Source organism: Acanthochromis polyacanthus, chromosome 1 (genome assembly GCF_021347895.1).
Source record: "Acanthochromis polyacanthus isolate Apoly-LR-REF ecotype Palm Island chromosome 1, KAUST_Apoly_ChrSc, whole genome shotgun sequence".
Classification (NCBI taxonomy): Eukaryota; Metazoa; Chordata; class Actinopteri; family Pomacentridae; genus Acanthochromis; species Acanthochromis polyacanthus.
Genome location: NC_067113.1, coordinates 67,442,640 through 67,730,997, shown reverse-complemented (window position 1 = coordinate 67,730,997; position 288,358 = coordinate 67,442,640). Strand labels below are relative to the sequence as shown.

General features: G+C 41.2%; 6 protein-coding genes and 2 long non-coding RNA genes across 11 annotated transcripts in view; 3 read left to right on the top strand and 5 right to left on the bottom strand.

The window, feature by feature from the left end:
* tmem178bb (transmembrane protein 178Bb) overlaps window positions 1-25,670 on the top strand; it is a 178,142-nt gene extending 152,472 nt beyond the window's left edge. For both annotated transcript variants that reach the window (XM_051954499.1, XM_051954500.1), the window contains exons 4-5: window positions 1,375-1,512; window positions 19,669-25,670. In XM_051954499.1, coding sequence (XP_051810459.1) covers window positions 1,375-1,512; window positions 19,669-19,919 — 389 coding nt within the window. In that variant the 3' untranslated portion in view covers window positions 19,920-25,670. The remainder of the gene's footprint in view (window positions 1-1,374; window positions 1,513-19,668) is intronic.
* Window positions 25,671-51,826: 26,156 nt separating this feature from the next.
* LOC110969648 (toll-like receptor 1) lies at window positions 51,827-55,729 on the bottom strand. Its single transcript, XM_022219771.2, has 2 exons — window positions 55,574-55,729; window positions 51,827-55,485 (listed from the first exon to the last, which is right to left on the bottom strand). The coding sequence occupies exons 1-2, from the start codon at window positions 55,585-55,587 to the stop codon at window positions 53,016-53,018; spliced, it is 2,484 nt and encodes an 827-aa protein (XP_022075463.1). The 5' UTR covers window positions 55,588-55,729; the 3' UTR covers window positions 51,827-53,015.
* Window positions 55,730-67,524: 11,795 nt separating this feature from the next.
* On the top strand, window positions 67,525-83,676 carry mkrn1 (makorin, ring finger protein, 1). Its single transcript, XM_022219769.2, has 8 exons — window positions 67,525-67,667; window positions 68,733-68,864; window positions 74,020-74,201; window positions 75,540-75,763; window positions 77,873-78,087; window positions 78,532-78,642; window positions 79,248-79,392; window positions 81,636-83,676. The coding sequence occupies exons 1-8, from the start codon at window positions 67,594-67,596 to the stop codon at window positions 81,846-81,848; spliced, it is 1,296 nt and encodes a 431-aa protein (XP_022075461.1). The 5' UTR covers window positions 67,525-67,593; the 3' UTR covers window positions 81,849-83,676.
* A 2,802-nt stretch (window positions 83,677-86,478) lies between these two features.
* Window positions 86,479-97,177, top strand: tmem121b (transmembrane protein 121B). Its single transcript, XM_022219770.2, has one exon. It carries the CDS (start codon window positions 86,528-86,530, stop codon window positions 87,692-87,694), a length of 1,167 nt encoding a protein of 388 aa, XP_022075462.2. The 5' UTR covers window positions 86,479-86,527; the 3' UTR covers window positions 87,695-97,177.
* Window positions 97,178-98,984: 1,807 nt separating this feature from the next.
* Window positions 98,985-99,765, bottom strand: LOC127535890 (uncharacterized). Its single transcript, XR_007944772.1, has 2 exons — window positions 99,542-99,765; window positions 98,985-99,173 (listed from the first exon to the last, which is right to left on the bottom strand). It is a non-coding gene; the product is annotated as an uncharacterized LOC127535890 (long non-coding RNA).
* Window positions 99,766-101,678: 1,913 nt separating this feature from the next.
* On the bottom strand, window positions 101,679-117,821 carry il17ra1a (interleukin 17 receptor A1a). Its single transcript, XM_022215811.2, has 11 exons — window positions 117,586-117,821; window positions 115,910-115,934; window positions 114,730-114,876; window positions 112,984-113,105; window positions 112,135-112,261; window positions 109,666-109,713; window positions 109,425-109,579; window positions 108,905-108,979; window positions 108,685-108,754; window positions 104,737-104,847; window positions 101,679-104,600 (listed from the first exon to the last, which is right to left on the bottom strand). The coding sequence occupies exons 1-11, from the start codon at window positions 117,679-117,681 to the stop codon at window positions 103,141-103,143; spliced, it is 2,436 nt and encodes an 811-aa protein (XP_022071503.1). The 5' UTR covers window positions 117,682-117,821; the 3' UTR covers window positions 101,679-103,140.
* Window positions 117,822-126,456: 8,635 nt separating this feature from the next.
* arhgef39 (Rho guanine nucleotide exchange factor (GEF) 39) lies at window positions 126,457-221,820 on the bottom strand. Of its 2 annotated transcripts, none has more exons than XM_051954283.1 (12): window positions 221,750-221,820; window positions 219,711-219,879; window positions 215,843-215,937; window positions 198,082-198,202; window positions 183,123-183,241; window positions 168,284-168,354; window positions 162,050-162,178; window positions 142,131-142,360; window positions 134,797-134,885; window positions 130,625-130,745; window positions 128,492-128,589; window positions 126,457-128,228 (listed from the first exon to the last, which is right to left on the bottom strand). In XM_051954283.1, exons 2-12 carry the CDS (start codon window positions 219,855-219,857, stop codon window positions 128,192-128,194), a joined length of 1,257 nt encoding a protein of 418 aa, XP_051810243.1. In that variant the 5' UTR covers window positions 219,858-219,879; window positions 221,750-221,820; the 3' UTR covers window positions 126,457-128,191. The 2 variants fall into 2 exon arrangements, with proteins under 2 accessions (XP_051810243.1, XP_051810241.1); XM_051954281.1 differs by having other exon boundaries at window positions 221,605-221,795.
* Window positions 221,821-282,893: 61,073 nt separating this feature from the next.
* Window positions 282,894-283,988, bottom strand: LOC127535844 (uncharacterized). 2 transcript variants are annotated; one of them, XR_007944718.1, is made up of 3 exons: window positions 283,935-283,988; window positions 283,403-283,472; window positions 282,894-283,300 (listed from the first exon to the last, which is right to left on the bottom strand). It is a non-coding gene; the product is annotated as an uncharacterized LOC127535844 (long non-coding RNA). The 2 variants fall into 2 exon arrangements; XR_007944719.1 differs by having other exon boundaries at window positions 283,872-283,961.
* Window positions 283,989-288,358: the final 4,370 nt, after the last annotated feature.

Sequence of the window (288,358 nt, the reverse complement as noted above, 5' to 3'; positions counted from 1 at the left end):
CTGGTAGTATATGTTTTTGTCCTTTTCATTCATGCTTCCCAGCCAAATGTTGTGACCTTTCTCATCCCACAACATGTTATGCTCTGTCCTAGCGATGTGCCAATACCAACTTCTCTTTCCTTTCCCTCCTCCTGGCAGAGTATCTTAGCCATGACGTTCTGATCTACTTCAGGAAGAACAGTCAGGGTTTTGCTTGAAGTCCTTCCTCCTCCTCCTTTTCATCATATTTTAGACTATCTCTGCAGCCAGTCGCTGTCACTCTCCTACCCTCCTGCAGAGCACACTGCTGTCCTTTTGGCAGAGCCTGGCCTCCACACTTTACACTCTTTTTCTGTTTGTCTCACAGGAGTTTAAAAAATAGACCACATTTAGAAAACTGCACTTAAGTTTAATATGTAATCTGATGGTAAAGACACATTTAAGAAGTCTCTGACTCTGCTGCTGTCCATCAGCAAGAAGTTCTCTTTTCAAATATGAAGTGATATATATAATGATATAACAGATGTTTAAAGCAGCAGCTGGTTCCTTAAGGAACAGCTGAACAAGACTTTCCTGCATGATATCAGAAGAGATGGCCCTACATAAGCTCAGCTCAAGTGTTCTTAGTAGAATATATAATTCAAGTGTGAACACTTTAAGAGACAGAGTTTATGATAGCGAGAGGAAAATGTTTATTAGGTTGTCAAAGCTCCTAAAAAGGCAGGGCAATCATAATTTTAGTCTTCATCTAACCACATAACCATATTCTGTTGACATTTCAACCTTCATTCACAGAAGCAAATGTTTGTTGAGAGTAATGCTTCCTGCTTTAAGACATACAGATGCAAAACTACCCAGAACCATACTGTAAAATGGCCTAAAAATACATAATTAATTCACAAAGGCAGTCTTACTGTAAAAGGCAGAAGATATCATCCTCTGTGGACTGCTCAGCTGGTTCTCAATGTACTCAATGTGTTCCCTTTGGTTAGTTTAATTTAGGAACATTTAAAACCTTTTGGAAACACATTCAGAATATTTCAGTCTGTCAGAAACCCGTGAACCCCTGACCATATGAAGTTAGTGAGATGACATCATGTCTGGTGTTTGATCATAATGTCCAAAGTTACACCACTAGTTTTTATGTACTGGAGTTGCTACCTCGTCATTTTGCTGCCAAGGATTGCAAACGTTTATGTCAGCAGGGTTGGTCATCACCAAGCTAAACCTAAATGAAACATCTTAGAATGTTTCTCTGTTCTGTCTACTTCTGTGCTCTGACTTCTCACCTTTGGGACAGAATAAATAAGAGTGTTAATTTTTCTCTTTGAAGAGCTGCAGTAACCTGTTTGGTGTTAACTTGACATTAAACTCTCTCCCTTTGTCCTTCCTCAGACTTGCGGCGGATGACAGCTGGTTTCATGGGCATGGCTGTGGCCATCATCCTATTCGGCTGGACCATCGGAGTGCTGGGCTGTTGTTGGGATCGAGGCCTCATGCAGTATGTGGCCGGCCTTCTCTTCCTCATGGGAGGTGAGTGTCTCACACACACACACACACACACACACACACACACACACACACACACACACACACACACACACACACACACACACACATGTTTGTTTTTCTATACCGGTGGGGACTTACCATTGACTCCCATTCATATCTAACTCCTAACCCTTACCCTAACCCTAACCTTAACCTTAACCATCACCAAATCAATGCCTAACCCTAAACAAACGTTTTTGCACTTTTACATTTTTTATTCACAACAATATGGCCAAGAAAACGGTGTTGCCACCCGTGGGGACCTCATTTTAGGTCCCCACCGTAAGACAAGTCCCCACCTTTATAGCAAATAGTCAGGTCAAAGTCCCCACCGGTATAGCAGAAACAAGTACACACACACACACACACACACACACACACACACACATGCTCACACCTGCACAGACACAAATCTGATTTTATTGTCAGCATCAGTCATTCTAATATTTTTACCAAACTGTTTAAAAACAAATCAGGAAGAGCGTTTAGAACTGTTGCACATACCAATGGCAGAATTTTAATAAATATATTTTTTAATTAATCTGGCTTCTTTTATATATCTTCATGTCATAGCTTCCATATGCCCAAACATTTTATCTCATCACACGTAGATACATTTCTTTTGCAAGAATGAAAAAAATAGAAATAGAGTGCCCAAAAGGACATGTAAAAAGCAATTTGTGCTTTAAGGAAAGTTGTGTACAGTGTATTGCTCTTATCTATCAAATCTACATAATATTATCGTATCTACAGCTGCATTGTGTCTATCATTGAGCTTTGGAGGCCATAGCAAGTGTATCTGGGAACTTTGGACAAAACAGTAAATTGACAGGTGAAGCATTATTCAGTTGTGAATTTATTGCATCCTACCTCTGTCAGACAGATTACATTATAAGCACATACAGTATGCATTGTTTTGTGTTCTTATCAATGTTGATGGTGTTGATTTAGACTTATGAATATAAGTGAAGCAAAGGAGTGCGTACATCCAAACCCCTTCCTCCCCCAAACACACAGGCACACACAACCATGTGTGTGGTGTCTGGCAGTGGACGGCCATTAGGAACTTCACAAACTGATGTCCTGCACAGCTCCAGCTTGGCAGGAGACAGCTGAGTCTTGGATTAGTGCTGTGCTCTACAGTTATAGAATGAACACACAAAATGAAAAAGTAAACGATGTCAATTTCTCACAAAGGTACAATCATGTTCACATCACTCACTGATCACTCAGGTGTGTGGAGGTTGGACAACAACTACTTCTGGCACATTTTGTGTGGACAATAAAATCTATTTCAATTCAAGAAAATATTAAGCATGAAAAATGGAAGATGGAATTGTAGCGATATTGCCTTATTAAACGTTAATTTAATAAGTATGCACTCGTTGATTGTAGTTTTATTAATTGGGGCACCACCCGGAGTTTAATCTACCGGGAAATTATTAATCAATCTTAATAAAAATATTATTAATAGATTGAAAAATTTTGATTAGTGAATCAGTCTAATATCTGAATGTCGAGAATCCTCGAAAAACATTGACCCCAGTCAACACATATAAACGCAAAAGAGACTGTAATTTTGGTCTAAATGAAAGAGATTTATTAACCAATATAATGATAAACACAGGGATTAATACAGTGACAAATATGGAATGAATAAATGCTGTGGGTGTATGTGTGTGGGTGTGTGCGTGGTGTAGGTTCGTGTGAGTGTGTAGGTTATTTATGTTTGCATTTCTAATCTGAGATTATGGCACTGAGTAATCAGACCGTGGAAAAAATATCGAGGAGTTTAATAATTTGGAATATGAATGACAGTAAGTGATTAAACGGAGTGATTAATATTAAATCAAGCTATTATTTTTGACATCAACCATTAGCTTAGATCACACGTCAGCTGGTCTTACTTTGCGTTGGAGAAGAGGGATCACACGAAGCTCAGAGACTGGGACGGGTTGCAATGGCAACGCTTCGTCGTCCTGTCTACTTCGAACCTCGCGTGTCCTAGGGGGTCTGGCTTGACCCGGTTCGTCTGGTGGTCAGCTGGCGGTGGCGAGGGCTGGAACAGCCTGAGTTCTTCTGGGTTGATTTTGTCAAAAATAATTATTTGGAGGCTGAAGGCTCACGTTCCATTTCTGCTGGTCAGTGTAGCTGAGGGCCGAACAGACTGGAACTCTTCAGCGGGAAGGATAAAAACGACGGAACAAAATCGAATTGGTTCCTATCAAAAATAAATCGCAAATAAAACAAAATTGTAGATCTGGTTGTTGGAGATGAGCAAAAATATCTATTCTGAACAAAAAGAAAATTTGAATAAGAAGTTGTGGTTAACAGAGGGCCAGCCTCTATAACCGTAATGAGTAAGTTTGGAGAGGAAGATAAAGAAGGGCGCGCCTAAAGAGAAAAGAAGATTCGCTTAAAGTAATTCTTATAAAAGAAGTAAGGACGTGAGAGTCGAAAGAGTCATAAGAGAGCGAACAAAGAAGCGTGAAGCCTCTTATAGTTTTTGGCCAGAGGAGGCGGGAGCCTAGAAGTTTAAGCGCGAGTTTGACTCTGGAGGACTCCCCCCTCCCTGTGGGCTCCGGATGGGAGATGAGAGCTGATCAGATAGTGAATTAAAAATATTAAAGCGCGCAAGAAAAAACGATCTGTTTACTCTGTCATAATCCAGGACACTACTTTTAACACAATCAAAGTGTATAACACAACAGAACATGTTAGCTACCAAAAATATGTGAGTTATTTGTTTAATTATAGGTTTGTGTACTCTATCTAATGATTATGTGGGTCACAGTGTACATAAGACAACATGGTGTACATAAGGAGGTAAAGAAACAATTTCCAACTCTTTTCGACCTGTATAAAACACAATTTTATGATTAATTTCAGTGAAATCCTTGATAATGTCATGGCATTCCGACGTCAATAGGGGGCAATGTTGAACTGTGGAAGAAATGGGTTAGGCAGACAATAAACTTTCAGAATTAATATCTCAAGACAGAAATATGCTAGAGACGTCGGAGTTGGACTAACATGTATAACAAATTATTATTTCAACTTTGATATCTTCAAAATCACAAACAAAATGTCAGAAGCATGATTTTTAGAAAGAGAGTCCTTATTGGCATCAAACAGACTGAGTGTCTTTCTGCAGCCCTCCCAGGGTGACGGAAAGGTCCTTAGATATTTATGACTCTCGGTATCTGATCGAGAGGGAGGGAGACTGCATGGCGTCTGTGAAGATGAGTTCAGTTAATCAAAGGATAGGAACCAAAAGGGAATAAACAGTCCTTTAGATGCAAATTTAGGAAGGTGTGAAACATTTGTGTCCCCTTCCAATTCTCTGCAAGGGGTCTTAGTGTCTTCTGTGAAGGTAGGAATACAAGAAAACATGCAAATACAACAATCCATGTGAAAGTCTGAAAAAGGGGGGTTTTCTCTAGTCAGGTCACAGGTCCCCATAAATGAATTTTATGAGGCTTTTGGTGGAAGGTGCAGATGTCCCTGAAGCCATAAAAATCCACTTTGGGGCTCTTAGTTTGTTTGTTTAAGCTTTCTGAGAGGAGAGAATTTTGTTTTTCCTGTGAGATGATGTTCCTGTGGAATGTCTGGGCCTCTTGAAGCTGGATGTTGACTACAGAATGTAGTTACTTGTTCATTAGCTGTAGTTAAGTGATTCATATGCCTAACTTAAAAATTCATTTATTGTACAACCCTAATCTACATTCCTGCTGTCAAAATTGTGTGCTTTGTAAACCCAGCCATCTACCCTGACATCATCACTCTGCAGTGTAGGAATATCATACTCCCTGGACTGGAGGTAACCTTTCCAGTGAACATAGTGGAAGCACCAATTTTATCTAACTCAAATATACCTGGAAAATCAAATTACATGGCAGGGCTAATAAATAATGACTGAACTTCCGTAGTCAAACCACAGCATGCATCTGCAAATGTGCTTCATGTGGAACAATGGGCAAGCATAAACAACCCCTCTAAATTTAAAATTAAATAAATTACAGAATAAATCTCCCTATTTTATAGCCACATCATTTCAATTCAATTCAGTTTTATTTCACCCCTCCTGACTGCCAGAGGCAGTTCTCCTCACTGAATATCTCCATCTCGCGCAAGCACAGGCCGAGTATTAATATCAACAAAGTCACATGTGACCCCGGACGACCCGTGGCAGGTATAACTACCGGTGTCATCCGGGCGCTCATTCCCTTGACTCTTCTCGCTTGCGCAGGTCACCTGCTGATAGCAGGGGCTAATAATAGCATTTTTGAGGAAAGGATTGTCGCCGGTAGCCTCGAGACTACAAGTCGGGGTCGCGAGCTGTTCGCCCTCCAGAGGCTGCGACAAGTTTCCCGTTTTTGGAAGGAGCGGCGTTTGCCTGGTGTGGACAACCGGTGAGTGCGTGCAGAGCTCGACATCGCCTGTCTTAAGAGGTCAGCGACGGTAGCGTTCTTGCTGCCCGTTCTACGAGACCATGTAAGTACGGCTTCTACTTAGTTAGCAGGGGCTAGGTGCTGCCAAGAGCGCGTTCGCTCCGTGTAGCTGCCTCTATCGGAGCTAACTCTCGGCGTGTAGCGACTCGGGTTAGCTCGCTGCCCCTAACCGAGGCCAGTGACGGCCGCGCTCCGCCGCCCCCTCACTGGTGCTTGTAATACACATTTGCCATACTGCTTTCGCTAGTGCTGATGCCAGTGACGGCCGTGCTCTCGCTGCCCTCTCGCTGACGCTTGTGAGTGTTGCACAGCTAGCGTGGTGCTCTCGCTAGTGCTAGCTGTTGTTGTACAGATACCAGTGACGGCCGTGCTCTCGCTGCCCTCTCACTGAAGCTTGTGTGTGTTAAACAGCTGACACAGTGCTCTCGATTGTACTGATTGGTGTCGTGTGTGTTGCGCAGTACCGTAGTGCTCTCCCTTGTTCTGAAGACAGCCGTAGTGCCGGTGAATGACGCGCTCTCGCTCCCCTCTCACTGAAGCCCATGGTTATTACGCAGCTAACGTAGTGACTCTCGCTGGTGCTAGCTGTTTGTGACTTCCTGTGGCTACGCCATGCTAAGCTCCCATTTCTGTGCTACCTGTATGGTCCCTCTTGACCCTGAGGATGGTCACGATCTCTGCCCTTCATGTCTGGGTATCGAACATCTGAGGGAAGGTTTATCGGAAGACCCGTGTATGAATTGTAGCTTCATGCCACGCACGTTGAGGGCTGCTAGACTGTCAGAGGTGGAATGCTTAGTGGGGGAAACAGGCCCCCCTCAGTCGGTGGTCCCATCTCTTTCTCGGCCAGACCGGTCTCGGCGGAAGGCGTCGGAGGCTCTGGGCGGCCCGCCGCGTAGGAAGACGGCTAGGGCGGACACGCTGTCTACTAAGGTGGATCAGCTGTCTAGCGAGTTGGCCCAGATGAAGTCACTCCTCCTGTCTCTGCGCCCTCCTGTTGGGGAGGGGGGATGTATCGGGTCTCCCCCAATGCCGGAGCTGGCTCCAGAAGAGGACATTATTTCTGTGGCGGCTTCGGCTGCGCTTTTCAACGATGAGGACGGTGGGGAGGGGCCCTCCCACGCCTCTGGTTCGGGTTCCCGTTCGTCGGCCCGTGGTTCGGTGAGGGGTTCCGAGGATGACTCGATGGGGTCGATACTTCGTATGGCCCTGGCTAGATTACACCTGGACTCGCAGCAGCCTGACCAGCCTCCTGCCAGCGCCTTTTTCAGGCGCGCCTCAGCTCCGGCCAGCTTTTCGGTTCCTCCCTCCGGGGAATACCTGAGGGAGCTGCAGGCCTGCTGGAGGGACTCGAAGGCTCTCTCACGGCTGACGTCTGATGGACGCACTCTGGCAGCCATGCAGGATGCGGCTAAATTTGGTCTGGGCCGCATGCCTTCGGTTGAACCTGCTATTGCCTCTCTTATAGTCCCCCCGGACGAGGCTCTGAGACCTGAGGCCAGGTGCCCCCGTCAGCAGTGTAGGGTCACTGATGACCTGCTGTGCAGGGCATATGACACAGCAGCACGCATGGGCCGTATTGGTAATTCCCTCTCCCACCTCATGCTGGCCCTGTCGGCTTCCCTGCAACAGTCGGCTGCCGACGCATCTACTACCAGCCTGAGCGACGCCTCGTTGCAGGCTTTTGCCCTTATGTCCCGGGAACTGGGGCGCCTTATGTCCACCTTAGTCCAGACCCGCCGCCAGGTATGGCTGGCTCAGTCACCCCTGTCAGAGACATGCCGGAGGACCTTCCGTGCAGTCCCAGTGGAACCTGGGGAGCTGTTTGGCTCGGCGGCGGTCCAGCTTCTGGAGCAGACGGTGCAGGCCGACCAGACCAGGCGGCAGTTCTCAGGGCTTCGCAGAGACATGCCGCCTTCCGGCAGGACTGGAGGTCACGCAGGTGTTTCCCGGGAGTGCCCCCAACCGCTGTCTCAGCCTTCCCATTATAGAGGGCCTCAACGCCCCACTGGGGGACGAACCCGCTTTCGACATGGCCCCGCTGATTTGCCCCGTGATCATCGTGCCTCAGAGCCCTCACGGCGCCCCCCCAAAGCCCCAGGAGGCCGGGGGCGCAGGAACTGAGGCCTCGGGGCCGGCGGTCGGTCTTTTCTCCCAGCAGCAGCTCCGCTGCTGGGCAGCCTGTACTTCAGACCCCGGGGTGTTGTCCACACTGACCCAGGGTTACAGGCTTCAATTCCGCCGCCGGCCCCCAACTTCCAGCCGGGTCCAGATGACTGTCGTCACGGACCCGGTGAAGACTCAAGCCCTGGTCGAGGAGCTGTCCGCCCTCCTGTCCAAGGGTGCCATCGAGCCAGTGGACCCCCTCTCCCGGCCCAAGGGGTTCTACTCGACCTATTTTCTGGTAAGCAAAAAAGGTGGTGGATTTCGCCCTGTCCTAGATCTCAGGGGACTGAACCGGTTTTTAAAGACTCTGCCATTCCACATGTTGTGCACGAAGGATGTTCTTCGTACTGTTGCCAAGGGGGAGTGGTTCACTTCGGTGGATCTGAAGGACGCTTATTTCCACATTCCGATCGCGCCTTGCCACAGGCGGTTCCTGCGTTTCGCATTCAGGGGCCACCACTTCCAGTTTACAGTACTTCCGTTCAGACTCTCTTTGTCCCCACGGGTGTTCACGCGCTGCATCGCTGTGGCCCTTTCACCCCTGCAGTCCCGGGGCATGAAGATCATGGCATATCTGGACGACTGGCTGATCTGCGCACCGTCCCGTTCTCGGGCAGTCCAGGACACGACCGTCCTCCTCTCGCACGTGGCACAGTTGGGACTCAGGGTGAACGGAGAGAAGAGCTCTCTGTCTCCTTCCCAGAGTACAACCTTCATAGGGCTAGCTCTGGATTCTGTCGTTATGAGGGCCCGCCCGTCACAACAACGGGTGGACGACATCCTAGGCCTCCTGCTTCGGTTTCGAGGAGGGGCAGCACTGCCTTACGGCCTTTACCTCCGCCTTCTGGGCAAACTGACGGCCGCATCTGCTGTCGTGCCTCTGGGCCTACTGTCAGTTCGCCCCCTGCAAAGGTGGCTGAACAGCTTTCACCTAGATGCCAGGCGGCACAGGTGCAGGAAGCTCAGGGTTTCACGGGGCTGCCTGAGGGCCCTGTCACCGTGGAGGAGCAGGGCCTATCTGGTGCAGGGTGTCTCCCTGGGTGCCATCCCATTTCGTCGGGAGACGGTGGCTACCGATGCCTGCCTTTCGGGTTGGGGGGCTGTCTGGCAGGGCAGGATGGCTCAGGGACGGTGGTCAGCCCGGGAGTGCCAGGAGCATGTCAATGTGCTGGAGCTGCGTGCCGTGCACCTAGCGCTCAGGACTTTCATGCCATACCTCAGCGGGAAGCACGTGCTGATACGGTCGGACAACGTCTCTGCTGTGTTTCACGAGTGGCCGGGGGGACTTCTCTATGCCTTTCCGCCCTTTCCCCTGATATGGCCAACTCTGCTCAGGGTGCTCCATCGGGGGCACCAACTCCTCTTAGTGGCCCCGTTCTGGCCTGCCAGAACTTGGTTTCCACTGCTGCGCAGACTCTGTCGCGGGACGCCCTGGCGCCTCCCCGACAGGAAGGATCTTCTATCCCAACTGGACGGTCGGATCTGGCATCCCTGCCCCAGCCGCCTTCAGCTGTGGGTATGGCCGCTGGGGGGCCGGACCCCGTGCTGAGCTGCTGCATCGAGCCTGTCAGGGCAACGATCCTGCAGGCCAGGGCCCCGTCAACGCGGCTGCAGTATTCCAACAGGTGGAAATTGTTCTCTGACTGGTGTTGGAGTCGTGGTCTTGACCCAGTTAGCTGCTCTGTCCCAGTGGTTCTGGAGTTTCTTCAGTCCCTGTTGGACAAGGGTCGCTCTCCCTCGACCCTGAAGGTGTATGCTGCAGCTATTTCCTCCAGGTATGTGGCAGTGGACGGCCACACAATTGGGCGTCACAGGCTCGTGTCCCTCTTCTTGAGGGGAGCCTGGTGGCTGCGGCCACCGCAGCCGCGGAGGACTCCAGCCTGGGATCTGCCCATAGTGTTGGATGCCCTATGCGGGCCTCCCTTTGAGCCGCTTGACCGGGCAGAACTTAAGTGGCTGTCGGTGAAGACGGCTTTTCTCCTTGCCATGGCGACGGCGAAGCGGGTGGGAGAGCTGCATGCCTTCTCAGTGAGCAACTCCTGTCTGAGGTGGAACTCGGATGGCTCGGGTGTTACTCTGTGGCCGAATACAGCATTTCTGCCGAAGGTGCTGGCACACTCGCACCTCAATAGACCCATTCATCTGGCTGAGTTTGACCCCCAGCTGGAAGAAGGGGACGTACGGCGGGAACAGCTTTGTCCGGTACGGGCCTTACGGGCGTATCTGGATGCCACTGCCCACATACGGAGGGCCGAGCCATCTCTTCGTGTGTCATAGTGGTGCCAAGAGGGGTAGCGCTCTCTCCAAGCAGCGCCTGTCCAACTGGATCGTCGAGGCCATTTCATGTGCGTACGAGTTGGCAGGCGAGGCCTTGCCATCTGGAGTGAAGTGCCATTCCACTAGAGGCGTATCTGCTTCATGGGCGTTGTTTAAAGGGGTCCCTGTGGAGGATATATGTGCAGCGGCCTCGTGGGCAGTGCCGAGCACCTTCACGAAGTACTACAGAGTCAACGTGGCCACCCCCCATCCACTCGGGGTGGTCCTTCGGCCGGGTTCCTCTGCCTCGTCTTAAGGGGGAAGTGCCCTGGATTCCTCGCGACGCTGCTGGTATGAGTCATCCAGTGAGGAGAACTGCCTCTGGCAGTCAGGAGGGGTGAAATAAAACGAAGGTTACGCATGTAACCACGGTTTTATGAACCCTGGATGACTGCCAGAGTTCTCGGTCGCTCGGAACCCCCAAGTCGCGAGAAGACTCTGTGGGAATGAGCGCCCGGATGACACCGGTAGTTATACCTGCCACGGGTCGTCCGGGGTCACACGTGACTTTGTTGATATTAATACTCGGCCTGCGCTTGCGCGAGATGGAGATATTCAGTGAGGAGAACTGCCTCTGGCAGTCATCCAGGGTTCATAAAACCGTGGTTACATGCGTAACCTTCGTTTTATTTCTATAGTGCAAATTCACAGCATGTCATCACACAGCACTTAACATACTAAGGTACAGACCTGTAGATTTTAAACGGGGCAGAGAACCTAACAATCCAAAGTTGTCTTTTGATTCCCTATGACAAGCAGTCAGTGAAATTGGAAGGGGAAAAAAATGTCCAACAAAACCAGGCTCAGGGAAGTCGTCCATCTGCCTTGACCAATTGGGATGAGAGTGGGGATGAGGGGGTGGGGAATAGCAGGAGGGGTTGGGGTGGGGATAGCATGATAGCAGATGGAGAACAGGCAATACAAACATAATAAACATTTTTGAGGTTGGTGAGGTCAGAAACTGCAGATCAGAGATGTGAAGCTCCAGATCCAGAAAGAAATGCAGAGAGAAAAAAACACAGGACCTCAGGAGAAACACAGAGGTAATGATATGTAATGATGATGTATAATGTATGGAAGAGAGAGAGGAGAGGAGAGGTTTTCGGTTTAAAAAATCCCTTTATTGACCTCTTCTAAAACACAAACACAAAAACGATCTTCAGGTTAGACTGAAAGAAGAAAAGTAAAATCATCAAAAGTGAAGCAGCAGCTCCCCACCCTCCCCCACCGAACACAAAACCCCGCCCACCGCCCATGTCTGAATACAGTCTTTCATTTTGTCCATTAACTGAAAGTAAGAGTGTTCCACCCTCAGACGGGCCTTCAACAGTCCCTCCAGAACCAGAACCACGTCCACACATCCAGCACCCTCAGTCCCGTTCTTCTGTGTCAGCCATATCGCCAGTTTTGCAGTTCCACATAAAAAGTTCACAAGTGTATGAACAGTTTTTTGCTTTGCTGAGTATTTCGGACCAAAAATAAACACACTGAAAGAGAAAACCTCCCCAAGACCAAGAAACCATCTCTCCATCAGAGCAAACAGTGGTGTCAGACGGGAACACTGCACAAACAGATGCTCTATGGTCTCTGTCTGAGCACAGAAGACACAGCCCTCCCCCAGCCCAGGACTAAGGTGCGCTCTGTATCTGTAGCTACTGCCCCGTGTATAACCCTCCACTGGAGATCTGCTGACCTTTTCTCAATGGGTGGCTTATACAGGGACCGCCAGCTGCCTTTCGAGGAAACGTTTGGACCAAAGAATTCAGCCCACCTCGACTCTTTCAGTCCTGCCAAGGAGCACAGGTTCAGGAGCTTTGTGCAGAGCTGATACACTGCCTTCTTTCCTGCATTCTGGAACTTGTCCAGGTGAGGGGTGGTGAAAGACAGCAGCTGTCCGCCCCCTTCCTGCCACTCTCCCACAGCTGGAGTGATGGACAGGGTGGGGAATCCATATCCAGAGTTTTCGCTCCACTGTTCACACACAGACTTGTTTCGGACAAATGTTCTCAGGGGCTGAGGCAGAGAAGCACAGATTTCCTCTACAACTCTATTCAGAACCCTGATGGATGGAATGTTTCTGTCTCTCAAGGTGTGCAATGATGACATTGTTAGCATCATCAGGTGTCCTAGTTTGGTACAACTAGCCTGTCTGAGACTGGCTCGAAGGCTGGCAGACTGCAGTGTTGGTGTATGGAAGAGGCAGTTGAAGAAAAGAGGTTCCTCAAACAGCCACATCCCTGGAGTTCCTCCGCCTTCACGCCTGAAGTGGAAAAGGCGCCACGCCTGCAAGACAGAGCTGTAGAAGGGTGTTAGACCAGAGACGTCCGTGTCCTCCAATTTCAGGAGGAAAAGCTGTTTGTCATAGCCCAGTCGACCAGCTCTGCTCAAGAGCAGCTGGGCTGTATCCAACCATCCTGGTTCACAGTCATACAGCAGCCTCTGTGGAGTCCGGAGTCTAAAGGAGGCAATTTGGGCCTGGATGTCTATGAGACCCTGGCCCCCTTCTGTCACCGGCAGGTAGAGGACGGCTGCCCGGACCCAGTGTTTTCCAGACCAGAAGAAGTCCACAACAGTGCGCTGTATGGTCTCGATCAGGCCTCTTGGTGGTGTCAGTGCGGTGAGTCTGTGCCAAAGAGTTGAAGCAACCAAATTATTTACGGCCAAAACTCTTCCCCTATATGACAACTGGGGTAGCAGCCAAAGCCATCTAGACAACCAAGCACACACTTTCTCCTGAACTCCCTCCCAGTTCTTCCTTTGAAAGCCCTCAGACCCCAGGAAAACTCCCAAAACCCTCAGCCCATCCTTTCCACACTCTAGGCCCCCTGGCAGACTTGGCACCACCCGATCCCTCCACCTTTCCACTAGCAGGGCTTCGCTCTTGGCCCAGTTCACCTGAGCAGAGGTTGCCTTTTCATACAAGGACAGGATATCCTGCAAATGCCCAACATCTCCCTGAGAGGAGATAACAGCGATGTCATCTGCATAGGCCGAAGCTACCAGAGAGCGGTCAGAATCTAAAAACCCAGGCAGTGAAAGGCCACCAAGCTTACCTCTTAACTTACACAGCAATGGCTCAATGGCCAAGCTGTACAACTGTCCTGAGATTGGACAGACCTGTCTGATTCCCCGTTGTACAGGGATTGGCCTCCCCAGCCCTGTACCCATTTTCACCAAACACTGTGCACCATTATACAACAACTTCCCCCAGTCTACAAACCCACCACCAAAACCAAAAGACCTAAGTGTTGCAAACAGATACGAATGATCCACCCTGTCAAACGCCTTTTCTTGATCTAAAGAAATAATTCCAAAATCAAAATTGTGACAAGTGGAGATATCAATTAAATCTCGAACAAGAAAAATGTTGTCCATGATTGATCTGTCTGGTACGCAGTACGTTTGATCTGAGTGAACAATAATTCCCAGAACGTCCTTTAGTCTGTTGGAAAGTGCCCTGGAAAGCACCTTGTAGTCTGTGTAGAGGAGGGCCACAGGCCTCCAGTTCTTGAGTAAGGCCAGGTCTCCTTAACCTTGCCAGCAAGTTGATTTCTCGCGATATTTGTGAGTTCACAAATCTCTCAAGAAAGCATCTTGTACCGCTCCCGCTTTCACTGTTCGGACAGAGCTAAGTTGGCACGGGCCAATCACGCAGCAGTATTCGTGTGTGGGGCGGGATATCCGGGTGTGAAGACGACAGCACTCTAGACGACACCAAGCGCCAGTAGATCAAAACAAACATGGCAACGGAGGACAACGATCGTGTAGATGCTGCTATTAGGTCAGTTTTAGCCGAATCTCATATCGCTTCTTTGAAGGAAGAACAACGTGAGGCTCTTTGCGCATTTCTGGATGGTAAAGATGTTTGTGCCTTTTTACCAACGGGTTTTGGTAAGAGTTTAATCTACCAATTGGCTCCGCTCGTTGTGAAGATCCCGCGATTGGCTAAAAACAAACCTGTCAGAGGCGGGACATACTGTTGCATTGTCCAATCCGTGCCTCTTTCCTCCGAACGGATTTACATGGAGCGGTCCCAGATTGATATTGTGGAGTACTATCAAGTACTACACAATTATTAATCTGGCTATTGCCAGGTTAAGGTCTCCTTTCTTAGGCAACAAAGAAAGTACAGCCCATTGACATGACGCAGGAAGGGAACCTGTCCTGAAGCACTCCAGAAGAACAGAATGAAAATCCGAACCAAGAATATTCCAAAACCGTTTTAAAAAAGTCAGCAGAGAGCCCATCGATCGCTGGAGCCCGTCCTGAAGTCATCTGGCTGACCAGCAGATGTTAACTCCTCAAGCGTCAGCTCATGGTCCAGCACTGCTCTTTCCTCCAGGCTGAGTCGAGGAAGCCCTTCCAGAAGCTCCACACGGCTCTCCTCGACGCACACCTCTGCTCCAAAAAGATTGGCGTAGAAATCCCTTGCATGGCTCCTCATTTCACCTGGATTGGTGGTCACTGTGCCTCCTGGAAGTTTGAGGCACATCATCTGCTTCCTCTGGACCACAGTCTTCTCCAGGTTGAAAAAGAAGGAGGTTGGACTGTCCATGTCCTTCAGCTGAAGGAAGCGAGATCTAACAAGAGCTCCCTTCACCCTCTCGTGCAGGAAAGAGCTCAAAGCCAACCTGTTCTCCTGCAGCAGATGACCCATGCTGGGATCTGGATTCCTGTGTAATGCCTCTTCAATGTTTTTAATGTCCTTCTCCAGCACCATAACAGCTTCTTTAACTTTAGCACTAAAGTGAGAGCTGTACTGCTGACAAAAAACACGGATTTGTGCCTTTCCTACCTCCCACCATGTCCTCAAAGAGCTGAAAACCTCTTTATTCTCTCTCCACTGCTGCCAAAAAAAGCTCAAAACTCTGACAGAAAGAACTGTCCTGAAGAAGTTTATTGTTGAAAAACCAGTGTGACTTTGTCCTTTCCCCTGGTGCAGTGATGAGTTCTGACAGGACCAGATGGTGGTCAGTAAAACCAACCGGACTTATGCTGCTGCGTGTTAGTCTGGAGCCTAAACTTTGTGAGATGTAGATCCTGTCTAGCCTGGCTGCATTCACCCTGTTATTGCTGACCCTCACCCATGTGTACTGTCTAGCTGTTGGATGTTTGACTCTCCATGTGTCCAGTAGATCGAGTCATGATGTCACACTTTGAAGGCACTGGGAAGACTGTGGATGAGGCTCCTCACTTGTCCTGTCTACAGCAAAATCAAGTGTGCAGTTAAAATGTGTCTGTCACTGAAGTAGTCACTAACTTTGACTGAACGTTTGAACGTTTCATCTAAGAAATGGTTGATTTCTTCCAGAGAGTACAGCTCTGTGCTGCTGTATAAACTCTCAGCTAAACTGGCAACATCAGACTCAGAGTCATAGTCCATGTTCTCTCCTCCACATGAAACCTGGCTGCTCAGCACAGCCAGCTGCTCTTCAGTGTGAGAGCTGCTCAGGTCTGTCCTCACACACTCCTGATGTTCGTCACGCTGCTCCTGCTTCTCCCTGTCCCTGTCTGAGCTTTCTACCATTCCAACATCTGCTGAAACTGAAGCTGATGCCGAGGCCGCGGTGACACGAGCGTCAGCCACAGGATCTGACACAGCAACAGGCACATTGAGTGCGGGGCCGGCCTCGACCCGCGCCGCAGGTGCGGTGTCAGTCGGCACCGCCACCAGAGCGGCAGGCACGGCACTAGCCAGCACCCGCGCCGCCGGAGTGGCATCAACTGATTGATTTTCTGCAGGCGCAGCCGCGGAGCTGCCGCTGACCGTGCCGCTCAGCGCAGCGGCAGAGTGATCCTCCACCTGCTGCCTGTGTGGACAGGCAAAGCGCTTGTGTCTCACATCTCCACACTCAAAACATTTCATCTGTCCAGAACTAGCATAAAGCATGTACGAACCGTCTCCGTGCTTGACTCTGAATGACACCTCTAACGTCTGCCTGGGCAAGTCCAGGAACATGAAGACCCGACGCCGCAGAGACTGCACATGCTTCAGTTTGGGGTCTTTACAGCCCAAACTCACAGTCTTAAAGCCACTGGCAAACTTTCCAAGCCTCCACAGCTAAGCCGCCAGCACCTTGTTGGAGATAAACGGCGGTTCTCTGGACACGGTGATCCGTGTGGAGGGAGCTGACAGAGGAGACACCTGCATGAACAAGTCCCTCAGAAACACGCTGCTCTCGATCAGCTAATGAACCACAGGCTCACTCTTCATAAACACAACCACCACTTTGTTCATTCTGGACGCAAACAGCAGTTTGTCATGTCCCACCTGTTCACCTGCAGCCAACAGAACCTCCTCTACACCCACAGAACCGTTCGGCGGCACGATCCGAACCCCCTGCCAGATCGATGGAGGTGGCGTCTCGGAGGACGCCATTCCTCCCGACAAAACCCCCTACAGGGCGCCGCTCACTGACCAAAAATATAACAAGTCTTACCTGATCATGCACCAAGAAGAGATGAAAACCAAGGAACCAACCGAAACACACACACAGAAACTGTTCAAACACCCCGCCACTCACACGTCCACCACCGCTCACGCTCACCGGAAACGGAAGGAGAGGAGAGGAGAGGAGAGAGGAGAGGAGACCAATGTATCATGGGGATTCTCAGGTGATCCTGAGCAGCCCTAAACTTAATCAGAGAGGAAAATTTTAAGCCTAATCTTAAAAGTAGAGATGATGTCTACCCCCAAACCCAAACTGGAAGCTGATTCTACATCAGCCTACTATTTTGCTTGTGGAAACTCTGGGAACCACAAGTAAACCTGCAATCTGAGAGTGAAGAGCTCTGTTAGGACGATTTGGTACAATAAGGTCTTTAAGATGAGATGGACCTTGGTCAATAAGAGTTTTATATGTGAGAAACAGGATTTTAAACTCTATCCTGGATTTCACAGGGAGCCAATGAAGAAATGCAAATACAGGAAAAAAAAAGATCTCTCTCAGCAATCAGCTAGAGGTTTTTAAGAGAATTTTTGGGACATCTCAATAATAAAGAATTACAATAGTCAAACCTAGAAGTTACAACTATATGGAGTAGTTTTTTAGCATCAGTCTGAGACAGGATGTTCTTGATTTTGACAATATTACAAAGATCAAAGAATACCATCCTACAGTCTCCCTTTCTACTGTATGTGTGTTGAAAGACATATTCGGACAAAAAATAATAGCAAAGCTCTTTATAGTAGAACTAGAGGCTGAGGCAATGCCATCTAGAGTAACTATCTGGTTAGATAGTGTGTTTCTGAGGTTTGGGGCCAAATACAATAACCTCACATTTGTCTGAATTTAAATGAAAAAAGCGACAAGTCATCCAGGCCTTTATGTCCTGCAGACATGCAGGGAACTTGACTGACTGATTGGTTTCATTTGGCTATATAGATAAAAAAATAATAATAACTGAGCGCCATCTGCATAACAATGGAAATGTAAGCAGTGTTTCCTAATAATATTGCCTAAGTAGAACATGTACAAAGGAAATAATATTGGTTCAAATACAGAACCCTGTGGAACTCCATAACTAACTCTGGTGAGGGTGGAAGAATCCTCATTAACATGAACAAACTGCAGTCTTTCTGATAAATATAATTTAAACCAATTCAGTGCGATTCCTTTCTTCCTGATAAAATGTTCCAGTCTCTGGAATACGATGCTGTGATCAGCTGTATCAAATGCAGCACTGAGATCCAGTAGAACAAGTGTAGAAACTAGTCCGCTATCTGAAGCTATCAGAAGATCATTGGTGACCTTCACCACGCTGTATCTGTACTATGATGCATTCTTAATCCTGACTGGAACTCTTTGGACAAACCATTTATATGGTGATAATTACATAACTGACTTGGAACAACTTTTTCAAGAATCTTAAAAATCAAAGGGAGGTTGGATATGGGTCTATAATTGGCTAAAACACCTGGATCCACAGTAGGAGTTTTGCAACCTGTCCTCCAATTCATACGACCGCATCGGTCGTTTGCACCGTGCACCGGAATACGACCTATGCGGTCGTATGAACGTTTGCGCCCCTACGGGGAAAACGAACGCATTACGGGATTTAATTCGCAAAACGGCTTTTCCGTCGCAAAACGGCTTTTTTCTCACTTTCCCAACACGTTTTTAGGGTTATGGTTAAGGTTAGGGTTAGGGATAGGGACAGGGATAGTGTTAGATAAAAGTTTGTTCATGATGACGTTTCACCTGCGACTCCAGAGTGTCGATATTTACTCAACCGCCAGAGGTCGCATAGTCAAAGCGTAACACTGGGTCGTAATACGGGCGTGTACAGACGACCTATGTGGTCGTTTTTGGTTTGAGGACAGGCTCGAGTTTTGAGAAATGGTTTTATTATAGCAACTTTGAAACCCTGTGCTACGTAGCCTGTAAAAAATAGAGAAGTTGATGATATTTAATATTACAGTGTTAATTAAAGGAAAGATGTTCTTGAACAATCTAGTGGGATGGGGTCTAACAGACATGTTGCTGGTTTAGACAAATTTACCAGCAACATGTTTGTTTGACCCCATATCCAGTGTTATGGACGCTTCCAGAACCACTTCACCTGAAGACATGTTAATGTTTTTTGTCTATTCAGATTATTTGTGTAGAAGGTCATGAAGTCATCACTACTGAGAGGTAAAGGAACGCAAAGCTCCAGAGCTGTGACTCTTTGTCAGCCTGGCTACAATGCTGAAAAGAAACCTGGGCTTGTTCTTGTTTTCCTCTGTTAAAGATGAATAATTCGCAATTATTGTCCTGTGAATAGCTTTTATGTGATAAAACTATCTTTCCAGGCTAGATGAAATTCTTCTGAATTTGTAGAGCACCACTGCCTTTCCAGTCTTCAAGTTTTAAAATGCCATGGAGCTATTTTACTATAATTGTTTTGCTTGTTTTACAGAGGGGCAACAGTGTAAATTGATGTACGCAGTGAAGCTGCAGGCCCATCAACGAGATTATCCACCAACATTAGAAAATTTAGTCTCTACTGTGTTAGCATATGGCATTGAAATAAGTAATAAAGGAATCGTTATATTATCATATTATCAGATAAATCTTGTTTAAACAACTTTAGGGACACAGGATTTGGCAAGATGTGCACTGTCACCAGTGTTGGTGTTGGTGTTACTGTTGAGTTCAGAATCTACTTTCCACTGTTTGATTTAAAGGTTTTACATCCTGTAACATCTCTTCTGTTGTTACAGGAACATTCTGCATCATCTCCCTCTGTACCTGTGTTGCCGGCATCAATTTCGAGCTTTCCCGTTACCCACGGCACCTGTACGGCCTGCCTGATGACATCGGCCACGGCTACGGCTGGTCCATGTTCTGCGCCTGGGGAGGCCTTGGCCTCACCCTCATTGCTGGCTTCTTCTGCACCCTGGCACCCTCTGTCCAGCCAATACCCCGCTCCACCTGCCCCAAATCTCGACAGGAGAATGGCACCGTCTGCTAAAGCTTGCAACTGTAAGAAGACTAGTGAATCCACAGATTGACAACACACAAGCAGAACACCTGTTCCATGTGTTCATCAATCTACTCATCTCCACTCTATCCGGGTTACAGATTTAGTTTTCTCTTTTTTTTTATTTGTGTGTATGTGTGTGTTTAAAATGGGTGTCTAGATGATCTGCTATCTTGAAAATACAAGAAAAAACTGCAGAACTACTGAAATATTATAAAAAAATGAAGTTGTGCTTGTTTTATTAATATAAAGCAGATACAGAAATGGACAATTACCCAGAAAGATTTGGAAGAAGACTAAACTGTGGCGAGTAAGTGGCTGTGGCAGACGAGTGGCTCTGGACCTCTGATAACAGACAGTGATGGTTAGTCTGAGAACTACTACTATTAACTGCTCTACCGTGATTGTGGAGAATTAAATGAAACAGCAGAACTAGAGGGACAAATCGGATCAATTCAAAATCTTGTGGATGTTTCTGATGGACTTCACTTCTTGGAGCCTCCTGTGGGAAAATTCACAATGGAATGGAGCAGACATTAAACCGCGTGACTTGTCGGAGTGATGTCATGTTTGGTGACGATTTGTTAACTTTCTGTGTTCTGGCTTCTGAGGTCCCTCCACTTACATGTGACAGGCAGGCGATGAGGATCTCCAAGAGCTCCACTGTTGTACATTATTGTACAGAATATTCCAGAAAAGTGACAACCAGGAACTGTCATTTTGGACTATTTTTCTTCTTGTGTACAGTTGTGAACAAAAGTTGACATACACTTGCAGAGACTATTTATATCATGGTAGTTGTAAGTTTCATATCCGTCTGTGTCACAAAAAAATCATGCATTTCGTTTTTTTCATAGATTTATTATAGGTCTTTGGAAATATGACTAAATATGCTGGGTCAAAAATATACATACAGTAACTTGAATTATCAGTTGGGGTTGATGTAGGAAGCTGTGTTACATAAATTCCCTTTGTGGCATCTTCTCTTAACTTCTGAGTGATTACGACTGACTACAGCTGCTGACTCTGAGCCAATTTAAATAGGGCCTATCTGATACACTCAGACTAAACCACAAACACTACAGCTGGACAGTGTGAGGGGCTCAGCACAGATCTGACAAAGCAACCCGTTGACCTGAACAAGTCAGTACTCACTTGGAGCCATTTCAAAGCAGAGATGGATCCTAAAATCATATCTGCAAACAATTGTTTGTAAGTATAAAGAGCACAGTTGTGTTGTTTCTACGTTTAGAAAGAAAATGAAAGCTATTACCTGCTGCTGAGAGACAATCGATCACCAAGCATCATCAAAAAGTAGGTCTGCAATCAATTAAAACCTGCGTCCACAGTCAGATCTGGTATATATTGCTCTGGTCTGAAAGGCGACCATGCAAGAAGGAAGCAGCACCTCAAAGCTCAACTGAAGTTTGCTGCTGACCGCATGGACAATTAAAAGGCCTTCTGGAATAAAGCAACAAAAAAAATTTAGCTACTTGGCCAAAATCATCAGAAATATTTTTAGACAAGAGAGGTTAAGAACTTTAGCCCCAAAACACCATGGGTACCGCCAAGCATGGTGGTGGCAGCATGATGCGTATGATGCATAAAATGATGCTCAGGGGCTGTTTTGCTGCAAGTGGAACTGGTGCTTTATGTGAAGTAAATGGAATCACAAGGAATGAAAATTGCCTCCACTAAAATCATCAGTCAGAAGATTGGCTCTTGGATGCATTTGAATGTTCCAACAAGACAGTGATCCCAAATACACATCAAACATGGTTTAAATTGAGGCTACAATTAAGGTTTTAGGCTGGCCAAAATCCTGACCGAAACCCCGTCAAGAACCTGTGGACTGTGCTGAGGTAAGTCTGTGTCAGAAAGCCAACAAATGTCACTGAATTGCACTAGTTTCAAAAGGAGTGGTCAAAGACACAACCAGAAACTTGCCAGAAGCTGTAGATGGCTACCAGAAGTGCTGAGTTGTGGTAAAAAATTGCCAGGGGACATTTTACCAAATATTAGCACTGCTGTATGTGTATTCTTGACCCAGCAGATTTTGTCATATTTGCGGAAGATGTATAATAAATCTATGAAAGAACCAGAATTCAGGATTGTTTAAAAATTCATGATTGCTAAAATGGCATAGTCATTGAAGGCTCAAGACAGTCATCACACACATGGTCTTTACAAGTGTATGTAAACTTTCATTTACAACTGTAGGTGCATTCCATTCCATCAGATAATCCCATATAGCATTTTATACATGCATTCCTCTTTTATTCAAAGTGTATTTTCCTTTTTACTGAACCACTACTGTTGTGAACAAAATGTTAACTAAGCAAACATTCAGACCAAACATGTTTTTTCCATTCCCGTCATAGAGGTAAATATGTGTATGAGTGTGTGTGTGTGTGTGTGTGTGTGTGTGTGTGTGTGTGTGGGGGGGGGGTTGTTTTGAAGTCACTATAGAAAAAAGTATTTAAAAAAGCATCATGGCAAAGTGCAGCCCTGCTTAGAGTATGTAGAAAGACAAGATCTTTGATGAACTGAGATGGACTGAAGAGATGCTCTATTGTCTAACAGACATCTGCCTTACCATCTTTTGTGAGATTCACAGCATACATGGCAGATACTGTAAATAGAGTGACTTTAACGTTGGCAGTATATTCAGCTTTGTGCTCTGCTGCCTTGAGCAACTGTGGAGTAATTACATTTTTCCCCAGGAATCTGTGAAGCTCCACTGTTTCTCTAAGCACACAGCTTTTCCTCAAGATTTTTCTTTTTTTGTCAACAGCTGATGGGAATCCTGTCTGCAGGCCCTCCTCCATCTGAGAGGAGGGTAAACAATGCAGTACCTAAGCACAAGATTAGAAAAGGTCACATCTTACCAAGTGAAAGATGTCTAGATTGAAGAAGGAAAATGTTATGTTTCTTCAAGACAGGCCTCAGCTGCCAGCCATGACTAACAAATGGGCTAGCATGGGCTTTAATATACCTATGCAAATTGAGGAGGATGGTCATTTACTTTCTCACTAAGGCCAAACAGAGCAGCTACCTGCAGGCACCTCCAACAATGCAATGCCAAACACTGGTACTAAAGGGTAGTGAGACCACAGCCATGTGATTGTTGACTGGAACCATGCATTAAAACCCTACAGTGGATCAACTCCAAAAACAAAACCTGGACTGCTCAAGAATAGTTCTGGTTAATTACAGCTTGGGTCATATCTTTGAAGCTTTGGCCATTTTCCAACAGTAGTGTTTCATTGTAGCTGGGTTAATGGATTTCTCAGATATATTTTTGTGCATATGTGGTTTAAGAAACTCCGATACGCAACCCGTTGTCCTCTGAAACTGGATTACTGCCATCTGCAAAGATTTAGGTTTAGGTCAGTGAGTCTCAAGCTGTTCTGGATGTGGGGGCAAGCAGGATGCTGCAGTGGGAGATGAGGTAAATTTGAGCAACTCTTTTCAGACACTCAAAATCAAATGCTGTTTAGGCTACTAGTATATTTCATCACAACTACTTGTGAACGGGTTGAACAGCTTCAGTGCCCTTCTAAAGTGGGAAGTGGTGGTCTGTTTCTGTGACTTTCTGAGCGTGACATTGCAACACCCAACCACGTTGCGACGTGATTAGTCAACTGTGTGGATGAAAGGGAGTAAGCAGGGTTTGAAATTGTTTCTTAAGTTTTTTTCTCCATGTAATAAACCATTTTCTGTCACTTTACACGTCAACAAATGAGTGTAAAAATATGAACGGTTTCAACGAGAGACTGAAAGTCTGAGAATGCTCAGATATGTGCATCCCCCGTACTTAAATGGTTTCCATGTTTGGCTCTCTTATTGATGGCTGCCCTTTAATCCTGACTTTTACTGCAGCCAATTGGGAAAGTCACAAAACCTTTATGATTTCCAAACTGTTTTGGAAGGTGTTCTTTTCTTATTTTTCTGGCATATCAAGCCTGGATGATAAGCTATATGTATTCCAGGGATGACAGATGAAAATTAAAATCTCTAATGTGCACAGTAAGTAAATAAAATACTTTAAAAGTTAAAGATTGAAAAGTTAATTTTTATAAGTCCATACAGTAGATCTGTAGTTATTGTGTGTTCTTGTCAAATGGCAACTTTATGGCCTCGTAGCCCACCAGCCTTGGACCTGCATTGGTTTAGTTAATATGCATCAACTGTTTGAAACCTGATCACTTGACTGTCTGTGTGTCTTGACTTGTTGGACCGTTGTATCAGTGTCACTGTGTTCTCAGATCTCAGAAATTAACTTGGTTATTTGAATATAATTCTAAAAAAAAGACCCAAGATGTAATAAACCGGAATTAACCTTTAATAACAGAAACTGTTTGTTGCTTTCATGCAACTCTTTCTGGTGCTCTGGGCTGTAGTTGCATCGTATACCTTACTTTTCAGTTCTGATCTACAGTATAAGGGGGGCTCACTGTAGAATTGGCTTAACAAAAATAATTTCAGATGCAGATTAAAGGTAGACAATTTGTGTTTGTAAAATTAAAAAGTATTGTTTTAGATTGAAATAAAGTAGTTTTGTCTTCAAATTGAGTATACAGTAACAGTGTTGTCTTTGTGGATCTTCTGAGAAAGAGGGAAGGAGCTCATAAGAAAGACGTTTCAGGAGACAGCTGCTGTGGGGCTAACATCTTTGTCAGAGTTTGGATTTAGAGCTCAGGGGGAGACAGCACATTCAAATGGTGTCAGGTTTTGACTCAGAGATTCAAGCGCAGGACTACGAAGACACAACAAGCGAACGCAAAGGTAGAAAATCCAGGCGCAAGAGAAAGTACTACAAGACAATGTACGGAACTACAACATGAAACAGGAAGTTGCATAAATATGACTAGACTCACTAGAGGGCACTAAGGGTTCAGGGAGACTAAAGTAACCAAACTGAAGTTAACAAATCTGGAATTTATCTGGAAGAAGTAGCCCAAACAAGGTAAAAACTCGGCTAAGAAGGTTAGCGGACATCAAAGGCTCAATGTTACAACTGATGTCAAAACTTCGGCACAAAGGAATCTCAACAACAGTCCTGAAAATCAAAATAATTAAACTGACTAGCTCCAGCAGGGAGAGAAGTTAGCTGACGACTGCTTTAGGAAGGAAAGACAGGCAGGAGGACGGTGAATGGAGGTGGTGTGTGATACGGCAGCGGATGGTATCTAGGTGTTGGCTGTGAATGGCGGAGTGCAGTCTGTGGAATCCAGGACAGTGCAGACTGATGAGGGAACAAGGCGGAAGATCCAGGAAGGTGGAGACGAGTAGGTGGGAGTCCAGAACTGTAATACAGGAGATTGGAATAAGTACACAACAGGACACAAGAGACTCAGAACTAGGATCAAATACTGACTGTGCAGTTCAACGGTGCAATAAAGAGTGGTGGTAGCTCCCGTCCTTCATGGAAAGAGAGGGTGATTGTGGAGATCACTCACACCTGCAGTTCTGCTGGTAATCACTGGAAGCACCTGAACGTGTCACACACCACATTCACGCCCACCTGATGGAGAGGGAAGAGAAGGGGTAAGGGAGGAGGGCCTGCCACGACCTGGCGTCTGAGGTCGAGGATCAGTGAATGTCGCTTATCCAACTGCACCAAGCTAAACCTTTACAACTAGATTCAAAGGTAATGACATATAAATGATTGTTTAATAACTGATAATTTTTTAAGCACCTCTCGAATTAAAATAAAGCTTATTTGACCTTGTTACCATACCCCTGTGGTGTTTTTTTCTATTAGAAGACATATCATAGACAGCAACAGTAGTTCCATCTTGCAAATGTAAGGAATCATTCCTGTCAGCTTGAAGCAAGGAACTTTACTTATGATTATTCTTTTTTGGGGATTTGTTTCTGGTTTGAACATAGATCCATCCTTTAGCCATAACTGCTCGGTTCAAGCATGTATGGCTGAACAACTTCAATTGCGTAGCATAAAGTAGTTTTACAGTATTTGAGCAGAATCACAGGTGAGCTGATATGCTCAAGCTGCAGCCAGTGGAGAAGTGTGAGTAGAGAAAGAGGTGGGGGCCTTATAGATCCGCACATTCAAGTAAATCAACCATGTAGAATTACATCTAAGCCATTTTAAAGCATGAAGAGATTATTTTAGAAGAAAAACTTCTATATGTGTCACTTTGATGCACTGATGTAAGTTTTAGGAGTTTAATCAATGTGACTCTTGTAATATCTGGAAAAATCATAAAACTCACTGCTTCTATTATTTCACTATTTTATCATGCGTCTGTGCTACAGTATGTTTTCATTAATACAGTCCACAAACGTCTTAGGTTACCTTAACTGTTAGGTTCAGCAATGCCAGATTTTCTCTTTGGAGTCAGGGTATGTTTTTTCAGTAGGAGAAGAGATGTTCCCTTGGACGCCAGCTGATAATGCAACTGAGCATGAAATTGCTTTAACTCTTTTGGACTTCAAGAGCTGTGCTGCTTAGACCTCCAAACACACACACACACACACACACACACACACACACACACACACACACACACACACACACACACACACTATGTTTTTCTATCAATGTGGGGACATACCATTGACTCCCATTCATATCTAACCCCTAACCCTTACCCTAACCCTAACCTTAACCCAGACCAAAACAATGCCTAACCCTAAAGAAACGTTTTTACACTTTTACTTTTTTCAGTAACAACAACATGGCCAAGAAAACACTGTTTAAACTTGTGGGGACCAAAATGAGGTCTCCACAAGTGACATAGTTTTCGGTTTTTCTACAGTTGTGGGGACATTTGGTCCCCACAAGTATAGCCAGCACCTGACCCCACACACACACACACACACACACAGAGAGAGAGAGAGAGAGAGAGAGAGAGAGAGAGAGAGAGAGAGAGAGAGAGAGAAAGAGAGAGAGTAACAATATTAGGGGAAGTCTAGACCTTGAGGAGCGAGGGAGAAATACATAAAACAGTGTAAAATATGTTTTTGTTGCCTTTGACAGTCTAAATGTGAATGTAGTGTTTTGGTTTTTAATTTGGACCTCAGTGCAGAAAACCAAGAGTACTTGTGACAACAGATCGATTTTTGATCAAAGGTCTTTAAACGGATTAAAGGAAGTGGCAGTGCCGGCTGCAGATGAATAACTGGGGAATGTGGTGTAGTGTCTGATGGTGAACTGAGGACTGGGCACATGGAAAGCTAGAAAACATCACAACAAGCAGCTCTCGAGGCACGCAGGACGATCAAGGTAAGTTTGACACTGGAGTGCAGGGAAGCCAAGGGTTATATGGAGCTGTTGATGAGGGGAAATGAGTTGCAGGTGTGCCTAACCAGCCGTCAGCCAGAAGCTACACCCTCAGCTTCCCACTGAAAGAGACTGAGGGAGAACTTAAAGAGAGGGGATGGTAGAGAAGAAGAGAACAAACAAAAAAACAAAATCAACCAAAGCATGGAACCTACACTGAGGAGACAGCTACTTCCACCTGATGGACAGGGAAAGTTAGGGTTGGAAATCATGAGATGCAATAAAGGGTACATACCTGTGAACCTGTTCTACACGAGGCAGTTGGGTGGACCAAGAGGCTGAGTCACATGAGGTGACACAACAAAGCCTGTTCCAGATCTTGGTTAGCCCTCTCTGTCTGGCCGCTGGTTGATCTGTGGGTGGTTTCCACATGAGAGGCTGACCAAAACACCTGACAGAAAACCTTCCAAACTTGACAAGCGAAATGGGAACCACAATGAGAAGTTACAAAATTTCTAAAGAATTTCTTATTGTTTTCTTTAAAAATCCAGATTACAATAGAGCTTCTTACTTTGGACTCTTATTTTGAAAGTAAACCCAAACAAACTAGGGATGTCCAATAATATCGGTGGGCCGATAGTGGCGTAACAATACATTATCGGTCAATATCGTTATCAGGTTTTTTTGCCTATCATGAAAACCGATAAAATAATGCCTGGATTTTGCTGGCATTTACCGGCGTGCAAATGATCATATCATCAAACTGCGTCCTAAAGCATGTAAACAACCGTGCCGCATGTCCAGTGTGCGGTGCCGGCATTTGGCTCGAAAAAAAAAAGACAGGACTACATTGCCAGTCGAGGTTGTCTACCAATGGAATGAGAGGAATGCTGCTTTTGCTCTCAACCAAACTAATATCACTAGCCAATGGGAAGTAAGTGGGGGCGGGTCTTAGAAAGACATTGAGATCCAACTGCTGGTAAGTCCGTTGTTGTCATGGTTACAGTGACAAAGTGATACCAAAATCTTTAACAAATCAGTGATCCAGACAATAAGCTGCATCACTGCCAAAATCTAATCACTTCCTGTGTCATTTCTGACCTTCCCTGAAAATTTTATCCAAATCCGTTGTTCCGTTTTTTAAATAATGTTGTGTACTGACAAATAGATGGAAGGACAAACATACGCCGATCGTCACATAACTCCACCGCATTCCTAGGCGGAGTGAAACTAAATAGCACTTTGTGTGGTTGGAAGAGTTGAACAGAGACCGCAAGCCCTTTGGTTTCTGGTGCAAAAAAACCTGAAGGAGCCAGGTGCTTGCTTCTGTACCGTGTGTTAAAAACAAAACAACTTATGCCTCAACTAGTGGCAAAAAAGTGTTGTCACGTCATGAGTCAGACCCATAGAGCAGCTGTCAGCTCTGAAACTCACAACTCATTTACCAGGAGCAACAGCCACCACTGAGGTACCAACATCTGACTGACCGGGTTTGTGTTTTAAAAAACACGTGTGTGCTCGTTCATTGCAGAACACGGCTTATCGTTCACCAGATCTCAGCCAGTTGTTAATCTGTGCTGAAGATAAAAATGCTTTGTCAAAACTGTCCATGTCAAATCAACATGCTGGTTCCATAAATACACAATATAGCACCAGCATTTAAGAAAAGTCTATGATATGATGAAGCCACTAGACCAGGGGTGTCAAACTCATTTTGGTCCAGGGGCCGCATACGGCCTAATTTGACCTCAGAGGGGCCGGACCAGTAAACTTATAGCATAATTACCGAGAAGTAACAGTAAGTCTAAGTTTTTCCGACGTTTTAGTGCAAAGGAGAACAAGTATATTAGAAAAATCATTATATGTAATCGACTGTCCTTTTAAAAATTATATTGGAAACAACCAGAGATTAAAGTAAGTGCAATTTCAACAACACTATGACTCAGTTTAACATTTAATTGTGTGCATTGTGCATTACAACTGATCAGTGATTGTACAATGGCACAACATATTTAGTCACAGGTATGTGTAACTTAGAAACATAGTCCTGGAATTAAAAAAAAAAATAATCAAACTTATTAAGATATAGAAATTTTTTGAAGTCCGTTTCCACATCTGGAAAGTAATTGTGAACACCTAAATTAACTCTGCACACCTTTAAATCTTAAGTAGCAGCTATTTTATACAGACAGTTAAGAAAGTAAAGTTGTCACCTGCCTTGTTTATGTATAAAATGGATATGTAAAATATACATTAAAAACTACAAACATAACATGGATGCATCCATTAGAAATAATATTCCACTCAACCAAACACTTTTGTAGTGAATCTGATGACCAACACTGAATTTCACAGTATTTACTACAGCAAGTTTTCATTTAGCAACTGTTTTTTTTCCAAGGGCAAAAATGTTTAAAGCAGTATTTTACAGGATTTATCTTGCTTCGGATTTGCTCCTGAAACTTGACATCTTTTAGTCTGCACTGTCAGGATTCCCCTCTCACCCCCACTCCCCCCTGACACCCCAAATACCCTTCCCTATCTGGTTCTTGTCTTTGGCTCTCTCTCCCTCTCCCCCTCTCTTCTTTCAGCAGGACTCTGAGTGGAGCAAAGTCACGGCTGGCTTCTGTTAGGCAATCAGCCACATCTCCGGAGTTTGAGCAGCTGTATTCCATTCCATTAATGACAGCTATGCAATAAAGACCGGCTGAACCTCCCACACCCTGCCAGATTGTTGTACTCGACTCATGCAGTCAGTAGCTCTCTAGCCTTTTGTGTACCGTAGAGAAAGTGGCTCACACTAACTCTGTTTCTCCTCCTTGCCTTGCCAGAACCGGCCGCCCAGAATCGCTCGCCAAACCCAGCTGAACCCACTTTGGACCTAGCTACCTCTCCAAGCCGCTGCCTGGACCCTTTTCCCCCTCCAAGACGTCTCCCCCCTCCAGCTCCTGCACGGTCGGTTCTGGACCCAAATTCCCCGGACCACCCTCCTCTGAGCCCCTGCCTGAATCCCTCACCCTCCTTCTGGCACCTCCAACCTCCCGACGCCCTCCCGGCCTGGTTCTGGAACCGAACCTTCCCCGGATCGCTCCTGCCTTGAGTTTCTCTCTACTGAAGCGAACTCCTCTTCCCCCTCCTCGGCTCTCCGCCGCCGGGGATCCCTATCTCCCCACTCCGCACTGTGCTCCCTCCGCCTCTTCGAGCTTCGACCACCGCCGATCCTCGGCCCAAGACTCTGCAACCCGAACTCCCTCCATTTTCCCCGACTCATCTCCCCCCCGGACAGTCTCCGACCACTTCCATCCACTTCCCTGTACAATAAAACAATCATCATCCTCATCCTTGCCTCGGTTGTGTGGTTCTCTGCTCGAGTCCTGTCTAGTTCTGTGACATGCACAAGTGCATCAGTATCAGGCATTATGTCCTGAGCAGCAGCCAACTTCAGCATGTCAGTTAAGTGCTTATGTGTGAGCTCAAAGTGCCATCTTAGATTGAATTCCTTAATTACAGCCACATTAGCTCCACAAATAAGACACACGGCTTTACCGGCAATGTCAACATACATAAACTCCGCCTCACATCGCTTTGAAAGGCTCTGTTTTCAGAATCAACTTTTCTTTTCGCCATTGTTAAGGACTAGCTTTGACGTTTCAATGGGGTTGCAGACAATAACAGACGCTTGACTTAAATGACGCGGAAATGTTCCCAGCTAACCTGTCATTCGGCAAGGCAGCTGTTGCGCTGCGTTATGGGATCTGTAGTTTGTGTGTTATCAGAGCTTCATATCGTCGGGCCATTAATAAAAATAATAATAAATCGATGTAAAATGATCTTGCGGGCCGGATATAATTGTATTACGGGCGGGACATGGCCCGCGGGCCTTGAGTTTGACACGTGCACTAGACAGAGGATTGAAATTTTTACCTCAACTTTTAGTTAGTAACACAATTAAACAATAATTACTGAATAATAATCAATAATAAGAATTAGGTACAGCCTACATTTTTTCATATATACAACTATTTATTAAGTACTTTTGTTGTGGAGATATTGTTGTAATTCAAATGTAAATTGTCCAGTTTTCTTCAAATTTGTCATGTTTGATAAGATCCATGGCCTGAACACATCTACATGTTAACACATTAATGCCAATGTTTGGTAACAAGACAGCTGTGCTTTTATCATCTTTACCAAGCAGATTAGAATATACTGTGAAGCTTCTGAATTTTTAGATCTCCAAAATCCTGATTTTTTTCACTCCATTAATAGAGATAAGAGCATCAGGGATGTGGTTCTCTGTTTTCTGTTTGAGCAGCAGAGATGTCTGAGCTCTGAATTATAGATGACCGGGGAAAGGAGAGGAGGCCAGGTGGAAGCAAGAGGAGCTGTAAGGGCAACTGTTCCTAGTACAACATGGAGACAGAACATAGTGAGTCTGCCCTAACAAACATGGCTGGCAGCTTTGTACCAGCTTCCTCGTACAGCCATGTCATACTGCACTGGTGCAACAAGACTCATACAGATTTAGAGATCACTGTCTTGGCAGTTCATGGCCAGCAGATTTATTTGAAGATTAACTTTTGAATTCCTGCATCACATCACTTCTATCCATTCTGCCCTCAGCTACTGAAGGAGGCGGTTGCACTTTTCTCCTCTCCGTCTCTATCTATATCTCTGTTCTTCCCCCATATCCTTGTGTACTCTGCTTGCTGCAACTTTTGTCTCGTCTCGTTTGTCCGCAGAAACAATAAGAACAAGCTACTCTCGTTAGTGTTATAATGGAAACAACTAATAAGATCTGTAAAGAAAAAGGAAAAAAGCTGAAGCAAGCAAAGGTTACTAACTTTAGTGCTAGCAGTACAGTTCAGAAAGTTAACAATGATATGGAAGAGGGGGACGGAGTCACAGTGGTCCTCATAGGTGCAAAAACTGACACAATACTGAAGGTAATTAATGACAGGTCTGAGTTCTTCTCTAAGCTGGATGGAATAATGATGGTCATTACTAAAATGAGGAAAGAGATATGGGACTGTACTAAAAGAGAATCACAAACCGCTAGCAACGGATATCAACAGTGGAAGGTGAGACGGCCACACTGAGAGCTAAAATGGTCAGTGGTTGGTCTAGCTTCAGTTTGTTCTTATCAGATTGCCTTAGTTCCTGTTCTGTTTGTTAGTGTTGTCCCTTGGCTTTTTGTAGTTTTGCCTGTTTTCTGTATGAAGTTTGCTTAGTCTCCATTTAGTCACTCCCTCTGTTGTCCAGTCTGAGTTTCTGTCTCCCTACTTATATTATTCTGCCTTATTTAGTCCTTGAAGTTGTTTTAGTTAAGTTTTGTCTAGTTAACCCTGCTGGTTTTCCCCGAGTTGTATTATGAAGCTTTGTTTAATACATTCCATTTGGCCTGTACCAGTTTGTCCTGTGTGTCTGCACCTGGGTTCTCTGACACAAAAATTTCGACAAATTATAGCAGAACGGATACCAGATGTAATACCAGAAATCATTGATAGGACCAGAATGGATTTATAACTGGAAGGCACAGTGTTAGAAGAGGACTAAATATTATTAATCCTGGTAAGGAAACTACAGATACAACTCTTGTATCATTAGATGCAAAAAAGGCATTTGATAGGGTCAAGTGACCGTATCTGTTTCAGGTTTTGGAAAATTTGGGTCTGGTGAGAGCTTTAGAAAGTGGATCCATCTGCTTTAGCAAAAGCCAACAACAGAAATCTTGACAAACATTTCACAACCTTTTAACATCAAAAGAGACTGTCATCAGGGTTGTCCATTGTCCCTGCTGTTGTTCACGTTAGCAAAGAACCTTTTGCAACTGCTCTATGATCACACACAAATAACAGTCAGACGGACTGAACATAAGCTGTCGCTCTATGTTGATGACAAAATGTCATGTTTATCACAAAATTAAGAAAATCAGTTCCAGCTCTACTACAGTAAATATAAATATTTGGTGATATTTCAGGCCTTGCAGTAAACAAAACCAAATCGGCAATACAAATTCTTCATGAAAAAGAAAGAACTTGAAAAGATTCAAGATCTGTATCTATCAAATTCTGACATTATGATGTCTTTTGAACAACTAAAGCAGAAGCTTATTCTGAAGAGAAAAACCTTTTTCTCAACTACTTCAACTTAGAAGCTTTGTGAAAGCAAATCAAAACAATATACTTACTAAACCCTCACAGTGAATTGTTGAAACATTGATAACAAAGGACAGTTTAAGAAAGGGCATCACGAGTGCCCAGATAGCTCAGGTGGCTGGACGGGCGACCCATAAATAGGGATATAGTCCCTGACACAGGAGTCATGGGTTTGAATCCAGCCCACTGCATGTCATTCCTCCACTCTTCTACCCACGTTTCCTGTTTCTCTCTCACTATCATATTAAAAAAAGACCCCAAAAAAAAAACACTTTATGAAAAAGAAAGAAAGGGTGTCATATTTGAGTTCTATAATATGCTCACATTTTGTTCATCTTGGAATGAAGACCTGGAAACCGACTAATTCATTATAACTGACTAATACAAGCATACGTAACTCCTGAAAAGCTAAATCAGTTCAATAAAAGCATACCAGATACATGCACTAAATGCACAGAGCTTGCTCTTGTGAGAAGATGATTTCAAGAATTTCATCGGATCCTATGTTGTTTCTATTTGGCCTATATACAAAAGAATGTAATTGTTATGAATACTGATGGAGCTCAAGTGCAGGAAACGACAGACACAGGTTCTTTTATGAATGGATTTAATGTTCTTATAATGAGAACTACAAGTCCCAAAATGGGGTGAGAACAGGAAGTAATTTGTAAACAAAGACAACGAAGGTAGCGCCAACTAGTGGGTTAGCGATCTATACACAATGCAAAACTCTTTCACTAGAAAGTCTCTCAATGCGAGAATAACAGCAAACACTAACTTGCCTGGCTTCAAATACTGTTTCTCAAAGTATCTCAGATTAAAGATGACAAATTTATCATTCACAGGAATATCTAACATTAACCATCTCTCACAGGTACTTAACACAGACTTCAATCGGTCTCCCTCAGTGGCTATTCACGGTTCTACAAAATTCCAATATGCTTCAACAGACAAACAGTCAGTCTTTCTCAGTACTTAACAAAAGAGGATCTGGGTGCTCGGACTGGGTTCCAGGGCTTGCTGGTAAGTTTCAATCGGCCGGCGGTTCGTGTGGTAGCCGGTGCTGGGTAACCATCTGAGTGTGGACCGGACGCCAGTACTGGAACGCCTCAGCTGAGCTTCCTCAATCGAACAACGAACGAAGTAAAACTGATGATCCGAAGTGCAGCGGAGACGGGAGCGGCTGATCCGGAGACTGAAGAGAGGAGCAGAGGAGGCATTAAGATTGAGTAGAATGAGTAGTGAAAAAAGTAGGTTGATGCTACGGGTACGGACCCGTACCCGTAGCATCTGTACTAGAGGTACGGACCCGTTAAGGTCACTGAAGAGCTGGCGCCAGTTAACTACTATTTGCTGCACATTACAGGCAGTTTATATGAATGGTAGTGTCTACAGATACGGACCCGTACCCGTAGCCTGTGGCCTACGGATACGGCACTTTCCCTTACCATAAATATTAATGAGACGTACATGAATATTAATTAGCCGGCTGATGAACGCGCTTTGTGATTGGCTGGTAATCCGACGTACATAAATATTAATGAGCCGGTTTGGTAATCCGAGTGATGAAGGCGCTTCCGTGATTCGAGGTGAATCTGCGTGCCGAGCCTGTCATGTCAGTCATCTGCTGTTCTCTTTTCTATCATGCATAATGTCTTATAAATATCATTATCTGACTTTTTCACGGACAGCGATTTGGGGTTTGAAATCAGCACTACTATTAAAAATAGCAAAACTTTTTATTCACGTGACCCTGTTCTAATAAAGCACAAACAGCAAACAAAACAAATGGCGGAACTAACAGCCAGCAAACTACAAGTATTTTTTTACCTTCAAAAGCAGCGACAGACTATTACATATTAGCAACCTGAACAAAACCCTGACGTATTTTCTACGTCTGTCAACACAGACACTGCACGTCAGTCACTTTAATGTTAGCGGACTCTGTTGAATGGCTCAGTTACATAACCACAAACAAATCTCACAATATCACAGTAAATCGAGTTTGTGTTTTTTTTTTAATTCATGCCGAATTAAAGAGCTGCTCCTCACCATTCACGAGTGTTTGTTTCATATTCGACATCCTTAACTTTATCTTGTAAATTAGCGTCCGAAATTAAATGGGAACATTTGAAATGGAGTTCGTCAGCCGCTTCCACCACTGAACGCGGTAAACTAATTAATAGGAACTGGACTTCAAACAATTTAGACACGGCGTCTAAAAGCGTAAAAACTGCAATGTCTAAAGTGTGAGAGGAAACGGTGTATTTTTGGTTAAATTATACAATGTTCGCCGTCAAAGTCATTCATATAGGTTGATGCTACGGGTACGGACCCGTACCCGTAGCATCTGTACTAGAGGTACGGACCCGTTAAGGTCACTGAAGAGCTGGCGCCAGTTAACTACTATTTGCTGCACATTACAGGCAGTTTATATGAATGACTTTGACGTCACACGTGAATGGTGAGGAGCAGCTCTTTAATTCGGCATGAATTAAAAAAAACCACAAACTCGATTTACTGTGATATTGTGAGATTTGTTTGTGGTTATGTAACTGAGCCATTCAACAGAGTCCGCTAACATTAAAGTGACTGACGTGCAGTGTCTGTGTTGACAGACGTAGAAAATACGTCAAGGTTTTGTTCAGGTTGCTAATATGTAATAGTCTGTCGCTGCTTTTGAGTGTAAAAAATACTTGTAGTTTGCTGGCTGATAGTTCCGCCATTTGTTTTGTTTGCTGTTTGTGCTTTATTAGAACAGGGTCACGTGAATAAAAAGTTTTGCTATTTTTAATAGTAGTGCTGATTTCAAACCCCAAATCGCTGTCCGTGAAAAAGTCAGATAATGATATTTATAAGACATTATGCATGATAGAAAAGAGAACAGCAGATGACTGACATGACAGGCTCGGCACGCAGATTCACCTCGAATCACGGAAGCGCCTTCATCACTCGGATTACCAAACCGGCTCATTAATATTTATGTACGTCGGATTACCAGCCAATCACAAAGCGCGTTCATCAGCCGGCTAATTAATATTCATGTTTGTCTCATTAATATTTATGGTAAGGGAAAGCGCCGTATCCGTAGGCCACAGGCTACGGGTACGGGTCCGTATCTGTAGACACTACCAAAAAGGTAATCAAATGAGTGATTACAGGAACGATGGTGGCTATCGCTTTACTACAATCCGGCACAGAGAAGTGAGCAGCGTCTGCTTATAAAGGAGGTGGTGAAGATCTGCTGAACATCTCCAGCTGCACCCCACGCCCACTGATCTTGATTGCGGATCGAGAACACCTGTTGCCACTCCTGCCTGCCGAGCCAAGCCTAATTAAAAGGGAGAGAAAACAAACACATACAAAACAAAAACCACAAAACACTGCTTAACTAGCACCAGCTGCCACTGGCCTGACAGTAATTATAATATAAATGAACAAATGATAATGAACCTCAACTTTTTAAATGCCAAATAGGTAACTGCTCTTTTGGAAAAGCCTCATGGATCATCTATTGCACAATGTCATGAACAAATGACGTCAAGCCTTCCCCTGGACAGAAAGATAAGAAACAGACAAGCATGAGGAAGTCTGGGGACTCTTTATAAATTATTGTAAATTATTAGCTGTTGGTTGAAGGGACCAGTTTGTTGTTTGTTTAAGTGTTTGGTCTTTTGTTGTTGTTTTTTCTCATGATGTATATTTTGAAAAAACATTTTGAAAAATCAAAGCTTAGTTCTGTACCAAAGCAGTGAGCAGCTGACGATCCTCTGGAGGACTCTCCTGTCCACTGTTGAGCAGCTGGAGAACACCAGCATGCTCTCAACAGAGCAGCAAGAACACTGCAGGTTGTTTTATCTGAGGATCCTCAGGAAGTGGAGTCACTGCTGTACCTTCTTCACTGCTGCTGTGGTGTTGGTAGGGCAGGAGAGATCTTCATCATTGTGTGTACCCAGGAACCTGAGAGCAGGGACCCTTTCCACACAGTTTCTGTAGATGGTTGGTGGATCAAGGTCTGCTCCACTGTTATTCAAAAATCTATAAGTTTTTGTGAGTTCAGAAACAGTCAGAGCTGAGTGTGACTGTGGAGGAGAGGTGTTTATTCATTCTGACTGTCTGGGGCTGGGAGGTTAGAAAGTCCTTGATCCGGTGGAGGTGGACTGTGAAAGTAATAGGTCACTGAGTTTAGTGACCAGTCTGCTGGGGATGACAGTGTTGGAGGCAGAACTGAAGCCTATGAGAAACATCCTGACATAGCTCCCCTGGTGTTTAAGGTGGATCAGTACAGTGTGAAAAGCATCCTCTGTAGACCTGCTGGCTCTGTAGGAAAACTGTTGCGGGTCGAAGGTGGGTCTGAGGCTGGCTTTGATGTGCTGATATATTATGATATCCATCAATCATCTATACACCACTTAATTGTAATTCTCAGCTGAAGTCTGTCCCAGCTGATTTGGGGGCAAAGGTGGGGGACATCCTGGACAGGTCAAAAGTCCATCCCTACATATAGAGCCAAACAATCACACTCACATTCACACCTACAGACAATTTAGAATCACCAATTAACCTCAGCATGTTTTTGGACTGTGGGGGGAAGCTGGAGAACCTGGAGAAAAGCCAGGCAAACACAGGGAGAACATGTAAACTCTACACAGAAAGCTCCCAGGCCCAAGCTGGGACATGAACCGGAGATCTTCTAGCTGTGAAGCAACAGTGCTAACCTCCGAGCTACTAAATAAACAGCTTCAAACAATGAATACTGTAGGTGGTTCAATTCACTGGAAAGAGAGGTGTAGTTTAACTTGTTTTGTGAATTTGGCTCTGTATGCTAAAAATGCAAAGCCTTGAAGATGGGGTATGAAGCCTATACTGAATAGTAAATTTAGTAGAATGGGTATATCAAAATTAAAATACTACAGACCTTTGAATACCGAAGTTTGAATACTGATCCCATACCCATCCATTCTTCTAGTATTTTATCATGACAAATCTAACAGTGGACAGGGGTCAGCATGACCGCCCTGACTGGTTTGCAGCTGTGCAGCCCCATATACAACAAACTGTGATGCTCTGTGCATTCTGACACCTTTCTATCAGAACCAGCTTTAACTTCTTCAGCAATTTGAGCCTCAGTAGTTTGTCTGTTCAGACCACACGTGCCAGCCTTCAGTCTCCACGTATATCAGTGAACCTTGGTCGCCCATGACCCTGTTGCCGATTCACCACTGTTCCTTCCTTGGACCACTTTTGATAGATCCTGACCACTGCAGCCCAGAGACACTCCAAAAGCTGCAGTTCTGGAGATGCTCTGACCCAGTCATATAGCCATCATAATTTGGTACTCATCAAACTGGCTTACATCCTTGTGCTTGGCCTTTTTTCCTGCTTCTAACATCAACTTTCAGGACAAAATGTTCACTTTCTGCCTAATACAGTGCTGTGAATAAGTATTTGCCTCCTTCCTGATTTCTTTGTTTTTTGTGTATTTATCACTCGCAAAGGTTTCAAAAATCCAAACCTATCTGGCCCTATGTGAAAAAGTAATTGCCCCCCTTGTTAAATCACAAAGTAACTGTGACTAACCACAGTTTTGGGAAAGCTGAGTTCAATTCCACAGGCCACACCCAAACCTGATTGCCACCACCTTTGTTGAATCAAGAAATCATTTAAATAGAATCGGTTAGACAAAGTGAAGTAGACTATAAAATCTCAAGAACAAACGCATCATGCCACGCAGAGCTGGCTAGCCCAATAGGTAATATAGGCAAACGCTAAGGGCGCCGTGGCCTCCGGGGGGCGCCACAAAATTACGGGGGAAAAAAATCCATCCATCCATTTATCCATTTTCTCCTAACCGCTACTTCTTTATACCTTCAATATTATTAAAACTAGTTAGTAGTTATTAATCTTAACTCTTAAAATAGAAAGGCTGACATAGATTCAAATATTTAGTAATGCCCCCCTCCCACAAACCCCCCTCCTCCGCTAGCTGATGGTACCTGCTCGCTCTCTGTGTGGGGGGAGGGGCGGATTTATTGACGTGACCCCAAAGTTTGTAAATATGTCGAAACGACCAAAGCTGTCCGGAGCACAAGGAAGAAAAAAAGAAAAGAAGAGGAGGAAAAACGGGAGAAAGAAAGAGGTAAAGTAAAGATACAGTGATGACATGAAGCAGCCGTCAGGTGTACTGCCTCAGGTGTTCTGCAGTCTACTGTTAAATTGATAACTTGCTTCTGAGCGATTAGCCACAGTTGCTAACAACTGCTAATCACTTTCATATTTGTGTATCTGGACTGCATGGAAGGGTCTTTACTGTTCTGGATCATTGGTAAAGGTTAAACCTTCTCAGTAGGTTCTACATGAGCCTGACCTACAGTTTATTATTTGTTTTATTTACATCTGGCTCGCTCACGTTTCTCCTGCTTTTAATAGTCATCAAGATGCTAGTCCCTTTAACCCCTTTATATATCAGCTTTAACCCTAGTTGTTTATTCTGTTACAGTTCATATTGTCTAAAGCATGTTATTTATTTTAAACTTTATGTCAGTGAGTTTTAAACTGCAGTTTAGTGCTTCTTTCAATCTGCTACTCAACATTTCACTGTAACAGCAATAAAGTTGTATCTCATCTAATATGCATATAGTAGAAAAAATACATTGTATATTAAACATACATAATTGACAACATGTATCTATTAGGTTTTTCATTTAATTTCCTAGGAGTTATCATTTTTAAATAATAGCTGTAACGCTGCTGTTTTCTCTTTAGGTGGACTTTTGAGATATCTCAGTTCAGCCTCTGCAAATGTTGGGCCATCATCAGGTACAACTTTTTTATTTTTTTAAGATTTATTTAACGAGGTAAAAATGCTTGAGAACAACAACTCATTTTCAAACAACTTCAGCAGCCTCAAGCCCTCCTTCTGTCCCGTCAACCTCAGAAGAGCCAAGGGATGCAGCATCAGGAACAAAGGCTGCACCATTGGACCCTGCTGACTGGCCAGTTACTCTAACTGATCAGATAAGGAAAAAAATCTAGGAAAGTACAGTTCTAGCAAGAGAGGGAAGGTTGAGCAGGTGGTGGCACTGGCATCACGCTAGTGGATGCAGTAATAATCACCACTAGGTCTATATGCCTTTTTTGTACATAGTTTTACATATAGTTGTATAGTTATTTTATTTAGTTTTTGTATATAGTTATTGCACAGTGTAAATGTAGCTTATGTTTAGAGTTATTGTGGGCAAACTGTGGTTATTTAAGTTCTTTGATGTTGATTGTTGTACTTATAATTTATTGCTATTATTATTTATTCACTTATTTACAGGATCTTTATTTTGTCGTAAGGTATTTATATTTTATTTCAGATTCATTTTATAACTTGCTTCTGAGTGATTTATTTGGAATTTGTTAAGCAAATAAATTGGGTGACATCTTGTAAATTAAAGACAATGGTATTCGATTTCTTTTGTAAACATATAAATCGCCGATGGGGGGCGCCATCTAAAATCTCGCCGAGGGCGCCACATTGGGTAGAGCCGGCTCTGATGCCACGGTCCAAAGAAATTCAAGAAGAAATGAGAAAAAAAGTCTATCAGTCCGGAAAAGGTTACAAAGCCATTTCCAAGGTTGTGGGACTCCAGCGAACCAGAGCCATTATCCACAAATGGAGAAAACTGGGAACAGTGGCAAACCTAAGATTACAACTAAGATTACTCCAAGAGTGCGACTACGGCTCATCCAGGAGGTCACAAAAGAACTTAGAAAAACATCCAAAGAACTGCAGGTCTCGCTGGCCTCAGTTAAGGTCAGTGTTCACGACCACTATAAGAAAGACAGTGGCCAAAAATGGCATCCATGGAAGAGTTCCCAGGTGAAAACCAGTGCTGTCACAAAAGAACAAAGGCTCGTCTCACATTTGCCAAAAAACATCTTGATGATCCTCAAGACTTTTGGAGAAACATTCTGTGGACTGATGAGTCAAAAATTGAACTTTTTGGAAGGTGTGCAGCCAGTTACATCTGGCGTAAAAATGGCACAGCATTTGATAAAAAGAACATGATGGCAACAGTAAAGCATGGTGGTGGCAGTGTGATGGTCTGGGGCTGCTTTGCTGCCTCAGGACCAGGACAACTTGCTGTGATTGACGGAAAAATTAATTCTGCAGCAGGACAACTATCCGAAACACACCAGCAAGTCCACCTCTGAATGGCTAAAAAAAATTTTAAAAATTAAGGTTTTGGAGTGGCCAAGTCAAAGTCCGGATTTAAATCCAATTGAGATGCTGTGGTGTGCCCTTAAACGGGCAGTTCACGCTAGAAAACCCTCCAATATGGTAGAGTTGAAACAATTCTGCAAAGAATAGTGGGCCAAAAATCCTCCACAGCTGCTCGTCAACCCGTTTGTTGGTCCACTCACCAACAGGTTTGGTTACCACATCCCCATGTTTGCTGGTTTCATCATCATGTTTGTATCTACCATCATGTTTGCGTTTTCAGGAACCTACGCTCTGCTGTTCTTCACTCGGTCTCTGCAGGGAATCAGCTCGTCCTTCTCCTCAGTGGCAGGTCTGAGGATGTTGGCCAGTGTTTACACCGACGACAAGGAAAGAGGCATCGCAATGGGCGTGGCTCTGGGAGGACTGGCTATGGGAGTCCTGATCAAAGCTCCGTTCGGCAGCGTGATGTACGACTTCGTGGGGAAGATCGCCCCTTCCTGATCCTTGCCTTTCTGGCCGTGTTTGACGGAGCGTTGCAGCTTTGCATCCTGCAGCCTTCGAAGATCTCTCTTTCCTTTTGGCAAAAGGAACACACGGCAGACTGAAAACAGCTGCCTTAGCAAAAAACAAACAAACTCTTGATTTCAGTTATTGCTGCCAAAGGTGGCACAACTCGCTATTAGGTTCAGGGGGCAATTACTTTTTCACATAGGGCCAGATAGGTTTGGATTTTTTTTTTTTGCCTTAATAAATTGAATCATCATTTAGAAACTGCATTTTGTATTTCCTTGGGTTGTCTGTGTGTGATATTAAAATTGGTTTGATGACCTGAAACCTTTGCGAGTGATAAATATGCAAAAAAACACAGAAATCAGGAAGGGGGCAAATACTTTTTCATGGCACTGTATATTCAACCCACTAACAGATTGCTTGATGAAGAGATAATCGGTGTTATTCACTTCACTTGACAGTGGTCAGAATATTACCTGATAGGTGTCCATATCCATACGTTTAATTGAACTGTCAAAATATTGATTCAGAGAAATTATGTGTTCACAGAATAAGTTGGACTTGATGTAAATGATGTATTTTGAACATTGACAAAGGTTAAATGGAAATAAAAAGAGAAAATAGCAAATATTTAAAAATCTGTCCAGTGCTATTCCCCAAAATATTACACAGAGTAGTAAAGTAAGGAACTGACCAAAAATGTTTAGGGTTAGCTGCCTACTTCATGGTAGGCACTATTCACTGGAAGAAATCCTGATATGTTAATACGTCAGGGAGCAGAGGCCTCGTTTATAAAACATTGCGTAGGATCCATACTAAAGTTTGCGTACGCCGAAAATACGAAAAGGGCGTATGCCCTTCGCCCCTGATTTATAAAACTTTGCGTAAGCACAGCTGCACGCAATTTCTTGATAAATCAGACACCAGCTGGAAGATTGCACAGGTGGATCCACCTCACATTCCGCCCACAACACATCCACATTTTACCATGAATGGTCAATGCAAAGTAACTCATGAATGTATCTGTATATAAATAAGCTGCTGATCCACGGCATTTCACGCAGCGCCGGCCTGCAGTCTTTTCACTGCTGTGCGTCAGGATGAATGAATCATGTGTTGACCCTGGCCACCCTGCCACTAAATTTGCTATGATCATGTCCGATGTACAAATAATTTGTAAACTGATTGAATGTACATTTTTTTCGGTTCACATAGACAAATTCATTTTCACTCGGGGGTTGTGGTGTAAAGCATGTGTGCCTTCGTGCCTGTACAGGGCTGATTAATGGTTGGACGCTCATCCCATTCGGCCGCATATGGATAAGTAAACAAAATTCTTTACTTTTTTTTTTTTTTTTTTTTTTTTGCCTTTTTACTGTGATAGTTGCAGTGAAGAGTGACAGGAAATGGGGAGAAGACATGCATAAAAGTGCCGCGGGCAGGAATCGAAGCCGGGCCACTGCGTCAGAGACCACCCCTGCAAATGGGTCTTCTGCTTTCCCCGATGAGCCATACGGGCCCCGGGTGATTAGTAAGCAAAATTATTTAATAAATATCACCGCACCGGCCCCAGATACCGGCCCTTCGGTTAAGTGACCGAATGAAATAACGTTCAATCCGCCCCTGTTAATATATGAACATAGTTCTGCAAATACAGTCATCGGCCGAATGACGCACTACAGGAACATCTACAACAATGAGGGTTTATGATTATCCGGCTCTACAAGTCTAATATGTGATAACAATAAAGGTTTGAGATCAATCTGGTTTCAATTCGCCACTTCATCCTCCGGCACTGCCGTTCCCTCTGTCTCCAAAATGTGCTTAAGCAAGCATCAAAGTTGGCGCATTCTCACACCAAGTTTTTTTTAGAAATCACAACGAACACAGCGTACGCCAATTTCTACGCAAAGTTTGTGATTTACGCCCTGTTTTGTGCGTAAGGAAGCATCAAGAATTAAGGCTGGCGCACCGGTGCGCACATTGTCACGCCAAGTTTGTTTTTATAAATCACAACCTTTGCGTAGAAAGTGGCATATGCCACTTTCTAGCCTTGTTTTGTGCGTACGCAAGCTTTATAAATGAGGCCCCAGTACTTTATTTTTGATCATATTTGCACAATTATTAATCTGTTCTGAGACAATGTAGTAATCACATGACATCAAGTTTCACCATACTAATATCATGTACCCGTGGCCAAAGATGCAGTATTTTCCATCAGATTGGCAATGTGCATGCAGCAGTGGGTTAGTTGTACAGCTGCAGTGTTTTCTCATGCAGCCTAAAAGCAGTATGTCTGTGCTAGAATGGAATCATTTAGAGACCTGTTTAATGAGACACTGTAGACAGCAGGCCTCATGAGGAGGACAGCCTCTCCAGTTTCCATGTCACTGTGCATTAAAAATACTACTCATTAACCCCCACAACTAGCTTCCTACAAGATGAATAAGGAATAGAACGGACTATGGAAATGCTAACAAACATTGTTTGCTTTAATAGGTGTTGAGATGTTTATTTCATAGCTATTATTTCAAACATTAAGTGTAAGGAAGACTCTGTTAATTATAGTAAGCTTCTATATAATTTGGTGTCGAGCAGTAACCCCCAAAACATAAGTGATTAAGAAGAAAAGATCCTCCTTCAGTTTTCCCTTGTGATCTTTGGTTAGCCTTTGTCAAGCCGCCTTTTTTCATTCTAATCAGGTAATCAGTCACTGAAGCATTACTGGCATTAACATTGGCGCCTATGTTTCCATTTGCATCCCCAGGTAAACAAAAGCTGCCTGTTTAATTCATGAGACACAGTGTTGCCTTCACAATCATTCTTAACCAAGTTATCCAAGCCACTCCTTGATACAGAGGAATCATTACCATTGCATTAAGTGATGTCTTTTTTTGACTACTATCCGAGGGAGGATAACTGTCAAAGCAACCTCATCTTCTTTGATTAGTCTAATCCTTTAATCGTCATTATCTTGTGTTTAGACATTGCTAGTATACTGACATACTGTTAATGTGATCATTGCAGGTGAGAAATGTGAATAACTTCAGCCTCAGGCAGATGGCTGCTTTGTATGAATAGTTTCTGCACAGATGAACATGGTGAAAGTATGCAGATATTCCTGTCCACTGTTTTTCTATGATTGGACTATGGATGTTTTCTGTTAGCCTTTAGCTCATAACCGAAAGAATAAACCAATGTCGTTTCCACAGAAAAAGAGCATATTTTTACTACATGTTGCACTCACAGTTTAGTATTCCCCATCCAGATGGGACTCCGCTGATACAACAATGTTGAAGTTTAGACTAACATTCTACACTGTTCTTTGTTTCGGTATAGAGACTGACCAATATGCTTGTTATGATACTGATGAAGATTAGTAATAAAGGGGTCCAAAAATCTATATATGGATTTGACATACACTATCAGTCAAAAGTTTTTTTTTACACACCTTCTCATTTAATTGTTTTTTCTTCATTTTTATTACTATTTACATTGTAGATTCTCACTGAAGGCGTCAGTACTATGAATGAACACATATGGAATTATAGAGTAAAGAAAAAAGTATGGAAAAAAAAGTGAAAACATGTTTTATGTTTTAGATTCTTTTAAATAGCCACCCTTTGCTTTGATTACGACTTTATAAACTCTTGGCATTCTCTGGATGAGCTTCATGAGGTAGAACCTGAAATGGTTTTCCAGCAGTCTTGAAGGAGTTCCAGAGATGCTGAGCACTTGTTGGTCCTTTTTCCTTCACTCTGTGGTCCATCTCATCCCAAACCATCTGGATTGAGTTTAGGTCAGGTGACTGTGGAGGCCAGGTCATGTGATGCAGCACTCCATCATCTCCTGCTTGGTCAGATAGTCCTTCCACAGGCTAGAGGTGTGCTTGGGGTCATTGTCCTGTTGAAAATAAATGATGGTCCAACTAAATTCTCAATCTTGGTTTACTGATGTGATGTCATGTCGCTCCAGGATGCTGTGGTAGCCATGCTGATTCAGTGTGTCTTCAGTTTGGAATATAATCCCCAACAGTGCCACCAGTAAAGCACCCCCACACCATCTCCTCCTCCTCCATGCTTCATGGTGGGAACCATGCATGTAGAGACATGTTGGGTGGAACCACAGCTCTCAAATTTGGACTCATCAAACCAAAGCACACATTTCCACTGGTCTAGTGTCCATTCCTGGTGTTTTTTGGTCCAAACAAATCTCCTCTGCTTGTTGTTTTTTCCTTAGTAGTGGTTTCTTAGCAGCTCTTTGACCATAAAGGCCTGATTGGTCAGTCTCCTCTGAACAGTTGATGTAGAGATGTGTCTGCTGCTAGAACTCTGTGTGGCATTTATCTGGGCTCTAATCTGAGCTTCTGTTAACTTTCCATTTCTGAGGCTGGAGACTCGGATGAACTTCTCCTCAGCAGCAGAGGAGACTCTTGGTCTTCCTTTCCTGGGGCAGTCCTCATGTGAGCCAATTTCATTGTAGCGCTTGATGGATTTTGTGACTGCACTTGGAGATACAAAGTTCTGGCAGTTTTCTGGACTGATTGACCTTCAGTTCTTAGAGTAATGATGGTCTGTCGTTTCTCTTTACTTAGCTGATTGGTTCTTGCCATAATATGGATTCGAACAGTTGTCAAATAGAGCTGTCAACTCTGTATCAACCTGACTTCTGCACAACACAACTGATGGTCCCAACCCCATTAAGAAGGGAAGAAATTCCATAAATGGACCTTGACAAGGCACACCTGTGAAGTGAAAACCATTTCAGGTTCTACCTCATGAAGCTCATCCAGAGAATGCCAAGAGTGTGTAAAGCAGGAATCAGAGCAAAGGGTGGCTGTTTAGAAGAATCTAAAATATAAAACATGTTTAGAGTTATTTCACAATTGTTTGTTTGCTACACAATTCCATATATCACAAGTTTGATGTCTTCCGTGTAGAAAGTATTAAAAGTCAAGAGAAAACACTGAGAATGAGAAGGTGTCACACTCACTTCCAAACTTCTACATTCTCACTGAAGCAAAATCATTGCTTAAGACAGCATTTACGTCCAGATTATTTTAGTAATGATGGTACTTTTAGGTGGGTGGTTGGGTAGAGCAAGTGATGAGCAAAATGTAAAGATAAACCAACAGAAATACGACTGGGCATGTGTTTGTCACTGTGAATAGACACTTAAATCAGAAAAGAGTAGAAGCTGTGGAGGTCACCTGTTTTCCTCTCAGCTATGTTATGGTACAACTATGTGCTGCCACCAAGTGGTATACACAAGATTACCCACAATGCAATGTGCTAAAATAATGTTAAGTGCTCAATGTCTGCACACTGCACTCTGTGTACAAAGATCAAGCTCTGTGTCTTCCTGCTCAGATAACGTATATAAACACAGACATCCTGATGCAGATGCATATTCTGATGTAAGGTGCTATGATCTGTGCAGTGCAGCTTGCTTTATCAGAAGGATGTACTCCAGTGAGGCTTTGTGTCACTAACAAAATATGTGTAGCTCCATGGGTGCCAACATCTGTACCAGCTGATAAAACAAAAGAGGGATATACGATAGTGTTTGTGCTGTGGCAGTCCTGATGTAGGTGTGTATCCCTGAGGCTAAAATCCACAGTACACAATCATTTCAGATGAGATGGACAGCAGAGTGAAGGTAAAAGGGCTAACAAGTGCTCAGCATCTCTGGAACTCATTCAAGACTGTTAGAAAACCATTTCAGGTTCTACTTCATGAAGCTCATCCAGAGAATACCAAGAGTGTGTAAAGCAGTTACCAAAGCATCCATCCATTCATTCTCTATTCACCGAGGCTTTATCCTCACTAGGGTCACGGGGGGTGCTGGAGCCTATCTCAGCTGACTCGGGCGAAGGCAGGGGACACCCTGGACAGGTTGCCAGTCTGTCACAGGGCTACATATACAGACAAACAATGAAACTCACATTCACACCTACGGACAATTTAGAGTCATCAATTAACCTCAGCATGTTTTTGGACTGTGGGAGGAAGCCGGAGTACCCGGAGAAAACCCACACATGCACAGGGAGAACATGCAAACTCCACGCAGAAAGATCCCAGGCCCAGGCCGGGATTTGAACCGGGGATCTTCTTTCTGCAAGGCGAAAGTGCTAACCACTACTCCACTGGGCAACCCATCACCAGTGCAAAGGGTGGCTATTTTCAAGAATCTAAAATATAAAACATGTTTTGACTTATTTCACACTTTTTTCTTTACTACATAATTCCATATGTATTCATTCTTAGATTTGATGCCTTCAGTGAGAATCTACAATGGAAATAGTTTTAAAAATAAAGAAAAACCATTCAATGAGAAGGTGTGTCCAAACTTTAGACTGGCAGTGCATCTGTACATATATACACTACCATTCAAATGTTTGGGGTCATTTAGAAATGTTCTTTGTTTTGAAAGAAAATATATTTTTTTAAAATGACGATAACATTAAATGAATCATAAATCCAGTAGACATTTTTAATGTGGTAAATGACTGTTCTAGCTGGAAATGGCTGATTTTTAATGGAATGTCTACATAAACAATCGCCATTCTGGTGTTCTAATGCTACATTGTGATAGCTAATAGCGTTGAAAGGCTAATTGATGATTAGAAAATCCTTGTGAAATTATGTTAGCACATGAATAAAAGTGTGAATTTTCGTGGAAAACATGTAGATGTCTGGGTGACCCCAACCTTTTGAACGGTAGCACAAATATACAGTGGCGGCTGGTGGTGAAATTTGTTGGGTGGGCTAACAAATGCATAATACCAATGAAATGGTTAACACAGCTGCAAAAGCATCATCACCTATGATACACACAGTTACATCAATTACAGGTACACTATACTTTTTTAGTGCTCTACATCAACACTCTCTCTCACTCACTCACTCACTCTCTCTCTCTCTCTCTCTCACACACACACACACACACACACACACACACACACACACACACACACACACACACACACACCACTACAAAGCGTGTTCCAAATGCAACGACTGCCCACAGATAGCCTGCTGCAACTGTCTTATTACAACTGTTTGGCGACATGTAGTGCAAAACACGCCTTCAGTACAACAGATGACCTCAGCAAAAACAAGGTGTCACAGTCCTTTAACAGGTCAACATGGGCCTACCTTATTTGAAAAGAAGCTCATGTGATCCCAGTCTCTTAATTTCCAGCTTTTCCTCCAAAGACATTGAGGAAAATGGACATGAAGCAAATAATCCACCTCGTTCATGCTAACGCCCGCCATAGCTTAGCCTTTTCTCACTGTGTCACAGTCCTGTGGGCTGATCATAGACTGTATATAAAGATGGACATAGCATCTGGCTCCAAAAATGAAGCCCACCCGGAAGTGTCAAAAACTTACAATATCACGCCGTCCGCTAGGGTTGGCTCCAAAAAGCTTTTGCTCCATAGACCCCATTTCATTTTTGGAAAAAATAAAATTTGATAGACTGATGTTCTACAGCTCAGGATTTTTTCCCATTAGTTTTCATGGTCAAAATGAGAGATCAGGTGGCCGATCGTAAAATAAATCAATACTGAATTTTAAATAAATCGTTAAAGTTGGCGGAGCCAGGGGGCGTGGCTATACTTGATTGGCAGTCCCACTAACTGGTCCTGCCCCGAGTTGCTCTCCGGTCCAGCCTGTTTGATGACGCTTTTTACTTCACTGGCTCCAAAAAATCCAAAATGGCGACCAGGAAGTAGCAAAATCCGGCCTTCATTTTCTCGACGTTGAAACCAACGGGTGACGTCACGGTTAGTTAACGCCTGGGGCTGACCGAAGTTAGCCCAAATGATCAGTAAATCACGGGGCGGGACATGACACCTGTCAATCACTTACAAGAACAAAATGAATGAAAGCGGACTGTATCTGCTGGGGCTGTAAAAAATAAGCCCATTTAGAGATATTCTATGTTTTTCTTTTGACTGATTGGTGCTGTTGCTACCTTTGGTTTCACCTAAACTTAAAACAATCTGTTGTAATTTATTTAAAAAATAATTTTCTCATCTTTTTTGTGTTTGCTAGGGAGGGCTTAGCCCTGTTAGCCCATTTATACCAGCCGTCCCTGCAAATAAACATATACACATAGCAGGATAGCAGATAGAGAACACAAAATCAATACAAACAGTACAGGGAACATTTAGCCATATTTGGAGTCCATCAGTTCAGTATCAGACAGCCAATCAACAACACTCTGTGCTGTGCAGACTTCCTGTTTATTAGACCGAGGATTTTCAACACAGTTTATATAAATTTCATAAAATCACCGTATCCAGTTCATCATTTATCAACAATCTATTTATGCCATTTGGGCTTCCAGATAGCTCAACTGGTCGAGCAGGTGATGACCCTAAACAGGGGCCAGATTCCCCTGTGCAGCTGCCTGGGTTTGATTCCAGCTCAGAGCCATATGCTGCAGGTCTTCCCCTCAGTCTTCTCCCTGCTTTCCTGTCTGCCTCTCAACTTAACCTGCCAAATAAAGCCAAAAAACTTACAAATCTTCATGAATTTCATAAAAATTGTCCAATGAATTGTTAACAGAAGTCATAGCAAACCATTCCTCATCGAGCCACACATTTTAATATATAATTTGTTTGGATTTTCTTTGCTTACACAGCAATAAGCCCCAAAGAATAATAATAAGCAAACGTCAACACTTGATGCAGTGAACTGAAAACTGAATAAAACACATCAACGGACAGTAAAGCTCTCTGTGGAAAATATACTGATACTCTACAGATATGTAACAACAACCTAACAGTTATTAAATCCATACTAGGATGAGACTGGAGTTCACATTGAATTAGTCTCGAGGCTGCCTCGTCAATCATTCCAGACCAGACTGTCAATCAAGCAGCCCTCAAACATCAATAACTTTTTGACTTTATATTGAATAACTATAGAATTGTTTTCAAATGGACCACCAGATCTCTGGTTTTAGCTAGGAAAACCACCCCCCAAAAAATTAAAAATCCTAATCACCTGTGGAAAAAAATGCATTTCCTTGAACTCTCATAAAATGTGTTTTGAATTTGTATCTATCAGATCCAGAGCTTTTTGGAGCCAGCCCCTGATGGTACTCACGGTATTGCAGATTTTGACACTTCTGAGTTGGCTAACATTTTCAGGGCTGGTTGCTACTTCCATCTTTCCTTTACAGTCAGTGCATTGGAGTGAACAGAGAATACACGACTTGTATCTAACTTAGTATCTAACTCAGGTTTTCTGCAACATTAGTGAGGTATCTCACCAGTCGGTGGTGTCATACTAAGACAAAAGCTGAAAGAGAACAGGGGGTCACCGAGGCAGAAACTGTTATTGCTGGATTTATGTGAAATTACTCATACAAAACAGATTTTCTTCAAGAAAATATTCATATTGGATTCGATTAAAACACCTTTTAGTCTGTAAATTGTAACTGATGTCACATATCAAATGGACCGACATCACCCATTGGGATATTCACAGCATGGCAATACAAGTTATGCTAAGAACTGATCTAAAACGTATTGATTTGTGGCATATTAACATTACAATCAATATTCATTCAAGTCCAAAATGTCAGGGTGAAAGACAGAAAGTAGCATCATAAATAAAGCTAGAGTTTAGGGATGTAGTGCACTGACATGAACACAGAGCAGACAATCAAGATATTTACCACATTTGTGAATATTAATGTACAACATGAGGACATTTCTCCATACAAATGACATTAGCAGCCACTTTCAAGCCACTTAAAGATACTTTGAAATGATTTTATTTGAATTACTATACAACATAGTTTGGATATATTAAGCTGAGATTCCATCTGAATTCTAAACATTTAAATGCACACATTTAATTCATAAAAATCAAATGATTTTTCAAAAAAGCATAACTAATTCTTAAAGCATCCCTGTTAAATTCTTACAAAGCATTAACAGTGAAGACTGAATCACACAACTTGCAAATATAAAAATGTCACACTAAAACATTGTTTTTCTGTAAACACTCAGAATCAAAATGGCACATTTTTGATGAGTTCTAATTTTAATTGATGTCATACAAAAAGAAACAGTAACAAAAAGTGAAATATGCTTTGTGGGAACTCGTTCCTTCATGCGCGCTGTATCTCACCATCACAAACAGTAGATGGAGACATTTGATTCAGTTAAAGCTCCAACCAGAGGACACGAACAAAAGCAGAACACATCCTACATTCCTCTGCTACTAATACGACACTGCATTACTTAAACGTTTGGCACTCCTGAAATCATAATGCTTCTAGTCATATTTTCATGATGTTTTTAGATTTTTGACAAACAGCTCTGTTTTTCTGTTTGTTCTCATTGGTAAACACTTTTAACACTGTAAACCATGTTACTGGCCCCTGTAATTCATTCATAACTAATGAAAACAAAAAATGTACTCACTTTGTTGAAATCCTTAAGAATATACTGTACATACCTTTTAACTTGTTTTGCTGTTAGGTTTTATGAGACCTCTTATTGCAGATATCTGCAGTTTAGTTTCAAAAATTTCATTCAGAAATATCAATTTAAATAATAACTTGAAACGTCTCTATGAATGTGTCTAATTAAATATCACTACTAAAAGCTCAGAGGTCAGAAGGACATCTTAGTCTGAGTTATGATGACTGACAAGTAAAAATAGGATTTCTTGACATTACTGCTTGTATTATTTAAAAGTCATTGGTGTTTTTTGTTTGTTTGGTTGGCTGGTTTGGTTTTGGCATTTTTTGGTTTGTTTTTTTGAAAAGAAAGAGGTCTGAGGATTTTTTTAAATTAGAATTGTATCAGGAAAAAACTTAATGGCTGGTATAAACACTATAAACACTGACAGCAATTACAACTGTTTTCATTGTACATATTAGTATGTGTGTATGGCTTTTACATAGTCTTTTATAACTTTGATCTTATGCTCCTATAGGTCGTCTGTGAGCAGAGCTGCTGTATCTGAAATGGCCAGTGCTACATCCTTCAGAGCAACAGATTTGTCTGCTATATGCAGCATAGATTTTAGACTCCTCCAGAAAACCTGCTGCTTCCGTTCATTGTTTGGCCATTCAAGGTATGTCTGCTGCCTCAGTATACTTCTGAGTTTCAAGAACTTCTTTGGAATACAGTCTGTTGGAATGGGCTCCAACAATATGAAGACTAAAGAGTCCCGCTGGACACTGATGGCTCTGTGCTGGGCAAAGAACAGCTCGTAGTTGCACCATTCACTCTGAACAAAATGTCTGGAGAGGACAAACAGTGTCTTGTAGCTGGACTCCACACAGTTGATAATGTTGTCTATAATCCATTCACCAGGGACAAAGTCTCGCTCATGGGCGCAAAGTGAAAGTCCTGCACCTTCCATGGAGGGCAGCAGCTGGCTGTCCACCCAGTCAGAGTCCTGATGACTGTAGGATATAAATGCATGATAACTAAATGATGCATTCTTCAGTAAATTGGAGCATTTCTTGCCTCTCCTTTTCATCCTGATCCAGACCCATAGCATCTTTGTATACCAGACTCCATCACATTTATAGAGCACCAGACCTATGGCAGCAGATATAACTATTATCACAGGCAAAGCAACTGCAACTTGAAGTCCTGTCTCACATGAGAGCTTACTGCTTTTGAACTCTGACAGTGTTAAGTCTGCAAATGATGGAGGGGTACTGCAGGTGTAATTTAACGGCCAGTCCAGGAGCAAAGATTTGTTGAAATCAGCAACAAACCAATAGGATTCACATGAGCAGACAAATGGATTGCTTCCAGCATCGAGGGTCTGAAGTTTGGGAACCCCTCCCAGTGCCTCCCTTGGTATAGATGTGATAGCATTCTGATCTATGTAGAGACTGAGCAGATTGGGGAGGCTGATATCTACAGGGATAACTCGGATGCTGTTGGAGCTGAGTTTGAGGTATGTCAGCTTGGGAAAGCAAGACAGAGCTTCTTGAGTTATGGCAGTTATTCCTGTCTTTGACAAGTCAATCCTCTCAAAGTTTGATGACAGGTATTGAAAGACGCTGTTCCCCAGGTTGTTGTTTCCCAGATTGAGTTCTTTCATCCCAGCAGGCCAAGAGCAGTCCCCATCTAAGGAGATAGAGTTGAAGCTGAGATCCAGAGATTCTAAAGTTTTCATCTCATTCATTTTCTGAGAGATAAATGAAAGACTGCTGAAGCGATTCTTGCTTAGAGAGAGCTGCCGCAGTTTGGGAAAGGCAGAGGTGGGTGAGCACATAAACCACCAGAAGCCTGACTCTGATAAAAGGTTGTCGGAGAGGTCGAGCGTTTCCAATGACGGCAGGGCAGACATGACTCTGCAGGGTAAAATGTTCATTCCAGTCCCAGAAAACTTCAAATAGGTCAGTCTTGAGAAAGCTTCAACACTCATGTTGAAAGTAGGATACTTGTATTGATAATGATTTATGCCATTGAAGGTAACTGAAGAAAGATTGATCGTGTGATTAATGGTGTGAAATTGAAACCCATCTGGTGTATCTTCATTATAAGTCATGTTAACAAATGAGAGGTCATAGACAGAGGACAGCCACACATTCTTCAGAAGCTTCTCCATAAAAGAGCTGTTTATCCAGGTGTTTTCTATGGTGAGATTTTGTACAAATGCCATTGTTCTTAGGTTTTTAAAGGGGTCACTGTTCACCTGGCAGTTGTCTGGAAAGAAGGTAATGAATCTCAGTGATTTTGCTTTTGTCACGTTCAAGTCCACAAGGACCTTCTCAAACATTCTGAAATTCCCACAAAAAGATGCATGGATGGAAACCTTTTGGAGAGACTCCATTTTCGCAAGAGAACCAGATTCATAGTTTTCCCAGGGAATTCCTGCTCCCAAAACCAGATGATGTACAGATACATTCATCAGAGGATCAAAGTCATTGTAGCTGACTGATGGAGCAGCTGTGCTACCTATTGACAGCAAATCCAGATTTGAGAAGTTCTGAAATGATTCTGGTGTCTGATAGCTGCTAAACAGATTGTTCCCCAAATCAAGAACTTTAAGCTGTTTCACTGAAATGTCTGGGATCACATGTAAGTTATTATGAGATATGTTCAGAAATTTGAGTGCTGGTGTGTGACTGAACGCAGTGGGTGAAATTTCCTGCAGTCCACAGTGAGTTACCTTCAGGACACACAGCTGGAACAGTCCGGAAAAGTGAGCTCCATTCAGACTTTGGATGAGGTTGTAGGAAATATCCAAATACTGTGTGTTGTTGGAAAGATTTGAGGGAACATCTGTCAGATTTTGATGTGAAAAATCTTTAATCCCTCGCCTTGATGTAACGCACAGTTCAAATCCATTGTAGTCCTCCGTTACAGCTGTGCAGTCAGCTTTCATCAGAGATATGATGATGGTGGTCCCAATCAGCAACACTACATTAGGGCTGAAACAACAGAATGAATCAAATCAATCAGTCAAAATAAATAATCATTTACAGCAAAAACGTGTACTGGAGAAAAAATGTGCATTACCTGTGCGTAGACATGGCTTCAGAAGTTATCAGGTCAGGTCTGTGCTGTGTGCGATGTGGGCTGACATTTATCCGCTGTGTTATGAAGAGCAAAAAGCTAAAGCTATCTTCCCCTTATCCCCTCTCACTTCCTCTTTTGTATGGATTTCTGCCTGTTTCCATGACTGTATATTGTGAAAGAGGATGTTTTGATTTAGCTAAAATAAGACAGAGAGTGTAGTTGTGTTTGTATCAGATTTGAACCTTAAAGCCTGTCATGTAACATTTTAAATTAAAATGAGAAATTAGGGCTACACAGTGGCTTGGTGGTTAGCACTGTCGCCTTGCAGCTACAAGATCTTGGCTTCCCACGATCTTTCTGCAGAAAGTTTGCTGGTTCTCCCTGTGCATGTGTCGGTTTCCTTCGGGTTCTCCGACTTCCTCCCACAGTTCAAAAACATGTTGAGGTGATTCTAAATTGTCCGTAGGTGTGAATGTGAGCGTGATTGTTTGTCTCTATGTGGAGATTATTCTTAGTCCAGATTGGAAAGCTCAGAAACCAGTTTTATTAGTTGTTCCGTATCGTCTGCCAGCTTGTTACTCTGGGTTTTTATCTGAATTCTCAGACTTTTTATCTGACTTGGTGCTTCATTCAGATAAAGTCATTATTGTGGATGACTTTAACATTCATGTTAACAGTGACAGTCTTATACTGCATTTAATTCATTATTGGACGCAAGTGACTTTTCTCAATGCGTAAGTAATCCAACTGACAGTTTTACTCACACCACTGACCTTGTTCTGACTTATGGCATAGAAACTGAACAGTTAACAGTATTTCCCCACAGCCCTCTTCTTTGTGACCATTTTTTGATAACATTTCAATTTACAACAATGGACTGTATAGTAGTTGAGAATAAATATCATTGCAGTAGATTTCTGTCGGACAATGCTGTAACTAAATTTAAGGAAGTGATACTATCACTATTAGTGCCACTTGCTGATAAAATGGGGGGCAGTTATTATAATTTTACCCCCACAGAAGCGGAATATCTCGTCAATAATTCTGCAGCCTCACTACGTATGACACTTGATAGTGTTGCATCTTTGAAAAAAGAAAGTTATATCTCAGAGAGGACCTGCTCCTTCGTATAATTCCCAGCTGGGGACTTTAGAGCAGGCATTGTGAAAGCTGGAAAAGAAGTAGTATTCCACTAGTTAAGATGTTTACGTAGCTTGGAAAAACAGTCCGGTCATTTATATTTTTATTTAGTTCTTCATCATGCCAGGACAACATATTATTTATCTTTAATAGAGAAGAACAAGAACAACCCCAGATTTCTCCTCAGCACTGTAGCCAGGCTGGCAAAGAGTCAGAGCTCTGTTGAACCTTGTATTCCTTTAGCTTTGAGCAGTAATGACTTCATGAGCACATTAATCTGATATTTGTATCAGATTAATTCCTACAAATGTCACAGATGTATCATCAAGTACAGTTGCTTTAGAATCAGCTGTAAGAGCTGATGGACATTTAGACTTCTTCACTTCTATACATCTCTCTGAACTAGTCCAGACATTTGTGTCTTTCAGGCTTGACTACTGCAATTCTTTACTATCAGGATGTCCCAGTAGCTCTCTGAAATACCTACAACTGATCCAATCCTGACAGACCTAGAATTTGTTTACCTTTAGGGTTGAACAACCTTTCGGGGTTCCTTGCTGCTCCGTTGATCATCCCTATCTCCAGTCTGTGACTGTAAATGGATGTCCGTTGTTTCTTTGTCTTAAAGTTTGTTATGGCTCTTTGACACTACATCAGTCATTCATTCAGGTCTGAGACTGCAAATACACCTGGTACATGAAGTTCTGTCACACTGTGCTACATAATATCCTGCAGTGGCATGTTCACTCTGCTTGTGTGTCACTCCTTGACATGCATGGTAAATGGCACTTTTATAGCACTTTTCTGTCTTAGTGGTACTCAGAGTGCGGCACAGTGTTTCACATTCATCCATTCAAACACTTACACTCCTGCTTTTAGGAGCAATTTTGAGCTCAGTGTATAGCGAAGGAGAGGTTCAAACTGTCATGAAGTGAAAGTCCTGTGACCAAATAAGGAGTGCTGTAGCCTCCATTAGTTCTGGTTTCTTTGTTTTTAGAACTGGTGTAAGTGCACAAATGAGAAGCCTTCCATTATGATTTTGAGTGACTAGTCACATATGTTAGAAAATCAGTGCAAGGAAGAATGCAGTCTACAATCATAGCTAAATTATGGGAACCAAAAGTAGGATCCACAGGATGTTTAAAAAGTAACCTTATCACTCCCACCAATGTTTAAAACTCACTCTGAGACTCTGAATCATCTGACAAACTCCATCTCTCAAAGATCCCAGAATCTGTTAAAGGCTCACTGGAAGCAGCATTTTAATTGAATGCTCATCCTAAAGCACGCTGCAATCTGCAGGAACACCCTGGAATCTCTTTAGTTAATTAAAAATAACACCTTCAGTTTTTGAGCTTTCTCTAAAACCCTATAAAACATCTTGGAATTCACTCAAGGTTTGTTCCAGAACTTCTGGAATTCCCCTAAGTGACCACTTCCCTAATTTGATGACTTCCCATCATCATTGCCAAATGTACGTATTGTTTGCTGTGGTTGAGCAAACCATGCGAACTGTGGATCTTCCAGCTGCAAGGTGATGGTGCTAACCACAGAGTCACGGTGCAGCCAGAACTCATCTGTTTTCCCAGTTTAACAGTTTATGAAGTCCTGGTCCTGTGGCCACTTGTGCTGAAAGTCCATCTAGGTGGGTCTTTCACCAGCTTAGTATCCTCATACGCTACACAAAATAGTCTGAAATTACAATGCTATCATAGAAACAGTTTTGTATTTTGGAGCATAAACCCACAGATCCACAGATACTGAGAAGCAATTGATATGTGAGTATATATGACGTGTACTTGAGTAACATGAATAAGTTTTGCCATCTGGTTTCAGCTCCCTCTATATGTCTTCAGTAAAATGTTGAATTGGTTATGTGACTGATTGTGGCCTGAAGACTTGTTGAGGATTGGATCTAGCATGCAATCATTATCTCCTGCTATTATTTGTTGCCATGTGAATTTTGAGAGAGAAAGAAACGGAAAAGTAAAAACAAAAAAAGCTTGGATCATCTATAGGGCCTTACACATTTACTAAGTTCAGCTTTTCTGACAAGAGTGAACCTTGGATAATAAGCTGCCAATCTGATCCTTGACTACATTTATTACTTGTAATGTCACTGATTTATGACTAAATATCATAACTCCTCTTATCTATGAAGTAAAATAAGCTATGAATACATTTCCCTGCCCTCTCGTCCTAATCTTAATGCTTTCTGCAACTTTCCCAAATTATCTTTTCAAAGATAAAATTAGCAAATTAGCCTACTAACTAACTACCATTTTGTTCATGTAAAGCGACCTTGGGTTTGTGAAAGGCGCTATATAAATTGAACATATTATTATTACTACCAAACTGACGGCTGCTGTCAGGTGTGGTTTATTCATCCCTTCCCTCAGAACATCATATTTCAAATGTAATATTTAAACCCAGTGTTACGTTAAAATATTGTGTTCTCTTCCTTCCTTTTCCCATCATTCACATTTCACCCTTTATTTATTTTGTGTTGTTGTTGTTCATCTTAATGTGTGTTGTTGTTGTTGTTTAGCTTAGTTTAATAAATGTACATAAATATAAGTTAAGTGCCTCAATTGTTTTGTTGTTCACATTTTGGTCCCTAATTTGTCTTGTCTTTTATACATAATCTGTCAAGCTAAATAATTCCCTTTACGATTCCTGAAGCTCTTCTTGAGAGCGCAACAAGAAGTTTTTCATATGCTAATTATTATATTTGTCTAATCTAAATACTTTGCTCGTTGAATATCAGGTAGACTAAGTAATAATTCTGCACAAAACCCTTAACCTCATTTAAACAATCATTTATCCTACATTTTATACATTGGTGGAGAAACTATTTAACCCTTACAAACATATATTAACAAATCCTAGAGCTGTTTAATTTTTTTGAAGTTTGTATAACCCTCTGCAGTTCCAAAACATGAAGTTAAGCTTTACTCTTTGGGACATGACCAACAAAGCACTTTAGATCGCCATCTGACACAACTTTTACTCTTTTAGGGAGCCTAACAAAAGTGTATGCAACAACTCACATCCACCACACCGTACCTGTGTGAAAATAAGCCCTTTCTTCCCACTTACATTCCCCCGACAAATTCTACCTCTAGTTTTCACCATTGGCTGCTCCACGGACTCTGTGAGGATCAGTGTGTTACCTTTCCTCTAAAATAAACACAACAGCAGAAAATGCACTGCTGTGCTTGTTTCAGAACTAAATACTGGTCTGAAATATCCAGCCTACGTTGTCCCCAGAGACATAGTAATATAATTACTTTAACAGTTCTTTGGTGATAATGGCCTAGCTGAAAAAAAGAGTAAAAATAAACGTAAAGAAAAGAATTCTGGGAGTGAAGCTGTTTCTGGTTTTATAACAGTCAGTGTCCACAGTTGGTATTTTTTTCTTGTTGAACTTTCTATTAAATGCACTTACGCTGTTACCTTTAGGACTGTACATTGAAGTCCTTCTTTTCTTTAACCATACCTGCTGTAGTTTACCACTTATCTCCTGCTGTTCAATTATTTAGTTATTACTGCCTTAATGATGGATTTAATGTGTAATTTGTGCTGAAACTGTGTACTAAGAAGTACCTTTTCAACTTAATGGTCATTTTGGAAATTTCTATGATTTTCTGCAGCTGTTGATTGCATAATGTGTAAAATTTTGCCTGGGAATTTTCATTGTAGGAAATATGACAAATACTTCCCTAGTGAGTCGTCAGGCAGCCACACAACAGCATGGGCTTCCCTGTCACTTTCTTAAACTAAGACCAAGAAATCATTTTGACTAACATAATTCGACACAAATACAAAAACTCCACCTTCTGATGTGAATACAGTGCTGCTTGAAAGTTTGTGAACCTCTTGAGTAGTCTCATTATATCATTACCTGCTTTTCACATGGAATGTCAGGAACTGTGTGGGTAGCCAGCAGACTACATGAACCCTGGAATCGGAGTATGTGCAACAGGAAGTGAACCCCAGCTGCAGTGGTAAAGTCAAGTAGGTAATAGACTCAGATGAAACATGTGAGTGCTCGTGCTCAAGTAATCAATTAAGCAGACCAATCAAATGAGACATCCTTAGGAAAGGTATTGAGAAGCACTGATTAAAAGAAAGAGGAAACCAACCAAAGCACTGTTGTGCAAAGAGAAGTTTGGCAATATTGTTCCTGCAGACAATAGTGTATGCAGGAAATGATATTGGTATAGCTTGTGCAGTTAGAGATTGTGGAGTACAGTGTGGTTGTGTTATAAGGTGGAACAGTTTGAGGAAAGTTTTGAGGGAATTGTTCTAAAAGGGGGAGCTGTAATGAACGAATGTTAAGAGCGATACATCTTGATGCTTGACTGTCTTTGATATCAGGGAGTACCGTGGGTAATAGGCTGTAGAGTGGGAGGAGAGGGCATGATTCTGTGTTGCTCATGGTCATGTGACTGCTCAGTAAAGACACAACAAATGAGGTCCCGGAGTTGGTGTGCTTCATTTTATGTCAATAAGCAGAATCTACTGACAATACAAAGGAGGAAGCACAAAAAAGGGAAGTGAGGGGTACAACTATTTCACAAAGGAGGACGTATTTCTCTGATGCCGCGAAGGTTTCACTCTCAGACTGCAACAATACTGGTCAGACCATACTGCTAAGTATGCATGTTTAGAGCCACGCTTACACACACACACACACACACACACACACACACACACACACACACACGCAACCTCAAAGACACTAAAGGAAATAACTCTTCTGACTCCCAGCAGATCTCATTGTCTCCCAAAAGAGACAGATAGAGATAGACATTACTATGCATAAATAGATATAGCATAGATATATCCAATGAAATTTACAAAGTTCATTTTTTTGCTTTGGCAAAATATAGCTTTAAAAAAAAATCATATAAACCCCCTGTTGACGTGAGCCTTACCTACTGACTGAATGGTGTCCCTTCTTTCCTCAATCCTTTTTCTATCCTTCCAGAAAATTTCCAACCAAAAAAGTATGCAGATAACATTATCGTATTATTGGTAACCTTTAAAAGGAGGCATTCTTTAACACTGGTACTTCTTAATCAGGGTATTGACCAGTAGCGGCTGGTGAATTTTTCTCTTGGGGGGGGCGCACTTAATTTACCAAACCAAATAGCAGAGTCAGCAACACCAGAATACAAGAATTGATGTAAATTATGTTCACAGCCATTTGATGTGCTATTACTATGCACCACTAGGAGGGTACACCTAAGCACTACTGCTGAGTCAAACAGACAATTAAATGCACGTAAATGTTTCCAGCTAGTGAATTTGAATTGATCTCCCCAGTGTTTGATATGATTTGCTCCAGATAAGGTGTAATTGGTACACACAAACCCTTAAAATCTCCTTTTCTATAATTAAACAAATTAAGAATATATAAATATGCAAATCTATTTTTACTTCAAAAGTAAAAAAGAAACAATTCATTTTTCCAGCTTCAAAGAGTGCCAAGTGCTTCTTCTGTCCAGCAAAATCTTTGGAACAACATATTTAGATTTACATACTCAAATAAACAAAAACAAATCCATACCTGTGAAACCAACAAACACTGGACATTTTGTTAAAAAAAAAAACTAACTATAAGGCTTAAAGCAGACAGTGCTTCTGTGAGCTAACTTTTACATTAACAACCTTACATGACAATGAGAAAACAGCAAATCTGCATATTTAAGATCAAAGCAATAAACATTTGTCACTTTGTCTGAAAAAAAAATACTGAAACATTAGGCATTATACTATGTATAACTGTGCATGTGACAAATAAAACCTATCTTATCTTATCTTAGGCTTTGAGCCCAAAGTGCTTCTGTCAACTAACATTAAATATTTACAACCCAAATAGGTAGTGTCTACAGATACGGACCCGTACCCGTTGCCTGTGGCCTACGGATACGGCACTTTCCCTTATCACAAATATTAATGAGACGTACATGAATATTAATGAGCCGGCTGATGAACGCGCTTTGTGATTGGCTGGTAATCCGACGTACTTAAATATTAATGAGCCGGTTTGGTAATCCGAGTGATGAAGGCGCTTCCGTGATTCGAGGTGAATCTGCGTGCCGAGCCTTTCATGTCAGTCATCTGCTGTTCTCTTTTCTATCATGCATAATGTCTTATAAATATCATTATCTGACTTTTTCACGAACAGCGATTTGGGGGTTGAAATCAGCACTACTATTAAAAATAGCAAAACTTTTTATTCACGTGACCCTGTTCTAATAAAGCACAAACAGCAAACAAAACAAATGGCGGAACTAACAGCCAGCAAACTACAAGTATTTTTTTACCTTCAAAAGTAGCGACACACTATTACATATTAACAACCTAAACAAAACCCTGACGTATTTTCTGCGTCTGTCAACACAGACACTGCACGTCAGTCACTTTAATGTTAGCGGACTCTGTTGAATGGCTAAGTTACATCATCACAAACAAATCTCACAATATCACAGTAAATCAAGTTTGTGGTTTTTTTTTAATTCATGCCGAATTAAAGAGCTGCTCCTCACCATTCACGAGTGTTTGTTTCATATTCGACATCCTTAACTTTATCTTGTAAATTAGCGTCCGAAATTAAATGGGAACATTTGCAATGGAGTTCGTCAGCCGCTTCCACCACTGAACGCGGTAAACTAATTAATAGGAAGTGGACTTCAAACAATTTAGACACGGCGTCTAAAAGCGTAAAAACTGCAATGTCTAAAGTGTGAGAGGAGACGGTGTATTTTTGGTTAAATTATACAATGTTCGCCGTCAAAGTCATTCATATAAACTGCCTGTAACGTGCAGCAAATAGTAGTTAACCGGCGCCAGCTCTTCAGTGACCTTAACAGGTCCGTACCTCTAGTACAGATGCTACGAAAATAAAGAAAAACAGTAATTCCTCAGATTTCAGAACATATGAAAATCAACAGGCTTTCAGTCTAAAGTGCCACTTGTGTCAACTAACATTCCTATTTACATTATTAAAAAAGTAAATCCTCACATTTTAGAGATTAAAGCCAGCACCTCTACATCTGTTATTTTTTGTATGCAAGTTTTGCTCTTCTGTCTTTGAGACATGCAAATTTCTCAATGACTCTATGGTTAAAATGTGGGGTCTCCCTGACAAGTTTCTTTTCCATAGAGAGCATGGCCAGTGCATTAAGACGATCCTGCGACATCGTGTTCCTGAGGAAGGTCTTGATTCTTTTTAGTGTTGAGAAGCACCTCTCAGATTCAGCTGTCGTCATTGGAGTCGTGATGAGGATCTTCAGGAGAGACACAGTCTCTGAGAAGGTGTTCTGAAGGTTGTTGCTCATGAAGAGCTGGTACAGAGCCACAGCACCATTGCAACTCCTGAACTCTGTGTTGCTGAAGATGAGCGACAGTTCAGCGCAGGCTGACCCGCAGTCAGTACTTTTGATTTACTATTGAGGAAACAAAAGGAATAAAGTTTTAAAAGAAGTGGCAGACAAAGCGTGTCTAAATAAATGTTATTGCGTTCTTACAATGCATCAAATTGTTCATATGGTTTTACTTTAGCTCTGAGTCAAAAATGATTAAAATCCATGAATAATTACAGAAGGTTATTTTAGAATATCCATCTCAAAATGTAGTGGAGTGGAATAGGTAAGAAAGCACAAAAGAGGCACTAAAGTAGACATATTCCTGTGTAAAATATAGTGGGGTCATAAATGACCCCTGTCGGTCATTTTAGTCGCTAAACTAGCTTGGTCGCTTGACGGTTAAAAAAAAAGCAAATGTCTCAACATTACAAAACAATGTCAAAATGAAAGTGTAACTATGAAAACATGTAGTGTGGGTGGAAAATGTATTTTCACTGTTTCACAGACCTTTTTCAGAGAGTTTGACTTTTCACAGGTGGAATAACCGATGACTCAGGTCTGTAAAGGGGTCTTGGTGAGAAAGACTATGACAGAGAACAGGAAGCAGGAGTTCTAGTAAGAGGAATGCAGCCAGCATTAGTACAACTCTGCTTTCTCTACTGTGACAAGTTAAAATGCCTGCAGTGAAAAACATCAATATTCCATCCATCCATCATCTATGCACCGCATAATCCTCATTAATTGAACTGAGGGAGGAAGCTGGAGATGCACAGGGAGAAAGAGAGGGAGGCAGAAAGATCCTGGCAAGGCCGGGTTGCAAACTGTGGATCTTCTAGACAAATCAATTAATCCCAACATGTTTTTGGACTGGGCTGCACAGTGGAGTAGTGGTTAGCACTTTTGCCTTGCAGCAAGAAGATTCCCGGTTCAAATCCCGGCCTGGGCCTGGGATCTTTCTGCATGGAGTTTGCATGTTCTCCCTGTGCATGCGTGGGTTTTCTCCAGGTTCTCCAGCTTCCTCCCACAGTCCAAAAACATGCTGAGGTTAATTGGTTACTCTAAATTCCCCATAGGTATGAATGTGAGAGTGATTGTCTGTCTGTATATGTAGCCCTGTGACAGACTGGCGACCTGTCCAGGGTGTTCCCTGCCTTTGCCCGAGTCAGCTGGGATAGGCTCCAGCACCCCCCATGACCCGAGTGAGGATAAAGCGGTGTATAGAGAATGGATGGATGTTTTTGGACTGTGGAAGGAAGCAGGAGTAACCGGAGAAAACCCACATATGTTCAGGGAAAACATGCAAAGTCCATGCAAAAAGATCCCGGGAAGGCCAAACAAATACCGAGGATCTTCTAGCTGCAAGGCGACAGTGCTAACTACCAACCACTGTGCAGCTCTCTGTAGGTCATATTTATCAAAATGAAACATTTTCATTTACAAATTGTCCAAAAATATAATGCATTTTTACTTTATTAAATTACTGATTCAATTCAATTTTATTTATATAGCGCCAATTACAATCAAATTGTCTCAAGACGCTTTACAGAACCCATATGCCTGAATCCCAGAGCAAGCTCAAAGACGACAGAGGCAAGCTGGTAGGAAACTCAAAAATATGTAGAAGAGCATATCAAGTATAGTGAGGGTGATGCAGAGTCGTCTGGTGGAAAAGGGCAGCTGGAAGCAGTGGGCTGGAGGAAGGTCAGCAGCAGCATCCCACAGTGGACATGGTGGAGACTGGACCAGTTGGTGGGACAGCAACCACAGATCTGAAGCATCCAGCTCTGGGACCAGGAACACTCAGAGAAAGAGCACAGGGAAAAACAGAGTTAGTACAATGCAATAGCAGTATATATATTCAATATAAAGGTAGATAGAGAAGATAGAGAAGGGCTCAGTGCATCCATAGAGGTCCCCCAGCAGCCTAGGCCTATAGCAGCATGACTAGGGGCAAAAATAAGGGATGTCCAAGAGGAAGCCAGATGTGCCAATGAAGCCTCCAGGTGACCCCCTCAGGATCACCCGAGTCAGCCCTAAATATAATCCTTGTCATAAAGGAAGGTTTTAAGCCTGTATTTAATAATAATAATAAAATTTTATTTATAGAGCACTTTTCATGCACAAAATGCAGCCCAAAGTGCTTGAACAAAGTGATATAAAAGATAACAGTTAAAAAAACAGAGTAAAACAAGGAATACAACAATAAAAACATAAAACAAGAAAAATGCTAAAACAAAACAATAGCTGTGACAATAAAATCAACCAGAATAAAAAGCCAAATTAAAGAAATAGGTTTTCAGTTTCTTTTTAAAAATAGCCACTGATTTTGCCATTCTCAGATCTGGAGGGAGAGTGTTCCATAATTTAGGGCCATAAAAAGAAAAAGCGGCTTCACCCATTCTTTTGTGGACCTAGGGACAGCTAAAAGACAGGCAGTAGAAGATCTGAGAGGTCTGGTTGGGACATAAGAAGAAAGGCAGTCACTGATATAAACAGGCGATAAATTATTAAAAGCTTTGTAGACAAATAAAAGAACCTTAAAATCAATCCTAAAAGAAACAGGTAACCAGTGCAGTGATTTGAGTTGAGGACTGATGTGCTCTCTCTTCTTTGTGTTTGTTAAAATCCTGGCAGCCGCATTCTGAATAATTTGTAGTTTTTTAAATGTTTTCTTCGGAAGATTTGTAAAAAGGGAGTTAAAATCACACCTAAAATCACACCTAGGCTTGTTACTTGAGGTCTAATCTGTTGGGACAGACTGTCAAACATTAATTTAATGTTTTTCTTTTCTTCAGGAGGACCAACAAGTAAAATCTCAGTTTTCTGCTCATTTAGTTTTAAAAAGTTTTTGTTCATCCAGATGTTAATGTCTGTAAGACAGGCCAAAAGACCTTTTAGGGCATTTGGGTCTCCTGATGAAGCGGTGATGTTTAACTGCATATCATCATTTAAAATCATTTAAAAATGGAAAATAAAACACACACAGATACACACAGAGAGAGAGAGGGAGAGAGAGAGAGACAGAGATTGCTTTAAATGTAAAACAAATAAAAATAGATGAATTTAAAGAGAAACACGTTTCTGTACAATTTGGAAAACTGAAAAATACAGGCATCTGGGCCATAGACTGTACATGAAGACATTCTGCTATTTGGGCAAAATTTTCCACATCTAGGCTACTTGATACTTTAATCATTGAATTAAAACAACGGGGAAAACAATGGTTAACTCTGAACAAAAAAATGAGTGGATCCTCGTGAGTGTGAGTGTTGCTGTTTTTGACCCTTTAAACTGCGGGACGAAGCCCAAACAGAACTAACTTCCATAATCCGACGTGACACGATGCTTGTCATTGGCGCCGCCTCGTGACCATCAGCGGGCGGTGGAGCGGCCACGGCGGCAGCTTTCGGTAAACTTCGGCTTGAACCGTCCGTCAACGAAAGAGTCCGAGCCAGAGCGGGGCTGTCCGGAACATCCGGCTGGAGCTTCTCAACATAAACAGCAATGGCGGAGGCAGCAGCAGCGTCTACGGCGGCTTCACCAGTAACAGGAGGTTGGACTAAACACGTAACCTGCAGGTAAGACCAGATAATCGAAGAGGATGATATCGTTTATCGCTTGACTCCCGAATAGTGGTGATACGGCGGTTGGCGAGCGACTGACAGCTCAATGTTTGTCGGCTCGGCTCGGCTCAGCTGTTGGTTAGCTAGCTGTAGCGTCACTAGACTCCTGTGTTGTTATGTTCACTGTGTTGTGGTCACAGAGCAGACTAGCGTGGTAGGTTAGCAGACAGCTTGGTAGCTACGTTTTCACCAGACAACTCGACCAACATGTATGTTAAACTATAAAGCCAGATCACATAGGACAACTGTTATGCAACAAAATCCAAATAAAATCCTTTACGCTAATGTTGACTATCATTTTATAGGCACCCTGTGTACTTTCACTTTACAACTAGCTAATTGTCCTACGTTTAAACCACGTTGTGCGCTTCGGTTTCACGTTGGTAATAGCACCTTCTAGGTTCTACATTCAGACTATCTTTGCTATCGTTGTTAATCGAGATTTTTTTATGCTGTACCCGTTCCATTGGTTGGTTTATTGGCCTGTAAAAGTTAAAGATGACACATTCACATAGCTGCGGACATGAATTCCGTTAGAATTCTAGTATGTGTCCTTGGAAGTTTGCTATGGTGGGGTGTTTATTGGTGTTCCGGCATACGGTGGGCTTACCAACACAGAGCATGAATCTATGAAGGTAAGCAGACCCAGAGGACACATTCCGGGAGTAGGTCAGAGGGTAGGGATGGAGCTGTTTGTAAATACAAGGATGAATAGTGGTTAATTTGCATATGGTTGCTAGTCAGTGACAGAAGGTAATACAACAAAGAACAAAATGTAACTGAATCAAGAGGTCTGGGTAGGCAGTAAGAGGGGAGGGGGTCTGGCAAACATGCAAATAACAAAGGTGCAACAACACAAGGTAAGAGGGGGATCTGACAGACAGTACCAAATAATTAAAGATGAAAGAACTGTGGATAACCGTGGGAGTAACAGAAGATATCTGTAGCAAAAGGTGTGTTGTTTTCTTCATCCTATGACAAAAGAAAACATATTTGAACCAGACAACTTTTTTTTTCCAGGTATTTCATGCACGGTCTTTGCAAAGAAGGAGACAACTGTCGATATTCTCACGATCTGACCAGCAGCAAACCAGCAGCCATGATCTGCAAGTTCTTTCAGAATGGAAACTGTGTGTTTGGAGACCATTGCAGGTAAAGCTAAAACCAAAATATAATAAGTACTTGACTCAGATCTGGATGTAGTAACAAAATAGTGGATGTTTACACTGTGTTGGCATGTTCAGAGTCAGCCGTTACAGCCTGGTGAAGTGCCCCCAGTTGTCAGATGTGCTGTATTCGAACTGCCTTTCTAAATGTGGCTGTGCTCTCAGCCTCATGGCAGCAGGCGTTGTTGCAGGCAAGGTTTCCTAGAAGTGTTGCGGCCTGCTCCTCAAGTGGATCTGACACCTGAGACTGCTGCTTTCTTATATCAACATGCTGTTTGTCTGTGTGTGGCAGCTCCACGCAGGGCTGAGCAGTCCGACTAGCTCGTCTGTCCTCACCGCTTTTTTCTGTTGTATTGGAAAATGCAGATTTTAAATGTTATTTTTTCAAGCTGTTGTATGTTTCACTTTCCAACATGAGCTTTGTTTTGGCTGTGACCCTCGGCCTTGTCGACATGAAAGGAACAACAATTCAGGAACACACAGGGATGTGTGCTAAATATATGCAAACTTTAAAATATTGTTTTGGGAAAATGTTGGATGTTTTATCTTATAGAAATTCTACTTATAGGATACACATAAGTGTTTGAAAATTAAAAAAAAAATTTTTTTTGAAGGACCACATCACTGTGATAGGGTTAACAATGAGTAAGATTAAGTGTCAAATATGAAAAGCAAGAAATTGTTACGTTTCTAAGAAAGAACAGTAAATACTGCCCACAACAGTTTCACAGATTCAAAATTGCTCTTTCCAATATCAGTTGGAAACCCAGAGGTTTTCTGTTTGCCATCATCGAAGACTAAGCAAACCAGTAAATATTTACATTTAGAAGAATATTAGTTAGTGTCGACATGGTGAAAGTATGTTCCAAACTAAGCTTTAGAGACTTTATACTTGGTTAACTGAAATAAATAAAAATCACGTGTTTTCACCAAAGATCAAGCTGACAGAAGATGTTGAGTGTGAGTTGCAGACTTAGGGTGAAGACAGGGTACAACCTGAGGGCTACTCCAAAGCAAATTTTACATAGCCAGGCTTTATTTGTGTAATTCAGCTTGACAGAAACTAACGATCCAGTCAGAGTTAACGACTATCATGAAGATTTTTATCCCCTTTCTTTGTCAATTCAGGCTTTCTGCTTCAGGCTCTGAGCTCCTTCACTCTTCTTCTGCACAGAATGCACTGATGGCGTCCCGCCTGCTTCAGTCAACAGGCTGTTTTAATGGAGGGCTACATGAAAATCTAGAACATTTTGACAGCTACCACAAATGATGCTTGACAGGAATGCTGGTAGAAAACTATCAAACATGTACAACATATTTATTGTACAGGTCAATACACCCACTAATTTCTAATGCCACAGCTGCACATTAAAGCTGTGAAACTTAAAACTTCATATATTTAAACACAACATTTTATCAAGGTGCGTTTAGGTCTGACACAGTCTCATAATGCAGGAAATCACTTTAAATTTTGGCCTAATCAAGTGAAACTCATGGTGTTGATTGAATATTTACTGTCATAGATTCTAATAGAATGGTCTGTGTTCTATCAGCTGCCCTACCTATAAATGGAATGAGTAGCAAATCAAGACCAAACAAAGAAATGTATTTCTGCAGTCTGCTTCATGTGTGAGGTAGTTTGGAGTGGTTTCTTGTAATATTGATTAAGCTACAAGCAATAATACTGGGGGCCTAGCAGTCTGCACATTTTGAACGTGCACTGCAATAATATGTCGTAAGTGGGTTCAAACATGCAGTAGTGCGGTGCTTTTGAGAAATGGATTAGGCTCCCAGTCTGTTGTCAAGCTTGAGTGTACCCAGACAGCAGTAGCCGTGTGTACAGACAATGCCTGCTCCATGTCTGGGAATCCAGACATGGAGCAGGCATTGTCCCATGTCTGGGATGCATCAAATACTCACATACTTGATCATTTTTTCTTGAATAGTCAATCGATTTCCTAAAGGAAGCCTTTAGAGTAGTATACAGACACATGGTCACATTCCTTCATCTTTGTGATGGGGTAGCAGTAAGGAGGGTTTCCTCATTATTTGCATGACCCCTTGGGGCTGTGCACCCTGTATTAAAAGCCCAGAGAAAGGCTCTCGCTGTGGGGGTGTATTATAGTTGAATTCCCTGGGCTCTGTCTATTGTGATGGACTCTGTCTCGCTCTCTCATTCTGTCTCTGTCTCTCTCTCTCTCTCTCTCTCTCTCTCTCTCTCCTGCAGCCACCAGGGCCAGACAGAGTGCACTGCAGCCTGCATGGCAATTAGATAACACTCTCTGTTTCACTCCTGTTCTCTTTCTCATAGCTGCTCCCCTCTCCCCTCCCTTCCTGTGCTGTTGCAGGGGTCCCCAGGTTCACTGTGCTGCAGCACCCTCCTCTCTAACTTCTGTAGACTTAGCTCTAGCAGCCCCCACTTGTCCAACGCTTCGGTGGCTTTCTGGGAACAGACTGGTTAACGGTGTGTTCTGACAGAATTTGCTATCATGTCGGAGGCTGCAGGAGGGACAGGACAGGTCTTCCTTTTGCATGCCTGCGTGCTGCCATGGCCTGTTCATCATGCTGTATTGTAGCTATGGAATTGTCTTGTTTTCTATGCTGAGGCCCTTCTACTTCTACTTTGATGTGCGAACAGGCAGACAAACTAATGCCAATCGTCACATAACTCCACTGTGTTCCTTGGTGGAGTAGTAAAAAACCCATTCTGGAAGAAGGCCCTGGGTGATACTTATATGTGTACATCTGTGAATTCTATATAGGCTTTTCCTTGTTTGCTAATTAACAGATTTAGACGTTATCTGTTATGCTTCTGCAGCATTTTCTATCTTTAAAAGACTCGAGTTCTGTGCGCAATTCAAGACTTTCAGAGTAACCTTCACATGAAAACAACCTAGCAGGGAAAATCATGTTATACATCCCTGTTATTATTTACAGGGCAACAAGAAAGCCAAAATATTTTTTATGTGAAAACACTGAAAGGACCATTTGAAAACACAGTGTCTATCCTGTCTTTGACAGTGGCATCAAACTAAAAACTATTTTTTAGTTGACATTTGGTACACTCATTTTAGCTCTAATATTGCACTAACGCATAAATGATAACTCATTATTTTATACAACAGACTTGTGGTTTCCTTAGCATCTGATAGAGGTGCACTAGTTCTGTTTGTAACACATACAGTTAACTTTTGTATATTCAGTATTATGTTATTTCGAAAAGTGCTCTAAGTGTTGTTCAAAACTATTATTTTGTCAAATCACAAGCATCTCCAAAGCAAGTAGGCACGTCAGCCACAGCTCCCCTCACACAGTTCAGGTTTGATTTACTCCCAAAAAGGTTGTACACACGTGGACAAAATTGTTGGTACCCCTCAGATAAAGAAGGAAAAACCCACAATTCTCACTGAAATCACTTGAAACTCACAAAAGTAACAATAAATAAAAATTTATTGAAAATTAAATAATCAAAATCAGCCATCACTTTTGAATTGTTGATTAACATAATTATTTAAAAAAACAAACTAATGAAATAGGGCTGGACAAAAATGATGGTACCCATAACTTAATATTTTGTTGCACAACCTTTTGAGGCAATCACTGCAATTAAACGATTTCTGTATTTGTCAGTGAGCGTTCTGCAGCTGTCAACAGGTATTTTGGCCCACTCCTCATGAGCAAGCAGCTCCAGTTGTCTCAGGTTTGATGGGTGTCTTCTCCAAATGGCATGTTTCAGCTCCTTCCACATATGTTCAATGGGATTCAGATCTGGGCTCATAGAAGGCCACTTTAGAATAGTCCAACGCTTTTCTCTCAGCCATTCTTGGGTGTTTTTGGCTGTGTGTTTTGGATCGTTGTCCTGTTGGAAGACCCATGACCTGCGACTGAGACCAAGCTTTCTGACACTAGGCAGCACATTTCTCTCCAGAATGCCTTGATAGTCTTCAGATTTCATCGTACCTTGCACACTTTCAAGACACCCTGTGCCAGATGCAGCAAAGCAGCCCCAAAACATTACTGAGCCTCCTCCATGTTTCACCGTAGGGACGGTGTTCTTTTCTTCGTATGCTTGGTTTTTGAGTCTATGAACATAGAGTTGATGTGCCTTACCAAAAAGCTCCAGTTTGGTCTCATCTGTCCAAAGGACATTCTCCCAGAAGCTTTGTGGCTTGTCAACATGCATTTTTGCAAATTCCAGTCTGGCTTTTTTATGAGTTTTTTTCAGCAGTGGTGTCCTCCTTGGTCGTCTCCCATGAAGTCCACTTTGGCTCAAACAACGACGAATGGTGCGATCTGACACTGATGTACCTTGGCCTTGGAGTTCACCTTTAATTTCTTTGGAGGTTGCTCTGGGCTCTTTGGATACAATTCCAACGATCCGTCTCTTCAATTTGTCATCAATTTTCCTCTTGCGGCCACGTCCAGGGAGGTTGGCTACTGTCCCGTGGGTCTTGAACTTCTGAATAATATGAGCCACTGTTGTCACAGGAACTTCAAGCTGTTTAGAGATGGTCTTATAGCCTTTACCTTTAAGATGTTTGTCTATAATTTTTTTTCGGATGTCCTGGGACAATTCTCTCCTTCGCTTTCTGTTGTCCATGTTCAGTGTGGTACACACCTTTTCACCAAACAGCAGGGTGACTACTTGTCTCCCTTTAAATAGGCAGACTGACTGATTATGAGTTTGGAAACACCTGTGATGTCAATTAAATGACACACCTGAGTTAATCATGTCACTCTGGTCAAATAGTTTTCAATCTTTTATAGAGGTACCATCATTTTTGTCCAGGCCTGTTTCATTAGTTTGTTTTTTTAAATAATTATGTTAATCAACAATTCAAAAGTAATGGCTGTTTTTGATTATTTAATTTTCAATAAATTTTTATTTATTGTTACTTTTTTGAGTTTCAAGTGATTTCAGTGAGAATTGTGGGTTTTTCCTTCTTTAACTGAGGGGTACCAACAATTTTGTCCACGTGTGTATACACAAGCTGGAGCAAAGATTAATACAGCCTCAATCATGAGCCCATTTTAATTCTGCTCCGGTTGAAACTTCTTATAGTCACTAATGCATGAGTGTTTGGAACAGTACAGTAGTCCCCTTCACATTGTAACTGCCCTGGTCTGATGTCTTCTTTCAGGTTTGAACACTGTAAATCAACAAAGCACGAGGAGCCGCCAACCTCGCAGATGCTGCCTCTGCCCTCCACCTCGCTGGCTGGCCCCTCAGACCCTGAACCCAGCGGACCAACACCTGGGTCAGGCGTACAAGACTGGGTCAATGCTGCTGAGTTTGTTCCTGGACAGCCGTACTGTGGGCGGGGTGAGTGACCAACATTGGTAACATTATCGTTGATATTGATTAGCACACTTTCCTGGCATTTATGATGGTTTGGTTGTTTTCCTAAAGTCACGGTTGATGTTTACCATGGATACCTGGCCAGTTGATGATCATTAACCCTTTGATGCGCAACATTGGTCAAAAATGACCCAAATTCAATGGAAATGGGTATCTTCTGACCCATACTGTGCATCAAAGGGTTCTTCACTCAATAGACTCAGCCCTGTTCTCTCTTTGTGTTCCCACTGTAGTAGTGTAGCATAACATTTGCTCAAGCTAACTGAGTTTTCCAGAGTGTAAAATTAACTCAAATGTAAATGAGCTTACTTTGATTCAAACAAATGTAGTTGTGGGCTAACCCACCAGACCAAGGCCACCTGAACTTTCTGGCCTCCAAGTAAATTTTGTGATCCATAACATTTCATCTGAACAGTCATGGAGAACCCATTCAAGGTCCTGTGTTGTGAAAACACATTTGTGTTTAGACACAAACTTGGAGAATAAACTTGAAGCTTTAAAAATGTGAGGTCACATACATCGCTGTCATTCCTTTGGCTCCTTACAATGAAGCAGCTTCTCAGCTTTACAAACCAATGTGAGGTTTTTCCAGTTTCAATATCAAAATTGTAGTCTTTGAGGTAAACACTTGCATAACTCTGCCTCCTTATTGACCACTTTTTTCTGAGATGAGCAGCTGCTTCACAGTTTTATTTCCTCATTAGATCTGCTAGCTTTTGTCAGAACTACAAGCAAGGTAGACCAAATGTTCTGCTGTTGGCTGTAAGTGAACACAAGAGTCATTATGCACACTCAGAAACTGAGGAACTGAAGACCAAGTGGATTCATCTTAGTTTTGATGACAATGTCACTACAATAACAAAAAAACACCTTTGTATCAGCATGTTGCATGACTAATGTGACTAATGTTACCATTAATCAGAAGTGGTGGCAACATAAAGATCAATACGAAACTGATAAATGCAGATTGAGTGTGGGTTGCTGTGTTTTCATCTTGCCTTCAATGCAGCCTAAACTCATACATTTGTTCTGTCTCTGCTCACATGTAGTGTATTTTTTCGAGCAGACTTCCTAATAAGGCTGCTGTCATTTCCATATTTATTTTGACATTTCTGTCAGACAATGGGACTTTTTACTAATGCCATATAGCTTGCACTGTGGATTTGAGCCATCCACTGTCATGTGAAGATGCAGACCAGCTGAAATTCTGAATTCATGGTCCCGTTTAAATTTTCAGGTTGGCAAAGTTGCGTTTTGAGTCTTAAAATGTTTTGTCTTGGTTGTGATGTGTTGTGTGTGCAGCTGAGCCAGTGAAGGTGGAGAACTCCCTTCCACTCATCGAGGAGTTTGACAGTGATGCAGTGCTGGACAGCAAAGAGCTGAGGAAACAGCTCTGTCCGTACGCTGCAGTTGGAGAGTGTCGCTACGGAATCAACTGTGCCTATCTCCACGGTGATGTGTGTGACATGTGTGGCCTCCAGGTGCTCCACCCCACTGACAACACCCAGCGCTCAGACCACACTAAGGTACAGTTACAGTCACATCCTGCTGGTGGATGCACATTCGCCACTAGATTACTCATTAATCATTGGAGATGAAGTTAAAACATTTACAGACAGAATATCAGGGGTGCTTTCAAACTCACCAGGTGTAAAGGTGCATTGTATTCATCGCTTTGGTCTTGGGGACTGTGGCTAATATCTAGATTTCATAGCTACTGCTCTCACTGAATTTCCTCCATGTTTCAGAATCATCAGCAGCATTTTTACATGCATTTTTGCCTCATTATCAGTTTTGCTAATATAGTCCACAGTTTGAGTTTTAGAGGCCATTCTCCTGCCTACAGTCTTATGGGTCTACATTGGTTGGTACATGTTGCTTCCCTCTCAAAAACAAAAACAGGACCTTCGACAAATGTGTAATTGTGGAGCTGACCTAATCGAGTAAGATGGTCATTACACTGTTCCCTTCATTTGTGACGTCTCTCCACGACGCGTCTGCATCTACCATCAGACTGTGCAATTCCTGAAACTAATGAGAAGCAATCGGCTACAGAGGAGACATCTCACTGTGGTGGAGTAACAACAACACTCATGATTGTATCGTGCTGTTGTAGAGTGTCTCAAGCAAACTTAGGTGGAACACTTTAGAATAGAATAGAATATCCTGCATTTGAATTTGAGTGAGTCTAAAAAGGACCAAGCTGTGATGGCTAGACAACTGGGTCAGCGCATCTCCAGAACTGCAGCTCTTGTGGTGTTTCTGGTCTTCAGTGGTCAGGATCTATCAAAAGTGGTCCAAGAAAGGAACAGTGGTGAACCAGCAATAGGTTCGTGGGCGGCCAAAGTTCACTGATGTACGTGGAGAGTGAAGGCTGGCCCGTGTGGTTCGACCTAACAGACGAGCTACTGTTGCTCAGGTTAATGAAGAAGTTAAAGCTGGTTCTGATTGAAAGATGTCAGAATACACAGAGCATCACAATTTGTTCCATATTGTTACCAGTCAGGGTGTTCATACTGATCCCTGTCCACCACCAAAAGCACCAACAATGGACACATGAGCATCAGAACTGGACCACAGAGCAATGGAAGAAGGTGTTCTGGTCTGATGAATCACATTTTCTGTTATATCGTGGATGGCCAAGTGTGTCGCTTACCTCCACACATGGCACCAGGATGCACTATGGGAAGAAGGCAAGCTGGTAGAGGCAGTGTGATGCTTTGGGTAATGTTCTGCTGGGAAACTTTGGGTCCTGCCGTCCATGCTGATGTTACTTTGACGCATACCACCTACCTAAGCATTGTTGCAGACCATGTACACCCTTTCCTGGAAACGGTATTCCTCAGCCTCCAAACTCCCCAGATCTCAATCCAATCCAGCATCTGTGGGATGTGCTGGACAAAGAAGTCAGATCCATGGAGGCCCACCTCACAACTTCCAGGACTTAAAGGATCTGCTCCTAACATCTTGGTGCCAGATACCACAGCACACCTTCTAGTGGAGTCCATGCCTCGGCGGGTCAGAACTGTTTTGGCTGCAAAAGGGGGTCATCATGTAATGCCTGATGTGTGTATTTTTGACTTGTAACTAGTTGTTGGTAATGAGGAAGAAAGCGAGGCGATAAATACATCTCTAACAGAGTTACTTGTCTCAGATTAGTAAATATGTGTATTGCAGGTGTCAGAGCTCTGTACCGTTGCACTCTTAAAATCTCTCTCCAATCATCAATCAAACCTATAAAAACTCATTTTTGTGTATCAAAGTCACATTTTTCGACATTTGTGTTAATGAAAGTGAAACCCTTTCTGCCTTTAAAAGGCTAATATGTAACTCTACGCCACATTTAGAATGTGCAGATCTATGGACCCATTTCCTCTCTCTCCATCCACCCCTGAAACTTGAGCTCACAAAATCATCCATCTGTTTAAACACTGTTTAAAAAGAAACTCTACACTACACAATGGCAAGTAGTAATATTGGAGTAATTCACCGATGCATGTTGAAATTGAAAAGCAACTTTAAAGATGTATAATGATATCGAAAGCCTCACCCTGCAAGTGGACAGGATTGGTTTCTTAGGTTAGTTAAGTATGATACGTTCTGTGGTGTTATGGCTTAACTGTTTCCTCTCCTAGGCATGTATTGAAGCCCACGAGAAAGACATGGAGATTTCATTTGCCATCCAACGCAGCAAGGATATGATGTGTGGTGTATGTATGGAGGTGGTGTTTGAGAAGGCCAACCCAAGTGAGCGCCGCTTTGGCATCCTCTCCAACTGCAATCACTGCTACTGTCTAAAGTGCATTCGCAAGTGGAGGAGTGCCAAGCAGTTTGAGAGCAAAATCATCAAGTGAGTTGATCTCCCCTTTTATTAACTAGAGAAAGAAGGACAATCTGTGAAGTATAGGTAAGATCAGTGGTACATTTGTACATAAATCTTCAAATATTTGTAAATCAAGTAGTTTGTGTGTACAACTTTAAATGCAATGCCCAGAAATGTACAAAGTCTATGTGACTGTCTAAAAAAACAAATGATATTTATTGTAGCATTCTGCGGGCTTTAAAATGGAAAATTTTAATTTCTAACTGTATTCCTGTTTGCCTCGAGTTTGCGCTTATTACTGTAGGAACACACTGTACAAAGCAACTGTCAGCCTGTAGCTGCTGGCAAATGATTGCAGAATCCCTCTTTGTTATAAAGCAACAATTTTCTCTATACCGGAAGTTTAAATTTTAAAAAAGTTATTTATTAATTTTTTTGTCTTATTTATTTCTGTTTTCTATTTTTTTTCAGGTCCTGTCCAGAGTGCCGAATCACATCCAACTTTGTCATCCCAAGCGAGTACTGGGTGGAAGATAAGGATGACAAACAGAAACTCATCCAGAAATACAAGGATGGCATGGGGTACAAAAATCATGTTCTACACTTAGTAACCTCAGAGGAAGCACCTCTGTACACTCAGGTCACAAACCTAAATAATAAGAGTATACACTGAAGCCTGATTGCTGACAGCCAGCATGTTGCTGTGTTCCTGCATTAAACAAAATGCCAGCCAGTGTTTTGTCTAGTGTGCAAACTGACAAAGATTTTCTTTTTTATGTAAGTTTCAGAACTGAAACTGTTATTTGTTCCATTTAATTAGGCACTTTTAAAGTATAGTAAGTATATGCTTTAAAAATTCATTATTTTTTCCTGCAGAATGAAACAGATATTGAATAGAAAACTGTGACGGGTGGATATCATCAGAATCATGAGTGAGATGGTGATTCTGCAGGGGAGTGGGCAGCAACAGTGGAAACTCTACAGGGTGGGGGCAGATATAGGTTCAAAGAAAAATGTTTTCTTCATTTCATTTGTTCAAATTCCACTCAGAATATAGTCGTCACCTGTAGATGAAATTGTATTGCTAGGCCCCTCTGCTGTGCTGTCATATTTTCGAGTTCTGTGTTTGTGTGAGTCACAGGACGGTCTGACTTGCTGTGTTTCTGGTTTCCTTTTGTCTTCTCCAGGAGTAAAGCATGTAGATACTTTGATGAGGGTCGTGGAACCTGCCCTTTTGGCTCAAACTGCTTTTACAAGCATGCCTTTCCTGATGGACGACTGGAAGAAGCTCAACCTCAGCGAAGACAGAACGGATCCAACAGCAGGAACCGGGTAACAGTTGTCAATTCCTCATGAAACAGCCAGGACTTACACATGGAATCTTAGCTAGGTTCTACAGAGCACTTTATAACATGTTTCTCATTCTAATTCTCACATACTGTCATGCAAGGTGCCTGTCTGCCATCAGGAACAACTTAGCGTTCAGTGTCTTGCTTCCTTCAGCATGTGGAGAGGCCAACATTCTGATAAGTGGACAATCTGCTCTACTACCCGAGCCATGGACACACACTATTTGGATGTGTTCAAATGACATCATATCAATCAAAAATTTCATAGAATCTCTAACAGGCTTTCTCCACTGCTGGGACTTTGGACCACTCCTCTTTTGTACCGATTTCCAGGTCTTTGATTTGAAGTCTTCCTTTCTGTCACCTTGGCTCTCAGTTTCCACCCCAGATTCTTGACAGAATTTGGATCTGGACTTTGGCTGGGCCATGGCAAAAATGATCATAGTGTTGTCTGTTAACCATTTCTTCATCACTTTGGCCATGTGTTTCAGATCTTTGTCGTATTGACAGGTTCAGTGCTCCAAAGTTTATGTTTCTTGGCACATTAACTGAAAAACAGTCCAGAAGCATTGCATTCCCGCTACCAGGCTTGACTCTCGGGATAGTGTTCTTGGGGTTGAATGCCTCCAAAGCAAAGTGAAGCCACTTCCCTGTTTTCAGACAGCTCCATTTTCATCTTCTCCAACTTCAAGACCTAAGTGTCTTCTTCTTTTTCCAGGTGAGCTTTTGCAAAGGCTCCTGTGAAATCATGTGTGACTGTCTTGGAGAACCAGGATCTTCTTTGCTTTAAAATCCATTAGTGGTGCAATGGATCACTAAACTCACGGATCGGATCGGTCCTCAGATCAGGAGTCACAGATCGTATTATTTTTCGGATCAGCAAAAAGCAAAACAAAAAAAAAACAAATAAACATACGTTTTTTTCTGTTCATTATTAGATGTCACTTCAAATGTGTGGATGTGCTTCCACTGTCATATGGCTTTCTTATGCCACAGTGCCTACACACCGTCGCGGTTTTGTCCACTGACCTCTTTCCTTCATTGTCATATTTGACAGGGAAACCAAAATGCTCCCATAGAGGGGATTTAAGTGTCGCGGGGCATTCAAGCTCCTCCTTTCTCCGCTCGCCACAAGCTGCGTGCGGACGGAGCACAACTTTTTTTTTTTTTTTTTTTTTTTTTTTTTTTCAGAAATCGATCCGCGGGTCACGTGTGTGCCGAACCAATGATGTCGATCCGAACGGATCGCGGATCAATGATGATCCGTTGCACCACTAGTATCCATGGATGCCAGCCATGTGCAGTATCTGCTGAAATGTCTGCATTGTGATGGTGGTACCAGAACTGCTTATGTTCTTAAAGATGGTTGTGGTGGTTCTTGGATTCTTGTTTGCCTCTTGCACTACCATTCTTGCCACTGCATAGGGTAAAGTTTGGCCCTTTCAGATTCTTCACGATGTGGAACTCATTGACTTTGCTTCACTGTGACCGCTGGCACTAGAAAGCACTTGGATATGGCTTTATAGCCTTTTCCCACAGTGCTCAACCAGAGGTGTCATGAAGTTCTTTGGTTTTAGCCATGATTTGCAGTTGACTAGTAACTGACCAGAAACTACCGTATCAGCTCAGTATGTCGTGTTGTTTTGTTAGGTGTATTATTTTGCACTGGAACCCACTTTTAGCTAAAACCACATAGTCAGATGACTGGACAACACACTTTCTTGGATCCCCAGCAATACACCCACAAAGTGTTAAGTATATTGAATCAACAGTTGTCAATAAAAGCTAGAACAGACACACACAGACTCCTTTATAGTTGGATAATATCAACAGGAGACATATGGGAACATGACGTCTATACAAAAAAGGTGAATCTGATCTGTTCTTGCTAAATTAAAAATGTGTAAAAACTCTTCATCATTAATCACATTCAAGAAATGGTTTTCGACCCTAATAAATAATGCCTGTTTCAAACCAGTTTTTCATATTGAATACATTCTACTACTAAAATTTTTTTTTGTTTTAACTTCCAGTGGCCACACATGGATGTTTTTCTAGTGTGACTGCTGTAGTGCAGATTATACAAGACAGTAATAATAAACTAAGAATATAAAACAGTTATTAAATTCTTGTGTAAAGATGTTGTTTTACTTGGAAGAAAGTATGAGGTCAGTCAGTGTTCTGAAAATATCCTCATAATGGCTAAAACTGTCCCTCTTCCCGTAGAACTCGAGGCGAACACCACTGTGGGACATCTTTGACGAGCAGGAAAGCACCGACTCCTTTGACACCGAGGATGAGGAGATGGTGACGTTTGAGCTGAGCGAGATGCTTCTCATGCTGCTCGCCGCAGGAACCGATGATGAGGTAACAGATTCTGAGGATGAATGGGACTTGTTTCATGAGGAACTGGACGATTTCTACGAGATTTACCTATAGCAGCCTCCCACCCCCACCCCCACCCCAATTCATGTATACTAGACACTAGAATGGACTGTCTTGTGCGAGTGTTGGACAGTAGCTTTCCCCTCACCTTATGTATTGTGGCAGTGCCTTTAAGCAGGCCATTAATAAATGAACTTATAAAAGGTTTAAAAAAGACAAAAAAAATCCAACAAGTCAGTGCACTCGTGCTAAACATTTTCTAGGCATCTATCCTCGTGAGTCTTTCTTGTGCGGTTCGTGTTAAAAGGAAAAATGATAAGAAGAACTCAATATAAGATTTAGCAAGAATTATAACTTTCTTCAAAGAATAAACATTGTCAAGTTTATTTGTGGGTGTGAGTTTGACTTGTTTATCATCTACCCAGGTGTTGTACATACTTCTGAGACTCTGAGGATGCACTCAAACTTACTCAGCACCGTTTACTGTAATCCTGATGGGCATGTTGTAAGATTTTGAAGTTTTTTGAAGGCCGGTACTTCTTCTTTTTCTTTATCGAAGCTGCTGATAGCCAATTTCTTGTGCTGATGTTTATTAAATTTACCATCTTCATTGTCATGTTGTACTGAAAAATATTTCTCCACTCTCAATAATTTTATACTTACACTTTTCATTAAAGGACCTTTTATGGGTCATTTAGATCACAATGGAAGATAAAGTGTCTTTTAAAGTCCCAGGAAGGACAGCTGCCTCTGTTACCCTGAAACATCACCCACTGAGCAGCTCATTCATTTCTTTCCAGAATGAATGTTTAGCATGTAAATGAAACATGGTACAGGCAGCAAACTTTGGGACTGCAAAGATGAGGGAAAAGGCAGAATTCCTTTTCCACATTGGTCCAGATAAGGCTCAGTGTGATTATGAACTTGTATAATGATGTTGACTAGCGTGAGTCCACAGAGGGCTGCTCACAAACTGTGTGCTTAGTGCTTTCTAAGGCAGCTAGAAACCAATACTACTGAAAAAACAGTCTGTCCTTTTCTGTACACTGATCAGTTCCAACATTAAACCACCTGCCTAACATCGTGTAGTCCCTCCTCTTGTCTGACCAATCAGGGCATGCAGAGAGGACTCCCGATGTTCTCCTGCTGTGTCTCACTCTTTGGGTCCTTTGGGTAGATTGGGCTAATTTCAGCACATCCTGTTGATGCTCATTCAAACTGAGATCTGAGGAGTTAGGAGGCTGGGCCAACACCTATGACTTTTTGGGGGTGGGGGTTCCTTGAGCTGCTCAGTCACTGAAGTTTCTGGGTTACAGAGGTGGTGATCTGATCCAAAAGTTCACCTGTTTTTGTAGTCTTGGAAACAAAACACCTTTCAAAGAAGGATGAATTCAGTGTACAGTTGTCCTGCAAAGTGGTTTCCCAATGCTTCTGTGTGACTTTGATCAGAGTTCTCATGTAGTTCAGCGTAAAAATCCAACTGGCTGCATACATCAGCAGACTGCTTCATCAATCAAATAAAGAAAAAAAGATTGACCTTTTCATTTGACATCCGTCCGTGGATGCCTTTGGCACCAAAAGACAAGTCCTCCTCTACACCAAGCTAAAGAGTCGCCAGTTCAGATTAAAAAATCTTCAGCAGACTTAAAGTGCAAAGAATGTTGGAGTTGGGAGACATTTCATTTCCATTCACTGTTCTCTCTTGGCTTCCCTGAATATAGCATATTAAGCTTTGCTGCTGAGATGCTGACCCACAGACTCCTGACAGCTGGTGCCAACCTGTTGAACTCCTTTGGAATGCATATGTTTATACTGAAATGTGTGTTTTCTATGTTCCACAGCTATCATCTTAACTTGAAATTAAAGTTTATTATCAATCTCTGCTTTGTGTGAAGTCCAAATCTTTTCACTTTTCATGCTTAAGTACAATCATACAAGGATTTGAAGTTTAAAATTGTGTTTCTAAGGCCTCACTCTTCTAGTTTTTCATACTAAAGAATATAGGTTGCAGTTTTTTACAATGTGAGTCAATGCTGTGTTTTCAGCTTTTTGGGACTGCACCCTACAGGCCAGACAATATCATAAATGAATATGCTCCTTTAATTTCATTACTTGGTTTGACTAGATGTACTGTAGGACACCTCTGAGAGGTTAAAACTGGGTGATCAGCTCAAGACAACAGATGTATCATTGTTTTCCAGTTCTACCTATGAGGTGCAGGATCAGTGCTGCCTTTAACTTCACACTGAAAGTGCTTTTATGTTCTTCTACTACGCATTATTGTTTATCAAAGTAAAAATCATGACATTTCAAGATGTGAGCTTAAAAGTGCAGCAACTCTGCAATCGCATAACTTCTGCTTTCACAGACTTAGCAATACAGTAGTTTAAGAAACTGAATGATGCTCAATGTGAAATTCAGCTTTGGCCGACAGGACAGAGTGTAAGCATTGTATCTCCTCTTGTGCAGTTATGTTAGCACATGGATAAAAGTGTGAATTGTCATTGAAAAAAAAAATTGTCTGAGTGACCCCAAATTTTTGAACAGTACCTGTATGTCACTTTGGATAAAAGCGTCTGCTACATAAAATAGCAATGATTGTAGCTGTACTCTGTAATGTGAGGTTATTGTTGACTGTACAGAGCTAGAAGCCATTCCTCAGACAGTAGTCAATAAAATATTACTTTAGAGGCAATAACCTTAAATTACTTCCCACGGGACAAATGAAGTTTTGATTTCTAATTGAAATTGAACAGTTCTGCCTGCTCCTTCAGAATAACTCACCCAAAAGAAACAGTTTGTTAATTAAGGAATTATTAAGTTAAAAAAGCGGTTCATTTGGATTGTTTAAATTACGCTTAAATGTAAAACAATGAAACTAACTGTGGTTTTTCGTCTGTTGGTGTCAACTGAAAGCAAACATTCCTAGCAGAATGAATGCACTGATAAGGGGACACCAGTAGCTGAGATCATTATTAGAATTACTTGAAATATTGCCAGTGATTACACTTCTTGTAACGCAGCAAGACATAACTTGAATGATTCCATGAATGATGTATTGTGCTCCAATATATTTCAGTCACACAGCAGCATGCAGCAGTACACCTTCAATCTGAATCTGCTGCTTCTTGTTTCCTCTTTCTGCATTCATTCCCTTTATGTTCAGAGCTTTAGATTGTAGAGTTTAAGAATCCATTGCTGGGCTGGCTATCAGACATTATATGTAAGGTAGAATGAGAAAAAGAACTTACTAGTCTAGATCAGGGGTGTCAAACTCATTTTAGCCCAATTTGATCTCAAGTGGACCACACCTGTAAAATCCTGACCTATAAATAAACACACCTCCAAATGCTTCCTTTGTTTTAGTGCAAACATTCACATTCTGGAAATGTTCACGTTTAATGAAATAAATCGTTTTAAGATACGAAAGCTTTATTGTCATTATACACAGTGTATGATGATATTAGGGATGATTTTCTCTCTTTTAAACATGCAACATAAATAAGAAAATAAGTAGTGGAGTAAATGATGTAAAATAGAAATCTTTACAAAAAAAATGTGCAAGTGGCAGTATAGAACGAAAGAACAGATGCAGCAGCAAAACATTACAAACCATCTGAAAATTCCTGAGAAAAATGATTCACTTGATCGTTTACGCATTACAGCGTCCAGATCAGTGTCTAAAAAGCACAGAACATTCAGTCACAGTTACCTGGAACTGAACAAATCTGTGTTTTACATTTTGATCAAAACAGCCTGTCAAGGTCTAGAAATTACAATCAGCAGTTAATGTCTTCTCTGTAAATTTTTCACTTTGCGAAGTCTTGTTGGTCACACTGGACCCTCTGGTGGCCAGTTTTAGCCCACAGGCCTTATGTTTGACACCCCTGATCTAGAAGAAATGTACATTTATAGATGATGTTGATGAATCATCAAAGACCACACAAGATGACAACATTCAGGCTGTCCAAGTTCAGATCGTTGATGGTTCCCCTGGTTTGTACTGTTAGATGCTCCAGTGACTGGACCTGCACTCTTCCACAAGTGGGTCAAAATGACCCGTTTAACAATCAGTGTGTTTTTCTGCCATTTTTGTCATTTTGGTTCAGGATAATCATTTTTATTATTGCTAGTATTATATTTTTGTTCACACAAAAGCGATTTCATGTTTAAAATCTGTTTATTTCTCACTTTATAACAGATTTTCAACATTTTGATGACTGAAAAAGAAAAAATAGAACAGCAGTAGAAGAATGGCAGCATTGATTTAGCTGACATTTGTCCACTCTTTTCTTCCATCTGTTGCTGCTCTCCATCACCTCTTGTATGATATTATCAGTGATAAAGAGTTTGGTATTATAAATACCAAAAAAGGAAAATTAAAAATTTATATGGAATGATATCAAAAACATGTTTTTTGAGGAATAGCTGTTAAGATGAAATGATTAAAAAAAACTTTTATTAAAAAGATATCGCAGGAAAACGACCTCACCACCTCATTTCTGACTGAGTTATCCTACCATACTTAAATATGTCCTTTTTTAGAATATTTATACTCAATAGTGGAAAAAGAATAAACAAGTCAAATGAAGTGTTCAAAGGATCAGATGAAGCAGCAGCAGGTCCATTCCATCAGAGTCCATGCCTTTGTTTGGGCTCGGCTCTTTGTCTGCACCTTTAAAAACATCAGGAAGAAGAAAAAGGAGAGAAAGGGAGGCGACAGGACAAATACAATGATCGCTGAAACTGGGAAAGACATTCCGAAGGCCGATTATCTCCGATCAGAAGCGAGCTCCTGCCCAGACTCCCCTGTCTCCTCTCCCTCTGAGCCCGGCCAGCTGAGCAGGAGGAGGGACACTCAGACCAGCAGCGGCAGCATCGTCCCGGAGGAGAGCGGCAGCATCCAGCCCCTGGTCTCCTCATCCTGCATCATGACATCGGGGGAGTTCATGCAGACCGCTCCCCTGCTGGCGCACAAATCCAAGAGGAGCCTGATGTACAAGGCGCTCTGCTTCCTCCTCCTCATATTTCAGGGCGGCATCCTGGATTTCTACCTCATCATCTTCACTGACCTGTACTGGTGCTCGTGGATAGCCACGGACCTGGTGGTGATTTCGGGCTGGGGGATTTTCTTCATGAAGAACGCGCGGAGTAAAAGAGAGCGGGCCTGCGGCTTCCATCAGAAGAGCTCCATCTTCGGCTGCAACCTGGGGGAGTTCACCTACGCCTACCTGGCCTGGCTCATCTATGTCATCGCCTGCACTCCGAAGGTGGTGCTCATTCTAGAGACGTCCATCCTGGACCTGATCGCACTGAAGGTCCCGTGCGGGGTGACCGGCTTCAAAATCATCATGCTGCTGTCCGCTCCGTTGCTCTTCTGCCTCATCAACTCCATCATCGAGGACCTGAACGGCTCGACGCGGCACCACTCCCAGAACTGCTTCATGAGCACCTGCCTGGACCTGCTGGACAGCTTCACCCTGGTGGAGATGCTGCTCAGGAACGAGATCCCCACCGTCTACCTGAAGTACACCGTCATCTCGGTGTACTTTGTGGCCCTGGCCGTGCCGGTGGTCTGGCTCTACGAGCTGACGGCGTCGGAGCTGCGCTGCCGGTGGCTGTGGGCCCGCTTCTCCACCGGCCTGCTGGTCAACGCCCCGCTGCTGGTGGTCAGGTGCTTCCAGGTCTACGTCTACAAGACGTCGGTGTCGGTATTCATGTTCAAAAACATCTTCTTCTTGGCGTGTAAGTTGATGGAGCTGGTGGAGCAGTGCGTGGCGGTGCGTGGGGTCCGCAGGTTGGCCGGCAGCAGTAACCCGGCCCAGTTCTCCCACTGCGTGTCCGAGAACGACATGTGTCCGCACGGATACGTCAACACTCTGGCCGTCACCCAGTCCTAGAGGCCGGAGCAGAGCCCGGAGCAGAGCCCGGCAGACCGCCCTGCCTCTGGGGATGGGGGAAAGTGGAGAGGTGGTGATGCCTTCCAGACACAGCTGGAAACTGGGAAATCCCAAACACTGCCCCAACTCTGGCTCCAGATAGAGGCTTTGGAAAAGGAAGCCAACAGAATCAAGTGACAGGTCAGGATAGGGTTGGAGGACAGAACAGTACAGGGTAGAGAACCTGTTACATTAGAACATAAACCACGTCAACACTGAAATGAAAACAAATTCTACAAAGAAACTACAGTTTTCTTAGTTACTTCTGCCTCCACCTCAATCCAGTGACAGGGCGAGATTAACCCGAGGCCCTGGGGCCCCAGCACTGTTCTGTGAAGTTGATTAGAAACAGTGTGTATGACTCACTGCATTAAAGAATCACATGTATTTGTAGAGCACATGTCCTTCCACTAACAGTGGAACAATCTACAGAACACATTGGAGACAGTTTTTCATTCTAAATTCCTATTTATAAACATATCTGTGTCTTTTTGGAATATCCACAGTAATAAGGAAATCCTTCATGGTGAGACATGTTGCTTTAGAACTTTTAAAATAAGTATGAACTGAATGATATTCACCTCTTTACATTGGGCTGAAGGCAGAACTTTCAGACATACTGCTGTTCAAAAGTTTGGGCTCACTTACAAATGTCCTTATGCTTGAAAGAAAAACATTTTTTTAGTGAAGATAACATAAAATGAATGATAAATCCAGTGTAGACATTGTTAATGTGCTAAATGACTATTCTAGCTGGAAACGGCTGATTTTTAATGGAATATCTCCATAGGGGTACAGAGGAACATTTCCAGCAACCATCACTCCTGTGTTCTAATGCTACATTATGTTAGCTAATGGTGCTGAAAGGCTCATTGATGATTACAAAACCCTTGTTCAGTTATGTTAGCACATGGATAAAATTGGGAGTTTACATGGAAATCATGAAATTGTCTGGGTTACAACAAACTTTTGAACAGTAGTGTGTGTATTTACAGGTTTGACAAATTCCACCAAAAACATCTGGATGGTTTGTTTCTTACGAGAGAGTGAGTCTCTTTTCTTTGTTGTTGTGTGGTACACTAACCCTTGAAAGAATACAAAGTGTCATGAGCAATAGAAAAAAAACGCAGAAAAGCGGCAATAATAAACATTACCACAGATAAAGAGGATAAAGAGGAACCCAAACTAACTTCACAGTTCTGTTTATGTCATTCAGGACCCCTTGGTGTTTGTGAACCACAAGACTCCTGTTACAACAAGGACTGGCTGTGATTCATGCCAGTCCTGCACTAATTCACAAAAGTTTATTTTCTTTTTGTTTTTGTTTTCAGTTTTGGTATTTAAAAAAAACACCATTCTCTAACACATTTGCCATCATTTGGCAAAAGTAAGCTGATATGGAGCTATGAGGCAGAACTCACTTTGGGCCCCTTTTGAGCAGGTAGTTGTCGTCCAACAGTGTACCCACATTGTGCCAGTCAGTAAGAAAGGGTCAAGAAATGCATTAGGGGCCCTTGTCATTTAGTGGTGCATATTGCCAAATAACCTGGGAATGAATCTAATTACCACAAAGTAATGCTGATGTATGCTAGATGTGTTTCAGGGCTTTTGAGAGTTTGCGGTTATCCACTAGGTGTGACCAGCTGTGTTAGTCAATAACCACATTGCATTTATGGATAATCTAACATGATGTGATGCCAGAAAAACTATTCATTGAGTCATTTTACAGGCTGAAACCGTCTTCAGAGCAGCGGGGTTAGAATATGTCGCTGTGTTACAATGACATCTAACTGAACCTCTAAAAGCTTGGAGCTGACTAAATTTCCTGAGTTTCCACTTGGAATTCTGACTTTTGGGGTAAATTGCATTCTATATGCCAGTGGATTTTCCAGTTTTTGAACATGTCTGGTGTCATCTGTACCAGCCTTACAATGTTCCCTCTACAGACTGGTCTACAGGTGCTACAGTCAGACCCAACACCTGCAATAGCCTACAACCGTACAAACTCTGATGCACTGAACCTTCCTGAGGCATGTCGGTCAGCCTGTGAGTTTCACTGCAGTATTTTAATGGAATACAGAGAGACAGCAGCTGGACAATGTGTAGATTTAAGTGGCAAAGTGCAATTTGAAGAGTCCTTTGGTTTGCTCTGAACAGCTGGGTTCTGCTTCAGCTATGTACATTAGTGTTTTCTATTGATGACCGTGTTGTCTCCTGGTCTGTGCTGGTTCTAAAAGCTGTGTCTGGTACTGACAGTAGAATAGACATGTGTAAGTTAATGCAACGCTTAAAGACCCAACAGTGCCGTGATAAACAGGTTTACTAATCCTTTTCAAATGGATCCCTGTCCAGCAGCTCTTTCTGTTGGTATCCCTGGCTGTGCTACTGTTCTCCAACTTATGTCACTTTTTGGATTGAGTCCTTAAAGATCACCGGCTACTTCTCAAGCCTTGTTTATTCTCCCTTGCAGATGCACACATGGACACGACAGACACACTTGTTGTTATTCTACTTTTCTATTCCATGTTAGGCCACTTGGAGAACTCTGTTCCATACCTGTGCAATAGGTCATATCTACATATTCCACACATATACACGACTGCGGAGCATGCACATTATTGACCCATGTAATGGAGTCACCTGCACAACACAACTTTTGGGCTGTACACAGATGTCCACACAGGAGTCCATGTGGACGCTCACAGCCTTGGAGAGAGGACAAAATGTATGTCACAGGAACCCCAGCAGACCCTCATGCAATCAGACGCACAATGTGAAAATAGGTTATTCCAGAAGTGGAGGACATTTGGCCTGCACAATTTTTGGAAAATAAACCTTCTCTGTTACAGTTTTCTGCTTCATATTCATCAATAATAGGTAATAAACTATCAGAGGCTTGATTGGCTCAGCTTACACATCAATGGTACCATTTCTATTCCATGTTTTATTAGTTGTTTGCTAACCCTACTCTAATCACAGTAACGGGGTTGCTAATCCATGCTAATGTGATCTTTTTCTCAGCAGTAGAAGCTAGATATTTAGCTAGCTGTTACTGCTGACCAAGAGGACAAACTGACTGATGGAAAACAGTCCAAAGAATGAGTCTGATCCTGATAATATGAGGTAGAGTAAGACATTCAATCAAGGCTGACAAGGGGATGAAAAGATGAAAAATAGAAGAGAAGACATAGCGTTGCTCTACCCATTCTTTAGGAAAACTGTTTGATGATGTTAATTCCACGTGATTCACTGTTTTCTTCTTCTTCTACCAGATAAAAAGATTATGCTAACAGGACTGTTGTGGGACACGTTCCTTGCATAATAATTATTATTATTTTAAAATATTATGTTGATTAAGAAAAATGTTCCCAGAATTACAAGACACCAATGAAAAAATAATACCAAAAAAGAGTTTTAAATTGCATTTTAACTGTATTATTTGAGGTTCAGTTTGGTCATCAGGGGGTGGGACAAGAGAAAAATGGAATTTTTGGAGAAACACCAGAATTATTTGGTATTTTGAAAAATATTTTCAAGCATTCTTTTCTTCTAGTTTTTTTTTTTTTTTTTAGATTTGGTCTCAGGACAAGAACATTTACACAACAACAGTGTTTTGTACATGGATTATTTTAAATTTGATAGGTGGGATGTAAAATGTCCTCCAGTTCTGGAATGACCCTTCTAATGCTGTACTCACTGTGACATCTGTCATTTCAAGGCCCATAGTTCTCTGGATAACAAACTGGCTTAACTCAGTTTGTCAGAAAATAAATGAATACATAAATATAACACTCATTCATTTCATCATAGGGCTTCAGTATGTTTTATTTTCTAAAAGCTTATGCCCACTATACAGAAAATCTCAGTAGACTGAAAGGTTTGTGTCATTTTCAACACACCTGTGAAGTCGGGAACTATATTTGTGTTACTTTCTTCATACTTCATAATATATGGAATCTCATTTCCCCCATGAAATCAGTTAAACATTAGAACAACTGAGACTTGCGAAAATGTTTTCATGAGGTCATGAGTCTTTTCTTAATCAAAGTCAGAGTCACAGATTGACATACGTATTCCAGCTGAGCCTCCACTAATCAGCATTTTCAAATTACCAGTGGATCAAATGTGTTGTCATAGTGAGGAACCCACAAAGACAAATTCCTCTGTTTTAGCTCAACACGGCCTTTTAACTTTATTTTCTAGCCTGGTTTCAGTGAAATGAAGACCCATGAATGCAAAGCTCTACCCAGTGTGTTTTCTCTGGTAAATAAGTGCCTCTCAAAGCATTGTGGGGTAGAAGAACACACAATAGAGAGGTGGAACAGAGGTGTTGTTTGCTTACATATTTGGAGGATGTCAGTGTTGTAATATCTGGGCTCCCTCCTTCAATGTGCTCTGACTTTAAAATGCATCGTACAGTGCTGAGTGGTAGTCCACAGCACAGAACACTGCCTTCTGTTTGATTTCTCATGAGAAAAAAAGTACCTTCACACAGAGACATTTAAAGTGTTGTTTTATTTAGACAGCGTTTGCTAGTGAACAAACTCTTCAGATTTCGAGCACAGACATACCTCCAACAACCGTAGATTTACAACTTTATTTATCAGACACTCTTATCCAACGAGGCGTTTATCTGAGAGTAGATACGGCATGAGACAGGCATACAGAGCAGCACTGGACTACTAAAAGGTCTGTTTTACTCATGACAGTTTCTGTTTTCATTCTTAACTGTAATCTGTCAGACTACCTGGTGGAAATGGGCTTCCATATTATACAACATCCTCTCTTGTTTTGTGCTATAAATAGTTTGAGCAGACTTAAAAAAAGGGACTGTAACCATGATATGGTTGGCTCAGGTACATTTGGAAATGCAGCTTTACCTCCAGTCATGAGAGCATTGTTGCCACAGTAGGACGGGGTGTGCTGTTTACTGAAACACAGTCAGCTTTGTGTCTGTTTTCCTGACGTGTCCTTGGCATGTCATTTCATTGTGCGAAGTGTGTGATTATGACAACCCACACTGCCAACAATCCATACTGGTTCTAAATCAATCCAAATGTTTACTACAAGTTTAGTTTGAAAACGTAATTAAATATTTGTAATTGTCACGAGGATTGTTGGATGAACTGATAAATATGGTGCAGCCAGCAGGTGTTTCAGGTCAGCAGATCTCATCAGGGTCGTTGTGGAAGTCTGATCCTTGGTGCAGTGACTGCATGTGGTGTCTCCAGAGGTGTGTCTTCATGACAAAGCTGTCAGGTTTAAGCTCTGAGCCAGGTTAGTAGTCTCTTCCAGCTTTACTGCTAAATTAAGCCTGACAGAGAGAACAACCCAAGACAGCCATTTTATAAGTGTTGCACAAAAATGATCCATAGACCATTTAAACAAATAAAAGGTGACACAAATTATCCAACTACTTGTAGTGAAAGTCCACTGCAGAGTGGGTGTAAAAGCTTCCATACTGATGAGCTGAAGTGAACCATAGGACTGCACTACAAAGCGAGATTAGAGGGTGAGTAGTGGAGTTTTCTGTGTCATGAAGGTGGCTGTCTTTTATCTAGCTAGGTCCCCATGGTAAGTGATGCTGTGGAGCTAACCTGGTCTGGAGCAAGTTTTGCTCAGAATTTCTGATGTAAATCAGCTGGAAGAAGCGTCTCCCGTTAAACAAAGCATTTCCTAATGATTCTTCATGAGTGATCCAGATTCTCAGCTGAGGGAAACTGTTTGATCTGCAGATCTGTTAAGCTGTACTTTACTGATATCACTGAATGAAGCTGTGTAGTTACAGTATCACACACTGTAAGTATCATGCTGCCATGGGAACTCAACATGGACATATCAAAAGATAGGATAGAGTTAAGGTTAGGGATGTGATTTTTTTAATATCCAGGCTGCATTCGGCAGGGTAAAACATCGAAGAAACAACATGATGTTTTGCTGCTTTATTCGCTTTCTTTCCCAAAGTGCAATGAGTAAGATTATGTCAGTATCATATTAGATATGGAGGCTGAGTCAGGAAATGATTAGCTTAGCTTAGCATAAAGCTTGGAAACGTCTGGAAACCGCTAACGTGGTCTTCTCAAGGCTCAAACATATAGCAACCAGAACTAAAGCTAATAATTAGTCTTACTGGCTTTCCAGAAATGCAAAAACCTATGCTATGTTAGCCCTAAAGAGCTAATTCATTAGCAGTAGCTGCACAGCTAATGCACATCCAGAGGAAGTGATGTAAAATTCTACAAAATATAAATGATACTGGCATTGTGAGAACTAAAAAAAAACAGAACAGAGAACTTCAGATTTGGTATGACACAGTGCTGAACTGATAACACTGTAAAAACGGTGCATGTGTACAAAGTTTACTCGGCCTCATCTCTTGTAACGTCGATCTCGTTTTCCTCTTCTTCGTATAAAAACATTTATATTTATATTTATGTGATTTCTGCATCCCTAACTAAATAGTTAGGGATGCAGAAATTGTATAAATATGTTTCTGTTTTGTTCTGATTTCCTGTCAAGTCAGCTCCCACTGCTGGTGCTGCAGAACACAGATTAGAAAACTGATCATTCTACTGGTATTTATTACAGAGAAGATTTAATCAGTAACATTAGGTTTCCTTTGATTTGGCCTCAAAATAAAGTGATATCCTGCATTATGGGACTGTGCCAGACCTAAATACACTTCAATACAACATCATGTTTAAACATATAAAGTCTAAAGCTGAAAAATTTCACTATGCATGTGTCAGTTATCAATAATCAACTGCATTGATCAGTAAAATACATGTTAGGCATGTTTAACAGTTTTCTAATAGCATTCCTGTCTTGCATCATTTGCAGCAGCAGCTTTACAGTCATACATTTGTATATTCTTCATTCCTTTAAAACAACCTCTGATTGAAGCAGCGAAACACAATTGTTTCATTTTGTGTGGAAGAAGGTTCTCATGATACGTTAAACTCCTTCTTTTGAGTTAATGCACACAGAGTTTGAAGCAGAAAACGTGACTGAACAAAGACAGTTGATAACCACATTCGTGATACCCATTTTCTCTGAATGAGGCTTTAGTTTTTGTCAAGCCGACTTCCACAAAGAAAGCCCAGCTATGTGAACTCGGTTCATAGTTCAGCCCTGGGGTGCTGCTGGGATTAACAGAGGTGATAGCAAACCCCCTCTCACTGGGTCTGCACATTATTTACTATTTAAAGTATATTCAATCAGTATATGTGACTAAAGAGCAGATCTACATGCAGATCTGAACTCATTTCAGTGCCCATTGTTTTGGAGATGAATGAAATCATAGTCCAGTGAGTAATCACAGTGAGGTTATCAAACAAATGCTGTCCCAGCTTTGTTTGCTCTTCAGCGAGTGATTCATGTCTGCAGGTCAGAGGTTATGGTGATTTGTGCCTTGCTTGCTGAACTGCTGAGGGGTCAAGAGTGAAAGGAGGAGAAAAATACCACAAAGTTAACAAAACATTTTTGTCAAAACCTTATCTCTTTGTTCTCCACATAACAAATAATTTAGTGGACTCACGCGTTGGTCACTTTCCAGGCAGCAGTGGTGTCTAGTTCACTAAATACAGCTTTGAAAGTAAACTTGCTGATTTCAGACCTGCTAAATCATCACGTCTATTTTTTTTTGTCAGTGTTGAGTTACACTTTTTTAGTAATGCATAATTAAGAGTAGATTGATTTGAAAAGTCTGGAATGCACACCATATGTCCATGGCCATCGTAACGCAGACAGACCCAAACAATTAGAAAGAAACACACTAGCATTCACAAGTTTGGGCTCTCTTAGAAATGTTCTTATTTTTGAAAGAAGTAACATCAAATGAATGATAAATCCAGTGTAGACATTGTTAATGTGCTAAATGAATTTTCTAGCAGCAAACGTCTGATTTTTAACCGAATATCTCCATAGGGGTACAGAGGAACATTTCCAGCAACCATCATTCCTGTGTTCCAATGCTACATTGTGTTAGCTAATGGTGCTGAAAGGCTCATTGATGGTTAGAAAACCCTTGTGCAGTTATGTTAGCACATGGATAAAAGTGTGAGTTTTCATGGAAAACATGAAGTTGTCTGGGTGTCCCCAAACTTTTGAAGTAATGAATAATTACGCTTCAGAAACAAATTTCTTCTTGTGATTCTCATGCTGTATTGAAATGAATTGAAAGCAGTGATGCTTGGAAGTAAAAAGGGTCTGATGTGGAAACCAAGTGTGGCTTTAAACTAAGTCATGTAAAGTTTTACTCAATCCCAGCGGTGCTATTACTGAAGCGGTGTAGTTTATCCTGGTGTCAGGCCATGCGTCTTGTATTTTAAATTGAGAGCAAAATTGTATATAAAGAGCTTTAAGAACACAATGTATTTACAGCTTAATGTGGGTAGTTGTCTTCAAACTTGTTGAAGAAACTTTTCAATTATTCCTATGCATTAAACATGAGGAAATGCTTAAATCACTTGAGTTCTACAAAGACAGAGAACTGTGCTAATCCAATTGGCTGAATCTGTTCCAGAGTAAACAGACAAATGGGAGAGGAGGCTGTCAATCACTCTCCCTTCAAAGATCAGCTCTTCTAATGGAGGTCGGCAGTCACTGATGTGTCTCCTATTATGTCCACCGAATGTTTCGTATTTATGTCACATGATCTCAGCAGAGATATCTTTACAACAAAGACTATCTTTTGATAAAATCTTGGACCTTTTATTATTTCAAAGTTTTGATGAACTCTGCAGACATCCCGTGGCTTTGAGGTTGACCCTGATGACCTCTCTGTGGAGGACTGCAGAACCAGAAAGACATGTTTAGTGGTTCTCATTGCTTTCTTTCCATATTGCACTGGTAGCTTAACAGTGTTTGTTTATTGCTTATTATATCTTGCCAAAGTAGTTAAATGGTTATATTTTATACTATTTTGTATTATTTCCTTGTGCCAGTAATCTATTAGACCTTTGTATATGTATACAATGCTGCTGGAAAGGCTCTCTAACAATCTGTATTTAGATGAAGGAAGATTACCACACAGTTTAATCACAAGCAGGAGCACATATTTGCATTAAAGTTAAGAATAGGAGGCCTTCAACCTGTATGAAAAACCGCGTTGTGTAACTATACTAAAGCTACCAAAGGCTTCAATGACATGGACATTCAAAGGGCCAATCATGCTACGCAGATGCAAATGCTTTTTCTTGCTTAAACCTTTGTGCAATGAAAAACACAATGTGCAATTTAAACAGTCTCCTGTCCTATCTTATAATATACAGGCTTCCCTTTTGTTTGAACTTGTTTACAGGACGTAGCTGTTGTTTACAGATAGGACTTGTACTGTAAATCTTTGTGGTGTATATCTAAACTGATACAATGTAATTCATGTACTGTAGATGTAACAGAGTATTATGTGGTTGAAACCTAAAATAAATCAGAGAAAGTTACAAAGTGTGAAACGTAATTATTTATCACGGATTCTTTTATAACAAAACAGGTATCATTAGACCTACTGTTTAGTTTTTATGAAAGTGTAATCCTGACAGAAAAATGTTGCGTTAGGATTCAGCAGTAAATCTGAGGTTTTCTTATTAGACATTCAGAACTAAATAGTATGAGTTTCTTTGTAGCTTCAACAATTATACAGGTTTGCTCATCAGTACGTTCACATCCACCCAGGCCCACATTAACTCATCAGTGAGCCATGGTATAAAAATGAGCTCTGGATCCTAAAAACAACCTGTTTCCCCACTCTCTGTGTACTGGGTATAATTAAGAACAAAAGACTATACTGTTCCATTATTGATAGAATATACATTTTAACTAGACTTACTCAGGCCCTAAGTTCAGACCTCAAGGTTTTATAAAAATGTGGATGTTATGAAGTGTAAATTAAGTCTTCAAAAATTCACCAAGCATTCGGGAGAAACAAGATTTATTGTTGACAAGAACTCCAGGAGTAGTTCTTAGCAGTGAAAACACCACAAGAAGAACTGAAGATACCGAGCTGTCCGTCTTTATGATGTGAACGTTGGTCATTTTTCCATGCCTATAGGACATATGATAGGAGTGACAGTTCTGACACCATTATACCTTTCTAAATCTATTGGTCAGATCTTGTCACCAAATATCATGTTTCATCATCAGATTACAGTGGACAAGATCCCCGGTTGAAATCCCAGGGTGGGCCTGGGATCTTTCTGCATGGAGTTTGCATGTTCTCCCTGTGCATGCGTGGGTTTTCTCCGGGTACTCCTTCTTCCCCACACAGTCCAAAAACATGCTGAGGTTAACTGGTTACTACAACATTTACTGCAATATTTCTCATCTTAGAAATATCTTAAACAGTTTAATTTAAGTATTAAATGCCAGACATAAATGATAAATATAAATGTTAATGTCATATTTAACATGTTGTAAAAGGTCACCAGAAAAAAAATCACACCACTTGTTTGGACATGGTTTGAAGATAAATGTGACAAAATGTTGCTGTTTTTTTAGCATGAGCTGCTTTACAGACGGCACCCCATATAATATTAATGAATGCAATAGTTTTCATTGGAGACAGCTGTTACAGTTCAAATTGTCTTCTTTTATATCACAAATATAAACTAATCAAATAATCATTTCTGATGACAGGTTGAAAATGCTGTGTCCAGTGGGGTAACTGTCATATCCTGCACGAATGAACAACGGCTCTGGAATGTGGGGACTCAGAGGAACCTTGGCTCAAAGCGATTGATAGGACAACTGCATACCTGTCTGCCTGCCTGCTTGCCAAACCCACCTCTGCTTCAATCCAGCCAGCATCCTGCATAAACTCTCTTTTCCTCCAACAAAAATGCACTTTTTTATTTATCTTAATCTTTCACTTCATAAATAAATTCCATTGCTTTTTTAAACCAAATTCTGTGTTGATGTCTACACTTAAGGCCACACTCAGTCATTACAGCAGTGTTTTAAAAAATAAGTATTTGTAACATAAATACATTGACGACATTTGGGCGGCATAGCTCAGTGGGTAGAGTGGCCGTCTTGTAACTGGAAGGTTGCCGCTTTGATCCTCGGCCCGTCGAGCTCACGTTGAGGTGTCCCTGAGCAAGACACCGAACCCCTAATTGCTCCTGGTGGGTCGTGGTTAGTGCCTTGCATGGCAGCTTCCGCCATCAGTCTGTGAATGTGATGTATCATGTAAAGTGCTTTGGATAAAAGCGCTATATAAATACAACCATTTACCATTTGTTAATAACAAACAGGCCAGAAATTTTTAGGTTTATTACAATTGTAAAGATGTCAGATGAAAGGGGCTTCAGATGGAGTGATGATCATGCAGCATAGCGGTGTTCAGAGACAGACAGATCCTCCCACTGAGTTTCCACATCACAACATGGAGGCATGTGAATGTGGTCATCCTTCTCCTCTGCATCCTTGACGCTGACTGTCATACCTAAGTTACAAAAAAACACAATATATTTTTTTTTTATTAGGAATTAAACTTCAACCAGAACATCCACGGGTCATGTGAGTGTTGCTAAGGTCCACTATAATGACAAGTAGCACAGACTAGCAAGAATTAAAAATACTGAGACTGACATACGTTGCAAACTTTAAGTCTCACAAGTATCCAGAAATAATGTAAGCTACATTAAGACTGATCACAGTGGTCAAAACCACCATCTTAATAAAATTTAAAATCTAATTTTAGAAATTGTTTCAGTTAATTGTTCATAACTGATCATTAAATGGAATCACAGCATGGATCATGGGAACTTTACGTCAGGCAAAACAATATTTCACTCAGCCCTATCTGACAACCTCTTCAAATCCCGCCGTGGCTTCTTTACTGGAACATCATAGCCGAGCTATTTCTCGGGGTAAGGGTGCTCCTCTGTCGGCTCTCTGTCCACAAAATGACACGAACATACATACGGGCGCTTCGGTGGGCACTTAAGGTTTAGCGCTTTCAGCCACAGCCGTATGTGCTCCTTATCTTTGGGCGGAGGATGTAGATTATATGGTGCCCCACAACACTCCGATCTCTCCACATGATGTTCAAAACAGGGTTGTTTCAAAAACTCTCCTCTTGGCCCAGTTATTATGGCAGCCTCGACATCTTGATGAAATAAAATTGCTATCTGGTCCAAGAAGCTTACACCACTCGTTCCTTTTGTTGACAACTGCACTTCCGGTCTCAAGCGGAAATCACAGGACAAAATGCTGTAATATGGTGCCGCCCTGGCGAAGCTGCAAAATAAGGTGGATAGAAGGTGGACATTGTGGAGGCCGAGACACTGGCTCTTCTCAGCTTACGCAGGAAATAGAGACGTTGTTGTGCCTTCCTGATCAGTGATGTTGTGTTTCTGGTCGAGGAGAGATTTTCTGAGATGTACACACCCAGGAACGTGGTGCTGCTCACCCTCTCCACAGCTGCACCGTTGATGTTGAGAGGAGCTTGCTGGGTGTGTCCTCTCCTGAAGTCAACAATGATCTTCTTCGTCTTTTCCACGTTCAGAGAGAGGTTGTTGGTGCTGCACCACCTGGCCAGGTTGCTCACCTCACTCCTGTGTTGTGCCTCATCCCTGTTGCTGATGAGACCCACCACAGTTATGTCATCTGCAAACTTTATGAAAAGATTGGAATTGATGTGTGCAGGAGTGCAGTCATGGGTCAGCAGGGTGAAGAGTAGGGGGCTCAGCACTAGGGCCCAAATTTTGCTTTCGTTTTGTCTTCAGTTAAACTGAAGAATTCCCAAACAGCGGAGGTTTTCAGCATCTTGTCTTGTGTTTATGCAACGAAGTGAAGCGTGACGTCAGAGTCGGCAGCCACCCGGCCATTCGGGTGGTGTTTACAAACACGAACGGAGGATCCGAGATGAGCCGAACACGACGGGATGAGCCGAAGTGGGCCGAAGGGGAAGGGAAGAGACGAGCTCCGAATATTTTCGTCTGGGGGGAGGAAGGGGTGATCACATAGACATATGTGTATATGTCATAGACATATGTGTATATTTTTATGTGATCACAGGACGGGATGAGCCGAAGGTGGAAGGAAGACAGTAACGCCGCATATTCTTTCCGCCCGGAAATAAGCATAAAATGTAATTCTACACTAGCATTATAATTGTCCATATATGTGTCATTTGGGTGAAAATTAAAATGAAAATACAAAAATCTGCTTGCTTTTTATCATGAGAATGAAAGGGGCATTTGGCATTTAATTTTCAAAGACTTAGGAGGACAATATTCAAATCATATGTCCCCAGTCTTTTGCATTTAGAAATTACTAAGCTCCTTTTTCAAGATTCAAGACCTTTATTTGTCACAAACACAATTATACACAAAATCAGCGCTGTGAAATGCATTAAGCACCTGTTCCACACTAAAAGAAGAAGAAATAAGAAAAACACACAAGAAATATATACAATATAGACAAAAGATAAATAGAAATAAGCAAAATAAATAAAGTGTCAAATAGTGCAAAATATATACACTACCGTTCAAAAGTTTGGGATCATCCAGACAATTTCAAGTTTTCCATGAAAACTCCCACTTTTATCCATGTGCTAACATAACTGCACAAGGGATTTCTAATCATCAATTAGCCTTTCAACACCGTTAGCTAACACAATGTAGCATTAGAACACAGGAGTGATGGTTGCTGGAAATGTTCCTCTGTACCCCTATGGAGATATTCCATTAAAAATCAGTCGTTTCCAGCTAGAATAGTCATTTACCACATTACCTATGTCTACACTAGATTTATCATTCATTTGATGTTATCTAAATAGAAAAAAAATGCTTTTCTTTCAAAAATAAGGATATTTCTGAGTGACCCCAAACTTTTGAACAGTATTGTGTGTGTGTGTGTGTGTGTGTGTGTGTGTGTGTGTGTGTGTGTGTGTGTGTATATATATATATATATATATATATTTATACTCACAAAAGGCGAAAAGTGAATACAATATTGAACAGGGTATTTATTGAACAGAATTTGCAGGTTGATATGGAGTCTATTGTTTCCGATTCAGCAGATTCTTAGTTGAGCAGACCACCCTCCTTTAGGGCCAAGAAGTCCTGCTGGGTGCTGCTGCCCATCCAGGTGGTGATACTCGTAGCCAAAACACTCTCAATGATGCAGGTGTAGAAGTTCCTGAGCACCTTGAGAGGGAGCTTAAAGTCCCTGAAGGGTCTGAGGTGGTAGAGACACTGTCAAGCTTTCTTCACCAGGGTGTTGATGTGACGCCTTTTTCGTTCTCATTTTCAAATTCTTTAAAACTTCATTTCAATTTTTTTTTGACAACAATAGAACACAGTAACATGTAAATATAAATGCCAAAGACTGGAAAATTATTGCTTTATAACACTGCCATTCCCTAGCAGGTATAGTCTTGTGACTTAATCTGAGTTGGATTATTACATTTTCATTTTTACACAAATAGCACGTGAAAAATTCTAAAGCAACACACTATAATGCTATATGCTATAATGATAGTTCTGCCATAAGGATTCTACATGTCCTTAGAAAAAGGTTAGACCTTTCAGCCTCAAACTGAATGTTTTTTGGTGTTTTTCAAAGATTTTCTGGGGGCCTTTTCCAGCTTTTTTGATAGGACAGCAATGAGAGAGAGTCCCTATAGTCTGGGACTATAGCCCCTGTTTATGGGCCATCCGCTTAACCTGCTGAGTTAACGGGTGCCCCTCAAACTGAATTCTGAATTCAAACTTGAATCTTGACTGCATTCACAACCCATAGGAAAAAAGTTGACAAAGTTGAAGTGTACTGTGCCTGTATCTTAGTCCTATGAAGGCTTGATCATGTTGTCTTCAAAAACAATGTATCAAAACTGTTTGGGATGTAGTATTTAGAAAGTCATCATGAAACATTAAATATGTAGCATGTGAGCCCCACACTGATAGCGCTATCCAATTTTATATACAGTGTCTGAAGCTCTTGCACACTCCTATTTCAGACACACATCTGTAATATCAGACAAAATTAGTGAAGATCCCGTAGTTAAACCTAGTGTAGTCAGTATTTCTATGATGCCACTGGACAGAAAATACATACTAGCATTTCAGCTTATTGTATGTCAAGTGGTCTGAAAGGTAACTAGACTTCTGCCCCTCCTCCTGGCTGATTTTTCAGATTTCAGGAAAGGCAGCCCACAACAGGAGATTTCAGTTAATCACCCAGCTTTTCAGCAATCAGTGTCAAAGTCCATGGAGAGACGCTGGGGTCCAGTGGGTTAGGTGGTTGACAGGGTTCAAATCCCAGGTGAGCCCACAAATGACTGTGGACTTTTAGACTGACTATGATTAAAGCCTGTACTTGCCAGATGGGAGGGGCTTAGAACAGATATGAAAAAGTTGCAGAGGGAGAGCTGTACATTTTCAAGATTTCTGCCTACAGTAGCTTTAATGTTCATATGGCTCTTCTGGGTCTCTGTCAGAGTATCTGGGATTCTGCAGAAACTGCTGCTGCTGTAGTCTCATCAAACTCACGAGTGGATCCTCTTTGAAAGGGGGTTCATTCTGGGAGGATATTTTGGAGCTGTAGCCTTGATCTGAACCGCTGTTTGGAGCTTTTCTAGAATCCAGACCCTCGCCCTCCTCCATATCCATAGGCTGGGGGTGGCTGATTTCAGAAGAAGGGAAATACTCACTCGGTATGTTTGCACATGAGGGCTCTGGAAATTTTGAGTCCAGAGAGTTCTGTGGAGTTGAGCTTCTCTGGTCAAAATGGGCAAAGGGTTGATTGATAGGCAGTAAAGAATCCTCATCATCATCCTCAGTAGGAAGTTGACCCAAAGGTTCTTCTCTGAGGGAGAGCCAGTTCTGCCTTGGTGGTGGTAATTTGTTCAAAACAGGCTCTGCGCTATAGACTGATGCTGGACTGGGGCTGTGAGGATACAGATGATCTGTCAACACCTCATCCAGGCTTGACAGATGTTTGCACTCAGGATTCACTGCTGGTATAAGTTCTGCCACTGATGATAGCTGGTGCTCTGGGTTCAGTTCAGGTGTAAGAATATGAATCCTGTTGCAATTTTCATTGATTTCTACCTCATGAATGAAAACGGGAAGCCCATCTCTGATTACAGGGACACACTCTAGGACAGGAGGGATCTGCAGCTGGTCAATGAGTGGGCTGACTTCAGCAATGACTTCCTCCTCATTTTCTACACACTCCCTCTCAAACCAATCGGGATTTTCCGTTTGGTAGGCCTGGAAGGCATCAATAGCTTTTTTCAGGTCTCTACCTGAGGGACAGTGGAAATATTCATCCCCACCAATTCCCTCAATGTGGTTAACAAGACCTGGCTCATACTTTTCTTTGTCTAAGATGCGGAAGTACATCTCTTCAAAGTGCTTCATCAGATTATATTTGACGGCAATGTCAAAAACTGATGGCACGTCTAGTTCGCTGCTGATGTCACCAAAGTAAGCTACCATGTACTTGCTCTGCATACCTGCCTGGTGCATGTCAGTTAGGAAGAGGTTAAGAAAGGGAGTGAGCATATCATCTGTGGGAGAGGTGATGTCTTCCCTCAGTGTCACTGGCCTCTGACCACACATGGCCCTCCACTTTGCCTGGACACCTTGTGAACACAGCACCAGGATTTTATCAGAGGGGTTTTTCATCTGCTGCCGTTGCCACTCAAGCCAGCGGTGGCGACCCACCATGCTGACTGATGTGGAGTCGAGCAGGTCTACCAGCACCTCGATGCCACACTTGGCCCGGAGGAAGCTGCAGAGCTTCAGCACTATGTCTCTATACAAGTGGTGGTCCTGGGAGTAGATGACCAGCACTTTGGGAGGTTGTTTAAGCTGATGTTGCTGCTGTTTCTTACTTTTGTCATGTGGTGCAGTTTTATCTGAAAGTGGAAAAAAAAGTACAAAGTACCATCAGCAGATTAAAGGTGATTTTAAGCTATCCACAAGTCAACAAAAGTCTATATTCCCAATAAAAGTTGATGAATTGTGACTGAAAATGTATTCTATGTGACTAACCTGACTTCCTGCGGTAGACATAAATCACAAGTGCCATCACTATGCACATAGACACCACTCCTATTGCAATCAATGTGTTCCAAGAGACATCTGGGGCATCTGTTGACTTTGCTGTGGTAAAGAAAACACAGTTTATTAGTTGGCAACACTGCAGATTAAACTAGCCATCCAAGCCTCATGCAAGCATATCACAAATCTGGATACCTTGCAATATCTCTTCTAAAGATCTTCAGGAATATGTTGTTTTAGTCATACAAAGCCAATGACTAGGCTTCAAGGGTGGTGAGTTAGTCAGTGATTGTTATGGCTGCTGAACTGACTACTGTAGATTTCTGTGCAGACATTCATGGTCATACTAGTAGTTAAATTGACTATGCTGACTTCACCTCTACGACCACAAGTGGGCCCAACTTTTTACTTATCCACTGACATATCTCTTATCAAGGACCTGAAATCCATAGACATTGTTTATGGACCAAATCAAGTTGGCCATGTTTGTTGTCTCAAAAAATAAAACTTGATGGTTCAGCAGATTTAATAATCTGATTTGGTGTAAACTGAGCCCAAGATGGACGTCCCTTATACTTGACCTAAAGGCAGATCAATATATATAAACTGCACAACAAAATAAAACTATGTTTTAATTTTAATTTTGAAGAAAACTGTGTTGTGTTAATAATGCCCTCACTACACGCAGAGCATGCTTTCACACTGTATAAACAGTGCTTAACAAATTCATTAGACCACCACCCAGCGTAAGGTGTTTGACACCGCTGCCCTAAATTAACAGTATTGCTGATTACCAAAATATTGTTTTATGTTTCTGTAATGATTAATCTGCCAGTATGTGCAAGCTCTTTAATCACAATGATATATTTAATGCTAAAAGAGTTATTGTTGTTATCCATGAATTTTCAAATTTACAGTTTTACAAAAAGCTGAAAAAAATAATAAAGCACATTATTACTTTTTGATTGAGATGCCAAATTACAGTTATTTGCTTGTGTTCCTGAACAGAAAAAATGTGTGTTAATGGTTGTGTGTTACCCTTGATTAATTTCTGACTTCTCAGAGAAGTCAGAAATTAATCTCAGTGTGTCGGCTCAAATTTGGGTAAAAAACCTGAATTCAGTTTGAAATTCCTCACTAATGTTCAAAATGTAGAAGTGTAGGGGACTCACTGAGAAAGATAAGAAGAGTCTGAATTAAAGCACTTCATGATGCTGGATGGTCTTTGAGACAAATAGGGCAAGACACAGTGTGGTCAGTATGCCTTGGACTCCATTGCAGAGACTGGTACTTAGAAAATGCACAAAGGAAGGGGCTGAGAATGAAAGCTAACTGAAGCAGATGTTAGACACCTCAAGATTTTAAGTATTAGAGACAGAAGGAAGACCACTGCTGACCTTCAGGCAGAGACTAACGCTTCTACATCAGAATCTGAGAAAATCTCCAGAATGACCATAAGCAGAAGACTGAAGGAACAAGGCTTAACGGGAAGAATAGCTGCTAAGAAGACATTATTGAGGCCTGCAAAAGCACCTAAAATTTGTCAGGGAGTACAAACACTGGACTGTATATGACTGGAAGAAGGTACTCAGGATAAACGAGTTCAAGTTTGAACTCTTCAGACAGCATGTTTAGGTCCGTGGAAAAGCTGCAGAACATTTTGATGCTAGAGGCATTGAAGTCACAGTGAAACACGGTGGAGATTCCATTGTGGTATGGGGTTCCATTTGTGGAAATGGCATGGGCAAATTAGTTAAAATCAGTGGTATCATGAGCAAGAAGATCTACCACAACATCTTGGTACATCATGGAATCGCTTCCGGATTGCACCTGATTGGTAGTGGTTCATATATCAAGAAGACAATGACCCCAAGCATACTTTAAAGCTGTTCAGAGACTACTGGACCAAGACAAAATTAATCTGGAGTACTGGAACTGATGGACTGGCCAAGCCAAAGTCCAGACTTGAATCCTATTGAACAGGTCTGGGATTTATTGATTTCAAAAATAGATTAAAAAAAGGTTTCATCCAAAGCAAGTCTCTGAGAACAGCTACAAACTATTTGGAACTCAACAACAAAAGAGACTGTGGAAAAGTACAATAAAACAATGACAGCAGGAATGCAAGCTGCAATCAGCACCAAAGGAGGTAATACAAAATATTGACAGTTTTGGTTAATATACACCGATCAGGAATAACATTATAGGAATAACAACCACTTGCCAAAAATTGTGTTGGTCCACCTTTTGCTGCCAAAACAGCCCTGACCCATCGAGACATGGACTCCACTAGACCCCTGAAGGTGTGCTGTGGTATCTGGCACCAAGATGTTAGCAGCAGATCCTTTAAGTTCTGGGTAATTGCAAGGTGGGGCCTCCATAGATCAGACTGGTTTGTCCAGCACACCCTACAGATGCTGGATTGGATTGAGGTCTGGGGAATTTGGAGGCCAAGTCAGCACCTAAAATTTGTTGTTGTGCTCCTCAAACAATTCCTGAACCATTTTTACTTTGTGGCATGACATAATATGCAGCTGAAAGAGGTCACAGCCATCAAGCAATACCGTTTCCATGAAAGGGTGTACATGGTCGGCAACAATGTTTAGTTGGTACGTGTCAAAGTAACATGAGCATGGACGGCAGGACCCAAAGTTTCCCAGCAGAACATTACCCAAAGCATCACATTGCCTCCACCGGCTTGCCTTTTTCACATAGTGCATCCTGGTATCATGTGTTCCCCAGGTAAGCAACGCACCTGGCCATCCACATGACGTAAAAGAAAACATGATTCATCAGACCAGGACACCTTCTTCCATTGTTCTACGGTCCATTTCTGATGCTCACATGTCCTTTGTTGGTGCTTTTGGCAGTGGGCAGGGATCAGTATGAACACCCTGACTGGTCTGAGGCTATCCAGCTCCATACGCAACAAACTGTGATGCTCTGTGTATTCTGACACCTTTCTATCAGAACCAGCATTAACTTCTTCATTAACCTGAGCAATAGTAGATTGTCTGTTGGATTGGACCACATGGGCCAGCATTCTCCCCCAATGTGCATGAACCTTGGTGGCCCATCACCCTGTCACTGGTTCACCACAGTTCCTTCCATGGACCACTTTTGATAGATCCTGACCACTGCAGAACAGGAACACCCCAAGAGCTGCAATTCTGGAGATGCTCTGATCCAGTCCTCTAGCATCACAATCTGGGGCTCTCATCAAACTCACTCAAATCCTTACACTTGCCCATTTTTCCTGTTTCTAACACAACTTTCAGGAGAAAATGTTCACTTTCTGCCCAATATATTCAACCCACTAACAGGTGCCATGATGAAGAGATAATCAGTGTTATTCACTTCCCCTGTCATTGGTCAGAATATTAGGCCTGATCAGTGTATGTGAAAAAGGACTATTTAGTTGTGCCAGTTTGTTATTTGCCTAATAAACAATAATAAAATTTTCTAGTTTGAAACAAGTTTTTGACTGATATCTAAAATGTCCATGTTTTCTTGTTTTTATGGCACGGGGTCTAATACATTTGTAAAGCACTGTATATATTATAATAAGGCATGCAATTATAATTTAAGTATTAACAACTGATTGGCAACCTGATACATGCTGTATAAAGACAAGGAAATCTGGGAATCAAACCATTAACTTAATCACCGATGTTGAACTTGACCATAATATGATGCTAAGGACTGCTCTACTGCAGAACTGAACAACCGCTCAAAGTATTCTGAAAATTGCAGTTTGTCCATTTGCAATATGAAAACTGCAGGAGCTGCAGTTTGTTGAATAGGGTACAATGTGTCACAAGATACCCTAGCCTACTAATCATATTCTCTAAATATAAAGAAACGTGCATGTTTGGTACAAACTACTCTTATAATAATTTGATCATTTTAATGTTTTTTCAAGCATATCTGCAAACATACCGGTACAAAAATCCTGAGTTCTTTTATGACGGATACAGTCCGGCCAGCATCGTGGGAAATGGGGATTTACCTGCAGTAAAGAAAAAAGTCATGTTAACAAGAACACGTAGGTAAAGTGTGATTATAGACAATTCTAAGGTATTAACAGAAAAATGAAAAAAAAAATGGTTATGAACTGAATACTAACATCACTCAGCAGAATAAATGTAAAAATGTTTACCTCAACAGCAAACTGGCAGCAGGATCTTGGCCATTTATCAAGAATGAATGACATATTCAGGGTCGTCAAATTGTTCTGGAGAAAAGGTTGTGTTTTTAATGTGCAAAGATTATTATTCAGGCAGACTGATGCTGCACTGAACACTTGTCAAAATAGTTGCAAAATACAACATTTGCATTTATTAACATAACTGTACGATATGAAAATGGAGGTTTAATATGTAATGTATCTGTTACTGTAGAGTTACCACATTTACGTGGTTTACAAATATCATAAGCATTCTTTTCTGCAATTAGCAGAATAATACTGCAGGGAGAGGATGTACACCGAGTTCCATGTACTGAAAAGACAAAAAACTGCTAAAAAAGTAGGCTAGGATACAACAGACAGGATGTTGTAATGAGCAGATACAGAAATGTTCTAGGTCAAATCACTGAGAAGAAAAACACATTCATTCTGTGACTGTATGAACAGTTTCCAATACAGAAGCCTCGTAATTTTCCACTTGATGTGATCTTACCTTTTTTATGCTGTGAGGATGTTTGTTAATGTCGCAGCTGACAATAACATCATACTCTTCACACCGTTTATCTGTGTTGAAGCTAACAGCCAGAGCAGACTTTCCACTGTCTGCAGTGATCTGAGCCACACTGATGTTAGACTGCCACAGACTTCCTACAATACAACAAAGGGACATGTAGCAGATGGGGAACACTTTATATACTCTTACTGGACTTTAAGAACCTCTATGAGGGACTCACCTGTCTCTATACAGAACTGGGTCATTTGCATTTTGGGATGGTGACAGCCTGTGTAAACCAAAATGAGAGAATTTTAGCCTATCAGCAGATGAGAACATGAAAATGAAACAAATGCTCCAAATAACACCTATGTTTTCAGTTAAATCAGCCATTTTCAGCTTAGGAGATTCTATAAGAACTATAAATCATCTCACTATCAGCAACTCAGATTTCAGACCTGCATTGTACCTGCATTTTCAATAATTGCCACCATGTTTCAGATACTTGAAAGTTCTCTACATATACAGTGTGTGTAAACCTGTATATTCCAAACCAGACAAAGACATTCAGAGAACAGACTGATTACATAATAAATGGTTTTTGTCTTCAAACAAACACGGAAATACACTGCTCAGAAAAATTAAAGGAACACTTTGAAAACACATCATATTTCAATACGGGGAAAAAACAAACTGGATATTTACATTGATATGGACTGGATAATGTGTTAGGAACGAAAAGTGCCACATTGTTTGATGGAAATGAAAATTATCAACCCCCCAGGAGGGCTAAATTCAAGACACCCCAAAATCAAAGTGAAAAACTGATGTAGCGGGCTAGTCCATCTTGCTGAAATTCCTTGGCAGCAACTCAAAATGGTATTCAGTAGTTTATATGGCCTCCATGTCCTTGTATGCATGACTGACGATGCCGGGACAAGCTCTGAATGAGACGACAGATGGTGTCCTGGGGTATCTCCTCCCAGAACTGGACCAGGGCATCGCTGAGCTCCTGGACAGTCTGAGGAGCAACCTGATGGTGTTGGATGGAACTAAACATAATGTTCTAAAGGTGTTCTATTGGATTCAGGTCAGGTGAGCATGGGGGCCAGCTAATGGTATCAGTTCCTTCATCCTCCAGGAACTGCATGAGTTCTCTTACCACATAAGACTGGGCATTGTCATGTCCAGGACCACTGCACCAATGTAGGGTCTGACAATGGGTCAAAGGATTTCATCCTGATACCTAATGGCAGTCAGAATGCCATTGTCCAGCCTGTAGAGGTCTGTGCGTCCCTCCATGGATATGCCTCCCCACACCATCACTGACCCCCCACCAAACCGGTCATGCTGAACAATGTTACAGGCAGCATAACATTCTCCACGGCTTCTCCAGACCCTTTCATGTCTGTCACATGTGCTCAGGGTGAACCTGCTCTCATCTGTGAAAAGCACAGGGCACCATTGGCAGACCTGCCAATTCCTGTGTTCTATGGCAAATGCCAGCCGAGCTCCACGGTGCCAGTCAGCGAGCACAGCGGGCACTAGAGGACGCTGGGCCCTCAGACCACTCTCATTACATCTCTTTCTGATTGTTTGATCAGAGACATTCACACCAGTGGTCTGCTGGAGGTCATTTTGTAGAGCTATTGCAGTGCTCATCCTGTTCCTCCTTGCACAAAGGAGCAGATACCTGTCCTGCTGATGGGTTGAGGACCTTCAACAGCCCTGTCAAGCTCTCCCAGACTAACTGCCTGTCTCCTGGAATCTCCTCCATGCGCTTGAGAATGTGCTGGGAGACACAGCAAACCTTCTGGCAATGGCACGCATTGATGTGCCATCCTGGAGGAGTTGGACTGTTTGTTGAACCTCTGTAGGGTCCAGGTATCACCTCATGCTACCAGAAGTGACATGGACCCTAGCCAAATGTAAAACTATTGAAAAACAGTCAGACAATATTAGGTAGGAAAAAATGTCAGTAGCCTTCACCTGTAAACTCATTCCTGTTTTGGGGGTTGTCTCATTGTTACCCCTCTAGTGCATCTGTTGTTAATTTTATGAACACCAAAGCAGCTGAAACTGACTAAAAAGCCCCTCAGTTACTTACTTGACCAGATCAGTATCCCACATGTTTCACTGATTTGATGCAATACTTAGATTAAAAAGTGTTCCTTTAATTTTTTTGAGCAGTGTATATCTATAAATATATCTGTATATAAAAAGAGAAACTCACTGCCATTTCATCCAAAAAGTAACAGAAGGATGAACAATCCAGGAGTCTAATCCAGACAGTGGGTTTAGTCAAAAATACTTAGATTATTAACTCTGAGATAAGAGAAACTATGCGTTTTCCTTTCCAGAAAGAGGTAACTCTGGGTCACTCACCATAGTAACAGCCTATATCAACCTAACCTGTTCTCTGGAAAGTTTACTTCAACAAATTCATTTCCTCACTCATACAATCCTTATCAAAGCACATACCACAGAAGTTTTGTCTGTAGGCTCATCAAAATAGATATTAATTAAACTAACTCCAATCAGCTGTTCTGGAACCAAAAACTCAGGTTCCTCATTTCAGAGTTGGTCTACTTAGACTTTAGGTTTAGGCTCACGTTTTGTTAAACCCTCTTTGTGGAAAAGACTCCATGAAGACAGCAGGTTCATTTGCTCACTCTAACACAACAAAACAGCCATGTTGGTTGTGACTTACCAGGGACAGTGACATCAGTGCTGACATCATAGGAGGTGTGGTCGAGCTCTGGTTTGGGGATGTTGAAGACAGACACCCGGTATTTCTCACCAGGGACCAGCACCAGCATGTCAGCTGAGAATGACCACTGAAAACACGTTGTTTTCAGGATTTTGGAAATCAATCACAGGGTTGTCAGATGTGATGACATTAACAGCAACAAAGTCTACAGTCAGAATAGGATGTGGTGGAGCAACAGGTGAAGAACACTGCTAGTCTGGTGGTCGCGGCTCAAAGCAGAGAGGGAAGAGCTGCAAGTGGAAAGCTGTTTATTCTTCAATTCTGCTGTTTGAGTTTTTTTTTTTTTTCCTTTTATCCAATTTTCTGTGGACTGCAGCTTTAGGAGGATTTGGAATGCAGGACATTGAAGGGTGATATACTTTCTTCCTCATCTGCTTTTACTGAACTGCAGGATCTTGTGGCTAATTGTATTTGAGCTAGCTGCAGTTCTCTTTGATTGAATGGCATTAAAAACTGATGCCTTGGAGAAGTTTGTCATCTCCAATGAAATCTGCCTGATACGAAAAGAACTAAAGGGAAGCAAAGGAATACGGTTAGTTTCTCTCCACAGGCTACCTACAACAGGTATAAGGGCAGTAATGGGACAAAAAATGGATCATCATGATACAGGATGCAAAGACAACAGTCCCAAATTCTTAAATTGCCCCTAAGGGACAAATAAAATTCAGAAAATGAAAACTAAAAAGTTGAGTATGTTTTACAAGTATATATATGCAAATGCAGAAATATAGCCATGAGATTTCAACATAGACCTCTAAAGAATGTCTGAAGCGGAATTGAGCCACCCACCTTTTCGTTTGATGGATCTCTCTGTCCAAGTTTGTCTTTGAAAGAATATCGAACACACAGGTTGTGATTGGTGGGCACCACCAGGACGTGAAGCTCAGTGGCAGTCAGGTAACTGATACTGCCTGAAGAGGAACACAGCAGAGGTTACTTCACCACTGTACACTGATCTACAATTTAGTGTTTGTCACGATTTAGGATAGATTATTTTTGTTGATTCATCCATTTTGTTTCTGTCAGTAATAAAAGAGAACTAAACAACTTCAATGCTAACATCTGGGAACAGTTTATTTCTGACCTGTCTAATATGTTCTTGACCCATCACACTTCAAGGACATCACTGTTACTTACTTTTCAAACTTTTTCTGATGTTTTCCTGACACTTCTTTTCACATCAATAAAAAACAACACAAAAAATATTTGAGGGCTCTATAAAAAAAACTGAATATACAAATAAAACTGCAGTAAATACAAACCATTATTTAGTAAAAAATGACATATTTAGAACACAGTTATTAACATGTCAGGTACGATATTGTTATGACTAATACAAAGCATGATAAAAAAGTTAAACACCTGATTTCACTGAAGCTGTCATCTGCAATTTAATGTCCATCTTCTTGTCTGTTCTATATTGCTGTCTGGGGTTAATTAGGCACAAATTCACAGAGGACTCTTCCTATTAGATAATAATAATAATTCTGCAGCTCTTCCAAATAGCAACATGGTGAGTTTCCTCGTGAAACAACAAAAATGTGTTTTTTTTTAATGTCTGCCTTAATAATACAGGGTGCTCCAAAAAACATGGCATCACTTCATCACCTAATAATTTGCTTAGAATTTGTTTGCTGTTTTTGCTCTAAAAAAGTGTAAACATTGTTATTGTTCTACTTTCAGGAATAGACATGCCGTTTACTGCGACAGAAAAGGTGCTCTGTGTACTGCAGTATGCCTAAACTCAGTCAAATGTGAATGTGCAATGTGAGTTTGTGAGAAACTTTCATAAACAAGCGCCAACAGGAAAGCAGATTTGGATGTGGCATGAGAAGTTTCAAGAGGAAGGAAGGAACTCCACTACCGACTTGATGTGTGACGCGTCACAAGCGGTGCACACATTACACATTTGTACTAACTTTGGAACATTATAAAATGACCATCCCTCAGAATTTTCATTTGAAATTTATAGAATAAAACATTTCATGTCCAAAGTAAATTCTATTAAGAATCATTTCTCCTGACCATGTAGTCACTCCGATATGGACATCTCAAATGATGTCGATTTTGTTTGGGACACCCTTTACATCTAAAATGTGTTGCAATACTGGCATCCATCCATCCATACATCCATCCATCCATCCATACATCCACTGCCTAATCCTCATTAGAGTCGCAGGGTGCTGGAGTCTATCCCAGCTGACTTAGGGGACACCTGGACAGGTAACAGTCTGTCACAGGACTACACATAGAGACAAACACTCACATTCACACCTGCAGACAATTCAGAATCACCAGTTAACCTCAGCATGTTTATGGACTGTGGGAGGAAGCTGGAGAACCTGGAGAAAACCCACACATGTACAGGGAGAACATGGAAACTCCATGCAGAAAGATCCCAGACCGGGATGTGAACCGGGGATCTTCTATCTGCAAAGTGACAGTGCTAACCACCAAGCCACTGTGCAGCCCAGTACTGGCATGTACACATTAAATAATGTTACAATCATATCCTCAGAAAGCAGACTGACTCACCTTCATCCCTTAGCTTCCAGGTAGCGTTCAGTACAGGCTGCAGATGTCCTGCCTCATCCTGCCTGGTGTCCACTGACACCTGCAGCTCCTCTGGAGCACTGGGAGTGTATTTATGAGACTTCAGCCACCCTCTGTCCAGACAGTTACCTGCACACACACACACACACACACACACACACACACACACACACACACACACACACACACACACACACACACACACACACACACACACACACACACACACACAGAGTGAATGGCACAAAGCTGGGAAACCTGACAACACAACAGAGATTTCGACACATTTTCAGCGTATTGTGTCATCTGTGCATTTACTGCATGTCTAAATTTGTTTGATGAAAAATATTCTTCTGAATTTAAATGCTGACTGTTGTGTTTCCCTGATCACGGTGGTGAAGATTTGCATTTGAAAAAAGAAACAACAACAAACATCTCAGTTTGTGCCAACCAATCAGGCTCTTCTCTTGTGTCCACTCTCTGTCCTGGTGATTCTGAATCTTAATTTCTGGTTTCACTGTTTAAGCAGGACAGTTCTACTCACTGGTGTTCTTTCACTGAAAAATCTGTCTGTGTGTACTTCATCTCCTGAACGGTTCAATCTCATAATTTGAGTTTTAGTTGAGCTATTTCCTGGTTCATGCTAAAGTACTCTTTCCCCTTGTCTGGGCTGATGTTAAGTCCTGTCTTCTGTCATCTCCACCTCAGTTATTTCCTGATTGTCTCTACCTGTGTCTGAGTAACTAGCTGAAGTGTTTGTCCTTGTCCTCTGTCCTTAAAAGTTACATCCAATAAACTTGTATCATTAGTATTTAGAGCAGTAGTCTGAACTACTACTACTCTCACACAATACAGTTATGAGTTGAGCTGGCTCACTAAATGAACCATTAAATGAAGCATTGCTAGCTTGATTTCCTGTGCTTCCCAGCATGCACTGCATTAATGTTAAAATTCACCAGAAACCTTTCTCTTCTCTGTTTTATTAATTCAAACAGTGCACATCAGGATGAAGACCCCTTAATAGTTTTTTTAAGTAAAAGCTTGTAAACCAAGATTTGATCTGCATTGCTTTCATTTGAGTGATAATGTAGAATGACAGCATGTAGAATATGATACTTTAACTTTGAATAAAAAAAATCTGAATTCTAAAATGGATACTCACCTGTGCTGACTGTACAATTCAAATCCTGGGATAGAAAAAAATGAGAGAAGAAAAAAATGAGAGAAGAGAATTTTAGTACTATCATTATTGTAATTGTAAACTTTTTAGCACTAAATGATTTTCATGATCTTCTGTGGAGGCGTCACTCCATAACATTATGAAGAAAATGCTGTAGGACCACTGCAATTTCACACTGTTTTGTCCATTTAACAAACTCCACAGTCATTTGTGTCTAAACGTATCCTTTTTATTTAATCAGATCAGATTCAGCTTATCTTAAAGGGGACATAGAAGTACACAGAAATAGCTCCATCATTTACACAAAACAAAACAGCACCATGCTACAGAACAACACAGTACACAAACAATTTGAACCAGTAATGTGCTGTCAGCTACCAGTAATCAATGTTTTTTCATATGCTGTTGTTTAGAGGTACGAGTCATTCCAGAACTAGAGGACATTTTACATCCCACTCATCAAATTTTAAATAATCCATGTAGAAAATACTGAAACATGCAGTTAATGCAGTTGTAAATTTGAAAACATTTTTTAAAATATCAAATAGTTCTCCCCAAAATTCAATTTTTCTCTTGTCTCACCTCTCCAATGACCAAACTGAATCTCAAATTAAACAGTTAAAATGAAACCTTAACCTCCTTTATCTGGTATTATTTTTCATTGATGTTGCTTGTAATTATGGGAATTTTTTAAATTCAATATAATATATTAAATAATAAATATTATGCATGGAATGTGTGTCCCACTACATGTTAGCAAAACCTGTCGATGATGTTCTTGTCATATTGTGTCTTGTTGTTTTCGGTCCTATTTTTTGTCATTCTGTCTTATTTTAGTCATTCTCTGTCTTGTTTTTGTCATTTTCTGTCTTGCCTGTGTCATTTTGTATCTTGTCTCGGTTGTTTTGTGTCTTGTTATTCTCATTTTCTGTCTTGTTTTTGTCATTAACATCATCCAACAGTTTTCCTAAAGAATGGGTAGAGCAAAGCTATGTCTTCTCTTCTATTTTTCATATTTCCATCACATTGTCAGCCTTGACTGAACGTCTCACTCTACCTCATATTATCAGGATCAGTCTCATTCTTTGGACTGTTTTCCATCAGTCAGTTTTTCCTTTTGGTCAGCAGTAACAGCTAGCTAAATATCTAGCTTCTACTGCTGAGAAAAAGATCACATTAGCATGGATTAGCAACCATGTTACTGTGATTAGAGTAGGGTTAGCAAACAACACATAAAACATGGAATAGAAATGGCACCATTGCTGTGTAAGCTGAGTCAATCAAGCTTTTAATAGTTTATTACCTATTACTGATCAATATGGAGCAGGAAAATGTTTTAAAAAAGGTTTATTTAAAAAATGAAGCCTAAATGTCTTCCAGTTGTGAAATGACTCATATAGCTTAGTGAGCCTATACAGCGGATGTACAAAGGCTAGATTTTACAGGACGCACTTCATTCCTCTTCTGCCTCAAAGGTCAATACATCTTTAAATTAGTTGAATCATGAACGGAACATTACAGACGATTAATTATCATTATACCTTGTAAACGGTTTATTTAAGAAAATAGGCAAAACCTACATAATCTAATAATGTCTAAACAAGGAAACAAAGTGAACAGAGCCTGAACCTTCCCCCTCCTCCCCCTCCAGTCCTCACCTGTCGGCCGCAGCTCAGAGGAGGTCCTGATAAAATGCTCACCGCGGACGACAACGAAACACACATTACCACCAACAGAGCTCGGTCAGATACCATTTTTACAGAAGCTTCTTCCACTGTCACACTGCCCGCATTTCAAACAAACTGCTGCGGTCTTGCCTCCGCGTAAACCAGAAGTGTCGTCTGTTAATAAACTTCCTGCTGTGTGAAAAAGTACCTGTTCCGCTTACCGTAAGTTACCCCTCGATGCGTTCACGTGGCTTGGGAATTTCGAAAATTCTTTTAACAGCGACGGTAATGAATGTAAATCACCAGCGTAACATTTCGGAAAAAAATAAATAATGGGAGCTTTTGCTATAAAATAGAATATAAAAATGATTATACGGATCATTTTTCTTCGTTTCTCCGCCGGTATGGCGTCACATATGATGACATGTGATGCTATAATAATTGTTTAGGACAGTGGACAACCATTACAGTTGAGGCAAATAACCCTCTCTGTCCAGACCTGCAGTCATTTTTAGATGTATAAATACTGAGGCTATGACATTCAAGCTCCCAAAAGCCCCTCAGCTGCTGTGCACACTACACATGTTCAAGTTCACTTTAGTATCTCACTGGGAGAGATTTGTCATGGAAGAAAGAGCAAGCTGCACTGCAACACATAAGACAGAACACACACTACTAAAAACACAGAAAATATAATCCTAGACATATAAATAAATAAGTTACAATAATATTTAAAAAATCTGAAATGCACCCCCCCATACATGTCACACATCCCTACACACACACACAACACCTGATTACCTTTGATAGCTGTACTTAACTGCCTATTTATGAACCTGACTGAGAGAGTTTTTCAAATGGTTGAGCCTGCACAGCGGTACTCTGAACCTCCTGCCTGAATTCAACAGAACATACTCTGTGAACAGGACATGTGATAGATCAGCAGGAATACGGTTTGCCTGAATGATGTATAAATAAGTCTATAAATAAGTCTTGCAACATGAGTGGAGTAGGGTACCCATGATCATACAAGCCATCTTCAAAACGTTATGCATCTGAATTCTGGACTTGACTGTCAGAACCCCAAACCAGCAGGTGATCCAGTACCTAACTATTCAGATTCAGACTCTATGGACTCAATGGTTACAAAAAACCAAACAACTCTATGTATTTCTGAATGGGCCTGGAACTGTTTTTCTACATCCATTTATCCATTCATGTACTAACATGGTTATTAACTGCTGTGTGCTGTTCCTCACTGTGTGCTGTGTCCTCTTTAACACACATCTAAAACGTCTTTCAACAAACATTTAGTTTTGCTAAATTTCCATATTAACATTACACATTCTATAAAGGCAGACATAAAGGAGATGATTAGCACCAAGCAGTGAGAATATGGGCAAATGTTTTTACCGGCTCACAGCTGCAGTGAGGGCTAATCTCTACCAGGAAGTGTTTTGTCTTCCCATTTTTCCTGCGGACCTTGAATGAACCATGACTAATGCAGTTCTGTTCCTTGTTCCAACTAGCATCTTAGTGTGATGACACAACTGAAAAGAGACACATTTCTGCATGAACTCACATCTCCACCTTGATATCACCCAATGTGGACCACAGGTACATTTCACTGACAAAGCTGATCTAATGGGGACATCTTTCGTCCCCTCAGGTACAATGCATGGACTGAACATTAATGGAAGTGGGTGGGTGGGGGGTGGAGGACATGTTGAGTTTTACGCATCAGTAATTTGCTTCGCTTCAGAGCTGCATTGTGGCATATTCACCACCAGATAGCACAAGAAGACTCTTTAGTAGACCACTGAGGTCTGTGAGTTCATATATCATGCACTTCTTGATCAGATCTCTATTAGTTTAATTCTGAATACAGAAAAGGTTCCATTAGTCAGTGTCCCTAGACAAAGATTTAAGCTTTACCTGTTCAGTCTCTGAAAAAGCCCTGTGAAATTATGGTAAAGCTTGCTTTAAAGCAAGCTTTACCATAGTTTCACAGAGTCTTTTCAGTCACTGAAAAGGCCCCGTAAATTTATGAAAAAATAATGAAATTAATGAAAAAAAAACTGCAAAAATTGTCCAGTTAATTCAAAATGGCGAACTTGCTGTAGGGTTTAGGGCATGGCTCCAAGAGGCTTTTTTGTGCGTCCTGATATGCTCTATAAGCCTCCCAAATTTTGTGGACATAGGTGAAACGTGCTGCTGGGGCTGTTTATTAAAGTTACTGCAGGGAGCGCTATGGTACAGTGTGCTTTCTTGAGTCGACTGTGATGTGTGTGGTAATTTTGGTGAAGTTTTCAGCATTCCTACCGTGTCAAGAAGTGCTTTGTTTGTCACAGGAACATCGCGTTGCCACGGCAACAGCATTGTATCAAAAGTCAAAATCTTCATACTCTGGCATTGTCAAGAGGTGAAGACTGAGCTTACCAATTTCCAGAATATGACAAAGTTTGGAGCACTGGTGCCTGCAAATGTAATGTCTAAACTTCTTGTTACCAATAGGTGGTGCTATAAATTTTTCTAAATTTTTGAGAGTGGATGTCCTCACACTGGACCTGGTGTCCAGCACACGAAGTTTGGGGGAGATAGGATCAGGATTTGCTGAGATATAAACATTTTAGTCGTCATAGCGAAACATCGAAATTCCCTGCACCGCCACAGACGCACCTTTTGATGACACGTCACCATTTTCACTGTGAATCATCATCAACATGTTCAGGTTTATGTCACCACGTCTGAGGGGAATCTGAGCAACAGGCTAAGAGTGGTACATCAACGTGTAAAACAGGACATTTCCTGTTGCCAGCACGCGGCGCTCTGACTGAATGGATTTCATCATATGGATGTGATCAGGGCAGGACTCTGATCATACATGTAAAGCTTCAGGCAGATTGAAGCATGTTCAGGACATTTACACAGCACCTGATGTTTCACGGCGAAGGATCAAAATTCCAGAGGCCACCACGGACACGCCCTTTGACTTCTGAGGAAGATTTTGATAATTGTTGCTCATTAAGGCCTCCTGTATGTACTGGCCGAATTTGAGGTGAATTGGAGTTTCCCCCTAGGAGGAGTTCGCTCTAGAAAAAAATGAAAAATGGCCAAAATCTGACATTCAACACAAAATAGCTCACTTCCTGTTGGGTTTACAATATGGCTGTCACTGACTTTTTTTCAGCCTGATGTGCTGCATATGTGTACCAAGTTTGGTAGCTGTAGGTGAAACATGCTGCCCGTGGGAATGTGTAGGGGGCGCTATGGAGCCATTTTGGCACACACCTCCACAATTCCTATAAAATATAAAATTTTTCGCCAGTTCTGATGTATGTCCAACTTTTGACGCAAATTAGTGCCTGTCTAGGCCCTCAAAAATGCAGTCGTTTTGGGAGAAAAAACCTTTAGCATTCCAATAGGGTCGGTGCTCGGACCCGAAATATAAGGGCTGCACAGTGGAGTGGTGGTTAGCTCTGTCACCTCACAGCTTGAAGCTCCCCAGCAATTTCCCTGTGTGGAGTTTGCATGTTCTCCTGGTGCACGTATGAGTTTTGTCCAGGTTCTCCAGCTTCCACTTCTAGTTCAAACACATGCTGATTCTACTGTCCGTAGGTGTGAATGTGTGTTATTGCTTGAGACACTATGCAACCACCTTTTATATGTGTTCAGTATAAAAAAATCCAGTAGGTTTGTAGGGAAAAAAGCTTGTGTCATGGCATGAACTAATCCACCCGTAGAAAAAGTGTGAGTAAAGTTGATAACAGAGGACTAAAATATGTGTCCAAATATAGGACCTGGGACCAACCAGTCTTGACTTGGTATTATAATTCTAAGTCATCAAGCTAAATTTGCCCTGCAGCACTGTACATATGTGTCACTATAAACAATTATGTGTCAGCCTGTTCATGACGTTACTTTTATGAGAAGAGATTGAGTACAAATGCAGAAACAGTGTTGGTTATTAGTAGTTCTACATTATAGCATTGTGGTGGATATGGTCAGACCACAGACACTGTACTGAGAAAGTCATTAGGAACAGTAAGTCAAAGCTTTGGCAGTCAGCAACTCTTCAAATTCTAATTGATGTTATCAACAGATAGCAAGTGAATTACACATAAAAATGATCTTGTCTTCCCATTTACATAGAGTTGTTAAAGTTTGTCTTAGTATTGCGCTTATAAAACTGGGGTGAGGAAATGTCAGAGTTGATCTGTTTCTGGCTGTCAACTGACTAAGGCATCTGACCTCTTCCATTTGTAAATATAACCGTTTTCCCTTTATTTCTGCAAATTGTTGTATCACCTTCACCATACAGTCATCCTGCATTTATACAGTCTGCACTTTTTTTGGATTAATTTACCTTTTGGAAGGTGAGGAACTCAGGTTAAGTGTTACTCTGCTATGATGATAGATGGTAGAGCCATCTTTACCTTCATGGCATGTTTATAAAGCAATACTGTAGTTTGAAAACTAAGGAAGCCTTTTCTGGGAGACATCTGTTACTTGACTGAAATGATTGTTACACTTTAAGGGTACAAACTAGATTTTTTGTCTAGAGGATATTAAATGTAGAGACTACTACATTTGTGACTGATCAATATGATGAGAACAATGTGGCCTGCAGATGAAAAGATCACCCATCATGTCGTCTAAAATAGAAATCTAATTACTCTCACTCTCTGCAGTCCACATATAGAAGTGTTAAATATTTAAAATGTCGTCATCAGCATCACACTGGCCTGTACTTCATGGAGATCAATGATTCAACTTGTTAGCGAGTGGTGATTCTATTGAAGATACAATTTAACGATAAAACGAGTTCAGATTTATGAACCCTGCAAATAACACATGGAGATGGTCTTTAGAGCCTCATGTAGCTTTCTTCTTTATGGTACTTTGATGACATAACAAATCTGATGTAAAGTGACTTGTTTGTTTTCTTACTTGATTCTAGTGATCTAGTGTTTTTGTTGTTCTGTATTTCACAGTATGAGGGGGAGTGGCCCCAGTGGTAGTGCTGGTTGTTTACTCATTGTAAGGTTGGTGGCTTATTCTCTGGCATTTGGGCAACACAGTGAACCCCAAATGCTCCCAGTGGGAGGAACCACTGGCCTGTGTGTCAATTGGCGAATGCAAAATACACTGAAAGGACTGACTGACCTTCAGTTCTTAAAGTAATGATGGACTGTTGTTTCTCTTTATTTAGCTGATTGGTTCTTACATAACGTGGACTCTAACAGTTGTCAAATAGGGCTGTCAACTGTGGACCAACCTGACTTCTGCATAACACAACTGATGGTCCCAGCCCCATAAAGAAGACAAGAAATTCCACAAATGAACCTTGACAAGGAACACCTGTGAAGTGAAAACCATTTCAGGTTCTACCTCATGAAGCTCATCCAGAGAATGCCAAGAGTGAGCGAAGGAAAATTACTCTCTTTCCCCTTATTGAGGTATTTCCTTGCAGCTGTTAGCTGAAGACATCCCAGAATATCATGCAGGTTGCATCTGTCAACTACAGTCACCTTAAATCAAGTTGTAGAACTTATACAGTGCCTTGTGAAAGTATTCGGCCCCCTTTGAACTTTTCAAACTTTCGCCACATTTCAGGCTTCAAACATAAAGATATAAAATTTTAATTTTTTGTCAAGAATCAACAACAATTGGGACACAATTGTGAAGTGGAATGAAATTTATTGGATATTTTATACTTTTTAACAAATAAAAAACTGAAAAGTGGGGTGTGCAATATTATTCGGCCCCTTTACTTTCAGTGCAGCAAATTCACTCCAGAAGTTCAGTGAGGATCTCTGAATGATCCAATGTTGTCCTAAATGACTGATGATGATAAATAGAATCCACCTGTGTGTAATCAAGTCTCCGTATAAATGCACCTGCTCTGTGATAGTCTCAGGGTTCTGTTCAAAGTGCAGAGAGCATCATGAAGACCAAGGAACACACCAGGCAGGTCCGAGATACTGTTGTGGAGAAGTTTAAAGCCGGATTTGGATACAAAAAGATTTCCCAAGCTTTAAACATCTCAAGGAGCACTGTACAAGCAATCATATTGAAATGGAAGGAGTATCAGACCACTGCAAATCTATCAAGACCCGGCCGTCCTTCTAAATTTTCACCTCGAACAAGGAGAAGACTGATCAGAGATGCAGCCAAGAGGCCCATGATCACTCTGGATGAACTGCAGAGATCTACAGCTGAGGTGGGAGAGTCTGTCGATAGGACAACAATCAGTCGTACACTGCACAAATCTGGCCTTTATGGAAGAGTGGCAAGAAGAAAGCCATTTCTCAAAGATATCCATAAAAAGTCTCGTTTGAAGTTTGCCACAAGCCACCTGGGAGACACACCAAACGTGGAAGAAGGTGCTCTGGTCAGATGAAACCAAAATCCAACTTTTTGGCCACAATGCAAAACCATATGTTTGGCGTAAAAGCAACACAGCTCATCACCCTGAACACACCATCCCCACTGTCAAACATGGTGGTGGCAGCCTCATGGTTTGGGCCTGCTTCTTCAGCAGGGACAGGGAAGATGGTTAAAATTGATGGGAAGATGAATGGAGCCAAATACAGGACCATTCTGGAAGAAAACCTGTTGAAGTCCGCAAAAGACCTGAGACTGGGACGGAGATTTATCTTCCAACAGGACAATGATCCAAAACATAAAGCCAAATCTACAATGGAATGGTTCACAAATAAATGTATCCAGGTGTTAGAATGGCCAAGTCAAAGTCCAGACCTGAATCCAATGGAGAATCTGTGGGCAGAGCTGAAGACTGCTGTTCACAAACGCTCTCCATCCAACCTCACTGAGCTCGAGCTGTTTTGCAAGGAAGAATGGGCAAGAATTTCAGTCTCTCGATGTGCAAAACTGATAGAGACATACCCCAAGCGACTTGCAGCTGTAATTGCAGCAAAAGTTGGCGCAACAAAGTATTAATGCAAGGGGGCCGAATAATATTGCACGCCCCACTTTTCAGGTTTTTATTTGTTAAAGTTTAAAATATCCAATAAATTTTGTTCCACTTCACGATTGTGTCCCACTTGTTGTTGATTCTTGACAAAAAATTAAAATTTTATATCTTTATGTTTTAAGCCTGAAATGTGGCGAAAGGTTGAAAAGTTCAAGGGGGCCGAATACTTTCACAAGGCACTGTAGATCACCTCATGTAATCCTACAGGTTACCTTTGACCTCTGCTCCTGTTTGCTTCTCCCAAACTGAGGCCGGGAACTCAGTCAGGTTTTCTCTGTCCCTAATATGATGCTGGAAAAGAAGATACATGAGACAGGGACAAATGTAACAAAAATATGACTTGGTTAAGATTAGATACTTAGTCTGACATTACAGAGTAAACAAGTCGTCACCATACTGGCATTGCTCCCAACTCAACCTAAGGTTGAAGAGAATCCTGAGAACTGATGCTGCTAATGCTCACATCACTGTGTTGCGCGTTGTATCTCTTATCCTGATATCAGTAAACCTCATTCTCAACATAAGCCATCTGAGTCTCCAGAGTGTCTCTGACTCTGTCTCCTCGTTCGTCTCCATATTGCAGAATTCCCTGAGTGTGTAAAGCAGGAATCAAAACAAAGGGTGGCTACTTTGAGGAATGTAAAATACAGAACATATTTAGGGTTATTTCACACTTTTTTGTTTGCTGCATAATTCCATATATCTTGTGTCATAGTTTTAATGTCTTCATTGAGAAACTACAATGTAAATAGGCATAAAAATTAAGAAAAATCATTAAATGAGAAGATGTGTCTAAACTTTTGAATGGTAGTGTACATGCAGACTGCTTTAACAACAGGAATAATTAGAGTAAGAACAAACTGTTAGATATGCTGTCCTGATGGTTGTTTAAAATATGACAACCTGAAATAGATTCTATCAGACCACAACATTGTCATAATGAGCAAACAAGACTCAAAGTGAATATCAAAAGTTTAGTTCCTGTTAAGGTAAGTTTTTGATCCAACTACCAGACTGTATGCTGCTCGAGGCATTTCCCATTTAAAAAGAAAATTTGTCAGGAGCCCAGATAGCTAAACATGAACGGGGGCTAGTCCCCGATGCTTTGGCCTGGGTTCGATTCCCCTTTACTGCATGTCTTCCACTCTTCCCCCTACTTTCCTGTCTGCCTCACAACTGTACCTATCGAATAAAGCCAAAAACATAACTTGAAAAGAAAATTTGTCCCAAAAAAGATTTATCAATAATAATAAAAACATTGCTTCATCACTGTTCTGTGTCTCCATCTAGTGGATGGTGGGAAATGCCACACATACATGGTGATTATTTCCTCTAAAGCTTTACTTTGCAATTACCATTTTCACCCCTATACATAATTTGTAACCAGTGTGACATCTTTATCATAGTAAAATGGGTATCTTACTGTAAAAACTGGATATAAAATGCACAATAAGCTTTGTGGACAAAGCGTTATAAACAGCTTAGTTCCTGTCGCTCACTGAGCTCAATAAGAAGTGGTGACATTGCACTTTATCTTATTTCTGAGCTCTTTTTTGTGACTTTTAAATTTTATGTTTTGTCTCAGAGATTGCTTTAATTTCACTTTTTTTTAAATTATGTTTTGTTTTTATTTATCTTTTTATCTATCCTTGCTGCCATGTTGGTGAACGGTACAACACTGACCACTTCTTGTCTTTGGTCTTGTCACTGGATCAGATAGCAGCCTGTCAGCTTCAATGTGTGTTTTGTAACAGAATGCCAAACACAATCATTCATTTTCTGCAAAACAAATCTAATCACATGGACAAATAAAATAACCTTGAAGCTTAGAAATGCACAAAACTGCCAATAAAATGTATGACCTATACAATAGAGAGGCTAAAATTTATTAATTTGTTAATAAAGGATATGATTAAAATGTACAATGAAGCAGGGACAATAATATGTAATAAGACAAACAGGACAGATAGCATACAGAACGTCATAACCAGGCTTCCTTGCCTGGATGCACGTCATTCACAGAACTCTACAACAGATTACCTTCTCTAGAATCCACTGCAGCTCAGCAAATGCACTCATTCAGTTCATCATCATTAATCACCAGAATAACAACCGTATGATTGGCAGTCAGGCCATCAATCAAAACAGACATTCTAAGGCTGTGATGAGGAGTGAGTGTGCTAAGAAGAAGTCATCAACAGTTATCAGACAGACAGTGGGCTGTCTGAAAGCACAACTGGACAATTGTTACTCTGATCTGTGTGATTATCGTCAGTATTTATTATCAAACACATAATCATGTAAAGAAACACAGAAATGCATGCATGCATTATTGAACCAACAAGTTCTAAAATAATTCCACACTGATGACATATTACTCCATCAACGCCAGTTATTGGTTGGAAGGCGGTGCAGAAGGCATTTGTATAAAAAAATAAGCTTCTGGAAAGACTTAGAGCCATTCAATAAAAAACATTTTCATATTCACCCTGATCCCAAAAACAAAAAAAGTTATTCACTAATTTTTGGTTCATTTACACTTTTCACTCCAGATATTTTCATGATGAAACATATCATATAGTTTATATTGTTTACATCAGGGGTGTCAAACTCATCTTAGTTCAACATAATAACCACAACTCTGAAGTTTTCCCTTTGTTTTAGTGCAAAAAAATGTTCTTTTTACGAAACAATACGAACATCCTGTAATTTCTGAAGGAAACCAAGTTAAATTTCAGTTGATCTTTTACACATTACAAGCATCTACAAATTCACAAAACTTTACTGTCAATGTAGCATTTTATTTTGTGATCATAAAGTAAAATACTAAAACAAGGTCGTTAAATTATTTTAAGTTTAATTGTACTTAGAAGTTTTACATTTTACAAAGTCATTCTGTGGGCCAGACTGGATCCTCTGGCGGGCCGGTTTTGGCCCATGGGCCGTTTGTTTGACACCCCTGGTTTACAATATACACACATTAAACATTGGCTGTTTTGGAGCTTCGTCCGTGATGAGCACTTAGATCTGACAACAACAGTTTCTGTTTCCTTCAGTCAGTGAGGGCAGATGAAGGCCAGAATCATCCCTGTTTATGGCTCTGATGTTTGGAGAGTGAAAAGCTTGACAAATAAAGTCTCATACTGCTTTCCTGTGTATTTTACCTGCCACAAAAGGTGTTCATTTTCCCACATATTGTATGTATCCCTTATTTCAGCTCCTATCCAAACAGAATCTTTGTACTTTTACTGAAGATTAGAAAGCAGCATCCATGCAGTATGACGCACAAAAGGAACTGTAGAAACAAACTCATAATTGCACTGTACTGTAAGGAGATAACTCTATGGCTCACAGTGAAACACTCTTCAGATATGTGCTGAGCAGCTTAAGAAGATAGCTTATATTGCACATGAAGCTGCGGTCAGTAAGAATACAAACCTCCCCTGACTTCGTGTTAAAAAGGCACAGTGAAAATAAAGTTGTTAGTAGCACAGACACAGCTGCATGTGTGATATATTTGGAAAAGCTGAGTAACACGAGTCATCCTGGCGTTAAAGCGTGCAGCCTCCACATGAGTTCAGTTTCATCTGAAGAAATCCATCAGAGGATGGTGCAGCTGGAAGAAGACGGCTCTGCTCTGCTGGACAAAACAAAGGTTTTCAAATCAAAATCTTACATGCGGATGCCATATTAATGCAAGAACCAACCACCATTCGGGTATCTTCCCAGCTAACTACCCATCATGTAACTCCTGTTCATTTGTACACATTTTGGATCCAGATGTTAAGACACCCTACATATTATGAAGCGTACATCTGCAGTCTTTGTTTTTGTTTGGAAAGCTGACTTTAAACATGCTAACTGAAGTCAGGAACAATAAAACTACTGCAATGATCCCACCTCTGCTCTGGAACGTCACACTGCTTCATCCTCTTGAGGGGGCTGCCCTGGTGCTCAGCTGGACAGTTCTGAGCATGCTCACTGGTCTCAGTGCTCATCTGAGGAAACCAGCACACATGTTTTTACTCTGATGGCATTTTGGACAGACAGTTGAGTGTTAAGGCCTAATTATTTCTCTCCATTGTACAAAATATGAATGACTAAATAAGTAACCATCAATATGAAAGCGTGCTATTTAATACCATGGATTCCTAGTCATTACCATTTCCAAATCATCTGCATTTGTGTAGAAATGTGTCTTAAAATATGGTCAGCTCTTCATGAAAGTTAAAATCATGAACACATGCAATCTAATTTAACTAACAACACCCACCAAACAAAAAATACCATACTGATGACTGGAAAATGATCAATATCAGATGTGATAATGGGTCCATCTTTAATCTGTAGAACCCTCACGTTACCAAAGGTCCAAACATCAGGTCAGACCAAGATCACAGACCAGATTCTGCTCTGATTGTTGGACAGGGATAAACCCACCCAAAAGTCCTGCAGCGTCTGCCTGGCATCAGGGTGCATGACCTTTTCAAACACAGCAGGGTGGGTGTAGGATTCCAAACCTTGGAATAAAAGGCTGTCTGAGAGAATTATTGTTTCTGAATCCTTTGAGCACTTCTGTGGATCTACCAAAAGAATAAATTAAATCTGTTGATTGCTGTTGGTCCCGGCAGGCTCCAAAGACAGAGGCAGCATAGAGCGCAAAAACGAAGATGATGGTCTGGTCTACTCGCAAGGCTGATGAAACAAACCACTGCTAGCGACCTCCCCCTCTTCTCCCGTCCCTCCCAACCTCTTCTGACTTTGTCCCTCTCAACCCACCGGCCAGCAGCACATGGGTTCCCCCTTATGATCTGGGTTCTGCTCACAGTTTCTTCCTGTTAAAAGGCTGTTTTTCTTGTCACTGTCATCTTAGGGCTGCTCTGGGGATTCAGGCATATGGGTTCTGTAAAGCGTCTTGAGACGATTTGAATTGTCATTGACGCTGTATAAACTAGAAAAGCACTCAGAGAGCGTAGTACCGCCAAGGCTGCTCAGTCGTATCATATCTGTCAGTTGAAAAAACAATCCATGGATCCAGACTAGAAGCCACATCACCAAAGTCTAACCACTTGGTCCTTGTGTCACTTCTGACCTTTTCATCCAAATATATTGGCCTGTTTTTGAGTAATGTTGCTAACAGACAGACAGACAGCTCTTTGGTGGAGTAATAAAATAAATTCTATTCTATTCTATTTAAAGAAGGTGGCACTGTGGGCATGTGCTACTATTTGCAGCAGACAAATACTCTTTAGTTCCTGTTCATTTCTGCATTAACTAATTTGTTTGGATACCTGGGTGGAGTAAAATAACATACAAAACCCTTTTATTACAGCATGAAGTTGTTCTGGTGAACCTGTTAACAAACAGCTACATGTCAACACATCAACCAAGCACAGAGCTACAATGTTCTTCATTTGGAGTTATGTACGTTCACATTATGGATTTACACATAATATCTGTTCTTTTTCCTCTGAAATGCTTTCAGCAGGTAAACGCTGTAAAACAAAGACAGTTATCTAAACAAGGCTGAAAAACTACGTTTAGCACAAGGAAGCAGCTTCTATTACTAAAAGGACCTGTTTCTACTTGTCATTTCCAGTTTCTCATATTAGGATCAAATATGATAGATGCCCGATAAGGCTGGACATTGGTCACATCACAGAATAGATGACAACCTGTCTTTTACTGGATAGATTCAAATCAGGCCCTCATCCAGTCTAGAAGAAGGTAGTAATATAACTTACGCTTAGAGGCAACTGAAAAGAAGAGTAACTGGAGTGCTTTCAAACAGTTTAACGACAACAGTTCATCTATTGTAAACCATGAATTATCAGTGAGACCATACAAACAGAGTCAACGCTCTCAAACCCACACTGACCTTTAACTGAACTGATCAGACAGTTTGGAGGACAGTTTTTGTGTGTGTGTGTGTGTGTGTGTGTGTGTGTGTGTGTGTGTGTGTGTGTGTGTGTGTGTGTGTGTGTGTGTGTGTGTGTGTGTGTGTGTGTGTGTGTGTGTGTGTGTGTAACTCACCGTGTGTCTCTTCCTGCTGGGATTGTTGCTCAGCACGTCGTGGTCATCGGTGGTAGCGTGGGGAGGTCTGCGACACAACTCATCTCTTTGATGGACGACTGTCTGGTTAGACCGAAGCTTCCTTTAAAGACGACGACACACATAATAACTCAATAGCATCAGAAGAGTACCATTTAATGGCATCTAATACAACAGTCCTCCATTAGGAGGCTTGAACTCTATCCACTGAGACTTTGTTTATGTCACACTTAGTGCATTGAAAGGAAGTTCCAATATTTTCACCATCGGCCAAGTTTAAGGTGGAGGTGAACATGGAGAGGGGCAGACAAGTTTAGGATAAACCTGCATCTTTGATCCCTACAAGGAAGGGATGTAGGGCTCTGTTGTACTGTGGGGGGCACTTTTCATCTTCAAGTCTAAAAACATCATGAAGCATTGTTTGCTTCCATACAGGCCAGCAACAGAATGTAACACAGTGTTGTCTCTTTATACCACTTTCACAGTAACAACAACATACAGCAGTGTTCTCTCACAGCTCATCATGTGCAATAATGGTTGGATTTAATGGTCTTTTCTTATATATCAATAGCATACTTGTACATATCCAGATGTAAATAAATCCTGTTCATCTTACATTGAAAGCTGGACATAGTCTGAGCACCTCTCTCCTGTTTTGTGTATGTCTGCTCGAAAAAAAACTGAAACCCCAAATAACAGAGGAACCTACCAACTTTCTTTGTGGATGCAGGCTTTCTGCTTCAAACTCTGAGCTTGTTCACACAAAAGGGGGCTTCAAACGCCTCATTTGACTCTTCAGCACAAAATGAAACAGTTGTGTTCAATCAATATATGTTTAGTCCTACATTTTTTTAACTGTTCCTTTTTGTTCGGACCTTATTCTACTCTGTACTTGATCTGTTTTATTTTCAGCTGATCAGTGATCCATGAAGCCCTTTGAATTGTACTAAACTGTGGGAAAGGTGCAAGACAAATAGTTTGAGTGTCTGATTATATGAGCTAAGCACAGAAAACAATACTTTTTTGATCATCACTGAGACAAACAGCCTTAGAGATGTCACTCAGGGCGTCTGTATTCCATACTAAATCAAAAATTCAGTGAGTGTGTAGACAGTCACACTCCCTTCAGTCCTGCACACAGTGTGGTGTGAGCTGCTGACCCCTGATCCTCTCAGCCTGTCTTCTCTTCAGTCCTCCCCCACAGCTAAATACAATCCCTGGAGTTTCGAGCCATCAGCCTGCAGCCTGGGCCACCATCTGCTTGGAGGTCTGAGCTCTTTGATAGCCTCCTCTTTCCCCTCTCTGACAAAGTGATAAACTAATTAGCCTGACTGGGAATGCTTCCACATAATGGGGCTGACCTGGGCCCTCCCTCGGGAAGTTGGGACCATGCAGGTTGGGAGCAGAGTTACAGAGGTTTGCCTGATGATCAATGATGAGAGGCTGTCTGACAGACAGGCCGGTTTAACTACGAGTCATTCCATAGCGGCTGACAAACCTTATCTCTTTGCACAGTGCGTACTGACATGTAGCTGAATTCCTATCACATTCTGCTGCAGCTCTGAGCTACAAGCTTTTCATCACACGAGGAACATGAACACAACATCCAATACGCAGAAATACAAACCATGAATCCACATAATGTATCACAAGTCCCTAAATGTGACAGATCAGTGAACCTGTGAAGCCCTAATCAGTCAGCAGCTACAATGCACAGGAATGTCATTTTGACATCAAGGTTGGAGATGTTTCCTCCAAACCTTAGAGCTCCATCATGGACCAAGAACTAATAAACACATTATTGAGCATCACACTGTTGCACTGGGTGACATGTTCCTTTATTGATACTGTAGTTTATTTTCACTCAGTCCTACATCAAGCCCACAGAAATACTTCCTACTGTCTTCCAAAACAAGTGATCTTTTGAAATGGTTCATATTTTAGGACATCACCAAACCTGTTTCAAAAATTAAACTGTAAGAGAACAGTGCGGTTACACCAGGTGCTGGCTTCTTCCGGTGGGGTTAGACCTTAGTCCAAGGGCTCTTTGAAACATGTCCAGTCAAGGACTTTCATTCACCATCTTTATGATCATATATATGTCATGGAGGTCATTAGTCTCTATGTCTCGATGTTCTATGTTCACTTGAATTGTTCCAGTGCCTGAGTGCTGTATCTAACTTGTTCAAGTACAGTTTTCATTTTCCACCTTTAAACTGAGCTGCAGTGTACCATTGATTGGCCCATTGGGATCCCTTTTCTCTGATGTGGCTATTGTTCACATATGCTTTTATTAAAAAAAAAAAAAAATCCCTGCATGACTGGCTGAAATGATGGCAACAGAATGTACAATATTCCCATGCTAGTTACACAAAATACACGACATCTTTGTTTGGAATATAAGCTTCGGAATCAGTTTTCCATACAGAAAAGAATTTGTATGGTATAATGTCAAATATAAAGAAATGCATTCTACACAAAACACTGTGTCCTGACATACACAGGGGAAACATCCATCCATCCACTATACACCGCTTTATCCTCATTAGGGTCATGGGGGGTGCTGGAGTCTATCCCAGCTGACTCGGGTGAAGGCAGGGGACACCCTGGACAGATCACCAGTCTGTCACAGGGCTACATATGCAGACAAACAATCACACTCACATTCACACCTACGGACAATTTAGAGTAACCAATTAAACTCAGCATGTTTTTGGAATGTGGGAGGAAGCCGGAGTGCCCGGAGAAAACCCACACATGCACAGGGAGAACAGAGGGGAAACAGTTGCTCTCCAAATGTAAAGAAATTTTAGGTTCAGGTTTTAAACTTGGGTACTAAATTTTATGAATCCTTAAAGACTCACAGATGCCCTGTATGAATGTAAATCTCTGTGAGGACCAGGTGAGTTTAAGATCTTCAGTGTGAGGACAGTTTTAAAAACGGAAAACATTTTGGCTGTTTTGGAACTTTCTGTACAGCCTTCAAATAGATGTTTAAAGATAACAATAAATACAACACAATATAATCACTTTACTATTTAAAATTATTATATTGTTATATTTTATATGATATTTATTATTATTATATTAAGACATTATGTAAAGTTTTAGGTAAGAACTGGAATTAGCTTCACTCTATTTTATATCAATTCTATATTTATTACACATAAAATGAAATAGTCAAAGCTTTTCGTTGTTAAATTTGATAATTGTGGCTTCATGGAACATCAGAAATCCAGTATCCAACATTACTACGATATTTGAAAAGTTCAAGATCAGTAAATTTAAAAAAAGGATTTACAACACAAATGTTCAACTTCTGAAAACTCCGGGTTCAGGATGTTTTACACTGATATGGGCTGCAAGAAGAAAGGCCTTCCTCTGAAAGTGGCATCATATGGACAAAGTAAAGACGTATGGAGGAAATTTGTGATAAATCAAAAATAGAGCTAGTTGGCCACAATGACCAAAAATGCATTTGGAAGTGAAGAGAGATTATGATGGTGGCAGTATTATGCTCTAGGGTTGTTCTGATTCCACTGCAACTAGTGCTTTACACAAAGTAAAACGAAGGATGAAGGAGGACGATTACCACCACATTCTTTAGGGAAACCAATAATCAGGCAGAAGGTTCAATGTGCTGGGTGCAGTTGGAAGTTCCAGCAAGACAATGACGCAAAACACACATCAAAGGTGGTAAAGAAGTGGCTAAATCCAGCCAGAATTAAGGTTTTAGACCTGCCTCCCCCATGTCCTGACTTAAATCACCAAACAAGTCTGTCAGAAAGCCAACGGATGTAGTTGAACTGCAGCGTTTCTGTCAAGACGAGTCATCAAAGATTCAACCAGAAGCTTATAGACGGCTCCCAAAAGCCTGTAGTTTAGGTTAAAAATTGACAAAGGGCATTTAACCAAATATTAGAATTGCACTTTTTGAACCCAGCAGATTTTGTCATATTTAATACTTATATGAAAGAACCAAGATGCATGATTGTCTTTGTGACAGAGATGCAAATGTTTCAACACCTGAATCACACATATTTAAGAGCCATAGGAGTCAAGGAAACTCCAAACTGCCATCATATACATGGTCTTTACAAGTGAATGTAAACTTTTATGTATGTATGACATTTTATGTGTGTGTGTGTACATACCTGACTGCTGAGCTCAGGCTTTGGTACCAGTCATTGAGATCCTCCTGGTTGCTGGACATCAGTAGGAGTTTGGCTTTAGGGAAGGTTAGCTAAAGTAGGAGGAAATAAAGGAGAGTGGTTATGATGTTTGTTGGCAGTAGGAGGTGTTGTGATGGGTGTGAGCTGTCTTACTGTGCTGGATGTTTGGAGGACCATTGTTGCACTATACACGCACAGAGTAAGAAAGCTAAAATGAGAGGCCGATGTCTTGGTGCAGTAAGCAGCAACAAAAATAATCAGGCTTGTGTTCTAGCTTTACGTTTTCAGCTGTACAATACACCCATCCAAAGTAGTTTAAATCAATCCACTGGACTTTAAGAAAGTTCCTTGAAGACGTTTCACCTCTCATCCAAGAGGCTTCTTCAGTTCTGGTGGTGGTTGGTGTTGCCTTAGCTTTTAAACCTCTGTGAGGTGTGTTCAGGGCTAACTACTACAAAAGCTACTACAAAAACAAAAGCTGAGGCAACACCAACCACCACCAGAACTGAAGAAGCCTCTTGGATGAGAGGTGAAACATCTTCAAGGAACTTTCTTAAAGTCAAGTGGATTGATTTAAACTACTTTAGATAACCATGACCTGGATGAAGGAGAACCTACACAGACATGTACAATACACCATCATACAGGAACAGACAGTACTGGCCAGTCAGCTACATAAAAAGAATAATAGAACAGGTAGAATACATCTAGTGTTTGTGTACAAGTATCATGCTAATTTATCAATTCATTTGTTGCTTCAGTTATTTAATTTCAGTTCATTGATTTAAACTTCACAGATAATTGAGTTGCATTCCTAATTTGCCCTCACTGAAATGTAGCAAATGAATGGATTTTTTAAGTGAAGAGTTTTTAGAAAGTTTTGTACCTCTCTCACTTGTCTCATAAAATGGATGAGTAAATTACAATATCGTGAACTACAATATTATGTAGTAGCAGGCAATGGTCAACAATATGAAAAGCTTATGAAAGATCAACAAAACCTGCTGCACACTGCAGTTTTTATCACAAACCTTCTCAACTTCAGTGAGAGTAGCTACAGCACTGTGGACTACTCTGAAACCATAGTGAGATGACTTCCAGACAGAAGTAGCTTTACTTGATAATTTGCTAAGGGTTCCAGGAACTTTCTTTGGATATTGGTCTATGGTTGTTAGGCGTGTTCCTGTTACTTCCCTTATGTGGGGGCAAATTGTGCAATTTTCCAAACTCTGAAGGAAAAATAAAAATATGAGTTATTTGCTTGAAGAAAACATGGGCCAAACGTGTTAAAAAGAAGAGATCCAAACTGCTCTTTGCAGTACACTTTGTGGAATCGATGGTAAGGAGGGCATTTTCAATGACATTTGGAGGGACATATAATGTCTACAGACAGCTGCAAGAAACGGGGTACATCGTTATCAATCAGAGAGGGATCATACCCTCATGATCAAAAGAACGACCAGCTGCTGTAAAATGTTTACTAAAAACTAGAATAATAATAAACAGTCAATGACCTTGATCTGAGTAGGAACTAAGAAAAAAAAAATTATGAATTAAAAATATTTGATTTAAAAATCAGTATTAATCTACACTGTAGAAAATAATACAAATAAATAAAAAGCAGTGACTGAGAAGGTGTGTCCAAATTATAGACTGGTAGTGTATGTGAATCTATTTATGAAAATATGATCTGGGGCTCAGGCATATGGGTTCTGTAAAGCGTCTTGAGACAATTTGACTGTAACGGACGCTATATAAATAAAATTGAATTGAATTGAATTGAATTGAATTGAATTGAATTGAAAACAATCAGACTGTGTGGTAAAGGACATTTGGACACTGAGACAGTTTGATGAAGACGACCTGACCAGCAGGGGGAGTCTGTTGAAACAGTGGCAGTGGCATGGTGGGATGAGCTGTTGTGGCAGGTTAGGAATGGATTAAGAGAGGTTTCCAGTGGTAGCTTAATTTAGAGTAAAAAACAAATTGCAGGCCAGAAGCATTTTGCCCTCTCATTTCAGATGTAAGCTGCTGCAGGTAATTTAGTCTTTTCCATGACAACAGACCCGAGACAACTCATGGTCTGAAGACCTGAAGGCAGCAGAGATTATTTTCAGTATTCAGTTTCAGTAATAAAGTAAATAAATTTAAGTCTTACCTTTTTAGTCTGGCTTCTAATTTTAATTTATTTCATTTTTAAATTTTCTATTTATATATAAAGTTAAGTCTACTGTGTACACTTCACGTTTCTATTACTGTCTTATTCTGCTATCCTGAATATTGACTTACTCATTTCATATTTCTGACATGTTAAGAATGGTGTCTGACAGCCAGAGAACTGGCGCTGAAATGGGAGGAGTAGGGCAAAGTGGACAAGGTCCATCAGATTTGTGTCTGCAGATCAATGACCAGGATTATCAAAGAGTTTGTAGAGAATTAAAACATGTGTTTTTTGTACTGAATCATCTCGATGAGCTGCTAGAGTCAGTGTGTAGTTGCTTTCTCTAATCTGAGGCAGCTTTTTGGCATTAAATGAGTCTAAAACTCAGAGTTGCTGGCTTACATTTCTCACTAGCTAGTTTGTTGAAATACTCCTCACACACAAAGGTTGCCCTCTTTGTCTTCAATAACCAGGAATCACAAGGTTTCTTTATTCTAAATATTCAGTAAAAAACTGTAACAGCTCTGTAAGTCTCTGCTTAAGTCTAAACTGTGTTCTCATATGTGGTTTGAGAAATCCTGAACCATCAAATTCATCAGCTACTTATGGCAAATAATTCTAGTAGTAATAACATGACTAAACTGGGTTTGGGAAAACAAAGCATATTCTGTAATTTTCTAATCTATTTTGTACTTTTTCAGGACACTATATGATGTTGAATCTGCATTACATCCTAACCCGGAGCAGGCTGAGCAGCACAGGACCTATAAAAGTGTTTTTGGAAATATTTTCAGAGCCTATTCATTAGCCAACAGAGGGCTCTTTTGTCTTAGCTGAAACTAACTGCAGTAACACGATAAAAGCAGCAGAGGGCAGGCCACATCAAGCAAAAACCTCCTCTCTATCAGCTCATCCTGTAGAAAAACCTGCTGCTGCTCTGTCAAGGCATTCATCACCGTTAACTGTGACTGAAATCTGAACGTAGACAAGATAAAGTCGAGTGAAACAATAAAATCTGTTGCAATCAGGTCATATTGAAACAAAAACCATGTTCTCTTGTGTCGTCAGCTGGACAAAACCGTGTGCTCAGACCTCTTGTGAACTCCTGTGTTCTACAGAATGACAGGATCCTCCTCCTCTAAGTCAACAGCAATTATCAACTCTTTCACTTACATTACTAAAACCAGCCACATTGTACATATCAAACAAACCAATGGGAGATGTCCAAGCCCAAACAAACAGGGCTTTAAGGCAGCATGGTGTAATTACACTGGGAAAGCTGTTACAGAGGATCAAAATTAGGCCTTCACCATATTAAATTACCTTTCACATCTACCTCTGGCTGCTGCCGCTATATGGTAAACTAGTTTGCTGAACAATGACATATCGATCATTTCCAATGTATTTGGACAAACCTTTATGCTGGTACAGAGACACACAGCTCAAGAGACAATGATGTTTTTACACGAGGGGAAGAGAGTGCCTCTCATTATACATTAAATAAATTAAGATTTCCAATGTACCATCATCAAAAGTATTATCTAATTACAGAGTTCAGTGAGTGGGGCAGAACTGAAGGGCGCATGATATTAGGCACTCATCACTTTGGGGACGGTGGTTGATTTATGCACAAATAGATTCTTCTATTGCTATGCGGTAATTAGGGATTTGTCAGGAAATCTGACCCTCTTAGGTAGAAATTACTTTGTATAATAAGAATGGCAGAGCACTGAGCCTCATCGCTGCACATAATTTAGCTTGATTATTTATACATCAAAGAGAATCTGCCAGGGATGTGGGAAAATATTCAAGTAGCGAGGGGATATTAGCAGAAGGAAGGCTGCAGACGGAGAGAAAGGAGAGAATAAGCAAGGTCGAGACGGTTGGAGAGAAAAGAGAAGACGGAAGGTGAAGAGCAAAATAGGAGGTGAGTGACAAATAAAAGCCAGCACTCTACAAACATGTGTGACTGGAGAAAAAAGAAGAAAAAAAAAAGACACTGGAAATTTTAATAAAAACGTTTTTTTTTCCAAACTTTGCATATAGATTGCCATGGCATTTACAGCTGTCAAATTTAATTTGTGCTTAATTCTTCAGAGCCCTGCATAAGGAAGGCCCTGGAGTGCTGACAGCCCTTTTCCTTGAGCTCAGGTAGGGGCCCAAGATCAATAATGTGTCCTTATGAGAAATTACGTGTAATGCTATTGAGTATGCATTTGGGCCACAGTGGGATAAGAGGCTAATGAAATGCCATTTCTGCCAGTGGATAACGTGCAGTAGGATCGCGGAGAGCAGCAACAGACTTGAGGAAGATGTATTTACTGGAGGCCCGGAAGAGATGGATCTGCAGCCTAATCTGATCCAGCAACTAAGGGATTCTGTTACAGCAGGCAGCTCGCCATCACTTAACTCCTCAGCTGCACGCACGCACGCACGCACGCACGCACGCACGCACGCACGCACGCACGCACGCACGCACGCACGCACGCACGCACGCACACACTCTGAATTTCTGCCACTAAACTATGACTATCTGAATTCATGCTCTCATCTGTGTTTCTTACAGCACACAGCATACAGACACTTTAATTTTTCAAAATTTTCTTCACAAATATACAACACTATAACAAATGTCCATCTCAACTTACTGGATCAGAGGAGTTGAAATTAGAACTGAGGAAAGCGTTTCACTCCTGTAAAACGACAGGTAAACTGATAATGTAAATATTGCAAAGCTTAGTTCTATTTTAAATGACCTCAAATAACCTAAAACGACATCAGCTGTGAAAACAAAACGGTATAGATACAGCTTTTAAAATGTGTTTTACGGAGATAACTGAGCACACATGAACTGAATTCTAATTACAATTAATGTTCTGTTTGCTTATATTAACTTGTACTTATTAATTAAATCGGCCCAAATACATACTTCTAATTATTGATTGCTTCCTTCAGCCGGAACAGTAGAATCTCCAAACCTCTACATGGCTGCTGTGAATCACAGGGAAGCACATGAGCAGCACTATATAAAGACCATTCTGACTGAGATCCTATCAGCTGAAATGAATATTGATAGCATACAGCACTGGCACTAAACACTCAGTGTGTAAACGCTTTGGTTACTTGCTCAATGAGGCCTGACTCGTTCCTTTGAATGTTTCATGACAGCAACTTCATCATTTAGACACAATTTGTCAGCCAGCAGCTGTACTAAGACCTGTGAGATGAATCAAACTGAGAGGAGACACACTCTGAAAGTTGAAGTTTTGGGGTTTCTCAACATGGATTTGAAATGATTAGGGCCAAAAAGAGGTGAGGAAACAGCAAAACAAAACAACGCTTCAAAAACCTCTTTCTGACAACCATCAAAGCAGAGTCAATAACTGAGACAAATCAAGGCAGCATAGAGCAAAAGTAGAAACGCCTCTGCTAAAGACTTGCTCATGTGTAGATTAAAATAAGTGAACATATGTCTCCCACCTGCTGCCCAAATAACACTCAGCATTTTCTTTTCAAATTTTTTCAATTTTTGGAAGACAGAAAATGACTGTTTTAAGCTTTTTTGAAAGTATACTGAGGAGTTCAGCTGCTGCTAATCTGAAGCTTGAGCAGTGTCAAAAAAAGTCATCTTCATCCTGGTAGCTGTACATGGGTTTATTGCCTTAGTTTTGTTCCCTTATAACAAGCTTCAATGTAGCATCCAGTAGGGCTGCACGATTAATCGACATCGCATCGACATTGAGGTTTTAACTACTGCGGTAACCTAACCTCACGAGGGTGAGGTTTTTTTTTTAAATCCCTATTTGAGTGACAGACCTATTCGCCAATCAAAAACATTGAGTCTCGTGATCCTCCTGGCCACTGGCCAATCAGAAATGGCAACAGGAAGCAAGTGCGTATGCACTGCACTATCGCAGCTAGCTTTAGCCAGTAGCTAACAACAAACCCGCACGTGTACTTTGTGATGCCGTGAGGAGCAAAAACTTTTCATTGTGACACATTAACGGCGTAAAAATAGCTGAAGGAACGTCTTCAGTAACAGAACAGGGTGCGGAGCAGTTGGTATCTAAAAAGAACTCTATTTCAGTTGTTTGGACTTACTTTGGGTTTGAGAAAAACAATGTGGAGCAAAAGCGAGCCAAATGCAAAATATGTCGTCGTGCAGTAGCCAGATCCAGAGGAAACACGTCTAATTTGTACCAACACTTGAGGAATCACCACCGACAGCAGTATAATGCAATGTTTTGGACACAGGCTCCACTTGGCTATTGGTGAGATTATTTTTTTTCCCCTTAGTCTTGTGTGTGTGTGTGTGTGTGTGTGTGTGTGTGTGTGTGTGTGTGTGTGTGTGTGTGTGTGTGTGTGTGTGTGTGTGTGTGTGTGTGTGTCTGTACCGCGAGCAGTGGAGCCTCTACAGCTGATCGCTGCTGCTTGGGACACACGTCTCAATTCTGATCACAGATGTATTAAAATGACTACCGAGACACACGTTTTGCACACACTGTTGCTCAGTGAAATCTGGCTGGTACAACCGTGTACAACCGTGTAGCGCAAACGTGGAAATGCCCGGCAGCAGCCGACCACGCGAGTTTCATGTTGCGGTGACAGACTGGCTTGGCTCCGTGCCAAATCAAATTTTCAAAATCATCTGGTGGGCCAGATATTATTCCTGACGGGCCAGTTTTGGCCCACGGGCCGCCAGTTGCCGACCACTGCTATAGATTATTTGTGTATTGTTTTTATGTGTCAGCTTGTCTTTTTTCAATCATAATTTGCAGTTTTATGCATTTGAAAGTAGAAAATCAAAAAAGTCGCAAATCGAACCGCAATCGCAATTTTGGTCAGAAAAATCGCAATTAGGTTTTTTTCCAAAATCGTGCAGCCCTAGCATCCAGGATGTTTTTGTCTAGGTTCATATAACATGGAACGTCATACTAAAAGACTGTGGAAGATATGATTTAAAGAACTCATACCCTTGAAGCTCCACTTCAAATTTTCTGACTGTTTGCGCTGTTTTCCGCTCCAATAGAGCTAAACACATTCTAATATGACGTTTCACAGTATAACACGTGATCCCTGTAATGTTTTGAAGAGAAACTTGTCACATTAATGCAACCCAAGCAGACAGTTGTGGGCCTGCTTGGCTGACACTCACACTGAGCAGGCCTCCCTGGCTCCTGGTGTGGCCAAACACCTTCTCTACACTGCAGTCCTGCAGCGGGTAGGCGTGCTGGCCAGCAAACTTGTCTCCATTGTTGGGATGCAGTGGACTACAACGTTTGGCCTCCAGCAACATGTCAGAGAAGAGGAAGAACATCTTGGGCTTCGCTTCTGAACCTTTTGGAGGGACTATCTTCAGCCAGCCTTCACGGATGTACCACCTCCCTTTGAGAGAGGAGAAGAGCATACACAAACACAGACAGACATTCAGCTGCACCGTTTAGGCTGCAAGGACGTAAAAAGCTTTCTCAGCATGCAATAAGATATTTTGGACAGCTATGAAATTGACCACATCGTCTACAGCTACGGTTCCAATAGGCCAGTTAGTTTCCTAATCATGTAACAAGCAACAGAATTTAACAACAATTCTTCAAATTTGAATCTAGTTCAAAGTCCAAATCCTAATGGAGTCCTATGCTCTTTAGAAATGAGTGTTTTAGTGACTATCCTGATTCATTTCTACAATAAAAAGGAGAACACAAGGGGAGGTTTTTCAGATTTTCAGGGATAGTTCAGGTCTAAATCTTTTTTGTTTTAAAAACTGTCAGTTTTTATGTGAACAAGTGAAACACCATGTCTATCTTTAAGAAGAAAATGTCTGAAAGTGCCCCGCTGTCCCTATTTGCCCACTTCACAGTCATACCCCTCTCTATGAGAGCGAGCTTTTCACCCTGCTGTTTGACAGTGGCCAACAGGTGACTGATCAGACAACGCTTATGACTACTTCATGAACTTTTGTTTACAAGTACAAACTGCCATTTACTTTAAAACTTTAGATAGAAGCTGCCATGTAAGTGCCAATAATGAATCAGTTTAGAGACATTCTGACATACGCACTATGTTTTACATTCACTACTATAAGCAAATGTCACAGAATGATCACTGTGGCTGCTCTTCAGCTAAAGTTACATAAGCTCTCTTAAAGGAGAACTTCGTTTTTTTTCAACCTGGGGTCTGTTTTCATATGTCATTTCATAGATGTGAGTGATGGAGAAATGAATTTTCGACATAGCTCCAGTATTTAGCCAGGCAGGCAGCTTCGCAGCTCTGCTAGCGAAAAGTATGGGGCAACTTGCCCCCCCGCGTCAAAGTCCGCCCTAACGTGCTTTTTTTCCCCACACTGACCGGCTCGGATAGTCTCAACGAGTGTCCCACAACATAATAGAGATGAGAAGTGAACGAAAACCTCCACATGACTTGGCGATCGCTATTTTTTGTGGTCTGTATCCAAATCTCAGGACGCTAGAAAGCAAATCACCTTTGTGCTGAACATCAGCCAGATGACCGTCCACAGAGTCGCGGAGAGGCTAAAGAATGGTGAAGATCTTTCAGGTCTTCACCATTCTTGGAAGATCACTGAAAGATCTTCACCATTCTTGAGCCTCTCCGCGACTCTGTGGACGGTCATCCGGCTGATGTTCAGCTGCTTGGCTCTGTCAGACTTGTTGTGGCCAGCATGAAGGAGAGCAGATATCTCAACTCTTTTGACTTCCATCTTGTTACAACTTCACCGGAGAAAAAAATTGTATTAAGGACACCTGCCTATAAGGTAGAACTTTCAGTTTATTTAATGGAATTTTTCACTCCGACATGTAAACGTCTCTAAAGATCATGAAACTGTGTAACAGAACTTTTGCAAAGCCTGGTAAAGTAAAACATTTCAAGCCATTTTCCTTTTTAAGTTTAATGATTATGGCTTAATTTACCTTGGATTCCGTGCCTTGCCACTTTCCTCCAGATTCAACAATACTGATTTCCAACTGAAATGCAACATTTAATTGAATCTGGAATTTGGACCACTGAGCACCAGTCCAGTGTTTTTGTCCTTAGCCCAGATACAACATTTCAGCCACTGTTTCTGGTTCAGGAGTGGCCTTACATTAGGAATGTGACAGTTGTAGCCCCTTTCCTGAAGATGTCTGTGCTTGGTGGTATCCCTGTTAATTGTGTATCTTTTCCTACCACATTTTTCCCTTCCAATTCAACTTTCCATTAAAGTAATTCTATACAGCACTCTGCCAACAGTCAGTCCTTCCACCAATGACTTTCTGTTGCCTTCCATCCTTGTGGACGGTGCCAGTGGTCATTTCTATTCAAGTTTCAAGTCCCAGTAGTTTCCATGATTTTGGTTGCGTGCAATGAACTAGACCAGGGGTCGGCAACCCGTGGCTCCGGAGTCGCATGCGGCTCTTTTAGCCCTCTGTTGTGGCTCCCTGTAACTTTGGAAAATAAATTGTTCTGCCTTTCAGGCGCGTTTCAATGTATTTTAATATAGAGAGTTTTATTATGAAATTACCGCTCTTATTTTGACGTGTCACTCCACCGGATGTGCTGCTGGGGTTTTTTCCCCTGGGACATGAGAGCGCTAAGTTGATGCAGAGAAGATGGAGAAGCAACGCCTGTAGTTTCATATCGTTTTGTACTCAAGAATGGCAAGTCTGTATATTAAAGCTCCACTCCAAGAAAGACACGTCTTGTCTTTGAGTTAAAGCTGCTGTCCGGAGTTTGAATCGCAGCGTCTCCCAAAACACTGTTGGTCCCTCCCTCCCTCTGATTTCGCCCCTTTATTTGTGCACGCGCGCAGTAGATGAGAGAAGTGCCCGGAGTGCTGCAGCATCTCGCCTGTTTTGCTGTTTTCCCCTCTTCTACATTTAGTACATTTAGTAAATAATAAAGGAATTACGTTAGAATGCTGTATTGAGTCTAACTTGTCCTAATACCAAAATAACATGAATCTGCTAGGACGAACGAGTAAAGTTTCAATATGTGATTACACTCGTGTATCCCTCTGGATGACGTTGTTTATCAAACTTAGTGCATTTATGCGTGTATATGTGTTACATTGTTTATTTATTTCTATCTAGAGTTCAGAATTGCATGACTCCTCTGACGAAGAGTATGTCCCAGACGCCCCAACATCTTCCTCCAGAGGTCGGGCATCTAAACGAAGCCGTCAGGCGGGCTATGGAGGCCGTGGTCGGGGAGCGACGCGAGCACCCCGACCACGGCATCTAAACGAAGCCGTCAGCCGGGCTATGGAGGCCGTGGTCGGGGAGCGACGCGAGCACCCCGAGCCAAAAAACGTCCTGCAGTCTCTTGGCCTGACAAGCTGTGGGATTGGTAACTTTTCTGGAAGTTGCTGATCCCTGATGCTCTCTCCTCCACAAGCAAAACAAATGTGCGCGCGGTTGCGTAGCTCGCCCACCTCTGCATGGGCTTGCTTGCTGTGCGCGTAACCGTTGATTGACAGCATGACAAAGCTGAAGCTCGAACTTGATTGGTCGGCAGCGACCGGCGCTTTTTGGAATAACATGGGGGTCTATGAGAGGAAGGCGGAGCTCAGGAATAAATTTTCATATCGCGTTATACTAACTTTATATTATAGTATCGAACTAGACTAACACATTTAAGCTTTGTTAAAAAATGATACATAAATTGAAAACAAACGGAAACTCTGGACAGCAGCTTTAAAAGTACTCGTGATAGGGTAATACACGTTACTCGCAAGAACACGGCTCGATGTCCAGGCAGCAGGTCAGAGAGTCAGAGGAGTGTCGTCTTGGAAAATAGGGCAGCGACTTACCGGAGAAAAGTTATTAGCTTAAGAAAATAGATAAATAGATTTTACAAGTTAAATAGACATTCGCAAAATATTGATTTCCATCTAACATTACATAACATATGAGGTCCAGGAGCAAAAATGACATTAACCAAGTAAGATAAATATTAGTGGAAGGACACAATTTAAAAAATGAATCTATCTAATTAGAGGTTTTGTAATTAATTAATCACGACTGATTAACAAGGGCATAGAGGTAAAAAAGCGATATATGCAGTGTTGTCTTCATTTTAAATGCCAAAAGGATTTTGCGGCTCCCGGTGTTTTCTTTTCTGTGGGAAACGGGTCAAAATGGCTCTTTGAGTGTTAAAGGTTGCCGACCCCTGAACTAGACCAAGAGAAACACAATATTTATACTTACATAATTTTGAGACACTTGATTTCTGATTACAATCTTCCTGATTGAACTACAAGTTTTGATATATAACTTAAATAGGTTAAATAGGTTTTCTCAAGGCTGCAGGAACAGTTAGACACTGAAATTCACATCAAAAGAATCTATAAGAACTAATCCCAGGGAACAAGAATATGTGTGCTCTGCATCGCCCACACTATACTTGATATGGTCATCTACATACTGTTTGAATTTTACTACCAGCTATAGATGTAGTATATTTAATGCCAGAGCCGTACACCAGAACAGTACAGTATGAATTCAGTGTTAGCTTGTACTTTGTATCATCTAGCTTATCATACATGTATCCAATTGTGTGTTATATGTTCCTTCTTCTCCACCCTTCTCTTCTTCCATCCCTCCCCCTCTCTACCCTTCTATCCCTCTCTCTACCTCTTCTTTCCCTCCCAACTCACTGGCCAGCATCAGATGGGTCCCCCCACATAAAGAGCTGGGTTCTGCTCAAGGTTTCTTCCCATTAAAAGGGTGTTTTTTTGCCACTGTCGCCTTAGGGCTGCTCTGGGGGTCAGGCATATGGGTTCTGTAAAGTGTCTTGAGACAATTTGACTGTAATTGGTGCTATATAAATAAAACTGAATTGAAGTACTTGAGCAGTGGTACACTTAAAAATAATACTTTATTGTTTTGCACATTTCTTGCAATACATGCAGCTCTAAGAGCTTTGACATAAAAACAAATAAAATAAAATGAAAACAGTAACTGCATAAATAACCATTGTAAAGCATCTCCATAATGAAATGACAAAGCTGTGTAAGCTACTAGGAGTGAGGTTTTAGTCATAAAGCTGCACAAATACATCGAATCAATAATGTCCAAAGCTGTCTGCTTAACATTCTAAAATGAATTTTAGAACTCCTAATAAATTTCTAAATATGCATCAAAGAAACACTGGGATTATGCATTGCACTAACTTGTGTAACAATGACTACTTTATGACCACATCTGTAATTTTGGTATGTGGTGATGGGAATCACTGGTACAACTTAACCATAGCCACCGACTGCCTTTAGTAGTATGGAAAAATACACTCATCTGATCACAGATGAAACACAGAGAAACACAGAGGAAACACACCTCTAACAGATTCCGTAAGAAACCTTGAGTGTGTCATGCAGTTTCTGTCAGTTGATAAGTCCTGATACAATCAGCCCAAGATATATTACGAGGTGCGCTTCAATGCCTGTGCATTTGCACACCTAACTGGAGAAATTCTGAAGACCACTGTAACCCGGGAGAGACTCTTACTTAGAAGTTTTACCCAACAGGTATGGAGCAACTCAACACTCTATGGGAGGGGTGTCAAACATTCGTTCCGTGGGACGAAAGACATCAACTGCAAACTGTAAATTTGTAAAACAGTAAATTTAAAATAACTTCTAGACCTTGACAAGTTGTTTATCTTAAAGTAAAATACAAGACTGTTCAGTTCCAGGTACCTGTGACTAAATGTTTTGTGCCTTTGTAGACACTCTGATCTGGAAGTTGTGGTGCAAATGTTGAAATGATAAATTGAGGCTTAATACTGTTGAAATTGAACTTATTTTTCTTAAGAAATTTCAGGTTGTTCATGATGTTTTGTAAAAAGATAATTCCTTCAATGTAAACATTTTCAGAATGTACTTTTTTTACTAAAACAATGGAGTTGTGGTTATTTATAGGTTATTATGCTGTGATTTTACTGGTGCGGCCCACTTGAGATCAAATTGGGCTAAATGTGGCCCCTAAACTAAAATGAGTTTGACATCCCTGCTCTATGGCTGCATATAGTAAATGGTAAATGGACTTGCTCTTATATAGCGCTTTTCTACTCATCAGAGTACTCAAAGCGCTTTTACAACAATTGCTCCCATTCACCCAGACACACACACTAATGTGCAGGTTGCTAATCAACCTGCAACATCAGTCAGTATACATTCACACACCAGTGGAGCAGTCACTGGTAGGCAATTCGGGGTTCAGAATCTTGCCCAAGGAAACTTCGGCATGCAGCACATGACTAGGCGAGAGCGGGAATCGAACCGCCAACCATTCGATCATTGGACGACCCGCTCTACCACCTGAGCCACAGCCGCCCATTTGGGGCGGCTGTGGCTCATTAGTACCCCCCATGACCCTAGTGAGGCCATATAGGCAGACATATAGTCTGCCTATATGTCTGGGACATGTTAAAAGATGTTAGATCAATGTTGTTTTGAACACACTGGTGTATTTTCATGCACATATCTTATATTACATAGATTTGTTGGCACGCTAGAGACTCATTGTTTCTTATTATTCGTTAAACTGACAATGTTCTGTCATTGAAACCCCTTTCAGATGCTGGTCACTTTTCCGTTAATGCTCCTCACGGCTGCATTCACACACACCACCCAGACCTGCCAACCTTGGTGAACTATTTTGAGTACCACTTAATCGCTCACACGCACGCGCAAGCAAGCAAGCACGAACGCACGCACAGCTCGCGCTCATGTCGATAGGAAAAAACTCTCGGTGCTTATTTCCCCGATATGACATCGTATTTTCAACGTGCAAGTAACGTTATTAACAGCACATATTTGCCAAAAGACACACACACACACACACACACACACACACACACACACACACACACACACACACACACACACACACACACACACACACACACACACACACACACACACACACACACACACACACACACACACACACACACACACACACACACACACACACACACACACACACACACACACACACCATTTTACCGTTTTAACCGCCAGCTGCTGCGGGTGGGGGCACAGGGAACGGGGAGAGAGGCGGAGGGAGGCAGAGGACAGGAGAGAGCGGGCCAACAAGGGTTCGGCAGACTCGTTATTCTCTGCTACTCTATGATGATTGGTTGAAATTGCACCACTGGTGTACTGGTTAGCACTTTTGCCTTGCAGCAAGAAGATCCCCGGTTCAAATCCTGGCCTGAGCCTGGGATTTTTCTGCATGGAGTTTGCATGTTCTCCCTGTGCATGTGTGGGTTTTCTCCGGGTACTCCGGCTTCCTCCCACAGTCCAAAAATATGCTGAGGTTAACTGATTATTCTAAATTGCCCGTAGGTGTGAATGTGAGTGTGATTGTTTGTCTGTATATGTAGCCCTGTGACAGACTGGCGATCTGTCCAGGGTGTCCCCTGCCTTCACCTGAGTCAGCTGGGATAGACTCCAGTACCCCCCATGACCCTAGTGAGGATAAAGCGGTGTATAGAGAATGGATGGATGGATGGACCAATAGTTCCAAACAACTGGAAGAAACAAACATCTCCTCATAACATATTGTGGGGGTAAAAAAAAAAAAGCCCTGAATACATCATCACTGGTGAGTATCATTAATCTTTGGGCTGTTTGTTTTTATTGAAGTAAGTTTTCATTATTATGGACATTTCATTTTGTTTGCAGTTTATTTACAAATTTAATAACAAAAATTACGACAAATTACTACCAAAAGTCATAGCAAGCCATTCCTCATCGAGACACACATTTTGATATATAATTCGTATGGGTTCCTCAAAGCTGCGGGAGAAGAACATTACTCACGAAGAATCTATAAGAATAAGCCCAAATACTACTAATAAGTGTGCTTCAATGCCTATGCATTGATACACTTATTATACTCCTCTAAACACAGCTGGACAGCGAGGTTTGATCCATTCATACAAGACTGCCATCATAGCACCTCTCACACTCACAAGACAACAACTTTAGGCCCAAGACATACAGTTTATATCAAAGAATTGTGCTGTATAACATTTACTGTCAAGGAAAGTCAAGGAAAAAACAAAAACAACAAGAAAACACGTTTCATATGTACTGTACATGTTATAGAACTGGTTCCATTTTCAGATCTGGTTCTAACTGGCAAAAAGACTTCAAATATTTTAAGCTCCAGATTTTTTTGTCTCTCCAGGCTCTTCCTTATTAGGAGAAAAGACGTGCAAGATATTTTGGTGACATTAGGCTTCTCCTTTTCAGCCAATGTTAACCATCATTTTTCCAAAAAAAGAACCTTAACCAGCTGTGGGTGTAGGTCAATGCTAGCTGGTGTCTGTACACAGCAGGACCAACAGATGTCCTCATTAGTTACAAAAAAGACAAAGAAAAACAATGTGAAAGTTTACGTACATGTTTTTTTCCCCTTTTCTTTCTGAGACAACACCAGTTATTACAATTGGCTGAATAATATTTCATATATTCTGCTGCTCAGCTAATATGGCGGGCTTAGCTACAGGTTATAGAAACTCAAAACTTTCTGCTGGCTCAACTAACAAAAGGTGCATTTTACTTATGATACTAGTTAAATTAAAAGCAGATTCTAATTAAAATTGCATAAAAACATGAAGGGTTTCCATTTTAAATTTATTGCATTTGACAATGACTTCAGAGTTGATCAAATGCAACTGAACCAGATTCTTGGGTAACTCACATCAACACATTCAACGTAGGAACCAGTGTAGGTTTAGCCAACCTTGATGTTAGCATAAAAGCAAAAATATCATTATCTCCTGAGCATCCGGAGAGAAACTGCAGAACTGCAGAGAACAAAAATGAGAATAATGACGGCATGCTGTATTGAAAAGATAAATGGAGACTACTTGAAAAAAGCAATGAAGACAAAAGACATTCCCAGACAGACTCAGCAGGAGGTAGGTATGTTCAGGTGTAGCTGCTGAGGAAAGGTTTCATCTCTTTCAACATGATTGGCGTATGATGATAGTTAATAAGCGAGAGACTGACATTTGGAGAGATAAGATGAAAATTCAGCCTGGGTCCAGGGTGTTTTTGTAATTGCCCCAGCCAGTAGCCTGCGATTGCAGCTGGGCCGAGTGGCAGTGGCTGTGCCTCTGAGGCACATAGAGGACATTTTCAGACAAGCCCACTGAGATTAAGTAGAGGGGCCAGGCGGGGGTCAAATTGCTTTTAAAATGCCATGGGTCTCAAACTTAAAAACACTCAGGAGACATGATATGACTCCCTCAGCTGTTGCATGGAAATTGGAGGAGTGGTTGTGATCATTCTATTAAATATGATATAAATGAAACCCCATTCCAGCTCTTTGCTACCTGTTAAAGACACATTTAATGAAATGCAATTAATTATTTTAATGCGTGGTACAAAAACCACCATGTCTATCGCTCAATTCAGGAAATATGAAATAAAAGACAACTGAAGAGACAAATGTTCTCATGAAAACAGATTCCTGACAGCTCTTTGACAATTAACTGACAGACCTGGAGCTTTTTTCCCACAAAAGACATATGTTACTTGACAGACAGATTCTTCCTGTTTGCTGAGTTCCCGTTCCTCATAACTGCAGAGTAAAGTACACAGTAAGACAAAACTACCCCTGGACTGTGCTGCTGTGTGGAGTTTTCACTACAGCTTAAAAGATGTTACTCTAAGATCTGGTTTGTATTGTGGCTGTTGCCAAAGTGGATTTTGAAAAGTTAACTTTTTCGTTTTTCAATAAATAGCAGTTCAAAATGTAAAGATGGATCACAAAGAAATACATCAAATTGTCATTTTTTTAACATTGAATAATCTGCTATGAAAAGAGTGGCATATCTGTGTTGAAAGTCATTCAGCTGTCCAGTTAATACGTAATTGTTGCAGCTCTACTTTTCTCAGTTATATGTGTAACACCAACCTACTATCTTTGAGTTTTTACCATGTTTGGGCAAAAAAAGCTATTAAATTTATTATTGCAGACTAAATCATCAAGCAAAAAAAGTTTTGAATTCATAACTAATTTTTCTGCTCTCAAAATTGAAGAGGTGGTGATGGGACAGATGCTTGACTTTTGATCCCCAGCTGTAAACCCTCTGCATTCAATGGTACATTTCTCACAGGGTCACAAAGTGGCAGGAGCGTCATCGGGTTTCCCCGTTTCCACAAGTTCAAATCTAATACTTTTTTACCAATAAAGCAAGACTGACAAATCATAAAAGAACGTGAAACTGCCGCAGATTATTATCATCAAAAAAGAAGCTGAAATTGCACCACAAAAACCAGGTTCAAGTCAAAGTTATAAGCGAATATAAACATTTTATGGGAGATGTTGACTACCATTCCCTATATGCATTTCTGAAAGAGACATTCAGTCATCCAGCCTAAAATTCACTGGTATGCACCACTAAGCAGGAAGTTTAAACAGATTTCACTATTTCTATCCTAAATCAATACAGATGTTGGGTCAGTTTCATGGTCTAACAATTATACTGATGTGATTTGTTTGAAATCAAAGAAACATTCTGAATTCCCCACCGCTATGATTTCCACCTTCTAACTGGCTCCTTTTCACACCAGCAGCAGCCATTGGTACATGAATACTGAGACCCTCCCACCACACCAAACTCCAAAAAGACAGTGATTTTGAAGTTAACATTATTGGAACTGGTGATAGCCTAATCCTATCAAGTGGTTTTGTAGTCCAGTTCTACTGCAAAGTGTTTTTGGCTGGACCTGGTAAATAGTTAATGTAGTATAATTTTGCGATAACGGAATATGTAAGGACACTGAATGAATGCATGGGCAGTAATGTGTTATGTTTGCTGAAGCGTTAGAATGCTGCCAGTGTCTAGTGTGCTGAAACTGATATATTTCAGAAGACATCAACAGTCCTGATTATCCAGACAAGCTGGGATCTCCTTCTGCTCACTATTCAAACTATATGCATAACCAGGATGTGTGCTGAAGGTTTCGATGTGCATATCCTGTCCTGTGTTTCCAGCTCTGGTGGTGAGGACTGACATTTTCACTGGTAAAACTACATGGACAACAAGAACAACACTCAGAGCGCAGTACTCCGCCAAGGCTGCTCAGTTGTATGACTTCCAACGGATGAAATTTTTAAACAGTTCATGGTCCTCAGTGGTGGATTTGTAGTAGGATCACAATCATGTGATCATCAGCAGGCAGCTGACAGTGTTCACTTGTTGTCATAGTTACAGTGACACCATGCTACTATCTCACAATGATACAGAAATCTTAACAAATCCATGGATCCAGACTATAAGCTGCATCACTGCCAAAATCTAATCACTTGGTTCTTGTGTCATTTCTGATCTTCCCTGAAAATTTCATGTAAATCTGAGTCCATTTTGATTAATGTTGTGAACAGACAGACCAACGGTGATTGTCGTATAACTCCGCCGCATTCCTTTGCAGATTTAATAAGAAAGTGTCCACTGTCCAACAGTTTGAAACAATAAATATGAAAGAACAAGACAATGAATAAAAAATAAATAATGAATTTAGTATTTTTTTTAATGTTTTACTGAGTAAAACTAAATTCAGGGGCTTCTCTAATATTTAAGAATTTTATTTGACATCATTTAACAGACGTCTATTTGACAAAGCAGACAGAGGGGTTGGATGTGTGAGGAGGAGTTTCTTTGTGGAACAGGTTGTCATCACAGTCCCCTGCCTACAGTCGATCATCCACATTGTTTTGAGGCAGCAGCACATTCATTGTGCAGGTGGTACCAAGCACTCCCCTACATGACTAGGCCTTCCAGCTTCCTGTAACGAAGTGCACCTCTGCTCTACTACAAAGTCTACAGGGCTGGAGAGGGTAGGAGGGGTTGGGGTTGGGGCTGAAGAAGATAGGGCAGAAAATAATAGTCAACAAAGGGTCCTGTTCAACCTGATGTGTCCTATGCCAGAGTATTAGGTAGAGGACAAGTTCGGTTTCACTCTCTGTTTATGCATAAAAACTATTAATTTGTAGACTTTAGGGGTATTAGGGGTAGATTATTCAGTACTTGTCAGAAAATAAACTCAGCAGTCAGAGATATTCCAACATTGGGACACAACTAGATCCAACACAAATGTGTACTAAATTCAAAACAGATGAAAGTGTCCGGCAAAAAAACTTTCTAATGACATCGCTGCATGTCATTGTGTGTGACCTGCCTCTTTCAACCCAGGTAGTGATATCCCCAAATTACATATTTTGTACCTGCCTACTTCAACCAATCTGCTCATAAATGTCAGATTCTACAATGTAAAATGCTGCCTGACTTCTTTAACTTGCATATAAATCAGGTTATGATCACCACACAACAGGGGAACACCATAGCCAACCCGAGATGTGCACTTCGAAGTCAGATTAATGGGTTAGCAAGGTACGTTGGGCCTAAAGCCAGAGTTTTCAATGTCATAAGTGTAGCCACCTTTTCATCAGTTATTATTCTTTATGAGTGATACAGTTTTGTAACTGAGGGAATATGTTATATCTGCAGACCTCCAGAGCTTTATGTACGTTTGTAAAGTCTATCGTGTGCATTGCTTAGCTTTGAGCTGGTGACACAGAAAATGCATAAATATATTTCAAACCCAAGTCCTGATTTTCTGCTAGTACTGCAGCTAACAGAACACAGTTTAAAAATTGCTTGGTGTGTTGGTATTTATCACAGAGAATATTAAACCAGTACGATTATTTTTGCTTTGACTTGGACAAAAATCAAAGTGATTTTCACATATCCATTAATGCACTTCTTGAGTACAATGTTTAAATGAATAATGTTTAACGTTTACTAGCTCTAATTTGCAGCTGTCAAATTTGAAATAAGCAGCTGCAGTGAGAGTGCACTGAGTGGTAAACTAAATACAGTCACTTAGACCATTAACAGTTTGCTACCCACAGTCCTCTGTTGCATGATTTGCAGTAGCAGTGCTTTTGACTACATGTGGAAATCACAGGTTTAGTCACAATATGATATTTTGGCGACTCTTTGAACAACACCATATGCCATGCCCTCCACCTCCTCTGCTTACTGAGAGCCTTTCCCTCTCCTTTTTCCTCTCCCTCCTTTTCCTTTCCCTCATGTGGGCGTGACAGAGATGTGTATAGAATGTTTGCAGGTCAAGAAGCTCATTGGACACCTGCAGCAAAGAGTAGCTCACCTGTAATGCATCACCTTTGCACAATATAAGCTGAACTGGGACCACCACTCGGTGCCGGACCGTTGAACTACTCCAGTCAGTCAACCAAGCCAATATTCTGCTCTTGTTTGTTGTACTGCTTCGTTCTAATCTACCTTCTCTTCAGCGACAGCTTCTGCCACTTCCTGCCTGCTTCCCTGCCTCCGCGGGTCACCCTTCAACCCTGCAGTGCCAATCCAAACCAGTTCCACTTGCAGCCTGCCTCACAGATACCCTCCTACCTCTGGCCCTGCAGACAAGACCATTCCAGCCACACCCACCTCCTCCACCTGCATTCCCTCTACCACTCTCCCTCACTCAGGCTGTCAGCTAAGTGTAGCTTTACTAGTAAATCTGTTTGTAGCTTTAGCGTACGGTGTGTATATTTCGTGCTTGTGCTTACTGTCGCATGCTTACCTCATGTGGTTACTAGTAGCGTTTCTGCTGTGTCAGCATCTAGCTCTTTATTGTAAACTTGTATTCTGTTACTGCACTGATTGGTGTGTTTCCTGACTCCTAGTTACTCGTAGTCCTTCCTAGCTTGGTGTTACCAAGTTCTAGTTAGTTCTGCTCCTGGTATTTTGTATGCATTTGAATCGACAGTTTAGCGTATGCTAGCCTAAAGTTCTTTGAGTGTTTCTATAGTTAGTGCTGGTTCACATTATTCCCTAACTCCTTAGTTACATCAGCTACCTGTTGTGACCTGTATTGTATATAACTTATGGATTCTTGTAATACTTTTAATGTATCCACTCGTCTGCTGTTTCCTTGCTGTCTGCGCCTGAGTCTCTGCCTGTAAAGATAGTTTTCTCACATATCAAAAAAATATTCGAAGGACAAGAACTGCCCATTATTCATCTTTAATAGAGGAAAAGAAGAACAAACTTGGGTTTCTTTTCAGCACTGTAGCCAGGCTGACAAAGAGTCACAGCTCTGTAGAGCCTTCTATTCCTTTACCTCTCAGTAGTGATTTCTTCATGACCTTCACAAATAAAGTTTGGAATTTTAGACAAAAAAGTCCTGAACATGTTTTTAGGTATAGCAGCTCTGGAACGGTCCACTTTTACTTAGACTGCTCTCTGCTGTAAATCTCTCAGAGCTCATGTTGATAGTCAGTTCTTCTAAACCAGCAGCATGTCTGTTAGACCACATCCCCACTAGATTGTTCAAGGACATCTTTCCTTTAATTAACACTGTAGTATTAAATATCATCAATTCCTCTTTATTGACAGGCTTTTAAGTTGCTATAACAAAGTCACTTCTTGAAAAGCCTACACTGGATCCAGATGTTTTGGCCAATTATAGACCCATATCCAATCTCTCCTTTACTTTGAAAGTACTATAAATCTTAATCTTCTGCTCATGTCAAAGTTGTTAGGACCAACATTATTTTTTACTTTTTTACATGCTCCTCTTGGGCATTATTAGTATGAGGACATGTTGCATACATTTCCATTGTTTTGCAGATGACACGTGGCTCTATTTATCTATGAGGCCCAATGAAACCAATCAGTCAGTCAAACTCCTTGCATGTCTGAAGTAATAAAGGCCTGGATGACCTGCAAATTTCTTAATTTAAATTCCAACAAAACTGAAATTATAGTATTTGGCCCTAACACCTCAGAAACACACTGTCTAACCAGATAGTTACTCTGGATGACATTGCCTCAGCCTCTAGTTCTATTGTAAAAAATCTTGGAGCAATTTTTGAACAGGATATGTCCTTCAACATCCATACATAACAGATTTTTAGATATCAGGACATCCCAATAATTCTCCTAAAAACCTCTAGGTGATACAAATGCTGCAGCCAGAATTCTGACAGAAACCATTAACAGAGATCATATTTCTCCAGTATTAGCTTCTCTTCACTGGCTCACTGTAAAATCCAGGATAAAGTTTAAAATCCTGCTTCTCACATACAAAACTCTTAATGACCAAACTCTATCCTATCTTAAAGACCTTACTGTACCACATTATCCTAACAGAACCCTTCGCTCTCAGATTGCAGGTTTCCTCATGGCCCCCAGAGTTTTCAGAAGTAGAACAGGAGACAGATGCTTCAGTTATCAGCTCCTCTGCTGTAGAATCAGCTCCCAATTTGGGTTTGGGAGGCAGACAGCATCTCGACTTTTAAGATTAGGCTTTTAAGTTTTAACTTCCTCTTCAGTAAAGCGTATAGTTAGGGCTGCTAAGGATCACCTGAGCTGTCCTTAGTTATACTGCTATAGGTTTAGATTCCCAGAGGATTCCCATGATTCTCTCTTCTCGTCTCCTCAGATATGTACTATCAATACATATCACTAACTCTGTGTTTCTCCTGAGGTCCTGTGTTTGTTCTTTCTGCAGGTGTCTTGGATCTGGAGCTACATGTTTCTGATCTGCAGTTTTTGGCCTCACTGACCTCCAAAATGTTCATTGTTCTCTTTGTATTGTTTGTCTGTTGTCCATCTGCTATCCCAACCCCCCTTTCCCCACTCTCACCCCAACCGGTCGAGGCAGATGGCTGACGTCCTTAAGTCTGGTTCTGTCAGAGTTTTTTCCCCTCCCTATTTTATGTTTCCTTTTTGTTCCTTCCCACCATCGCTGACTGCTTGTCATAGGGAGTCCAAATGCAGCTTTGTATTGTTGGTTCTCTGCTCTCTGTTTAAAATTTGTAAGGTCTGTACCTTACTATGCTAAATGCTGTGAGATGACATATGTTGTGAATTTGCACTATATAAAAAAAATGAATTGATTTACATAAATTGCTTTTAATCATCATTCTCTTGCTGTTCATTTTCTTGCTTTCCTTGACCACACATAGAGCTGGTATTATTTAAATGAATACTGATATTGTTTACGGTCTGCTGTTCAGATCCACAATAAAGTATAGGAAAATAAATGCCCTCTCCCCCTTCTCTAGGAACATTTAGTGCCTTTGCTATCTTTGTGTGTCCTTTTCCTTGTTTGTACAAGTGATGATCTCCTCTCTAAACTTTTGAGACAATTCTCTTGACTTAACCAAATGCGATCAAACGTCACTATGAACAAACCCTAGTCGGTCCAGTTATTTGTGTTCTATGAAGCACATCGAATGCCACTAATGAAGTCCTTGATTAGAGATGTCAGGCATGCCTGAGACAACTCCTGATTTGCAAATGAGAGCTCTTATGTGGGACTCTAGTCAGGGGGTTGAATAGTTTTGAGACAGCAGTAGTCACTAAAAGTGGCATTCTGTCTTGAAATAGGAGAAACCACCTGTAATACTGGTTGTGTTGAGCTATTTAAATTGTTCTTGTTTGAGTTACTTATCAAAAAACAGCTGAAAGTTTGTACATTTTACCAATAAACCTGATTTGCAATGGGGGTTGAATAGTTTTGAGTGCAACTGTACATAGATACATACATATACATACAATATATTCATGAAATTATTAACAGTCCAATATGTGGTCAAGGGAAGAAAGGAAATGAACGGGAAGGATATGTTGATTAAAAACGTATTTGTGATATGGTACAGACAAACATAATCTAGGACAATTTACGTTTCCACTGTAACATAATTGAGAATGCAGTTTAGTTGTGTGAAAGCTTAATTTTGTGGAGACGGTTGTAGTGAGAGGCACAGGATGCGATGTAAAAAGCCTCAGAAAGATAAATCGAGCTAACAAGAAAGTTAATAACCATCAATGTGATATCTATTATCTCTGATTAAGGTTTTAGGTTTTGTCAAGAAAGCTGATACAAAGGAAGCACCTGCTGTTAGATACATCCCTCTAAAATGAGTAACTCTAGCATTAGCATTTAGCACAACTCCCAAAGAAGTGTCAACTCAGACTCCTCCACTGAAATTAGTTGTTTCAGTCATGAGAACATCCAACCGTACAGAGTTGTGTAGTTGTGAAATATTGGAAATGAGAATGCCAATAGTTTAGCACCAGCATTTAGGTCGAGGACTGACTAAAGAAAAAATACCCAGTTCATCACTCTCCATGCAATGCTCCCGATAGTCCATGTTTGTGTGGAAATCGTCATATGTAATCAGTATATTTCTGACTCTGTGTATACATTTAAACACAATGACAGAAAAACAGAAGAAAACAAAGAAAAAACACTACAATTTCAAAAGAGTCCAAAGTACTTATGTCTGATCAACAGATGAGAGCAGCAAATTCTCATATTAGAGAAGGTGGAAACCAAAAAAGGATTTCTTTATCTCTTAATAAAGGCCTTAAAAGCTGGAGTCTGTGGTGGAGGTCTCAGAGAGAAGGATGCTGAGGAAGCTGCTCAGCATCATGGACAACACCTCAAACCCCCTGCATGCCACGCTGAGGTCCTGTCAGAACACCTTCAGTTGTAAATGGAGACCACCGAGGTGCACCAAAGAACGCCACTGGAGGTCCTTCCTACCTGACGCAATCAGACTGTACAATTCCTCCCCCTTCTGCAGAAGGGATACCGATCATCAGACTCATTTTCATATGCAATATTATACTAATCATTATATTATCATATTATAAGGAGTTTTCCTTAATAGACTCACGATCTGTGAGATCATTGTTCAAGTGCATTTTTTCTAGTGCAATACATCTGTTTACTGTGCAATACAGTGTTTACTTTCAGTTCACTTTCTTTTAATCTGTTTCTTGTTATTAGTCTACAGTGTACGTATTGTACTTGTGCTATTTTATTTAATTTTTTTTTCAGACACTATTTCTTATCATCCACTTAGACACTTCACACAGACACTTTTTATTTTGTACCTTTGTATACTTTGTGATTTCTTTTTTGCTACTAACCCCTGTGTAATTGTATATATTCCACTAACCTTTGTTTATTGTTCATTGCATTGTTCTCTGGCCAAACAACTTCCTCCGGGATTAATGAAATTGATCTTATCTTATCTAAACTTAAAAAAATGTTCATTAGTTAATACATCCAGCTATCACTTATTTTTTGTGGACTGATTGATAAGTGCTCTAAATGTTTCAACACAAAAAAGGGAGGAAAAACTTCAATGGACATATGAAGCAGAAATATACAGCACCCTCCATAATTATTGGCACCCCTGGTTAAGATGTGTTCTTTAGCTTCTAATAAATTTAGTGTTTTTCTAAATAATACCGGACCACAATGAAAAAAGAGGAAAATCCAATCTTTAATTCGAGTGCTTTTATTCGGCGGGGAAAAAAAATCACACATTAAGAAATGATTCTTTTCCATCAAATCATGTGTGCCACAATTATTAGCACCCCTGATGTTAACACTTTGTACAGCCCCTTTTTGTCAACAAAACAGCACCTAATCTTCTCCTATTTTTGTCTGATTTCAGTATGAGAGCATGCTTCTGCAAAAAAAAGAAAAAAAAATATTTTAAGGCTTTCAACACATCTTAACCAGGGGTGCCAATAATTATGGAGGGCGCTGTATGTAAAAAAACAAACAAACAAAAAAAAACAACTCAATATATAATTCTTTTGTTTTTGTGCTTCTTTAAGCTTATCATGATGGTTAAGTGAGGTAACCTAATTGTTCTCAAGATGTCTGAAAAATGTGTATATTAAAGTGACAGAAAACGCGCAATTGTGTGCAATGGTCAGCAGCATAAAGGGACAAACTGGGGAAAAAAATCAATGTGAACCATTATAGGAAATGGGAGACATCTTTGTTTAAAATTGCAGGTAGACACAAATCTGCAGACTCCCAGGGAAACAGGCTGACTTACTGCTATATCGACATCCCACTGATTCAGGCTTTGAGTCTCACAATCGCCCCCTTCATCTTCTACTGAGCTACTTAATATGTTCGAGGGGCTTCGGTGCTTCTCATCTGTAAAAAGGCAGAGCTTTTCTTTAACTACATTAGAGGTGGTGTTGGTGTGGAGGAAGGAGAATAGGTTGATGTGGGGTTGTGGGGCGGCGTGGTGCTGTTGCAGCTCTGAAGTCTGCCTGGTGGGACTGGGGCTTTATTGGCTGGAAAGGAATTCAACGGAGGTGCGAGGGCCTGAGAACTTGGAGGAAGCTTTTGAAAGTTCCACATCGGCATTACAGAGATGAGCTACTTTTCAGCAGCACTCGCTCCTAGTCCATACAAACACGTCCACACATGCAATAAGCCTGCATGTCCAAGCAAATAAACACACACGTGGCATCATTCACACATGCATTCACTCACATCTAGCAGAGAGAGAGGGGCACACACACACACACACACACACACACACACACACACACACACACACACACACACACACACACACACACACACACACACACACACACACACACACACACACACACACACACACACACACACACACACACACACACACACACACACACACACACACACACTTTGGCTTCTTTTTATCTGCTGGTCTGCGAAATGGGACTGGGCTCTAATTGGTCCTGGGGGAGATTGGCAGGGTGAGAAGAGCAACGACAAGGCCTGATACTCTGGAGACAAACAACAGGAGGAGGAGTGGTGGGAAGAAAAGAGCCACCGCTCCACAAGTAGAGAGGGAACCACAATGAAAGAGAGGAAACAAACAAGAAAGAGGGCAGATAAAGGAGAAAAGCACATTCTCTCACAAACTGTTGGATGGTTAATATACGTGGTTCAGAGTGATGTGCAAAACATTTCAGCTTCCTGCAGAAAGTCTAGTGAATTCCATTAAATTTCATCAGTTGAAAGCAATGCAGGCAAGTGTCGTCAGAATGTTTCCATACTCCAGCTAATTTCCCTTCGGTTTATCTGTGCTTGTCTTGCTTTCCCTCCCCCTCAGTGAGTCCCGAAGGACATAGAACAATAGATGTGGAAAGAGGTAGACAGGAGATTGAGGTAGTTCTCAAAGGAGATGAAAGGAATGTGTAATCAGAGGTTCTAACCTGCGGCCAACACCTTCGTCTTTCGCCCTTTCAGCAGTTTCTGCACCCGGCACAGCTGCAGGTGGTTCTCATGGCACCGAGCATTGTCCTGGATACGATGGGACACCTCGCACACTGCAGTCACCGCTCCTACAGCAGTCATGCACACACAAAGATTTTTTTAGTTTGGACACTCATTGATGAATATGTCTTGGTAACCTACATACTTTCTATATATTGTATATAAATACAGTGACTGCACAGTTATTACGCAAATTGTACTCTTTAGGAATAAATTCTTTTTTTTTTAATTAACAACTAAATGTAAGTCCCCAAAATGTAGTACCAGTCAAGGTTTGGACACAACTTCTCATTTAATGTTCTTTTTTTCATGACTAATTACATTGTAGATTCTCACTGAAGGCATCAAAACTATGAATGAACACAGATGGAATTATGTAGTAAAGAAAAAAGTGTGAAATGAGTGAACATGTTTTCTATTGTAGATTCTTCCAAATAGCCACCCTTTGCTTTGATTACTGCATTACACACTTTTGGCATTCTCTGGATGAGCTTCATGAGGTAGAACCTGAAATGGTTTTCACTTCACAGGTGTTTCTTGTCAAGGTTCATTTATGGAATTTCTTCCTTTCTTAATGGGGCTGGTACCATCAGTTGTGTTGCAGAAGTCAGGTTGGTCCACAGTTGACAGCTCTATTTGACAACTGTTAGAGTCCATATTATGGCAAGAACCAATCACCTATGTAAAGAGAAATGACAGACCATCACTACTTTAAGAACTGAAGGTCAGTCAGTTGGAAAATTGCAAAAACTGGTCACAAAAACCATCAAGCGCTACGACCAAACTGGCTCATATGAGGAAAGGAAGACCAAGAGTCTCCTCTGCTGCTGAGGAGAAGTTCATCTGAGCCTCAGAAATGGAAAGTTAACAGCAGCTCAGATTAGAGCCCAGATAAATGCCACACAGAGTTCTAGCAGCAGACACATCTCTCCATCAACTGTTCAGAGGAGACTGACCAATCAGGCCTTTATGGTCAAAGAGCTGCTAAGAAACCACTATGAAGGAAAAGCAACAAGCAGAAGAGATTTGTTTGGACCAAGAAACACCAGGAATGGACATTAGACCAGTGGAAATCTGTGCTTTGGTGTGATGAGTCCAAATTTGAGATCTTTGGTTCCATCTGCTGTGTCTTTGTCAGACCAGAAAAGGTGAACGGATGGTCTCTACATGCATGGTTCTCATGTGAAGCATGGAGGAGGTGTGTGTTCTGTTAGTGAGGAAGTTGTGCAGCCAGTTGTGCATGGCAGTGCTGATTCTCAGTGGACTCAGTTTGCTTGCCAGCTGCTGGGGGATGATTGAAATGCTGAACTGAAGCCAGCCAGCAGCATTTGACATGGGTGTTCTGTCGTCAGATTTTGTAAGGCACAGATAGAGAACACAGGACATGGCATCCGTAAGCAAACTGATGTGGGTCAAGTCCAGGGGGCAGTGTCAAGATGATACCAGCTTCTCATCATTATTGGTGTCAGTGCCACAGGGCGGTAGCTGATGAGGTGATGGTAGGATTTTTTGGGCGCTGGAATAATGGCAGGTTTTTAAACACGATGGAACCACAGCCTGCTCCAGCGAGGTGTTGAAGATGTCCGTAAACACCTGTGCCAGCTGGTCGGCACACTCGCTGAGCACTCGTCCTGGAATGTTGTCAGAGCTTGCTGCCTTGTGCAATTCATTTTCCCCAGGGTCTTGCGGACTGCAGCCATGCTGAGATTCAGTGATGTTTCATCAGGGAGGGGGCTGGTTTTTGTTGCACGGTTGTTGGTATTACTTCCAAAACAACAGAAAAATTTATTCAGTTTGTTGAGGTGGTTCAGAGTGTTGCCACACAGTGGAGGAGCAGCTTTGTAGTCCATCATTGCCACATGCTCCTGATGTTGCTGAGATCATGGAAGAAGCTCTGAATCTTGCCAGCATGTGCACGCTTTGCTGTTCTGATAGCCCAGTTGAGGTTGGCTCTGGCTGTTCTGAGCATGACCTCATCACTTGAAAGTAGTGTTCCTTACTTTCAGCTTCTCCCATACCTCCTGTGTCATCTATGTCATCTCACTGGCCCTGGTAGAGATGTGCTTCATGATGCAGAGGTCCTCTGTGCACTTCTGGATGTAGGCAGACACAGTTGCAGTGTACTCCTAGACATCGGTGTTTTTGTTGTTTTGTTGAAGCAGCTTTGAACATCTGGAAACAATTCTGGAGGGCTCTATTGCGCCCTCATCTGTCTAACAGCAGCTTTGCTCTGGTCAGCAGGGGCCTGTATTAGTATCATAGAGAGATGGGTCAGACGTGCCAAGATGGAGGCAGGGGGCAGCTCTATAAGCATTTCTGATGATTGTGTAAGCCAAGTCTAATGTGTTGCATCCTCTGGTTGCAAAGTCCGCATGTTGCTGGAAATGGGGGAGAATGGTCTTCCTGTCAGCCTGATTGAAATCTCCAGCTACAATGAAATGTCCTCCGGATGTGTGGTTTGCAACTGTGTGATGGTCTGGTACAGAACACTCTGGAGCTCCTTTGTGTTCGCACTGGTGGGGATGTACACCGCTATGATGATAATAATGGAATGTTCCCAGACCAGGTAAAAAGGTCTTGATTTCACAGCACGGAGCTCTATGTCAGAAGAGCACTGACTGGAGACCACTACTGTGTTATCTGACCATTTTTTCATTGATGTGGATTAGCACACAACACAATATAGCTAGCGCCTGCAGGCTAGCTTCGATTTCGTCAGAAAAGGTACCCAACAATCTCTAACCTCCCGTTTGGTTGTTAGATCTAGCTTCAGATAGTCCAATTTGTTCTCCAGAGAGTGTACATTAGACATTAAAACAGGTGGAAGTGGAGTTCTGAACGATTTAGCTCTCAGCTTAGCTGTTTGCCTGGCCCTGCAGTCCTGCTTACACTTTCTGTCGCACCTCCTTTTTCTCTTCCTGCACTGGTCTGTGTGGAAAGGGAGCTCTGCTGCCACTTCAGCCACTAGCTACAGCAATCTGAAGTTACGTAGTCTCTTCAGAGTGTCAAGAGTTCACAGCTTGAAAATTGCTCCAAGTCCGTAGTCCAAGTAGAAACTGGCGATCGTACACACAGGTCTCTACTTTAGACTGTGGATTAACTGCTGAATTCACAGTGTTATCATAATTATCACACAAAAACAATCCAATGTTGTCTCAACTAGTGCAGCCGCAGCCGAGCAGGGCGCCACCATCTTTGATCTACCAGAACATTAAAACCATTGAAAGATCAAGTGAATCACAATGCAATGTTCTGCTCGGAAACCTAGCGCACATGCACTTGTGTACATTAGTTTTAAATGTAAGACCCACCTAAACATTGTTGCAGACCAAGTACATCACCACATGGCAACAGCAGCGGTAGTAAAAATGGCTCAAGAAGGCCTTATGGAACACCATGAAGAACACAAGGTGTAGGCTCAATCTACATACTCCCCAGATCCCAATCTAATCGAGCATTCCCAAAATTCACCAGAATAAGCACAGCACATTGAAAGTCCCACCCAACTCACAGGACGTAGAGGATCTGCTGCTAACTAGGGCTGGTCCAAATAGCAATTTCTGGGCTTCGGATATTCGGGCTCGATTAATGACAAATATCTGAATATTCGACTCTTGTCGGCTGCTGAGCGGGGGTGGGTGGAGGCGCATTTTCGATAACGTTGATCATGCTCTGGAGTCCGACAGCATTAACATAGCATTAGCATGGATATCACTGTCTTCAGCTTTTTCTTTCCATTACCAACATGGGGGAAGTGAAGCGTGACGTCAGAGTTGACAGGTCCAAATGTAGTATCCGGTGGTATTTGGATCTCAAATTAATATTCAGATACCACCACAATGACCAAATATTTGGATATTCGGGTCCAGCCCTGGTGCCAAGACTACTGAACGCTTCCAAAGGTCTCATGTCAATGCACCAACGGGTCAGTGCTACTTTGGCACTCAACACAATAGTATTGCACGTGGTTTTAATGTTGTAACAGATCAGTATATTTTGCTACTTTGTTTGGAGGTTTTTTTCCATGCCTTAGATTGCTCAGTGTAAGCTGCTAAAACTTCATTCACACTTAACAAATATTGCATCAAGGTTCAAAGTTATTTTAACCTAAAGCTGCAGTATGCCAGGCACCATTTTTCCCCGACAAAAAGATAACCAAATCTGACCAAGACTGTGCCGACCTTTAGTTCAGTTTTCCAAATACAAAAGTACTACTATCCAAAAACTACTGTGGACAAATACCTAGCCCTTCTCAAGCGAAAAAAGAACATCAAACCTCTGAGCAATATAAATAAATCAAGCAGGAAAAAAAAAATCTGTAAATGGCCTATTAACCATTACATATTTGCATGAAAGAAATTCTTTGTCAGACTACCTTCCTTACCGTACTTTATTTTACAAAGCTCTAAATTCTGTACCTCAGAACAAATACGCAAATCAACAAAATAGACAGAAGCATCCAATTACTGTGTGCCAGCCATAAAAGTTGCTGTAAACATTTAGAACTACATCATTAATGTGTCCAAAATAACAACAAACACATTTTATTTTTAAGCACAACTTTTGTGCTTTTGTTCTGAGCACTGAAACTCAGCGGATAAACGTGATCCTCAGGGCAACCTGACTACACTAAAATAATCACAGCCTAATTGGCTCACTTAACTTCACAACAATTACAATGTAAACCAACAAGGCGTCCGTGTAGAAATTTTTTCTTTGTTGTACGTGGTAGGAATATTTTCCATTGCCTGTTTTAGAAAACAACTCCTAATTACAGTATTCCTGGGCTGAGTTCTGACTGAGGCATTAATAATACATCTAGCCCATTAAACATTTTAAAGACATCTTCCACTTCTTACAGCTATTTATTCCACGTATTCTCCATTTAGACAGAGTTTGGCCATGGGACATAGACTGTTAACTTTTACTGTTAAATGTGAGACAGAGTTGGAGATTTGCCTCTAGTCAGGTCAGACTTGATTAGAGTTACTACAGCAGAATCAGGCGTTAGGGTGGCGTAGAAAACGGGCTGATGAAAACTCCTGAAGCACTGCAATTACGACAATTAAATCCAGCCTGCATGCACTATGAACAAAAAATGAAGCTTGGGTTGTAAAAAAAAAAAGACAAATAAATGGAGTAGCAAACTGACACAGAGCATCACAATAAGAAAAAACAACAACAAAGGCTCTGGTGAGTCTATCTGCTAGTTCACTTAATCAGATACACTCTGATTTGTCTGGATTTCTTTTTTAAATAATTCCCTTTACAATGTAACCAGGCTGACTATAGGAAGTTTTTACACACACACCCAACCCCCATTAAAAAGCAGCGGAGTTTAAAAAAAGGATCTCTAATGAGAAGAGGAAGAAGCGATGGCGGGGCACAGTTAGATATGTACCTTCATCTTAGAGTCTGAGGCTGTTTTAATTTGTAAGCAAAGGCAGCACATCAGCAATGAGATTTTAATTGATACACATAAATAATTCCTTGTGTATATTCGCACTTGAGTCAGATTTGCTGTTTATTTGACGACTGAAATTAGTCATTATCAAGATTTGTGTTGATGTTGAAGATTTTATTTATTAATATAGTTCCCGCTAAATATCCTCTGATCCGCTCCCAATTAATTATGTCAAAATCCACATCAAACTTGAACTTACACGCTTACCAAGCTTTGCCTCGCTTTTATTTCTCTACTATCCAAGTGCTGCTCTGACAAGAACAACAAATGATGGATGAAAGGGAAAGAGAGCATTTCCTTTGTTTCTCAAATGAAGATAATCAAGGCTTACTTTCAATAGAACAGTCATTTGTATATAATATATAATTGTGCTCTATTGTACATGTGCTTAACTGCCATGTGCTTCAAAGTGTATGTTACATGCAGGAAGAGTTCCACTGTGATTGAGCTGAAGTACTTTGGAGTAGAAATGTAAAGCACATCATCACACAATCATCACTTATTGTTAGATTGCTGCTGCTGACAAACTCCAGCAACACTAAGAGAGAGGTAGAGGAGGACACCAATAACAATAACCTGAGCTCTGCATGTGCAAATGTGCACACATCCTTACAAAACAAAGGCATTCAGGGTTAATCTGCAGATATTTCCCCTGAAATGCAGCAAAAATAGTTACTAAGGCAGTGGCGTGATTAGAAAAGACACTTACTAGCAAGCTGTTCAAACTCTGGGTTGTCTGGACTTGTGTTGGCAGCCAAATCCTGTAGGAAATGCTTGTACCTGTTAAAACAGAGAATAAACAGGTTACTGTTGGCTCACCATGTATAAAAGTGTGACTTCAATAAGGATATCATGTAAACTGGAACAAGAAACACTAGGTAAAAGACACCGAGATAGACTTTTGATTTCCATCCAGCATTAGTCATGTGCTGTAGCCCCACCAATATCAAAGCAGTTCTGCTTCTTCATACTGTTACATGCTAAGGCACCTCAGATGCATTTGCATTGCAGGGCCTGATCATGCTCCAACATTAAATCACTTCTACATCAACCTGCTGTGGCTGTTTTGTAGTCTTCCAGGAATCATCCCTTTCCATGGCCAGCAGTCTCACTAATGATGAATGTAAAAGTAGGTGAGCACACTAAAAATACATTCAGTGCGATCATGAGGACATAAAAGGAAAAGTCTTAAAGATTACACTTCAGAAAATGCAATCAATTTGTGGTAAATAAAGTAACTTAATCTCCCCATTTCAGTCCTCATCTAAAGTAACAGTTGTGAAGAGCATCAGCTTCCTCTGAAAACTTTATCCTTTTTCTAGGATGATGTGACCTTGAATTGCATTGACAGTTGAAATTGATTTCCAGTGTGTCTGTCTCTGCCTGAGCAGGCCTCCCTTTGTCTAGTCTGGGCTTGTTTTAGAGACATAGTGGTGCCACTGAAAGGAGCCATTAGTGATGTTAGCAGAGTGCACACAAATGCTACTGGTCCATTTGGTCGCACAAGCAGAATGAGGCACACGCTCCAGATTGACAACAGTGTGTTGTGACAGTGTTTACATGTAGTGTGTAAAAAATATAACAACACAATAGTGGCTCTTGAACCTAATTACTGCCCTAATTACTGCATTAAGTGTCCATATTCTGAGAGGGTGAATGCATTCACTATCCTGAATAAGTGCAACAGATGTAACAAATTACATTTATTTTAGTTACAGTATGAAAGTAAACTTATGTGTAGCTTTTGGTCAGTTGTTCATTCCATCATATGCAGTTAAGACATAAATCAATCTTAATCTAAAGTGTGCACATTTAGCTAAGGCAAAAATTGCTGGCTACATTTATAGGGCCATTTTTCTTTATGTCCAAGAAAGGTGACAAGTGCATTCTGTAGTGTAGCTTTGTTTGCTCAAAAACATGGAAATAGTTGTTACACAAAGTCTGCATCCAATGTGAGCAAGCATGTGCAGGTATGTTAGTGAACAGTACTTCTGTTAAAGAAAATTAAATCAGAACCTCAATTTCGTCTCTGCACTTTGGCCTTGGGTTCACACACCGTGCCGTGACAAAATCAGAAAAAAATGGTATCACAAATAGGTTTATCACATTTAGATTTTTCATCAGGTTCTGTGTGCACTCCTACAAAACAAGCTTTCTACCTATCATTTGACTCTTCTTCCACACAAAATGAAACAACTGTGTGGCACCTACTTCACTCCACAGAAATGGGGAGTTATGAGGAGGCTAAAATGTGATTACGGTGAAAAGAAAGTGGTTATTGCAAATGATGCAAGAGAAGAATGCTGGCAGGTGGTAGAAAAAATGTTGTCCATCCAAGTTAATATATGTATTTTTCCACTCCATCCAAAAGAAGAATCTGCAACACTCATACAGGACATCATTACGAAAAGAACTAGGAACGGTAGCGCTCCTTACAGCTGATTTAAATCCCAAACTCTGAACATAACCTCCTCAGGAGAAAGTTAGCTGTGCAGCACAAGTTGCTATGGCCATGCCAGCTTAAGAGGGCCCCCTTTGTGACCCTGAAAATTCTGCTTTAAATCCAATATACCTGCTTCACCGATGTGGTCACAACTCTCAATCATTCATTTTCAGGATTTCAACCTTTTAAATGCTTGCTTACATAATGAAATTGGAGTGTTTTATGAATTTTTTGAAGCTATTTTCCATTTCATTTGTTTGTAATAGAGGCTGGAATATTTTTATAATTATCAACAATGCTGATTGTGATGGATTTTGTTGTGCAGTGGCAGATTTTATTTAATTTTACTTTAAAAAAAAAAATCACACTTAACATCATAAGGACAAAAATGTCTACATCAAAAAACTGCTATGAGATAACAGATATTAGTAGTTTCATTGCCACTAAGCATTTTTTAATCAGTTCTGATCATAATTACTAACTTCATTTTCAGGATTTTAACCCTTTAAATGCCAGTTTGTTGATAAAGCCTTGTTTCTTATAAAAGGAAAAACAGAAAAAGTAAATTATTTGGCACATAGAAAATGCTGAGGGAATGTTTGTAGGGATTACCATATTCTGGCTTATGTAAAAGCAACACAGTCTGCAATACGTGGTTACTGTTTTGTGACATGGAAGGTTAAACTAAAGAATCTCCCCTGTTGCCTTCTGGTCCATGAAAAATATTTACTTGGATTTTTATTACCACTATTTCCTTTCAAAAATGTTGCCTTTTGCTTGGTCTATGACCATGTATTACTATGCAAATAAAGCACAATTATCACCTTGAACAAGACCAAGGTTTATTTTTAAAAACTAAACAACGTTTTCAAGATGATGTGCCCATGTCCAGACAGTCTAGTGACTGCTCCATGTAGACTGTGTGTTTGCGTATTTTTTTCTTCACTTTTGTTGCATCAGTTTTGTCAAGTAAATTAATAGACAATTACAGCACACTTCAAGGCACAAGAAGGCTTGTTACAAACAAGTTTTCTAGCTCTTTAAATGAAGATCAGAAGTGACCAGCTGAGATCCTGTGTGATGTTGAGAAGGAAAACAACAACAACGTGACACAGAAACAGAGAAGGAAAAAGCTCTGGGGATGACGAGATGGTGTTCGGAACAGACTTCTCTAAAGGTGGTGGAGTCTGTTTCATGGTCATCAGGCACTGGTGTAACCTCCAAAGCACCAGAACTCTCAATCAGTATGGTTTTCCAGAGGTGGAATACCTAGTCATCTGTCCATTCCATCTACTAGGGGACTCCACTTCAGTCACTGTTACAGCGGTTTACATTCTGCCACCAGATTACACCGACACTCCACCATCGCAGTACAGAACAAGCGGTTTCGGCTCCTAAACAAACACCTGGATGGTGTCCTTATAAAGAGTTGGCAAAATTTTATCAGCATCTCACGTGCTTCACCAGAAGCGAGCAACACACTTGACCACTGCTACACACCATTCAAATAGAGCTACAGAGCGGTTTCTCTGCCTCCACTCGGCAAATCGTGCCATGCCGTCACTTTTCCGATGCCAAGATATGAACATATGATGGCATAACAGGAAGGTGTTGAGATGAGTCAAGTAAGGTCCTGGAGTGACCGCTCAGAGGCTACACTGCAGGATGCTCTGCGTGACGTAAACAGGGACATGTTCCATGAACGGGTTTACTTTGAACTGGTTGCAGACTTCATAGTGAAGCTGGTAGATGGCGTCACTGACATGGTGATGGTTCATATTTTTCCAAGTGAGAAGCTGTGGGTCAACAAATCTATCCACACCACTCTGAAGGCTCACAATGCTGCAATAGTTTCATCAACCATTAGACTGCTGCACACCCAACAACCTTCTGCACAAGGCAACCACTATTGGTTTTAAACTGCTGATACACTATTTTAAACTGCTACTATACTGTTTGTAACTTATACTACTGTAAAATTTTGACATTGCATATATTGTGGTATTTAATCCATATATTTTGATTTTTTTTACCCCTCTAATGGCGAATCAAATGCAATGAAATTTTGTTCAAATGTGCAGCAACTAGTGTATGTTATGAATGTATGTATGTTATGACAATAAAGTGGCTATTCTATTCTAAATATGTAAATAACATGCAGGTCGATGCACGCACGCAGGCACACACACACCAACATTCTGATGCTAAACAAACATCACACACACACCTGCACTCTTGCACAACGTACACTGCACTTAGCTTAAAATCTCTACCTCATTATTTATGACATTGTCACTTTATTAGAAACAGTCAAGCAAACTCCAGTTAAGTCTCCTATAATAAACAGACACCTGAAAAGAGGAAAATTGTAACTTCTTTCCTTCTTTTCTCAGCTTGTAATGACATAGATTACAGGAATTAATAGCAAAGGATGCTTCCTATTAAGAAGTGGAGACAAAGATCTAATTAAAGCAACCATGTAACAAAAAGGGAACGCTCTACTGGGATTTACTATGGCACATTTCAAATAATGTAACAAAACTCACTCATTCAGCTACCCTGTCCCACTCATTGCAGCAAAGAAAAGATAAAGGGACGTAATTTGAACCATAATCATAAAAGTTCTGATATTCTAATGAAGAATTCAGAAAGCATGTGTTGCTGAGGGAATGTGTAGTAGAAGCCTCTAATGTTATTGTAGAATGATATGATATGATATGCAGGCTTTTTGCTCACTCTCTCCAGGCAGACATGTCAGGTCATTTGGGCATTTGCACAAGCCAGTAAAGAAAAAAAGGGACTGAGGAAATATCTGTCTAATTATTTTGCTTCCCATACATGCATTAAGGATTCAAATTTGTAATTAAGAGAAAAGAGGCACTGGCAGGCTTCGGCATGGGTTAGTGAACATGGCATGGGCTTCTGGGTAATTACTCAACTTTAATAGCTTGAAAGAAAAAGAATGCATATCCATGATAAACACACGAGAACAGAGGTACTCCTCTGTCTTAAGCGGTCGAAATGTAATATACAATGACGGTACAGAGCTGCTCATCGTTCTCTGAAAGGCTGATTCATGAAAAAGAAAGGAACTCTGTGTAATTATGACCACTAGGAAATAGTTTAAGTCCAACTCTGGAAGGACTGCAGCTATTCTTTCTGTGCTGCTGCCTGAGTCAACTGGGCGAATATGCGGAAGTAATTAATATCCGGATAACGCTGTAGCGAACGAATATTCGGATATTCGGGTCCAGCCCTAGTGTGAACGTATACCCGTCTTCAGGTACGAGCCTAAAATGAGCCTGGCGGCCATCTCTCAATTGTCCTTCGACCTTCAAAAAATCCTGGATCCAGACGGTGATCCGGATCACCTCCAAAATCTCATCAACTGTTACTTTTGCTCTTCCGGACATCCTGTAAAAATTGGGTGAAAATCCGTCCATGACTTTTTGAGTTACGCTGTTAACAGACAAACAAACAGACAGACAAACAAACTCCGGTGATTACATAACCTCCTGGCAGAGGTAAAAATGTTACACATTAATCTTATTTCTTTTACATCAGTCCTCATCATAAATACTAAATATTTAATATTTTTAGCAGTAAATTTGAAAATTCATGGATAACAACAAAAACTACATGTAGGATTAAAGATGTAATTTTGATTAAAGAGCTTGCACCTACTGGTGGATTAACCATTGCAGAAACATATTAACATGTTTTGATAATCAGCATTACTGTAAATTTAAGGCAGCAGTGGCAAACACCTTAGACTGGGCGGTGGTCTAATAACTCTGCTAAGCACTGTATATTCCATCACTACCACTGATACCATCCTAGAGATCTATAATACAGCACAAAGCAGAACAACATATATTTGGTCTATAAGCCAAATGCAAAAAAAAAAAAAAACCACACACAATCTGCTAGAAAACAGTGAAAATGTCATTCTGAAGTCAAAGCTTTAAAATGTAAGGCTAATAGCACAGAATGCAGGATTTCATGACATAATGGCAGGTGGTTTCAGTGGGGGATGTTTTTCTCTTTAGGGTCCTGAGTGTACCTTTTTTGTGTACACAGTGTATTATTGATGCATTATTGGAGATGAAAAGTTTTAAATTCAACCCCGAAATACACACCTTTACCAAATTTTATACCAAATGTATCAACAAAGACAAAATGATTCATTGTTCAGTGACAGCACAGTTCTGGATACTCCAGTAGAGTCCAACACTCTCGAGAGTTAAAGCAGCAGTTGTGGACCTACACCGGTGACTTGCACACAGCAATCCTGATTCAGGTACAGACCCTGGAATAAAAACATACATTTAAAGTTTTCCTGGGCCCATTGTCCATGAAGAGCTCACATTCAATAATCAAGATCTTGAACTTTTCTGCTCAGCTGATAAGTGTGGTCTCTATGGTCAGGGTTCATTGAATCAATGAATGATTCATAACAAAGCACTGTCTCACACCATAACTGAGGCACTTTATTTAATTGGTAGCCTCACTTCAAACTTGGCAATGAACTACAGGGTCAATTGGCAGATAATGTAACACAAATTATTAACTAAATTACAACTCAGTACCTGCATAGGAGCCACTTAAGAAAGTCTTTAATCTTTCATAATTCGTTCAAGAAATTAATCATAACTTTGACCTTGTGTTGAATAACCTCACTGTGTTCAGCTGTTGGGGTGAAACTAAGCACAAAAAGCAGTCAATTTGAAATAGCACCTTGACAAACGAAAGATAATTCAAGCAAAGTCCATATGGTACCCAAGTACGAATTTCTCAATGCATAGCCAGTATGACAATGACCCTGGGACCTGAGTTATATTGCCTTTACACAGTATGCTTACTCTTTACAATGAGCCAACCACTGGGCCATTCTCTTGTTATACTAAATGCTCTGCAGCTTAGAGCAGATATATCCCAAGGCCTCCAATTGCTGCCATTGAAAGAGCTGCATCTCCATTATCTAACAAACACAGCCAATGCCACTGCTATTCACTGCCACAATCAGCTCGAGACCCCATCACTGTCATAATAGTCAGCTCAGTAGGGAGGGCACTGATGACTGCTTCAGCCGGCTCTAGTGAATGCCACTTAATAAAGGCAATGATTTTATTCCTCCCCCAGCAGAAACATAAGTATCTGCACACTGTGCCCTGCTTGCCATCCATCATCCTTGAATGGTGATAAGTGGCAACAATTTCCTGTTATTCAGAGCAACAAAACTGAAGCAAGGTAAGGTGCCAGCTGTGGATGATTATCTGGCCTTGCCACAGAAAATCATAATACAACTAGACATATCCCTCAAGTCTCCTGAACTTCTCTAAGATCGACAGAGAAATCAATGATGATGGGAAATGTAGACAAAAATATACAGTGAGAGTGGACTGAGCTAGAGAGAATGAGGCCGACTGACAACATGTCAAATACTACAATGGTCAGGGTACTCATGTACAGCAGAGGTAGGACACTCGTATGATACTGCAGGTGTGACCAGCCTGACTACGTGGTGGAAAGGAGAAAGGTGTACAACTGACCTAACTACCACCTCTCTCACTTCTGTATACCAGGGTGAGGTTGAAATCACTGAAGAAGACAAATGTAACTAAGTCAATGTGATGGGAGTTCTACTCCTGGTCTGGTTGTGTTTTCTTAATGATCCTTTTAGGTGTTTGATTTATTGGTTTGATGTACTATTAATCTCTGCATTCAGTTGCATGTAGTAGTGTTTGTTCTGACTGCACCTGGAGGGCACAGATATTCAATGACAACCCCAGACTTGTCAGAGCAAACAGGAATATGTGTAGAACACAACAGGAATCTTGAAGACGGCTAGATTGATAGTAAAAGAGTAGACACGGTGGGGGAACAACAACGTTGCAAGACTAACGAAGAGGTAGTTAAGTCTGCAAGGTGACCCCCCAAGGGTAGTGCAAAGTACAACAAGTCCTCCAATTCATACGACCGCATCGGTCGTTTTCACCGTGCACCGGAATACGACCTATGCGGTCGTATGAACGTTTGCGCCCCTACGGGGAAAACGAACGCATTACGGGATTTAATTCGCAAAACGGCTTTTCCGTCGCAAAACGGCTTTTTTCTCACTTTCCCAACACGTTTTTAGGGTTATGGTTAAGGTTAGGGTTAGAGATAGGGACAGGGATAGTGTTAGATAAAAGTTTGTTCATGATGACGTTTCACCTGCGACTCCAGAGTGTCGATATTTACTCAACCGCTAGAGGTCGCATAGTCAAAACGTAACACTGGGTCGTAATACTGGCATGTACAGACGACCTATGTGGTCGTTTTTTGTTTGAGGACAGGCTCCAAAGTACCAGAACATAAGCTAGCACCAGGGCCTGAAGCTCAGCAACCTGTGTCAGACAGTGTGCATACTTGAGCCTGGATTGATAGTACGCTGCTACCAACCAGGAAAATCATAAGAACTAATCATGATTACTCTGCCACTTAAACCAGAAGCCTGGTAGTGGAGTTGCCTGAAGGGTGGCAATTTAGAGTTTGTGTTAAGGCAGGATATTGTCTGTCTGTACAGAAAAAGGTAGAAAACTGATAAGTGGTCCATGGCAACTGCAGGGCAAGAGGAAGCAGAAGCTGCCTGCATAGACAGAAGAATGTGCTGCTGAAAAAGACACATTACTGGGCATCTGTGTGGGACTAGCGCTTCCACCTACGTCTACTGACAGACAGTAATGGACTTGAAGAGTGGGATTTTTTAGTTACTCCTTATTTAGAGGGATTTTATTTATTGTAGAAGTGTCCAATTGGTTGTTCCATGGTGATAAATTCTTTAAAATGTATTTTTAGCTGTGGTTTTAAATTTGCTTTACCCTTGATTTCTAATCTGTGAAATCCTTTATACTGCATCTCAAAAAATTACAACATTGTTAAAAATGTTAATATTTTCTGTCAGTGTTTTTAAGAAAGTGAAAATGCAAATTATTCTCAATTCATTACACAGAAAGTGAAATATATAAAGCATGAAACACGAAAAGGTTAATTTTTCTATTGAAAGCAAATCATCCAACTGTGTAGATATGATCATGACAACTCAAATCTGAGTAATAGCTGACACCATTTTAATATGTTGTCTTTTCACAAATGGGAACCCTATATTTACCACTGCATTGAACTCATTTATGTGAAGTAACATGAGTTAACTTGAGGCTAAAATTGCTTTTCTTCCAGTGTGGCTGCACAGAACAACCATAAAAACATTTAAATTGGGACGTGGTCAAAGAGCATGTGTGAACAGCTACTTCTGTGACATCGTAGGTCAGCTCCTAAGGTCTGTCTGGACTGCATGTCAGATGATCTGATAATGTTGGACTTAAACTACCATTCAAAAGTTTGGGGTCACTTAGAAATGTAAGCAGAAGCAGGCATACTTTATAATGAAGAATGCACATTTTGAATCTGTGAATTGAGAAGAGTTGGACTAAATCTCAGCATTGGCAATAACCTCTGTTGATTTATTAGTTTGGGAAAGAAGGTTAAATAAATGCATCCCGATCATTTTCCATTTCCTCCAAAACTACATTCCAGGGTTCTGTATAAGTATTGTCAGAACAGGATTAGTGAAAATATTGATAAAGAAGATGAAAAAGGGTCAAAGTGAGATACAAGCTAGCTACATAATAAACTAATGTCACAATATCTGCTACTTTGGAAAACATGTTTCACTCCATTTCTCCATTTGTTCACTAATTAACATGAAAAACTGTGACCGCATACAATTACAGCCAAGAAAAATTGGTGCTTAACAAAAGAGATTTTGACAGTTTCTGAACAGCCTGGTACTTAATAATTACATCTGTCACAGAGACTATGCAATGTGCAATGCAGCAGGAAGCTAGTGAAGGGAAAACAACTAAACGGCAAAAATGGAACTCAAGCATGAAATCTGTGACCCATCTACAACACAGCTGTCAATGGTGGAACAAGAGCAGCTCAGCCCCTCTACAAACATTCTGGTTAGTGTTTTCTTTACAATTACATCAAAAAACTAAAGTATTATACAGAACTAGTGAACAGCAGGTTCAGGTCATTGAAAAGCCAAGCCAGTACAAATGAAATTTAGTTAATATTATAGTTAGAAAACATATTTACTGATGTCAATGCTATATTTCTTGGACTGCCTTGCCAATCAGGAATACCACTCAAAACTGGTGACACTCCTTGCACTGACTGTCCTATCAGTGGAAGCTGTCATGGTCTCTGCTGTATACTTGTTTTTCTTTTGCTCTTTTTTGGGGTTTGTAGTGCAGGGCTCTAAATTGCAATCACTGATAGTATTACTAATTTGGAGTGCCAATGTGAATTGATAATACACACTTTTTTCGTTTCTTTCTCCCTTTTAAATCATCATCTTATATTGGTGTGTAAGACAGAGAGTGATTACAGGAAGGAGCTAATGCAAGGCTCATGTCATAATAACAGGAATCGGGGACAGTTCTGTTACGAATGTCATATGTCAGCTCCTGAATGAATTTTTTTGAAAACAGACAACTTTGTAGCACCACAGTCCCAGTTTCTGACAGGAATGGCTCACTTATTGGAGGAGACTGGGGCACTGCAAAGGTGCCTGATGTATAGCTGCAGGAATAACACTGGTGTCAACTGGAGCCAGTTGAAGGCTGCAGTGATTCTGTTGATACTACAGTGTATCAGAGTGAGGTTATTGAATATTTGTATCTCTCTTCGCTGTTGCAGCAGTTTTGCAATTTGCAGGCAGTCCCTGTTCACAGCCGGCTGCTCATAGACACCAATGTTATTTCTGCATCTTGAAAGACAGCTACTTTTGATAAAACTGGGCTTGTAGCACAACATCTGCCTTACAACGAAGGGAAAGAGGCATCGTTTATGTTTTTGACAACCTATATCTAATGAGTTATTGATGCTGGAACTCTGAATCTGTGAATATCTTTCCAACTTTACCAAACGTGGGGACACAACCACCCAAGGAGTGGTTTATTTAATTTTGAAAAAAGCATTTAGTCATACTTAAAGCTTTAAGTGCTTTATTAACCCAAAACTAAGAGTTCTGTATTGTTTTATGATCACATGTTCTGTCTAAAAAGATGTGGCATCATTTTAAACAGTGAAACCATACTAATAAAATGTAATGACCAACCTGTGTGTAATACTGGATTCTGCAAAAACTGAATGCAGAATACTGGACAAAGAAATTCTCTACAGATATTTTTCCCATCTAAATCTTTTCTTAACACAATGAATGTATTAACTTATTTATGTGAGTATGCATGTATTTACTGATTTATTTATTTAGTACCGTTAACATATCAGAGTTCTGAGTGAGTTTTTCTTTAGATAGGCAAAGGCCATTTATTGATCATATATATGCTATTAAATACATTATATTTAAAAACAAAAGCATTTAAAATACTATTAAACAACTTAGGCATTTATTGAGTCACTAAAATATTGTAGAGTCTACGCCACATTAGTCTGACTATAATCATCCTCTGGTAAATTCACAACCATGTACTGATGTCTCTTACCAAAGGGACTTCTGGGGATGATTAGATGATGATAAACTGTGACCTGCTCATTGGGTTCTCTCTGTTTTCATGTTTCTTACATGTTGGTCTCCTGATGCTGCCTTACTTCAGCTAGTCTATGGGCAACAGAAAACACAGTTTGCCCTGTACCTATTGTCAGGGTTCCAGTCTTCCAGTCTGTGCTTTTGAAAACATTTTTGCTTCTTTGGACGTGGTGGAGTTTCGGGTGTAGACATTTTTAAACACGCGGAAGCAGCAGCGTCTGTAACCAGGAAACCCGCGGCAGAACCGGCAAACAGACCTGCTGGACCTCGCATCGGGTCCTCGCTACATAGGTCTAAGGAAGATGAAACTGGCTGCCCTTAATATTTCCTGTGTTTTATTTTGTTTATTATGCAGTTTTGATGCGTGTGTGACAGACGTGTATGGGACATTTATGAAAATACGGAACAATTAGCGTTCCGTATTGAATCAATACGGGATGCTACAATTAACTGTCAAATAAAGGACAATTCCGTATTTTAAGGAACGGGTGGCAACCCTATGCCGCACTCCCATAGCTGCGGGCACTTTTCTTATTAACTTCCATTGTTATGCAGATGACACACAATTGTATTTATCTATGAAGCCAGATGAAACTGATCAGTTAGCTAGACTGCAAGATTGTCTTAAGGACATTAAAACCTGGATGACTTTTAACTTCCTACTGCTAAATTCAGACAAAACTGAAGTCATTGTATTTGGCCCCGAACATCTTAGAAACTCGCTTTCAAAGCAAATAGTTACTCTGGATGGCATCACATTGGCCTCCAGTACGACTGTGAGGAATCTTGGAGTTATTTTTGACCAGGACATGTCCTTTAACTCACACATAAAGCAAGTCTGTAGGACTTCCTTTTTTCACCTGCGTAATATTGTAAAAATCAGGAACATTCTGTCTCAGAGTGATGCAGAAAAATTAGTTCATGCTTTTGTTACTTCCAGGCTTGACTATTGCAATTCCTTATTATCGGGTTGTCCAAATAGCTCTCTCAAACATCTACAGTTGATCCAAAACGCTGCTGCGAGAGTACTGACAGGAGTTAGCAAAAGAGATCATATTTCCCTTATACTTGCTTCTCTTCACTGGCTTCCTGTTAAATCCAGAATAGAATTTAAAATCCTTCTTCTGACATATAAAGCTCTTAATAACCAATCTCCATCATATCTTAAAGATCTGATAGTACCTTATTATCCTAGTAGAACTCTTCGCTCTCAAGCTGCAGGCTTACTTGTTGTTCCTAGAATTTCTAAAAGTAGAATGGGAGGCAGAGCCTTCAGTTATCAGGCGCCTCTCCTGTGGAACCTGCTCCCAGTTTGGGTTCGGGAGGCAGACACCCTCTCTATTTTTAAGACCAGGCTTAAAACGTTCCTTTTTGACAAATCTTATAGTTGGGGCTGACTGGGTGACCCACAGGGGTTCAGCTTGTGTCTTCATTTGCACAGCTGACTCCCTCTTGGACGTCCCTTCGTTCTGCCTCTAGTCATGCTGCTATAGGCCTAGGCTGCTGGGGGACTTTTCTTGACGCACTGAGCCCTTCTCTATCTACCTTTACATTTAATATGTATACCGTTATTGCAGTACATTCACTCTGTTTCCCCCTGTGCTATTTCTCCGAGTGTCCCTGGTCCCAGAGCTGGATGCTTCAGATCTGCGGTTGATGTTCCACCAGCTGGTCCAGTCTCCACCATGTCCACTGTGGGATGCTGCTGCTGACCTTCCTCCAGCCCTCTGCTTCCAACTCCCTTTTTCCACCAGTCAACTCTGCATTGCCTTCACTATACTGTTATGCTAACTTACATACTGTTTGAATTTTACTGCTAGCTATATATGGAGTATGTTTAATGTTAGAGCCGTACATCATAAGAGTAAATTATGAGTCAGTTTTCAATGTTAGCTTATACTTTGTCTGTGTCACATATCCTGTCATACATGTATCCAAATGTGTGTTGTACTTTCCTTGCTTTCCCACCCCTCCCTCTTCTCCCATCCCTCCCCCTTGCCCTCTTCTGTCCTTCTCAACCCGCCCGGCCAGCAGGCAGATGGGTCCCCCCTATATAGAGCCGGGTTCTGCTCAAGGTTTCTTCCCTGTTAAAAGGGTGTTTTTCCTTGCCACTGTCGCCTTTGGGCTTGCTCTGGGGGTCAGGCATTTGGGTTCTGTAAAGCGTCTTGAGACGAGTTGACTGTAATTGACGCTATATAAATAAAATTGAATTGAATTGAATTTTCCCATTCTTTAGGATGCCTCTGCCGGAGGTGCTGAAAGAGGTTAGTTGTGCTGCTACTCTTCGTTTTCACAGTACTTTTGCAAACATTGCACATGACTGTAGTTTGCTCTGTGTCAGTCTTGTCAAAGCCGAACCACTTCCATATAATCGATGTAACATGAGGCCCTTTTCTCGCAACCAACTCTTCGTCTGCTGTTCTGTCCGCCATGACGGGGGTGGGGGGGGTGAGTGTTTTGGTGGAAGGAGATGAGAGGCGGAAGCAAACGCCAGTGCACAAGTCGTGAAAGGCAGAAGAAGAATCTGTATTGTTATATATTTAGGCTCGCCTCGATTTTACGATTTCGCAAATTTTCAAATCGTCAGGTTTAAAAAATGTGAATTAATTGAATTAATTCGATTTATCGCCCAGCCCTATGTGCAGCAGATGAACCTGTCCTGGTTTTAGTTCACCGACGGCTTTAGAGCTGCAAGTAAACACACCGGATCGCAGCTGGAAACGCACCAACCAGACCAGCATGCCACATGCGATGTGTCGCATCTAGTGGACACGCACCTTAAGTCACTGCATTATCCTACATTTGTTCCGTTTTAAAGTGAGGAAACGTAATATCAGTCTCCCTGGTAGCTTGTCTGATGCTAGGATTAACTGATTAATGACAGAGATGGGGTGTGTGTGACTGTGAGAGATAGGTTTTATTTCACTTTTATCATCTAAAGCATGGTTTGAATATGCATTACAAATAAACGTAACTTGCACACTATAGTGGTAATAATTTGAAGAATAAGCCTCAAGTTTTAATTTTCTGACAACATCTGAGTGAAGACACTGGTCTGTGTTGGAGTGAGGCAGGATGAATTGCATTGACAAGCTTCATGATGAGAAAGACATGTACACCACAGCAAGCAGCTGTCTGACTGAGCATCCTCAACATGAACGTCACTGACATGAGGCCTCTGTCAATGGTTGAAGACAAAGGCTTCACTACAATGACCTTATTTGTTCTGTCATTCCAAATCTTCTATTTCTGAATAAAGAGGCGGAAATTAAAAATGTTTTTTTATCCGATTCATTGATTAATCGAAAAAAATAATCGGACGATTAATCGATTATTAAAATAATCGTTAGTTGCAGCCCTATCACTGACCCACAGTGCAGCTTACCACGAAATACATATTCTGTTATCACAATAAACCTACATAGTTTGCTAAGATTCGTTGGTGAAGCAAGAAGAGAAGAAAGCAAAATCTAGCCTTTTAATTGATATCAAATGTAGAAATCTTACTGATCAATTCGATGAACAGGGAGTTGAAGTAAGTCCTCTAGTTTATGGCTATTGAACTCTGGTCGGGCTTCCTGTAGTTTTTTGAAGCGTCTGAAGGCCTTGTTTTTCTTCAGCTGGATCTAAGAAAAACACATAAGACACAAAGATTATTCTCAAAACCAAACAGGCATATTTATAATAATAATTTACATGATTTAAATTTCTGACATGCAGAAAGGATTTCCCCTTTTATTTCTTTCTAGCACTGAATCATCGTCAATTTCATCACTTTATTTTTTAGACAAGAATTTATATAAATAATCATCGACACAGTAATGCCAATTAATTAAAAATATTAAAGTGATTGCATACATTAGCACCCCCTTCAAAGTGACTCACCTAACTCAACACAACAGGTACTGCCAACTGGTGCTTGAAATCACAGAATTAGTGAAATGGAGATCATGTGAGTGCAGTGAATGTCTTAATTGATTGTAGTATAAAGACAGCTGTATCTGAAAAGGCCAGTCACTGGTGAATCAGTTCACCTAACAATGCCACAAAGACAAATGAACACTCCAAGCAACTCAGCAAAAAGGACGGACACAAGACAATGTTGGTCACTGAATATCTCCTGAAGTACAGTTAAATCCATCTTCAAAAACTGAAAGGAACGTGGCACATGCATAAATCTGCCTTGAGCTGGCCAACAACTGTTGCCTGTTCTTCATCAGTCAAAGCTTTATGGAAAAGTGGCAAAGCAAAAGGCCCTGTTAAAAGAAATCTCATATTAAATCTTGACAAGAGTGGATGAAGTCCGGGGCTTCCGGTGACGCCATGATGGCTGCTGCCTAAAAGATACGCTCCGTCAAACTTATATTATCTCCTAACTAAACCAGCACAACACTCGGCGAATTCCTTCTTAAAAGACATGGCATCGTCTGTGAGAGGTAAAGGATCAAGCAAACAGGACTCAGCAAAGGATAAAAGTGATAATCTGAAACAGCTAACTCTAATGCAAGCACCGAGTGGGCTACCAGATGCTAACATGCGTGACTCTGAGTCGAAAATACAAGCAGAGCTCGAGAAATTGAGGAAAGACAACCAAGACGGGCATGCTCAGACCCAGCTTTCGTTAACAAGACTGGAGACGTCTTTTCGTGAAATGAAAGAAGACTTCAATGAGCTGCAAAAGAGAACATCCGAGGCAGAGGATCGTATTAGCGCTAATGAAGATACGACCAAGCGCCATGAACGAGCCCTCTGCTACCTGCTGCACAGGGAAATGGATCTGACTGCAAGATGTGAAGATATGCAAAATCGTCTCAGGCGAAATAATATGAGAATTTATCAAGTTGCTGAAGACAGTGAGAAAGGAAGGGATGTTAAGCTGTTTGTCCAGGATTTGCTTAAATCTACTCTTCGACTCCCCCCTGAACTTAACATTGTAATTAAAAAAGCACACAGAGCACTCAGCATCAAGCCCAAGTCCCCCGAAGCTGCACCACGCTCGCTTGTCGTTAGATTTTTGGATCTCTCAGTCAAAGAAACCGTACTACGACAGGCGTGGGAGCAGAGAAAAGTTTGTATAGCGGAAAACAGATCTATTTTGATCATGATTTCTCCCCTGAGTTGCAGAAGAGGAGAGCACTGATAAGAGACGCAGTTAAACAGCTAAAACTGAAGAATATAAGAGCAAAGTGCATTTATCCCGCACAACTGAGAGTGTTCTGGGAAGACGGCATGAAGACCTACCGGACGCTGACAGAGGCTGAAACCGTGCTCCAGGAGCTGGGACTGCACGTTCAAGTCGATGAGAGGGAGCGACTGGAGACTGAACTGGCCCAGGAAGGATGGAGTACTGCGGCCGGACGGAGAGCAGGCAGAGGCCCAATAACCCTCTCTCAGGCCGAGACCAAAACCTTCTTTTGCACTGAGGACTAGCTTATTTCCTTGCCGAGTTCATCTGATTAACTTAAACCGTAGATGTTGGGAGAAGAAAAAAGAAAAGTGAATATTTTCAATACGGACGGAACGTGGGAATCTTTGAGTGGAGAGCCACCTATGCACAGCTGAAGCCCCGCTACAAGAGAACGACAGCGGGGCTGTGCACGTTGTGCTTTTCTCCGCGGAGGTCCGGTCACCAACCTCCGTCCAAGTTACATCGGACACTGGACCACTCAGGTTTGAGAACTAAACTTTATATTGAAACACTTTAAATTGATCCAGTCGGATATGTGGAAGCCTAATCTGTTCTATTTTTTTTATATTTGTTCATTTGTAAATGTTCTTTCTGTCCTGAGACTTACTTTGGGCTATTATTCTGTTAATTTTGATATGTATTGTTATGAAAATTGTGTAAAACAGCACAGGGTTCAAGAACAAAACACAATGATGATAGATGGATAGAATAACCGGTGTTACTTATAACGTCAAAGGCTTAGGGAGTCCAAGTACTCAACCAACTGAAAAAACTTAACTGTGCCATTGCAATGCTCCAGGAAACACACCTTTCAGAAAAGGAACACATGAAACTTAGAAGGGAGTGGGTTGACCAGCAGTATAGCTCTTCATATCAAAATGGGAGGAAAAGAGGAGTTGCAATTCTTTTCAATAGATCGGTATATTTTAGTCATGAAAAAACCTTCAGTGACAAAGAGGGGAGATTTTTGATGGTTATTGGATGTATAGGGGGCATTAAAATTACTCTACTTAATTTATATGCTCCAAATGAGGACTCTCCAAATTTCTTTAAAAACGTTGCATCACTGATAGCAGGAAAAGCAGAGGGAATCGTACTGATAGGGGGAGATTTTAATTGTGTTTTAAGAGCATCTGTAGATAGGCTTCCTGCAGATTTTGGTCCAAGGTCCAGAAGGTCTCGTTCTCTTTGTGCACTGATGGACGAGCTAGGTATGGTGGATGTTTGGCAGCGGCTACACCCCAAAGAAAAAGATTTTACCTTTTTCTCACATGTACACGGTAGTCAATCTAGGTTAGATATGTTTCTGATGTCTGCAGTAGATTCTTACAGAGCTACTGAGTGTAGTATAGAAGCAATCACTATCTCAGACCATGCTCCAGTTTCTTTGAAATTAAAGATGAATCCAAATAATAAATTTAAATACTGGAGAGCAAATGTATCCATCTTAAATAATGATTTGATCCAAGAAGAAATTAGAAAAGGTCTAATAGAGTACATTCAATTTAATGACACTAACACTGTATCCCCATCTACACTATGGGAGGGAGCTAAAAGTGTCTTAAGGGGAAATATTATTGCAATTTCTTCAAGATTAAAAAAGGAAAGACTTGCCGAACAATCAGAATTGGAGAATAAAATCAGAAAACTGGAGAAAGAATATCAAAAAGATCAAAATAATGTCACATTGAACATGCTGAAAGAAAAGAGACAGAAATTAAACGAATTATTATCTTATAAGGCAGAGGGACAACTTCGTTTTTCAAATCAAAAATATTATGAATTTGGCAACAGGGCAAGTCGGTTGCTAGCATTTCAGCTTCGTAAATCACAATCAAGCAGAGTAGTTCAAAAAATTAAATGTCCAAAAACGGGGGAAATTTTTTTACAGCCCAAAGATGTAGCCAATGCTTTTGCCACATATTACCAGGAATTATATAAGGAGGACAAACATCAAAATAAAAAAGAAAAAACAGAGACTCTTCTCAATTCAATAAACCTGAGCAAATTGACTGAAGAGGAGGCTGATCTGATCACTCATCTCGGACTGGGTATCAATCTAAAAGTTTCGATACCGGTACCAATTCCGATACCTTCACTTCGATACCGGTTCCTAAACGATACTTTTTTCGATACCAGTTTTACAATATATACTCTAACAGAACGAAAATTGTATTACACATTACTTTTCACATCTTGAGTTTAATTTTCCAGTGATTTCCAGTGCAAAAGAACATTTGCAAGCAATGTACAGTTCAGTACATACTGAGCCACCTTCGCCCCGGACCCTTCCTGGCCGACCCGGAGCCAGTCGCGGCGCACCGCCACGGAGGAAATGCGCCCGGCGGGGGACGGCCCGCACCCGGCGAGAGGTCCCGCGAGGGGACCCTCCCGCACCGAGCGGCCGCCCCTGACCCGCCGAGTTGAATACCCCGGGCGGACTGCGCGGACCCCACCCGTTTACCTCTTAACGGTTTCACGCCCTCTTGAACTCTCTCTTCAAAGTTCTTGTCAACTTTCCCTTCAGGTACTTGTCGACTATCGGTCTCGTGCCGGTATTTAGCCTTAGATGGAGTTTACCACCCGCTTTGGCATATACTGCACCGCGCACTATTGGCGTCTGTGGCGATGGGCGTGGGAGAGCTCAGCTGCAGAGGGGAGAGGTGTGGAGGAGAGTGTGTGGAAGCAGCGTCAGGTTAATTAGCGCAGCTGGCACCAATTAGACTCACCTGATTCTCTCGGCAGTAACAGACTGAAGCAGAGGACAAAAGACAGACGGACAGAGAGGACGGGGGAACGGACGAGGTCCGGTGGAGCGGGCAGCTTACCGAACGAGATCCTGTGGAGAGCCGGCTGACGCCGAGACTGTTTACCGGAGGAGAACCGGCGGAGAGCCGGCAGACGTTGAGACTTTTTACCGGACGAGGTCCGGTGTAGCGCCGGGCAAGGAAGAGAGACTGTTTTATTTACATTGAGACGGTGTGGTGAATAAAAGACTTTGTTTGCATTGGCCGAACTGCCGTGGTTTTTGTGCTGAGCAGAGCCGCAAACAGGTTCTCCTGTTACAGCGTCCATTTCACAAAAGTAGAGCCACATTTTAGACCTCAGAGGCATCTTTTCCCACTTCGACGACATGCTACACAACTGCAGTAAAGTCAATGTACCTAACGTGAAACCTGTCTGTGAATGGGCAGCATGCTTTTTTCCAGCTTGCCGCAATCACGTGTAATGTTACAGCCAGTCACAGGTTTGCTTTATCATAATCACGTGATAAGTACCGAAACATGGAACCGAAAGACGAGGCTTATTTCGATACTCATTACTATCGAAACATTTCGGTCGGTGCCATTAAAGAACCGAAGTTCGGCACTCAGCCCTACACTCACCCAGTTACAAGGGAGGAAATTAAACACAGTATTCTGAAACTTAAAAATAATAAATCTCCAGGAGTGGATGGCCTCCCAGGAGAATATTATAAAATATTTGAAAAAGAGATTACACCACTCTTATATAAGGTTTACAATTATGCACTTTCAGAGAGTGACCCTCCTCCATCATGGTCTGAAGCCATTATCAGCGTTATACATAAAGAGGACAAAGATCCCACTCTGTGCACATCTTATCGCCCCATCAGCCTTCTTTGTGTTGATCTTAAAATTCTTACTGCTATTATTTCCAACAGAATACAAAAATACATAAGAAAACTAGTGAAACCTGATCAAACTGGCTTCATTACACATAGGCATGGAACTGATAATGTTCGAAGAGCCTTAAACCTTCAAATAATCGCACATAATAGGAACACCCCATCGATGCTTCTCGGCTTGGACGCTGAGAAAGCGTTCGATCGCGTGGATTGGGGGTTTCTACAGCAGACACTGAGGCAGATGGGCTTCAATGAGATGTTTATTGGGTGGGTCCAAACCTTTTATAAAAATCCAAAGTCACGAGTGAGGGTCAATGGTCATTGTTCAGAATTTTTTTCACTGGGACGCGGCACTAGACAAGGCAACGTTCTTTCTCCCTCCCTCTTTGTTCTGAGTATTGAGCTGCTCGCTGAACTCATAAGATCTAACTCACTGATACAAGGAATAAGAGATGAAAACAATGTTCAACACAAATTGTCACTTTTTGCTGACGATATTTTATTGTTTATGGAAAATCCTATCACATCTGTTCCTGCTTTGCTCAATAGTCTCAAAGAGTACAGTGAGGTATCAGGTTATAAAATAAATACAAACAAATCTGAAGCCTTAATGATTTCTGGGAATTGGCCATCGCAGTTGGATAACATAGTGTCATTTAGACACTCAAAACATGGGTTTAGATATCTTGGAGTAATCCTTACCCCAAAGACCTCAGAATTGTTTTCAGCAAACTATGATAAATTGTTAAAAGAAATTAAAACTGATTTAAATAGATGGGACATACTTCCGCTCTCTCTCTTGGGGAGAATTGAATGTATAAGAATGAATATTCTTCCTAGATTGTTATTTCTGTTCCAAAACTTACCCATCCCTATACCACAATCCACTTTTAAAATATTAGATAAATTAATGTTAAAATTTATTTGGCAAAACAAAAGGCCAAGAGTGCGCCTTAAAATTTTGATGTCAAACAAAGAAAATGGGGGGCTGAGACTACCCAACTTGAAATTCTACTACTGGGCAGCCCAACTGAAGGCTATGGTTGCATGGATCATTTGTGATCCAGAAGTACAGTGGGTTTCTATGGAAGAATATTCGCTGCCTGGAATTTCTCTCTCACGTCTCCCATTTATCAGCCAGCAGTCCCAGAAAAAAATAAAAATTGCAAATCTGTGGGTCAAACATACACTAAGGATTTGGAATAGAATCCAAAAACAATTGAAGGGAAAGGTTTCCTTATCTCGAGCTATGTCAATACATGGAAATATTGAATTCCTTCCATCTCTATCGGACAGTGGCTTTAATGGATGGGCTGAGAGAGGACTCATATCAATCAATCAGATGTTTGAAAGGAATGTCTTTAAAGATTTTACCCAATTAAGAGCCAAATTTGATATACCCTCAAATGATTTATATAGGTATTTACAAATAAGAAGCTATTTAACAAAGCACCTAGACTGGGAATACATTAGAAGGGAACCAACAAATATAGAAAAACATTTTATTAATTTGGTTGAAAATGGTGGTGTAATGAAAAAACAAGTGTCATTGATGTATCAAAAATTGTTGAGTGATATGTCGGATGATACACTACATGTAAAACTGCAATGGGAACTGGAGCTAAATGTGACTTTGGAGGATGATGTCTGGAGAAATATCTGCTCAGGTTGTCATCATGGTGTGGGGAGTCAGGTCTGGAAAGAATTTGACTGGAAATCGAAAATAAGATTTTTTAGAACGCCGTTAAAGACTTTTCTTTCGAAAACCAGTAAAAGTAACACATGTTGGAGAAACTGTGGCTTAGTGGGTGACCAGGCTCATATTTTCTGGGACTGTCCTGCTATTCGAAATTATTGGAAGAACATTAAGGACATACTGGAAAAACATCTGAAAGTGAACCTCTCTTGGGACCCTTTAATATTTTTATTGGACATCTTTCCGGACAGTCTCTCATGACCAAGAATATCTGCTGCATCTAATGTTAATGACTGCAAGAAAAATGATAACAATATGTTGGCTGAAACCTGAGCCACCGACAATTACACAGTGGACACAAAAAACTAGACAAGTTTTCTTGATGGAACAGCTGACAGCACAACTGCAACTAAAAATCCCTGTTTTTGAGAGGAAGTGGGGGCCAATGATAGAATTCCTGTCGTAGGACTCAACCTATGCCTGTATTTTCTTTTTCTTCATTTTGTATCTGATTTTGTATTTGGTATGATGCCCAGTCTCAGGACAATGTTAATGTTTTTGTTTATTTTGTTTATTTCATTGCCCTGTTATATGGCAATAAAGTTCTAAAAAAAAAAAAATCTTGACAAGAGTGAACCACTTTAGCAACGTGACAACAATGTGAATGTTCTGGAGTGGCCAAGTATCTACTAATTACTGACTTGAAGGGGGTGAATGTTTATACAGTCACTTATTTTAAGGCTTCTATTTTTATTGAATTGATATTACCTTGTAGAAACCAGTTTCACCTCAAAACAACTAAGCATCATGGCCATGAGTCAATGCTGAAAACCAGAAAAAGGGGAAAACTTGCAAGGAGGTGAGTACTTTAAACAGGCCCTGCATGTTTTCAGAATTTGGTTTTATATTAGCAAAATACTTCAGACTAGCGCATACATTACTGAAACTACCTTCGCTATCTGGCAAAAATTAAAGCCAAACTGAGCTTCCCTTGTTCTCTCCTCCTGAATGCTCTTCCTGTGTTAAAAAATATCAGTAAAATACTTAAATAAAATGTCTAGTATACATTACACTCAGAATAGACTACACTTCATATTTATGAATGTGAGATATATTTTTAGGTATGTGCATGCAGCTTACAGAACTAGAGGAGGACATGTCACAACCACTGATGACCCCTGAATCTCAGGTCACCTTCGAGGTGCACACACTGCCCGAAAACCCCCAAATCATTTTGTAGTCACTCATTATGTTGCATTTCCAAATGAGGTGTGGGAAGGTGGAGTGGGAGAGATGCCAGTAAATATGCATTTACAAATCATGTCACCATGAATATGTGTTGATATTTAGATAACAGTAATCGTTACGTTGTCATTTAGATCAATCGTCAAACTAAACATTGCTCATGTGTTCGAATATGCCTATCAATGCATGCCACTGAGTTTCAGCTGTTGTGTTTGCAGCTCACATGCAGCGGGTTAGCTGGCTGTCATGCAAGTGTCAGCAGAGTGGGATACGATAAAAACACTTATCTTCATCAACTTCAAAGAATCACTTATTAAGTTGAGGTAATATACTAATAATAGTAACAACACCCTACAGGGTAATTCCGCCTCAGTTCATTGAATGCCCGATGCCTCACTACCTTCAGTGTAACTGGTTTTTTTTTATAAGGTGAATACTGATTGAGTTGGCCATATGTAAAATCTGGGGTCATGGTAACATTAGTTTCTGAGTGAGATTTTTTAAGGCCATGTCAATTTTTGTGTAGAGCAATGTTTGAAGTGCTGTAACGTGGAAAAATAATGTCGCTAGAGACCTGACATGTTGTATGGTCATTGCTCTGCACATATAGTCTTCAAGGGTACAACCCTGCTTTGAAAGAACAGAGCAAACTAACTATATGATGGTGGCAGTTTGGTAAAAAAAAAAGTCAATGTTTTTTCTATTCTGATATTTCGCCAACTATAAAACCTTTTTTTTTTTTTTACCTTAAGAGGCTGATATTTTTTTCAGTAACTGGCACCAATAAGAGCTTGAAAATGATGAGTAAGGTGCCACACTTTATTAGAATTAATAATTATAACCACTATTTAGACATGCATTAAGCAGGTATGATAGTAATATGACCTCGTGGTTTTCCAGCTCACAGTGCTTCAAATAATTTTATGAAACATGGTACCACAATCACTAGTAAATGTCAAACATATTTATTTTTCCTTCTTTTGATTTCTTTATCAAGATAGGCTTTGAATTATTGTGACCTTGGTAGCAAAGAGTTTGTCACATACAATCACTATGTTGGGAAAGTTGGTAGCAATAATTAGACCCTCCAGAAAAACACGGGCAAAAATCCTTAATTCCGCGGGCTAAAATCCTTGATTATGCAAATAAATATGCAGGGTTTTTATGCCATTTTATGCGGGGAAATTGCGGAAAGTTCCAAAGTATGCGAATAGTTGTGAAACATGCAAAAAGATGCGAAATATGTAAGAACTGGGAAGAAAAGTGATTCTTCTCCTACATCCTGTTACTAGGCTTCGGTACTCCAGAACGATGTTGCACGGGGTGCAAAAAAGTTTCCCCGCACTTTCGTGCAGTAAATCTGGGTACTGTTTTGCCCGGTCTCTGGGTGAAATATTCGTCGGTAAATGTGATCTTTGAGCATTCGCCATTCTTGTTTTTCGTCTCTGAGCGCCGCGCTCCGCATCAGCTCGTGCTTCTAGTGTGTGTGTGTGAATGCGCGAATTGATTACGTCAGGCCGGGCGTCACATAAAAACTCAGTCACAACTCCATTTATATTGGTTATAGTTTTCTCATTTTACACGGAAATTGTGAAATCAAGTGGGACCTGCATATTTCTCTTTTTTTTTGTGGAAATGTGAGATTCTTGCGGGAATTATGCGCTGTTTTGCGGGGATTATGCGGCCTTTCGGGAAATAATTGATCCCTGCATAATCAGCGGCATTTTGGTGATTAATGCGGGAATTCATGCGATCGCATAATCGCGTTTTTCTGGAGGGTCTAAATAATGACCTTTCTGTATACTGAAATTCTCTCTAGTAGCAACAGGCTTAACTTGACTCACGATCCAGCCACCTCAGGACTACAACATGATCTGCTTCCAGTGGTGTGATGGAACAAAGCAAATTCACACAATTACTGTTGTTTGCGCATGAACAAGCTACAGCTACGCTTTAAATCCACTACATCTGTGAGGCGAATATTGTACTTTTTAAAGTAATAAAATAAACTATTTATTAACCCTCTTGGGTAAGCTGGAAATGCACTGCCACAAAGATGAAGGCAGGGTTGCATTTCTAGCTTGTAAAAAATAGACTTTAAATAACAAGAAGAGGAATAAGAAGAATTTTAAATAAGCCTAAAGGGCAATTAATTATATAAACTTGCAAAGATGGTGGGAGATGTTCAACTAAAATTAAAAGTAAAAAAGTTACAGTTTTTGGTATAGGGCGATGTATTCTGTTCTTGGGCTGTTTGATATGAGTGGAAATGGCACACTGTACATGGAATAATGAAGAAGAGGGTTTTACCTCCACATTTTTCAGAAAAATCTAAAATCACGAGTCGAAAGGAAATGAAAAGCAGGATGAAATTGCTAAATCAGGCCAAAATTAAGGTTTTACACTGGTCTCCGCAAAGTCCTGACTTAAACCCAATCATGCAACTGTCAGTCCTCAGTAAAATGCTGGGTACACAATGACAGGCTGTTCTTTTATTGCATTAGAAAAAAATAACTAACTCTGGCTTTTATAACTTTGCAGACCATTTACATGCACATTAAACTATATATAACCCATAAAAAGAATAGGAAAAATGAAAAAGTAATACATGTGCTCTCTAGCAATAACACAGAATTTTCATCCAACTGTTACATGCCGAGTAATACTACACTTTCCTTATTTTCAAAATGCATTTTCAGTACATTTTCCTGATACAACGCTAATTTGGTTTGAAAATATAATTAGACCAATGTGGGTCGTAGGTTGCTCTAATTAAGGCACTGAGTCAGTTCCTGCAGTCTGCTGTGACACTAACAACATCCATCCATCCATCCATCCATTCTCTATACACCGCTTTATCCTCACTAGGGTTGCGGGGGTGCTGGAGCCTATCTCAGCTGACTCGGGTGAAGGCAGGGGACACCCTGGACAGGTCGCCAGTCTATCGCAGGGCTACATATACAGACAAACAATCACACTCACATTCACACATACGGGCAATTTAGAATCATTAGTTAACCTCAGCATATTTTTGGACTGTGAGAGGAAGCCGGAGTGCCCGGAGAAAACCCACGCATGCACAGGGAGAACATGCAAACTCCATGCAGAAAGATCCCAGGCCCACCCCAGGATTCAAACCGGGATCTTCTTGCTGCAAGGCAAAAGTGTTAACCACTATGCAGCCCACTAACAACATGCTCTCCTGTTTAGTCAATTTGCAGGGGTATCAATATACACTTGCAGGGCTTTGCCTATAGTCAATGCAATTACTCAATGTTCTGCAGACACATCTCTACTCTTATTTAGGGCAATACTGTATTTGTAACATCAGAAACAGGACATCTCTGCTGCTCACTTACAGCAGGTCAATCCACAAAAGGGGCTGTATGATATAACAAGCCAAATCAGATCTCATGACTCTTTTCCTCTAAACTGGGATACTTGCCACTGATGACATAGGTTATGATGACAGACTGTATATAAACACGACTTATGACTTGTGGCAGCCTCGATTTGTTCAAAGTTTATATATACCTCCCAACACTTTCATTGGAAACTGATTAGAAAACCAGCTTAGGAGTCATCACATTTTCAATTTATGGACAAAGAACAATGTGTCCGTCCACCCATAACCTCTGTGTAGTGTCTCCTGTTATAGTGACAGTTGCCAGACACCTTATTATTCAGATTCAGAAAACTTTATTTGTTCCTAGGTGGCAATTAAATTATATATACAGGGTGACCCAAAAGTTTGGAAACAAATGAAAAGCCTATAATCCAAATAATATAATGTTATTTCAATAAATCAGTACCACAGATATATTCAGAAGAGTATCAGATTAGTGTAAAACAAACATATTTCGACATGTTCATGTTTGTTTCTTATACAAAGTTGTGAACGTTTCCACCACCTGGTTCCACTGGTATCTTCTGGAATGTATCTTCATTCATGCTTATGAAGGTTCCTCAAACTGGCCAGTAAATGTTGCCTCATAGGACTTTTGGATGTTTAAAAAAATTAAAACTGTCAGATACTTTACCATCAAGAGTTTTGAAATCTGACACTGATGGCCTGCATTTTGAAGTTATGCTCCAGCATACCTGTACCTTATGGTTCTATTAATTTTCTTCCGAGTTATTGCACTCGGCAAATACTATGCTTTTAAGTTATTTTATTATGCTATAACAAAAATGGGTAAAATAAGAGTGAATTCATGTACCCCCAACTGAAATAGACACTGCAGTTAAACTTTGTTTCCAAACTTATGGGTCACCCTGTATAAATATATATATAAATTTATCACCTGGCAACCTCACAGTACAGTTCTACAGTTCTACAATTTCATTGAGCAGACGCTTTTATCTGAAGCAACATGCATCTGAAAGTCGATACAACACAAGCATGGATCTAGTCAGGAGAAAACAACCTGGATAAGAGCCATAAAACAAGTTCAAGTGTGATAATCAGACAGACAGTGCAGACAGAGAAGGATTTTTTTTTTTTTTTTTTTTGCAGTTTCTCAAGTGCAAAAGTGTTCAGAGGAGAAGAGTCTAGGTATGGACCAGACCTGTTGTGGTGGTTGTATCAGGAACCTTTTGTTGGCTGAGCGTAGTCAGCAGGAGGGAGTGTAGAGCTGAATGAGAGAGTTGAGGCAGGAGGGAGCTGTTTTCATTTTAGCTTTGAATGCAAGTCTCAGAGTTTTGAATTTTATACATGCAATTCTGTGCTGACATGCACTGCATTACCACTGGCTATGTACTTTGATAGTACTGACATCGCTGAAGCCTCTTTCAGACATGGGACATCAGTTCATCAGTCCGTTAAAGTAACGGCATTCTGTCATTCAAGCCTCAGTCCCTTTTCAATTGATGTTCCCCAAGGTTGCAATCACACATTCCACTCTCAGTGCCAGAGATCGCCGTGGTACACACGCAATACTGTCATTCACACGAGACCAGTAAATATACCAAGTGATGCGTAATGCAAAATAATGCATTAACTGACTCAAATTAAACTGATAGGAGCTGGTCAAAGTGTTTAAATAACTCACCCCAGTTTATCTATGATTTCTTTTAAAAGTAAAAGTGGTGGAACTGTGCTAGCTAGTGTTGTCAAAAATATCGATTTATCGATAAATATCGATAATTATGAACTAAAAACAATTCAATATGCATTTTCCCACATACCGATACTCAGTTTGTACCTCTCCCGTTGGTCGCAAAACAGCACCACCCGTACACAGCACACTCTGCTGCCTGCCTGCATGCCGGCTGCGGCCCCTCCCCTGTCCCCACGCACCATGTCAGTGCTGCTACTGCTGCGTGCTAGGTGCTCGCGACTCACTCGCTCGCTACTATTTTTTTATTTTTGCGGTATGTAAACGCTGGCTCATCAAGATGGTAATGACATGTGCAGGACCCTCGCCACCCGTTTTAATTGACAAAAGAAACGTCAGAAGTGCTGTGTGTTGATGAGTGTGTGTGTGTTGTTGTCTTGTTAGTGAATAGCGATGGCTAAAACTGGCAAACAATAGGCTCCATATCCGTTCTAGAGAGTTTGTAATATGAATAGAAACCAAGATGAGGTAGGAGTGACTATGATAAAAAAGAAATGAACTTAGATGCTGTTGTGCTTCACTACTTTACTTTTATTTATTTCTAAGTTAAATTGATAAGTCATTATAAAGGCCTGATTCAAACTAACAATTTAAATGCTGTAACCTGCGAGCCACAACACTAAGTTCATTTCTTTTTTACCATAGTCTAAGTTAACTGCATCATCTTATTTTCTATTCATATCAACCAATCTATATCAATATATATCAATAATTGATAATAATATATCAATAGGCAGACTACTGTGATAAGCACACTACCTCCTTGACATATTTTTCATTTCTTAATTATTATTACATTGCATGCACAAATTGCACATACTGTTATTGTGAGAGAATAGTTATCATTAGCATTACTCCAGTTCCAGAGTCCAGACAGTTCATAATTTTTTTGTAGTGGACTACTTGCACTTGACTGTTTGAAAATAGAAGATTATGCTGCTTTTATTTTTACTTGAACTTAAATGCCTGGCCTGCCTTAAGTGCTTTTAAGGCAGTGTGTGACTCAGGCTTTTTGTATTTGTTTTGAATTTGAGCATTGTTACTGCTTCAGGGATTTGTGTGAAAACTTCATTCATTAAACATACTTAACTTGCTGACTGTATTATAGTTGGAACTGGAAACTGTTGAAAGTACAGACAGATTGCATCTTTTATTTGATTTTTTGATGTTTTATTTGTACTACTAAGGACTAAATAGACTAAATAGACTGAATGAAATGTGAAAACATTCACTACCGTTTGTTCTGTCATTTTCTTTAAATAAAAAGAAAACATTTCGGACAGAGATCTTATGGTTGCGTGGTATCGAAAATCGTATCGAATATCGATATTTTTTCAAAATATCGATATCGAATTTAGAAATCCAGTTTCATGACAACACTAGTGCTAGCAACAAAGAATCCAATAATCACTTACACATTTGCTGTCCTGTTTTGAATCATTAGACCAAAAACACAATAAACACTGCACAAATTATTCACAGGGACTGTTAAAGTCCAATAAAACAAATGCTGTTAAGTGTAACACAGTGTCACACAGAGTTGTGGTAGTCATGTGGAAATATGGTGTACCTACCCCAAGTGCTTTATTAGCATTATAGATGTTGTCCACATACGTGTTGTAGAGGTGCAAATGTGAACAGAACTGGTCGAGGCCTTTGCCAAAGTAGCCATTTTCCAAGTGGACAAGCAGAGATCTGCAAAAAAAAACACACAAGTTTGCAACGACTAATTTCAAATCAGAAATCATAATTTGAAAAAAATTGCAATTTTAAATTCTCAAGAACTGATGAATTATAATAGCCTAGCCGCGCTAGACAACCCACGGCAACGAATTTAATTCTCTGCCAGGGCGGGTCTAGTTACCCTCCATAAGGCTCGAGGCTGGATTCTCCTAAAACTGGCCGGACCAATCACCATGAAGTGTAGAGTTAGAAGGCGGGCGTAACGAAGTGACGACAGAGGCGTGACGATTCTGACAGAAACAACCAGCGCACAATAAACAGTTATCTTTGGACTCGGCTTTGGCCACAGCCCTTAAAGATTTGAAGCTAAAATTCAACTTGAAAGATAAACAAAGGACGGCACTCAAGTGTTTCATTGAGAAGAAAGACGTATTTGGACTTATGCCGACGGGATATGGCAAATCCTTAATATACCAGTTGGCTCCGCGGCTCCGCTGGTTGGGAAGCTAATGGGACTTAGCCACAATCCACCGGTGCTCTCGGAACTACGTCAGCCTATTCGTTGCGTTGATTGGTTGTATACCTACCCAATTGCTGCAGAGGGATTTGATAGACAACCTTTTAGCCCGCCTTCCTCCCTGTCGAGCTTCCCTAGACCCCTGTGCCATCAGAAAGATGGGTCTAGCATGGCTAGGCTAGAATTATAAACTTATATAGCACGATTTGTCTTAACAAGCTGTATGGCAACTGCCAACTATTGGGCCAAATAATACATGAATTTTTAGCTCTTGTCTGTTTTTATTTGCTTTCTGCATGCCATAATTTTAGCTCAGTCAAAGATGGTTTACATTCAAAACATACATTACTGAGAGAAAAATGTTCTTTTTGCTGTTTAAAACACATAGAACAGTGGAGCTTGCTCTCAGTATATGATTTAGGTGACCATCTCATGTCCGTGTGGTCACAGGTCACAGTGTGAGAAGCTATTGGGGACATTTTCTGAGGCAATTAAAATTCAGAACAGTCAGCAGCAGAACAGCAGATCATCAGATATCAGCATCAAACACTGTTAGATGTAGGTTAGTTTAGATCAATTTCGCTGTAAAATGACACGATACAACAAAAAACTATGGACCTATTGCCTGTAAATTTAATTTACAAGTAATATCTTGTACTGCTGTTAAACAGAGGTGGGATGTGATGCTGAGTTGACAATATTTTGCTTCCTGGAGGACTGAAAATCACGTTTACTAATCAGGTTCCAACACAGTCCTAAAGATTATTTTTACTAATAAAAATATTCAATCCCAATATTTGTCAAAAACATTGAAATGTTATGCGTTCCTCAAATCAATCCATTGCTAACCCCAAGAAAAATACACCATAGATTTAAAGGACAAGCTGCGTTTGCCATTATAATTCATTGGCTCACTGTCACTCATTTTTTTGGGTATCCAAACAAGCTCAACAAATATTATGACAAAGTTACTAGAACACTCCTGATTCCAACACACAACATGACAGTAGGAACTAATTCAATATGTGTGCCATACTTTTTAGTGCAACACAGAACCCCCTCCACACCCCCACCCCATCGTGAGCATTTAGCCTGCAGTCAAACCACATTCAGACTTTGAGTTAGTGCACATTACTGCTTGGGAATGCACTGCTGGAAAGAAGGGGCTCAAATAAGGCAAGATCTCATTTGAGGCATCATTCTCAGCAAATGCACACATATTTAGAGTGTGGAGGTTGAGCAAAGTTCAAAGGATTGTTTTCCGTTAATGGGTGATTTAGCAGGCAGAGCTCTGTAGTGTTATTTGAAGGCCTCTCCCGGTGGGGGACGTATTTACTGAGACTCAGACAGTGTGTCTACCTTCAGGGTACCCAGGGCCACTTTGTAGTGAGAACACGCCCGCTGAACTCAGGAGCAAAACAACTGGATCAAGGCAGAGGCAAAGCAGTCGTTGAGCCTGTCAGGCACATTACAGTAACATGGACGCAATTGGTTGGGGTGTTGACACTTGTGAAGGAGCTTGTTATCCACACACACACACACTCATATTTCTACCCTCTAATGATGTTCCCAGAGACATCTGTTCATACATGCTTTAAGAAGGAGCACTTTGTCGTTGAAGTTGATTTAAATAGATTTTAATGAAGTTGCGCACCAAGGTAGGCTTCCTTTATAATCGGGAGATGCAGGAGCAGCGCAGAGGGTTCTAACGAGGGCAAAGGGCGGGAAAAATTGTGTTTCCGTTTTTTCCCCTCTCTCTGCCAGAGGCTATTATGATAAATATGAAATTATGGATAACATTTTTTAGACTTTTTTCAAAGCAATTAAATTGCCTGGCCATCAGCAGCAGGATGGAGATAGCATTAGCATTCCATGTGTGTCATGTTAATCCACATCTGGGGCAAACACAAGCTCCACCACAAAATTCAGACCGAGGCACCTTCATGTGGGCATGGCTTAGTAGAGGAATACTAACTGTCAAAACACAGCATGAGGATGTATTAAACATAAATAGCTAATTAATACAAGAATAAATAAAGATAGCCTCTGATCACTAAAGCAAATCCGGGCGCATTTTGATGATTTCAACGAACTGTGTAATGGGATTCATTCTGTGTTCACGCATACTGCACCATGTGACTTAATGTTTGATCTACCTCTCAGATTATACCTGCTCTTATTATGACCGTCATCCCCCACGCCCACATTAGCAAGACCCTTTCAAATTTTTAGTTGATTATAAATTTCTTTCTGAATGCACGACAGCTCTTTCAAGTTGCTGTTTCCTCTTTGTCACAATAGGAAGTAGAGATAATTGAGTTTCTCTTTCTTCTGCCTGTTCTCTGTGCCACATTAACAATTGCAAGCAGAACTACTGGCACAGCACATCAACCACAACATTACGACCACTGACAGTTGAAGTGAATAACATCGATAGTCTTGTTATGATGCAACATTCTGCTGGGAAACCTTGAGTTCTGACATTCACGTGGATGTTTGACATGTACCACCCACCGAAACACTGCAGGTCAAGCAACCCCTCAACTCCCCACCTCCCATAGCAACACAGTCCTTGATGCCAGTTGGTACCTTCAGCAGGATAATGCACCCCGACACACCACAAAAACTGCTCAGGAGTGGCCTGGGGAGTGTGACAGATCTAAGGAGTTGACCTGGGTTCTACATTCCCCAGATCCAGACCTTATTGAGTATCTGTGGGATGTACCAGGATCAGTCTGATCTAGGTAGGTCCCACCCTGCAACCCACACGACCCACAGAATTCACTGCCACCATCCCGGTGCTACAGGACAATTCCAGAGGTTCTGAGTCCATGAACCACTGGGTCAGAGGAGTTTTAGCAGCATAGACAAGGATGGGATCAGCAAGTTCTGATTCCAGCGGAAAGTTGTTGCCGGGGGGGGATATGTGTGCGGCGGCAGCGGCGCAGCAACTTCCAATCGCTGGGCCGTTTTCAATTGTCGTTAACAAGCTATCGTTAACGTCGTTACCATCTCGCAGGAGTATCAGCGACAATAAAGTGTTCAAACTTGAAATGAAATCGGCAGATCCGCGGAAAATTCCCATCCCTGGACTCTACACTTCATGGTGATTCGATTACAGTACGGTACATGACTGCTCTCACTGAGTGGCAGCTTGCATTCAGCGCGGTGGATATTAGCAGCCGTTTGATTTTACGACTCGCCGCCCATAAACATACCTCACCCCCCAAAAAAATTTCCCCTCGAATTTAGACGATTCACAAGAATGACCCTGGCAATGATAAAATCCGCGGAATTCCGCAGATCCGCGGAAAATTCTCATCCCTGCATAGAGGAGACCAACACAATACTAGGCAGGTGATCATAGTGTTATGCCTGATCGGTGTATTCACATCTCCTCTTCTTATGTAACTTGACAAAGCTTAATGAAAATCAGATATATTACTACTATTCCTACTGCACTCCGGAGTTAAGACAGGAATACCAGATGAATATGCCTCAACTGTGCACACGCTAGCCCATGTGAATCACTAGCGGAGAACTATTAGGCTGCGCAGAGATGAGAAGCAGTGCTCTCACTAAAGATTTCTGCTCTCATTATAGACATCAGTGCAAAAATCATCCTAATAGTCTTGATTAATAATACCCTTTTAAGCCCTTTCAGACATGGGGCATGGAATATTGCTGGGTTCATCAATCTGTAGAAGTGACAGCATTCTGTCCAGTGTTTCCCCTGGGTTGAAATGGCTGTGAGGTGGTGGGTTGCGCTGGAGGCGCGAAGCAACTGGGGGGGTGCGGGGGCATGCCCCCCCGGAAAAATTTTGAAAATCAAGATGCAAAATGGGGCATTCTGGCACAATTTGGAGCACATTTTGTTGTATTTGTAGCCATTTCCAAAAACTAAATTAAATAAAATTTTCATGTTTCTTTTCTAAAAATTAGTGACAGGGAGAAAATATGACAAATATAAACTCACCTGTCCTTGCGATCAAAACATGTCAACTAGTCCAGTCTATTATATTCTGGTCAGATTTCCACAAGCCATTCCAAAATGCCACATCAGTTCTTATTACAAATTTGAAAAAGATGACAAAGGACTTGAATCTGGAATCAAGTGGTGACTTTTACTTTTTTTCTAAAAACAACTACGTCAGGTACCAAATTCCCACTTCATTTTTATTTATAATAAAAAGGTTATGTCATGACCTTCATTTTACTTAAAAATGTGAAAGAAAACTTCAACTCTGGGTTAACAACTGGTTTTCTGAAGGAGTTAGTTCTGTTTTCAAAACTGTTACTTTTTTAACACAGAACTAGAATTTGAACACAGAATTAGTTTTGCCATTGAATGCTATAATTTCGGGCACTCTATAAATAATTTTATCAAAAGAAACTAGGAACTTCATATTCCGTTGAAATCATGTCTCGTTCGTGAGAACGGGTTTTGTCGTGCCTAAATGTTTTAACGGGAGCCATTTTTGCACTGTCAATTCATATCGCGGCGGACAACAAAACAGTAAGCAAACTCACTAAAGGAAGCGAGATCGATGCCTACACTGCGTTGGTCACTTTATTTTGATGACATGCGATAGTTTTGATACTTAATTTGACATATGTCTGTGATACACACCTGCTTTTAGCCCCAAAAACGAAACGATGGAGCGCTGCCGCTTCTTGTCCGCCATGCTCGTTGTTCACCAATCGGAACGACCGACATTTGAAACACGAACTCGCGGGATGTCATACGAGAACTGAGTGTTACCAACCAACAGGGATGTGCCTGCTGTCTTCACCCACGGTGAGAAAAGGCTGCCATTCTGTTGATTTCAGCGGCGAATATACCGGACTTATGTGTCAATGCTTTCTAATATTTAGCATTTTTTTTTTTTTTTGGTGCGGACCAGTGAGGCGGCAGTGTCGGCAAAATTTTAATGAGGCGATAGCCTATTCCAGCGAGGCGGGCCGCCTCGTCGTTTATATAGGAGGGGAAACACTGCTGTCATTCAAGCCCCTTTCAGACATAGGTCATTTTTCGGTTAATGTTCCGAACAGCTGTATTCATATTTTCCACCTACACTGATCAAGGGCACTGTAGGTGGAACAATGTTGAGAACTGACATATTGAAACAGTCAAGAGTTTAGTGTTGTTAGCTTTTCTTCTACACAATAAACAAAAAAAATCATTTGTATTTGTTCTGTCTAATTCAGCCACACCTTTTGAAACACAAAACAGATTTCTACACAAGGGTGTCCAAAAACTTTTTACACCACTGTATGTCACTGACTTTCTAAAATCTTGGACCTGTACTGTGCCTCTAGGTTTGAGCAGGTGTGAACTCACCGTGACGTCACCCGTTGGTTTCAACGCCGAGAAAATGAAGCCCGGATTTTGCTACTTCCTGGTCGCCATTTTGGATTTTTTGGAGCCAGTGACGTAAAAAGTGTCATCAAACAGGCTGGACCGGAGAGCAACTAGGGGCAGGACCAGTCTATGGGCGGGCCAGACTGAGAGCTGAAGACTCTCTTATCCCACCCACATTTTACCGCAGAGGCTTCTGTTGCTAAAGGATCTGTCAATCATTCCAGACAAGACTGTCTATCAAGTATAGCCACGCCCCTGGCTCCGCCAACTTTAACGATTTATTTAAAATTCAGTATTGATTTATTTTAAGATCGGCCACCTGATCTCTCATTTTGACCATGAAAACTAATGGGAAAAAAAATCCTGAGCTGTAGAAAATCAGTCTATCAAATTTTATTTTTTCCGGTGATGAATTGGGGTCTATGGAGCAAAAGCTTTTTGGAACCAACCCTAGCGGACGGCGTGATATTGCAAGTTTTTGACACTTCCAGGTGGGCTTCATTTTTGGAGCCAGATGCTACGTCCATCTTTATATACAGTCTATGGGTTTGAGCAAGTGAGAAAGGCACATGAATAATTTAATCACTTACTCAGGATACATTAATTATAACAAAAGCAACTATATTTGTTGCTAATTACTCAATGAGCCAAGAGTTGCACTACTTTGTTACAGAGTCCTTCTCCATCAATGGATCGTTTAAACACCTCTCAAGCCTAGACAAAAAAAAAAAAAAAAACTGAGACAAAGACTCAGACCCTGTGTTTTAATAAGCTGCCAGCCCACTGTTTGGAGGCATTTGTTGACCATCTATACCTAGCTTACTAAGTCCAGGTCTCCAGAAGTCCTTTCCTCAAAGCAAAGCTGCAGTTTCATGCACACTCCACCTGTGAAAAAAACACTGCACTACATGCTAAAAAAATAATAAAAAGTTATCACATTACTGTAACATGTTACTACATAACACTTCCTGTAATCATAATAGGATTAACATACCTTTGTCATAAAAGAATATACCAACAAAAAGATACACAATTTGGGGAGCCCGAATAGCTGAACTGGTTGAGCGGGTGACCCATAAACAGGTGCTAGTCAGCGACGTCGTCCCCCCACTCTTCTTCTTACTTTCCTGTCTGCATCTTCACTGTCCCTATCTAATAAAGCCAAAAAGGCCAAAAAAAACTTTTAAAAAAAGATACACGATGTGCACACTCTTGTCTTACATGTCTTTGATTTAGTATAAAAAAAAAACAATGTTATACACTTTTTCTTTTAACAGAAAAACACAAAGTTCTCAAAAGTAAAACGATGTTTTAAAAAAAAAGCAGCCAAATAAGAACTTTTTTTTAAATAATCTAAAATTGGCAAAAGTTGGATAAGGTTCATTTTGCAGTTTCTTACTTTAGAATAAAGAATAAAAATTATTTTGAATTCTAAAATTGGAAAAATTTAGATTTAAATCAGAAATAATTTGATCAGAGAATATGAAAACATTTTAGAATCTGACCAGAGAAACTCAGGCCATGCTTAGCCCTTCATTTGACTGCGATAGTGCACTTGAAGGCAGGAGGTGCAGTCAGCCTTTTAGAATATGTACCTTAATTACAGTGAGCTTGTTGAATGAATTATTACATTCAGTACAACATAATGTTTGACGTTTCATGTGTGATGGGTTAGTAAATCATAAACACATCCATCTATGACAAGTATTTATCACCACTGTTATTATCAATTACTCTCAGCATTATTACACACATATTCAATGTATGAGGCAGACAGCGAAAAGAATATAGGAAAATCTATTATCAGTCTCTTAGTAGTGATAAGTCAGTCAAGCCCTAAAACATTGTCTCTCCATGGACCATTTTTAAATGGAGAGCTTGTCATTATATTTCAACCATTGATTCAATAAGGGGCTCATAATGAAGATGTATGGGAACTGCGAACCACTTATCCAATACACCACACTGTGTAATTCATACTTCAATCTTCATTGTAGCACTCTCAACAAAAGGGACTGCCAGTCTGCTGAAGATGAGAACCCCCGGGGAATCCACACCACTCATTATTTAGTCTACAAATGGAATTTACAATCAAAGGTATCCAAAATCACTTTCTTCGGAGCTTTCCATGCTGTGCAGTCTGATGTTGAAGTGTGAATGCTTTGTCTAGAAGGCTGTGTTTAACTTGTAGACTGCTAAACTGATGAGTTGATCAAATCTGGAGGCTGAGCTCTCCACTAGTGCTATCTCAAGCAAACAAGTGTGTAAGATGTAGATAAACAATTAAAAACTGATCAGATCAGCCACAACACTAATACCACTGGCTAGAAGGGAGTGAAAGTGCTTCACTTCCCTTTTAATGGTTATCTAATATTGCCATTAACAAGCTAACCAATTAAAAATATATTTCCAATTAGGTATAAGATGAAGGACAATCATGTCATAAAATGTTTTGTAGATGAGCTATGTTACCTGGTTGTGCCACCAGCTGGAGCCTCCAACTATTTCATCCGTGTTTAATACTACAGTGATCCAAGGAGGCAGTCATTTGCACTATGGGCAGTTCCATGCTAGTGAGCAGAGAGCACTGTGGTACTTTAGTGAGCAATAGGGCACTGTTGACAGAGAATTTTACTGGAATCAGGGGCCGATAGCCATCACTCACTTGAGTTGGGTGGTGCAACCAAACCACCTGAGATGGAAAAATGTCATCCATAGACTCGACAGGTCCTGTATGTTGTATTTCATTCACATTTACAGTGCCTTGCAAAAGTATTCACCCACCGTTGGCTTTTAACCTATTTTGTAACATTACAAAATCTTTTCAAAATATCATTTTTTACAAATCTGAGTTTTATTTGATGAGTCTGCACAAAATAGTCGGTTTTGAAGTGAAATGAGAAATTTATATGTAAAAAAAATCATATGTATTCACCCCCTTTGTTATGAAGTCCCTAAAAAGCTCTGGTGTAACCAACTGCCTTCAGACGTCACCTAATTAGTGAAATGAAGTCCACCTGCATGTCATATGATCTGTCAGTATATACACACCTTCTCTGAAAGGCCCCAGAGGCTGCAACACTGAAGTAAGAGGCACCACTAAACAAACACCACCATGAAGACCAAGGAACTATCCAAACAAGTCAGGGACAAAGATGTTGAAAAGTACATGTCAGGGTTGGGTTATACAAAGATATCCAAATCTTTGATTATCCCCAGGAGCACCATCAAATCCATTATAAGCAAATGGAAAGAACATGGCACCACAACAAACTTGCCAAGAGCGGGCTGCCCACCAAAACTCACGGACCAAGTGAGGAGAGCATTAACCAGACAGGCAGCACAAAGACCAAAGGTAACCCTGGAGCAACTGCAGAGTTCCACAACAGAGGCTGGAGTATCTGTCCGCAGGACAATAAGCCGTACACTCCATAGAGCTGGGCTTTATAGAAGAGTGGCCAAAAAAAAGCCATTACTTTCAGCTAAAAATAAAAAGAGCATGTTTTGAGTTTGCAAAAAGGCATGTGGGAGACTCCCAAAATGCATGGAGGAAGGTGCTCTGGTCAGATGAGACTAAAGTTGAACTTTTTAGTCATCAAGTAAAATGTTATGTCTGGCACGCACCCAACACATCTCATCACACTAAGAACACCATCCCCACAGTGAAACATGGTGGTGGCAGCATCATGCTATGGGGATGTTTTCCAGCAGCAGGGACTGGGAAACTGGTCCGAGTCGAGGGAAAGATGGATGGTGCTAAATACAGGGATATTCTTGAGCAAAACCTGTACCAGTCTGAAAGAAATTTGAGACTAGGACAGAGATTCACTTTCCAGCAGGACAAAGACCCCAAGCATACTGCTAGAGCAACACTTGAGTGATTAAAAGAGAAACAAATAAATGTGCTGGAATGGCCTAGTCAAAGCCCAGATCTCAATCTGATTGGGAATCTGTGGTCAGACTTAATGATTGCTGTTCACTAGCACAAACCATCAAACCTGAAGGAGCTGGAGCAGTTTTCCCATGAGGAATGGGCAAAATTTCCAGTGGCAAGATGTGGCAAGGTCATAGACTTATCAAAGACGACTTCCAGCTGTGATTGTCGCAAAAGGTGGCTCTACGAAGTATTGATTTTTATAGTTTGGTGTCTTCTGAATTAATCTGCAATGTAGAAAATAATTCAAATAAAGAAAAAGCATTGATTAAGAAAGTGCATCCAAACTTTTGACTGGTACTGTAAAACAGACATAGTGGGAAAAAGTTTACATACTCTTGAAAAGACACTTTACAGTGCCTATCATAAGTATTCACGCCCTTTGATGTTTTACCCTTTTATTGCTTTCATAAATCAATCATGGTCAATCAAATTTAGCTTTTTTCAACAAAAAAAATTATTGGAAAAAACTCTTTAATGTCAAAGTGAAAACAGATTTCTATAAAGTAATGTTAATGAAAGAAAATTATATAAATGAAAAATAATTGTTTGCATAATTATTCACCCCCTTCAAGTCAGTATTTAGTAGATGCACCTTTGGCTGCAATCAAAGCAGTGAGTCTGTGTGGATAGATCTCAATCAGTCTTGCACATCTGCCCACTGCAATTTTGCTCCATTCTTCTTTGCGAAACTGCTCAAGCTCTGTCAGGTTGCACGGGTATCGGGCATGAACAGCCCTTTTCAAGTCCAGCCACAAATTCTCTATAGGATTGAGGTCTGGGCTTTGACTCGGCCACTCCAGAACATTTACCTGGTTCTTTTTTAACCATTCCTGTGTAGCTTTTGCAGTATGTTTTGGATCATTGTCTTGCTGGAAAATAAATCTTCTCCCAAGACGTAGTTCTCTTGCAGACTGAAAAAGATTGTCCCCCAGGATTTCAGTGTATTTTGCAGCATTCATTCTGCCCTCTATCTTTACAAGCCTTCCAGGTCCAGTTGCTGAGAAACATCCCCACAGCATGATGCTGCCACCACCATGCTTCACAGTGGGGATGGTGTGTTTTTGGTGATGTGAAGTGTTTGGTTTCCGCCAAACATGACATCTTGTCTGAAGGCCAAAAACCTCAATTTTGGTCTCCTCAGACCAAAGAATCTTCTTCCACTTGACCATGGAGTCTTCCATGTGCTTTTTGGCAAACTCTAGTCGAGATCTAATATGACTTTTCTTCAACAGTGGCTTTCTCATTGCCACTCTCCCATAAAGCTTTGACCGGTAAAGAACCCGGGCAGCAGTTGCTACATGCACAGTCTCTCCCATCTCAGCAGCTGAAGCTTGTAACTCCTTCAGAGTAGTTGTAGGGGTCTTGGTGGCTTCTCTCACTAGTCTCCTACTTGCACGGTCACTCAGTTTACGAGGGCGGTCTGATCTAGGCAGATTCACACAAGTGCCATATTCCTTCCATTTCTTGATAATTGATTTCACTGAACTCCGGGGGATGTTCAGTGCCTTGGAATTTTTTTTGTAACCATCCCCTGAATTGTACTTTTCAATAATCCTTTCCCTGAGTTGCTTAGAGTATTCTTCTGTCTTCATGGTGTAATGGTAGCCAGGAATACTGATCAACCACTCTCTGGACCCTTCACACACAGGTGTTGTACAACTCAATCACTTGAAACACACCCACACCACTCAGGTGATCTGCATTTCACTAATTGTGAGACTATTGACAACAATTTGATGGACTTCTATTGAATTAGACCATTAAATTAAAAAGGGGGTGAATAATTATGCAAACAATTATTTTTATTTATATAATTTTCTTTCATTAACATTACTTTTTAGAAATCTGTTTTCACTTTGACATTAAAGGGTTTTTTCCAATATCTTTTTTTGTTAAAAAAGCTAAATTTGATTGACCATGATTGATTTATGAAAGCAATAAAAGGGTAAAACATCAAAGGGGGTGAATACTTATGATCAGCACTGTATATTAAGGCTGTATTGAGTTCCCAATGACTGCAGTAACGTATAATTTTCTATGATGATATCACTGAAACACAAGCGTCTTCATCACATAAAGCAATCATCCAGTTTGGGCGTAACATAGATTAGTTACAAGTCCTCAGGTAATACGACAAAGAAAGCTGTGTGTATCAAATTTTCTTAGCAACACAGCCTCTTAACCTGTGGTCAAATGACTATAGCTGGTGACTTCTCTGAGTCAGTTTAAATAGGGCTCATTTGATACACTAATCAGACATCCAAATGCTACACAAAAAAAAGTCCAAGGAGCTCAGCACATATCTAATAAGAAAATCATTCACTTAAACAAGACAGAGAAGTCCCAGGGAGCCAAAGCAGCTCCAGAAAGCAGCAACAGATCCCAAAATCGTCCATGCAATTACTTGTGAGTATAAGTGCATGGCACAGTTGTGTCACTGCCACCATCAGAAAGAAAACTATCATCTGATGCTGAGAAACAGTTGGTCAAGATAGTCAAGAGTTAAAAAAATGATCATTACAATCATAATAATCCTGTTTAAAATCTGTGCAAGAATGTAACACATAAAGTCAAAGTCTACAGTGGAGGGAGAGGGGCAGTGTCACTGGGGGTATCTCTGGCCTTGGTGAAGAGGCCCACTGCTATAGGAAAAAAACAGTTTCTGTAGCATGAGGATCTGGTCCAATGGACCGCAACCTATGGCCAGAGGAGAGGGGCTCAAACACTTTATGTCCAGGGTAGGAGGGGTTGGCCACAATCTTCACAGCACACTTAAAAGTTCCTGGAATTGGAGTGGAGGGTTGGAAGATGACAGCCTTGTCAGCTCAGTGGAGATAGCCTGCAGTTTGGATTTGTCCTTGGCAGTGGCAGCAGCATACTGGACGGGGAGGAGATGAGGATGTAATCAATGGCAAGACTCGGTGATGGAGGTGTAGAAGTGAACCGAAAGTAAATCCTCTGCTGAGCCTTCGTGATGAGGGAACTGATGTTCAGCTCCCACTTGATGTCCTGGGTGATGATAGTGCCCAGGAAGAGGCAGTTCTTCACAGGGTAGACCGGGGAGTCACACAGGGTGATGTGGGCGAGTCGGGCTGGGTCTTTCCTGAAGTCTACGGTCATCTTCACTGTCTTTAGGGCATTGAGCTCGAAACTGTTCTGACTGCACCAGATAACCAGATGGTCAGTCTCCCATCTGTAGGTAGACCCATCTCCACCACAGATGAGGGTGGTACCATCTGTGAACTTTAGGAGCTAGACAGACCGGTGACTGGAGGTGCAACTGTTGGTGTACATGGCGAAGAGCATAGGTGAAAGGGTGCAGCCTTGTGATGATCCGATGTTGATAGTTCAGGAGGCTGAAACATGTTTTCCCACCTTCACCTGTTGCCTTGTGTCAGACAAGAAGTCCCGGAGGTTGAGTCATGCACATGAAGTCGGGAGAGCTTGTCCTGCAGCAGTCGGGATGACTGTATTAAAAACAGAGCTGAAATCCACAAAAAGGACACTGGCGTAGGTTCTTGCAGAGTCCAGATGCTAAAGGATGGGTTTAGAGCTATGATGACAGCATCGTCGACAGACCTGTTGGCTCTGCAGGCGAACTGCAGGGCGTCCAGGAGTGAGTCAGTGATGGATTTGAGATGGGATAAGGCTCCAGAGAGGTGTTGAAAATATCAGTAAACACTGAAGACAGCTGATCAGCGCAGTGCTTCAAGGTGAATGGAGAGACAGAATCCGACCCAGCTGCTTTGTCTGTTAATGTCTCTCTGCAGGATGGTGATAGTTGTCTCTGTGGTGGTGGAGGATGGGAGTTATGAGGTGTGATGTTGTAGAGGGGCCCAGGCCCCTAATGATACCTCAAGGGAGGTGAAGATGATGGGATGGAGCTGATGGTTGAAGTCACTGGGGGTGGATTTGGGACTGTCCCATTGTCTTTCAAAGTGACAGGCAAGTCGTTGGCCAGGCACAGGTCATTAATGGAGCGAGGCGTTTTGGTTATCTGTCTGAGCCCTTGTCTGAGTGATGTGGCCTTACACTATCATTTTTAGGCAACCGATGTTGCAATGGGCATTACAGACTGATCAAAATCTATTGATTGTAGAATTAAGGCAGTTAACATATAATTTATTAACTAAACATTATAGTGGATTCATCCTTTTAGCCATGGACGGGAAAATATGCTTTAAAGGCATTTTCTGTTTGAGCAAGAATATAATTCAATGAAGATATTGAAGATTGTTTTCATTAATACATCTGGAATCAAAGTTTAAAACGTACTACTTAGTAGGGAAGGGCAATATAACACCATTGACGGTTATACCGGTGCACTCTCTCTCTCCCGGTGTAACGCTGAAATCTCGCAATATAATTTGGACTGAGCGCGCATGCGCTTGGAGGATATTTTGGTCGATCAGTAAAGCATGTGGAAAAAGCATGGCGTCTGCAGACGGAGAGACCGGCTCCGTAGAGGAGGAATTTGTTTGCAAAAAGGGAGCGACATCAGTTATCTGGAACTGGTTCGGATTTCAATGTTCGGACGTCGACCAGAACACAATTATTTGCAAGCAATGCAAACGAACTGTTACTGCCAAGGGGGGAAACAAGACAAATCTCTTCCACCACCTGAAGCAAAAGCACTCGGCGGAGAATGACAGAGCCATTAAGATGCGAGATGAGGCATCACCGCAAAGTGTGTGGCCAAAAAACAAAGTCAAACCCCTCGTTCAGCCTACTATCACTGGAGCCTTGGACAAACGTACGCCTTATGAGAAGAGCAGTCAGCATTGGGTAAACTTAACCCAAGCAGTTACATACTGTTTAGCCAAAGACATGATGCCTGTTCAGGCAGTGCAAAGAGAAGGTTTTACCAGAATGCTTCACGAGTTTGATCCCCGTAACAAACTGCCTGGACAAAAGCATTTTTCTCAAACAGCGTTGCCTGCACTATATGCACAATGCCGTGATGAAGTAAAAAAGAACTTGTCTACGGTGGAATATTTTGCATCAACCACGGACATGTGGTCGAGCCGAACAATGGAACCGTACATAAGTTTAACATTGCACTATGTCAACGAAAACTGGCAACTTGAGAATGCGTGCCTAGAGACAAGTTTTTTCCCCGAAGACCATACCGGGGAGAACATCGCTAATGGTTTGAAAGAGTTTCTGAACTCGTGGGATCTATCAGAGGAGAGACAAGTTTGTGTCACAACGGAGAGCGGTGCTAATGTTATCAAAGCCATCGCGCTAAACAAGTGGACCAGGCTGTCATGCTTTGGCCATCGACTACATGTAGCAATAGGCAAGAAAAAATATATTTATTTACCCTAACCCTTATACTTCGTCTCATTTTTGTGGTGATCATAAAGATGGTGCTATCGTTGTTTATGCAAATGCGCACACAAATTTATATAAGCTAAAATAAATGGTTTAATAATTTAGAATATTCAATTTAAAATAATTAAATTAGTGCAATGCTACAATCACACATTTATTTTGTTTAACATGCCTGTAATTTTTATCTATGCTAACATGCCTTTTATATTTTTCTTATAGAAAGAAGTGTGAAAGACCCAAGAATTGACAGAGCCATCGGCGTTGGAAAGAAGATTGTTGCTGCTTTTGCTCAGAGCTGGAAAAGGCAGCGTTCTCTCCAATCTGCACAAAAAGAACTGGGACTCCCAGAACACAAACTCATAACTGAATGTTGCACTCGTTGGGGTTCTCGACAGAGAATGATACAGCGCCTTTTAGAACAAGAAAAGTCAATAACACAGGTTTTGGCAGCTGATAAAACAACAAGACACCTTGTGTTAACATGGCAAGACCAAGAGGTGCTTGATTCTGTCAGCAATGCCTTAAGTCCTCTTCTTGAATTTACTGACGCCTTTTCTGCTGAACAATATGTGACCATTTCTTGTGTTAAGCCAGTTCTTCAGCTTTTCAACAATGATCTGCTAAAAGTCAAAGACGGTGACACTGAGCTCACTCGAGATATTAAAACAGCAGTACTAAACTACATGAATAAAAGTTACACAGAAAGTGTCACAGAGAGCCTTATAAACATAGCTACTCTACTTGATCCACGCTTTCACACTCATTATCTTACTGAAGGAGAACGTAAAGCTGTCCAGGTTCAGGTGATAGGTGAGCTAGAGGCTCTTGTGTCCAAGCAGGATAATGCTGCAGCAGCTGCGGATATTTCAGAAGCCTCAACATCTTCAGAGAGCACATTGACCCAAGGAGCCTTTAAAAGGCCAAAGAGAAGTCTAGGGAGCTTTTTTAAGGTAGCAGCAAGTAATACACCACGACCAGTTGAAGTAGAACAGTTAAAAGCTGAGCTTCAAAGTTACCTGAGTAGTCCTCCTGTAGATGGAGAGAGTGATCTTCTCATGTGTTGGAAAAAACACAGCATCAACTTTCCAAACATTAGCAGATTGGCCAGGAAATACTTATGTATTCCTGCTACGAGCTCTGCATCCGAAAGAGTGTTTAGCACAGGTGGCAATGTGGTCACTTGTCACAGATCACTTCTAAAGCCTGCTACAGTGAATATGTTGGTGTTTTTGACAAGAAATTTGAAGGTTTGAGCAAATGCTACTACCTCAAGAACTGTTGATACAGTTGCCATTTTTGTGCAATATGCTGCAATATGTTGTCTTAATGTTATGACTTTCAGGTAACAATGTTTACAATTCAGTTTATTTTGAAGGCATACATTCAATTACGCAAATGCCTATGAATCTGTGTTTGTTATACAACTTACAAAGCCAGCACTGCTTTTGTTACCAAAATGCATGTTCAAAGCACTTTAAAGGGATTGTGTGTCCTAATAAAAAGCTGCTGTTTTCAAGAATCTCTTCTTCCACAAATTATATCGTAATTTATACCGTTATCGTGAAATTTCTTATTAATATCGTGATATCATTTTTCTGTCATATCGCTCTACCCTACTACTTAGAAACAAAAATATGATCTTTGGTAAAAGGTGTGTTTGTTTTTGGTCTTTGCCTCCACACACACTTCCTTTCCTTTCGGCTTTTCCCTTCAGGGGCCACCACAGCGAATCAATTGCCTCCATCTAACCCTGTCTTGCTTCTTCGAGCAACAGTCATCCATTTTCCACCGGCACCCTGTAGGTCGACAGCACCGATGGCGGTCGTTGTTAACCCGGGCCTCGACCGATTCGGTATGGAAGTCATACATTTGATTTGCATGTTTGATTTGGCCAGAGTTTTACGTCGGATGCCCTTCCTGCCACAACCCTGTGTATTTATCCGTGCTTGGGACTGGCACAATAAGACACTGGCTTGTGTCCCCTTGCGGCTACATTTCTTTGCCTCCACACACAGACATATATTAATGTCAAACATCAACCTTCATTTATGTGACCAAACATGTTCAAGCCTTTCAAGTGCACTTGGGGATTTTTAATTTTAGAGTACAGAGACTTCTGGATCAAAGTCATATGTAGACATGGTCAAATCAGTTTCTTGAAACCCTGACTTCACCCTGCTCTAGAACTCAGGAGGTCATGTAGGCCTGGAGATTTCATAAATTTTCTATGATAACAATAATGTTCTTCATTATTGATATTACCTTTCACTAATTACACTAGACATTCATAAATGTGTCTTCCTCAGAAGGGAATGCTACTACACTACAACACAACAACCCTGACTTCTGGTAATGATGAAGATAAGGACTATGCTTTGGTAAAATACAACTTCATCTAGACTATATACTCATCAAAGAGACACACCACTAATCCTTACCCTCTTAATGATCTCTGACTACCAACCCCAATGTCAACATATTCTTTAAATTATTCATACTTACTGGTTTGCTGAATGAATGGCTTTAATTGGACCAAAGATGCTTTCTCTGGTGTCCCGCCTGAGGGTTCCTTTGGCCTTCAAGATCTCCACAAAAAACTGTGCAGAAACAACAAAGCAGAGAAAGACAAAGGGACATCATTTCTCAGCATTTGTACTAAGAATTTTGGGAACTGACATGTTTTTGACTGGACATCTTAAATAATGGAAATATTTTTAATGAGGTTCATTCACAGCTCATATTTCAATTGTCCTCAAACACAGGGAGCAAATGCAATACTAACATCTGACAGCTCAAAAATATATAAACCCTTATCATTTAAAAGTAGAGACTTTGAAGTTGGGAGTTGTTTGCCCAACAGCCAAGAGTCTATTGGCATATCAGTAATACTGTATACATATGGTACAGTATATCTGCATTGCTAATACCACGCAGAAATACAGAGGGACGTTGTTGTACCATGATACTCACAATAAAATGACAGCTGTGCTGGTCTCAAGTCATTTGAAGTGAAAATGGGATTAGCAAATTGAATGTGCATTAGGCCTTAAATGACTCCTAATTGGAGTGAACGGGTGGAGGGTGAGTAATTGTGTAGAAATTAGGATGCAGCAGTGGGTGGAAAAGTCTGTTCTCTCCACAGGGAAGAAGACCATAAATGCAACATTGAATGTGTTAATATGTACTGTATTATAGGAGTGCACAACTTTTAACCAAACAGTTTAACATACTGGACAGTATTGTCTGCATGTTGTCAGTATGTTGAGCTTTTTTTTTTTCACAGAATGTTTGGAATGGAAATATTGACTGCATTCACAGAACATTTTTATTATGGAAACAGCATTAGTTCCTTCCTAGTAGAGAGGAGGGGAGCTCCCTGGTGAATGTCTGGTGGCTTTGCCCATGGGCGGCGCCTTCATAAAGTAACAGGAATGTTTCACTTCGTGGGCCTACTGCCTGCAGTGCTGAGCACTGGGGGCAAGTGTTTTGGAAATTGGGAGCCAGACAGAGGCAAGGAGCTTGGCGTGCCAATCCATAGCTTTCTAGACTGGTATGAGGAAAGTGAAACATCACCTCTTTGGCAGCAGCGCTCCACCACAGAGCCTACCTGATATGGCATCACGATGTATGGTGGTGGAAGTCTGCCCCCTCTCTGTCCTAGCTATCACCTTTCTTGGTTTTGTTGCATTTTGTATGTATTCTTTGGTTAATTCCTGTTTAGTTCTGTAACATAAACTTATTTTGCAGTTACCACTCATGGGTATCTCCATGAGTGGCAACTGCCCAGCCAGTCATCACAGCTGTCTAACAGCACTAACCCCTCTAAGCTTAATAGATGATCTGGAGTGTGACATGGCAGGGGTGAGAGTCAGCATTTCAGAGTCTCTGCCGGAACACAGTGGACATCTCCCTCCAGGTTGGGAGTGAGTGTTTCCCTAAGTGAAGAAGTTAAAGTATCCAGTGGACTTGTTCAATCTTGTAAACACAAACTTCAAACTAACCTTAGCTCTTAAAGCGACATGATAGTTGAGTGATTACAGTACATATCTTATAGAAGTATTTCATGATGCTTTTTCCTGGTGTTATTGTTGTTGAATAAAGGCAAAAAAATGCCAAAGCCATATTTTAAAAAACCCTAAACTTAATCTTCATGGCTTACTCAGCTGAATAAAAGGTGCATCCAGTGGATTTAGCTGTTTTTCCCTGCCTGACCCAACTTGGAAAGACTCAGAAGGTATTAATTTTTTCCTGACTTTGCATCACAGTAATCCGATATATATCCACAATTTAAATATATAAAATGGTCGATCAATTATCCTGCTAAATCATGACACCTTATTGGTAAATGAATTAAATTTTACTTCAAACATTTCACAAAAATGTAATGAGATATCTACGGTTGAGAAGGTACCATGTTAATCTACCCATCTGTCCATCTATCCATCCATCACCTGTACATTGCTTTATCCTCTGTAGGGTTGTGGGGGGCTGGAGTCTAGCCCAGCTGACTTAGGGTGAAGAAGGGGCATCCTGGACAGGTCACCAGTCTATCACAGGACTACATATAGAAACAAACAATCACACTCACATTCACACCTACGGACAATTTACAGTTGCCAATTAACCTCAGCATGTTTTTGGTTTGTGGGAGGAAGCTGAAGAACCCAGAGAAAATGCACACATGAACAAGGAGAACATGCAAACTCCAGGCAGAAAGATACCAGTCCCAGGCCAGGACGCGAACCGGGGATCTTCTAGCTGCAAGGCAACAGTGCTAACCACTGATCCACTGTGTAGTCCCATGCTAATCCATCCATTCATTATCCATCCATTATCTATACATTGCTTTATCCTCTGTAGGGTTGCTGGAGTCTATCCCAGCTGACTTGAGACAATGCAGGGCACAACCAGAACAAGTCGCCAGTTTCTCGCAGTCAATCAAGCACACTCACAGCTACAGACAATTTTGAATCACCAGTTAACCTCAGCATGTCTTTGGACTGTTGGAGGAAGCCAGAGCACCCAGTGAGAACCCACATAGGCACAGGGAGAACATGCAAATTCCACCCAGAAAGACCCCAGGTGTGACATATTTGAACCCAGCACCTTTGAACTGTGAGGCGACAGTGATAACCATTCCCCCACTGTGCTCATAGAAAAGACCTCATGTAGAAAAAATCCCTGTGTTTCATCTAGAACAAATCTGACTAGTTTAAGTTTTTCCAAAGTAACTTTTGGTCCCACACCCGTCTGAGCAGTGCAGCTACCAAGTAGCAGCTACCACAGCCTATAGTGTGGGGTGTTTAGGGAACATTGGTAAATTGTAGTATCTGTCAAAAAGAAAATGTTCAGCAAGTGACGTGTTTTGCCTCTGATGAGGTGGGAGGTGTGAGTAAAAGAGAAAGCTGGTGGCACCAGTGCTACCAGTGAAAAAATTAGCGCTTGAGTTCCGGTTAATCAAATTCTTTCAGGGCCGTAGTCTCTTAACTTCTTGTGAGTGATTACAATTGACTACAGCTGATGACTTTTCTGAGTCAACTTAAATTAGGCCTATTTGATACATTTATCATATTTAGCCACAAATGCTATAATTGGAAAGTGAAACCATTGACTTGAACAAGTCAGAAAAGTCACAGGGAGCCATTTCAAAGCTTCAATAGATTCCAAAATCATTTGTGAAGCAATTATTTGTGAGTATAAAATGTATGATATAGTTGTGCCACTGCCACGATCAGAAAGAAAACACAACCTATTACCTAAATTTGAGAGACAATTGGACAAGAGTCAAAAATAATCACAAAAAAGCAGATCTACAATCAGTCACAAGCTGCTGAAACGCAGTTATTAGTGTCTGCAATAGGGCTGGATCCGAATATCTCGAATATCCGAATATTCGTTCGCTACGGCAGTATCCGGATATTAATTTTGGTATCCGAATATTCGCTTCGCCTCGCCTCCTTGTCTGAAGTTTGCTGCTGAAAAAGGCTTTCCAGAGGAACATTTTGCATTCAGATGAAACAAAAGTTGAGCTTTTTGGCGACAAGGACCTGAAACATTTTTGGAGGAGAGCAGTGAGGTGAACCCCAAGAACACCAAACTGCTGTTAAGCGTGGTGGTGGCAGTGTGAAGCTCTGGGGCTGTTTTGCTGCCAGTGGAACTGGTGCTGTACACAAAGTAAATGAAATAATGAAGAAGGAGGATTACCTCCACATTCTTCAGGTAAACCTAAAATCATCATGATTAAAACTGGCATTCCTACCATATGTATAAAGAAGCACAATAGATCTGTCATTGCAATGTGAAAAAAAATCAAAGTCTCTCAATGTTTTCACAATGTTTTCTTTCCTATTCCTGATGTTTTAGTACATACAGTGGTTACAAGTTCCAGTTGTTGACAATATCGTTGTTCTGTCTGCACCAACTCTTTGGCCGTCCGACTGCGTTTTCTTTCCCAGCGGTCTCTCTGCTCCTGAACGCTGCTGCCAAGGGGACTGAAGGGACGTGTGAAGAAACTCATAGTCACTGTCACAAGGAAAACACTGCAGAAACACAAGTAACCAGACTAAATTAGCAATACAGACAGACAACGCATTGTAACATGACTTAGTTTAATTTGTCTAACGTTTCAGGTCTATCCTAAAAAAAACAACATGCCAAAATACATGGTTAAAGAGATATCACTGGAATAGTTTCTCTAGCAAATACTGGTCACAAAGAAAATTCTTCTTTCTGCCTCCATGAGTTGTGTTTCAATGCTAAGCTTCGACGAAGGGATAGTAAGACATAGCAGGAATTAAATGCACTAAAAGCATTTTAACATGGAAAGATACCGATTTGATTTTGCCTTTCCATTTGACAAATGTATTTTGTCCCCCATCATATAATTGAAATAATGTTAAAATGGGATTTCTTTGTATCAATAGGAGGAACAATTAGGAGTGTTCAAATAAAAATGTAAACATAACCTTAAGCTATTGAACAGTGGCTTAAATTCACACAGTAATAGCATAGCAACTTTATTCAATTTTCCAGTATTTTTCCAGTAAGATGTGGGCGCACAGTATACTACAAACTTTGCTAAAAATGCCAAATATTAAGATGAGGAAATTAAAAATAAAAACAACAAGTGGAGAAAGTAAAACTCGTTTTGTTACTTTCCATGTTTAAAAAAAAGAAATGCAACATTATAAATGTCTTCATCCGAGACACATCTGAAAATGGGCAACACATCCCCATTCTATGTTGCGACCATTCAAACAGCTAAATAAAGCAACAATGACACCATATTACTATTACATAGTGTAGTATTAATCAGTCTACCAATCAGCTTTGATTTCTATAGCAGTTTTCATGCAAACGCAAAGTGCTTTACAGGTAATACAAATTAAAAAGTGCAATAAAACAATACAAACAACATCCACTCCTATCCCCTATTGCCACCCCACCCCAACAGACAAGTTATCAAAAAAGACTCTAAAACGCACACACACACACACACACACACACACACACACACACACACATATATATAACTCTACCAGTCAAAAGTTTGGACACACGCAATTCAATGCTTTTTATTTATTTGTATTATTTTCAACATTGTACATTAATACTGAACATTAACATCTTTCTGTTTACAACATGATTCCATATTTATTCTTTTATAGTTTTGATGTCTTCAGTATTAAACTACAGTGTAAAAAGATAAATAAAAACCACTGAATGAAAGGGTGTGTCCAAATTTTTGACTGGTAGTGTATGTACATATTGCCATATCTGAAATTGGTTGCTGTCCAACAGCCCAGTTGGATAGCAACCAATTTGAGATGTAATCGACAGATCTTACAAATGTCATATAATGGTCACTAGCTGCAATTTCCAAAACAAATAAAGATAGTAGCTCTGAAACACTGGTCTGAGTGTAAAGCAGCTTTGGTACTCGTCACAGTACGTAAAGTTACATTACATCTATTTTTCACTTGGACATCCATAGAAGAAGTTGAGAAACCTTTAGATTTTGATCATTAATCCTGTAGCTATGTGTACACTCCAGTATTCAGTATTATGATGTAATGAATCCGCGACATAAAAATGAGTGAAACAGGCACAAACAGGTCTAAAGTAAGTAGCAGGCTTAAAGTATTAATCTATCCTCTTCAGTCAAACTACCACACCCATTGTCAGCATATCATACACTGTATCAGTAGATGAAAGGATACCAATTTTTTGTACATTTCGTAAATGATTTATAAACGCAGACGTACCTCTTAATACCTGGAACCAGGAGCGATACAGAACTTTATCCAAACTTTTCAACTATAAACTACTGTTCCTTGTTACACTAGCACTATTTCGCATGAGAAACAAACTGCTGTATAAACATGAAATGGCTTTACTCGGTTTGTTTACCGTGTGCTACAGAGAGGTAGGTCTTCCAATAACGTCTTTACTTTAAGTGAAGGCGCTCTTTTTGGAGTTAAGCTTTCTTCTTCCGGGTTGCGGCGTTGAGACGAACGCTGATTGGCTGCTCCGTTGCGCTCTGCTCCACTGATTGGACCTAGCTTTTCGCTGCTTCAAGAGCCGGTGAGGAAAAAGAGAATGTAAGAGGGCGGAGCTTGAGAGCAGCTTGAGACCAGTGATTGGTCAGACTGACTGAGAGCCAGGGACTCTCTATCCGGCTTTTGAAGTGTATGGGACATATCTTGCATATATTTTTATTTTAAAAAAGAAGTTTTTTATCTTCATTATGATCATGTCCTTACAAATTCCATAGTTATTTATTATGGAAACAATCATTTATTAATAAAAAAATAACTGAATATCACTAAAATGTCAACTAAATAGCCATCCCTATTTAATAACAACTGCCTTCTAATTAGCTAAACAATAATAAAATAAGCTTACCTAGAAAATGTTTTGATTGTGTTATTTTTATTAAGTTGAGATAATCATGACAGAGATTTTTTTTGGCAATATATCAAATTTTATATGGAAAATAACGAATTGTATATGTGTCCAAGAAATCACTTTCAGATAAGTTCCGTATTACAAAAACACCTCTCAAGGAAGTGTGTTAATTCCAATTCACATGACCTGCTCCACATGATGTAATGTCCTTCTGAAGAAAAGACTGACCAGACTCCAAGGCTTTCTGAGTTATTTAATACAAAGTAGTCAACAGGTTTATGACAATATCTTTATAAAACACTGTCAGTGATGAATGTTAATCTCACAGTTCTATGAATGAAACTCAGTTCAGTTCTGTGAATTAATGTCACTGTTCGTTGGTTCAGACTGTGGACTGTTCCTTCACTGAGAAAAGCTTTAATTAAAATGATTTTTTCTCTTCCAGAAACAGTAACGTTTCTGAGTTCTGATCAGTATGACATGATCATCACACTGAACCACAGAGGATGAGTGGTACTTTGCTGCTATTTAATGTAAAACAGTACAGTAGAACAATGTTTTGTCAGATAACTGTGTGAAGCTTATGTAATCAGAGGACTGTTTCTTTTCCCTTTTCTCTATAGCTCACATTATGATAATGAAAAAAACCTTTATTGTGTGTCTAAGGCAGTAAAAAAGTTCTTTGGTCTCAACCAGGAAAACAAACATTTCTATAAGATTAAAATACATGACAAAAACATCACACTTTCTATTGTGTTACATCTATTCTACATGTAACCCATCCTTAAATCATGTTAACTATAGTTTGGTTTTCAAATGCAAATGATAAAATAGACATTCTAAACACACAGACATGATATTGTAAACAATACTAGTATTGCCACATAAAGGTCATGCATGACTATGCTACAAACTTCAGATTGTTCTTAGACACTACCATCCATCCATCCATTCTCTATACACTGCTTTATCCTCAATAGGGTCACAGGGGAGCTGGAGTCTATCCCATCTGACTCGGGCGAAGGCAGGGGACACCCTGGACAGGTCACCAGTCTGTCGCAGGGCTACATATACAGACAAACAATCACACTCAGATTCACAGACAATTTAGAGTAACCAATTAACCTCAGCATATTTTTGGACTGTGGGAGGAAGCCGGAGTACCCAGAGAAAATCCACGCATGCACAGGGAGAACATGCAAACTCCATGCAGAAAGATCCCAGGCTCAGGCCGGGATTTGAACCGGGGATCTTCTTGCTGCAAGGCGAAAGTGCTAACCACTAACTCACTGTGCAGCCCGACACTACCATAATTATTTATTGTACAAGAAACACGAGATTTTCCCAGAGACACTCCTTTGCTATTACTGTGTACATATTTTAGTGTATTTGTTATGAATCAAATTAAAACCCATATGAGCTATTTTACTGCTCATTTAACATCACACATCCCAAATAAATATCAAAACTTCTCATTGATCTACCAGTATTTTTCACATCATCAGAATTTCCATGTCACTGCTGTGTTATATTGATAATAATATATCGATTATTCCTCACATGCGTGACAAAAACAATACTGGTTCTGCAATTCAATTCAGTGATCATTTATTCATCCCCATAAGCAAATATGTCAACCACTGCCTGGAAATCAGCTTCAGCTCTAAGCCTTTACCTTGGAGAATTAACTTGTTTTTGCATGTTTTTGATATCAGGAGAAGCCAGGAAGACCAGCAAACTCCACATAGAACGTCCTTGGCCTTTGCTGGACCCAGACCCTCCTTACTGTGAGGCAGCAGTGCCTACCACTGATCCACTCTGCTGCTAAGGATTCAAAAGGACTGATGTGACGCATTGATGGATTTAATTACTGTATGTCCTAGCAACCCTTTCCCCGAATTAGAGAATTAGGATTTTTACTTAACAACTTGACATGAAACTTATATTGGTTATGACATATATTCATGTCATCACTGGAGTAGTGTGGGTTAGGATAATCACTGACAAATATATTTTTTCATGAAAGAAAAAGAGAAAATAACTGAAATGCTTTCAGCAGTCTGTGATGTTAGTTCAAGCACTCATATTTGTTAGTTCATTGTCACTCATACATGGTCACGGTAGTAAACAGAACACATAAAACAGCCAAAACACAATGTGAAGTGATGCGTGGTGTAATGGTACAGCAGCTGTACAGAAATGACTTTGGAGGAAACATTGCTGTAGCATGCTTGGCTGGAACAATGCCGCCTGTCACTGACATCTCCACAAAGCACTCTGGGATTCTCTGTCTTTAATTGCTCAGACTGTAGGTGTACAGGTGCAATCAACTATTTTCAGAGAGTAGTGCTAAAGGAGTACCACATTGTTGGCTCTTTGTCTACACTAGTCCGACACGTTGGACAATCATAGACAAAGTGATTTGGTTACAGCTTGTGATCAAGAAGAATCTTTAAACCAGGGCAGTCCCTAAAGCTTTGTATGACCGGGAGTTCTGGTAAACCAGCCCTTGCTCCTCATAAGACCCTTAAATGCAGACTGCAATGAATTAGTAATATAAACAGTTATTGTAAGCTTGAGATTAAAACATCTGAATTAGCGTTTGTTTGTATTTGTGCTTTTTTGCCTTTGTCATATAGTTTTAGTAGATTTAACTGAGAACACATAATGTTGGATTATTTCAGTTAAACATACAAATGAATTGGCAACAAGTAGTGAGGGATGGTGCGCTGTCTGATAGGAGAGCACCTCCAAAAAGAAGAAAAGCTCAGCAGTTTGCAGCTCAGAAGATTAAAGGTAATGTCCTTTAATCACACCATGACGCTTAAGGCTATAAAACTCATGGGTACTGAAGAGTCTGAAACTCAGATGTTTTTTTTCTGCAGTGTATCCCAGGCAGCAGTTCATGTTTTCTGCAGCTTCAGAGTAGCGAAAACACTGACATCTAGTGCTGATAGAGGCCAAGCCCTGCTACAAGACAGGACAGTGGACACAGGAGACGGGAACAGCTGAACGACCAGCAGCCCAGCTCTAGATATGCAGCACTGGACAATCCATGGAATTTCAGCAGTCTCAAGTTCTTTCAATAAAAATACCCATTCGCACTTATATCATCAATTGGACAGATGTTACTGCATGAATAATAATGTCATTCCTATTTACACTGTTCTGGGTTGACTATCAAATAGAAAAAAAATGTTCCTCAACTGATAGGAGACTCGGGCTTGTGTTTCTCCCATGTATGAAAGCATTTTTGACATGTAGAAATTTCAGTCAATTTGGAAGTAAGTGTCAGTTGCATTCTGGATTGATTTGGACAACAGGCCCGCAGAATAGTAAACATTTTAATCACAGAAAAACAATCAACTCCCATTTCACTGTATGGAGACATGACAAACACCTTTAGATTCCATGTCCGGGATTTGTTAAGTTTTTTGTATGACAGGTCCATAATGACCCCTGAAGGAAGTAATAGGAATGGCATGGATTTGGGATCAGACATTTTTAATTCCTAGTTTTAAACAGCCCATAGCTATGACACTAAAGGTATACTCTACTGACTGGTCATGTAGCTCCATGTCCTCAAAATCAGAGTGTCAACCATTGCAAATATTACAATACAGTGACGAGCACCCCTCACTTTGGCATGGGAGATCAATGATTCACATCCCAATCATTGTGCAGTTGCCCAGTGAGGACCTTTGGACAAGGTCCTTAATGTTGCCCCGCCTACCTACTTTGTATTTACTCTCTGATGTATGTCGCTTTGGATAAAAGCATCTGCTAAATAAAACTGTAAATTGATGGCAGATAAACTAACAGACAATATTATTGTTTCTTTCACAAAATCCACAGTGGTTTACTATTTTTTATTAGTAATGATATTTTACGTTATACAAAAAGTATGTCAGTATAAAGCAATGCATTCTTCTATTAGACACTTTACCTAAAACTTGTCTAACTGAACTATGGAAATCCTGTAATAAGAAGCAGTCAGATTTTAGATATTGTGTCAAGTGTATATTTTAAAGGTCAGTGGCGATGTAATGACTCACAACATAAATGAATTTTGTACAGATGAGTTTTCACTGTACTAAAACACCATATACACCGAGCCACTAGTTAGGTCAAAACTGGACACGTAAAGTAAAATAGAACCTTTCTGCATGGAGTTTGCATGTTCTCCCTGTGCATGTATGGGTTTTCTCCAGGTTCTCCAGCTTCCTCCCACAGTCCAAAAACATGCTGAGGTTAATTGGTGATTCTAAATTGTCCGTAGGTGTGAATGTGAGCGTGACTGTCTCTATATATAGTCCTGTGATAGACTGGTGACCTGGCCAGGATGTCCCCTGCCTTCGCCCGAGTCAGCAGGGATAGGCTCCAGCCCCTAATGACCCTAATGAGCATTTAGCGGTGTATAGAGAATGGATGGATGCATGATACTAGCCTTATAATGTTTTGGAATTTTATAGATATTGTTAACCTGTTTGACAAGATCTTTATAAACAAAATCATGAACTTGTACTCACAAAAGATATAAAATTCGGTGTTGTAATTAAAATACACACACGTGAAAATGCAATACTCTTTACCACGCCTCACCTAGCAGATATTGGAGATAATTTAAGAAAGATGTCAGGTCATTGGCTAAAAACACAAGTGATTAAATCTAAATTTTGATATTTTGCAGTGATTTTTCAGATGTGAATTTTCTACACATCAGGAGCAAGATATTGTGTTCTGCAGGTAATGTAGCAGTCTTAAGAGAATTAGGCAAAACTCTGCAAATTGCTGAACAGATAAAATGCATCTTTAATGAGAAGATTATTTAAATGCATAATATTGGTAGGGTCTTTATTCTTTTCAATTTTATTGTGTTTCCAGTGCATTTGGTATTATAATAATTGGCCCCAAAACAGGCCAGTGCAAATTAGGCTTCTTTTGCCTTGAGGCGAAGGAGGCATGAACCATGCAGGAAACCACAGACAAAGGGTTCACTTTTTTACCTGAGGATAGGAAGAAAAACAAGTAAAAGTGTCAATAATCTACACAAGCAGAGGAACTCTCCCAAGGTTTTGGAGCCCTTCGGTGTATTATTCATACCAGCTATTGCCAGAGGATTCATAATTGACCTCTGCACTTAAAAAAAAAAAAAAAAAAACAAAACTTCTTGAGATGAAAGAATGTGATGTTTTGTAATTCACCTTTTGAGTCCCTGTTTCCCCAGTCCAATAGTATTGGATTGCAAGCCATGAATTATTTAACGCATAGGAGGCAAGGCTACCTTAGCTTGAAGATGTTATATGAAACAAGGTTGCAAGACCAAGGGATATCAAATGTGTTCACCCAAACAGGAAAAACAGAAACCAAAAACAAATAAAAGTCACATAAAAATAAATAGAAGCACAGTTGGACAGAAATCTCTAAAGTGAATAATGGGGAAATATTACTGTCAAATAGCTTTTTTCTATAGGATGCTGGCACTTGATGTGAAAAAATCTCTTAAGTGTTTATTGATGTGGAATTCCATTATCTACCTTTGCTGAAGGGGGGGCAAAGGCTTCATTTATGATCTAATGCTTCAATATTGCCTCTTCACTTAACTTCTGAGTTGTAATTAACAATGTTTTTGTCAAATGGTAATCATGGCCTCAAGTGTTGATACTTGAGTCATGCTTATGGGCTCCCCACAAGTACATAATTGTATCTGTTAAAAATTGTAAAGTGTTTGGGGCTATTCTGCAATCGTTTGATAACTCTTTAGAGTAAAGTCTGTTGTCACAAATTGTTATGAGCTGCCATCTTTAAATGAGGACAGCATTATCACACTGTTTGATCTTACAAATATTTCCCAATTTGATCAACATTTGTTGATTTAAACATGTTGCTTTAGAAGTGTAGCTAAAGCATGAGCATTATGGACATTTAATTTTGAGTAACCAGAAATATATAAAGAGAACAAATACAAAAGAAGAACAGAAGTGCTTTTGAGAGTTGTTCAGAAGCAATTAGCTATAATTGTCCATTGTGTACCTTTAGCAGCCTTGGTTAAAACTCTCAATCAGCCTCTGGAACCTTGCACTCTACACCCCACTGCTGCTTTGTGTTTTGTAGAATGGCGAGCTCATTAAAGCAAAATGACCATTTGGCCTTGGGAGGGAAAAAAAATACCCACATGGAAACAAACAGCTGCACAAAACTGAGTGACACTCAAGTGGTGGAGGACCATCAAAACAGCCATGTGTTTGCAAAAACCCAGTGGTTTTTATGGATAATGATAAACTGTCATGCCCACAATTACTGAAAGCACTGGATTGCAGCATTTTTTTGTGTGTGCCAATGAGGTCTGCTCTAATTGACAGTCAGGGACATTAACTTACTCAAAGGCTGTTGCTCAAGCGTCAAACTGCAAAATGGGTCTGTATTGAAATGCCAGATTGACAAGGTTTGGGGCCAGAAGAAAGGTTCCATTATATTACTAAACACTATGAAATGCCCTCCTTGTTCTCCGCTTCTTTAAATCTGCAGCCATACGAATGTGTCCAATGATTCGTCTAAGGTAGATGTAGTTGGGGCTGAGTAGCAAAAAATGCAAGTGGTCACGTCTCTTCCTCTATCACACAATCAACAAGACATCTCTGAATGCTTAGTTTACTGTATATTGCTTTGACATTTCTTTTTGTTGGTTAAAGTCAAACAGTCTTACCAGCTGTGGTAGCTGTTTATCAGAGACAACCCACCATTGCAAAATGATAACCAAGCAGTGAATCTTTAAACGTTGCTACTTACTCATCTTTCCAGTCTTGAATCCTCTACATGTTCAGTTAAACAGGAAACACAGCAGGTGCGACATGCCTCTGGATCCAAATGACGTTGTGATCAGCTTCGGTTATACAATAGATATCTACTGCAGCCAGGTCTCTGCTGCTCATTTATCAGCTGAACACGCTATTGTACATACCTACACACTGCAGCGTGTGCCTGTTTGTCAAATTAAGATGAATTCAGCCTTTCAACATGTCTACAATAGTCCACAAGGGTCTACATGACGGAATTTTCGTGAATTGCCTAAGTTCGTGAGGGTCCTTTTGGACCCCGCCATGGGCTTCTGTGTTCAGTCAAAAATTTGGGACCATGCAGATTACATGCACTAGAAGCATGCTTAAAAACTGGTATTCAAAACAAATGCTTGATTTGGGGAGCTGTGCCATGTCATTCACATTTCTATAATTCATGATTAAAAGTTGTAATTGAAGTAGGTACTACTGTAAGATGTCCAAACATCATGGGATATTCCTGATTCTCCAGAAATCCTGTGCCATGCCACCTACTGTGCTTGATACAAAAGGCAACAAACTTTAGCACCACCAACCTCATAAAAAACATCGACATAGTAATACAGCACAGTCTGTAACAAGCTGCTATATCCTCGAAAAGATATAAACTCAGACTCAATCTGGGAGGCAACAGTGTTTTTCTGTGTTGCACTGTAACGTGACCATCTGCACAGACCCTATAACACTGTCACTATACACTGATGAAAAAAAATTTAAAGCTCTGATAGGTAAAGCATATCACACTGATAATTTCATTACAGTGTAATGACCTGTTTGGAAAACTTGGGCCCTGTGTTCATATTGATATTATTTTGACATGTACTGCACACCACAACATTGTTCCACACCAAACACCTCAGTAGCATGATCTGTTGGCAGTGCCTTCCCCCAGCAGGGCATTGCCAAAGTGCAGAAACTGTTGAGGTAGAGCTCGAATAACGGAAAAAAGTACCTAAACTCTTCAGATCTCTCTGGACAAAACAAAAGTGATCCACAGAGGTCCCATGGAGTGATCCACAGGATCCAGTACTGCCACTCTCCCAGTGCTAGAGACCACAGGACACCATCAGAGGTCCTATGTGCATGCCCCAGTGGTTCAGGGTTATTTTAGCAGCACGACAGGGACATACACAATTGAGACAGATGGTTTTAACTGTGGCTGAACTGTGAATGATCAATGCATACTATGTCAGGCTGCCTGCCTCAGCCTCTGACTTACTAGCAGTCTCTCTTTTTTTTCTAGACTTTTCTCTTTGCTCTGTTTGATTGTGAGCTCCATGTGTTTAGTTAAAACTCGCTCCCTGAGAGTTTTGTTATTTTATATTTCAGTGTTCAGTTCTCTCAGGTTAACCTAACCTTTTGTTTAGTTAGCTTGTCTGTTTACTCTGGCTAACTCACTGCCCTGATCTAGATTGTGTGTTTCCTTGGTCACTGCACATAGTCGTTAACCATATGATTTAATTTACTGAGCATATATACGTTTCACTGATTCTCTGGTTTCCTCTTCATTAGTGTCTGCACCTGGGCTCTCAGCAAATAAATGGCTTATTGTAGTGTGAATGGAGCCATAGCCATGCTCAAAGTCTGCATCACTCAATGCCTGAAGATGTGAAAACCTTACTGATGGACATATTATCTTCACTAGTTCTTGACTATCTGAGTGGAAGACAACTATAAGTCTGACGGCTGACTAGCCGTGTACAGACTATGGTGAAGATGAACTGGCCTTTGTGACGCACAGCAATTCATACACTTCCGGTGAATCTCTATTATATCTGCAGCTAGAACGACTTTGGAAACATCAATACCCATTCTCCTGTTTTATTGTCATATTCTCCACTCAGCTCTTTTCTTGCTTAAATGCTGAGGACTGATAAAAATTATTTGTGCAGTTGGGTTTAGCCAGCAAGCACTTTGGCCTTGCAGCTAGAAGATCCCCAGTTCACGTCTTGGTCTTCCTGGGATCTTTCTGCATGGAGTTTACATGTTCTCCCTGTGGAGGCGTGGGTTTTCTCCAAGTACTCTGGCTTCCTCCCACAGTCCAAAATCATGCTGAGGTTAACTGGTTCCTCTGAAAGTGTCCATAGGTGTGAATGTGCGTGTGATTGTTTGTCTCTACAATGTAGTCCTGTGATAGACTGGTGACGTGTCCAGGTGTCCCCTGTCTTCACCCTCAGTAAGCTGGGATGGACTCCAGCCCCCCGTGACCTTATTGAGGATTAAGTGGTGTATAGATAACGGATGGATGGATATTTAGCCAACAGACCTGTTTCTTAGCGTTGTCATTTTGTCATAATGCTGGTGGGTTTGCCATTTAAGAGGGGGAAAATGAGCAACAGTGACTGAATACAACTAATTGCATTTACTTCAACAAAGGTGCTCCAAAAAATTCTCAGTTGAATCAGAAAGAGAATTACTCCTCTTTTCTGATCATAGGTCATAGTAAATGTGAATAAAACTCATCTCTTCTTCCCCTCTTCAGTGAATCATCTCACATATTCATACATTTTTCTTGCTAGTCTTTGGATGGTCTTGACTAGTATTAGGCCTTTCATGCCAGAGGTCACTTTCCTTGATCTAGACTGTATATTTAAAACTAAGCCCAACAGCATTTTCAGAGGGTCGCCTACTGCAAAACAGTCAGTGACAGGCTGCCTTGTACTACTTACTGATGTATCATTGTTGTGTAAACATTTTGTTGGAGTTTTTCAGCTCTCACTCTGATCTAATGATGGGGCAGAGAGACTTATTTTATGTCAATATTCCTTCAAAGTGCCTCTGATCGATATAGCTGAAGGTTATTAAGTTTGGGTTCACAGCTGTGGAGATGTTACTGACTGAATTAAGGGATGTTTTTTTAAAATAAAAAATAAAAAAAAAAGTCCCAGGGCTTCAAGAGAATATGTCTCTCCTTTCTCTTGAGTTGGATTTTAAATATCAGAGCTTTATAACAATCTTTTTAAAGTTTTGCCTGGGCACATTTACATTTAAAGAATCTACCACCAGATCATCAGAAACTATATTAAGAGCCCTTCTCTACAAGAAAGGGCCTCAAAATTATCTGAATATACAGCTTTCAATATGCCAATGATTTATTACTTGTTTAAGTTTATTTTGTTCAGTAAATGGAACTATCATAAATTGATTTACTGCACAGTAAAGCTGAAGATAGAGGCATAATACTTGTAAACCATGGCAGCTGTACATAATAAAGATGTAGCAACTGCTATGGGTTCAGAATAACTGAAAGTTATGAAAAAAGAAAAATATCAACAAACAAGAATCAAATCGAGCTTAGTATACCTACTTGACACTAAAGCCAGACCATCACTGAGGATGAACAAACAAGAGTAGAAGCTGTCTTTGTATCTACTTTATTTTTAATATACTTTTATCTCATTTGATTATTTTATTCTTCTGTGGTATTCTTTATTTTTAATACCAGTCCCATTTTTGTTTCATTTTTTGCGAAAGCAGCATGAGTGTGTTGATTTTGCTTAATGTACTCTTGTGTATGTGTTGTAGTTTCCCATGATTCACCTGGCATCAAATGAATCCACCAGTAGAGAGTTACATTATTGGATACTTCAGAAAAAAGAGGGAAAAAGCCTTTTAATACTGGTATGAGAGGCCTTAGAGTTTGGCTTTGGCCATTGCCCACTGTGCCGTCACCTGTGAGCCTCAGGTCATCTGATTTTGTCTCTCATTTTGTTTTATTAATTACTTACAAGACCAGTGATACTAAATAATAAAATAGCTATTTTGTATTATTACTGTGGGTAATCAATAGGACACACACACACACACACACACACACACACACACACACACACACACACACACACACACACACACACACACACACACACACACACACACACACCTCATTCACGTCCACATGATGGAAAGGGGAAAGGAGGGAGGGAAAGCTGCTAACTAACCAGAGGTGAGACACAAACTATGGCAGAAAGAGGGCAGAAGGTGAATGACATGTAACAGTGGCATATAAATAAATGGAGATCAGCATAACAAAGAGATTTATCAACAATAACTTCATGAACACTGAGAGATTTAAGCCTATTGTTAAAAGTAGAGAGGGTGTTTGCCCCTGAACCTAAACTTTGAGCTTTTGGAGACTCTGGAAACCAGCAAAAGCTTCCCTTTGAGACCAAAGTGCGCTGTTGTGACATTATTGGGATATCCTGATAATAAGAAATTAAGTACAGTAGTTTGTATAAAGTATTGTAATGCAATGAACAAATGAATTACAGCATTTGTTAGTTTGGAAAAAGCATTTGTTATAGTAATAACAAATGCATGGTCACGCATATCAGCATCAGCTTGAGCATCATTTTGAGACAGGATGTTTCCAGTTTTAAAAATACTGGGAAATATTCCAAAAGCAGAAACATAACATTGAGACCCATCTCATATTGCTGGAAGCCAGGCAATGTCATCTAGAATAGACAGATAGTTAGATAATATGTTTCTGAATGTTTTCCTCAGTTTTGAAGAAAATTACAGCTCATCAAGACATACACTCAACAAAAATATGAACGCAACACTTTCGTTTTTGCTCCCTTTTTTTATGAGATGAGCTCAAAGATCTAAAACTTTTTCATCATACATAATATCACCATTTCTCTCAAATATCCTTCACAAATCTGTCTAAATCTGTGATCGTGAGCACTTCTCCTTTGCTGAAATAATCCATCCCACCTCACAGGTGTGCCATATCAAGATGCTGATTAGACACCATGATTAGTGTACAGGTGTGCCTTAGACTGCCCTCAATAAAAGGCCACTCTGAAAGGTGCAGTTTTATCACACAGCACAATGCCACAGATGTGGCAAGATTTGAGGGAGTGTGCAATTGGTATGCTGACAGCAGGAATGTCAACCAGAGCTGTGGCTGGTGTATTGAATGTTCATTTCTCTACCATAAGCCGTCTCCAAAGGCGTTTCAGAGAATTTAGCAGTACATCCAACCAGCCTCACAACCACAGACCACGTGTAACCACACCAGCTCAGGACCTCTACATCCAGCATGTTCACCTCCAAGATGGTCTGAGACCAGCCACTCGGACAGCTGCTGAAACAATGGGTTTGCATAACCAAAGAATTTCTGCACAAACTGTCAGAAACCGTCTCAGGGAAGCTCATCTGCATGCTCGTCGTCCTCATCGGGGTCTCCACCTGACTCCAGTTCGTCATCGTAACTGACTTGAGTGGGCAAATGCTCATATTCGATGGCGTCTGGCACGTTGGAGAGGTGTTCTCTTCACGGATGAATCCCGATTTACATTGTTCTGGGCAGATGGCAGACAGCGTGTGTGGCGTCGTGAGGGTGAGCGGTTTTCTGATGTCAATGTTGTGGATGGAGTGGCCCATGGTGGCGGTGGGGTTATGGTATGGGCAGGCATTTGGTATGGATGAAGAACACAGGTGCATTTTATTGATGGCATTTTGAATGCACAAAGATACTGTGACAAGATCCTGAGGCCCATTGTGGTGCCATACATCCAAGAAAATCACCTCACGTCCTAGTTCTTGCATGGCCAGCATACTCACCGGACATGTCACCCATCGTACCCACCCAGCATGTACCAGTTCCCGCCAATATCCAGCAACTTCTCACAGACATTGAAGAGGAGTGGCAGCGTTGATGAGGGTTGGTTGAATGTGTTCCACCTGTCCCTGATCGGGCTGATGAGGCAGATGGAGGACACCTGTCGCCCCACTGCAAGAAATACCTAAAAAGGAAAAAAGAGGGGAGGGCACTATCTAGGCCTGGCAGCAGCCAGCCTGACACATGTATGCTAAATTACTTAAAAATTGGATGGAGTGGTATTTCACCAAAAGCATTTCTGAGCTCAAGCTCCAGTAAGTGGGGTGCATGGATCTGCACATCTCACAGGAAGAAAAGGTGTAAAGTTAAATCAATTTTAAGGCAGTAAGGGATTATTTTTCATTCAAATACCCCCAAAGAGAGTATTTTAATACAGAGATGAGTTTTAGGGATTTTGTCAATGACTTGGGAGGGATTATAATTTTTAGTATCAACTCTTCAAACAGAAGCTACAAAGGATGCAAATTTTAATAACTAATTTTCTTAACTGAAATTTGGCAGTGTTAACAAGCAATAATCAATTAATCATTGAAATTAATGAATTACAGTGGCTGTTTTTCCAAAGGCTGATAAAGCCCGTTAACCACTGACACCTAATGTTCACCACGGAATCAGCTCATTGACATTGGGTTTGAGGAAGAAAAAAGTTATCACCAGGTTATTGAAACACTAAGAGCAAAAAAAATGACTTCATTTGAAATTGCTGTTCAACAATTGACCTGGCAAAGTGTAAAGATTAAACACAGGAGGTCAGCAGCTTTATTCGTTGGTAAATAACCTGTAATATTTCAAAATTTTTGAAAAATAAACCTCTTTTAAAGTTTTCTGCTTCACTCTAATCACAGTAACAGGGTTGCTAATCCATGCTAATGTGATCTTTTTCTCAGCAGTAGAAGCTAGATATTTAGCTAGCTGTTACTGCTGACCAAGAGGACAAACTGACTGATGGAAAACAGTCCAAAGAATGAGTCTGATCCTGATAATATGAGGTAGAGTGAGACGTTCAGTCAAGGCTGACAATGTGATGAAAATATGAAATATAGAAGAGAGGACATAACTTTGCTCTACCCATTCTTTAGGAAAACTGTTAGATGATGTTATTTCCAGCGTTTCATGTGATTCACTGTTTTCTTCTTCTACCAGATAAAAAGGTTATGCTAACAGGGCTGTTGTGGGACACATGTTCCATTCATAATAATTATTATTTAAAATAGTATGTTGATTAAAAATGTTTCCACAATTACAAGAGACAAAAAATAATCCCCCCGAAAAAGGAGACTTAAACTTCATTTTAACTGTTTTTTTTAGATCCAGTTTGATCATCAGGAGGTGGGACAAGAGAAAAATGTAATTTTAGGGGGAATTCAAGACTTATTTGGAACATTATTTTCTCCTGTTTTTTTGTCTTTTTTAGATTTGGTCTGAGGACAAGTACATTTACACAACAGCTGCACATTTTAGTATTTTGTACATGGATTATTTGATAGTTGAAGGGTGGGACGTAAAATGTCCTCAATTCTGAAATGACTCTTATAAATTACATCACTTTATTTTGAACATTTCTGGAAGCATGTAATCAGAGTCCTGCTGCTGTTTACATTTAAAGATTCCTCATTTAGTGTTAGCACGATTCTGAAATGTAGCAGATCCAGGCAGTTTGCTAAACTGTATCACAGTCACACTCCTTTTATACAACTTGATGCTGTTAGGCAGCAGGGAGGTGTGCTTGTTTTATGAACCCTGTCAGGTGGTCGGCAAACACACCTGTGACTCCAACTGATGGTACGGCCAGTTACTACAGCAAATCTACCATCCATTTTCTGACATGCATGTCTCACATCTTCTGTCTTGTCAGTTTAATTTTAATCAATTAAATCACTGACAGCAATTAGCTGACAAGTAATGAATGAATAACTTCTCATTAACATCCATACTACCTACATGCTAGATGTTTAAGAGAACACAAATGACACATAGATCACATTTTTCCATTTGTTTTTTGTTGTCATAGACGCAGCCTCCAGCACCACAGTGGGCATGCACACCACACACTTCATGCACAACACATACTGTAGTGTTAAAAGCCCTAAAAGTCCACAGAGGACCTACGTTATCTCCATGTTCTACACTGTTGTATTCACTAACAAAAAGAAATAGGAGACTGGTAGATGCAGCTAATGTTTCACTGTTTGCTTCACAAATCACTACTTTCACATATCTGCTAACCTAAATGACCCCGTTCAGACGGCTTTTGACTGTAATAAATTGTCTCCTGAACTGCGATTTCATAAATGGTTCTTAAATGGAGATCTGGCTTTATTCTGATGATGTTTTAATTGTGACTTACAGAATGTATTAGCTGTGACCCACAGGCTTTTTGTGTCAGCTTCCATTCAATATGTATAAGCATTCAGACACCTTGGGTTTAGAAAGGTTAATTAACCTCTGGTGGTAGACCTTTCCTTTACAACTAACTTGGTCTTTGTCCTGATAGTACCATTAACCTGTGCCCTAGCCTCTTAACCTCCTCTATCATTACCCACGTAAAACCCATTAAAACCTCCCATTGATTTTTAAAAAACATTTTCTGTAGCATTTATAACATTTTTTATTTTGGACATACATTAGCATTTTATAAGCACAAGGCAGTGTGGTTGGTGAAAGCAGGTTTAACAGAAGTAAAATAAATCTGTTTCTGAAATTATTTATATTTTATAGTTATAACAATGCATTCTAAATGTGTTTAAACTCAGGTGTAAGTGCAATGAGTCCACATTGTTTTGACATGGGGGCTGGAAAAAGTCTGTCATTGTAAAGTGGTTCCACACTGCCTTCATTTCAGCAGTTAAAGTAGCATTCAAAATGTTTCACAATAAGTCTTAAAGTTAAAATTTGAGATATACTAAATGGAAAACAGAGAAAGCTGTTACATGGTAAAATGATAGAAATTCAGCACTACAAATGAAAGCCTATAAATGCAGTCTCAAAAACCATCAAGCGCTACGATGAAACTGGCTCACATGAGGAAAGGAAGACCAAGAGTCTCCTCTGCTGCTGAGAAGTTCATCTGAGCCTCTAGCCTCAAAAATGGAAAGTTAAAAGCAGCTCAGATTAGAGCCCAGATAATGCCACACAGAGTTCTAGCAGCAGACACATCTCTACATCAACTGTTCAGAGGAGACTGACCAATCAGGAATTTACGGTCAAAGAGCTGCTAAGAAACCACTATGAAGGAAAAGCAACAAGCAGAGGAGATTTGTTTGGGCCAAAAAACACCAGGAATAGACATTAGACCAGTGGAGATCTGTGCTTTGGTTTGATGAGTCCAAATTTGAGATCTGTGGTTCTACCCAACATGTCTCTACATGCATGGTTCCCACCATGAAGCATGGAGGAGGAGGTGTGATGGTGTGGGGGTGCTTTGCTGATGACACTGTTAGGATTTATTCCAAACTGAAGACACATTGAACCAGCACACTGAACCGGTTTGTGTTTAGTTGGACCATCATTTATTGTCAACAGGACAATGACCCCAAACACACCTCCAGGCTGTGGAAGGACTATTTGACCAAGAAGGAGATGATGGAGTGCTGCATCAGATGACCTGGCCTCCACAGTCACCAGGGGCCCATTTCATGAAGCAGGTTTAGTGAAAACTCTGAGTTTGTTAAAACTGAAATGAGGAAAACTCAGAGTTTTCCGTTTCACGAAGCGAGGTAACTCTAACCAGGGAATGCGGGGTAACTCTAGCCTGTTTCACAAAGAGGGATAACTTAAACTCTCGGTCAGTTGCCGCAGTAACAGACTCTATGACTCTAATCTGCTCGCCAGCAGGTTTATTTTGCAAAACCTCGAGTTTCTCTCCGTCTCCACCCACTTTCAGCCACACACGCTGTTTCATTTCCTCATTCATTCAGTCAGTAGGTGAGCGAGTTTTGGTGTAGAACAACTTTTATTAATGATCCAGTGGATAAAGGAGCAGCATTACTGCACAGAGAATTAAATATTCGTCAGTAAGGTCGGTATCAAAGGTCCTTGGACGAAACGTGCCAAATAAAGCAGCTGCGACAAGAGCTAAAAGATTCCTTGGTTTGGCCATTAATTGAAAGCCGTCCGGATGTTGTAATTGCATAATAACGTCCACATTTTAATTTCTCAGCTCAACATCTTCATGAAAACAAACACACACGTCTGGCTGCGCTTAGAGGAAAAACGACTGTGGCTTCGTGATGCGGTTTTTTAATATATGTGTCTTAAAAACTCACCTTGGTGAGCAGCATTTACCGCTTCGTGGGTAGCGTCTCTCCTTCCAATTGGCTGTGGGACGAAAACGACCGACCTCGGATGGAATAAAAACCTCTGATTGACTGGGCGGGCAAAGCGTCTCTCTGACTGGCCGAAAAGTCTGTCAATCTCAGAGCACAGAAATTATACACAGATCGGATTGTTTTGTAGTTTTGCACCAAATATCTCAGCGGGACCAGAAGTACGATTTCTGATTTGCACCTGTAGAAAACAGAGAAGGTGTGACTCGTGGGGAGGATTTGAGTGGTTGTAAGTAGCAATTTGTACAATACAGGTGCACAAGTATGTTTTGCACTTAGTGTGCTGCAACAATAGGTGCAAAATGTGAGCGTGTCAGTGTTGAAATATGTGACTTGTAGAGAAGGATTTGTGCACCTGTAAATATGATTTGTGCACCTGTAAATGTGATTTGTGCACCTGGAATTACGATTTTGTGAATGTGTATTTTTGTGTTGTATTTGTGGGAAGAAAAGAAATCGACACATACAAGAAAATATTTTACAAGTACACAACTCATAGAGTGTGGGAAATCAGATTTGCTGATACACATACAAATTCAATGTACACAACTACAAATTCGATGTTACGGGTGCTCAAACATTTTGCACCTGAAATACCTTCATACTTACTAGTCTTTTCCTTGCACAGTAACATTTTGAGGATGTCCTGCTCTAGAGAAATTTATGCATTTATGTATTATATTCATATCATTTCCTGATGCTGGATTTAACAGTACTTCAAGGGACTTTGACTTTTTCTTGTATTCATGTCCCCCATTCTTTCAATAACCCTTTCATAGATCTGCTTGGTTTGTATTTCTGTCTTCATGGTGCAGTTCTAGCCAGCCGTACTGATTCACCAGAAGCTGGACCTTCCAGATGCGTCTTTGTACTGCAATTATTTGAGACACATTCAATCTGCATTTCACTAATTGTGTGAGTTTGAGCACCATTTGGCAGCAACTGTGTTGAATTAGGTGAGTCACTTTAAAGGGGGTGAACACTATTAAATCACTTTTTTATATATTTCAAATTTTCAATGCATTGATTATGGCTTTGCAGAAGTGACTTTTGTAAATTCTTGAAAAAAAGTAAAAATAAATTGACCTAGATTGAGTGTTGAATAGCAATAAAAGTGAGAAAATTCCAAGGAGGGTGAAGGCTTTTTATAGGGACCATATATGATATATTTTTATTTATTTATTTATTTGTTACATAGAACCATTTGAATGGTTACTCTTGGAAATGGATGGTTTTATGTCGGACATAAAGGCCTGGATGACTTATCATTTTCTGCTATTAATTAGCAGAAGTAGATAAAATCAAAGTGACAGAATTTGGCCCTGTGCACTGTTGAAACTCACTAACTGTAGTTATTCTGAATGGTATTGCCTTGGCCATGGTGTCTTTTGCAAGATAGTGAACCCCAAGTTGCATACGAGCCCCTTATATGGCGGCTCTGCTGACATTGGTGTGCGATTGTGTGTGTGAATGGATGATTGAGACATGCATTTTAAGTGCATGTAGAACGAAAGGTATGTAAGGTACTATGGAAGTACAGACCATTTACCATTTGTGAGGAAGCTAAGTGGTATTTTTGACCAGTTTTTGTCCTTTAACTCAGACATAAATCAGTTCTTCAGGACATCGCTTATTCTGAAAACCAGTCCATGTATTTGGTGTTTCTAGGTTAGGCTACTCTAAATCCTCATAATGAGAATGTCCAAACAACTTGCTGAAAAACTTAGTTGATTCAAAATTATATAGCAAGGGCCCTAACAGGAACTAGCAAAACAGATCCCATTTCTCCCATATTAGCTTTGTGTCGCTGGCCTCTTTGAAATCCAAAGTAGAATTTAGAAACCTTCTCCACTCATACAAAGGTAGTCATGACCAAATTCCTGATATGCCACTGATACAGAGACTCAAGCTCAGGACAACAGAGACACAGCAGACAGGCTCCTAGAGCAAAACAGTTTATTTACAAACCACCAGAAAAACTACATCAGGAAAAATTCCTCATAAACCACGAAACTGAAAAGCAGCCGCTGTAAGTGAAACTAACAGAGACCTCGATGGGACTGGCAGGGGAAAACTGATACACAAGACTCTGAGATTCAGATAAAGAAAAGAGAACAACTAACCAGGACCACTTATGGTAAATGGTCTGTGTTTATATAGCGCTTTACTATACCTGAAAGATACCCAAAGCGCTTTACATTATACGTCACTTTCACCCATTCACACACACATTCACACACTGATGGCGGAAGCTGCCATGCAAGGCGCTAACCACGATCCACCAGGAGCAATTAGGGGTAAGGTGTCTTGCTCAGGGACACCTCGATATGAGCTCTCCGGGCCAAGGATCAAACTGGCAACCCTCCGGTTGCAAGATGGCCACTCTACCCACTGAGCCATGCCAACCAAGCTTGGAAAGTGTTGTGACTCAGTCTGCCTGCTAAAGGCTGGCAGTGATCAAGCAGCTTTGTCAAACCTCCATCCATCCATTCTCTATACACCGCTTTATCCTCACTGGGGTCGCGGGGGGTGCTGGAGTCTATCCCAGCTGACTCGGGCGAAGGCAGGGGACACCCTGGACAGGTCACCAGTCTGTCACAGGGCTACATATACAGACAGACAATCACACTCACATTCACACCTACGGACAATTTAGAGTAACCAATTAACCTCAGCATATTTTTGGACTGTGGGAGGAAGCCAGAGTACCTGGAGAAAACTCACGCATGCACAGGGAGAACATGCACACTCCATGCAGAAAGATTCCAGTCCCAGGCCGGGATTTGAACCGGGGATCTTCTTGCTGCAAGGTGAAAGTGCTAACCACTAGGACACTGTGCAGCCCTTTGTCAAACATGTCAAAAAAAAAAAAAAAGAAGAAATAAATCACTTCTGGATCAAAAGTGGGAATCTTCAAAAAGTTTTCAAGAAAGAGTCTTCAAGCAGTCTTCAGAGACTGATGTGAGTAATGTTTATTCAATACAGGGCTGTAAGAACAAATGAGTTTAACTGACTACACAAATCATTACATCAGCTTATATATCAATGCAAACTTCTCCTAAACACTCCTCTTTCATTCTGGAAAGCCACAACCCATTGTCCTAAAACTCAATCAAGATGTTTCTATCATCAATATGTTTGAATTTAGTCATGTGTGGGTGATGTATAAAGTTTGACCAACTCCCTTTCTCAAAAAATCCCCTCTTACTCTTTGTTGTAGTTTGGGTTCAGGGCATAGACAACCATTCTTTTTTTAGGAATAGACTTACAAGTTTCATTTTTGATAAAACTTAAAGTTAGTACAGGCTCAGGTGACCCTAAAGCATCCTTTCTTATAGTTGTGATTCTGTAGGCCTTGCTTGCTGGTTCCATAACTCTAACCCTTGGTGCTTTAACCACATCTCTACTCTCCTCTTTTCAACTCTCAACATAAATATGATATTTAGCATTGCACAATGATTTCAGGCCATTATTGGTATCAGCTGATGAATGCTTTAAAATCAGTAATTAGTAACATTTAAAACAAACTACTGTATTTTTAAATACTGTGATCCCATATGGTGCGGTATAAGCAAAACATCCAAAGATGCCTCCCTTCTTCTTAGCAATTGGTTTAATTAACTCAACACACATGCAGCCTGTTAGAAGATGACAGGTATGTCATTTTGGAAGAATGCAAACCAGGAATGGCAGAATCTCATTAGGCCTGCAGGTCACACTGTCAGCCTTAACAACGCTCATCTGTACCTGTAGTTTTGACCTGTGCCCATGCACCAGACTGGTGGAGACGCATCAAAGATTTTGTTCATGGGATAAATTAATGTCCCTTCTTTGGCAGTCTACACACGTGGACAAAATTGTTGGTACCCCCCAGTTAAAGAAGGAAAAACCCACAATTCTCACTGAAATCACTTGAAACTCACAAAAGTAACAATAAATAAAAATTTATTGAAAATTAAATAATCAAAAACAGCCATTACTTTTGAATTGTTGATTAACATAATTATTTAAAAAAAACAAACTAATGAAACAGGCCTGGACAAAAATGATGGTACCTCTATAAAAGATTGAAAACTATTTGACCAGAGTGACATGATTAACTCAGGTGTGTCATTTAATTGACATCACAGGTGTTTCCAAACTCATAATCAGTCAGTCTGCCTATTTAAAGGGAGACAAGTAGTCACCCTGCTGTTTGGTGAAAAGGTGTGTACCACACTGAACATGGACAACAGAAAGCGAAGGAGAGAATTGTCCCAGGACATCCGAAAAAAAATTATAGACAAACATCTTAAAGGTAAAGGCTATAAGACCATCTCTAAACAGCTTGAAGTTCCTGTGACAACAGTGGCTCATATTATTCAGAAGTTCAAGACCCACGGGACAGTTGCCAACCTCCCTGGACGTGACCGCAAGAGGAAAATTGATGACAAATTGAAGAGACGGATCGTTGGAATTGTATCCAAAGAGCCCAGAGCAACCTCCAAAGAAATTAAAGGTGAACTCCAAGGCCAAGGTACATCAGTGTCAGATCGCACCATTCGTCGTTGTTTGAGCCAAAGTGGACTTCATGGGAGACGACCAAGGAGGACACCACTGCTGAAAAAACTCATAAAAAAGCCAGACTGGAATTTGCAAAAATGCATGTTGACAAGCCACAAAGCTTCTGGGAGAATGTCCTTTGGACAGATGAGACCAAACTGGAGCTTTTTGGTAAGGCACATCAACTCTATGTTCATAGACTCAAAAACCAAGCATACGAAGAAAAGAACACTGTCCCTACGGTGAAACATGGAGGAGGCTCAGTAATGTTTTGGGGCTGCTTTGCTGCATCTGGCACACGGTGTCTTGAAAGTGTGCAAGGTACGATGAAATCTGAAGACTATCAAGGCATTCTGGAGAGAAATGTGCTGCCTAGTGTCAGAAAGCTTGGTCTCAGTCGCAGGTCATGGGTCTTCCAACAGGACAACGATCCAAAACACACAGCCAAAAACACCCAAGAATGGCTGAGAGAAAAGCGTTGGACTATTCTAAAGTGGCCTTCTATGAGCCCAGATCTGAATCCCATTGAACATATGTGGAAGGAGCTGAAACATGCCATTTGGAGAAGACACCCATCAAACCTGAGACAACTGGAGCTGTTTGCTCATGAGGAGTGGGCCAAAATACCTGTTGACAGCTGCAGAACGCTCATTGACAAATACAGAAATCGTTTAATTGCAGTGATTGCCTCAAAAGGTTGTGCAACAAAATATTAAGTTATGGGTACCATCATTTTTGTCCAGCCCTATTTCATTAGTTTGTTTTTTTTTAAATAATTATGTTAATCAACAATTCAAAAGTGATGGCTGATTTTGATTATTTAATTTTCAATAAATTTTTATTTATTGTTACTTTTGTGAGTTTCAAGTGATTTCAGTGAGAATTGTGGGTTTTTCCTTCTTTAACTGAGGGGTACCAACAATTTTGTCCACGTGTGTATAACATGGGAGAGTAACATCACTTTGAAAGGAATTTAATTAAATCTACAGCTGTAGAAAACTTGATTTAAAATGTTGCATTTTCTAAATCTGTAAAAATTAGCGTACTTATATGATCTGAAACACACCTGTAACTCTCAGAGGTAAATTTAAAGAATGTCTTTAAGCTATGATAAACACCAATATTAAGTGTAATAAAGCTACACATCTGGATCTGATTCACAACTTAGAAGATAGCATTATTTGTAATGGAACACCAAATTTTTAGGTGAGCAAAAGTATTGGACGTAAAATAGATTAAAGTGAATAAGATTTAATATTTAGTTGTAAATCCTTTGCTTGCAGTAACTGCATTAAACCAGTGACCCACTGACATCACAAATCTTTTTCATTCTTCTTCTGTGATGCTTTTCCAGACTTTCACCACAGTCTCTACAGTTGTTGTTTGTTTTGGGGCGTTACTCCCTTCAGTCTCCTCTTTAGCAGGTAAAATGCAGCTGTATAGGGGTTAAACCTGGAGGTTGACTTGGCCAGTCTAAAGCCTTCCACTTCTTGCCCCTGATGAACTCCTTTGTTGTTTTGGCAGTGTGTTTTGAGTCATTATCTTGCTGTACGGTGAAGGATCTCCCAATCCCTTTTTTTGCATCTCTCTTTAAATTGTCAGACAAAATGTTTCTGTAGACTTCTGAGATCACTTTGCTGCTGCCATCATGTGTTCCATCATCAATGAAGATTAACGAGGCTGACCCTGAATAAGCCATGCAAGCCCAAGCCATCACGTTATCGTCACTGTGTTTCACAGATGAGCTTGTATGTTTGGGATCATGAGCAGATCCTTTCTTTCTCTTCTTTCTTTCCATCACTTTGGTAAAGGTTCATCTTTGTCTTATCAGTCCTGTCAAGTGGGGCCTAGTTATTTGAGATCCCAGGAGCAACCACTACCTAAATAAAAGCTTTAAGCAGACCAATGAAAAGCTAAAATGAGAAACTATATAAGTCAACCACATGATTATGCTTATGCTAGATGCAAGAATGATTTTCATAGGCTGATATATATTCTGAAATGATGTTTGTTATAGAATAGAATGATTTAAAATGAGTAATATGATCATACTAAGATGTAATGATTAAAAGAAGTGATTGTAAGTAAAAGCACTGTGTATGAGGAGAAGTAACCTATTTTTAACTGCGCACTTACAAAAAAGGGGAACTACAATGCTGGGGAAATCATTGCCTGTGAGGAGTGCGTGCACAGTTCCAAATATGGTTATAGGAAGCGCATGAAGAGCCTGTTGATCGATGTCTCAAACAATGTGTGTGTGTTAACAACGGGATGTGGATGCTGTGTACTTGTTCGAAAAACATGATTTCTGTATAACTGATGCATGTGTTACAAGAGTTAGACTGTGTCTAAATCTATGAGTCAATCAACTGGGCGTACTAGGCATGGAAATGTGTGTATGCTAAGCTAAGACTAAAGCTAAGAGCTATAAAAGAGAGAGACAAAGACACTGAATTCGGAGTTCTCCCCCGGGGGGGAGATGCTGCTCACCGGAGCTGCCGGAGAGCATTGCCAAAGTTCTGAGGAGCTTTCACCGGACTCTTTGCCCAGAAGACGTGGAAGCAACACTGAGCTCGCTGAGGACATCGTTGGAAGCAAAGTTGTTCTAACTTTGTTCAATAAGCAAAGACCACACTCTGCCAGACGGAGAGTCCTGAGAGGTCTGCAGTTATCCTAAAGAGATGAAGAGAAGACAGCACCTACGACATCCAGAGAGGCGAAGGAGGCGGCAGCAGAGGGCTGCTCCCCTCCCGGGGCTGGGAGAACCAGCGACTCATCACAGCAGGAACGCCCGCACTTGTGTTCCAGCTGCTGCTACAAAAGATAACTGCCAGGCCAACGATTGGCTTTCGGGACCTCTCCACTCCCGCTGCCGAGGAAGAACACCCTCCGCCCACAAAGAACACTTCGTACCGAGTCTGCTGGTCTACAGAGGAGTTCAACTAGACGCAGGTCAAGACCGGGCGTTGCGGCAACAGCTGAGCCGTCCACTCTCTCTCCCTCCTAAATTTTACAATTAGAGAAGATTCTTATTTACGCTCAGCTTAGTTTAGTTCAGTTTAGTTACAATAGAAATAATCAGAAATAATTAAATTGTTTAATCATGAGCTATTGCTATAACCCTGCTTAATAAAAAGCTATATTGCATTTAAAGAGAAGTCTTATGAGATTATTATGACTCACCTATTCTGCATAGTGGTAAAAAGTTAAGTTTATTGTGTGCATTAAATCTAAAGGTTCTTAAAGGTTACTTTAATCCAACTAGTTACTTTAAACATTACCCCTGAGGTTAGTGTTCCAAACCTCTAAAACCAACCTAGGAATATCACCAAGTGCAAACAGTTATAAGAGAAAAGCTGTCGTTAACAAACGTGATCAATAAATCAATTCTGCTACAAGGAGGGCTGCTTAGTAAGAGAGTATTTATTGAAATAAGAGGGGTAAGACGTTTGGAAGAAGACAGTTAGGACCTAGGTGAGTATTCCTCGACACCAGCTTAATTATTCTACTGAATCCTGTTAGGTAAATTCTAATAGGCAGATAGAATCTGACCCTTTAAACGGAGAGCTGGACCTGAATTAACCTGAGGAAAGGGTTAAGGAAGGCTGTACTGACTGACAGTCCATATAACTTTGTCCCAGAATTTTTGAGGCTCATCTGTGTTCTTTATGGTAGATTTCAGCCATTTATTAGACTCAGCCACAAACTGCAGTGGGAAAGTCTGAGGAGCTCTGCAAAGATCTGATAAACCAAATCACTGACATGAACAAGTCAAGAAATTCAGTGGGAGCAATGAGTTTCTAAGTGTAAAGTACATGGTGCAGTTTTGTCACTCTCACAGCCAGGAAGAAAACACAACCTATCACCTGCTGCTGAGATATAGTTTGTCATAAAGTTCAAGAGTCAAATAAGACTCCCCAGTTGCAGATCCGCAATAAAATAGAAGATGCTGGTGACTAGTATGCACAGTCAAGTGTTTTACATCACCATGAGCTGAGGGGCTGCCATCTAAGAAGAAAGCCCTTCCTCTAGAAATGGCACTTAAAGCTCGACTGAAGTTTGCTGCTGATCATATGGACAAAGTTCTGTGGTCAGATGGAGCAAAAATTAGCCAATTGACCACAATGACCAGAAATATTTTTGGATGTGAGAAGGTGAGGAATTTAATCCCAAGAACACCAAACTTACTGTCAAGCATGGTGCTGGCAGGAATAAGCTTGAACACTTTTTGCTGTCAGTGGATCTGGTGCATTTTACAAAATAAATGGAATAATAAAGAAAGGATTACCTCCACATTCTTCAGGGAAACCTAAAATCACCAGCCAGGAGGTTGGGTTTTGGGAGCCACTGGGTGTTCCAACAAGACAATGACCCTAAACACACATCAGGAGTGATAAAGAAAAGGTTCAATTAGGCCATTATTAAGAGTTTAAAGTAGTCTCCTCAAAGTCCTGATTTAAACCACAGTAAGTCTGCGTCAGAAACCAAAAAATTTAGTTGTACCAATTCTGTCAAAAGTGCTTAGTTGAAGTGAAAATGGCCAAAGGATGTTTAAAAATATATTACCATTTCTGTGGTGTTGCTACAGGACCAGATATAACCTTTCATGCATACTAGCAGTTCTGTAACTTCAAATGGAGAATAACTTTACTCATTTCTAGCCTCATCAGATCTGATCAGCCATGATAACTGCAAGCATGTGAATGTCAGGCTGCACAATAGCTCTGTGATTAGCACTGTTGCATTGCATGTAGAAGATTCCAGTTCACATCCTGGCCTGGGATCTTTCTCTGTGGGTTTTCGGTAACTCTGGCTTCCTCGCCCAGTCCAAAGACCTGCTGATGTTAAATGGTGATTATGTGGGGGTTCATCGCCCTACCACGTACTGTGACATGTAGTTGTACCAATTGATCACAAGATTTATATGTAAAATCAATCAATAAATATAACATACATACATCTGTCAAAAAATATGTAGTAGAGAAAAAAATGTAAAATTTCAAAAATGTATGATCCATCCATCCATTTTCTGCATACAGCTTTATCGTCTGGAGGGTCGCCAGGGGGCTGGAGCCTATCCTAGCTTACTTAGGGCTATAGCAGGTTATATCCTGGACAGGCCGCCATGCACAGTCAAATGCATACAGAAAATTTAGAATTACCAGTTTACCCCAGCATGTCTTTGAGCTGTGGGAGGAAGCCAGAAGTGAGAACCCAAGCAGGCAAAGGGAGAACATGCAAACTCCACACAAGAAGACCCCAGGCAGAGATTCCAACCCACGAACTTCTAGCTCTGGACCAAAAGTTGTGGAAGCCACTGTACAACCATGTCAACCACAGCACATGATTACATAGTTTCTACGAAGCACGAAAAACAAATAAAAGGTTAAAAAAAGTAGCATCGATTGTAGAAAATGGGTTTTTTTCTTTATCAGTCACACTTTTTATGAACCCATCCATGGATTATTCAAGATCAGTTTAACTCTTGTTCTTCTTTTAGTTCTAAATGAGACTTAATTCACATGGCAGTCAGAGGTCCTTGTTAAAGATAAGCACACCTATTGCCACTGGCATTTTAAAAAAATGACATTATGTCTGAACATTCCTCACATGCAGTTACTGGTAAGATACTAAGGGAGCTGACATCCTAAATTTTAAAGTAGTTGAGCTTTACTGGTACATGTACTTCATTTCTTATTTTAATCGCTAACATTGCTGTTGAAAATATAGAAAAGCATAAGTTATGCATTACTGCCCGACTTTCTTAATGACTCTAATAACTGATTAAAGCTGGCTAATTTACTGGGATCAAAGCAAAACATCCCAGACTGGAACTAAATGGTATTGTTTAAGAATTAAGTAAATGCGCATTTAGATTATTTAATAAAATGTACTGTGAAACTGAGACATGTAAATGATGTACAGTGGATATTTAGAATTCAATGCAAGAATGGAAAGAGAGGTCAAATAGTATAATACTGATCTTTATAATTAAAAAGTGCACACAACAAAAATATAAGTGAATGTTTGTGATTTTTTAAGGGCGTTGGATTGAAAGTTTTTACTTTGCAAAAATGTCTACAGCGAGGCAGACAGCTGTCCCCATTTGGTATTTTCTTTTCTCTAATCCTAAATTGTGGAGGAGATGGAGGGTGGGGGATGAGGTATCAAAAGAAAAGCTGTCCTGGAGATGGGTGTGGGCTGGTGGGATGAGGGGAGGAGGAGGGCAGTGTGAGGGAGGGAAGGAGAGAGGGAGGGGGCTAATTATTTTGAAGGGTATTAAGTCATCAGATTTACTTTTATCTTGATTGCATTGTGGAAGTCGTGCATAATTAATGGAGAGAGCTTATTAGGAAAAGATGATTAGGCAAATTACACAGGTGTCAGATGCATTTTTCATCATGAATTTTTCCAGGACAATCCTGGGTTTCCATCTGTTCTGCTTCTATGCAGAATGAGCATCTATATTGTTGCTTCTAGACAACAACCATAGGGAAAAACTGGGCGATCAAAATACCCATCCATTCCTTATCGATACACCACTTAATCCTCAATAGGGTCATGGGGGGCTGCAGTCTGTCCCAGCTGACTGAGGGTGAAGACAGAGGACACCTGGACAGATCACCAGTCTATCACAGGACTACACATAGAGACAAACAGTCACACTCACACCTGGGATCAAAATGTTTGAAATCAAAAATTAACCAAAAAAGACTGTATTTGCCATTACAACAGTAACTTTGTGCAAAAAAAAAAAATCTATATAATAATGCATCTTAAAAGTGTACTGTATTTCCTATTTCAGTGACAGAAGTATTGCAGAAATATTGACCTGACTGTCAAAATGAGCATTGTTTAAGGAGGTTATCCCTCACATTGTGATTATATTGACAACCCAGATTCTTGCTCGTCTGTCACTACAGGGGAAGGTAATATGACACAAAGGAACAAATTGTACGATGGCAAAAACTGAAAAAACCTGCATAAACAAGACTTAAGTCTGCTGAAATAAACATAAACAGGGAATTGGCATTTCTTGAGACATTCTAATCATCTGTAAGCTTTTGGCAACTGGGACATAACAAGCTGTGTTTTAATGGACAATGGGAATTATATTTAATGACGGTGCTGCACAAAGCAATGACTTTGACCTTCAACATTATGTGTGGTCTGTGATCATTCTTCTATTACTGCAGATAAACTTAACTTAAGACTCCCCTTTTATTTGGTCTTTTATAGAGGATGGGTGAAAATGCCTAATAATATTCCGTGATGCTGTTTATCACCCCTAAGCATAGCCTTCTGTGTTCTCTACATTCAGCGTGGACCTTCACTTTACCAGACTGTTATTTCATACACCTCTCTTAAAAGCAGCCATGAAATAACTGACTCCAAACCTACCTTTTGGTGCTTAAGTATACTTTGTCAAAATATGAATAGTCTTCTATATTTTTCTAAGCATAATTTCGATGCAATCAAGCAGTTTTAATGGCAACATTTTGCAAAGCACTTAGACTCGAAACATTTGTACAAATTTAGTCACTGTTGTCATTTTGCTAATCAAATTATGTGGTGCTAATAGCAGCCAGAGACAAATAAGATGCTGTGCCTTCCACCTCCAGCTCTGCATAGTGGCAGCCTGTTCCATTTCCCTCCTTCTCCCTCCTTTCCCTTTTCCTCATGTGGGTCTGTGCAAGGTGTGTGTGTGAGTGTACAGGTGCAGGGGATTGAGTATTTGCTTGAGTGAGGACATCTGTGTTGTGGAGTGGTCTACCTGCAAGCTCATCTCTCCTTCCGTACAATGGTCCATGCTCAGACCACAACACGACACCGGACCGTTGAATAATCCAGTTTGTCTGCTGAATTTTCAGCTTTTGTATGCTTCTTGGGCTGCACAGTGGGTTGGTGGTTAGCACTTTCACCTTGCAAGAAGATCCCCGGTTCATGTCCTGGCCATGGAGTCATGGGGGCATAGACTTCACATGCAAGGATTTTCTTCGGGTTTCTCCCACAGTCCAAAAACATGCTGAGGTTAATTGGTGATTCTAAATGGTCTGTAGTTGTGAATGTGAGTGTGATTGCTTGTCTCTATGGGTAGTCCTGTGATAGACTGGTGACCTGTCCAGGTGTCTCCTGCCTTCATCCTAAGCCAACTGCGAGAGACTCTAGCCCCCAATGATCCTAATGAGGATTAAGCAGTGTATAGAAAATGGATGGATCTATGGTCCTTAACTCATGTTTGTTCTCTGTTTCATTTCCCCACAACCCTCCCTGCCTCCTGCCATGAGTCCCCGCTGCTGCCTTCCCAGTTAGGATCCGGTCAGACCCAATCCTTGGACCACCACCGCAATCCTCCACCTGGACACCATATCCATTCCTACCATATCCATTCCTTGATTTCTCTTGTAATTGTGGGAGCATTTTTTTATACCAACATAATATTTTAAAAAATAATTATCGCTGGAACGTGTGTTCCACAACAGCCCTGTTAGCATAACCTTTTTATCTGGTAGAAGAAGAAGAAAACAGTGAATCACATGAAATGCTGGAATTAACATCATCTAACAGTTTTCCTAAAGAATGGGTAGAGCAACGCTATGTCCTCTCATCTAGTTTTCTTATTTTCATCCCCTTGTCAGCCTTGACTGAACGTCTCACTCTACCTCATATTATCAGGATCAGACTCATTCTTTGGACTGTTTTCCATCAGTCAGTTTGTCCTCTTGGTCAGCAGTAACAGCTAGCTAAATATCTAGCTTCTACTGCTGAGAAAAAGATCACATTAGCATGGATTAGCAACCCTGTTACTGTGATTAGAGTAGGGTTAGCAAACAACACATAAAACATGGAACAGAAATGGTACCATTGATGTGTAAGCTGAGCCAATCAAGCCTTTGATAGTTTATTAGCTATTCTTGATGAATATGAAGCAGAAAATTGCAAAAGGGAAGGTTTATTTTTCAAAACTTTTGAAGCCCAAATTTCCTCCAATTCTGGAATGACCCTTGTAGTAGTCTTGTAGAGTACACTTTGCTCTGTTCTGTATACCGTGTTTGCATAGTAGTGGTTATGTGTACCCTGTTCTGTCCAGCCTGTAACTTTCCTAGCTTGTTCGTACCAAGTCCTGATTAATCTCCCAACAAAATATCTTTGTTTTTGTAGGATAAAGTCTATCAGTTGTTTGTTAGTTTGTGCTTCAGTATTTTGCCCAGTCTAGGCCTTTGTAGAAATGTCTGTGTGTGAATTTCCCTGTTTGTAGTTGGCAGTTGTAGTCCATCAGTCATTTTCCCCAGTCATGTTAGCATTCCTGCTCAAAATCAGTGTGTTTGTGATTTTGTGTACACATTCTTTATTGCAAATAAATACCGTCATACCTCAACATCTGTCTGCTGTGTTTTATCGTCTTCACTTGAGCCTCTGACCCACTCCATGGCAAAAGAGAACTTATAATATTCAGCCTCAGACCATGGTTGCTTTTCTTTCCAATGATCAAACCTCATCAGCTCCTGCATTATTGAAAGGAAATCTCACTACTTGGCTTAGTGGGACCACCGTGTCTTTTCTTGGTGTGGTCCTCTCCTGCCTTCCTTTATCTGGGCTCCCTAAGGAGTACTTCAAGGCCTCTTCAGATCATTGGGCGCTCATGCAGTTGGGTTTTCACCTATCACACCTATGAAAGTTCTATTCTCCCACAAGCGAATCTGCCATGCTGTTTGTGCTTCTTTTATCTCAGGCTTTTCGGTGGCTGTTGGCTTCTGAGCTGCTCATAGTCTTTTCACTAAACACAAAAAAATAAGGTTATAGTTATTTTGTGTTTACATTGCCTCATGGGAAAGACTAAGCATTAATGACAGAACATTTTCATTTAAGTTGACTGTATCTTGATCTATCACCACTACAGTTACTGCTTAATTAAGTTTTTAGACAAATCTGACTGTACTAATATAAAGATCAAGGTTTTGGTTTAAAGGGGTACTTTTTTGACAGGGAACTCACTTTGTTGTGGTTAAAAGAACCACTTAGTTAAATAATAATAAAAGTCATATTTAAAAGAAATAGCATTGCCTATTTAGAAGCAAGAAGTGTCACAGTCACTTTGTTAACTCAAAAATGTTACTTTTACATTTGTCATAAATATGCATTGAAAATACAAACAAGAACAATGTCATGGACTTTGTGTTTTGTTTTCTTTACCTCCTGTTGTTTTTTTCAGACAGTGTTTCTGGTTTCACTATGGTTTATTCCCTTTGTACTCCCTTTGCCTGTTTTCCATCCCTTTTTGATTTTCCTAGTTAGTTTTACCTGTGTCTTGTGAATCAACTATGTGTTGTCTCCCCAGTTAGTCCTCTGGGTATATCTAGTGTTGCATCTCCCTTTGTCTTTGTCAGTTCGTCCTGTTTGTCTGCCTTACGCTCAACTGCTAGATTCTCCTCATCTGTCTTTGGTTGGCACAGAGTTTTTTGTTGACTGCTTCTGCCCTTCCTGTTCCCTTACTTCGTGTTTGCCTGCCTGTTTGCTTTCTTCATGTTTCTCATGCTCCTTTAGTTTGTTGCCTGGTTTAATTTAAATATGATTGTTTTTGTCACTAGATTAGTTATGTTATGAACCCTGTATTTCCCCCAGATTCTACAGCTGTCTTGCGTTTACTCCCCTTGAGTTTTGTTTGATTAAAATTTGTTTTTGTCACAACCTGCCAGCTGTCTGTGTCAACACCTGGATCTTATTTCCAGTTCCTCTGTGACAAACATGGGATTTTATCTGACTGATGCTGACACCTTGAGAAGCATTGCTCATATGTGTCCAAAAAATGATTTGATTGCAAAACGTAATCTCTGAATTAATTCACTGACATCATCAGATATGTTCATGTAGTATGATAATGTCTTTAAATGAATTACTGTCATTTTTTATTTACATGAGCGCTATATTATGTCATATGATATATTATTATATGTTACATTGTATTTCCCTTCAGGGATTAATAAAGTCATTGTATTGTATTGTATGAAGCAGAATTTAAAGATTTACAGAGGTGTTAATAGTAAATTGAGAGTATAGGGAAGAGATTGTGTATACATGTCTTTTTTCCTAATAGTAGAAAGGTGGACATACACATGTTGTACTCATACACAAGCTGTATTTAGTTCACCATAACATGTTTGCCTTGTCATGCCTTGTCTCAGCTTGATAAATTCTGAATGACTTTATGATCATCATTGACATCACTGCATTAAAGTGCATTTCACTTTTTTTGGAAGGTCCTCTGGATCTTTAAGGATAGAAACAGTCTCTCCTTGGACATGTTGAGTCTCACAATTTGATGGGTCAAAGTTTAATCAGATTAAACTCATAAAGGGTGGGAACAATATATTTTTTGTTCTGGCAGAACTGTGCGGATTGATGTTGACAAAGGCCTTTTTTACCACAGCTGTGGACAACTGATGTATCTAGTCACTGGACGATAGGGTAATCATCAGTGCCTGCTTGATATTTGCCTTGAAACATGCACAGAAGTCATTTAGTCTGCTATGGCTGGCATGCAAGGTGGAGGGCTTGTATTTGACAGTGTGCCACAAGTGCTGTGTATTTTTATTGTGCATGAAGTAGCTGTTGAGCTTCTGTCCATTCTGCTGCTTTGCCTCTCTGATGCCCCATGGCAGGTTCCTCTTAGCAAGTCTGTATGTTGCTGTGTTCCCAGATCCAAATGCAGAATTGGAGGCTCTCAGCAGTGAAGACATTGTTTGTAGTAGAGTCAGTATAATCCCCCAAGTCAGTGATGCTGTCATATGTAGCAACCACTTTAAAGATCTCCCACTGGATGTTCTCTCAACTGTCTTGCAGTAGTGCGTGAAGAGTTTTTAATGTTCATGTCCACCACGTCATATATGTTGACACATATTGTTCACATGCTGATAAAACTTTGGTAGGACAGACTTTAGACTTATCTAGCAATGAAAAACGCATCAGGGTGCGGTGTCTGCTGCTCCTTGATGTTGTTGTAGAGTTTGTACGAAGCCTCATTCACATTGGTGTTATATCAGTGGTACATTATGATCGCCGTAAACTCCCAAATGGTCTACATTTCACAGTCATGGGGCTACATGTGGTGAACAGAGAGCAGAGACCACCTCAGCATCCAGACACCACGATTTATTGATGTATGGAGCCAGGCTGCCACTCCAGAGATAACCAGACTGTGAAGTAACTCTGACTGCTCTGTGGAGTGACAGGCCATCCAGCATCATCTATGATGTTCTGATTTAGACAGGTCTTAGAGAAAACATACACACAACAGTCTCTCACTCTGTGGATAGAAACTTTGCAAAGCCTGTTGTAATACATTTTGCTGTCCAGAGATCAAATGTTTGCCAGATTGATTGTAGGAACTGCTGGCTTGTATGGGTTAGTGGCTAGCCTACCTTGTCCTCCTCCATGCTTGTCGCAGTTCTGTGACCTGTCGAAGAGCTTACAGGTTACCTTCTCCAGCACTGCTCCAGGCAGGGCTGTGGTGGTCTCAGGGCCCTCTCAGCATGACAGTCCAAGCCTGCACAACACAGTTACCCTGTGGTCTTCTTTTGTTACACAATCTTCAAAAGACACCATCTGTCATGCACACACTCCATTCTAGCTCCACTTACTCTGCTCACAGACGTAGATGAAGATGGAGAAATACACAAAAACACTGCACTGTTGGGAGAAGTCGCTGCAATCACTGGTCGTGCCACCTGATTAGACATACATCTGACCTGTCTCTTGGTACTGGCAGAGGGTGACAACAAGCTTGGTAAACTTCCCATACACACACACGCACACACACACACACGCACAAGCGCACACACGCACGCACGCACGCACACACGCACACGCACACGCACACGCACACGCACACGCACACACACACACACACACACACACACACACACACGCACGTACACTTGTGCACCTCTACCCCATGCCATTTCTGTTTCTTTTTCTGCAAAGCATGAGATTAAAGCTATTTATAACCTGGCTGATAATTACATTATGCTTATTTCATCATGATTAGGTTTCTGATTTTTATGAAATAATGTCACAGTTTTAATTACACCATCTTTGGCAGCTGTCTCAGTGAGCCACATTGTTTATTCACTTCTCACGTGCTCCAGAACAGCTCAGAAGTGAGCTGAACACCTGATAATGCCATTCACTACAGCCTGGTGATTGACAGCACTGCTGCCACCACACTGCCAGTGATTATACTGTAAAATCTGACTTGGACAAATTTCCTATTTGATTGTGAGCCTCAAGGGTGGATGTGATGAAGTTTGACATAGGCGGATCATGCCACTTTTAAAATGTCTCGGTTTCTGTTTAATGGCTAATTACATTACTAAAGCAAAAGGCAGACTGGTGGAAATCATCTGTCACCTTGAAGGAATTAATGATTGAATTATGGATCAAAAGTCCCCTCAAGGGAGTTAAAGAAAGTTGAGACCTCATGTTAGCAGTGATACTTCAGGAAAAAAAGAATATGAAAATGTACCTCCAAGGTATTGCGCACTGAGACCTAGCTTAAGAGTAAGAAAGAAGAAATTGTTGAATTATTTAACGTTGATATATGCTTAATAATAAATAGGCATAAATAAAATATACAACCATGCCGTGATTAAGGTGTGTGTCCAAAACCCCAACACATACAGGCCTTTGATTCCTGTATCTGTGTTTGTGCATTCCTCCTTCCTCCTCATATTCAACATTTCCACTTTGTGTAACACACTTGAAAAGACATTGGTTCTTGGCTGGAGGGATGTTGTACAGAAAGGAGCCAAAGGAACGCCTTGCCTGTGGCATTGGCTCAGGGCATAGTTGGAAGTCAGGACCACCTTGGATGATCATTCATGTTTCATTGTGGAGCGAGAGACTATGAGTGTAAATGTGTCCCACTTGAGTGAATTGTGGATATGGATACAGAAAATTGAGGAAAGCCATAATTAATACCTTGTGGATATTTCTCTTTCTGTTCTGTGTTGATCGATTAAATCATGCAAAAAACTCCTAATTATAAGACTCCCCACAGGATGATTTGTGTCTCAGAGCTGACTGCAAATGTCATGGATGAGTGTTTGTGGCACCAGCGATGACTCTTAACTCTGCTGGAGACAGATGGGATTGAACTTTGTATGCAGCTCTTCTTCCAAATAAGCTGCCAGCTGGGCCATCTAAACTAGCGTTGAAGCGATTTATCACTGTGCTGATATTGGCCTTTCAATAAAACTCATGTAGTGGCCAGTCGGTGCCCCACTGAAACTGATATGATAGAGAATAGGACAAGACTTCACTTAATAGCTTTAGAGGTGTCATTCTGGAAAAGCTTTAATTAAACATCCTTCACTGTTCATTAAAGATCAAATATTAATAGTGAGATGACAGGATCATTTGAGAATTCATGGGAGGTATTAAATTTCAGGGAATGGACTGTTGTGGACAAAACCCAGAAGTCTCATCTCCTAACAATTATGTTTACAGTGTATATTACATGCAAATGTACTTCTGAAATAACCATAATTCTACTTGGTGTGTGTGTGTGTGTCTTTTCTCAAATATGTTCTTTAAGGATATGTTCTTGTTCAGAACTGTTAAAAAATGTAGTGTTTCATGTGCAATAAAGGTATTAATGAAGTTAGCAGAAGCTAGTAAATGCTAGTGGGTAGAGAGTCCTGCTCTCATTCAGTCTGACCAATCGCTGCCCTCCAGCTCTGCCCTCTTTCAATTGTTTTTTCGTCTCTGGCTCCAAAAATCCAAGATGTCAACCAGGAAGTAGCAAAATCCTGGTTTCATTTTCTCAGTGCAGAACCCGACCCGTAGTGTCACAGTAGCTACAGCCATCTTTCTCATACAGTCTATGATTCTCACAGGTAAAGAATTTAAAGAATTACCCAGCATAAATTTTCAACCAAAACCAGAAAATCTGAGAGATGTTAACTAAAATAACAATCAGACTATAGACAGGACATGAAATTATGCCTTCTATACAGTGGAAATGTACTAGTATTCAAATTTAGTCAAACATTTAAGTGAAGTTACATTGACATTTTCATATTTAATTCAGTTTTTATGCCCTCATAACTACATGTGCTCTCAGCTGGTACACATGGACTCTGTGGATGCTCATAAATATGCTGGTCCTACCTCCAACTGAGGAGTCAACAAACTAAAGGGTAAATGTAAAGCGTAAAGAATACACATGGCCTTTAAAACAATGTTAGGGTGAGAGCAGTGGTACTTCTCAAGGCCAGGACAGTAAAGGTTGCACACCTCTTTGTTGGCAGAGCCCTCATAGTTCTGACAGTCCCTCAACATGCAGCTCTTCCAGTGGTAGAGCAAAACACCACAAAAGGTTGGGAAATCGCTACTTCTGACCTTTTCTCATCCACTTACGTGTATGTGTGTGCCTGTGTGTGTTGGTGATGTTGATTATTGGCTGTGGGTCATAAGTGCATGTTTAAGGGTGAATGGCCCTCTGAGGTGTGGCTCTGTTGGAAATGTTTCCTTGTGTCAACACTTGGTTAATGAATAACGATAGCTGCTTGACCTTCGCACAAGTTTTCATATAAAAGACAGTGAGGACCCCAAGGACTATGAGTGGTAGATCATGTTTCATTACCAACAAGTAGAAATGCTGTGGTTAACACTCTAAGGCAGGATTTTATAAGTTTGAAAAATTATCTGAGCAATGATCATTTCATTCTCCATTATGAATGGTATAAAAAGTAGAAGTCTTCTCTTCACACTGCAGAATGTGCTGTCTGAAATTGGAGCTTTCACATACAGTCATGGAAAAATGATTAGACCTTGAACTATATTCATTTTGTATATAATTATAATACAACGTTTTTTTTCTACACCGACACATCAGTAAAAGATCATGTTTTACCTTGCTGACATGTTTTGACAACATCTGCTGGCATATATATATATATATATATATATATATATATATATATATTTATATATATGTATATATATGACACACAGGGTGTCCCAAAAATGTATACACCTTTTAGCAGCTGAAAACTAACTAACCTCACACCACTAGACTTCTTTTTATGGGGATACCTAATAGACAAAGTCTATGCAATGAAACCTGCAACAGTCACTGAATTGAGAGCCACCATTGAACGTAAATGCATGCAGATACCAAGGGAATTGTCTCATGATGTGTGCTATTCCATCGCTTCACGTTGTCGGCAGTGTCTGGACCAGAATGGACATCAGTTTGAGAACAGGGGGTGACAAAACAATTGAATGATGTTTGTAAATTGTTTTACATGTTGAAATTTAAACAAATTATAATAAACATCTAGTTTACAATTGTGTGTGTGTGTATACACACACACGCGCACACACACACACACACACAAACACTATGTTTTTCTATCATTGTGGGGACATACCATTGGCTCCCATTCATATCTAACCCCTAACCCTAACCTTAACCCAGACCAAAACAATGGCTAACCCTAAAGAAACGTTTTTGCACTTTTAATTTTTTCAGTAACAACAACATGGCCAAGAAAACACTGTTTAAACTTGTGGGGACCGAAATGAGGTCCCCACAAGTGACATAGTTTTCGGTTTTCCTACAGCTGTGGGGACATTTGGTCCCCACAAGTATAGCCAGCACCTGACCACACACACACACACACACACACACACACACACACACACACACACACACACACACACACACACACACACAAGTAAATAGAAGTAAGTATTTTAAAGAAGTGTTAAAATGTGGGTGCAAGCAGCATCTGCTTTAAAGTGTGTGATTGAAGTTAAATGCTTGGTATGAAATGGTTATTGCACATTAAAATAATTGTTGTCCATCAGTGAGTCTCTGGTTGAAAGCCCGTTCCATAGAACTTGGGCTCATATCCTCATTCTCCACCAGACCACTGACTAAGCCACCGACTATTCAAGCCGGGCCTTGCTTGAATAATTGCCTGTTGATATTTTTTTGATTGGTTACTTGCCTTGTCTGCCTTAGCTGCTCATTCTGACCACACACCTGCTTTTCTCCCTCAACACTGGAATTTCATTCTCATATCCTTTACCGTGTTGCTTGGTCTAGGCTGCCTTTACTCTAATTCTCTGCCAGTTTGTGCCTTGTAGTTAACTTTGACTTCTCCCTGTTGCTTTCCTGGTAGCATTAGCTTTAGTTTCACTTCTGCTCCTATGTTGCTAAGCCTTAGCAAAATTTCTTGCGTGGATGCTTTATTAGCTGAGCATACTTCTCTTGTCAACTCATAAGTCAAGAGGATCTTGTGTCGTATATTTCACTCCTGCTGGCTTGTTTCCTTCAGCAGAGATGTAACTATCTTTTGTTCACTGGCCCTCTGCTAGCTACACTTTCTGTATGTGTCCATTGCTTAACATTGGTCTGACCGCCTAGCCTTTTGTCAAGCTTAGTCTGTCAGTCAGCTTCCCCTTAGCCTACCTTCCTGATTGGCACATTTAACTAGTTCATCTCCTAGTTGTGTTACACATATGTAGAGTCGTAAGTGAACAATGAGACCTGTATTATTGCAAATTCATGTGTGTAATTGATGAGCACAGGTTTTCAGGTTGGGTGTGTAGTATGGAGGTTGCAGAGGAACATCTTCCAACCTTGTCAGTTAGTTCAGAGTTCCCCCTTGGTTCTTGTGGTTTTGCTCTTTTTTTGCTGTTGTTGAATTAAGTCTTGTTTACCTATTCTGTTTTCTGCTCAGGTTAGAGTCCTCATTCTGTGTTGATTTCAATTTCATTCCTTTGTTAACTAAACCTGTTTTAATCTTTTATGTGTCTCTGCCAGATTTTCTATGTCTGCACCTGGGAATGGGAGCACTTGGTGCCAGTTCTCCCCTAAATCCACTGGGCTGCAACCAGCCAAGGGGTGTTACTCTGCCACCATGGGCAAGTCCTCAGAAACAAATCTGATAATAATCAAGCATTTCACAGTAAAATTCGTTTACTCACCAGTCAGGCGGCCTCCTTGTCTGCACAGTTGAATCACATTTCCTCAGCTCAGGACCACAGTTCTTAGCATCCATCCGTTTCTGCCCCAGGGCATCCTTGTCACCAAGTTGTCTTTGATGACAATGAATTCTATGAATATTTGGATTCTTTGATTTTTCTGTATGGTGAATGGAACAGGCCCTGACTGCGGAACTCCTTACCCAAATTCATTTTGAATTTTATTTGCACTCCTGTTTCCCAGCCTGCTTACCCTATACCTGCTCCACAGACTACCACCATCCAGTCTGTTAACTCCCTACGCAATCCAGAGCTAACCAGCTGTCCTCCTAAAATCCCTTCAGTGTCATAATGGGTGATAAGCCTGCAGCTGGTTAGCCATCAAGGACTCATCTGAGTCAGCAAATCTCCAGCCTGCTTAGATCCAGTCCACACCACCACCCAATAGTTCCTCAGATCCTGCCCCCACCCCCAATATCATCTCTGTCGTCCTTTTTTGTTGGATAAAGCACTTGGACTAGACGATTCTCACAGTAATTTCACCAGATTTCTGACCTCACTGTTCCTCAGCACAATGGAGGTCCCACCACTGACTGCTGTAAAGGTCTCGGTCAACCGGTGTATCCTGGTCATCACCAAGGGGGTCAGTGCTATTTCATCTGATTCCCAGCGGGTCAATGCTTTGTCCATCAATGTCAATTCTGGGACTTGCCGAAGTCGGCTGATGACTCTTCTGGAAAAGACACTGCTCCTAAGTCTTCAATGTCAGTTGCCTCCAATGCCCCAAGTTATATCTTCTTGCTTTGTACTTTTATGCACTCCATCTCTTATGTTAAGATATTTGTTGTTTTTTTCTGAGCAATATGTGTCACAAAATTTCTTTTGGGATTATTCTTTTCTTCAGTTGAGACTTGTGTAATGTTGAAAGTGATACAGAAATGTTACTAGGTCCAACCTAGTGAGATTGCTGGCACTACCATCGTGTGCATTCAGTTAAATTGCCATCAGATTCTAATAACATGCTATATGTCTTTTATTGAGTTACACACATGAAGAAGCTCTACAAATTGTTGAAAAAATGCTAGAGGTATAATTTTCCCCACAGCAATTGGCTCACAGTATATCCATCCATTCTCTATACACCGCTTTATCCTCACTAGGGTCGCGAGGGGTGCTGGAGTCTATCCCAGCTGACTCGAGTGAAGGCAGGGGACACCCTGGACAGGTCACCAGTCTGTCACAGGGCTACATATATAGACAAACAATCACACACACATTCACACCTACGGGATATATAGAGTCATCTATTAACCTCAGCATATTTTTGGACTGTGGGAGCAAGCCGGAGTACCCGGAGAAAACCCACGCATGCACAGAGAGAACATGCAAACTCCATGCAGAAAGATCCCAGGCCCAGGCCGGGATTTGAACTGGGGATCTTCTTGCTGCAAGGCGAAAGGGCTAACCACTACCTACTGTGCAGCCCGCTCACAGTATAGCACTACAAAAACAAACAAAAAAAAACAAGCATAAAATAAAATGTTGAAGTTTAATCTCTTGAAATGGATAATATACTAAGAAAGTCTAATAACAATGATTACACATTTTTTGAAGAAAGTGTTGTTCAAGAGGACAGTTAACATCACTTTTTAAACTACCATATACGCTGTGTATACTCTTCATGATATGGCCTCATTTGTTTTGAGGTTTCTCATTATATTTTTCCATTCATTTGCCATTCACATTTCATTTGGAGCCCATGCTCCAGAGGAGACAATACAGCGTTTCTGCACCAATTGCAGGTAATCTTTATTGAAGGCCTGGAAACAATGGCAGACATGGGGAGTTTACATGGTAATAAATGAACAAACTCAGGAGCGATTGACTCCCAGTGTAATACTGTTGAGTTCAATCAAAGTGAGCAAGTAGTACTTTTAGAATAAAGGATGAAATAAGTGGCCAAAAAATGACTGATTCTGAATGGGGCACCAGAAGAAATGGTTACAGAGGACTGCCTCAACAAATTAACAATTTCAAGTACTCAAGAGGCATTTGAACTTGGGTAAAATGCTCAGGGAGAGAAGGAATTTATTCCACCAGTCTCTCATCATGGAACAGTTAGCCAGCTTTAGTGCAATAACTTGTAGAGAGAAAATGAAACCAGACCAGAGAGTAGAAATGCCAAGTTATTGTGGTGCCACTTCTTTGTAGCCTTATTTGGTTCTAAAGTGATCTATGAATGTCTCTACTATGAATGACAACCAATCATTATTGTATTTGCTATCCAAATGCAAAAGCTGCAAAAATGTTTTAAAAAAATTATCTGTCTTTGATCAATAAAAAGATAGATAGACCGGTAATGACCAGTCTGTCTTGAACAAGCTTTGAACTACAGCAGAATAAAGTCATATCATAATGTCATATTATAGTGTTGACAGTTTTCCCAGGGTTAGAGATATACGCAGGATTTTTAAATGCTTACAGATTATTACCTCCGCCAGGAGGTTATGTAATCACCGGAGTTTGTTCGTCTGTCTTTCCGTCCGTCTCTCTCTCTCTCTCTCTCTCTCTGTGTGTGTGTGTGTGTGTGTGTGTGTGTGTGTGTGTGTGTGTGTGTTTGTCTGTTAACAGCATAACTCAAAAAGTCACGGACGGATTTTCACCAAATTTGTACAGGATGTCCAGAAGAGCAAAAGTAACAATCGATTAGATTTTGGAGGTGATCCGGATCACCGTCTGGATCCAGGATTTTTTGAAGGTCGAAGGACAATAGCGAGGGATGGCCGCCAGGCCATCTCTCAATTGTACAGACAGAGGTCGCCGGATCGATCCCAGGCGACGGCTGAATTCCGTGCGGCCGGTTAGGCCTGCCCGAGTGAGTCGGGAACGAAGCGGCGGCGACGCATACGGTACCGTCACGTGCGCGCGCAACGCCACCGTTACGTGTGTGCGGCGGCGGCGCCATCAAAACACTGTGCTGTTACACTGTACATCAGGGGTCACCAACTATATTTGCCAGAGGGCCAGAATTTTACCGGACAGTCACTTTGGGGGCCGGACCCTCAAACAAAAATTAAATAAAAATCGAATTTTGGCATAACATTATTATTTGATGTTTATTTTTTATATTTTTTCCATTTCATTACAAAACTGAAGGCATTTTTAGCCTTTGTGAGTCAGTGCTCCTATCACCTGTACCACAGTCAACCACTAGGAGTGATAGAGATATTTTGCCTCATCTCAAGTCAACTTTATTCACAGAGCACTTGAAAAAGAAACACCGCAGAAGTGACAGGAAAAGGCCTCTTAACACGGGTAAAATGGCACTCTCTAAGGCCACGAAACGAAAAGTTGATGTGGAAAACAGATCCTTTAATAATGACTGGACTGACTGCTTTAATAGTGTGGACCACATGATATTTTCTCTTTGATCCTCACAATTTTGAAATCCAGTCGTGGGCCGGATTGGACGCTTCGGCGGGCCGGATTCGGCCCGCGGGCCGCCAGTTGATGATCACTGCTGTACATGAATGTTATGCTTTGTGCACAATGATCCCGGGCGACGGCCGAATTCCGCGTGGCCGGTTCGGGCTGCCCGAGCGAGTCGGGACCGACGAAACAAAGCGTCGCGCGCAATGCTACCATTATGTGCGTGCGTCAAAACACTGTGCTGTTACACTGTACATGCATGTTATGCTTTGTGCACAAACTGTAAAAACTAAATTAAATCCGTCCATTACGTTTTGGGTTATGCTGTTAACAGACAAACAGACAGACAAACAAACTCCGATTGGTCATCTGTACAATTGAGCGATGGCCTGGCGGAGGTCTGCACTCTCCGAGTGCTTTTCTAGTTTGGATATGTGACCAGAGTCTCCATCATATAAAGCATTGCCTTAAAAGGAAGGGGTCAATCAGTAATTATATTCAGAGGCAATCCATTGAGAACATATTTTGTTGAGTGGACTATGAACTGGTGGACATGAATATAATGAGAAACAAAGTGCTCAATAGCAGCCGATTTATTTGACAGGAAAGACAAGATTGTTCCAAAAGATTGATTAGACATTCCTTGTTGATCATAATCCAAAACATTTGACAGTACAGACCTAACATTTAAATCTCCGTTGTGTGTTACAGTGTGATTTATGGTACAGTGTAAATATACTAATACTTTACAAATAGATGAAATATGTTGGTTTTGATTTCAGATTCGTCTGGTTTGTTAAACAAGTCTGGTGGATGACTTTCAAAGTTAATTCTTGAACCACAAAGGTCAGTTTTCTGAACAGTTATACTACAACCTATTATTCGACTCAAGCCACTCAGTTCAGTTTTCGATCCATTGTTTTGCTTCTATTTCGTTCTCCTTGCTGCTTCCTGTTGGTTTCTCTGCCTCTATGTTGACTGACTGCATTCCACACCTGTCTGGATCCTGGTTCATCGTTCATTCCTTCAGCCACACTACACTCACCCACCGCCTGCATTCCCCTGACCTCTCCACCCAATCTGCTGTCAGCTAAGTTGTTTACTTTCGTGGTTGTGCCTTAAGAGTTTTCGCAGTAATAAAGCATCCTGAAAGTACAGCACTGTGTGGTGTGCTTATTCTTAACATCAGACACAAGCCAATAATAAGAATGTATATTTGCATGTTGTGAAAAATCTGTTTGGCTGCTTTCTTCAAACAATAATCCCAAATATTGTAATTAAACAAATATAATTGGAGAAATTACTTTATGAAATTATTTGATTGGTGGTAATTGCAATGACATGCCTGAGACTTAACACTAATGGCACCTATCTTATCCAGGGCCCAAGCAGCCACAGAATGCAAGTAAAATATATTTTCATGCATTCACACTATTTACAATGTTTACAAATGCGTAAAGCCAAGTCTTGATCTCAGGGTGGTCACAGGCCAAAATAATAACCAAAAGTATCTATTCTACAAAACAAATATACTAAGCTAACCTGTTAGGCACGGCTGGAAGAACCTGAGCAGAGAGCGCACAGAGAGACAGAACTAGATGCCGAATTAAGGGTTTTTAATGTGCAGAAAGGAGTAATTGGGTGACGGGGGAAAACGTGGCAGAGAATCTGGAGGTCCAGAGGGTGAACGAAGAAAACTGGGGAGGGAATGGCGGAGACTGGAGACCAACAGTGGAACAGACGGGGGAAAGTGGAGTAATGGGGCGGCGGTAAGCAGACAGGAGGTCTTGGTTCTTCGGCAGGTGGGTTTGCCAGGCGATCCAAAAGCCAGTGAGCACAACAGGGGTAATCCACAGAGGAGAGAGTTCCAGAAGGTCCAAGGAGGAAACTGAGCCGGGGAGGGCTGGACAGCTGAGGTGACGAACTAGGAACAAGGAAATATTGATTAGAATCAATCACTGAACAAGAAACACTTTCAGCGGCGAGAAGGCAACTAACTGCCGGAGCAGGGTCTACAATCTGGCAGTGGAAGGGTGGAGGGACCAGTCTTTTATGGTAGAGGAGTAATCAGTAGTAATGCCTCTCAGCTGTTCCAGATTCAGTGGGAGAGAGATTGGTAATTGTCTGCAGCTGGGGAGGGCAGTTCTGTGAGCAGAGAGGGAGAGCGAGATGGGGTGAGAGAGGAATCAGGTGGAGGCAGAGGAGGAGGCCCTGATAGTACCCTCCTTCCTACATGCGCCTCCTGGCGCACGCCGGAGCCGACCCGGGTGCTTGCGATGGAAGTCACGGATGAGAGAGGGGTCAATGATCTGCTGTCTGGGAATCCAGGTTCTCTCCTCAGGTCCATAACCTTCCCAGTCCACGAGGTATTGGAGGCCCCTGCCACGGCGTCGGACGTCCAAAAGGCGGCGGACATTGTAAATGGGTTCACCGTCCATCAAGCGGGGGGGCCGGAGCATGGGGGGTGAGGGGGGACTCTATGACGGGCTTGATTTGAGAGACATGGAAGGTAGGGTGAATCCTCATTGAACGGGGCAGGTTTAAACGGACAGCGAAGGGATTTATGATGCGCTCGATCTCAAAAGGGTCGATGTAGCGGGGCGAGCTTGCAAGAGGGAACTCGGAGGGGTAAATCCTTGGCACGGAGCCATACTTGTTGTCCTGAAGCGTAGATGGGGGCGCTTGTGCAGTCTTTGTTAGTCTGGTCCTGCATTTTTCGGGTGGTGCGGGTCCGACGCCAGGTGCGAGCGCACCGATGGAGATGGGCAGCTATGGAGGGAGCCACTATTTCTTCCTCCAATTCCGGAAACAGGGGAGGTTGATAACCGTGCTGGCAGTGGAAGGGTGACAGTCCTGTAGCGGTGTTGGGGAGTGTATTATGAGCATATTCCTCCTAGAGGAGTTGGGAGCTCCAGGAACTAGGGTTTTCTGATGGATTGCACCAGAGGGCGGCCTCCATTTCCTGATTTAGCCACTCCGTCTGGCCATTACTCTGGGGGTGGAATCCGAAGGAGAGAATGACCCTGGCCCCAAGTGCAGAACAGAAGGCACGCCAAACTTGGGAGGTGAATTCAGGTCCTCAATCTGAAACGACATCCACAGGGATTCCGTGGGCCTGGAATACATGGGTTACCAGGAGGTCAGCCATCTCTCTGGTGGATGGCAGCTTGGGCAAGGGAATAAGGTGAGCAGCTTTGGAAAAATGATCAATAATGGAGAGGATTACTGTATTTCCTTAGGAGGAGGGTAGACCAGTAACAAAGTCCAGAGCAATGTGGGACCAGGGTCGTCTCGGGATAGGTAGTGGGTTCAGAAGTCCAGCGCTGGGGTGAGTGGAGGTCTTATTCCTGGCACAGACGGAGCAGGCAGCCATGAATTTCCTGGTATCCGCATTCATGGTAGGCCACCAAAACCTCCGGCGCAAAACCACTAGTGTCCAGGAGGCCCCTGGGTGGCTGGAGAACTGGCTGGAGTGGGCCCATTGTAGAACCGGCGTTCGGGTGGCATGAGGCACGAACAGGCGACCTGGGGGGCCTCCTTCAGGGTCTGGCTGGTTCTCCTGGGCCTGACGGACGGATGCCTCGATGTCCCAAGTTAGACAGGCCAGATAACTGGAGGATAAGATGGGTGTGGCAGACTTTACGTCTTGTTCTTTTGAATATATGCGGGATAGTGCATCAGGTTTGACGTTTCTGGAGCCGTGGCGGTAAGACAAGGTGAAGTCAAACTATGCTGTCCTCACTCTGAAGCATCTACTTTTTCACCAACTAGACAGCGAGTTAACGACGCTTCAAATAATCAGACTTGGTTTCTTTTTGCTGATTTATTTGTAGACTGGCCTCAAACCATTGCCCTCTTAAGACCGTCGTAAAACTAGGAAAAATACAACAAAAAATGTGTGTTAGCTAAACACATGGGAGGTTAGCTTAGGCTAATTACAAGCTATGTCACACTACTGTGAATATTTTAGCCAGAACTTCACATAAAACAAAAATAAAACACATATCTTTCACAAATCACATCATACTCATGGACAAATCTTGTCCTAGGCACAATATGTGAGGTTTAACATCAGCAGTTTCACACATGGACACAGGTTGACATTTGCGTGCAGCCATCTTGAATTTGCTCTCAAAACAAGTTCACACTGCAACCACTAGATGGAGGTAAAGCACTGCATATACAACCTGTGCTGCTTACTCAAACTTATTACAAAGGGCAGAATACAAACCGATCAAAGAAGAGAGCCCACCTGGCCTGTCGGGGGTTCAGTCGCTTGGCTGTTCGGACGTATTCGAGGTTCTTATGGTCAGTCCAGACTAGAAATGGTTGGTCGGCCCCCTCCAGCCAGTGTCTCCACTCCTCCAACGCTAACTTCACTGCCAGCAGCTCTCTGTTTCCGACGTCATAATTCCTTTCCGGAGCCGTGAGTTTTTTGGAAAAAAAAGCGCAGGGGTGGAGCTTCCCATCTCCGTCGGCTCGCTGAGAAAGCACCGCCCCCACTCCGGTGTCTGATACGTCCACTTCCACAATGAATTGTCGACTGGGGTCTGGCTGGATGAGGATAGGAGCCGTGGTGAAGCGGGCTTTTAGTTCCTGGAATGCGGATTGTGCCTCTGGAGTCCAGCAGAAACGCTTGGAGGTGGAGGTTAGTGCCGTCAGGGGCGTGGCTATCTGGCTGTAGCCTTTGATGAAGCGGCGGTAAAAATGAGCGAATCCCAGGAACCGCTGGAGCTGACAGCGGTCCTCGGGCTCCGGCCAGCTCTCCACTGCCTTAACCTTGGTCGGGTCCATCCTGATTTCCCCTGCAGCGATGATGTAGCCCAGGAAGGACACCGTCGGCACATGGAATTCACATTTCTCAGCTTTCACAAACAGGTGATTCTGCAGGAGGCGCTCTCGGACCTGGCGGACATGCCGATGGTGCTCCTCTTCGCTGCGGGAGAAAATCAGGATGTTGTCCAGATAAACAAAGACGAATCGGTGGAGGAAATCTTGGAGGACATCATTCACCAGGTGTTGAAAGATGGCAGGAGCGTTGGTCAGGCCAAAGGGTATTACCAAGTATTCAAAATGGCCGAGAGGGGTGTTGAAAGCGATTTTCCATTCATCTCCTTGTTTAATTCTGACCAGATGATAAGCGTTTCGTAGGTCGAGTTTAGTAAAGATGGTGGCACCATGCAGGGGGGCGAAGGCGGAGTTAATGAGAGGAAGTGGATATTTATTGCGAATGGTGATCTTATTCATACCTCGATAGTCGATGCAGGGGCGGAGTCCACCATCTCTTTTCAAAACAAAGAAAAATCCAGCCCCGACGGGTGAGGTTGATGGACGGATTAGTCCGGCGGCCAAGGAGTCCCGAATATATTCCTCCATGGCTGAATATTCAGATCTAGACAGGTTATACAGTTTTCCACTGGGCAGGTTAGCATCCTTTATTAGTTCAATGGCACAGTCATAGGGCCGGTGTGGGGGAAGTGACAGGGCCTTATCCTTATCAAACACGGGCGAGATCGTGATATTCAGCAGGGATTTTGGTGAGGTCTAACGGCTGAGCTAGGACTTCAGGACTCGGTTCTCCGGGGGCCGGAGCTGAGAGGAGACAGGTTTCATGACAGCCACGGGACCAGGTTAGAATTTTGCCCTGTTTCCAGTCAATGTGGGGGTTGTGGGACTGGAGCCAGGGATAGCCAAGAACCAGAGGAGTGTGAAGATGAGGAAGAATGCAGAAGGTAAGTCATTCTCTATGATTAACTGAGATGAGGACGTGATGGGGATGATCTGATGGTGAAAACGGGCCAGTAGCTGTCCATTCAGAGCCCGGGCAGAGAGCGGGTGGACGAGCGGTTCCGTGGGAATGCGTAGTTGGTGAACCAGCGCCTCATTGATGAAATTTCCTTTGGCTCCACAATCCACTAGGGCCGAGAGCGAGAGCTGCTGATCCTCCCAGGATAAGATGGTTGGAGGAGGTGATGGAGGTTTGGCTCACCAATAATCCTCCAGTTACTGGCGAGCCCTGGCTTTTGGTGGTTTTGCAGGGCAGTCGGCCGCGTAATGACCAACCTCTCCGCAGTACAGACAAGCATGTCTCCTCCTTTGGGCTTTTTCTTCTTCGGAGAGGTGGGCCCAGCCCAACTGCATCAGTTCCTCTTCTGGTTGGGGTTTGTAAGGCGGCGTCATTCCATCCGCTCTCCACCGCCAGGGTACGGAATTCCACCATGTATTCAGCAGCGCTGCGCCCTCCTTGTCGCAGCGAATCAAGTCATTTTCCTGCTTCATTTCCACGGACCGGGTGGTCAAACACCTTCCTCATTTCTTCCACGAAATCCAGGTACGAGTTGCATATCGGGTTTTGGGCTGCCCAAACCGTTGATCCCCAGTCTCGTGCCGCTCCCGTGAGGAGGCTCAAAATAAAAGCGACTCGAGACGTATCAGTACTGTAAGTGAGGGGTTGGAGTTCAAAAACCAAAGACGTCTGCATTAGAAAAGCCCGGCAGGCGCCTTGGTCTCCCCCGTAGTGTTCGGGAGTGGGAACATAAGGTTCCCTGGCGATAGGCAAAGGGGAATTTACCGTAATCAGAGCAGGAATAGGTGCAGGTGGCGGAGGAACAGCTGGAGGAGGTGCAGCGGTGATCTGAGCTAAAGCGGCGGCAACCGAATTCATTTGATCAGTGAGTGCATTTAATTAGGTGCAGATTTCCTGATTCAAATTGGTAAGATCCAAGGGCGTCAGTTTGTTTTTAAAAGTGTGGGGGATGGAGACCACAGCACTTTGAGAAAATGTCGAAGAACTGCGGCAAAATGCCTCAAAAGCTGGGCTCGAACTCACAACCACCGCACCAAAGGCGGTAGCTCAAGCTGTTCAGCTATCGGTACATACGCGTAGAGGGGTCTGTGGGCCCCTATAATACTAATTCTCCCGGGCCGAAATTTTGCCCCTGCACGCCTCTGGTCGGAGCTTCCACTTGGCACAGGCACAAATTTAGCATCTGCGCGTTTTTTTGTTTTTTTTAACCTCACGGAGGTGTGCTGCGTGTCTGTGCAACTCTCGGCCGAGTGTGGATGGTGCGTTCAGGAGCGTCGGAATTTTGTATACTACTGAAAATAACTGGGTTTACAACAGCTTACATGTGAAGAATTTGAATGTGTTGGAGACAAAATGACCCCTGACAAAAAGTGGTGGGGACACGTCCCCACCGTCCCCCCCTAAACTGACGCCTATGGTAAGATCTCTCAATGTCTGACGATACTGGCCAAGCAGCACTCCCTGGCTGGTTACAGCCTGGAGTATTTTGGGAGGGGTTGCCGGGAGCCAGATTCGTCCCTGTGTGATCTCCGGGTTCATGTTTTTATGGCCCGATCGTACTGTTAGGCACGGGTGGAAGAACCTGAGCAGAGAGCGCACAGAGAGACAGAACTAGATGCCGAATTAAGGGTTTTTAATGTGCAGAAAGGAGTAATCGGGTGACGGGGGAAAACGTGGCAGAGAATCTGGAGGTCCAGAGGGTGAACGAAGAAAACTGGGGAGGGAATGGCAGAGACTGGAGACCAGCGGTGGAACAGACGGTGGGAAGTGGAGTAATGGGGCGGCGGTAAGCAGACAGGAGGTCTTGGTTCTTCGGCGGGTGGGTTTGCCAGGCGATCCAGAAGCCAGTGAGCACAACAGGGGTAATCCACAGAGGAGAGAGTTCCAGAAGGTCCAAGGAGGAAACTGAGCCGGGGAGGGCTGGGCAGCTGACACGCGGAACTAGAATCAAGGAAATATTGATTCTAGGTCCAAGGAGGAAACTGAGCCGGGGAGGGCTGGGCAGCTGACACGCGGAACTAGAATCAAGGAAATATTGATTAGAATCAATCACTGAACAAGAAACATTTTCAGCGGTGAGAAGGCAACTAACTGCCGGAGCAGAGTCTACGATCTGGCAGTGGAAGGGTGGAGGGACCAGTCTTTTATGGTAGAGGAGTAATCAGTAGTAATGCCTCTCAGCTGTTCCAGATTCAGTGGGAGGGAGATTGGTAATTCTCTGCAGCTGGGGAGGGCGGTTCTGTGAGCAGAGAGGGAGAGCGAGATGGGGAGAGAGAGGAATCAGGTGGAGGCAGAGGGGGAGGCCCTGACATAACCTAACCAAAAGCAACAAACCGAAATACAGTGCCTTGTGAAAGTATTCAGCCCCCTTGAAGTTTTCAACCTTTCACCACATTTCAGGCTTCAAACATAAAGACATAAAATTTTAATTTTTTGTCAAGAATCAACAACAAGTGGGACACAATCGTGAAGTGGAACAAAATTTAATGGATATTTTAAACTTTTTTAACAAATAAAAACCTGAAAAGTGGGGCGTGCAATATTATTCGGCCCCCTTGCATTAATACTTTGTAGCGCCACCTTTTGCTGCAATTACAGCTGCAAGTCGCTTGGGGTATGTCTCTATCAGTTTTGCACATCGAGAGACTGAAATTCTTGCCCATTCTTCCTTGCAAAACAGCTCGAGCTCAGTAAGGTTGGATGGAGAGCGTTTGTGAACAGCAGTCTTCAGCTCTGCCCACAGATTCTCCATTGGATTCAGGTCTGAACTTTGACTTGGCCATTCTAACACCTGGATACGTTTATTTGTGAACCATTCCATTGTAGATTTGGCTTTATGTTTTGGATCATTGTCCTGTTGGAAGATAAATCTCCGTCCCAGTCTCAGGTCTTTTGCAGACTCCAACAGGTTTTCTTCCAGAATGGTCCTGTATTTGGCTCCATTCATCTTCCCATCAGTTTTAACCATCTTCCCTGTCCCTGCTGAAGAAAAGCAGGCCCAAACCATGAGGCTGCCACCACCATGTTTGACAGTGGGGATGGTGTGTTCAGGGTGATGAGCTGTGTTGCTTTTACGCCAAACATATCATTTTGCATTGTGGCCAAAAAGTTGGATTTTGGTTTCATCTGACCAGAGCACCTTCTTCCACATGTTTGGTGTGTCTCCCAGGTGGCTTGTGGCAAACTTCAAACGAGACTCTCCCACCTCAGCTGTAGATCTCTGCAGTTCATCCAGAGTGATCATGGGCCTCTTGGCTGCATCTCTGATCAGTCTTCTCCTTGTTGTTCCTTGTTCCAGGTGAAAGTTTAGAGGGACGGCCGGGTCTTGGTAGATTTGCAGTGGTCTGATACTCCTTCCATTTCAATATGATTGCTTGCACAGTGCTCCTTGAGATGTTTAATGCTTGGGAAATCTTTTTGTATCCAAATCCGGCTTTAAACTTCTCCACAACAGTATCTCGGACCTGCCTGGTGTGTTCCTTGGTCTTCTTGATGCGCTCTGCACTTTAAACAGAACCCTGAGACTATCACAGAGCAGGTGCATTTATACGGAGACTTGATTACACACAGGTGGATTCTATTTATCATCATCAGTCATTTAGGACAACATTGGATCATTTAGAGATCCTCACTGAACTTCTGGAGTGAGTTTGCTGCACTGAAAGTAAAGGGGCCGAATAATATTACACACCCCACTTTTCAGTTTTTTATTTGTTAAAAAAGTTTAAAATATCCAATAAATTTCATTCCACTTCACGATTGTGTCCCAATTGTTGTTGATTCTTGACAAAAAAATTAAAATTTTATATCTTTATGTTTGAAGCCTGAAATGTGGTGAAAGGTTGAAAAGTTCAAGGGGGCCGAATACTTTCGCAAGGCACTGTAAAATCGAAAGCCTTTGTCACTAACAAAACAGGAGAAAATTGTAAAAATAAAATTGGCTGTCTATCCTTAAGAACTCTTACAAGACTGAAAAACAGAACTGCATTCATTATGCTAGTTTGGTCATTTGGAAGGTGAGGTGGATAGGCAGCAGTTTCCCAGCACCGATGGCCACACCATTTGGTTCCCATATAGTTCACCGTCAGCTGCCTGGGGACTAATCACCTGCTGGCTGACGGGTTGACAACCAGTCGCAGGATGGCAAGGACATACTTCAATTTGCATCTGCGCACCCTCACCTGGCACACATCTGCTGATTCACACAGTGAGAAAACCCAGAAGGAAAACAAAATATGGGCGCAGTTGTAACAGTTTTTTTAATTCAAATTGAAAGTCTTAGTTGAAGTCACTCCAGATTGCCAAGTTTTAAATCCCACAGATGAGAGCTACAGGGGTTAATAACTATTTTATTTATCATCTCAATTTTATTTTATTTTTATTTACAGTTTTTTTCGATTGCTAACACGCATTGGTCGAAACTGAAGTCCCATGTTCAAAACTCTTAACCCAGTCTGCAAAACAGCAGTCCATGTGGACTGAACTGTGAATCATTTTCCATTGCTTTCACACAAAATGCATTCAGTGACCACAGTCACCAAAATTCATGAATTCTTTTCTCAGTTTCTAGTTCACCACCTGCAAAACACTAGACTTTTACAGCACATTTTTCAAATGCTAACACACTTTGTTCAGAACAGGTAGAACCACAATCAAAACAGAATGATGGGGGAAAAAACATGGGGAATTTCTGCTGCAGCCACATTGAAATCTATGGAAAATCATATCAAAATATTGACAATAAAAATAAATTAAAAAAAATTATGTAATTCCAAATACAGCTGAGTGTAGTTGTCAGCTGAAAACCGATTCAGGTGATCTGTGTTTGGCCTCATCAGAAACCATATAGAAGGAGACACTCAAAAAGGTTCTACCCACAGTGCATCGCGAGAGAAGACATCAGATGTGTTGTGGATGGAAACGTGGCCAAATGCAGACGACAGGTTGTGAATGTTACAGTATACATGTACATGTTGTTGGTTTTTGACTTTTATCTCTTGATTTCTATTCTGCCCCCTGAATTCTGCATTTTTTTGTTTACAGTAAACTTTCTATTTTTGTAATGTCCCAAAGTACCGATGCAAAGGCACAGAGAAAATACGTCAATGTTGTTGAAGTGAACTGCTGCATTCCCGATTCATTATTGTTGCAATATATTACAATAATTTAGAAAACTCAAAGTGCAAAGATCTTATTTTATAATAAAATACTGATTTATCTAAAAAGAAATCATTCAAACTTGAAAGATTACAATTTATTTCATGTAATGCTCTCTGTTGTTAGTATTTTGCAGTTCAGTGTCCTAAGACTGACAGCGTTTGTTTCCAAAGTGAGACTATTTGCTGGTGTTGTGGTTGAATGAGCTTATTTTGAGACATGTATGAAGTGTTTTGTTGGTGAGAAACAGTTTTGGGGACAAGATTTACTGTTTAGCTGAGATACATGATGGAAATGCAGGTTGTGTTAAGAGTTTTGAACATGTGACTTCAGTTTGGACCAATGCGTGTTAGCAATAGAAAAAAACTGTAATCACACAGGAAATAAATAATGGATTATTCTGCTTCTTTAAAGGCAGGTTCATGGCAATATAAAAAAAAGTATACATAGTGCATTTTTGAGGCAGTAAATTAAAAGGAAAACAGTCGTTTTCCAACTATGAGCAGTCATTTACAATTACAATGTAGATTCAACATCCTGCACCCCCCCATCTGATTGTTCAAAAGTTGACTTTGTGTCATCACTGTTTCCAGTAAGTCCAGTGAAGTAGAGCAGAAGGACAGACATTGTCGAACAAGGTTACAAGGCCTTGGGCGACAGGATCGCAGCAGGGCCACATAGCAGATAGTATTGATAAAATAGGGAATATGATCACCTTCAGTCTCTGCTTTTTCATTTGAGGAAGAGACGGCTGGGGAAGTAGAGAAGTCAGAGGGAAGACAAAGGGAATGTGTAAGGGATCCTTCTGGTCTTTTAGCATCTCACTATATCCTCCTGTTGTCTGCCTTTCCAATCAGTGCAGCAGCGACAGCCACCCTGTCTTACTCCAGCTTGGCTCCCACTTCACAGCCTATTGATGGGAGTTTTGGGAAGCCCATCCCAGCACTTTCTCATCTGCAACTGGAGTCAGACCGTCTGTCCAGTTATTATCCAAAAATGGGACATCCTGAGTTGAATCTGAGGAGGTAGTTTGTGTATCATAACAACTAACTGCTACAGTTCTGATACTTCAGGTGAAGACTTTGAAAGTGGAACCAGATTTTTAACCAGACAGATCAATGTTGTCTATTGAACTTAATGGTACTGAGGCAAATGTGTGGTATACCTCTCTGTCTGCAAAGACATGCATGTGCACAAACAGCTTGTTATCCGATTTACTAATAAGCATCCATACTCCGCATTAGTTCTCAACTTTTAAAGCATCTTGAGGTGTTTTTATTGCAGTTTTCACTAATCACATTGCAGTAACAAAAACATTTATTTTCATGTGTCTCTTTCGTGTAGCTTGGGACTAGAGATTCAGACAGAAAGCAGTTCTACATTAAACTACAGTTTTTTTTCTATTGCTAACAAGCATTGGTCCAAACTGAAGTCACATGTTCAAAACTCTTAACACAGTCTGCATTTCCATCATGCATCTCAGCTAAACAGTTAATTTCATCCCCAAAACGGTTTCTCACCAACAAAATACTTCATTCATGTTACAAAATAAGCTCATTCAACCACAACACTAGCAAATAGTCTCACTTGGGAAACAAACACGGTCATTCTGAGCACACTGAACCACAAAATACTAACAACAGAGAGCAGTACATGAAATAAAGTTTAGTCTTTCAAGTTTGAATGATTTCTTTTTAGATAAATCAGTATTTTATCATAAAATAAGATCTTTACATTTGAATGTTCTAAATTATTGTGATATATTGCAACAAGAATGAATCAGGAATGCAGCAATTTACTTCAACAACATTGATGTATTTTCTCTGTGCGTTTGCATAGGGATTTTGAGACCTTAAAAAAATATGTTTACTGTCAATAAAAAAAAATGCAGAATTCATAACTCAGGGAGCAGAATAGAAATCAAGAGATAAAACTCAAAAAACAACACCATGTACAAAATATTGACAATAAAAATAAATAAAAATATTATGTAATTTCAAACACAGCAGAGTGTAGTTGTCAGCTGAAAATTGATGATGGTTTGCTTTTACATAAGCCTCTCATTGGCCCATACAACACAGACAGACTCATTTCTTTTTTATATGACCTCCATATTCAACTTATGCCAGCAGTGGAGATTGGTCGAAGGGCAATAAATACTACATTTGTTGTTGTGTGGAACAATGTAGCATTCAAAATGTTACAGTATACACTGTAACATTCACACCCTGTCGTCTGCATTTGGCCACATGTTTCCATTCACGTCACATCTGATCACATCTTCTCTGATGCACTGTGGGTAGAACCTTTTTGAGTGTCTGATCCACCCCTGGCAGGCCTCAGGAGAAATATCTCCACACCCAGCATTCATTGCATCCAGCAAGGAGAGCTGGTTGTGTGGAAAGTGATCATAAACTTTCTTCTGTGGGGTTCAAGAAGGGTGAGTATGGAGGTAAAAACAGCACAGACATCCTAAGCTGTGCAATGAACCACACAGTCACTGCAGCAGAGTGGTGGAATGCTACATTGTTCCACACAACAACAAATGTAGTATTTATTGCCCTTCGACCAATCTCCACTGCTGGCATAAGTTAAATATGGAGGTCATATAAAAAAGAAATGAGTCTGTCTGTGTTGTATGGGCCAATGAGAGGCTTATGTAAAAGCAAACCATCATCAATTTTCAGCTGACAACTACACTCTGCTGTGTTTGAAATTACATAATATTTTTATTTATTTTTATTGTCAATATTTTGACATGGTTTTCCATAGATTTCAATGTGGCTGCAGCAAAAATTCCCCGTGTTTTCCCCCATCATTCTGCTTTGATTGTGGTTTTAACAATTTTGAACATAGTGTGTTAGCATTTGAACAATGTGCTGTAAAAGTCTAGTGTTTTGTAGGTGGTGAACTAGAAACTGAGAAAAGAGTTCATAAATTTTGGTGACTGTGGTCACTGAATGCATTTTGTGTGAAAACAATGGAAAATGATTCACAGTTCAGTCCACATGGACTTCTGTTTTGCAGACTGTTAAGAGTTTTGAACATGTGACTTCAGTTTCGACCAATGTGTGTTAGCAATCGAAAAAAACTGTAATAATAATATAGTATAGATGAACATGTAAATATGGAAACAAGTTTTATATTAATCTGGTATCCTGCCTTTTCCAATTAGTTTGATTGAGCCACAGGTTGCTGTTCTTTGACATTTCCTGCGTTGAATTGTGGTTGCTGTTGTCTGCCGAGCATGCACAGAGGGTGCGTAGAGAACTGGTACAGTGTTGTTGGAAGTGGTGCAGAGTTTTGTCGAGAAAAAGTTTTTGACCGTGCAACATTAAACGAACATGGAAAGGTAGTGTAGCTTCAATGTAAATGTAGAATTGAATTAAGGTATTGTGGATCTGGTAGTGGACCAGAAGACGTTTTTATTTTGTAAGGCCTATTTTGTTCATCCATCCATCCATCCATCCTCTATACACCGCTTTATCCTCATTAGGGTCGCGGGGGGTGCTGGAGCCTATCCCAGCTGACTCGGGCGAAGGCAGGGGACACCCAGGACAGGTCGCCAGTCTGTCACAGGGCTACATATACAGACGAACAATCACACTCGCATTCACACCTACGGACAATTTAGAGTACTCAATGAACCTCAGCATGTTTTTGGACTGTGGGAGGAAGCCGGAGTACCCGGAGAAAACCCACGCATGCTCAGGGAGAACATGCAAACTCCATGCAGAAAGATCCCAGGCCCAGACCGGGATTCGAACCAGGGATCTTCTTGCTGCAAGGCGAAAGTGCTAATCACTACGCCACTGAGCAGCCCTATTTTGTTCATTGTGGAATAAATCATCGTTCAAGCTCAACTCGTCTGGATTTTTGGAAGCACACGTCCAAACACAACCCCTGCCAACTATGTGGCTTTAAACAGGAAACGGCCACAACACTATGAAAGCATAGAATATGTACAATATGAACGGTTGCTATGTGTGGGTTTCTTCTCTTTTCACTTGGTGTTACAAGGCACATCAGCTTGGTGCTGTAAGGTTCAGATGACCCCTAGCTTACATATGTTCTGGTGGATGGAGGGAATCATACAGCAGATACTGGTCCATGTGTGTAGATTTTCTGTAGACTTTAGTGTTGAGACTTCCATAGTCATGGGAAGTCAGAGACCCAAGCATACACAGAAAACACTGCGGACCAAGATTAAATACAAAAGAGTTTATTTTGCAAAGTATGGTTAACAGGGGGAATGTGTATGGGAGGACGGGACTGGAAACAACAAACAAGGAAAGGGAAGAGGCTGGATAAAATTACTGAGTAAGGGATACTAAATGAGACACATCAAAATGGATTAGTGTAGTGGACACAGCTTGGCCTTCTTTGGAATGCCAAGGAAGAGGTCAAGCCAGATAATAACCTCCCTTTTTGTCGAGATTCTGGACCTAAACCCATCATAAAACTGCAATCTTGGATACTAAACAGAATGGAGAAATCTGGCCTCCAGAGACGTTCCACCTTCACCAGCTCCCAGTCCAGCCTCCAGAGAGGTCCCGCTGTCGCCGCCAGCCTCCCAAGGGCATCTGCCTCCTTCGTCGCTGGACTTGCGAGGGGTTCTGCCTCAGCTGCCATAGTTCACAGCCTCCCGTCCTGTGGAGCTATGAATTTTTGTTTTTGGAGTAATTTCAGGGCCACCTCTAGAGTGGCCCCATTGGCCCTAGGAACTGTATGTTTTTTGACTGTTTCTGGTTTTACCTGGTCCATTTTGTTTTTGTTTTTTGACTTGTTAGTCCACTATGCCTTAGAGTTGCCCCCCATCTCAAGGGATGTCCGTGGGCACCCTGATGGGCCACTTGGTGTGCCAGGAGGTGTACGTAGGTTGTGGGGGAGGGGAGTACTGTCAGGACCCCTGCCTAGCCTCTCCCTGGCTTCTGCATCAGCCCCCACCTGACCTCCTGTTACCTCCCTCTTCCCCCCATTCTTTTGTTGTACCTCTTTTCCTCTCTTTTTCTGTTTTTCCTTTCTCTCCCCTCACTGCTCTGTACTTTCCTGTCTGTGCCACTCTCCTCCAGCTGTAACTAATCATTAGTTAGATCACTAGGAACTCCAGATAGCTGTGGATCAGAACACCTGCCTCATCACCAACTCCATAAGACCCGGCTTGTCACTCCATTCCCTGCCAGATCATAGGGTTGCATTTTTTTTTTAAACAAATTCTCTGGTTGTTCTGTTGCTCATAACCGTTTGCTCTGCCTGCAGTTCCACGGCCGCACTCTCCGGTATGGTCCTGCTCCGTCGAGCCACCACAGCAGCTCTCCTCCCCCTGCCGTCCAAAGAGGACTTGGAGCCCTGTGTTCTGGGGCCTGTTTCACGAAGCAGGTTCAGTGAAAACTCTGAGTTTGTTAACCCTGACATGAGGGAAACTCAGAGTTTTCCGTTTCACGAAGCGAGGTAACTCAACCCTGACACAGAGGGGTAACTCTAGCCTGTTTCACAAAGAGGGGTAACTTAAACTCTCGGTCAGTTACCGCAGTAACAGACTCTATGACTCTAACCTGCTCGCCAGCAGGTTTATCTGAGAAAACCTTGAGTTTCTCTCTGTCTCTACCCTCTTTCAGCCACACACGCTGTTTCATTTCCTCATTCATTCAGTCAGTAAGCGAGCGAGTTTTGGCGTAGAACAGCTTTTATTAACGATCCAGTAGATAAAGGAGCAGCATTACTGCACAGATAATTAAATATTCGTCGGTAGATTGTTATCAGACCGAGCATAAATGTTCTCGCATTTCCGGACAATTATCTGTTTGAGCGGTACCGTTTTGTAATCGTTTCAAGTCTATAATCTACATAAACAACCTAATCCACCCTTACATTTACATTACCAACCAGTCATGCTCTCACATCCAGCAGATATTGGGTGTTGCGCTGCGGTTCTTTGCAAATGGAAGTTTTTATATAATGTCGGAGATGCAGAGCACTACAGTAAGACAACTGTATGGAGGACAGTCAGGAAAGTGTTGCTGGCCCTGAAACGGCTTTTACTCATCATTGTGGTTTTCCTGGACACAAACCTGTCACAGCATCAAGGGGGATTCCACAGGATTGCAGGTGAATGATGTAGAGATCTGTTAAATTCATTTAAAATCATATTCTGTTAATGACATTGTGCTGCAACCTCAGACTGGGATTAGTCATTTTAATTTCTTTTAGGATTTCCCAGTGTGATTGGCTGCATAGATGCACACACATCCCCATCACAGCTCCCTCACATCTTGAATAGGAAGTCCATTCACACCATAAATGTGCAGGTAGACTGACAACGGTTTCTAAATGTTAAAGACTGCATCATAGTTCAACATCTGTCATTCTCTGCACTGTCCAGATCATATGTGATGCTACATGCATCATTTCTAATGTGGAGGCCAAGTGGCCTGGATCTGTTCATGACTCCAGGATTTATGGAGAGTCTAACCTGAGCAACTGACTGCAGCGTGGTCAGCAGCCTAAAGATTTTCACAATATAATTCACTTGTCTCCCTCCTTTAAAATACTCTAATGTATCCACTATACATTACAGGAGAGTTTGATGGCCTTCTGCTGGGTGACAGGGGTTACCATGCCAACCCAGGCTGATGACCTCATACCCTGACCCTGAACCAGGCCCCCAGCAGAACTTCAACCGGACTCACTGCAGGACCAGAGCCCGGGTGGAGATGACCATAGGCCTGCTGAAAGCCCGTTTCCAGAGCCTACATCTCCTCAGCGTGACCCCTGAGAGGGCCTGTGATATTACTGTGGCATGTGTTGTTCTTCATAATATTACCACTATTAGAGGAGAGCAACATCCTGCCCTACAAACTGAAGACCCAGATGATGAACCCATCCATCTGCAGCTATCCAGGACAGCAGAGCAGTCAGAGACACCGTATGCAATAATCACTTTAGAGTTTAAGTCACCATCATCACCACCACAGCAAATAAAGACATGATGCACATTTCATTTGGTCTTCTTTTTTTCCTACAAATAAAAGATAGTTCAGTTCATGTTCCAGTAGTTAACATAATTCACCTGTGACCATGTGCCCACCACTAACTTGTGCTCCAGTATTTCAATTTCCAGATCTGCCCTCCTAATCTGTTTTTTGGATTTTTCTCAGCAAATGCAGTTTGTAAATCTGTTTTACTGATAACTGGGAATACATAGAGGACATTAAATTATACAGTTGCACATGAATTCCATGGAATGAACCTCTGATGTTTCCTGAACATCCATCTCACTGTGTCAGTCTGTGCAGTGGAAGTAGAGGAACCATCCTGCTGCTGTCCAGCCATGCTCTGTTAAAAAGATGAGAATGTGCAACACTTCAGTGTAAGCTAAATGTCACACTCTATATTCCACCCAAAATCTGAATGGGAAGAGAACTATCAGTAAATTACCTCTATATGCCTTTCTGGATCCCCCTCTGTAAAGGCAGCAGACGCAGTTTCAAGTTTCATCCTCTTCATCCTAGATCAGTGACATGTTTCAGTACACTTAAACTACCATTTGAATAAATCTTTAGGAGTGTTGCCTACTTACAGTTACAAGGTCTGTTGTGGTGTGAAGGGGCCAAAAGACAACAAAAAAAAGACACAAAAGAGAACTAAATAATCATATATATATATATATATATATATATATATATATATATATACATACATAATACATACATATATGTGGCAGTTGCCCCTGCCACTGGTGAAACACCACACTAACACACCACACCATCACTAATTTCACAGACCACATGTTAGCCAGGTAGCATGCTACTGCTAGTTTGGTGGGTGCACACACTAAGCTGCATTTAAAATCTTAGTACCTTGCCTGTGCTATTTGTACCACATAAAGTTTCACAGATACACATACACAGAATATGGTGGTTGGAAGGTTGAAGTTTGCTCATCAAGAAGTTGTCTTTTCTTTTCTTACCACAGTGCTTCCTGGTGCTGGGCAGTGTTAAAGGACCCAAGTATGATTTCAGGCTGTCTTTTATAGTGCCTGAGTAGAAAGTAGGGAACACGTTCAGTCCATCTCACTGAACCATACCAACGGATGGAAGTGTAAAATGAGTTGAAAAGTCATTCCGGGCTTGAGAATTATGGGAATGCTTGACCTGTAATGTGTGGTAGATGTAAATAGTTGGTTTCAAGGTATTTAGGTTGAAGGAAAATGTGTTTGATTGCTTGATTGATTTAATTTAAAGATGGTATGGTCCAATGGGAGGGACCTAGCCTTTAAATGGAGGGGATCTCCACTGCCCAATCAGTTGGGGGGGGGGGGGGGGGGGGGGGGGGAGGGCTGTGATGCTGAATAGACCTGTTGCTTATTCTTGTATACCTGACTTATATTTGAGGAGCAATAAAATTCTACATTTTTTTCATCTAAAGGATGTGATGCTGCCATTTTTTTTTTTTTTTTACATTTTGAGGTATCTCTACACCACTTTTCCAGTCAGCCTTTCGACCTACTGCCCTCACTTGTGATTAGAGTGTGACAATATATATATGTATGTATATATATATATATATATATATATATATATATCATTGTACCTTTGTTTCTGCTGCTCCACATGCTGCTGAGGTCCTGGCAAAAGGGAAGGCAGAGTTTAAGGCACTCTTTTATGCTGGAAGACAGGAATTGGAAGGCACCAACTCCCAGTGCTGCGAAGGGGAGAGCTGAAGTGCAGAGGCCTGAAGGAAAGCAGCATATGTGTATTTGTTTGAGTTTTGGGGTGGTATTGTTGGTTAATATGTATAGGTACTTGTATTATGTCTTTAAGTGGTAGGTGGGTTTATTTTGGGAGTTTTATGGTGTGAAGAATAGGTTTTTTCCCCCTGTTTTGTGTTGGTAGGCTAGCCTATGTGTATATATACCCCTCCTTTTGTGTCATTCACAAGAAGTGTTGCCAACTTACCGACTTTCTCGCTAAATCTAGCGACTTTTTTTTGTCAAAAGCAACTAGCGACAAATCTAGCGACTTTGTCTGCCGTTTTGGAGACTCTGACAGGAAAACTCGGATCATTCTGCAGTTACTGTTTTCAACGAGCAGCAGGTGCTGCTGTGAGCTCCTCCCCGTCTCAAAGCACAGGCTGTGAGTCCAGTAACCCCGCAGCAGTCCCAGTGTCTGATTAGAGGACACATCACTCCGCGGCCAGACGGCAGATGAATTGCGAATGCGTAGTCACTACAGATCCCATCCAAACTCATGGAGCCATATAAACGAAAATGTTTCTTCACTGTCATGCTAAAATAAACCACAGCATTTAGCCTCTAGTAAAAAAAATATATTTTGGATGTTTTATACTCACTTTTTGGTCTCTTCCACAATGTTATTCCTCTCTCCTACAACGTTACAATTACATTACAATTACATGTAAACTGGGAAATATGCAAATTAGGTGATGGCATCATTTAGCGACTTCTAGCGACTTTTAGGACAGCCAACAGCGACTTTCCTTACTGAGGAGTTGGCAACAGTGTTCACAAGGTCAGGTTTGTTTAGTTCACACTTATGTTGATCTTCTTGTTTGGTTGACCTCAGTTTATTTAAAGGGTCCAGAATTAGAATTTCTGTTGATACTTTTTCTTTGATGTATTTGAATCCTTTTTGTAATCTTCAGTAAATCTAAAAATACCAAACACCAGAATTTAAAAATATACAATACCCCTCCTGCATTTCTTCCCTCTGCTCCCTCCATTCTCAGCCCCTCCTACCCAATCAAACCCAGTCTTCCAAGTGAAAGACCTCCATCACGTCTGTTCTCACTGTTGACTTAGTTGACATTTATGCTATCTCATCTGACTGGTTAAAAGCCTTGAGATGAAGAAATCTTGTTTCCTCTCAGATGACTTTAATTACAATGTGCTGAAAGGTTAGGATGGAATTGTTGCTCAATGATGTCAAAGAAATAAACCACCTACCCCAGCTTTAAAGATCCAATCAGCACCAATGAATCTAAAGGATTCACTAACATCTAAAATTTCTCTATCCATTACTCACATAGACCTGTTTTCTGTCAACTACTCACTGCAAGCATAGTAAGTTCAGATATATAACATGATGTTGTTCTCCTCTTTGTTTCTTGCCAAACACTGCTCTTAGGAACTTTGTGACGAGTTCTTAAAAGGAATCTGTTAGGAACTCGTATTGGCATTTAGAATGACACCCAGTGGAGAGACAACATCCTTTGTGAATATTGTCCCAAATCATGTGACTGGTGGTCATAAATTTGTCACCTCAATGAGGAAAAGAATTTCTTTATTGTATCATTGTAGACAGGAAAAGGATACCATCTTGAAATGTACTCTAAGTTACTGGATGAAAGTGAATAATGAAATGCTACACAGAGGAACAATATATTCTGAAATCTGTCCCCCTTCCTCTTCTGGCAGTCCTCTATAGAGAAATGAAAACATGCATTTGCTGACCCAAATAAGGGTCTATGCATTTCAATATTACATTTCTTTTTCACTGTAAATGTGGTGGAAGGTAAGTTAACAGTGCGACTGTGTGGAACTGTTAACTTGTTAACTAATGGAGTGTAAATTCACAGAATTTTGTTGGTGGTTGAATGTGTGTATGACAACATCACCCAGTTTTGAGAGATGTTCTTAATGAATGCATTTTTCAAGCAGTGAAAAGTGATCAGTAGGCTTGCCTTCTCAGAAAAATATTAAATTTGTCTTATAAAATAACTAAATAACTGCATAAGAATTTGCATGCATGGGATAGTAATTTACATTAAAAGAAACCGCTTGTGGTAATTAAGAAAAATAACACACAATCCGGCTCATTAAGTTTAAATTGTCATAGGTTTTGACAATCAAAGTGAACAGAAAAAGTACCAAAAAGACAGAATATATATATGTGTGTGTGTGTGTGTGTGTGTGTGTGTGTGTGTGTGTTAGCATTTGCTATATTGTGGGGACCAAATGTCCTTACAACTGTAGGAAATCCAAAAACTACGTCACTTGTGGGGACATCTTTAGGGCCCCACAAGAAGTTTAAACAGTGTTTTCTTGGCCATGTTGTTGTTACTGAAAAAAGTAAAAGTGCAAAAACGTTTCTTTAGGGTTAGCCATTGTTTTGGTTAGGGTTAGGGTTTGGTTAGGGTTAGGGGTTAGATATGAATGGGAGTCAATGGTAAGTCCCCACAAAGATAGAAAAACACAGTATGTCTGTGTGTGTGTGTGTGTGTGTGTGTGTGTGTGTGTGTGTGTGTGTGTGTGTGTGTGTGTGTGTGTGTGTGTGCGCGTGTGTGTGCGTGTGTGTGCGTCCATGCAATAAATACTACAGTTTTCATTTGGAAAATGTTTGGCAGTAAAATAACAATCAAAAGGCAAAACATCTCTGCAATAGTAATCTTTACAAATCATATTATGGTGGTGGACAGCTGCCATGGAAATTGGGTTTCTGTGGTGTCCCCGGGTTCACATACACAGTCATCTTCACTTTCAACATGACTGCACTAAACCTTAAGTAATGAGGCCCAATTTCACTCAATTAGATGGTGTTTGTGTTGATGGTTATTGAATGTGTGTGTCGCTGGGCTCACTGGCCATCCCTCTGGGACTCCCCGAGGCCACAGTGTGGATAATTAGAGTTCATGTGAGAGGGTTAACTCACCTCAGTGGGCGCAAGAGAGCAAGACAGCTCGCTGCAGCACCTCGCTTTTGATGTCTGGCCAGCTCACTCTCTCCACTATCTACCTGAATGTCAACCAATAGGGACAGAGCAAGGGCTTGACATTATGTCTGCAGGTTATCATTATATGTATTTTTTTTTTCACCTGATCGATTGGCTCTGGTCTGCAGTGGTGCTTCTGGGGGTAACTGTCACTGCTAGTTAGGGATTGACCAGTGGGTATCATTAAGAGCGAGGGTGCCTGCTTGGGGGAGGCTTTGTTGTGGGAAGGGGTTGTAAAGAAGCCAAGCCTTTTTCTTTTAGCCTCCTGGACTTAGTTGACCTTTCACTTAGGGAGCAGCTGGAGCCGAGAGATATTTAATTGAATGGAGTCTTCAGATGTATTTTGGAGAGAGCAGAGAAGATACCGGCGGCTCAAGACCAGGGAAGAGTGGGGAGAAAGAGAAGGAGAGCACAGGGGGAGAGAGTTTGCTTGACCTTCAAAGCCTAATTGATAGGCTTTTCATAGACCTTGTTTGAGATGTGCGTGGTCCCTGTTGTTCAGCAGACCCTTACAACTCCTGCACAAGTACAAAGTCAACCGCAGGTAGGGAGCCCCCAGTGGTTTGCTCCAATCAATAGCAGCCAGCTCGGCTAACGAGAGCTGCAGTCACTTTCCAGCTTTCATAGGCCCCATTAACAGGCAGCGTCCAGCCTAATCTCACTG

Excerpts from the sequence above, each read along its gene's own strand:
- mkrn1 (XM_022219769.2), top strand. The coding sequence starts at position 67,594 with ATGGCGGAGGCAGCAGCAGCGTCTACGGCGGCTTCACCAGTAACAGGA. Across the intron at positions 68,865-74,019 it reads GTGTTTGGAGACCATTGCAG|GTTTGAACACTGTAAATCAA; the intron begins GTAAAGCTAAAA and ends GTCTTCTTTCAG. Across the intron at positions 78,088-78,531 it reads TTTGAGAGCAAAATCATCAA|GTCCTGTCCAGAGTGCCGAA; the intron begins GTGAGTTGATCT and ends ATTTTTTTTCAG.
- tmem121b (XM_022219770.2), top strand. The coding sequence starts at position 86,528 with ATGATCGCTGAAACTGGGAAAGACATTCCGAAGGCCGATTATCTCCGA.
- il17ra1a (XM_022215811.2), bottom strand. The coding sequence starts at position 117,681 with ATGGTATCTGACCGAGCTCTGTTGGTGGTAATGTGTGTTTCGTTGTCG. Across the intron at positions 113,106-114,729 it reads CTGGAAGCTAAGGGATGAAG|GCAGTATCAGTTACCTGACT; the intron begins GTGAGTCAGTCT and ends GTTCCTCTTCAG. Across the intron at positions 104,601-104,736 it reads TGTCTACCGCAGGAAGTCAG|ATAAAACTGCACCACATGAC; the intron begins GTTAGTCACATA and ends TTCCACTTTCAG.
- arhgef39 (XM_051954283.1), bottom strand. The coding sequence starts at position 219,857 with ATGAGTTTCTTCACACGTCCCTTCAGTCCCCTTGGCAGCAGCGTTCAG. Across the intron at positions 183,242-198,081 it reads ATGCTAATAAAGCACTTGGG|ATCCAGCTGAAGAAAAACAA; the intron begins GTAGGTACACCA and ends TGTTTTTCTTAG. Across the intron at positions 134,886-142,130 it reads GCCAGGGAGGCCTGCTCAGT|CTAACCTTCCCTAAAGCCAA; the intron begins GTGAGTGTCAGC and ends CTCCTACTTTAG.